Source organism: Bos javanicus, chromosome 2 (genome assembly GCF_032452875.1).
Source record: "Bos javanicus breed banteng chromosome 2, ARS-OSU_banteng_1.0, whole genome shotgun sequence".
NCBI classification, from domain to species: Eukaryota; Metazoa; Chordata; class Mammalia; order Artiodactyla; family Bovidae; genus Bos; species Bos javanicus.
Window position 1 is genome coordinate 79,870,996 of NC_083869.1, and position 288,358 is coordinate 80,159,353.

The window sequence follows — 288,358 nt, forward strand, 5'->3', positions numbered from 1 at the left end:
GGTTCCAAATAGGAAAAGGAGTACGTCAAGGCTATATAAGGTCACCCTGTTTATTTAACTTATATGCAGAGTACATCATGAGAAATGCTGGACTGGAAGAAGCATAAGCTGGAATCAAGATTGCTGGGAAAAATATCAATAACCTCAGATATGCAGATGACACCACCCTTATGGCAGAAAATGAAGAGGAACTGAAAAGCCTCCTGATGAAAGAAAGTGGAGAGTGAAAATGTTGGCTTAAAGCTCAACATTCAGAAAACAAAAATCATGGCATCTGGTCCCATCACCTCATGGCAAATAGATGGTGAAACAGTGGAAACAGTGTCAGACTTTATTTTTTGGGGCTCCAAAATCACTGCAGATGGTGACTGCAGCTATGAAATTAAAAGACGCTTACTCCTTGGAAGGAAAGTTATGACCAAACTTGATAGCATATTGAAAAGCAGAGACATTACTTTGCCAACAAAGGTCCATCTAGTCAAGGCTATGGTTTTTCCAGTGGTCATGTATGGATGTGAGAGTTGGACTGTGAAGAAAGCTGAGCGCCGAAGAATTGATGCTTTTGAACTGTGGTGTTGGAGAAGACTCTTGAGAGTCCCTTGGACTGCAAGGAGATCCAACCAGTCCATTCTAAAGGAGATCAGTCCTGGGTGTTCTTTGGAAGGAATGATGCTAAAGCTGAAACTCCAGTACTTTGGCCATGTCATGGGAAGAGTTGACTCACTGGAAAAGACTCTGATGCTGGGAGGGATTGGAGGCAGGAGGAGAAGGGGACGACAGAGGATGAGATGGCTGGATGGCATCATTGACTCGATGGACGTGAGTTTGAGTGAACTCCGGAAGTTGGTGATGGACAGGGAGGCCTGGCGTGCTGCAATTCATGGGGTCGCAAAGAGTAGGCCAAGACTCAGTGACTGAATTGAACTAAACTGAACGGAATCTTCCTTGTGTATTTCTGAATGAGCCCTGTAAATATGTTTAGACAATCGTGTTAGTTAGTTAGTTAGATTGATTTAATTCTTTGTAGCCAAAGATGGAGAAGCTCTATACAGTCAACAAAAACAAGACCAGGAGCTGACTGTGGCTCAGATCATGAACTCCTTATTACCAAATTCACACTTAAATTGAAGAAAGTAGGGAAAACCACTACACCATTCAGTGTAAATCAAATCCCTTATGATTATACAGTGGAAGTGAGAAATAGATTTAAGGGCTTAGATCTGATAGACAGAGTGACTGATGAACTATGGACTGAGGTTCGTGACATTGTACAGGAGACAGGGATCAAGACCATCCACATGGAAAAGAAATGCAAAAAAGCAAAGTGGCTGTCTGGGGAGGCCTTACAAATACCTGTGAAAAGAAGAGAAGCAAAAAGCAAAGGAGAAAAGGAAAGATATAAGCATCTGAATGTAGAGTTCCAAAGAATAGCAAGAAGAGATAAGAAAGCCTTCCTCAGCGGTCAGTGCAAAGAAATAGAGGAAAACAACAGAATGGGAAAGACTAGAGATCTCTTCAAGAAAATTAGAGATACCAAGGGAACATTTCATGGAAAGATGGGCTCGATAAAGGACAGAAATGGTATGGACCTAACAGAGCAGAAGATATTAAGAAGAGGTGGCAAGAATACACAGAAGAACTGTACAAAAAAGATCTTCATGACCCAGATAATTACGATGGTGTGATCACTGACCTAGAGCCAGACATCCTGGAATGTGAAGAAAAGTGGGCCTTAGAAAGCATCACTACGAACAAAGCTAGTGGAGGTGATGGAATTCTAGTTGAGCTATTTCAAATCCTGAAAGATGATGCTGTGAAAGTGCTGCACTCAATATGCCACCAAATTTGGAAAACTCAGCAGTGGCCACAGGACTGGAAAAGGTCAGTTTTCATTCCAATCCCAAAGAAAGGCAATGCCAAAGAATGCTCAAACTACTGCACAATTGCACTCATTCCACATGCTAGTAAAGAAATGCTCAAAATTTTCCAAGCCAGGCTTCAGCAACACATGAACCGTGAACTTCCTAATGTTCAAGCTGATTTTAGAAAAGGCAGAGGAACCAGAGATCAAATTGCCAACATCTGCTGGATCATGGAAAAAGCCAGAGAGTTCCAGAAAAACATCTATTTCTGCTTTATTGACTACACCAAAGCCTTTGACTGTGTGGATCACAATAAACTGTGGAAAATTCTGAAAGAGATGGGAATACCAGACCACCTGACCTGCCTCTTGAGAAATTTGTATGCCGGTCAGGAAGCAACAGTTAGAACTGGACATGGAACAACAGACTGGTTCCAAATAGGAAAAGGAGTACGTCAAGGCTGAATATTGTCACCCTGCTTATTTGACTTATATGCAGAGTACATCATGAGAAACGCTGGGCTGGAAGAAACACAAGCTGGAATCAAGATTGCCGGGAGAAATATCAATAACCTCAGATATGCAGATGACACCACCCTCATGGCAGAAAGTGAAGAGGAACTCAAAAGCCTCTTGCTGAAAGTGAAAGTGGAGAGTGAAAAGTTGGCTTAAAGCTCAACATTCAGAAAACGAAGATCATGGCATCCGGTCCCATCACTTCATGGGAAATAGATGGGGAAACAGTGGAAAGAGTGTCAGACTTTATTTTTTGGGGCTCCAAAATCACTGCAGATGGTGACTGCAGCCATGAAACTAAAAGACACTTACTCCTTGGAAGGAAAGTTATGACCAAGCTAGATACCATATTGAAAAGCAGAGACATTACTTTGCCCACAAAGGTCCATCTAGTCAAGGCTATGCTTTTTCCTGTGGTCACGTATGGATGTGAGAGTTGGACTGTGAAGAAGGCTGAGCGCTGAAGAATTGATGCTTTTGGACTGTGGTGTTGGAGAAGACTCTTGAGAGTCCCTTGGACTGCAAGGAGATCCAACCAGTCCATTCTGAAGGAGATCAGCCCTGGGATTTCTTTGGAAGGAATGATGCTAAAGCTGAAACTCCAGTACTTTGGCCATGTCATGCGAAGACTTGACTCACTGGAAAGGACTCTGATGCTGGGAGGGATTGGGGACAGAAGGAGAAGGGGACGACAGAGGATGAGATAGCTGGATGACATCACTGACTCGACAGATGTGAGTCTGAGTGAACTCCGGGAGTTGGTGATGGACAGGGAGGCCTGGCGTGCTGCGATTCATGGGGTCGCAAAGAGTCAGCTACGACTGAGCGAGTGAACTGAACTGAATGTGTTAGGTCTGCCAATGTTAAAAGAGACACAAAATTCCCAGAGAAATAGAACTAATCATAGTTTTGATGTAGTAAAACAATAAAGATCAAAAGGGCAATTAAAACAATTGCAAAACAACCACAACAGCAACAGCAATAAACCACCACAGCAGCATCTAAGATCAACAGTTCTCCCAAGTGGAACCCTGTTTTGTATGGCCTTCTTCTTGTCTTCTCTGGGCTTTTATACACATGGCATAACTTATGAAACCAATAGCCTTCAAAGCCCAAAATCAATGTCAAAGGTAATTTTGGGGTGCACAGAAAAGAAGCAGGTGGAGTATCTTGTCCTCTCTGCACCTGCAGAGGGTATCCTGTTGTTTTCACTCTCCTAAATGTGGAGAGGAGGATTCTCCATATACTTTACTAATATGTGCTTTATACAAAATGTCATATGAGAGTTGGCAGTGACTTTCTCATTTCCATCTGAGAGGATATGTCACATCCATGTTGTACCACTGCCTCAAGTCTCCAGTAATGTGCTTTTGATCTTCACTGGGTTCAATAATCTTGAATCTCACCTCTCTGCTTATGAATCTGAGAAATATTTGCTATAGAGCAGTAGTTGGAAACACTCCATGAGTCAAAGGCCTTTTGGGAGAATCCTGGGACTCATCAGATTCCTCTTTGGTGCACCTCTCAGGTGCATGCATGCACACACACACACACACACACACACACACTACACACACTTTGATGTACATCTCAGCTAGCTCACTGATTCCAGATTAGGCATGCTCCACCCCCTGCCCAACTACATGGTCCTTGCTGCTGCCGCTGCGAAGTCACTTCAGTCATGTCCAACTCTGTGCGACCCCACAGACAGCAGCCCACCAGGCTCCCCCATCCCTGGGATTCTCCAGGCAAGAACACTGGAGTGGGTTGCCATTTCCTTCTCCAATGTATGAAAGTGAAAAGTGAAAGTGTCATGTCCGACTCGTAGCGACCTCATGGACTGCAGCCTACCAGGCTCCTCAGTCCATGGGATCCTCCAGGCAAGACTACTGGAGTGGGGTGCCATTGCCTACATTGACATGGTCCTTGGTCAAATATTATTCTTAATATCCAGAATGCCCTCGGTTTTGCTTATGTGTGTAACTATAGTTTTATATATAACTTATTTTCTTCCCATTTACCTCCTTTTCATTGATGGATTTAAGTTCAAAATACAAAATCTGTCAGACATTATTTGGAGAGATTCTTCCTTCTTTTGGACTGATCCTCAAGCAGATAGTTCCATGTCTTACTTGTGTTAAAAGATTTCCTTATAGCAATATTAAATGCTTCAGCACATGAAGCAGTCATTTCCTCCTGCTGTTTTGAGATAGCTCTTTTACTTATTGGCACCACATGAGATAAAGTTCTGTAATTGGAACAGAGATTTATGTAGTGTTATTGCTGAATGTATGTGTATGCTTCTTTCTGGTGGTGAAAGACCCATGATATAAGACTTCCGTTTGGGGATTGATCTGAGGCCTCGTGTAACATATATGCTGTAATAAGTCACAGCAGATGCTGCCTATTCAGTCTCTGCTGTCCCATGTGGTTTGAGAGTGGATAATTTCGCTCATTCTTTTGGCCTTTGCTATGACTTGTCAGGGACTGAACTCATGTTCATAACTCTGAGAAGTGCTCAGCTGTGAAATAAGTACTGAAAGGATGAAATGCAATTGATACTGAGCCATTGTGATCTTTCAATCCCATGTAAGCAAGAAATAAGTATTTAAAGTGGCCCCATAAATCTTCTTGAGTTTAAAAGTTCATAGATTTAAAATATTTATGGACTGACTTGGGCAGAAAGACCAGGAAAAACATATATACTGGCTCTGAAGCAGAGCTAGAAACCATTATGGTGTATTCGTGACAAGCTCAGTGGGTCAGTCTAGTGTATCTGTTTCTACAGAAATGAGGACCTTTTAGCATCCAGGTAGGAATGTGTGTTCAAAAGTATAGGAGATGTCAGTTCCAAGATTGATTAAAAAGGAAAGATTGGGTTTCTTTTAAGTACCTGTAGCTATTTTTTTGTGTGTTTGAGCTTTATTAGAAGAGGATATTATACTAAAATTCTTGAGGCTTTCTCTAATAGGAAACAGGGTAATCTTACAAACTGAGTGGTAAGAGTTATGCAGGACCCATGGAAGAATATGTTGAAAATGCTTGATATTCATTCATTCTTCATTTATTCAACAAGCATTACTGAATGCCTACTACATTCCAGGACCTCTGTTAAACACAGAAATAAGAAAATGAATGACATGATTCTACATTTAAGATTGTCTCAGTATAGTAAAAAAGACTGATAATAATTTAATCATGGTGTGATACATTCTATGACAGACATGCAGAGTGTTACTGGAGCACTGAAAAAGTGTTCTTTTCTTATTTTTAGAGGTTAGAAGATCTCAGTGAAGGTGATATTTTCCAGAATGAGAAGGTGCCTCCTTTCCAGGGAAAAAAGGAGGGAGAGGCACCCCAGGCAGAAGAGACACCACATGCAAAGGTGAAAGAAAAGAATCCTGAGAGATCAGGGACTGGAATGACTTGGTGCAGACGAGCTGGGTGGTGGTGTGGTGTGAGATGAGCTGGAGAGGGAGCACACGTCACATGTATGCCATGCTGACAATGGAGTAATTGGAAGCCAAAGGCTTTAGAGTGAGAAGTGAATATGGAGAAAAGAGCACGGATCTTTGAGTTAGCTAGGATGTAGAATAACAATAGCTCCCAGACTGACAGAATTCAGAAGATGACAGAGAACAAGGAGGCTAGAATACATTTGCTTCCATCTTGGACTACTAGATTGATTAACAGTTATATTCACCATAATCAAGAATCAGTTCAGTTCAGTTCAGTTACTCAGTTGTGTCCGACTCTGCAACCCCATGGACTGCAGCATGCCAGGCTTCCCTGTCCATCACCAGCTCCCAGAGCCTACTCAAATGCATGTCCATCAAGTCAGTGATGCCATTCAACAATCTCATCCTCTGTTGTCCCCTTCTCCTCCTGCCTTCAATCTTTTTCAGCATCAGGGTCTTTTCAAATGAGTCAGTTCTTCACATCAGGTGGCCAAAGTATTGGAGTTTCAGCTTCAACATCAGTCCTTCCAATGAATATTCAGGACTGATCTCCTTTAGGATGGACTGGTTGGATCTGCTCACAGTCCAACAGATTCTCAAGAGTCTTCTCCAACACCACAGCTCAAAAGCATCAATTCTTCAGCCCTCAGCTTTCTTTATAGTTCAACTCTCACATCTATACATGACTACTGGAAAAACCATAGCTTTGACTAGACAGACCTTTGTTGGCAAAGTAATATCTCTGCTTTTCAATATGCTGTCTAGGTTGGTCATAACGTTTCTTCCAAGGAGCAAGCATCTTTTAATTTCACAGCTGCAGTCACCATCTGCAGTGATTTTGGAGCCCCCAAAATAAAGTCTCTTACTGTTTCCATTGTTTCCCCATCTATTTCCCATGAAGTGATGGGACCAGATGCCATGACCTTAGTTTTCTGAATGTTGAATTTTAAGCCAACTTTTTCACTTTTATCTTTCACTTTCATCAAGAGGCTCTAGTTCTTCTTCACTTTCTGTCATAAGGGTGGTGTTATCTGTGTATCTGAAGTTATTTATATTTCTCCCAGCAATCTTGATTTCAGCTTATGCTTCATTCAGCCTGGCATTTTGCATGAAGTACTCTGCATACAAGCTAAATAAGCAGGGTGACAATATACAGCCTGACTTACTCATTTCCCAATTTGGAACCAGTCTGTTGTTCCATGTCCAGTTCTAACTGCTGCTTCTTGACCTGCATACATAAGGGACAAGAAATGAGGTTGGGATGGGTAGAGATGATGGTTTCCTTTTTCATGTTTTGTCTGAGGTACCTGGGAGTTTCTGTTCTGAATGTACTAAATTTGAGGTAGATGTTCACTAGACACTTAAATATAGGAAATCTGAGCTTAAGAGACACACATTTGGAAGTCATCAGTAGTTGAAGCCTTGGATGTGGGTGAAATTAGAAGAGAAGGTTGAAAAGAGAACCTAAGGTAACATCAACATTTATGGAGGAAAGGGAGAGACAAAGGAATTTTAAGTAATATTGAGAAACGCCTGCAAGAACATTAAGAGGAAAATAAGAGGTAGCCAAATGAAGCCAACAAAGAAGAGTGGCTCAAGAAGGCAGCAAGGTTTCATGTGGTAGTGACTCCAGGTGACACAAGGACTTAAAACCGCCTTTAAGATGTGACAACTGAACTGAGCATGTTGGCAAGATCAGTTTTAATACAGTCATAGGAGCAAAAGCCTGGGTATAAAAAGAGGTAAAAAAGTTTTCTAAAACCTGATTGGCGGGGGCGAGAGCTTTTAAGACCAGTTTCTTTCATAAGAATGCAACTTAATTAGCTCAAAATTTTGATCAGATAGAGTTCCCATCTCCCCGAGTATCATGGCTCAATCTTCTGAATATTTCTACCCACCACGCACCTTTTATTCTAGATTTAATTATAGTAATTTGTATCACAAATGAAATATTTTTCCCAAAAAGGAATTTATAGTGTAGTAGAAAACATCATCCACTCCTCAAGAATTCGATACTATACATAGATAGGAACTACTGAGGTTACTAATGTAAAATTCACCTGGACACCTCAGCACAGTGACAGGGTGGGGGTTGTGGTCATTAAGTTGTTGGGTTAATTTCAAAAGCTAGGAGTCATGAATGAATTGACTGGAAACCAAGTAGAACTATGGTGTTGTATGCAATAGCAACCAGCATAGGAAAATAGCTAGTTGGGAATTTAGAGTTCTTACATGTATGCAGTGGTTCAGCCATTTTTGAGGATTCTAACAGAGCCCCCTGGCCCGGGGATCTTGGTTGTCTTGCCCTTGACAGATGTCTTCACAGTCGTAATTCTCCTTTGAGATTGTCATCATAGCCAACTGCCAGGCTGGCAATGGAGAGACTTTCCCCAGCACACCCTCCAATCACTCACGTCTCCTCCTCTCTGCCCGCTACCTGTGGGCACAAGACTTCACGAAGTGGAATGAAGGCCCTCTTCTATTAAAGAGGATTCAGTAAAGAAATCCAAGGACTTTGCACTCAAGGAAAATGTTCTCTGTAGGTTCTTAGTGTAAACTCTCACTCAGTGGAGCTAGTTATCAGATCTACTACTTTCTAACATATTTGACAGAAAAGTTCACCAAGTACTGAAATGTTCTGATGGAAAGGTATTAGAAAAAGTGCGTAAGCAATATTTATTATTATTTTTTTCAGTAGGGCTAATGCAAAAAAACATCCTCTCAGAACTTACAGACCACACATTTTGTCCAAAATGAAAATAGCTTTATTATTTTTCCTGATTGTAAAAATAATGCATGTTTATTATTACAAAAACTTGAACACTGTTTGTATGAAAAAGAAGTAAATATAGCTTGAAATCCCAAAACCCACAGGGGCCAACGGTTTAAAACAACTCAAGTAGTTTCTTTAGTATTTGACTTTCTTGACTAGAGAAATGTCAAAGGATATCTTTTAGCTACTAAGTTTTTGAATATTTGAAATTTGATGATTAAAGTTTGAAATGAAGAAACAAAAGGCAGCTTTTTAATCTCTTACTCAGAATTGAAATCCTGGACCGCACTGTAGCCCTTCCGAATAACTGATCTAAAATGCTCCGGGCAACACATGAAGGACCAGCTGGACTGTTGACGCCTGGGGGAGAGGCATCAGGGCTCTCACTGCCTGAGGTCTGGGGAGATGTCCTAAGGGGAAAGGGAGTTTCAGTCACCAGAAGAAGGACCCAAAGACCTGAAGTTTGACTTGTTCACTGAAAGGTCACAATCATCTTGTTCATTGTCTCATCCTAGCGACAGGGCCAGCACAGGACTGGACACAAACTCAATTAAAACCTCTTGATGTAGGACAGGTTTTATCTACTTCACTATTTGGCCCTGGGGTAGTGATGCAGGACCACAAGTAACAGAACAGAAGGAGTCACCAAGATTGAGGTTCGTTTATGGTCGCTGTGCATATGTGCATGCTTGGTCGATTCAGTCGTGTCCGACTCTTTGTGACCCCATGGACTGTAGCCTGCCAGGCTCTTCTGTCCATGGGATTCTCCTGGCAAGAATACTGGAGTGGGTTGCTATGCCCTCCTCCAGGGGTCTTCGGGATCAAACCTGACTCTTAGGTCTCCTGCCTTGGCAGGCAGTTTCTTTACTACTAGCACCACCTGGGAAGCCCTTTATGGTCACTAACTTGGAGCAATTATAGGACTAATCAAAATCACCCAGTGGCAGCAAAAGCACGGAACAGCCCACGTGCCTGGAAATAAAGAGATTCTTTTCCCTTATGCCCAGGCTACATCTGGCTGGGGCTAGTTGCTTTAGGCTAATAAAGATTTGTAAAGAAAAATGAGAAGTTTTAGCATGCTTTCCAAACGGTGAACTTGTAGAAGCTTGCAGGACCCTGCAGAATACCTTAGATGGTAGATAATGAGTTTCGAGGAGACTTCAGGATTTTTGAAGCAGTTTGCAGACCTAGCGCTCCAGGGAAGGAAACGTTTGAAGTCTTTGGATCAAGATTATTTCAGATCCAGATTCATGATTTGGGGAGAACCTGTAAAACACCCACTGGCTGAGGGAGCCTTGGGGCAGGTGAGGCCTGGCAAGAGAGGCCCAGAGAGTCTAGGACATGTGTCTGTGTCCTTTTCTTAGCAGTATGATAGGATTTCAGCATGTCTCGTGGGAAAGGAGATTATGCATCTTTTCAATAGAAGTCACGCTGGCTTTGGGAGCTCAGTTGCTGTTCAATACATGGGCTCAAGTGGTCTCATTCTTCTTCCTCCCCAGGAGGTGGGCTACTCTTCGGTGCTTCTCTCTTTAAAGTTTCAGCTTTACTCCCAGTTGAAGTAGACCGGGGAATCCATCAGCAAGACCTACTTTTGTTTTACCTTGCTGTGCAAAGTTTTAAAATTGATCTAAGACCCATTTGGAAATATTGACTGAGATTATGTGCTAGTTCAGTGGGCTTCCCTGGTGGCTCAGCTGGTAAAGAATCTGCCTGCAATGAGGGAGACCTGGGTTTGATCCCTGGGTTGGGAAGATCCCTTGGAGAAGGGAAAAGCTACCCACTCCAGTATTCTGGCCTGGAGAATTCCATGGACTACTTAGTCCATGGGGTCGCAAAGAGTCGGACAAGACTGAAGGACTTCCACTTTTGCTTTACCTAAAATAACAGTGATTTCTAAAATTCAGAAACTCCCTGGTGGTCCAGTGATTAGGACTCTGCACTTTCACTTGCTGAAGGGTACAGGTTCAATCTCTAATCAGAGAACCAAGATCCTACAAGCCTTGGTGGAAAAAAACCCCATCATTCATCAGTTCAACAATATTGAACCTGGTATGTTTCTAGGCTCTGGGACCATGACAGTGGGCCAAAGAGACAAAATTCCTACCCTCATGGAGCGTCTCATCTTGTATAGACGATGGCAGGATTGAGAACACAGCTGAAAACAATGAGCAAATCTATTATGAAAGCCTTTTAGTTTCAGTTAAATTTTGGTTTATTTAATCAATAGTCTTTACACCTGGATTATGTGTTGTCTTGGTTGTTAATACGTTAAAACGCTTTTTGGCTACACAATTATCTTTCTCTATCAGTATTTTCTTTCATATGCTAATACCTGTGATGAATGTATTCACCATACTCAAATAAATGGACATTTAGTTTTAGGGACTGAAGCAGAAGCAGACTATTACTTCATGTATTTGCTAATTGCTCTTCATTTGGTATAGATAGCTAATTTTTTTGTGTGTGTTTTGGCATAGAATTTGCTTTTCCTTATAGTCCTCCTCAGGTCTCCTTGGCAATGAGATGACAAACTCCCCAGTTACCATTAAAAAAATGAAAATGCTTTTTAAAAAAGATTGGAAAAACCATCTAGTCATTTTTCAGATTGATTTATTGCTTAACAGCAAGGCTTTGCCATAATGGTACTCACTTGCTACAGCTTGAGAGGAAATAAAAAAGACAATTATTCCACTAGTTGAAATGACAAAATGCTAAACTGTAAAATGTTAGGGGAAAAATTCAGGCTTTAAATTTCCTGGCAATGGATCTATAATTTATCTGAGGGATCAGTATTATGAGCTATAGACAAATGTATTTTGTGGAGAAAAAAATTACACTTCAGTTTCACTGCCCAATTTTAGTGCTCAATTACACTCATATTTTATAAAGTACAGTTTTGGTCTTCACATATAGTTCCTATAAGGAGCGCTATTCCTGAGTTTTTAATTCTCTTTTTGTCATCTAAAACTTTTAGCAAACTTTCCTGCTTGGAAGAAATTTTATCAATCATTTTTAACCCTGTAATATTTTTGTTATAGCTTATCTACAGTTTTTAATTTTTTAAATTAATTCTATTTTTACAGAGGTATAATTGACAAAACAATATTAATTTCAATGTAAAGATTTGATATTTGTACAAATTGCAAAATAATCACCACAGTAAGACCAGTTAATATCCATTATCATACAGAGTTACAAAATTTTTAGTTGTTTTCTTATAATGAGAACTTTCAAGATCTATTTTCCTAGCTACTTTCTATCTATAGCTTTTTTAATACTTAAGAGTAAGAGTTGTATATTTCCTGCTGAGTCCCAGAAGCTGAAAATGCTATAGAAATATTTTCTACAATACCTATTCTGAATCAAATGATACTTTAAGCAATATGCATTTATTTTCAAAGCATTCTTTAAATACATAAAAAAAGATTTTTTTTTTCATGTAACTGAGAAATACTAATTCAGTTCTTACTGCATTTAGAGCACTATTCTAAACTAAGAAATATATACATTAAAGAAATGAGACAGTACTTGTTTTCTCAGAGACAAAAAAAAAAAAAAAAAAAGCTCACAGATGTGAGAGGAAGTCTATTTTTAGACTTTAGGTAAGAGATCAAGCCCTGAGGCTAGACTGACCAGCTTCACATCCTGACTCTAGTGTTATTACTGTGGAATCTCTGGCCGGTATTAATCTTCGCTCTGCCTCAGTTTCATTCTCTGTAAAATGGGATCATAAAAACCTACCTGACTGAGCTGTTATGAGGGTTAAATGAATGAACACACATGCAGAGAATTTAGATTATGTTCTAGAACAGAGTAAGCTCTCTGAGGAAGTTCTTACTATCACGGACTTGGTGTACCCAAACTGAATTACTCCTTTAGTCTAGAGATTTATCATCTAGTTGGAAAGGCCAAAAAGAACAACTGGAAAGGTTTCACAACCTGGGACAAATTGCGAAGTATGGAGATGTGGCATCAAGATGTTACTAGAGCAAAGGAAGCAGGATCCAATTGAAGAAGATGGTCAGTAATTGGTAAGAACTGAGTGTGGTCTCAAAGGATAAGTAAAGTGGGTGAAAACTATGGACAGGTAGGTAGGGAGAGAAAACATGGCAAGAATAAAGACTCTTAGATTTTTTAGAACCAGAGGCTCTGAACACATTCAAGATGATGTAAAATAACTAAGAACAGAGAGCATGGACTTTTTAGCTAAAATTCTAAAGTTAGTTGCCCACAGAACCAGTGAGAAAATCTAAAACTATGACTTCCAGCACACTATGTCATTTGCTACACCAATATGAGGTAGAATCAACAAAAACAATCCTTTTGTTGGTCAATTTTCTCCAATGTTGAACTCTTAAAAAAATTTTTTTTAAGGGTTCAAGTAAAAACATCTAAGGAAAACAACAACTCTACACATTTAGTGGTAAAATAATTCTCTTCCTGGGACACACACAAATGTGTTTTTATTTCTAAATTGTTCCACAAAGATGACAGGATTTTCCGTGTTTTAATTTAAATCACTGCATGTTTTCACTGAGGTAAAATATACTTCTTACATTCTTTTACTCCAGGATTTGAGAATTTATGTTTATGATTATAATAACAGTCTTTTTGTCTCTTCACAGATTCTTGCTTGCTGTTGCTGCGTCGCTTCAGTCGTGTCCGACTCCGTGCGACCCCATGGACTGCAGCCTACCAGGCTTCTCCGTCCATGGGATTCTCCAGGCAAGAACACTGGAGTGGGTTGCCATTTCCTTCTCCATCACAGATTCTACTTCCTTCAAATAGACTGAGGGGAAAGTAAAAAATGCTTTGTACTTGATGGATTTATTATCTATTCTTGACAGTTATTAGAACAACTGTAATCTGCTTCTTTTAAATTCAAAAGTTGTTGATTGATTGACTTTTGGAAAGAACAGCCAGGAAGGTAAAAGTATTTAAAAACCTTATGGTATGTCTTCAGAAGTTTGAAAGTTATGAAAAATAGGCTAATGGTATTTTTAAAAAAGAAACATAGCTTTGCTCTAGAAACATTTTTGGCACATTGTACAGGAGACAGGGATCAAGACCATCCCCATGGAAAAGAAATGCAAAAAAGCAAAATGGCTGTCTGGGGAGGCCTTACAAATAGCTGTGAAAAGAAGAGAAGCAAAAAGCAAAAGAGAAAAGGAAAGATATAAGCATCTGAATGCAGAGTTCCAAAGGATAGCAAGAAGAGATAAGAAAGCCTTCCTCAGTGGTCAATGTAAAGAAATAGAGGAAAACAACAGAATGGGAAAGACTAGAGATCTCTTCAAGAAAATTAGAGATACCAAGGGAACATTTCATGCAAAGATGGGCTCGATAAAGGACAGAAATGGTATGGACCTAACAGAAGCAGAAGATATTAAGAAGAGGTGGCAAGAATACACAGAACTGTACAAAAAGATCTTCACAACTCAGATAATCACGATGGTGTGATCACTGACCCAGAGCCAGACATCCTGGAATGTGAAGTCAAGTGGGCCTTAGAACGCATCACTACGAACAAAGCTAGTGGAGGTGATGGAATTCCAGTTGAGCTATTTCAAATCCTGAAAGATGATGGTGTGAAAGTGCTGCACTCAATATGCCACCAAATTTGGAAAACTCAGCAGTGGCCACAGGACTAGAAAAGGTCAGTTTTCATTCCAATCCCAAAGAAAGGCAATGCCAAAGAATGCTCAAACTACTGCACAATTGCACTCATCTCACACGCTAGTAAAGTAATGCTCAAAATTCTCCAAGCCAGGCTTCAGCAATATGTGAACCGTGAACTTCCTGATGTTCAAGCTGGTTTCAGAAAAGGCAGAGGAACCAGAGATAAAATTGCCAACATGTGCTGGATCATGGAAAAAGCAAGAGAGTTCCAGAAAAACATCTATTTCTGCTTTATTGACTACGCCAAAGCCTTTGACTGTGTGGATCACAATAAACTGTGGAAAATTCTGAAAGAAATGGGAATACCAGACCACCTGACCTGCCTCCTGAGAAATTTGTATGCAGGTCAAGAAGCAACAGTTAGAACTGGACATGGAACAACAGACTGGTTCCAAATAGGAAAAGGAGTACGTCAAGGCTGTATATTGTCACCCTGCTTATTTAACTTATATGCAGAGTACATCATGAGAAACACTGGACTGGAAGAAACACAAGCTGGAATCCAGATTGTCAGGAGAAATATCAATAACCTCAGATATGCAGATGACACCACCCTCATGGCAGAAAGTGAAGAGGAACTCAAAAGCCTCTTGCTGAAAGTGAAAGTGGAGAGTGAAAAAGTTGGCTTAAAGCTCAGCATCCAGAAAATGAAGATCATGGCATCCAGTCCCATCACTTCATGGGAAATAGATGGGGAAACAGTGGAAAGAGTGTCAGACTTTATTTTTGGGGGCTCCAAAATCACTGCAGATGGTGACTACAGCCATGAAATTAAAAGATGCTTACTCCTTGGAAGGAAAGTTATGACCAAACTAGATAGCATATTGAAAAGCAGAGACATTACTTTGCCAACAAAGGTTCGTCTAGTCAAGGTTATGGTTTTTCCAGTAGTCATGTATGGATGTGAGAGTTGGACTGTGAAGAAGCCTGAGCATCGAAGAATTGATGCTTTTGAACTGTGGTGTTGGAGAAGACTCCTGAGAGTCCCTTGGACTGCAAGGAGATCCAACCAGTCCATTCTGAAGGAGATCAGCCCTGGGATTTCTTTGGAAGGAATGATGCTAAAGCTGAAACCCCAGTACTTTGACCACGTCATGAGAAGAGTTGACTCATTGGAAAGGACTCTGATGCTGGGAGGTATTGGGTGCAGAATGAGAAGGGGAGAACAGAGGATGAGATGGCTGGATGACATCACTGACTCGATGGACGTGAGTCTGAGTGAACTCCAGGAGTTGGTGATGGACAGGGAGGCCTGGCATGCTGCAATTCATGGGGTTGCAAAGAGTCGGACACAACTGAGCGACTGAACTGAACTGAACTGAATAGCTTCTTGGTTCATTTTCTCAGTGTTACTAGGATGAATTCAACAATTTCTACTATTTTATTTTCTGAACTTGCTTTAAAAAAAAACAAACAGGGAGAATGCCTCAGGTGTCCCCACTCTGGTAGATTCTTCTTGAAGCAAAACTGTTCTTACATAACTATGCTCCCAATTTCTTTCTTGGGGCAGGATCTTCAAAACCTTCTTGAGAGAAGCTCTCTTAATTATCCTACTCAGTACATACCTGTCTTAAACCTACTTTTTACTAACCTGGTCTTCTTCCAAGATCAAAACGTTACAGAACTCGCCCATTCTCTCAAACCACTTATTTACATTTGTTCTTGTGAACCTACCATTTGAATTTCTGTGATTTTTGAAAAGCTGGACTGGACAGCAGAGGTCAGGGGCTCCCTGACTACCAAACTGCTAAAAGCAGTCAATTTGGAACCTTAAGTCAGATGGGCAAAATGGAGAAGAGAGCCTAACACTTGTCATCAGGTAGCAGGTCTGTATGCTGTCTGTTGCGAAGGCAGAAATCTTCAGGGTGTTCTTTAGGCTAGGTTATCAAAGTCTGAGGTGGTGTGCTTGACTGTGGTGAAGACTGTGGAGTCAGATTGCCTGGGTTCACACCCCAGCTCTCCCAGTGTTCCCCGTGTCTACTGCTCTGCAGTGACCACCCTGAAGACAATCTTGTATAATTATTACCCCTCCTGTTTCTAGGCACTGACTAGGCTCAATTAGGGTTTCTTCTGAGGTCTCTCAGTCAGTGACTGGGACTGGAGTAATCTCAGTGGCTTCGTAACTCACATGTCTGTCTGTTCATCCGGCTGAGGGCTGGGTCCTCACTTGGCGTCATCAGCAGAACCACTCATACCTGACCTTCCATGTGACTTGGGCTTCCTTATAGTATGGCTGCTGAGTTCCAAGGATGATTTTCCCAAGAGAGGGCCAGGTGAAAGCTGGAGCTCCTTTAACGACCTAGAATCAGAAGTTTAAGTTATGTAACATCACTTATGCTGGATTTTATTCGTTAGAATCACATCACTAAGTCTAGCCTATATGCAAGAGGAAGGCAATTAACTCCATTCCTTAATGGAAGGAGTGTAAAGGAATTTGCAGGCATGTACTCAAACAAGTATAGCCACTTATTAGCTGGAGGAATTCTCTGTTCTTGGTTTCTGGTTTGTAAAACAAGGACAAAGAGGGTAACTTACCTCCCAGTTTTTTTGTGAAGATTAAACAGGAAAAGAACAGAACCTGGTACTCAATATGTTTAAGTTTAGAACATCTCTGGTGTCTTATGTACATCAGAATGCTGATGGTGCCATTAATGATAGTGTCATTTCAAAGCAAGATACAGTTACCTTTTCAGTCTCTACTGGTAGCATTTGACAAATAGCACTGCCTGTGGTTCTTATGCCTGTGGGGACAGTTACTATATATGGTCTGAATTCTTTGGTTCACCTCATTTTAGTGACAGTTTCCAGATATAGGTCAGTCCATTTAAACCTGGCCCCATTTTTGGCAATTTATTTCCTTATTGGATAAAACAGAAACATGAGTAACAATTACCATGTCTTCATTGCTTTCAACACCTTAGCCAAGTAATCCTCACCTCACCCAGTGAGTAAGTTAGGATGAGCACCCTTCCCTTCTTGGGATGAGGAAACCAGGGCGAGGGTCAAATGGCTTGCTCTGAATTTTACAAAGAGACAAGAACCCAGCTGGAGTGAAGGAGGGCCTTTTTCTCTATCCACTCCAGGATGCTGAAATAACATACAGATGAACACTTTGTCACTGATCATTCTATATTCATATGTACTGTTGTGCAGATATTAAAAAATCTTGTAAATAAAAGCACACTTTGCTACTCAGTATACTTTTTTTCTTTTCGGTCAGATTAATATTTTCCAATATTCTTGGGTATCCCAACTTTTTTTTATCCAAGGGAGAAGGAACAATGAGCAGTCCTACTCTTTGCCAGCCGGTGCCTGCAGTCTGGCTTCTAGTTATTCCCCGCCGGCCCGGTCCCCTTGGCCTGCCCCTCCAGTAATTATATTTGTCGTTTGATGTTAATAAATTCGGGAGTGAAAAACGTAGAAGGGCAGTGCCTTCTGTGGGCTGAGAGGGACGCCTCTTCCTCTCCCTCTTTTCACTGCTTGCCCCGTGCAGGCGGGTCCTGGGGCCGAGGCTGCACCCGCACTCACCGGGGGGCGCTGTGCCGCCGGCCCCGAGGCGGCCGGAGGTGAGTCGGCTGGGAGGCGGCGGCTCCCGGTTCTGCCGGCTCGCGGAGGGGCGAATCCCAGGCTGCGAGGTCGCCGCCCCCGCCCCTCGGCCGGCCCCTTCGCCCGCGCCGGGGAGAGGGGAGTGGCCGGGCGCCTCCCGCCGCAGCGCCGCACTCTGCAGCGGCCGCGCACTCTGCAACTGGGCGCGCACGGGAGCCCCGGCTGCGGCGCTTGGAGGCGGTGTGGGAGCGCGGGCGCAGGGGCCGGCAGTCGCCGGGCAGCAGCCGCTAGCAGCATCCGCCGAGTAGCCGCGTGGGAGCCCGGCAGCCTCGCAGAGGGCCAACGTCCCGGAGCGCGCCGGAGAGGGTGGACGACGAGGAGGCAGAGTGGCGCTCGGCGAGGTAGCGCGAGCGCTTTCCCTCTTCCCCCTGCCCTGCCCGCTCGGTCCTTTGTGCCCGCGGTCCCCGTGGTCCTGACGCAACCCGCTGGGCGCTGGGCAGCGGGGTCTGCGGTCTTCACTCCCGGGCCGGGCGGCGAGGCGGCGAGAGCCGTGCACCCTGGAGGTCGCGCAGGGTGGTCGCGACTCCGCAGTTGCTTCGGGGGCGGTGGGAGAGTAGAGGGCGCTAAACTAAGTTGCTCTCACTTTGCCCCATCCCCCTCGTACCTGTGGGCAAAGTGGAATCCAGGTCTTCCTGGTGTTCACCCACACCCCCTCCATCCCCCTGGTGCACAGCTGTTTCCTGGCCCCCTGGTTCTATAGAAGGAGGCGGGGTGGCCTCCTCCGGGAAGGAAAGCAGAGGGAGAACAATGGGGCGTCCTGGGGAGTGGGGTTCAGGTGCGGCGTGCCCCGGCGGCTGGGGAGAAAGGGCCCGGGACCCGATGGGGCGTCCTGCGCGTGCAGCTGCGCTCTGCTCCTTTGTTCCACCGCAGCGGAGGGGGCTGCCCTGGGTCTCGTTTCCTGCCCGGGATGGGATTGATTCACGGTCCTGGAGAGGGAAGGGGAGGGGGCGGGGCAGGAATGGAAGCAGGAGCGGGCGTCCTGGAGGGTTCTTGCTGGGGCGGGGAAGAGGGTTGGGGAGTGGGTGATGAGAGAGAGTGGGGAGTTGATTACAAACACCCAGCATTTTGTCCAAGGGCTTGCTGTGTGGGTTTCTGGAGCTTATTTGTAATGCTTTGTTCAGACTGCTGCCGGGCGTTTATTGCTGCAACAAGTTGTGTACTTCCTTGAGTTCTAGGCGTTCTCAGTGTTGGTTTGTTGAAATCAAATCTTCTTAATTAGAATGGAAGAAGACTTTTTTGACCCCCCGCTGTAAATCAGAGTATTTGTGTGTATATATGTGCCTGTGGGTCCGTGTTTGTAGCTAGTAGGTATTGACTCGAATGGGTAGGGAGCAAATTTTATAGCATTGATTTTGACACAATTTTCTCCATTGTAATATAACAAATTTCCAGGAATATTTGAGGAGGAAAACCATCAGAAAATTAGACATTGCTAAATAAATGAATCAGGTTAGATAACACCAGATTGAAAAACCCTTTACAGTCTTTCCCAGAAAACACATCATACACACCACTCTTTGGGCTTTGAGTTGAGGAGTCAGGACTTCTGTGCTTTCACTGCCATAATGTGGGTCATATGGACTAAGAGAGAGAACGGTTAGCATTATGGTGAACAGAAATCTTTTTTTAGGGGGAGGTAGAATTGAATGTAAGGTGTTGGGCATATGTTAAGTGACCCTTTCCTAGATTGGAATCAAGAGGCCCAAGAGGATTGGCTGACCTCCCCGGGGGAGTCACAGGGGATTGAATGATGAGTGTTTTTTGAATGGAGTATTCCAAGCGAAACCATTTAGGGAGGAGGCTGACATTTCCAGGCATTCATGGTTTGTGCCTATGAGACCCTGGTGGAAAGATCCCAGAGTTGTACTGAAGGTTAGAATTACTGTGGGGATAGTTTAGGAGACATTCAGTTATAGTTGTCTGGCTGCAGGCAGGGCTGGGAAATGACGCAGAGCTGCTGCTTTGAGACGTCTGAGGGCTCAGGGGTAAACTACCCCATTGGCTGTTCATTTGAAGACAACCAAGTTTGAAAGTCTCTTAACCTTAGAAGGGGGATGAGAAACGTACTCCGGGGGAGAAAAATGTTTCCTGACCACTCAGTGGTAATGGAAAAGAGCTGTACCAGCTACTAGGATGTGGTCAGATTTTTAGGCCAGGCTGAAAAGCAGTGGGATTTGTCCTCAGGAGCCATTATGATGTGCAGCTGAAGTGGGATGCTGTCCAACCGTCAAGCTGTTTGTCGTTATAACTAACACACTGCTTGGCAAAACATGGTGCCATGGGCAGTGAACAGAGGAGACTGCCTTCCTTACTGTTGTCTTGGCATTTGGGGCTTTTTGTTTATGTTGTGAATTGTTTTGTAAAATAGAGCACAGTTGGATTCCTCCCAAGTACTCTTTGGAATATACATTGACAAAATGCAAAGTGTAAGTCTGTCACTGCTACCAAAGACATGGATGAGAGATGCTCTTAAATAGCTGGTCTATGGCCACAGGCCATTCCATGGATTCCCTATTGTATGATGAGGCTGGTTACAGGCTGCACCCTCTTCATGGGATGGGATGAATCATCACTTTGTCAACCCTGGAGTTAAAAGACAGACTCTCCCTGATTGCTGCACAGTTACGCAAAGCAATGAGGAGCTTCTGACATCAGTGGGAAGGAGTGGGGGTGGGTGGGAGTGGTATCTGGCCAAGAAGGGAATCCTCAGAGGGTAGGATCCATGTTTTTAATATTTGTTCTCCTTTTGGGTGAGATTCTTCTATTGTCCCCCTCCCTTCTGCTGTTTCTCATTTTTCGGTTGTGCTGGGTCTTCATTGCTGAGTGGTCTTTTCTTTCACTGCGGAGAGCAGGGGCTACCCTTTGTTGCAGTGGATGGGCTTATCATTGCGGTGGCTTCTGTTGTGGAGTGCAGGCACCACGTGCACGGGCTTCAGTGGTTGAGGCTCTAGGACTCTGGAGCGCAGGCTGAGTAGTTGTAGTGCACGTGCTTAGTTGCTCTGTGATAAGTGGGGTCTACCCTGACCAGATATCTTACTGGTGCCCTCTGCATTGCAAGGTAGATTCTTAACCACTGGACCACCAGGGAAGCCCCCTTCTACTATTTTCAATGGACACTTTGATTTTACGCTATCATTTAGTATTTACTATGTGAAAAAGGTTTTATATGCATTATTCTATTAATCCTCACAACTTGATAAAGTGGGTATTATCTCCATTTTAACTTTTGAAACTGAGGCCTAGGGAGTTTGGTAACTTGCTTAGTTGTGTAGGTATCTAGTAAGTGGTGGAGGTGAGATATGATTTCTAATCTCTGATTCCAAGGTCTGCAGTGTATGGTATGATTATCTTTTAATACTGGGAATGATAGCAACTTGATTATCTATTTGATTATGCTTAGTCTCTCAGTGTCCAACTCTTTGTGACCCTTTGGGCTGTGGTCCGTCAGGGTCCTCCGTCCATGGGGTTTTTTTAGGCAAGGATACTGAAATAGGTTGCCATGCCCTCCTCTAGGGGATCTTCCCGACCCAGGGATCAAACCTGAGTCTCCTGTGTCTCTTGCATTGCAGGTGGATTCCTTACCTGCTAAACCATCAGGGAATCCCAAGTATGTATTTGTTTAGCCATTTTCAGATTTCATATCACTTTCATGTATCTTACCATCATGGATTCTTTCAAAAACCATTATGAGATAGGTTTGAAAGGCTAGATTAGTGACAGCTCTTCAAATTGTATTGTTAAAAAGCTTTGCTGTTTGATGGCCTATGTTAATAAATTTTAAGTGAATGAAATAAATGAAAAAGTTAGGCTGCACGTTTTTAAAAATAAGTGTTTTTTTTTTTTGGCAGGGGGAACATTTAAAGGTAGTGGAATGGAGTAGATCTTATAGTCACTTGATATTTATTGAAATCTATTTTAGCCCATTTTTCTTCCAGCCTTTATTAGAACACTGCACTTTGCTTCTTTACTGAGACCTATGCCAGCATGTCTTTTTAGAAGAGGAATAAGGAGGGAAGGAATGTGATTCTAAAGAGGAAGTGGGACATCAGAATTGGAGTCATACACAGCAGCAGGCCGTAGATTTTCCCAGCACTTGCTTTTTGTCCTGGCAGTCGCCTTTTACAGAAGACATTCTTCCTTAGGGAAGTGTCAAGGGTCTTTCTTTACAATATCCTCTGAGATCATCACATTTCTGAGCTCTGTGGGAACACACATTCCACAGGATTTCTGTGCTCATCCTGTCCCCACAGGGGAAGGGAAGGGAAGCTTAGGCATCCACGTGAGAGGGGAATGGAAGTGGTATCCGTCCTTGGGGTGGGGAGTGGAGTATGGTGCTGAACTGGCGGCACCTGACCTTGACCTAGGAGACCTCTGAGTGCAGGAGCGGAGTGGATCCGAACACTTGGCATCATCAATTGCTTATGGACTTCTCAGAATGCTCCTGGGCAAGTGGAAAATTCCATATTGGTTTCTATTTGTTGTTGTTGTTCCTAAGATAAAACTTTGAAGACTGAAAGTTCTACCTTTACTTGTTTAATTATTTCAAGCTAGGACATCATTTGGGGTCTTCAGAGACTGTAGTATAAGTGCAGTAAGTTTTGTCTCCTGAGGCCATTACATTCTCATCCATTGGATATTTAGAGGGGATGCACACGCGTAGGCTGCTGAGTGCTAACTGGGAGCACTTTCCATACCAGCTAAGAGGGATGAAGGATGCTCTTATAACTCCCATAGGTTTCTTTTCAGTTGCCAGTGTCTTCATCAATTCATATCTTATTAAGCACACAGCTGATGTAGGGCTGTGCATTAAAAAACAGCAAAGGAAATCTGTTGTGTATCAGAGGATGTACAGGGCAGCTCAGTGCCCCCAGAGAGTGGATGTTAGTGATGAAGAAAATGACTGTGACAGCTGTGGTGACCAAGGCCATGCCAACACTTGCTGCTGAGACAAAAGCTGTAAACAAACCAAAGCGTGAGAGTGGGAGGACCCAAGCACAGTGCCTGAGCCTTGGTTTTGTTTCCTCCAACTTCTGATGGTGCCAGAGGATTGAGTTTCTGAACACCTGCCTCTGAAGGCTGGACTGGTTGGTGTGTTAAGGAGCATCTTTCCTGTGAATTTGCTGCCTGAGGAGAGAGGACCGTATCCTTTTTTAGACCCCAAGGATGTATAAAGTACCATCCCATGGGAGAGGGTGTTGCACTCCATGGTTGGTCCTGCTGTCCAGCAAGTCCCTCCTGCTTTCTACCCTGCCAGCATCCCACCATTCCGCATCTTGTGTTCAGCCCCACTGAGGCTGTTCATAGACTTCAGGCCTATTTGCATTGTGGACAGGAAATGCCAAGTCACCAAAGAATTGTAATATATTTTGCTACATGACATTCATGCTGTTGTCCATTAAGTGTTGGGTACTTGGGCTGTGTCAGGCTGCATCCTGTATTCTCCATAGCCTGATTCATTTATTCCTCATTGTTCTTCTCTCCATAGCCTGATTGATTTATTCCTCATTGTTCTTCTTTAGTAGGAGGTATTTGTAAACGGGGGGTTGAGTAACCGGCCCAGGCTAGTAGAGATCAAACCCAAGACTGTATGCTTCGCCGTCTTCCTCTTGGTGCAATGCTCTTGGAAGCCTTGAGGAGTGAGTTTTATAGAGTTAGAGAGCAAGCCCACCCTGACAGTGTCTCTCCCTCCTAGATCGCTTCCTTTGTCCCCTGGAGTCAGGGCTCCTGTGTCCTTGACTGCACTAGTGCTGGGAGAGTTGGTTGAAATGCTTCTGAGTTTCTCTTTTTTTTCCCCTGTGTCTTGTGCTTGGCTCTCCTGCATTATTCTCTCAAGTAAGGGGGACTTGGTGAAACAAACCAAGGAGCCAGCTGTGCCTGGTGATCTTTCTCATCCTCTGCTGATCACCGCCTTTTCTGTGGGAGTTCACTGGCCTTCTGGGAGTTTTCCAGGGCTTTGTCTGATCTCTGGCCTCCAGTCTTTGTGGGCACAGTTATGCTGCTGGGCATTCAGTTGGAGCTCAGAGTCTCATGCATGTGGGTAAACTGTGGGAGTACCATTGCAGAGCTGGAACTTTGGGCGTTAAGACTTTGGACAAAGAAAGGAAGAAAAGAATTGGTATGAAATGCATTCTCGTCCAAGATAGGCAGTTTTTGAAGTTGCAGTCTAGAGGTAAATGAAAATGGATATTCTTCCTTTGCTTAGCAGATAAACCACAACATTGAGCTTTACAAACACCAGGTGCCTGGCTCGTAGATAACTCGGAGGGGCCAGGAGGATACCAGGTCTCTGCTTTCCAGAGACTTCTGATCAATCTTGCATGGACTCAAAATGCCTTGAAATTACACAGATGGCTTTATTTTGTTGTGTTAAAATGAAGATATGATTCAGAATTGTACTTTACAAGTTTTAAAACTTGTTAAAAAAGATTCACATCCTTGAAGAGGCTTTAGAAAATTTGCCTTGAAAGGACAGTGGAATGGAGCAGGTTATTCACTATTGGTTTCGTTATTGTGTGTTTGCATATTAGTTGACTGGTCGTTTTCACTGGCTTTATGAAAACATTTTCTACACACTTCCACCAGAAGAGAAAAAAAACAAACCAAAAACCTTAATTGAAAAATTCCCGCTGGCCCTACTGACTTTTGCCAGTGTACACCTTCTCTCTCTTACCCTCGTGCTCATTTCTTATAAATTCTGTATTAGACTCTGAAGCACTGTTTGCAGTGTTCAGATTGCAAATAAGCTGATCATTTTTTCCCTTGAAAGTGCTTCAAAAGGATCATCACTCTTTTATTCATTTTGTGAAGTCCCTGTCTAAATGCTTTTAGGAGCAGTTTAATTTTTATGAACATAGGGCTTAGGCCAGTTTGCATGGCTTTTTTTTTTTGGCAGCCCTCATGCTGTCTAATTATAGTTGTAATACGCTGACCACAGTTTTGATTTACTTCTGATGTGGTGAGCCATCTAGTAAAAAGTTCTCACTTGCTTGAAATCTTCAGGGTGTTGAGAGGCATTCATAAAAATATATGAACCACCACATTGGGTCAGATTCAGGAATCTGCTTTCTGCCCTAGGAATACTAAGTATTTTGTGACAATGGAAGGAGGAGACTATATAGCTTTTATAGATCTTGGGGCAATCTCTTTAGCACCCATAATTGTATAATCTCTTAAAGACCTCTCATCCTTATACTTAAATTCATATATTCAGATTCTTGAATTGTTTATTTGTATCCTGTGCTGTAAACATTTCACACCTTCTTTAAAGGCAGAACTTGACTCTCTTGGTGTTTTGACTTCAGATATTTAGTTTTTGGAATGGTAGAGTGGTAAAATTGAAAGGGCCTTCAGGCCACCCCCATAACCCCTTCCGTGTATCTGAGAACTGCCCAGGCTCAAAAAGTTAGCCAGGGATACATCTGTCAGTGGACTCCAAGTCTTTGAACTCCTTGCTCAGTTTTCTTTCCAGGGGAGTATCTTTCTCTCCAGATCCATCAAAATCCAGCCTTAGGGCCCATTACCTAAGTAGTTGATCCTGTGTCTGCGCTAATCTTACGGTCATCTTGACTTTGGGTTTCGGAAGCATCACTGACTTCTCTATTTTCTGTGACTTTTACATTCGTCCACTCAGTTACAGTGTCGGGTTGAGTGTTGCCTTTTATTTTCAAATCCCTAAGTCTGTTCTGGTTCAGGCCTTTAAAAGGCTGGGTTACCAGAATGCAACGTTTCCCAAAGGGTGTTGTTCCATGACAAGTTAGTAAAAAAGAGTCCTTGGCCAAGTAAGTATTGGTTAAACAACATTTTGAATTAGTTTCTGTAAATAAACTTAAAACAGTTTCCTCTATGCAGAAAGCCTTGTCATGGGCTTTTATTTGTGCCTGTGCACTGTGGATCTCTAAGAGGAAGATGGGGTGTGCACAGGTCCCAGCTTCTGTGACCAGTGTCCCCCGTTGTGGCAGGATCACTTTGTAGGTAACACTGCTGGAGTTACTACATTGTACTGTTTCTAGATCTGTCACGGTCTGGCTTTCCATGGGACCATGTGTTACTTGGTTCTCGCTCACATATTTCTTTTGCTTCTCTGCCTTGTTGTTCTCCTGGATATTTTCCTTTTTCCTGGAAGCCCCTCTCCACCTGTCACACCTACACATCTGTCACAACCCAGTTTTCCTGAGCTAGTAGCATTTACTGTTTCACAGCTTACGACAGTGAAAATATTTGAAACAAAGTATTGGAAGTAACACTGCACACCCATAATAGTTAAATTACTGGAATTCACACCAAATGCCATGTTCTGTCCTTGTGTCAGCTGACGTGTCAAATGCATGTTGCATTGTTCTCTCTCCCTTCACATGGGTCAGCTTGCACATATATTCTCCAAGCGTGTGGCTTATTTATTTTTTTATTTTGTGTTATTGGAATTACATTCATAATAAAAGTTCAGGGAGAATTGATATCTTTAGGGTCTCATGGCTTCCCATCTGCAACCTAATATACCTCTGTATTGATTAGGTCTTTATGTCCTTCAATGAAAGGACGTGGAAGACCTAAGTAACTTTAATAATTTTATGTGTAAAACTTTTTCACAACTTCTGTTAGATTGGTACCAAGGTGCTTTATGGTTTTTGTGGTCATCATAAGTGGAATCGTTTAACACATTTCTGATTGGTGTCTCTGGTATACAGGAATGGGATCGATTTTGTATTTGTTTATTGATGGGTTCTTGACCAAGTTCACATTACAACTAGTGTTTGCTATGGGAGCCTGGAGTCGGGCGGCTTTTCTCATAAAAGTGTGAAATAACTAACAGCCTGTCATGGAAATGTCATAACTCACTTCAGTTTAAAAATTCTGTATGACACTTTCAGAAGTAAGGGGAAGTGGTGATTATTGGTTGTTTAATGCATTCATGTATTCAGGCATCAAATGTTTGGGTGCCTAGTATGTCCTCGGCACGGTATTAGGTGCTGGGTAACAGTGAGCAGAGCAGGCGTGTTTCTGTTCTCATGGAATGTGAGGGAGAGACACTGCGGAATTGAACACAGATATTTATGACATGTTTGTGAATTGTGATATTTGCTATGAAGGGAAAGGACAGGACACCGAGAATAAGAAAGGTGGGGAGGGGAGACTTTGGCTTGGGGGCGGAGGGAGGGCCTGCCTTAGGAAGCAGGCATTCATGCAGCTGCCTGATGTGTGTCTCCAGGAAGAGAAGGATGGTGGAGTTTTCCAGGCAGTGAAGGTGGGCTCAGAAGCCCGGAGGTGTAGTCCTGCTTTAATAATAGATTGATGGAAATGTTAGTAATCAATGATTTAAAAAGTTTGACTTCTTAGTAAGTTATCATCATAGAAGTCATCAGGAAGATCCCCTGGAGGAAGGCATGGCAACCCACTCCAGTATTGGAGTTCTCTTGCCTGGAGAATTCCATGGATAGAGGAGCCTGGGAGGCTCCATGGGGTCGTGAGGAGTTGGACACCACTGAGCGACTAACACACCCTCATCATCATAGTGGTATGTAATAATGTTTAAGTTATGATGACATAAAAATTTTTATTTTTGGTCAGTGTATTCCCTTTCCTTCTCAAATGAAGCTGCCCAGGTAAAGAGAGCGCTGCCTGTGTGATAGGGCTTGAATGGGGCTACTGCCCACCCCCAAGCCCCTGCGCCACCCCTTGAGCGCTGCTGCTGCCCTGGTTCCTGGTGGCTGCTGGGCACACCAGCGTCCTGGGCTCTGCACTGTTGGACTGAGATTTGCTCTGTGGTCTGGAGAAGCCCTCTCTCTCCTCCTGGGAGGGCTCTTGAGCAGGGCCATCTTTGGCTGTTCCAAGGTCTAGGGTTTCTCTCTTCCATTTCCCTCTGGCCCCTTCTCTAGACACGCAGAGGGCTCTGTTGTGAAAGGGTGGGGTGGGGGTGGGGGACTCTGATCTGAGTCATGCACACTTGATTCCCTCGCAGACTGCACACTTCAGTCGCAGCTTTTTGGTCTTTGAGGCTTTGTATCTGGGCCAAGTGTGTAAAGGTTTGGTTTTCCCTTACGTGATGATGACCCTTACTCAGTGAGACAGTGCGGTTCAATTGTCATAGACTTTGCTTTGGGGAGGGTACTGGGTTTGAAACCTGACTCTTACGCTTAGCAGCCCCTGTCCACGTCCTGGGGCACATAGCTTAATCTGTCTCTGCCTCCATTTTCTCATCTGCAACATTTGGATAATAGTAGAGCCTTCTTCCTTGGGTTGTATTAAGAATTCAGTGAGTCAAAATGTGTATAGAATAGTGTCAGGCACAGAGCAAGTGCTTGGTATAAATGTTGGTTGCTACTCCTTAGTCTTTCCTGAAAATGGATTTCTGAGGTTCTTCCTCCCTTTCCCCCAGTAGATATTCAGATTTGTTTGACTCTAAGCAGTGCATATATGATATGATATGGGTCTCTAGATACTCCTCTGAGAAATGTATAGGAAGAAAGATGACAAAGAAACCAAAATGTTCACAGTGATCATGTTTATTTAGTAGATTGGGGTGGCTTACTTTACAACCCTATTTATTTTCCATGTTTTCTGTAATCTGGTTATGTTACCTCTGAACTAATAATAATACACAAAAATCTTATGAGAAAGATCAGGCTGCTGTTGCCTAATGATTCCCTCAAGTAGGGCAGAAGAGGGTGGGATGCCTGGGGTCTGCCTGTTTTGGTTGTAGTTCATAGGTGGAGGAGTTTCCCATGTATGCTTATAGTTGCAGGAACACACCATATTTAATAAAAGTCTTCAGCAGAAGTATCCCTAAAAGTTAGAAGACAGGGATGTGGGACCTTGTGAGGCTCTTCTGTCTTTGAGTGTTTATTTTTCTGCCATCATTTTCCCTTTTTGTCTCTTGCTGCACTCCCTGAGCGGGCCTCTGGCCATCTGTTACTCTCTTTGGTCTCCTCTTACTCCCCTCCCTTTGAGAACCGCTCCTTTCAATGACCCCATCTTTCTCCTTTACTTGCTTGTCATGTGGAAATGATGCACACATTTCTACAATTCAAAGTAAAGACTAAATTTTATTATTTTTAATCGTAAAAATAAATGTAACTTTCACCCTCAAAAATCTAAATTAAGTTGTCTTTTATTTATTCATATCTAGAATTAATTAACTTCCTAGCTCACTAAAGGCTGGGGGAGTGGTCTGTGTGCTGTGTGCTAAGTCACTTCAGTTGTGTCTCTTTGTGACCCCATGGACTATAGCCCGCCAGGCTCCTCTGTCCATGGGATTCTCCAGGTGAGAATACTAGAGTGGGTTGCTGGGGGTGGTCTTTGATTTCCTAAATCAAAACACTGAGAATCTTGGGGGACTTGGAAAATTGAGGGAGTGTTGAAGTTGAATTTTTTCTCTTTCCTTATTTTGCTTAGGGTTGTCTCCATGGCCACCATCTTGTTATGTCTCAGAATTTTTAAAGTTTTCCAAGCTGAAAGAGCAAAATTCTGGAAAATTATTGTTGTTCACTAGCTAAGTCGTGCCTGACTCTTTGTGATCCCATGGACTGCAGCACGCCAGGCTTCCTTGTCCTTCACTATCTCTCAGAGTTTGCTTGAACTCGTCCATTGAGTTGGTGATGCCATCCAACCATCTCATGCTCTGTCGCCCCCTTCTCCTCCTGCCCTCAATCTTTCCCAGCATCAGGGTCTTTTCCAATGAGTCTGCTTTTTGTGTCAGGTGGCCAAAGTACTGGAGCTTCAGTTTCAGCATCAGTTCTTCCAATGAATATTCAGGGTTGATTTCCTTTAGGATTGACTGGTTTGATATCCTTGCTGTTCAAGGAACTCTCAAGAGTCTTCTCCAGCATCACAATTCAAAAACATCAGTTCTTTGGTGCTCAGCTTTCTTTCTGGTCCAACTCTCACATCTGTACATGACTACTGGAAAAACCATAGCTTTGACTGGATGGATTTTTGTTGGCAAAGTGATGTCTCTGCTTTTTGACGCTGTCTAGGTTTGTCACTGCTTTCCTTCCAAGGAGCAGGTGTCTTTGAATTTTGTGGCAGTAGTCCATCTGCAGTGATTTTGGAGCTTAAGAAAATAAAATTTTCTGGAAAATTGCCAAAATACATCTTTAGAAAGAGAACTTGGCCAAATTTGACACATTTCCTTAAAAGCCCGTTGATTTTAATTACTTTTTTAAAAAGTTCAGTGAGCTTTACAGTTTTCCTTTCATATGTCCCTTCTCAAATAATTGTGAGTGGAGAAATGGGCTTTTCTGCTAAGTTTGTTTTATCTATAGGAATTTATTTTTAAGCAGTGGCATGCTATGAATATCTCAAAATGATACTGATACGAATTTCAAAGGAAATGTGACAGCAATGTTGCCTGGTATCAGCAGAGTAGCTATTTATTTGAGAAATATTGCTAATTTCAGTGATGTTTCACAGTCAAATATAAAATCTAGTTGAGGGGATATAAATAAAGGGATGCTTTCCTATACTTTACTCCACAGTTTGTAATGTTTTTCATCTCCAACCACAATGTCTGATTTGAACATAACGTAAATATTTATGTGTGTTCTTTTTGGTAGAACTTCTGGTATAAGGAAGTCTAGTTTACTTACGGTGAAATCTGGATTGATAGATTGGGTGTAAGGAATCCTCCTGCCAATGCAGGAGACCTGGGTTCCATCCCTGGTTTGGGAAGATTTCCTTAGCGAAGGGAATGGCTACCTATTTTCCAGTATTCTTGCCTGGAGAATTCCATAAACAGAGGAGCCTGGTGGGCTACAGTCCACCAGTGGGTCACAGAGAGTCAGACATGATTGAGCCACTAACACACATAACTGGGATTTAGTATTTACTTTTCAAAGGGATTCATCAGAGTGAAGTGAGTGAAGTCGCTCAGTCGTGTCCGACTCTTTGCGACCCCATAGACTGTAGCCTACCAGGCTCCTCTGTCCATGGGATTTTCCAGGCAATAGTACTTGTTTCTTTAAAAAGGAAACAACATATATGCTACTACTGAGTAAGGCAGCAGTTCTGAAAGGTCTGTACTATCACTGACCCACTAGGCATGGACAAGATCTTATAGCTTGTCTGTTTAGCTTTATATACACCAATACGTCGAGAAAGAGAAATTTGTTGGATTTAGCTGACGCATGCCAAGGGGATGGCATGAGTTGTTTGAGAAATAGTGGTCAAACTGTCAGCCCAGCCTTAATATTTGCAATTTGTTGATAATTTAAAAATGAAACAGAAAATGTAGGTAAAATGCAACAGGAAACTGTTTCCTATCTCATGGACTTTGGGATGAAAGGGTTGACAGCTTCTCCCCTTGGATGGGAAAGTGCCCCTTCCTTACCTGTTAGTCTGCAACCCTGTTGGACACTTGATACTAAGGGGCTTCACCTTCTGTGATTCCACTCCAGCTCTGCACTTGCCCTCCTGGCAGCAGCGCCTGTGTGTTGATCTTCTCTTCCTAGAACAGTTAATAACCATGGCAGATGTTGGGAGCCCAGTTCCGCAATCATGCAGCTGTTAATGTGTCCAGTTGGATTTCTTGAAAGAATTAATGTTTAGGATCTCACTCTGAGGGCTACAAGTAAAATAGGATTTAGAGGGAAACATAATTTCGTGGGAGTTTGCGTTGGATGTTGCAACAGATGTGACATGAAGGTAGCATGGCAGCTGAAGGGAGTTCTGAAGTAAAATTCCCATTTATCCTGAAACCAGGTGACTCAGAAGGTCCAAGATTACTAATAAACACTCGCTTTTGGATATTTTGTACTAAAAAAAAACATCTTAAGAACATTACAGAAAGTTTAGAAAATGAAACTAAAAGAAGACTCTTCTTGAGCCAGCTAACTCTAAACTATCAACTATGACCATTTCTGAATATTCCTTTTCAAGCTTTCTATGTGTTTGTTTTGGAATGATTGCAATCATAGAGTTCATGTATTTTCTATATTACTACAGGTTTTGAAATAAATTTTATAGTTGTGTATTCTGTTGAGTACAATCATTTCCTGAAGCACCTCTTTTTTATTGGGCATTTGGGTTGCTTCTACCACTTTGCTGCTATAAAATAATAATACTATGATGAACATTTTTGTACAGTGAGCCTTTTCTGTATTTTGGGTGATTTGCTGATAGTAGCTGTTGAGAATGTGCTGATTGGGTCAATGATTGTGGTGAGTGTTCTGATGTACCCTTCTTTACTCAGTGGGGGGCTGTAGTGACTGGGTTGGAGAGGGCTGGGGAAGTGGGGGTCTGGGATGACTCCCAAGTTTCTAGCCTGTGTGACGTTGGGAATGGTTGGCACAGACAGGTTGAAAGTGGTGGGTTTCATTTGGGATGTGGGGCCTCCAGACAGAGAGTGGGGTTTAACAGATCCATGAAGTGTAGACACTAGGGCTCAGGGACAGGCCAGGGACTGAGGTCTGGATGGAGGGACCATCAGCATCTAGGTGTGATCGAGGCTGTGGATGTTGTGAGGGTCACTTAGAGTAAAGAGGGAGGAAGGGAGAAGGTGGGTGATAGAAGTCTGGGAGACGTTATTCTGTGACAAGTGGACAAAGGAAAAGAAGCTGCTGAGGAGAAGAAGGAGTGGTGGGGGTGGGAAGTGGACAGCCAGGAAGAAGTGGCCAGAGGGAAGCCAGGGCTGGAGAGACGTTTTAGGAAGAAGTGTGGTGGGCAGCCAACAGGAAGGGTGGCAAAGGTCAAGGTCAAAGGTCGGGTATGTCAGAAAGCTTGGCTGTGGAGAAAGAAGTAGGCAGTCTTACAAGGGGTTATAGAATGTCGTATTAATCTGCGTGCAATGCTGTGACAAAATGCTATGACTGGGTGTTGTACACAGCAGAAATAAATTTTCTCATAGTTCTGCAGACTAGAAGTCCAAGATCAAGGAGTTGGCAGGTTTGGTTGCTTGGAGGCCCCTTTTGTTGAATTACAGATGGCCACCTTCCCACTGGACCTTGTACAGGCATCCCTCAGTCTGTGCTGGCTGTGTTCCTGTTACCTTATGAGGACACCAGTCATGTTGGGTTAGGGTCCACCCTAATGGGTTCATTTTAACTTAATTGCCTGTTTAAAGGCCCTGTCTCCAAGTGTTGTTGTTGAGTCCCTCAGTCGTGTCTGACTTGTTTTGCAGCCCCTTGATCTACAGCCCGCCAGGCTCCTCTGTCCATGGAATTTTCTAGGCAAGAATACTGGAGTGGGTTCCCATTTCCTTCTCCAGGGATCTTCTCGACCCAGGGATAAAAAATGGTAAAGAGAGGTAAAGAATCCATTTGCAATGCAGAAGATGCAGGTTCCATCCCTGGATGGGGAAAGATCCCCTGTCCCGTACTCTGAGGTGCTGGGGGTTAGGGCTTCAGCATATGAATTTGGCACTGGGGTGAAGGCACAGTTCAGCTCCTACCAGGTGGATTCTAGACCTGCTGACACACTTGTTCTTTCTCCTTCCTCTTTGTCCCCCATCCTGCACACCGTTGACGCTCTGCTGCTCCTTGTCACCCTCACGCGGAGCCGCACGAGTGTGGCTGTGGTGACCTTTGCTCTAGTCTCATCCTCACCTCCCCTGGTCCTTCGGTGTCCAGATTTTCTAGGATTTAGGCCTTGGCTGGCTTTATTCTCCTCCTGGAATCAAGTTCATTTATTTGTCTTCAACTCCTCCCAGCTCTAACTCAATCTCATAGAGCAAAGCGTTCATTCTCTCAGGTGTAAAGGTTGTGTCAGGTTAACCCTGTAGTAAATTTTATTTGATGATCAGACTAAATCATTCTGTAATTTTATCCTCATGGCTGCTCATTTCACAGTTAAAAAAAAAAACTAAAACATAGTGGGAACATTGATTTAGTCAGGGTTCAGTCAAAATTTTTATGAGTTCCCCTCATATTTTAGAAATTAATGCTTTTTTTTCCCCTCTAAAGTTTCGATTTGGATTCCTTTCCACCCCGCCTCCCCCCACCAAGAGCCCATGTCATTTAAAATAAGACTTGAGTAGGTGACTATCCCAGTAGTGCCTGGGCGCAGAACTATTTGGGTAGATATGGTATTACTGCCTTTTTTCTCCAGATGTGGGTTTTTCTCTTTTTGAATTAAAAGTATATAGAAGTTTAGGTTGTCCTACTAGATGCAGAGGAGGGAGGCTTTCCATGCATGGTGCTGGTGAAGGAGTTGGGGTTGAACTGTGAGGATATGTTATTTCACACGGTTGGTCACTTTGGGGTGTCTGTATATGTGTTTACACAGTGTTTCTCTCAGTAGTCTATTGAAATATATCAGCATGATTTCTACATAAAAGTTCGTATTTTTGTTGAAAAGGCTATCAGATTTCTCAAAGGAGATAAATTATGGGTAGGTTTGCTGTTTGGCTACCTAAAATAGAAGCACCCAGATTTTTCTGGGCGAGCTTGAGAAGAACATTTATCTCTGTCGACAGTTTTAAAAGAAGTATATAATTTTAAAGTATGAAACTCAAATTTAGTTTTTAATAGTAACTTCTGTGTTTTTTCTTTCTATCTTTGAGAGGCAGGTTATTGGAAAGACATGTGACCTTGTACTCTTGACTCTATGTCTGGTTGTGGGTTTGAAGTGTTATTTTTGTGCTTTCTTAAATGACTTAAGCACTTCTGACTGTACATTTGGGACAGAATAAATATGGTAGTTGGATATGGTTTTGAAAAGCCAACTAGATTTTTAGCCTGGTAATATGATAGTACTGTTCATTCTTATAACTGTCTAGGCTCATAGCTTTAAAAAACTCTTTAGTGACCTCCAGATTGGCTGGATTAGTTGGTGCTCTTTTCCTTTGTAAAATATATCAGCTGATGCTCATAACACAGTAAATGCCCAGAGTTGGAGGGCCATCCTATAGTGTGCTCTTGAGCTTCTCTTCCTACCAGTCTATGCTTATCTGGACTCAGTTGTATTTATTTCAAGCCTATTTATGCCAGCTTTACTTACTATTATAGTTAATATAATGATTTTAAAATGTATGCAAAAAGAACTGTTTCTATGAAAATTCATTTGATTATTTAATAAGCCACCTAATAAGTTTCTAAAAGTGATTACAGCTGATTTAGGAGTAGCTGAAGTAACTAAAGGATTTGCTGTCGTTCAGTAGCTCAGTCATGTCTGACTCTTTGTGATCCTGTGGACTGAACCCTCCAGGCTCCTCTATCCATAAGATTTCCCAGGCAAGAATACTGGAGTGGATTGCCATTTCCTTCTCCAGGGGATCTTCCTGACCCAGGGATTGAACCCGTGTCTTGCTTGGCAGGCAGATTCCTTACTACTGAGCCACCAGGGAATCCCAAAGGATTTGGGAGATCATAAAATAAAAGTGTTCTCTTTAAAACTGTCAGTTATTTAGCACAAGTAGATTAATTTGTGATTATGTAAACCTCAGAATCTTAGTGACTCAAATAATCACACTCACAGTGGGTGGGCCATTATAGGTGAGGTGGGAGGTCAGCCCATGTTGCCCTGGCCCTCAGTCCAGGGTGCAGTGTGATGGAGCTGTGCCCTCTGAAACACTGCTTATCCCTGTGGCAGAGGAAGGGCAAGTGTGAAACCTTCTTAGCTATACACCTGAATTTAGCAACCCCTTAGAGAAGAGTAGTGAGCATTTGTCAGGAATACTGCAGTCCACCCCACATTGCATCCCAGGTGTCTTTATAGCCTCACCTTTCTTTGAAGAAATTAGACCTGGAAAGTGATGCCATGGAGAATGTTTTACAAGAGACCACTGGGGACTACAGTCAATGGACATAGACTCAGAAAGCCTCAACACTACAGAAAAAGATTGGAAAATAAATATATATCTTTATAGGGTTTATTCAAATAATAGGTTTTCGGGGACTTCCCTGGCGGTCCACTGGTTAAGACTCTGTGCTTCCACTGCAGGCGACCCGTGTTTGCTCCCTTTTGGAGGAACTAAGATCCCACATGCCACTGCTAAGACCTGGTGCAATTAAATACATATATTAAAAAATAATATTAATAGGCTTTGGTATATATCATTTACTTATGACTTCCAACCTTAACTGACCTTTTAAAAAAACCAACCAGCCAAACTTAAACATTAGGATGAAAAAGGATGTGAGTCTTAAATCCTCCTCTCTCTCGTGCCTTCCTATTAAGTTAGTTTCCCACCTCTTATGATAGATTTGTCTGTTATTTCTTTTGCACTTACCTTCTTGTTTCATTTCCATTGGTTCTACCCTAGTTCTTATTCCTGACTTCTAGATTCATGCCCCAGCTGAACTTCCTGCTGCTAGCTTGTACAGTGCATTTATGCAAGTAGAAAAAGGTGTCCTTTAGGGCAATCACAGCCCCTCAGGAGCTTGACTTGATGTCAGTCCCCACATTACCCCTTGGCTGGCCCATGTTTATGCAGTGCATGAACTGAACACTGCACAGAGCAATCCCATTTCCTGCTTCTTCTCACTCCCCCAACGAATTCAGATTATTTCCTGATCAAATCTCAAATTTTTGTTGTCTCCATGTCTGCTCAAAAATTTTTGATGACTTCCCATCATCTATAATGGCTGTCCTCAACTTCATTTGCCATCTGACTATCACCAGTGACTGTCAGTCACACTTGTTGCCCTCTGGATGTGCTGATACCAGTAATGACTGCAAGAGGCAGGCTGTGTGATGCTTCCCTCTCTCCCGCCCATTTCCACCCCCTCAGCTCACACTCTCAGCCTTGCCCCAGCTCACCTTTCCTTCCAGCTTCATGGCCCAGCAGGACATGAAATCAGCTGTCTTCTGCCGTTCTGTCTAGACACCATCTTCTGAATAGGTTTCGTACCTCTTGTTTTAAGTTCTTCTCTTTTTAATCACATCCTGAGTGCTCAGTTGCTTCAGTCGTGTCTGATTCTTTGAGACCCTGTGGACTGTAGCTTACTAGGCTCCTCTGCCCATGGGGATTCTCCAGGCAAGAATACTGGAGTGGGTTGCCATGCCCTCCTCTAGGGGATCATCCTGACCCAGGGATCGAACCTGCATCTCTTAATGTCTGCTGCATTGGCAGGTGGGTTCTTTACCACTAGCGCCACCTGGGAAGCCCTTAATCACATCCTAGTAATCGTATCCTGCTGCTGCTGCTGCTAAGTTGCTTCAGTTGTGTCCGACTCTGTGCGACCCCATAGACGGCAGCCCACCAGGCTCCCCCGTCCTGGGATTCTCCGGAAAAGAACACTGGAGTGGATTGCCATATCCTGCTCATTCTCAAAAAGGATCCTCATGGTCAGGTTTCACCTCTTCAGCCATCCTTCTTGTGATTCTCCTAGACCATGAAAATAGTTCACCTTTGAACATAGATGGTAGTCTCTATATTCTTTTTATAGTGAATTATCAGCCCTGTGTGAGCACTTGTGTGTTTTTTAGATTTTTTAAAATTTTATTTTGATGTGGACCATATTTAAAGTCTTTGTTGAATTTGTTACAATTTTGTTTCTGTTTTGTTTTTTGGCTTCCCGGTCTTGCAAGCTATGTGGGTTCTTAGCTCTGCCTACTAGGGGTTGAGCCTGCCTGGCATTGGAAGGCAAAGTCTTAACCACTGGGCAGCCAGGGAAATCCCTGAACACTTGTTTTATTAGTTACATTGCTCCTAAGCATTTTTTTCACCCACCTAGTTTGCTAATGACAGGGAAACAGTTTAAGGGTCTCTCATTCCTTGTTCTTCCGGTGCCTTTGCATCCTAGGGGCACAGGTCAGAACAGGAGGCTGTGATTGGAGGAGAGTCCGGCCTGGTTAATCATATAATTCAGTTCTGGATGGAAGCTGAGGCTGTGTCTTCCTAGCCACAGGATATTGACCTACTTTCCCCCTCTTATCTGTTTGCAAAATATTTGTTGTACTTAGTGTGTTTTCCCTGTCACAACGAATGTTTGTCTCTCCCTTTCATATGAACTGAATGCTAAAGTGCTAGTTAAATTGGTGGAAAAAACAATGGAGAAGAAAAGTTGGTAAGCAGTTTTAATTTCTAAACGTGGATGTCATAATTATGTCATTTAAAGAGAACTCTGTAGTTTTTCAATCTACCTGCCTACCTACTTACCTAGTGAGAGACGTGATTAAGGATAGAGTGTAAAGTTAAAGGTGTTTAGGCCTTTGAGTTGATGCTTTACAATATTAAAATGTGGTAGTTTGAAAATCTTTTTTTCATAAACTACTTGTAGCAGGAAATGAACTTTTCTTAATCGGCCATATACAATGTAGTTCACTATTAAATATTTATATCTTACCAGAACTTCCCTTGGGAAAATTTACTGTATAGTTCTATACCTGGTCAAACTGTTTAGCAGTTGATTTTTCTATAGCTTTACAGGTTGAGACCATGCTGTATTCAAGGGCAAAAATAAGTGTGCATGTCTTAAAGGGCATTTTTATGTATGTATACTTCTGTAAATATATGAAATAATTTCTGCTTCCTAAAAATTTTGGGAAATGAACAGAACTGTTATTACAATTTAGTTACCATTTATCAATTTAAATTTAGTAAACACATATTTTGTTAGACAATTTAATTTGTGACTTAAAAAGAGTTATTTAGCTATGGTATGCCTTGTAAATTGCTCTGCTATATTGTATATCTTTCTGTTTCTTCCTAAATGCTTTATAATGTGTTTAGAGATACAGAAAAGTTGGTGCATTTGGTTTTAAATTCAGTAATGCTTCCAAAATGAGCAAAACTAGAAAAAACTTATTCCAGAAAATACTTCAAAATTCTAATCTGATTGCTAATTTTAGTCAATTTAGGTGAAGTAACCCCAGTGCAATTTAGCTATTTTCTTTAAAAATTCTTTTTCAGTGACAAAGTCATTTTGCCTTCTCAATTTACATATCAGTGTCATTTTGGTAACATGTTAGCTGTTTTTGTTTGATCAGTTCTCAACTAATAAACATTCATGAAGCCCTAACGTAAATGTATAAACATCTCTGTCTTTGATTACATAGTGTGGATATGTAACTATCCACTAAAGTGGTTTAGGGGATAACTGCTTGAGGAAGCTTCTGAATTTTTATTATTCCAAAAATACTTTTTCTTAACCACAAGCACAGAGACATTACTGAAGATGTACTGTTGAGCGATGCATATTTTTCTTTTACTATGGTTTCTTTTTCTTTAATTCTTATTAGAGTATAGTTGGGTTTATATGGATTTCTTAATTTGTAATTTTAGATCCCTTTTTGCTTTCATAACTGGATACATTTGTTAAAACAACCAGTGCCATTTTGCAGCTAAGCGTGTAGTTGTAAACAGAGAACACAGTCACGTGTGTCCCGATGCCTTTCCTGATGGTGATCCTGTGATTTTGTTCATTTCCTTCTGTGCTGTGTGTGGTTATTCCCTTAATATTTTTTTTTCTTTTTTTTGGCTGGTGAGGTCAGAACAAAGAGAGCTGCGTTCCTTTATGTCTGAGTAAGTGTCATTGGGAAAGTTTTCTGTGGCCTGGCATTTTTGGTTTCTCACATTCTTTGTAATCAGGCCTGTGATTGCTTACCCTGAAATGAAGGAAGTCAGTCTTTCCCAGTTGAGCTATTCTTGCTGAGTCAGTAATGATGGAAGCCGGAGCAAGACCTTAGGAGACAATGTGTTCGACCCCTATGTGGGGAGACTGAGGCTCAACATTGGCAGTGTGCTGGGTCTCCCTGCACTACTGCAGAACTCGGGGGGTTCTTTCTGAGCCACTGTGGTGTTCATTCCAACCTCTGGTCTGTTGCAGAATGCAACAGCTGATGTTTCCCGGAGAGATACTTTCCTTCCTTACCACAGAGAGTGCACGAAATTCAGTACCTTTCCCTCCATTGTCACTGAAAAGAGCCTGGATGATGCAAGGAGCCTTTTTTAAGGAAAGTATAGTTTTGCTTTGGTGTACCCTAGGCTATTTCATGTGAGTGTCATTGTTCAGCCAGGTGTCTTCAGAAATTGACATAGAGGGACCCCCAAACTGCTGGGTACAAGGAACCCTACATGTATGGCTCCCAGGTGCAAATCACCGTACTTTGAACTATAAGGGAACAGCTTGAGTGCTTGGATGGTCTGGTCAAGCATACAGAGAACAGAGAGGGACTCCAAACCTTGTAAGCAAGGGGAGGGGCTGAGGACAGGAGAACTTGGTGTGGGTATTAGCGTGTGGGACGAGACAGAGACCCTCTGATTAACGAGCCAGTTCATTTGGAAGGAAAGTTGGATTTCCCCTGGTGGCTGTGTTCTGTTTAATAACCACTGGTCGTATTTGGGGTCTGTGCACCAGCCAGGAACTAATCAGAGCTGTCAGGTGTGCCAGTTACATGTGAGCCCTTTTACGTTCACCTGGGGGTTCCAGGGCGTCAGGTTTGCCAATCTAAACACGTTGGACTTCTTGGAAATTTTTTTAATCTGTCACGAGGGAATGGATTGAGAGGCCTATTGGTTATAATTTGCAGGTCCCAGTGCAGCTGAGTTTGTGTTTCTGACTATAACAGTGGTTTACAGTTTTTGGCTCCTTTGTCCCTCAGGAACTCATAGGCCTTTTCAGACATTAGCTCATGAGTTCTCATAACGTCCAGTGTGAGTGGGACACCATGACCATAGGTTCCCCCTAAAGTCAGGACGGCTTGTCTTCCATTCCCGATGGGTGCTGCGCTGGGGAAGGGGGTGGAGAAGAGGCGTGGGGGTGGTTTTCAGACCCAGTCTTGGGGGTGGGTGGCATTCTCTGAAGGCACCCTGTCCTTTGGCAGTTGTTCCTGCCATGACTCTGCAGAACTTCCTCCGGGAAGTGATGGTGGAGACAGTGCTGTCGGCTGCGTGCTTCCTCGGGGTACTGACCTCATGGGATGTCCACTGCACATGAGGCAATGCTCAAGGTTATTTACATGGGCACACCAGCCAGGAGACCTCAGGGCCAAGCAGGGGAGCTCTTCAGGTTAGCAGAAATAGGCACTAGGGAGGGAGAGAACTGGCATCTGGTGATAGCCTCTTGGGAGTCGGGCTTTGCTTTCTCAAAAGAGAAAGTAGACTGGATGTTGTCATCCCTGAATTTTTAGATCAGAACTCGAATTCCAGAGATGAATTTCCTTGGATGCAAGCTTGGGTCAGTGATTCAAAGCCTGTGATGTTCCACGTTGGGTGGATCAAAAGTGAATTCTCAGTCATGGTAAACTCTTGCTACTGAACTTGTGAAAAGTTACTCTTTCCCAAGTCAAGCTTCTCTAAGAACTGTGGAGTATTCTGAAGTTTGATGACTTAGGAATTAGAGTGAAGGATGTGTGTGTAATATAATGAGTATGAAAGCCTATACTCTTAGACCCATTAGGAAAGCTTCCTCTTCACGCTGGCTCTTCCAGAAACCAAATATGCAACATCTCCTGGGTCCATTTCTATCTCTGGTAAAATAAGGATTTGCCTGGGATGCTAAGAAATTTTGCTCATACATCAGAAGAGGTAGTCTGTAGTTTGTAATCCAGAACTTTCAATGTTGTCATAGCAGCCAGTTATTTTTGATTCAAAAGTCTTTCTAATTAGTCTCGATAATACAATTCATCATTTCCTTAGAAAAGAACTTTTTTTTAATGTATCACATTATAAATTATAAAGTTCTGTCTAGATGCTATCTTTCAAATCCTTAATAACTGGACCATGCCTGGGGTTGAGGGTAGCCCAGCTCTTGGCTGACGGCTCAGCCTTGCTATACCCAGACAGAAACAAACCTGACATTGCCGCTGAGTGGTTCCTGGCCCATCTCTGCCTGTTCAGAGGTACCCTCCAGGGTGTGGACTCTTACATATCCAGAAAGTTGCATCAATTGCCTTTTGCATTAACAGCTTTTTAAGATCTGAGTCTGGCTTTGTGATTTATGGGCTTCTGTATGGTTTTAGCTGTTTGTTTTCATTCCCAGTTCAAATCTATTCCATTTTATCATTGCCTGATAACTTAATGTCCTTTTTATTATCCATAGTTGGAGCTCAAGACAACAGTTATTGTATGGAAACTGCCTGGTAGTTAGGCCTGTTTCTTTCCTAAATCTAAGATGCTAACAAAAACCTTCCTACTAGCAGTCTATTAAATATCCTTAACAAAACGCTTTAGAGAAAGATGGATAAAACCTCAGTGTGTAGTGGCTTTAACAGTGGAAAACAGGATTGGAAAATCAGATAACTATGTGAAGTAAAGCCATGAATCGGCATACCATATACTATAAGCTTCTCTAAGGAAGTGTGTTGATAGGAATGAAAATTGGCATCATTTGAGCCTTTTCATAAATGCATGTCGTGGCCCATTTTCTTAGACTTGGGGGAGCCCTGCATAGCACCCTGTGTGGCCCACCAGCCTCTTCTCCTTTAAGAGACACTCTGCTTGAGTAAATTGTCCTAAAGAATGCAGTTTTCATTCCACTTGCCCTTAACTTCATAAATACTAAGAAAGTGTTTTGGCCTTCAGTTTCTAACCCAGGTCTTTCTTATTCTTGGTGAACCTCATGAGGCTCTCTGGTAGGAAGGGTAGAGATAATGGAACCAACCCTGGAAGGATCAGTGGGCCGAGTCACTCCCAGGTGCATCCATCTACCTATTCTGCACACCAGCGCCTTGTGCACCATCCCTTGGCCAGGCAGCGGGGGTCTTCACACGTGGGGAGCTCAGGCTTTCTCCAGAGGCCGGAGGAGACCAGCAAGCTGACAGTTGTGCTGGATGTGTAGGGTTTGCTCAGAGCACACTGCTTTTGGGGAAGGGCTTCTCATACCTGTTTAAGTCAGGGAGGATTTATTTAAGACAAGCAGCTCAGCTGATCCTGTGGAGCAAAGGCCTACAGCTAGAACTACTTTTCTGTCTGTCCCAGGAGGTCCTTCATGTGAGGTTTGCCTTAAGGGGTTGAGAGACTTGGTCAAGGAGCAGTGAGAACGAGGAGGAAGGCTGGAGTCCAATTGTGGTTGTCAGCTCTGATGAGGAATTTTTTTTTTATATTTGATAAAATATACATAACGTATCATGGTCATTTTAACCTTTTTAAGTGTGCAGTTCAATGGCACAGAGGATATTTACATTGTTGTGTAACTATCAGCACCATTGGTCATCTTCCCAAAGTGAAACCTTGTACTGGTTAAACAGCAACTTCCCTTTCCCTCCTCCCTCAGCCCCTCATAACCACCGTCCTAGTTTCTGTCTTTATGAATTTGACTGCTCTAGGACCTCATATAAGTGGAGTCATACAGTACTGACTTATTTCAGTTGGTCAGATGGTAAAGAATCTGCCTGCAATGCAGGAGATCCGGGTTCGATCCCTGGGACAGGAAGATCCCCCGCAGAAGGGAATGGCAACCCACTCTAGTATTCTTGGGGCTTCCTTGGTGGCTCAGATGGTAAAGAATCTGCCTGCAATGTGGGAGAACTCTACAATGCGGGAGACCTTGGTTCAATCCCTGGGCCAGGAAGATTCCCTGGAGGAGGAAATGGCAACCCACTCCAGGGTTCTTGTCTGGAGAGTTCCATGGACCCAGAAGCCTGGCGGGCTACCATCCATGGGTTCACAGAGTGGGACAGGAATGAGTGACTAACACTTTCACTATTTCAGTTAGCATGATGTCCTCAGGTTTCATCTGTGCTATAGCATGTGTCAGAATTTGCTTTTTTTCTTAAGGCTGAATAATATCCCATTGTGTGTGTGTCACATTTTGTTTTGTGAATAATGCTGCTTTGAACATGAACGTTGGAGTCCCTCCTTTCAAATTCTAAAGTAGAATTGCTGGGTCATATGGTAGTTCTCTGATCTTTTTGAGCATCTCCTAAGGAATTTGAATATTAAGAGATGCTGGAGAGTTATTGGAGGATTTACAGCAGGGCTTACCTGATCAGTGGAGAAGAAAATGCCAACCCATTCTAGTATTCTTGCCTGGAGAATTCCATGGACAGAGGAGCCTGGTGGGCTATAGTCCATGGGGTCATAAAGAGTAGGATACAACTGAGTGACTTTCACTTACCTGATCAAACTGTGATGTAGAAGGGCAACTTGGGTGGTGTGGCACATGGGTCGGGGGAGGAGGGGGCCTGGCAGAGGCAGTGGTGAAGACAACTTAGGAGGTTGCTGCCTTCAGGGTGAGAAATGATGAAGCCTGAACTGGGGCAGTCCCAGTGGGGAAGGGTGGGAAGGGATGGAGCAGGAGTGATTAAGCTGATATAATCAAGGTGATACATTGTGTGGGGAGTTAGAGACAGGGAGAGGCCAAAGGTGAGAAAACTAGATCAACTGTGACTGTGGAATTTAGGGAGAGTAAGATGGTTTTGTTTTTGTTTCTGGTCTTGTGGTATGTGATGGTAGAAGAGATGTGGATGTGTACTGATATGTTAGAAACAGCCAAGTGGTAGAGATGATTGGTGGGCAGGTGGTGATACTGTGGGTTGCTAATTTGAGGGTGGGGAGATGGTAAAGAGGGGCTTGCTTGGTGGGTCAGAGGGTAAAGAATCTGCCTGCAGTGTAGGAGACCTGAGTTCAGTTCCTGGGTTGGTAAGATCCCCTGGAGAAGGAAATGGCTACCCACTCCAGTATTCTTGCCTGGAGAATTCCATGGACAGAGGAGCCCGGTGGGCTACAGTCGATGGAGTTGCAAAGAGTCAGCCATGATTGAGTGACTAAGCATACACACAGAAGGTAAAGAACAGAGGGGCAGATGGCCATACAATTTGGCTGAATTTTAAAGTGTTGGATATTACTGGTGTAGCTCCAGAGTTTCATAGCTCCCATGGATCTATTTCACATTCCTACCTGAGGCAGAAATACTTACATAGATCAATTTATAAAGCCAGAAATGATGCCATTTCATTGGTTATAAAAATCAGGTTTTCTAGGGATTCTAATGAATCCAGAAGGATTTAAACTAAAGCATGAGGCTGTTGGATTTGGCTTATATTCTTTTTGCTCATCTACATTTTCTGATTTCTTTTTTCCTCTAGTGAACTTGTGTTGCTTTTAATCATTAAGATAGTCATTTGAAATTTCAAAAGTTACCTATTTTTTGTCTCGACTCTCTTACTAGACTGTGAGCTCCTGGGGAGTGTATGGGACAAGGAAGTACCACGATTATTGTGTGTCCCTAGCACTTAACACAATGCTAGGGACCATCAGGGCTGAATAGCGTAAGCGGTGGTTGAACCGAATTGAATGGAAATTTAATCAGACTTTTCTCAAAGATGAGGTTGCTATTTTGAAAGATCCAGGAAGGAAGTTTCAGGTTTTTTTTAGTCACTTAACCCATTATATTAGGTACTGAACCACGTCTTACAGACTTGGCCTCTCTTTTGCCTTTGTTTTGCTATCAGGATTTGCTGAGTCTTATTTTATTCATGAAATCTTGCCACATTGGCTTTGTTTTCTTAGTTAAATGTGTTTCTCATGTTATCCTTAAAAGCATTAGCGATGTCTTTGGGAGCCAAATAGCTCAATTCTGTTTCCTGTCCTTTGTTGATAGTATTGTGTTTTTAGAGGAATGGATCAAAGTGGCTTGAAGCCGCAGTCATTATTTTGCCTTCTGGTCGGCTGGGAGGGAACCACCCAACCCAGGATGGCAGCTGTGAGAATGTGCACTATTGAACAACTCAGTTGTCAACCATAAATTTGCACACTTGTTTTCCTTTTGTGTTTGTCTGAATGCCTGCCATGTGCCAGAGGCTGTGCACTGTGCCTTTGGGGAAATAAAGATGAATAAGGGTGACTCTTGACACCATGGAGCTGATTCTCCAGAAAAGGGGCTATAAAGCATACAAGACTACGGCACAAAGAGGTTAATGAGGGGAACTCGAGTCAAATAACAGTGGTTACTATGGTAAGAAGACTCCCCAAAGGCTCTGCTTCTGATGTATATTATAATAGATGTATTCAGATGTCCTCATTTACAGTTACCAGAGCAGTAGATAACCTGCTTTCATTAAGTTTTCCTGCAAGTGGCTTTTATGGCTATGCTTAAGAAATTCCTTCACATTTTAAAATTTACTTATTATTTAATCATTTACTTATTTATTTTTGGCCATACTGGGACACTCGCAGGATCTTCCCTGGTGGCTCAGATGGTACGGCATCTGCCTGCAATGCGGGAGACCCGGGTTTGATTCCTGGGTCGGAAAGATCCCCTGGAGAAGGAAATGGCAATCCACTCCAGCACTCTTGCCTGGAAAATCCCATGGACGGAGGAGCCTGATAGGCTACAGTCCATGGGGTCGCAAAGAGTCGGACACAACTGAGGGACTTCACTTTCACTTTCATACTGGGACACTCGCAGGATCTTAGTTTGCCCACAAGGGATTGAACCCGGGCCATGGTAGTGAAAGTGTCATTAAGAGTCCTAACCACTGGACTGCCAGGAAATTTCCATTATTTACTAATTTTTTAAGTTGAATGGCTCAGATGGTAAAGAAACTGCCTGCAATGCGGGAGAACCAGGTTGATCACCGGGTGGGAAGATCCCCTGACGAATGGAATGGCAACTCTCTGTGGTATTCTTGCCTGGAGGAATCCTTGGACAGAGGAGCCTGGTTGATGACAGTCCATGGGGTTGCAAAGAGTCAGACACGACTGAACGACAAACGCTTTTTTTTCATAGTTGATTTACAATTTTGTGTTAGTTTCTGGTGTGCAAACGATTCAGTTTTATATGTAATCTTTTTCATATTCTTTTCCATTATGGTTTATTACAGGATGTTGAATATTATTTCCTGTACCACACAGTAGGACCTTGTTGTGTATCTGTTTTATGTAATAGTAGCTTGTAGTCCAAGGTTTCTTCAAATTTAAAATTGTGTTCATAAATCAATGTTAATCCTTGTTAACCATTGCCCTGCTCAGCTCTGATTTGAGAATGTTCTTTCAGATTCTACAGTAAAACTGTTTCAACTTAAAAATACACATTTGTTCTCATCTGTGGCATTCTGAGGCTTTTGAGTAACGTGGGAGACCAACAGATAATATATTTCAGCTTAAAATACATCTCTTATTTAGTCATTAAATTACCGATTACTTTGGAATAACTTTTCAGCGTTGCTGTTTTGATGTCAATAGTAGAACGGCCATGCTCTTCATAAGGATCTACTGTCTGGTTTGGCCATGTCTCTGTGGGGCTGTTGGCTTGGGGAATGCTGGTCTTGACATCCCCAGGCATAGACATTAACGTGGTAGATGATTTAATTTAAGGTTGGGGCTGGGTAGACTACTCATATATATATGTTAAGTTATAGATGGCATTTTAAGATGCTGTAGAATGTTTATGTTTCATTCTTTTGGATTTTGAGAGATTTTTGAAATGATGCTTTTCAGATTTTAAATGGTATTTTTATGCTGCAAAAGATGCCAGTAAATGAATTGATATATACTGCAATATAGGTAGTAAGTTTTTGAGATGAGAGTAAGTAGGGGAAGGAATGCTTTGATCATGTACTTTGTTTTTCTTGGATGGACAAACAGGTGAAAAGAGCTTGTGCGGCCATGGAGTCACCTGGTATCAGTTGGTGAGCTTCTGGCTGGGCTAAACCAGTGCCCTTAGGTGGAGGTCCTGCCTCCAGGTTCCCCAGTGGTCCTCTAAAGGCTCCACCAGTTGTTGTATTTTGTGGATTGCTTTCTCCAAGGTTGGGAGAAAAAGATTGGTTTCACATAATACTGAAGATCGAACAGTGGTTTAATACTTATATTGGGCACAGTACTTAGTGTTCAAGTCAGTCAAGGATCTTGGTTGGGTGCAGTGCAGAAAGGATGTAGGAACTCACAGAATTGCTGAAAGGTCAGAGGACCAGGAAGGATATAAGCTTAGAAGGTAGGCAGGAACCTCCAAAAGACTGGGGGACTGGGCAGCGGGATCCGTAGCAGAAGTCAGGGGATGGGAACCACCTGGTCTTCATGCTGCTGCTGTCATGCAGTGAGTAATAAGTATAACCACCAGCTGTCATCATGTCCCAGGACTCCTGGTCATAGGAGGATGTGATTGGCTGTGCATAAGCCATGTTCTGCCTTCCCAGATTGCTCAGTGGATAGAGTCTGCCTGCAATACAGGAGATGTAGGAAACTGGTTTGATCCCTGGATCAGGAAGGTCCTCTGGAGGAGCGCATGGCAATCCACTTCAGTATTCTTGCCTGGAGAATCTCATGGACAGAGGAGCCTGGCAGGCTACAGTCCATAGCGTTTCAAAGAGTTGAACATGACTGAAGTGATTTAGCACGCACGCATGCAGGCCACGTTCTTTGGGGGTGGAGAAAGCATGTCTGTCTCCTTCGAATTCTGTAGTGAGAATTGGGCATTACTTCTCACTAGTTATTTGTCATAAGGTAACTTGGACTCCCTGAAAGGGGGAAAAAAGTAAAAGTGTGATAGTTGCCCAGTTGTGTCTGACTGTTTGTGACCCCATGGACTGAAGAATAGACCCTATGGACTAGCCCTCCTCTGTCCATGTCCTGGAGAATTCAGGCAAGAATACTGGAGTGAGTTGCCATTCTTTTCTCCAGGGGATCTTCTTGACCCAGAGATTGAACCTGGGTCTCCTGTATTGCAGGTGGATTCTTTACTGGAATAGGATTGTGTACAAGATAGTGTCTCCATTTAAAAAAAAAAAAAAAAGAAAGGCAAATTGTCTCCTCTGGCTTATCTTGTGGCTGCCCAGAACTCACATATGCCTTTCTTTCCATACTTTGGCTTAAGAAAATAAAATGCTCCAGCCAGCATCATGCTGGGCAAGGCAATGGCATCCCACTCCAGTACTCTTGCCTGGAAAATCCCATGGATGGAGGAGCCTGGTAGGCTGCAGTCCATGGGGTCGCTAAGAGTCGGATACGACTGAGCGACTTCACTTTCACTTTTCACTTTCATGCATTGGAGAAGGAAATGGCAACCCACTCCAGTGTTCTTGCCTGGAGAATCCCAGGGATGGGGTAGCCTGGTGGGCTGCCATCTCTGGGGTCGCACAGAGTTGGACACGACTGAAGCGACTTAGCAGCAGCAGCAGCAGCATCATGCAGCTCTTCCCTGTGAGGCTGAAAACATAGCTGCCCCTCCACAGAGGGTATCAAGAAGATCTCTTTCGTCCGTTGTCTTCTGTGGCCCCATCTAAAGTGGAGTGTAGGGGATGATGGCTTTGTCATATTTTAACAGTTCTTGTTTTTAGTTTGTTTTATGAGTTGGAGGTCTTGGTATTGATTGTCTTAAGAATTAAGTACTCGTCACTGTCAGCCAGACTCCCTTAAAAATGTTATTGGCTTTCAAGGTTTACTGCTTCCATCGACTAATAAAAAACAGTACGTGCGTGCTAAGTTGCTTCAGTCTTACCAATTCTTTGAGACCCCCTGGATTGTAGCCCACCAGGGGATCTTCCCGACCCAGGGATCAAACCTCTGTCTCTTACATTTCCTGCATTAGCAGGCAGGTTCTTTACTGCTAGTGCCACCTAGGAAGCCCCAATAAAAATCAGACATACTACCAACCCCTAAGGTTTTGAGCCTAGAACCCGATCTGAGAACTTGTCTCTGGGCAGTTGGACCTGGCCTTAGCTCTTGGTAAATGGAATCCACCTGGGAATAGTTAAGAAGCTTAAGAAGCAGTAGCGTGGGTGATATATTCCCCTGCGTTCCATCTTCACAGTGGGTGTGCTATCCTATTCTTGGGCTGTAGAGATGAAACAGTTGGTTCTTGGGACAGAGGACTTCTCTGCATCTCCTGCCTCCAGGCAGAGTGACTCCTCTTAGAATCATTTGTTCTCCCCTCTGGCTTTCGGACAGGCTAGTTTTACGGCTTTCTTGTAGATCTTCAATGAGTAGGCCACACTTATTCTAGCATCGGATTTTTTTCCTCACATTCTCAAAAGTTGCAAGCACAGGGTCCATGTTTTAAGGCACAACAGGCCATGGTTTAATCACCTGTTTCTCTGTTAAATATCAACGGTGATCTTGCCAGTCCAAATTAGTACGTAGGTCCTAATGTCTCCACCCTTGGGGCCTTAGCTCAGCCGGTTCATGGTCTTTAGTGTGTTATTTACAACATTCTATTTCCTTGTACCACCTTCTTTTATTGGGTAAGATGCTTTCTGTCACAAATAATAGAAAATCCAACTCAAACAACTTAATAAGGAGAATTAGTTGGCCTCTGTGACTGAAAACTTGCAAGCTGTGTGGCAGGCTTCAGGTGCAAACCTTTCCGGAGGTTTGTGATGTCACTGGGTTATTTTCTAAAGCAGACCCTATGGACTGTAGCCTGCCAGGCTCCTTTGTCCATGGGATTTCCCAGATAATAATACTGGAGTGGTTTGCCATTTTCTTCTCCAGGGGATCTTCCTGACCCAGGGATCGAACCCAGGTCTTCTACATTGCAGGCAGCCTCTTTACCATTTGAGCTACTAGGGAAGCTCCAAAAGCAGTCATGGTCACAGCAATTCCTAGTACCACATCTGTAAATCATGCCACCCAGAGGTAGCTGGAACCTTTGTCCTAATACTCCAAGCCAAAGCTTCAGGCTTAGTTAAATGACCAGCGCTGAATCTGCTCTCATGGCTGGGAGATGGAAATGTGTTCATTGTCACAGTCTAGATCACACTCTGTATTCCTGGACATGAGATAAAAGTGGCTTCCTTGGAACAACATGGATTCCCCTGGGGGGTCTTGGGAAGGGTGCAGGTGGTGAGCTTGTATGCATCAAACACAAAGTGTCCTCGGTGCTCTCCATCTGTTCCCGTGTGGATTCTTCTGATAGTTTATGGAAACCTTGAGTTAGCAAGTCATTCTGAAATTTGTTCCTGTAGTCAGTGTTGCTCTTTCAGGGAAGAAACAAATCAGTTTCTTTTGGCTGAATTAAATATACGGGCTAATTTTGTTGAGATGTCAGAGTTACCCAACCAGGCCTGGAGATGGTAGTCAGGGAAAGTCAATCCATTTGTGTGAAGATAGGAAGTATCTCTGTGCCATTTTATCAGGGTTCCAGTTTCACCAGAATGAGAGTGTGGAGGAGGGTATCACTATTTGCTCCCCCCGAGAACCTAGATGCTAAAAAAAAAAACAAAACAAAACTGGTACGAAACAAAACTCTGCTGGCTGGACTAAATGGATGTTGGCATCACCTTTTCAGTTGGTTTACTTTATTGTGGTATTTTGAGCTGAGAAAGTTGTGTTTTCAGAGTTTTTCCCTTTTACCCACTGCCTATAGCAGCATTTGTTTTGCCCTCTTCCGCCCTTGCCCTTTGGATTGATTATAAAGTTGGGAAAGAAATGTAAAAATCCGAACCCATACTCTCGCTTGAAACTCATATTTGAAACCATGGTGAAGCAGGTTTAATTACAGAGAAAGATTGGCTGCTTAATTGCTGTTACCTGCCACGAAGCTGTTGCCTTTCTGTAGCTGTTTCCATAAATAGACTTTATATACAGGAATCTACCCTGGGGCAAAGAGTTCCCATTCGGCCTCTTTACTTAATTCAAATTGCTAGGTTGAGGTGGTTATTTTTGAAACTCTTCTCAGGTTGACTTTCCCCTTAATCCCCAAGCCTTCTTCCCTCATCTGCCAAATTACATGTAATGTATCGCTGCTAGATTGCTTTTGGCATTTCTCAAGTCTGAGAACTTGAAATTTGATTGAAATGTTAATTTATTACGACAGTTTGGGCACACACGTTCCTATTCCTGAACAAGTCTCTGAAAGGACTTAGTGTGGGCCCAGCCCTGTCTCTGGCTTCTGTGCATCTCTAGAGCATGGCATGTCTCCTTCCTCCACCTGGTTTATTTTGAAAGAATCTGGCCTGATTCAAGGTATGTGAAACCATTCTTGGTGTGACTGTTGTTGGGTTTTAGCAATACCTGGGGCTGTTTATTCCAAGTGTAGTTGGCATGATATTTAAAAAGATTAACAAATAAGTTAACTTTGGTTTTCTTCTTTTGATTATTAAATAGTTCCTTATTGGTTGCTTTTGTTTGTCGGAGAGCCTTGCTGCTGGTCCTTAGTCTCTCTTTTTTGGCTTTTCAGTACACACTTAAAAATTTTTTTTTTAATGTTGTTGTTGTTCAGTCACTTGGTCATGTCTGGCTCTTTGCAACCCGTGGACTGCAGCATGCCAGGCTTCCCTGTCCTTCACCATTTCCTGGAGTTGCTCAAACTTACGTCTATCAAGTTTGTGACGCCATCCAGCCACCTCATCCTCCGTCGTCCCTTTCTCCTCCTGGCTTCAATCTTTCCAGCATCGGGGTCTTTTCCAGTGAGTCAGCTCTTCGTATCACGTGGTCAAAGTAGTGGAGCTTTAGACTTCAGCATCAGTCCTTCCAATGAATTTTCAGAGTTGATTTCCTTTAGGATTAACTGGTTTGATCTCTTTGCAGTCCAAGGGACTCTCAAGAGTCTTCTCCAGCACCACAGTTCAAAAGCATCAATTCTTCAGTGCTTGGCCTTCTTTATGGTCTAACTCTCACATCCATACATGACTGTTGGAAGAACCAAAGCTTTGACTAGATGGACCTTTGTTGGCAAAGTAATGTCTCTTTGCTCTTCTAGCAGTGTGTCTGTTGGAATGAGCATTAAGAATACTGAGGTCATTCTTGGCAGGTTATATTATATAGGCAACCTCTGATCTTCAAGTGGGGTGTATTCTTTTTGTATATCAGTCAGTGTTGACTCCTGGAATGAAGTTTCTCCCCATAGGTACAGTATTATAAGTGGTGATTTTGTTCTTTTAACACATAAATGTAATATAGTCCTAACTAACCATAAGCAAAATCTCTTAACCTTTCTGAGCTTCCTTATCTTAAAATGGGTATAATGATAACAATTTACCTCATAGAATTGTGAGAATTAAATTAATTGATGCACAGAAAGTTCTTGAGATAGCATCTGGTATGCAGCAAGTACTCCGTAAATGTTAACATCATTTTAAACACAATATGTTTTGGGAAAATGGCATTTTGCATTTCATCATGGAATACTGGGTGATGCCACTTGGGGCAGCAGGTTTCTGTGGGTTCAGGTCTGACATTGGTAGGCAAGGGCTGGTAGAAAGGGGTGGGGTGGGTTCTCTTGCTAGTGTTTTGCCTCTTCTGGTTGGGGAGAGGTGATGATCTAGAAAGAAGGAAACAGCAATCCTGGCTACCTAGTGGCTCTTTCAGTAAATGGACTTTGCTTGGGGTGATGATGACTGGGAGGGAGGTTCATCTTTGGTGGCAGGTTGGCAGTTGGGACTTCTAGCTTGGCAGTGACTGCAGCCTTCCCCCCACCCCCTCTACCCCCTAGGCTTCTGACATAGGTTGTAGGAAAGGAGAGGTTACAACATAGGTGAGGCAAGTGAGGACCATTAGGAACTGGCAGTGTTTCATTTCTCCATTGGTGCCAAGAACCCATCTGAACTAATCTTGCTCATTTAAATTCTTCCTTTCTCTTTCTTTGCTACAGCAAGAGACTATGGCCAAGATGGAGGTGAAAACATCACTGCTGGACAATATGATTGGAGTTGGAGATATGGTTCTTTTAGAACCTCTCAATGAGGACACCGTCATCGACAACCTCAAGAAGCGCTTTGACCACAATGAGATATATGTGAGTGTGCACGGAATGTCGTCTGGGGAGTTTAGACTTTGCATTTTATGGTGCAGAGTGGGCTTCTCTTCCTCAGACTCTTCTTTTTTCTGTTTATTGGAGTCCAGAGGTATTTGTTGATACCCTCAGGAAGAAGTTTGTGTTTGCTCACTTGGTGCGTGAGTAATGTTGATGAGAATCTCGTGAGTCTCTTACCACACATGGTGTCTGCTAACCAGGCAGAGTGTTGCACTGGACGTTGATGGTATTCCAAATCAAGTGGAAGACTACGTTCTGCCCTCTGAGGGACATATGCTCAGGAGGAAGTTTGAAATCCAGAAGTGTCATGGATACCTACATAAGATTAGTAGTCTAATCTTTGAGAAACCACTTGTTGAAATGCAAGGCAGTCAGCTGTCAAAAGAGAGAGAAACCTTCCTGATATTTGTAGTTAGTAAGAGACAGGAGCAAATTACCAGCTATGGATATGTGTTTGGTCCCTGGAGATTTGGGAATAGTCTTGTCCTGCTATACAAAAGTATTATGTCAGGCACAAGAATGAAAATATAGAAATATATACAGTGATAGAAATATTATGTTGTAAAAATTCTCTATGAAGGATTTCACAGTGTTATGCTGTTGAGTTTTTTAAATGTATTTAAAATATGAATGAGAAATGCTTTTATGTGCAGCTTTTTGGGAATTTGCAGAAAGCACAGAAATTTGCATCTGCTCAGATAGAGACATGGTGTTAACTAAACCAAGGAAATGGGGCAGTGATGCCCTGTACCAGCAGCTGAGAAGGAAACCAATGGATTGGGTAGAAGTAGTTTTGGTAGATCCTACATCACCTTTGAGTTCTATTTCTTCCACTCTATAGAGTTCAGTTCAATTCAGCTGCTCAGTCGTGTCCGACTCTTTGCGACCCCATAAATCACAGCACGCCAGGCCTCCCTGTCCATCACCAACTCCCGGAGTTCACTCAGACTCACATCCATTGAGTCAGTGATGCCATCCAGCCATCTCATCCTCCCCCTTCTCCTCCTGCCCCCAATCCCTCCCAGCATCAGAGTTTTTTCCAGTGAGTCAGCTCTTCTCATGAGGTGGCCAAAGTACTGGAGTTTCAGCTTCAGCATCATTCCCTCCAAAGAAATCCTACGGCTGATCTTCAAAATGGACTGGTTGGATGTCCTTGCAGTCCAAGGGACTCTCAAGAGTCTTCTCCAACACCACAGTTCAAAAGCATCAATTCTTCGGTGCTCAGCTTTCTTCACAGTCCAACTCTCACATCCATACATGACCACTGGAAAAACCATAGCCTTGACTAGATGGACTTTTGTTGGCAAAGTAATGTCTCTGCTTTTCAATATGCTATCTAGGTTGGTCATAACTTTTCTTCCAAGGAGTAAGCGTCTTTTAATTTCATGGCTACATCTGTGTCTAGATATGAATTGGTTTATTGAGACATGCTTCATGTTTTCCTATTAGTGTGCAAACAGTAGGAAGAAATATAAATAAATAAAAGGAGAGAACATAACTGATTTGTAACTTTTGTGGAAGTAATATATTTTAAAAATCATATGCAAAGCTATATTTTATATCTCATATAGCTTTCCTTTTCAGGTAGGCAATCATGTTTCGAGGATAACTTTGGATAATTAATTTCTGAATGAAATAGGAATCACCATCTGGGACTTGAACTTTTCATCTTTCTTGATTTGATTATTAGGGATAGGGGTAGGTTGACAGTAACAACAATGAGATATGTGGGTACTGCTTTGGAATATTAATTGGTTAACTGGCTACTAACCTAAGTTCAGAGATGCGGTTATGTAAACTGCTGATTCAGGTGGACGAGGTATAAAATGCTGTTGCGGTATAACAGGGGGAAGGTGTGGTTTGGTTGGGCACTGAGGCCCCGGGTCACCTTTCCTCAGGCTATAGCACTTCAGCTTTCAGGTGGGAAAACTGCACGGCCCTGCAGCTTTAATTGAAAGTATGGTCTGATAGCAAATAAAAGACAGACTTTAAACATTGGTCTTTCAGGTGGAGATAAGAGAAATCAGTTATATCCCAACCTAAGGTGGCTGATCATTTTTCTTTTTGGCTCTGAGAAGCAGAATTCCCTTTCAGGTGAATTGAGAATAGGATGGAGAGTAGAACATTACATGCATTCAAATACCTGATTTGTTGTACCCACTAAAGATAAAACAATCTCCTTTTAAACAAAATGCCAAGTATTAACATTCATGAGTCTTTAGCAGACGAAATGTCTGGGTTTCAGCCTTACATAATTTTATTTTCTGACTATTTTAGGAATGTTCTTTCTGGTATAAAACAAAAACAGAAAATTGCTTTCTGCTTCCAGATATTCATATAATTAATGTTTTCCATGATACTTTGGACCTATCATTTCCATGATGTTTGTGCCTTCATTTTGTAACTTTAAACACACGTCATATTGGAGGCTTCAGTTCAGTTCAGTCTCTCAGTCGTGTCTGACTCTTTGTGACCCCGTGAACTGCAGCACGCCAGGCCTCCCTGTCTATCATAAGCTCCTGGAGTCCACCCAAACCGTGTCCATTGAGTCGGTGATGCCATCCAACCATCTCATTCTCTGTCGTCCCCTTCTTCTACTGCCCTCAGTCTTTCCCAGCATCAGGGTCTTTTCAAATAAGTCAGTTCTTCACATCAGGTGGCCGAAGTATTGGAGTTTCAGCTTCAACATCAGTCCTTCCAATGAACACCCAGGACTGATCTCCTTTAGGATGGAATGGTTGGATCTCCTTGCAGTCCAAGGGACTCTTAAGACTCTTCCCCAACACTAGGCATTCTCCATTTTAAGCAAAAAAGAAAAAAAAAATAGCTTATAGGGTAATGTGTGTTGTATAACTTTTTCAAAGATGGGGGTATATGATATGTACATATGTTTGTATATTTGTATGAATAAAAAGAAAGGCATGCTAACTTTCAGTTCAGTTCAGTTGCTCAGTCGTGTCTGATTCTGCGACCCCATGGACTACAGCATGCCAGGCTTCCCTGTCCATTACCAACTCCCAGAGCCTACTTAAACTCATGTCCATTGCGTTGGTGATTCCATCCAATCATCTCACCCTCTGTCGTCCCCTTCTCCTGCCTTCAATCTTGCCCAGCATCAGGGTCTTTTCCAATGAGTCAGTTCTTCGCATCAGGTGGCCAAAGTATTGGAGTTTCAGCTTTGGCATCAGCCCTTCTAATGAATATTCAGGACGGATTTCCTTTAGGATTGACTAGTTGGATCTCCTTGCAGTCCAAGGGACTCTCAAGAGTCTTCTCCAACACCACAGTTCAAAAGCATCAATTCTTCGGCACTCAGCTTTCTTTATAGTCCAACTTTCACATCCATACATGACTACTGGAAGAACCATAGCTTTGACTAGACGGACCTTTGTTGGTAAAGTAATTTCTCTGCTTTTTAATATGCTGTCTAGGTTGGTCATAGCTTTTCTTGCAAGGAGTAAGCGTCTTTTAATTTCATGGCTGCAGTCACCATCTGCAGCGATTTTGGAGCCCAGAAAAGTAAAGTCTGCCACTGTTTCCACTGTTTCTCTGTCTATTTGCCATGAAGTGATGGGCCCAGATGCCATGATCTTCGTTTTCTGAATGTTGAGCTTTAAGCCAACTTTTTCACTCTCCTCTTTCACTTTCATCAAGAGGCTCTTTAGTTCTTTTTCACTTTCTGCCATAAGGGTGGTATCATCTACATATCTGAGTTTATTGATATTTCTCCCGGCAATCTTGATTGCACCTTGTGCTTCTTCCAGCCCAGTGTTTCTCATGATGTACTCTGCATAGAAGTTAAATAAACATGGTGACAATATACAGCAGTCTTGATGTACTCCTTTCCTGATTTAGAACCAATCTTTTGTTCCATGTCCAGTTCTAACTGTTGCTTCTTGACCTGCATACAGATTTCTTTGTATATTTGTATGAATAAGGAGAAAGGCATGCTAACTTTAGTACCATGCTAACTTTAGTGTGGGTGGGTTTAAGCATGTTGACTTTAGTTGGGGGAGGGGATGGAATACGAGGACAGGGAAAAGTTATTATTCTTTTAGACCTCTGTAGTATAGGATTTGTTAAATCAAGCATGTATTGGTTTTGTAATTAACCAAAAATACAGGACAATAAATTTGATCATCCCACCTCTGTAACCCCACAAATTGTATATACCATCCTTGGGAAATCTGTTTCTTGGCCTTTATTCTGATAATATTTCTGCTTTGCTTTTGTTCATGGTTTTGCTACAAAATTGTTTAGCCTGGTATCAAAGGCCAAGTTAATAACATGTGATATTTTACTATCTTGCATTTCATTTTTTTTTTTAAATTCTTTCCCAGAAAGATGCAGGGTTTTTGTTTTTTTTTTTTTTAAGTCCCTCTCATAGTCTCCTGGCTTTATTTCATTCTGTAAAAGTGTGTGATTGTCTTGGGTGATTCATCATGCAGACGTATTGAACAATCATTTGTTCATGCTGTGGTTGATAAGGGGGCCAGTGAATGGAGGGCTGTGTGGCTCAGACTTCAGAACTCTGGCTTTGCTCAGAGCTTTTGCAGCTCTAGATCTGAGTACATGCTCTTGTATCCTGCCGTCCACCCTCCTCCTGCCACGACCCTATCTTCAGGTAAGAAATAGTCCCTTCCTTCACAGAGTTCTCACAGGATCACCTCTCTACAGCATTTATAATCCCTAGTGATCCTGTCAGGTAAACCTGGAACTCTGGGTAGGCCATTGAGTCACACATACTCTTCAATCCAAGTCACCACAGGTGACTGTGGCCAGGTGACCAGAAGGAGCTGAATGGCTTAAGAAAATGTTTACTCTGAGGTTTGGGGAAGGGTCAGCTTTTTCCAAAGTAGATGGGTTAACAGACTGTGGGCAGGGCTGGTGGGGGAAGAAGAGGGTGGAAGGAATTGAGAGAGTAGCTCTGAAACATAGACATTACCATATGTAAAATTAGATAGCCATTGGAGATTTGCTGTATGATCCAGGGAGCTCAAATCTAGTGCTCTATGACAACCTGGAGGGTTGGGAGGTGGAAGGGAGATTCAGGAAGGAGAGGACATATGTATGCCTATGGCTGATTCATGTTGTTAGATGGTAGAAACTGACACAATATTTTAAAGCAATTATCCTCCAGTTAAAAATAAATTTAAATTAAAGAAAAAACAACAACAAAATAGGTGGATTGTGTGTAAGTAGGTTAAATAGTCTACTGAATACAGGAGTTGATGCTGACTAGACCCTCTGCTGTCAGCCCCTCAGGCTTGGTGTGTGCGTGAAAGTCACTCAGTTGTGTCGGGACTCTTTGCGAGCCCATGGAGTATACAGTCCGTGGAATTCTTCAGGCTAGAAGACTGGAGTGCATAGCCTTTCCCTCCTCCATGGGATTTTCCCAACCCAGGGATCTGGGTCTCCCGCATTGCAGAGGGTTTCTTTACCAGTTGAGCCGCAAGGGAAGCCCCACAGGCTTGATAGGGAATTCTGTAGTGAAGTGGCTTTATTGGTTCGTGTTGTTACCAGGCTGAAGGACACGTCCTGTGAGAAGCATTTATTACTGAAATTCTAAGCTTGAAGTGCACCCAGAGGCACACTTCTTAAGCTTTTTCTCCTGGCCAACTCCTCAAGGCAGGGCAGAGTAAACAGGAGCCCCAGGGGAGAAGGGTGTAGTTGAAGTCCATCAACTTAAGGGAAATTATGTTGAAATCTTTGCTCCTGAAGTCATTGAGTTTTCTTTTCTTCTGTGATGCATATGGTTTGTTTGTTTGTTTTAATCTGCTATGCTTCTTGCAGCCCTCCTTTGAATAAGAAGTGTTTTTGGTGCTGACAAGCACTTTGAGTTTGTTCTCTATCTGAATTGTCAGGATGGGGATCATCTAGCTGTCGAAGTCTGAATTAGTCCAGTTTTAGGATCTCATGTTCAATGAATTGTAGCTGTAAAAGGACTGCTTTGAAAGTCTTGATAAAAATTGTCTTGATCTTAGAGGCTGGTACTAGAATTAGGATCCTCATAAAAGTAGGATCTGGTATTTTATGAAAGATATTAATGCATGCTTCAGGATTATCTGTTCTTTGCTTTGAGTTGGGTTCACACACTGATTTTCAAAGGCTGAAGTTGGTTTATCACTCTGTCTGTAGTCGAGCAGAGTCTCTAAATCTGAGACAGTTCCAGATATTGACGTGGTCCCCGTGGGAAGACTGTTCCACTGGAGATGGATGGAGGAGGATCGGGTGAGAACAGATAGAGGGCATGTTGGTCTGATGGGGTAACGTGTAGAATCAGAGACTATTTGCTTTGATTCCTCACTCTTGGCAGAGTATGGTGCAGGCTGGGCCCAGCTGCAGGGCAAGCTAGTGCTCCAGCGGTCGCTGTGGGGTCAGCCAGTGGTGGGAAATGCTGGCTGTGACATTCCTGAGCCCTGCTATGCTGTACTCTTTCCTGTCCTTTGTCAGACCTTCTTCTGGCACCCCGCCCCCGCCCTCAGCCAGATGGGATAGTGGCAGGATTTCAGGTGTACTGGTAATGCAGGAGACCCAGCCAGACGTGATGCTGTTTTTAGGGTGACTGGTCAGGACTGTGGTTCTGTTCAGGAACAGGAAAGGTGCAATTTAGGCAAGAACAAGGCCCAGGGCAAATTTGGAAACTAAAGAACCAAGGTGTCCATTCTCTGACAGGAAGTATTTTTGATGCTGACAAGTAGATTTAGTTTGTTTTCTATCTGATTGTCAGGTGGGGATCATCTAGATATAGAGGTTTAAATTAGTCCAATTTTAGGATCTTAAGTCAAACTAATTGTAGATAAGACTGCTTTCAAAGTCTAGTAAAAATTGTCTTAATTTTTAGAAGTCAGTAGTAAAATTAGGATCCTTGTAAGGATGAGATTCAATGCTCTTATGAAAGATATTTAAATGTAAGTATATTTGGTTTAAAATATTGCAAAGCAAGTGAAAATAATTCTAGTTAACATTTATATATTTATTTGACGTGTCAAAGTCACTTTTCATTTATGCACATGAAAATTCCTACCTCCTGAGGGTAACATTTATTCCTGAGAATTTGGTATAAATGGTGTACTAGTTTTCTCATGCTGCAGAATAGATTGCCTCAAATTTAGTGACCTAAAATAATGTACATTTATTATCTGACTCTTTTTGTGGGACAGCTTAGGTGGGTCCTCTGTTCAGGACCTCAGAAGACTGCCATCAAGATATAAGCCAGGACTGCAGTCTCATTGGAGGTTCGTCCCTTTTCCGAGCCCACAGGGTTGTTGGCAGAGTTCAGATGTCCACTTAGTGCTATTCCTGCTACCTAGACGTTCTCCAGCTTTTTTTTTTTTTTATTTCCTTTAAACAGCCTTGAAAAAAATTACAAAAATAACAAATGCTCTTGAGAAAACAAAAAACAGGTAGTATTGGGATACATAACATAAAAATGTAATTTTCTTATTTCAGTACTCTAGTCCCATTTCTAGAAGTAATGCTAGTTAGGTAGGTCATCTTCCAGATCATGTAAGTTTGATTTAAAATGAAAAAATTTTGTTTTGTTTTAAAGTTGGAAGTAAGGGGTTCTCCTTTATCTAAATGGATCAGTCTTTCCCAGAGAACCCAGACCCAGCAAATTTGTGTGAAACAAGAACCTTCTTTAATGCCACCTCCCGTCATGCCTTAACCAAATAGGGGAAGAAGGAGGGACTCCTGAGCTGGTGGAATGAAATGCCTAGACTTCACTGTTTGTGAGGGGTTCATAGTGAGCATACACTGCCTGCTTGGCTAGCTGAAAAGGTAGATTGTTAAGGAAACATGAAGAACAAATCATGTGTTTTCAGGAGTGTAGCTTTGATGTTTGGAATGTAGTCATAGCATTAGGAAGCTAGATAAAGCTTCCTAATGCTGTGAAAAACAGTCACGAGGCTGTTGTGTCTTTCTGAGCACAGTCTAACTCTTGGACTGTTTTATAATGCGTTTCAAAACAATTATTTTTTGGTAAAAGCTTGCCAGTTTCAACCTGTCCAAGCTCTCTTAAAACCTTTGGTGATTGGAAAAATTTTTCCTCTTTAAACTTGCAAAATGGACACATGTTTATCTGTTATTTGCCAAGCCTAGAGAGTTGTTTCATCATGCAGGCACTATCTAGTACTTGATATATTTGTTTTATATTTAAATATATTAAATGTAAATGTTCTGATTGAAGTCATACCTGAAGTTTGATTTGACGGGAGACTAAGGCTTCTCTGGTGGCTCAGCGATAAAGAATCTGACTGCAATACAGGAGATGAAGGTTTGATTCCTGAGTCAGGAAAATCTCCTGGAGAAGGAAATGGCAACCCGCTCCAGTATTCTTGGGATTCCCTGGTGGCTAAAATGGTAAAGAATCTGCCTGCAATGCAGGAGACCTGGGTTCAATCCCTGGGTCGGAAAGATCCCCTAGAAAAGGAAATGGCAACTCACTCCAGTATTCTTGCCTGGAGAAGCCCATGGACAGAGGAGCCTGGCAGGCTACAGTCCTTGGGGTCGCAAAGAGTCCAGTGAGGACTGAGGAACTAACACTTTCACTTTCAATTTCCAGTATTCTTGCCTGGGAAATCCCATGGACAGAGGAGCCTGGCGGGTTGCAAAGGGTTGGGCACGATTGAGTGACTAACACAGAGTGTTTAAGTTTTACTAGAGTCTTAGGCACTGTAGCTTTTAAAACTATCTTCATTTTACATATGAAGAAAGAGGCTCAGCAAGACTTAAGTAACCTGACCAGGATCACACAGTGGTAAAAGTGCAGGGATTCACACCCAGAAAGTCTGGATCTGTAGTTCTTACTAATAGTCCTGTTGACTTTACAGTTATCATGCACACCATTGATACCACTAATAGGGAAGGATTCTCGGCCTGCAGAGTGCTGTTCAACATAATTGAATGTGATACTGAAGAATGTGTGGGTTTGGAGCAAGGCAGTCTCAACAACCCAGGCAGATAATGGAAGTGATAATCAGTATTCCTGCTGTGTGTTGAGTGAGCATTCAATGGTGCAGTGACATGAACTAGTGTGGCAGGGAACAAGTATGTTCAGTTCTAAACTAGGTGTTCCCTAGTCAAAGAAAAGTGACAGCAACCTGTAGGATGGTGTTTTTATCTCTGGAAGATGGGAGAAGATCTTGGGAGGAGATTGATTTTCATCCTGTTCACTGGACAGCTGCATGTGGTCCTTTACCTTTGAGAGCATAGAGTAGGGCGACTTCCTCCCTGGTGGTCCACTGGTTAAGAGTCTGTGCTTTCACTGCAGGATCTTAAAAAAGGAAGATGAAGCACAGAGTAGAGGAAACAGTTCAGCACGGGAGACGTGTGCCCAGTTCATGTGGCTGATTCAGCCCTCCCTTCTATATATGTGTTTATTTCTGCTCTTACATCTGTAGTACAGATAGGTATTAATGATAATTCTAATTTCTAAGGAGAGGCTCCTTTCTTCATTCAGCTCCGTTGTGGAGAGGTGGAGGGTGAGACACGATGTGGCGTATTGGGACAGGCATGGGCTGACAGAACAAGGTTGTATCTTGGCCACTCACAACCACTGTGACCATTGAAGTGAGTGATGGTCAGTTCTTTCATCTATAATATACGTGTCTTGATGCTTATCTTGTTGAGTTGTGTTGGACATTAAGAGACATTTTAGCCCAGTGCTTGACACATAGTTGAAGCGGTATACCTAGTTGGGGCCATGACCATCAGAAAATCTTAGAAACCCAGAATGACTTTAGTCCAAGATTTGGGACCCTGAGATTTTCTTATAAGTATAATATTTTTCTGTCTCTCCCCTTCTCTGACTCTTTGTCTCTCCGTACTCCCTTTTTCCCCTTGCCCCTCCTTCTTTGGTATCCATCATACAGATCTCGTTTTTGTTGGATTGTTGTTGTTTAGTCTCTAAGTTATGTCCAACTCTTTCGTGGCCCATGGACTGTAGCCTGCCAGGCTCCTCTGTCTATGGGATTTCCCCAGGCAAGAATACTGGAGTGAGTTGCCATTTCCTTCTCCAAGGGATCTTCCTGACCCAGGGATAGAACCTGAGTCTCCTGTATTGGCAGGTGAATTCTTTACCACTGAGCCACTAGGGAAGCCTTTTTGTTGGATTACTACTTTCAGTTAGCTGCATAATATTATTTTCAAGACTTGTAGCTGGTAGCAAAGCTGTAATGTGGGACCATTCTGTACCTTCATTAAGAGAGTCTTAAAAATGGTGCATATTTGGAAAATACTTATTCATTACAGAGTTTATTTCAACGAAGATGAGGTAGTATTGTGTTATCCTGCTCTGAAATAAAACTGCCCGAGGTGATATTTTTAGTTGGTATTTTGGTGTAGCATAGAACTCATATATAGTTCCTTAATTCATAGTCTAAAATGGCAGCCCAAGAACAAAGGATTATCATATGGTGGTTAAGGCATGTCTCCGACTAGACTGACAGGGGCCAGGCTAACCTGATAAACCTGCTAAGCCAAGGCCAGTGATTGATGGCACAACATAGATAAAAGGATGAACAGGGCTTGGTTCTTTCCTCCAACTTTGAATTGAGAAGTACTGGAAAAAAATTTATATCAACAGGAGCAGAGGCTGGCAGTCACGATGTAGTGAGGCCATGATGGGCCATGTACAGGCAGAAACTATGAATAAGTCTTTGCAGTGGGCCAGCTATGGAGTAGAAAGTGAGAAGATCAGTCAGTAGCAGGCCCAGAAAAAGCAGAGACGTGAGCAGGGGATGAGCACGGGATGAGCACATGGATACTGGGCCTGGAAAGGAAGTCTTCACAAACTCAAGTTACTTTATTCTATAATGCACTCTTACACTCATCCACACTCACTCTTGGGTGGGCTTGGGTCCCAGCTTTTCTGGTAGCTCAGTGATGGGTTCCTCGGGGAGTTCTTGAGTGTGTCATTATTATAATAGAACTCTCTATACTTGATGTAACTAGAGAGCATCTCTGTGCCCAGCAGCTGACAGAGCCTGACCAAATCATACTTCTGTCTTCTCGCATCACAGACTCCAGTGAGAGTGTTGGCATGAAACTGTCTCTGCCACTAAGCGTGGGAGGTTCGGTAGGTTTTTAAAACCTTCTAAAGTCTTCAGTTTCTTCCTCTGTGAAAATTAGGCTGTTATTCTTCTATACCACAAATCTGTTCTTTAGACTGGGCTTGTGAGGTGTACTTACTGAATTCCATTGTTCTTGATATAAGACCCAGATAGAAGCCTAATTGTTATTGACCTTATGTTTATAATTTTTCACATAGGCAGCCAGCTTTTCACAATTTTGAACTGAAGAGTTGGTAGACCAAACTGTCTTTCAAAAACCAATTAAGACAGATGTCTAAATTAAAAATGCTGTGGCATGTAATGTTTTAATGTCTTGTGATCAAATTCCCAAGATCCAAGACCCAAGAAGAGGGTAAATTCCTCCGTGTGAAGTGAGTAGCATGTTGTCATTGCTGCAGATTCCACCAGCTTTCCTTATCCAGGCATTTTGTGTATCTCAGGCTTTCATACCAACTTCATTAAGACCATACATACCTCATGCACCCCTGTGATATTGATAACTCGCCTGTTCCCTGTATACAGAGACCATTTGGTAAGACCATTTGATAAGTGTCATAGGGCTCACTGATGAATTTAACTGAGATACTCGAGTCCATAATAGCCATTAGATTCCAGTAGAGTCAAACTGTGAGTTTCCCTAATCAAAGTAGATAGTATTTATGGAATACTTGCTGTGTGTCAGGTGCTGTGGTTTGTGCTTTGACACACAATCTCTTTTAACCCTCAGATTGGACAAGGGGAAGAACCAGTCTTGTCCTCCTTGTCCAGAGATGAAACTGCAGTTGGAGAGGTTCAATAATGCACCCAGGTTCACATAAAAACTAAAAAACTTTGCTAGATAATATTTGAAGCGTTGTAATGTTGTATGTCATGGAATCTGAGCATAAAGCTCAGTATGTAAGTCAGGATGTTGTTCAGTCGCTCAGTCATGTCCGACTCTTTGCGACCCCCATGGACTGCAGCACGCCATGCTTCCCTGTCCTCCAGTATCTCCGGGAGCTTGCTCAAGTTTATGTCTGTTGAGTGGTGATGCCATCCAACCATCTCGTCCTCTCCCACACTGTTTTCCTTCTGCCTTCAATTTTACCCAGCATCAGGGTCTTTTCCAATCAGTTGGCTGTTTGCTTCAGGTGGCCAATATATTGGAGCTTCAGCTTTAGTATTAGTTCTTCCAATGAATATTCAGAGTTAATTGCCGTTAGGACTGAATGATTTGAACTCTTGCAGTCCAAGGAACTCTCAAGAATCTTCTCCAGCACCACAATTCGGAAGCCTTTTTTATGGGCCAAGGGTGACTTGGGTTCAAATTCAGTCAGTTTCATCATCTAACCCCTTCACCCTACACACTGACTTTTACTTCAAAACTGCCTTCAGACTGAAGCTCAGACTCTTCACCCTGACATTTGAAGCTGTCTGCAATTTGATCCCAGTCTTATTTTCTAGGCTGTTATTCACAAAAGGTCTTTGTTCAAGGTAAGCTGTTTGTTTCTCTTTGTCTGAAGTGTGACTGGGTGGGCCTTTATGTTGCTGCTGCTGCTGCTGCTGCTTCTGCTAAGTCGCTTCAGTCGTGTCTGACTCTGTGCGATCCCATAGACAGCAGCCCACCAGGAATCCCCGTCCCTGGGATTCTCCAGGCAAGAACACTGGAGTGGGTTGCCATTTCCTTCTCCAAAACATGAAAGTGAAAAGTGAAAGTGAAGTTGCTCAGTCGTGTCGGACTCCTAGCGACCCCATGGACTGCAGCCTACCAGGCTCCTCCGTCCATGGGATTTTCCAGGCAAGAAGGCAAGAGTACTGGAGTGGGGTGCCATTGGCTTCTCCGCTTTATGTTGCTATCCATGTTTTAATCCTTGTTATAGCATGTGTCGAATTTCCTTTTTTTAAAGGCTGAGTAATATTCCATTATATCTGTCTACCATATTTTGTTTTCCCATTTATCCATCTGTGGACGCTTGAGTTACTTCTGCCTTTTGGCACTTGTGAGCCAAAGTTGAACCTGGGTGCGCAGATATCTGCTTTGAGTCTCCAGCAATTCATAGTTAAAAAAAAAATACATTTGAAGCGTACAACAATCTTAGCAAAAAAATTTTTTAAAGGGGAGGGTTCAACTGTGATCTGAAAACCAAATCTCATGCTACTATTCGGGGGAATGCTACTTTATCTGAATTTTGCCCATCCTTTTAGACCTGCCCAAGTCCTCTAACTTCTGGAACATTCTTGGACCTCTGCAGTTGACAGTGACCTTCATTTAAACCCAAAGCACTCCTTTAGAAAGAAGACTAATGCATTCATTTAGCTAAGAATCACTTAAATCCTATTTCATCTGTTTTTGTGGCTAGAGTGGATAACCCTTAAACTTTATGTTTTATGATATAGAAGTCTCACCTCCTAAGCTCTGTTATAACCTCCTCAGGGCATAGGCCACAGGAGTGTCTTACATTTTCACTGTGCCTAATACGATATTTTGCATAAAGAAGGCTCTTGAAAAATTTGCCGCTTACTTGTTAAACGCTGTAGCCTAAATTCAGTCAAGACCATGTGGTTGTGCAGCCTTGTGAAAGGTTATTTTTACTTTATTTGAGTCCTGACCCCTTCTGGATTTGAACTATTATTACTTTAGAGGTGAAAATAACATGACTTGGAGACTAGGACTTGGAGAACTCCAACATATTCTTGAATATTTTTTGATGAAATTTTAGACTAAATAATTAGCATTAAGTGAACTATTTAAATAAACATGACCTGTTCTATTGCCACCTTGCTGATTCGTTTCTCTCAAGTTAAAAGGATGATTGTGACACAGTGTCTTGCGTTTCTTCAAGACGTAGGCACAACTTTATGTGCTGGAATAAACATGAAAAAAAATTCTTTTCCGTTGAGATACAAAATTTTCCTGTAACTAGAAAATCTTCTCTCCCCTTTTCTTTTTTGTTTATTTCTGGTGGTGTAAGGATGTCTCCATTCCTCAGATAGTCAGAAAGAGGCTTCTGCCCAACAGAGTCACTCTGTTATACAAAGGTGAAGACCCTGTTGTAAGGCACTGTACAACACAAGTTCCTGTGATGAGGTGTTCTTGGCCACTTTTTGCCAGAGCTTCCCAGGCCTGACAGCAGCATGGACTGTGTGCTCTCATGAAAAGAGAACAGATTCTTGGCTCCTTGTCCTGATTCCACTTTTGTTAGATAATGTGGTCATACCACTTAACTTCTTTGTGCTCCGTTGTTAAGGACATTGAGATGGAGACTTCATTTCTGTCTCATGGTGATTTAGGAAGAGTTTAGTAAAAAGGTGCTTCAGTGTATATTATATACAAGAAACTTTAATAACTGTTGGGGTGAGTTTTTAAGAAACTGCGGTGACTGTAAATAAATGGCTAAAATTCGTTCTGAAGAAAGGAAGAAGCTGACATATGGGATGCCAAATTAGAGCCTCAGCAGAACAGGGGCTTCAAAAATATTTTGGAAGAATATGATATTTGAAAAGAAGCCTCCAAGTAATCATCATGGTGAAAAGAAGTCACTATAGGATTTCCTATGGTATTTATGGCTTATTTATAGTTTTATTTTCAATTTCATATGGGGAATTGAAATATAAGCTTTCAGGGTTAGGGCTTCTAAAGATCTTATTGTTGCACTGTGAAGAACTATGATATGAAGATGTGACACCTTTGTGACTGTTCTGTATGTTTGCTAGCGTTTCGTGAACCTGGCCTTGTGGAAGAATATGTATACAGTTCTGCATAGTTGAGACACACAAAATATTAAAACTGTAAAAAGGCTTTCCCTTTTAACTTGAAAAAAAAGTGTTTCTGGTTAGATATCTTTCCGAAATGTATTATATGTGTCCTTGTCAACAGAAACAGAATACTGTCTATCTCATTTTGGCCCTTAACTGTTAGGCTGTGTTCTGACTCAGTGCTGTAATAAAGCACTCAGGGCCAACTGAGCTGAGCTATTGGCTCTTATTCTAAATGACTCTTCATTTTTATACTTTTAGAATTATTTTGACCACTTCTTACTCCTTTTCTTTTTTCTTTGCTTTTCTCTCTTTTCCCCCTTTCCCTCTGTCTCTCTTTTTCCATTAGTGGCTGTTGTTTCTTTCCTTAGGGTGGGAACTTGTAATCTGGTATATCAACTGTATGCAAACTCTGTGTGCATATTACATGTATGTTTTTTGGAGAGAGAAGGTTCATAGCTTTCAATGGCATCTCAAAGCCATCGACAGCTAAAAAAAATGAAGTGCTCAGTTAGCAGTATTTTTTAAACTGCAAGATTGAGCCTTTAAGTGATGAAAACCATTTAGTTTTAAAACATTTTGTAATGAAAATGAATAGCGTTGAGCAAAGAATATCAGTACATTGCATATGATAAGGATATTTATGGTTTTGTGAAATTTTTATTTCATGCATATGTCTACATGCATGTGTATGTAAATATACATTCAAGCACAAGTACTTGGTTGTGATGAAAATATTTTTTACGCTGAGTCATAGTCAAACGTTTGAAACATACTGCCATGGGAAGGCCCCAGTTTACAGGTGAAGCTGCTGTTTCTCTGTAGTGTACTGAGATGCCATATGCTGAGTTTATTATAAATGTGGCTAAGATGAAAGTAACTGAAGCTGGGAGAATTTTCTTTTCTTTTTGAAGTGTTCATGGAATTAATTACATAGCACGATTTAAAGGGGAAGGTAAAATAGTATAAGACAGGCCAACGCAGCTGTGTTTGAAAGTAAAACCTGGTCCTGTGAGCCCTGAGGGTGAAGGCATCAAGCAGTGTTTTTAACCTTGGTTACTTGGTTCTTTTTCTGGGGAGACTGTTAAAGATGCGAATGCCTGGCCCTTCTCTGCTGCTGAGTCACTTCAGTCGTATCCGACTTTGTGCGACCCCATAGATGGCAGCCCACCAGGATGCCCCATCCCTGGGATTCTCCAGGCAAGAACACTGGAGTGGGTTGCCATTTCCTCCTCCAATGCATGAAAGTGAAAAGTGAAAGTGAAGTTGCTCAGTCATGTCCGACCCTCAGCGACCCCATGGACTGCAGCCTTCCAGCCTCCTCCATCCATGGGATTTTCCAGGCAAGAGTACTGGAGTGGGGTGCCATTGCCTTCTCTGGCCCTTCTCTAGAGAGTTGAAATAGAATCTCTGAGGATGAGGTTCTGGAAGAACTTTCCTATAGAATTAAATGCTTGGTCCTTGTGCTATTTGTCTGTCTGGGCCCTTTCCTCTGGATTCCGGATTGTGGTCTGGAGAGTGGAGCCTGTGGGGTGCCTGGCCTCCAGTAAAGATTTCAGTTTTCCCTGTCATCACAGGAGGAGCTCTCTTTTGAGTATTATTTGGGTATTTACAAGGCGCCTGTTCTGGAATTCTAGAGATATCTGAAGTATGAGATTGTTTTGACGTAGGAATGTTTGTACATTCTTGGTTTAATGTCTGCCCTTGAGAAGTGAGAGATAAACTTGATAATTGAACATGCCATTTGTGGAAAGGTAGCGCCTTTCTTCTCCCTCTTCCCTTTGCCTTTTCTCCCCACTCCTTTCCCTTCCCTTCTCTCTTCCCTCTTAGACGTCAGAGGCCGGGTCTATAGGATGGTGAGAGTGGAGGGGGCCTTCCATGTCCGGTGATGTGCACGCTTCAGAACTCGGGGTGCTGAGGGCTGGGAGTATGGAGATGGTAAGCTAGGATTGCTAGGAGGTTGGTTACATGGAGTGAAAAAGGACATGGATTGATCACATCCATCCATCCATCCATCCATCCACTGAGGGTAATGGGAACCAGACTTGCCCCTGGTGGAGAAGGTAGATAGAACCTAATTGGGAAGTAGTCTTTGGCATTATGTGAAGGAGTCCTTTTTGGTGTGATCAGCTGAATAGAAGAACAGGCTCTGGATTCCAGTAGGTATTGCTCTGTGAGCCCTTTTGGGACAGAGGGACCAGGTGGAGTGCCAGTGCAGCACAGAAGTCTGATAGGAATGAGCACATGTATGGATGTGAGAGTTGGACTATAAAGAAAGCTGAGCGCTGAAGAATTGATGCTTCTGAACTGTGGTGTTGGAGAAGACTCTTGAGAGTCCCTTGGACTGCAAGGAGATCCAACCAGTCCATCCTAAAGGAGATTAGTCCTGAATATTCACTGAAAGAGATCTCTATTCTTTCCCATTCTACTGGGAAATAGACACCCTGCACCCTAATTGCGTGGGAGCTGAGAGTCTTTCTTTACAGCAGCAGTCTTGTCTGCTCTTGCTAAGATTGTATTCTTATAGGATGCTGCTGCTACTGCTGCTAAGTCACTTCAGTCGTGTCCGACTCTGTGCGACCCCATAGACGGCAGCCCACCAGGCTCCCTGTCCCTGAGATTCTCCAGGCAAGAACACTGGAGTGGGTTGCCATTTCCTTCTCCAATGCAGGAAAGTGAAAAGTGAAAGTGAAGTCACTCAGTCGTGTCCAACTCTTAGGGACCCCATGGACTGCAGCCTACCAGACTCCTCCATCCATGGGATTTTCCAGGCAAGAGTACTGGAGTGGGGTGCCATTGCCTTCTCCGACCTTATAGGATGAAAATAGATATAAAAGTGACCTGTTCCGTTTTCCAGGTTGGGGGAAAAGGCTTTTATAATTAAAATAATTGTGACCCACGTTTTGAAAAAAAGATCAGAACATTTTTACTGTTCTGTTTTCTATTCTGTTTAATTTTCTAGAAAGATCTAACAGTCTCCTTGAATCCAGTGGTGACAGTACTGGAAAAACTTGTTGGCCTAAAAATGTCACCTTTTGCTGCTTGACCCTAGAAAGGTGGGGAAGTTGGAAGTGAGCTTTTTCTTCTTTCTTTTTTTACCTTTTTCTTTAAAAACCTTTTCATAACTGACATCTTTTTTGTTAGCATCCCCCTTCCTGCCATCTTTATAATGTTAAAACTGAAAGGAAAAAGGAAACTGCTAAGATGAGTTACAGTTAAGTAACTTTTGCTTGCAGCATTGTGGTAGTCTTTGTGCAAAGTGACCTAACCCAACTCTGTTCTTGCTGCTGAGAATTTAAGATAGAAATGGAAAGAAACATAAATAATGTTATGGTTTGCAGTGTGAGAGGCTTACTGTCTGCTAAGATAACAGCATGGATCCTTCTGAAAGTACATTTAAATTCTACATTAAATTTAAATTCAACATGAAATGTACTCTTTCAGCAAGTACTTTTCAATTCTGATATTGAAGTCCATTAGATGTAATATGAAATTATTTTGTTTGAATGGTGGTGGTGGTGGTTTAGTCACTAAGTTGTGTCTGACTCGTGTGACTCCATGGAATGTAGCCCGCCAGGCTCCTCTGTCAATGGGATTCTCCAAGCAAGATGCCCAAGGGAAAGCTGTAACTCTGATATTGAGTTATATGTGGTCTGAGCCCATTGTAGAGATGGACAGACTATGAAAGGGCAGTGCCAAAGTCAAGGTCCCATTGGATAGGTATGGGTGTAGGCAGGGAGGAGGGGAAGCCTGGGTCACTATAGACTGAAATTGGAGGATAAAGATGAGAGAGGGAAGCACCAGTTGTAGCTGGAATCCAGGAAAGCATAGTCTTGCTGACAATTAGCTGTGGTCAGTGACGAAATTTTTGGCAAGTATGACGGTTGTGGAGGACTCTTATTCAGGATCATGAGTTAATCTAGAGATTTATTTTGAAAGCTTTTTTCAATGTATAAATCTGTGCTTTCCTGTATCAGCAAAATAAACATTATCGGCCATCTATCTTCAGAGATGTAAAGTGTTCTTGAAAAGTACAAAATGATCAGGCAGTAGAACTAGTGTTTTTATTTTTTAAATTTTGAAATTATTTTCAGGACGTACCACTGTTAAAACTTTTTATTTTATACTGGAGTATACTAGAACCAGTGTTTTTAAAAGGATAAAGCCATGCAACACTAAGACTTAAGATGGTAAAATGGTTGTATTTTATTCTTTCTTTTGCAGACATACATTGGAAGTGTGGTTATATCCGTTAACCCATACCGGTCATTGCCCATTTATTCACCAGAGAAAGTGGAAGATTACAGGAACAGAAATTTCTATGAACTGAGCCCTCATATGTAAGTATGGTATTAAAGTATCAAGTTTCTCTTTCACTCCAGGGATGTTGAGTTGACAGATGTGTCCAGCTGTTTCCTTTGAGTCTCAGGAAAATGTTATTAGTCATTTTTAAAAATCAGATGAAGGAACATAGAAGCTAATTGTTACAGCTTATTTTAAATTTAAAAAAAAGAAGACTTCATTTGTCCTCAGGCTCTTTAAGTCCTGAAGTATTTGGTTTCAGTATGTAAAGTATTTTCTGTTAAAAATTCTGTGTAAGTAGCAGCTGCTGCTAATTATTTTTGCAAATAAAACAGGAATGTGCATTGTTTGTTATTATAAACAGCCCAAGCAGTGTTTCCATGCCTTTGTTGGGTCAAGAAAGATTCCAAGTGTTGGATTGTGTAATGGGTTTTGAGAAAAAGAAATAAATAATACCTTCAGTTTATAATCTTCATGGACATTGTTCACCAGATGTGTGCATTAGGCCAATGATTTCACCTTCCTTGAAGTTAGTCACTTGTTTGATTTTTCTGAGAAGGTCACTTGTCGTTGTAAATAATTCCCATAAGTAATAATCTATAATTGGAGAAGGAAATGGCAACCCACTCCAGTATTCTTGCCTGGGGAATCCCACAGACAGGGGAACCTGGTAGGCTGCAGCCCAAGGGGTCACAAGAATTGGACATGACCTAGCGACTGAAACCAACCACAAGAGTTGGACATGACTTAGTGACTAAAACCAACCAACCAATAATCTACACTAGTTACCTAGTGAGAAACCCTGAGCTAAAGTCAGAGAATCTGCAGAGTTTTAGTTGTGTCCTAGCAGAAAAGAATTTTTTGTGTATGATTGAAGATGGGCTCTATTATTTTTACTAGAAAATAAATCTGATAATTAAAGAACATGCACACTACTGTCCAGATACTGATTTTAGGTTTTTGGTTTTTTTTTTTTGATAGTGGAGCATACAGTAATATTTTTGAACTGTTTGAAACTAAAGATTTAAATAATTTGTGGGAGTGGTTATTAAAACTAAACACTGTATTTTACCAATCAAGTAGATTCTGATTATTCAGTTTGCTCCTTAGGAGTATATTTTGTAAGTGAATTTGTTTCATTTTGCCTTAGCAAAAATAAAATCTGAAATTTGTTTGATAAAGTTCTCTTTATAAGTCCCTACAAGGAAATACCTTATTAGATGCCTTAAGATTTGTTTTAAGTTCTCAGCCTTCAAGTCATGCCTCTTAAGTGCTTAGATCAGCTATATCAATATTGTGCCAGGAGCATAGGAGAAATTTAGTTTCGTAAGCCTTACTCTAGTAGGCCAGGAATCTACATTTTACACAAGCTTTCCAGGTGATTCAGAGGTATTTGCAAGTTTGAGGACCTGTTGTGTTGTGCGTGCGTGCGCGCGTGTGTGTGTGTGTGCAGGCGCATGTGTTCAGTCACTCAGTTGTAGCTGACTCTTTATGACCTTATGGACTATAACCTGCCTCTGTCCATGGGATTCTCCAGACAAGAATACTGGAGTGGGTTGCCGTTTCCTCCTCCAGGGGATGTTCCCAACATCTCCTTCATTGGCAGGTGGAGTCTTTTACCATTGAGCCACCTAGGAAGCCATTGTCTTAGATATATATTTGCAGGTGTTTTCCTTTCCTTAACTGCTTACTGCCTTTTACAGTAATAGCATTAATAATAATAGTAGCAGTAATAGCTTGTATTTATTGAATACTTACTGTGTGCAAGTACTTCTCTAAATACTTGACGTGTATTGTAACTCATGTAATTCTCAAAATAATTCTGTGAGGTAGGTACTATTGTGTGTGCATATGTGTGTGCTAAGTTGCTTCAGTCGTGTCCAACTCTTTGTGATCCTGTGGGCTGTAGCTCACCTGGCTTCTGTCTTCATGGGATTTTCCAGGCAAGAATACTAGAGTGGGTTTCCATTTCCTTCTCCAGGGCATCTTCCTAACTCAAGGATTGAACCTGTGTATCTTACATCTCCCGCATTGGCAGATGGGGTCTTTACCTCTGGCGCCATCTGAGAGAGGAAATTGTCTCAGAATAATCAGCCATTTATCAAAGCCACCCAGCTCTGGGTTGGGGAGCAGGGATGTGAGAATAGTTACCTGCCGTGCCTCTCAGCTGGAAATACATTCTGTCATTTTCACATTAGGCCTGTTACTCTGCAGTTTTATTCTGCCATCCTTGGGTTGCCTATGTTCCTACATTCTGAGCTCTCCAGGATAACTTCGCTGTGCCTCGGTTTGCCTCCGGAGACTGCATGCCATTTCTTCCATTTGCAGCTGAAATCTCCACTTTGGGGTTGTTTAGTTGTATGCTAGATGTGTACTCTAGAACACAGAAATTCATGCCCTGGAATATCCATTTTTTATCCCTGCTCCTAAAGATTCTTATAAGAGGCTACATAGCACTGCTTACCTGAATTCACCTTTTATCCCCAAGGGAAAAATACCACACTGGCAATAAATTCCCAGAGTGCCTATGATAAAGATAAGATATTTTTGCCATGCTCTGTAAAATAGTGGCTCAGTGGTAAAGAATCTGCCTGCAGTGCAGGAGATGCAGGTTTGTTCCCTGGGTCGAGAAAATTCCTTGGGGAAGGAAATGGCAATCTGCTGTAGTATCCTTGTCTGGGAAATTCCATGGACAGAGGAGCCTGGCAGGCTACAGTCCATGGGGTCACAAAAGAGCTGGACACAGCTTAACAACTAAACAGGAACATAAAACATTGTATGTGGGGTGAAAGGTACAATCTCACCTATTAAATCTGAAATCGCTAGATTCATATCACAGCTCCCTCCCCACCTCACTTTTCAGTCCTCAGCACATTCCTTCCCACCATCAGGTCATCTTTGCACATTCTGTGCCTTCTGCCTGGAATGCTTTTCCTCTCCCTTTCCCCCAAGGCAACTCCTGTTCTTTAGATCTTAGATTGCATTAGACCCTGTCCTTGCCAAAGTCAGATCTATTGCTCTTGTCACAGTTACAGTTAAACATTTCTTTCGGACGTTATTTGATTCCTGTCAGCTTTACCTGCCTTACCAGCTTTTGCTCACCGTAATTTGCTTAGCACCTGAAAGTAAGTGTTCAAAATACATTGATCAAGATTTGGTTTGAGTCCCAGTTTTCCCATTATAAACTCTGTAACCTTGAGCAAATTACTTGAAAAAAAACATCAACTCAGAAATTAATTGGCTGCATACAATGGGAAAATAACTCATAGGATTTTTGTGAGGGATAACTATCTAGAAGATATTTAGAAAATACAATTATCTGATATAAATACAGTGCTTAGCAGGGAATCTGTTGTAATGGACAGCTGCTGCTATTAACAGTGATAAGTATAATAATTATTATAATACGTGGGACACATTTCCAACATTCTGACAAGCTCTTCCTTACCATTTTCTCCTCCATGGTGGGACATTTCCACTTACTTTAATGCATTTTCCTTCATTATTCTTTGTGAATGTCCATCTTTGACAGCATTTGAAACAGAGTTAGTGCTTTCTAGTTTCCCTGCTAAAACCCAACCTGACCTTTTCAGAGATAGGATCCACAAAGAGAGGATCTTTGTGGTATAAGAAGATAAGATGACTTTAAGCTTTTGATGCATTCTAATGATAACTACTTCAGGAACTTGGTTCCAGTTTGAATAAAAAATAACTTAAGCAGCTGCTCAAACCATGTCCCTTGAAAATTGCTGATTAATTTGCCTCATATTTTATTTGAAGTTTCTGTTGATCTTTTGTTCACTGTTAGTCTGCAAATCTGTCCAGATATTTCCCTCATAACTCAATGTGTTTTTGAAGGTGTCCAGAAATGGTCTTTCTTAAGTGTCAGACAACTGAAAAATATTTACATTCTACATAAGTATGTGACTTTCAGAGAGCGGAAATGTATAAATGAATAAAATGAAGGTAAACAGTGGCTTCTTATCTATATTCCTTTTAAAAAATGTTTTCTTAACTCATGAATAAGGGGTTGCTGCTAAGTCACTTCAGTCGTGTCCGACTCTGTGCGACCCCATAGACAGCAGCCCACCAGGCTCCCCCATCCCTGGGATTCTCCAGGCAAGAACACTGGAGTGGGTTGCCATTTTCTTCTCCAGTGCATGAAAGTGAGAAGTGAAAGTGAAGTCGCTTAGTCGTATCCGACTCTTAGCGTTCCCATGGACTGCAGCCCACCAGCCTCCTCCATCCATGGGATTTTCCAGGCAAGAGTACTGGAGTGAGGTGCCATTGAATAAGGGGTTAAATGAAGTAAATTAATTGCTAGTTATAAATGACCATCAATCACTTTTATAAATTATAGTTAGCTACAGACAAATCATTGGAAAAGACCGTGATGCTGGGAAAGATTGAAGGCGGGAGGAGAAAGGGGTGACAGAGGATGAGATGGTTGGATGACATCACTGACTCAGTGGACATGAGTTTGAGCAAACTCTGGGAGATAGTGAAGGACAGGGAAGCCTGGTGTGCTGTAGTCCACGGAGTCGTAAAGAGTCGGACACGACTTAGTGACTGAACAACAACACAGACAAATTACAAGCAGTGTTACCTAATTTATGGAAGCATATGTACATATGTAGCACTTTCCTGGTGGTTCACACAGTGAAGAATCTGCCTGAAATGCGGGTGACCCGGATTCGATCCCTGGATCGGAAAATCTCCTGGAGAAGGAAATGGCAACCCATTCCATTATTCTTGCCTGGAAATTCCCATGGACAGAGGAGCCTGGAGGTCTGTAGTCCATGGGATTGCAGAGTCAAACACAACTGAACGACAAGACTAACACACCACATGTACATATATACAATAAATATACGTAAGACAGGATTTTGAAGAATTTGTATGAAGAGGCTAATTGTTGTTTCTATTGAGTGGTATTATGGATATTTTTTAATGTTCTTCTCATTTGGTGTTCTTTTATGTAAGAGCCATGCATTGCTTTTCTAATAAGAAAAAATAAATAATAGAAGTAATTGGGGGGGGGGGGGAAGGAAAAAAAAGCCAAAAATGGTTTTCTGGTGTCATAATCTCTTCTTTCCCCTCCTTCTTTGAATTCCTGTCCCCTTTATGTTTGAAGCTACACCTCAAGCCTGATAACATTGGGTGGCTGGCTCTGCATAGATGATACTGTTTACCTTTCTAATTGTGTAAGCCATGTCTTTCCAGTGTGGTTTTTACAGTTTTTGCATATAAGGAATTTTCCTTAAATATCCCAGGGAGGACTTGCTACATTTCAGACCACTTAGTAACTCTGTTCATGGAGAACTGCCTCAAAGGCCAAACCTGAGAGATGGGGAAGAATGATAGGGGAGAGATAAGGGGGATGACTGAACTGGTCACTCCCTCCACTCAGACTACCGTGGCGACATACACTTTCTGATATGTTAATTACCAAATCAGCTGGCCTGTTCTTGGGTTATTGCTTTTTTTTTTTTTTTTTTGTTAACCTTGCAGCACTAGATAGGGTTTATCACCCTCAGATGGATCTTTGTAAAATCAGAAAACCCCCTGGGGTCCCCGTTACTATCTGTGTGAACTTCAAGTTCCTTGGCTTACTGTTCAGGCTCCTGCCAGTCCAGCCTCAGTCCTCCTCTCCAGTCTAAACACCACTACATGCCTTCTGGAGTCACAGGTTTCCATGTCTTCTCCTTTCTACGTCTCCCACCTCATATCCCAACTCTACTGTTAACATCCTGCCTGTCTCCTAGGTTCTGTCTTAAAGGCTTGATCAGCCCTAGACTGATCCACTGGTGACTTTTCCTGCCTCTGAATTCTTGGAACCACTCATGTGATCTTACACACCACCTTTCTTACTGTGGCTAATTGTGTTGCAGCATCATCCTCCTTAATGAGACCGAAGCCTCTATAGATCAGGAACTTTATTCTGTCCATCTCCATGGCTTTCACAATGCTTTTCTCTTAAGAGCTCCATTACTTGAGTACAAAAGAGGTTTTAAATAATGTTTCATTACATTTTGCCTGTATTACCTCTGACAATTCAAGGAAATCAAACTATTCTTGGAAGGCTATTTGCAGAGTTTATTCAAAACTTCATGTGGTATAATGAGAAGTTTTTTTCATTTTTACAATAAAGTAGACTAAAGTATTTTTATAGTGCTCTTCAACACTGAGTGTTCAATTTATTCCTGATGTAGAGCACTTACCATCTAATTTTATGCAGTGTCTAGGGAAGGGAACATGCCTCTAGAAGGAAAAGTACCCCACCACCTACCCCTCTCAGTGGTTGCAACCCCGGAGCAAGCTGAAATGTGTCCTTCTCAGACTGAGGTATAATATGGTGGTCATATTACATAGGCATTTCATGCACTATTTGAAGGAAGCAGTCTTTGCATTCTGGTAAATGGAAAAGCTTGCAACACATTTTAAAAACTGAGAAAAATATCTTAAGGCCTTGAAAAATTTCTGGCTACTGTCACCTAAAAAGGGACAAGTGATTAATGGGAGGATGTAGACGTGTTCCTGTCAGTTTTCCAGACGTCTCTAGGGAACCTCGTATCCCTAATTTTATGATGATTGAATTTGTAGGGCTAGATATTAGTGCTTAGAGAATGGTGTTGCTAGAAAGATGTTGTGGATTTTGAGTCCTTGTTAATCCTGTACTCCTTTCAGGGTGAACCAGATTCATATTAGAAAGAACATTCCTGACCATGTCTCACAATGTGCTGGTGCTGTGGTTGCATGTCCAGGACTTAGGATAGAGTTTAGGGCAGAAGCTCCAGGCATTGTTCCTGTTCTGTGACCAGTATTTTCCTTAGCAGAGTTAAAATATTGTGAGTAAAAATTTATTTGTTTGGAGAAGTCTTATGGTAACTAGAGCCTGATTCTAATAGAGGTTGCTTTTACAACTGGGTTTAAGGTACTTTATCAAGGCGAGAGATGGAGAGAAGGAGAAGGGAAGGAGAGGAAGAGGGAGAAAGATAGAGAACAAGAGAAAATGTTGATGTAATGTCCTGTCACTGAGGCTTTTGTATTATTTCCCTAATTTTCCTTTTGAAATAGGTGAGCCTCTCATTGATTCAGTCCCTTCTGGAAAACCACTTTCAGAAAAGGGTTTTGTGCTTTCCCATCTAGCATTCTTTTTGGTTATTGCTTTAGGAAAGTTACTCATTTACTGAGCAAATGTTTATTGAGAGCTTACCATATACCAGGCTCTCTTTTAGGCACTGGGATATAGCTGTGAACAAAGCCAATAAAATTTCTGTCATCATGAAGGAGACAATCCTCAAACTTAAGTGTACAGAAACCGATGTTGTTCAAACCATCCGTTCAAGGGGAAAAGGGAAGAGGAAGGGAAGGGAAACTCTTATGAAAAACAAAATGAATTTAAATACTATTCTTGTAAAGCACCTCTAAGCCATGTTCTCTCAGGTAGTTTAAGTCAGTAGGCCATTGGTTGTGATCTGGTAGGGTTTGTATCTGCTTAGGTCTCTAATCCACATGAGTAACTTGTGCTCAGGAGCACCTGAGCTCCATCTTACTCTTTAGTTTGAATACCTTAAGTTAACAACTCATATGGAATGTCATATCTTAAAAATCATTAAAATTGCCCTTTTCCCTTGCTGTATGACTGTCTTGGGTCAAAATAAGCAGAAGGCAGTCACCACGTTTGCTTTGTCTTGGCATATACTTGTTGGATTCTGGACAATGGTGGATGAAAAACTTTCTTGATGTAGAAAGACTGGTTTATTTAAGCAGTGTGATACCCTGTGGTGGTGAAGGACAGATGTTAAATGGAAGCTTCCTGGGCCTCTCACTGAATCAGCTTTTACGAAGCTCCATGATCTGAACTTCCTGCGTTTAACTCAAACTTTTATTCTCTATCGCTTTATGGGAATTATTTTCAAAATAGTGTCTTTTAGAATATATATTATTAGCAGAAATTGACCTAAGCTAATTTCTCTTACAGTTTATGAACCTTTTAAAATTAAAGTCAGAAAGCTTAGGTTCTATATAACTGTGATGTTTTTACCATGAGAATTGTGATAGAAGGATACATTTATTAATGAAAAGTGTTTCTGTATGTCTGCAAAGTCTCTGAATTCTAATTTCTAGATCCCTAATTAAAATTTTTATCACTCTTTAGAAAATGCATATCTCAGACATGAAAGAAAGTTTATGTTGAAAAGGTGATTCTTTGAGCAAGCTAAGCACATATTCATACCAGCAAACATGATTATTTCAATGGTATGTAATATTAAAGGGAAAAATTTAATTCCTAGCAAAATAGGCTGCTTCCCGCCAGAATGTTACAGGACTTTGACAGGCCCTGAGAAATCCTACAACATTCTGGAAGAGATCCATTTCACCTTAGGCCTCAGCCCTGAAAGGAGTTAATAATATAACACTTCATCTACTGTTAGAACACACTCGAGGAGTGCTGTCTGGAGAGGTTGTGTTCAGAGGGTGGGGAGGGGTCCCCCCTTTGTTGTTGAAATAATACTCACTGCTGTGGCCTGTTGTTGGGACTTGTGTGACCATTGGACCGGATGGGTGGGGCAAAGGGAACTGTGTGGGAGTTTGTCTAAACAAGGGCCAGCAAATACTGGTCTGTTCTTGGGGAGGTCAACAAAATCAACGGTAATAGAAACAGAGTTCAGTAAGGCACTTAGGAGAACCACTCTTAGGAGACAGGGCCCCAGGGCTGTCATGGGACAGAAATACTTGCAAGGGGAGTGGGTCCTGGAGGACCATCCCCTCCCCACCCCAGGGTGGGGGTGGTGCTTGCTGCTGTGCCCACTGTCTAGGTGTACTGTCTTCCCTGCTCCAGCCTGTCTCAGGGTTCCAAATCCCCAAGCAGAAGCGATGGTTCATTCATTCACTCAGCATTATTAAGCATCCATAGTATGTGTGAGGTGTTGGGGATACAGAGATGATTTGTCCCTGAAGGATTTATAGCCTAGTGGGGGAGACATACCAGGAAGTAAATGAATACGCAAGAGATAGAACCGCCGTGCAAAAGGTGGGAGATCAGAGTGACCATGTGTTCTGGCCTGCCCTTGACAGCCTGTCATTCCAGCATAGTTATCAATAGTGCCCCCTGTCTGCAGGTGTCTTGAGTGTGGTCCCCCATGGATAAAGTGCTGTGGGCATGCCAGGGAGAAGGTGTTAAGCCCTGCCTGAGGGCGGGGGGGATGGGACAATAGGATTTTTGAAGAATGAGTTAGCTGCATAGATAAGGAATAGCATTTAGGGCCAGGATATAATTTTCCCAGCAGAGGGAACAGTGTTGATCCAGTGATTCAGCAGATGTTATCTGAGTGCCTGTCATGTGCCAGGCATGAGTGCAGGTACCAGGCAAAAATCTCAGCCTTTTTGAGCTTATATCCTAGCAGGGGGAGAGACAATAAACCAGAGAAGAAAATAAATGGTGTTGGAGATGGTGACAAGAACACAGGAGGCCTGTGTGGGGGTGGGAGTACCATGGTGTACCATTTTAAATAAGGCAGCCAGGGATGCCTTACTTCCTGAGACTGTGATACTCCAGTGGGTCCTGGAGATAAGGGGATGAGCCATTTGGAGGGAAGAGTGTTCTGGCAGAGGGAACAGCAGGTGCCAAGGACTGAAGGAGAGAGACAAAGGTACAAAGACATGGCACATCCTTGATCTCAATTCCTGTGGTCTGCAGAGGCTGGAATGTAGGATGCATGCTGGGAAGGGGGATATATGTGGAAGAGGAAGAGCTGATCTGGGTCACAAAGGGCTTGTGTGCTAAGGATTTGCAATTTTAAGCAGGCAGGAGAGATAAGGGCAGCCTTGAGATTTGAAACTCTAATACTTTGGCCATTTGATGCGAAGAGCTGACTCACTTGAAAAGACCCTGATGCTGGGAAAGATTGAGGGCAGGAGGAGAAGGGGACGACAGAGGATGAGATGGTTGGATGGCATCACCGACTCAGTGTACATGGGTTTGGGTGGACTCCAGGAGTTGGTGATGGACAGGGAGGCCTGGCGTGCTGCGGTTCATGGGGTCGCAAAGACTTGGACACAACTGGATGACTGAACTGAACTGAGATTTGAGCTGTCCTGGTGCCCCAGGGGGAAGGGAACTCAAGGACAGTGAAGTTTAGGGATCTGGTCGGCTTTGGCAGTAATCCAGGTTGGAAGGAACGAGGGCAGAGTCTCATCTGGAAATGGAACATTTCAGAGGCAAACCCATAGAATCCAGTGGGAGTGACTCGGAGGGATGGGAGGAAGCTCAGAGGCCAGTCTTGACCCCTGGCTGAGCTGGGGGTGTGAATGCCAAGCAGTTCCCCCAAAGCTAAGCTAGTCTGGAGACAGCCTTGTAAAGCAGCTGTGGGTACTGGGAGTTGGCATGGACAAGAAATGGGGCACTTCTTCCCTGGCATCTTCATATTCCCTGATCCAAGCATGTGAACAGAGTGGCTTGTCTGAACTTCTGAAAGAGAATATGTGTGTAGAACTGCATTTCTAATATTGAATATCCACTGATGCCATAATGCAATACTGCCACTCATACTCAATCACTCAGCCTTACTTGTTTATAAATGTGCTTCTGAAAGGTTTTATGTAAAATTTGAATCCCTCATTAGTGTATGAAATTACCATGTAGCTGTTTTATTTTTAAGGTAATTATTTGTTCCAAGTCCAGTTGTTTATATCTCTTAACTCCTTGGCTCTGTGGTGCTTTGGTCTGACCTTTCTCCTCAGGTGATTAAGGTTTGGAAAGCAAATAGACCAGCCTTTGCTGTGTGTGAACTCGCCACCCTCATGTTTTCTACATTTAAGATCCAGAGTTATCTGTGTATATTTTTAAGAGAGTGTGGTACTGTAGTCTTGTTTTCTTATTCCTTAAACCTGGTAGCTTTGAAATTTCAGCATGGAGACATTCACTGCTGTCATCAATTCTCATGGTCCCTTATCACTTGTTTGCTTTATTCCCTCATGGCCTAAGAGCAGATGTTGTGTGTTTTCTGATACCAAAGGTATGGTTATTTCCAACACCAGCCAGTTCTCTGACACCAGCTGGCAATTCATTTCTGGCACTAACTACCAGAGTTATTGCAGATCCCATAGGTCAGAGGCTCTGCCCTACAAGTCGGCCCCCGCTTCTGATGCCAGCAGAAAATGAAGTGCCCAGGCCCCCCAACACTTCTAGAGTTGACTGCAAATTTGGGGGCTTCTACATCCCCCTTCAAGTTCAATACTTCACTAGAATGACTCATAGAACTCAGGAAAACACTTATATTTATTGATTTATTATAAAGGGTGGGCTTCCCAGGTGGTGCTAGTGATAAAGAACCCACCTGCCAACGCGGGAGACCTAAAAGACATAGGTTCGATCCCTGGGTTGGGAAGATCTCCTGGAGAAGGAAATGGCAACCCACTCCAGTATTCTTGCCTGGAGAATCCTACAGACAGAGGACCCTACAGTCCATGGGGTCTCATAGTGTTAGTTGCTTAGTCATGTCCGACTCTTTGTGACACCATGGACTGTAGGCCACCATGGGGTCTATTTGGTTTCTAAGAGTTGGACATGACTGAAATGACTCAACATTATAAAGGATACAACTCAGAAACAACCAAATGGAAGAAATGCATAGCACAAGTATAGGGGAAAAGAAGTGCAGTTTCCATGCCCTCTCTGGGTGGATCTGCTCCCCAGCACATTAGTGCCTTCAACCCAGAAGCTTCTGAATCTCCTTGTTGAAGAGTTTTATAACCTAATCTGCAGCCACCCCCACCTGCTTCCTGGAAGTGGGGAGTGGAGGCTGAAAGACCCCCTCCCCTCTAATCATACATTTGGTCTTTCTGGTGACCAGTCCCTAAGCTGAAGCTATTTGGGGATCCCACCATGAGTCACCTCATTAGTGTAAACTCAGGTGTGGGCAAAAGGGGCTTGTTATGAATAACAGAAGACTTTCCTGTTACTCAGGAAATTCCAAGGGTTTTAGGAGCTCTGTGCCAGGAACCAGAGTCAAAGACCAAATATATTTCTTATCATACTAGAGATGAGCTTCCCAGGTGGCACTAGTGGTAAAAAACCTGCCTGTCAATGCTGGAGACATAAGAGATGCAGATTCAATCCCTGGGTCGGGAAGATCCCCGGGAGGAGGGCACAGCAATCCACTCCAGTATTCTTGCCTGGAGAATCACATGGACAGAGGAGCCTGGTGGGCTACAGTCGCACACAGTCGGACATGACTTGAAGCGACTTAGCAGGCACATGCCACAGATTGGTATGTGTGGATACGCCCTTCTTGAGAAGCATAGGAAGCTTGCCCTGAAATACTTGAATGTTAGCTTCCTGAAGCCAGGTTAATGTAACAGTTTCTGTGAAGTGTTCTAGAAAGCTGAATTAGTGGGGACTCCTTTTTATAAGAAATATCTTAAGTAGTAGTTCAATCTAAGGGGAGTTCAATTCCGTAAACACTGAGAATTATAAAGACTGTGCTGTCCAGTCCACTCTCAGGTCTCTCCTCCACGCTGGCCCTGGAGGAGATGGGCATGCAGCCCCGCTCATGCCCTCAGGACTTTGCTCTGTGATTATCTCCCCACTGCGCTGTTATCAACCTTTTCTTCTCCTCCTTCCATTCCCACCAACATACATGCTGTAATGTTTCTCTTGCTTCCATGTCTCCGAGCTATCACGCTGTTCGTTTCCCTTTATTACAAAACTTTAAGAAGAAGTTTCACATGTGTGTTGTCTCAGTTTATCTCCTTTTCTTTGTTCTCTTTAGTCAGGCATTTATTTCTCTTCTCCATGAAAACTGTTCTTTATCAAGGTCATCTGTGACCTCCATGTCATCAACTCCAGTAGTCAATTTTGAATTCTCTCCTTCCTTTAATTATCAATCATATTGGACAATATGACCAGTTCCTTCTGAAACCCTGTTTGAATTTGGCTTTCTGACCTCCATACGTTCTGTTTGCTGCGTGGAAGGCTGGATGTGCCTGTACCTCTGAAGGTTGGCACCTCCGAGGGCTTGGCTTGGGGTCTTTTCCTTCTCCTCTGTAGACACTTAGAGAAACCCACATGGGCTTCAAAGATGTGCTGATGCCCCCAGATTGAGGTCTCCAGCTGGACCTCAGCCCCTAGCTCCTGGTAACTCAACTATATTCAACCCTTCAGTATAAATGAACTTCGGCTGCTTCAGACTGGAGGGCGGGTTGCCCCCTCCACCTCCTCTTTCTCATCTCTGGCAGTGGCAGCACCATCCTTTGGCTACTTATGCCACAAACCTTTTCTCTCCCACCCCACATTCAGTTCACTTGTTGGCACTGTCTGTATAGACCCCCGTTCACCACCACTGCCACCGTGCTTGTCCAGGCCGCCAGCCTTCCCCACTTAGATTACTGTGGGAGCCTCCTAGTGGGGCTTCCTGTTTCAGCTCTCCCTGTGTCTCTACCCACACCTCAATACCTCAACCATCTTTTGCCCAAAAATGTGATGGCTGCTAGCTGAAGTGATCTTTCTTGAAGATGCCCATTAGCTTGCTTTCCTCTGCTGCTCAGAAACCTGCAGTGCCTTGCATGTGGTCTGCAGGGCTCCATTTGATGTGGGCACCAATCTCCTGACTTCTCATCTCTGTGCTCTAGCCAGGTCAGCCTCCTCTCTGCTCCTCTCACGTGTCACACGCTCTGTGTCACTTTCTCCCCTTAAAGGGACCGACATGTGTGTTATCTCACTTCAGTTGTATGTGTGTGTGCTTAGTTGCTCAGTTGTGTCCAACTTTGCGACCTCATGGACTGTAGCCCTCCAGACTTCTTTGTTCATGGGATTTTCAGGCAACAATACTGGAGTGGTTGCCATTTCCTTCTCCAGGGGATCTTCTGACCCAGGGATCGAACCCTGGTCTCTGCATTGCAGGTGAATTCTTTACCGTCTGAGCCACCAGAGAAGTCCTCTCACTTCAGTTAGGAAACTCCTTAACCATCCACGATTACCTAAAATACTTAAAATAGCAATCTGTGCCCCAGCCACTCACTGTCCCTTGAGACTGTTTTACTTTCTCCATTTATCATCTGCCATTTCACTAGGTGTCTGTTGCGTCTCTATTATTTGTCTCCTACATTTGAGTGTCATCTCTAGGAGAGCAGGGGCTGTGTTTATTTTACATATCCATGTATCCATAGCAATTAGAATAATGCTTGTCCCGTAGCAGCCGTCGCGTTAAGTGTTTGTTGAGTGAGTGACTGATCTAATGACTATGGGGAGCCTACTCTTTAGTTAGAAACTGTGTATAGAAGATACAGATGTTCTTTGTTTCCAACAATTTCAGGCTAGTTGGGAGGAGAAAGGAATGGCTCCATACACAGGTCATTTTAATATAATAGAGTACCTGGAATGACAAGGAATAAGGTGGAAGCACAAAAGATTGGTGGGTTCAAGGATTCTGAAGGTGCCACCTGTGTTGAGTCTTCAAGAAGGAATTCTAGAAATTGATGGCCACTGTAAAGTACAATAATGATCTGTGTAGAAGAAAAAGCAAAGGACTAGTTTTGGCTAAGGCACAGTGTTCCGGGATGATAGGAAGGTATGTGAAGAAGGGAAACGGTGTTTGAGTTGAGATGATAGCCATATGTAGAACTTTTTTTTTACAAAAATAAAACATTCAAATACCAGTCTACTTGAATCATTGGGAGGATTGAAGGATTATGTTTATTCTAAAGTAACAGGAGGAGGGTTTGGGATGAGGACATTACTTAAAATTACAAGCTTATGTGTCTGAAAAAATTGCCATCTTGCATTTTCAGTCACCAACTGGAAAAAAAGTCAGGCTTGTCAAATATGCCTAAATATGTATGTGTGTAAATGCAGTGTTTTAATCAATGAGTGGTAAATGACTGAGTGTTGACATGAGTTTTATAAGTGTAAACAGATGTTAATTCATTATGTTTTATGACAAAACCTCTAGTTGCTATGGGTGATGAATCATAATGTTATTCAGGAGGAAGAGCATTTTATATACAGTAATCCTGATTTTCAGTCATTATTGACTTCTGCAAAGGATGTACTCTCCTTTGAATATGGAATCCTTTTCTTGGGAGGTTCGTGTTCAGTGTCCAAATGCCTGGGCAGTCACCTGGAGATCTGAAAAGAATATACTCAATTACACTGAGAACATTGTAAGCCCTATTGATGGTTTGACTCAATTTTACAAAAAGCAGTAGAGGCATAAGTTAGAATGTATACTAATCTTTTCCCTTCAGTCCACCTCAACAGCCAAACATTAGAAAGTACCTGAAGGGAGGGAAGGTTTGGCTGGTTTGTACCAGGTGTGTGTGTTAGTCACTTAGTCGTGTCCGACTCTTTGCAGCCGCGTGGACTGTAGCCCAACAGGCTCCTCTGTCCATGGGATTCTCCAGGCAGGAATACTGTAGGGGGTTGCCATTCCCTTGTCCACGGAATCTTCCTGACCCAGATATCGAACCCCGATCTCCTGAGTTGTAGACGAATTCTTTACCGTCTGAGCCACCAGAGAAGCCACAGTTTGTACCATGGACTTTTACTTTTGGGGAACACAGACAGGCATCCTCCTAGGTTGTCTACTGGAGACCTAGATGGCCACTGATGAGTCCATTTCCACTTCTGTCATCTATATTTTCATGAAGCGTGGGCTACTAAGGGCTTTTGAATATTTCCTTAGGACTTGCTAATTTTTAAGCTGTTGCTTTGGTTGCTTTCAGAGGACAGATTCTTGTCTCATACACGCTGCCTCACGTTCTCTCCAGTGTTGCTGCTGCTTCTCTCTCTGTTTAGAATTGCGTTGGCCATTGTTAATAGCAGAGGCTTAAGCGTAATTTATATGTGTGAATAGCATTTTGAATAAAAACAAGGATATTAAAAATGGCAGAATCCCACCCATGGTCAGAGAAATGTATTAAAGAAAACGTTACTGAAGTATAAAGTTGTTAGGACATAAATCATAAAATGAACGCACTTAAGGCAATGGCACCCCACTCCAGTACTCTTGCCTGGAAAATCCCATGGACGGAGGAGCCTGGTAGGCTGCAGTCCATGGGGTCGCTAAGAGTAGGATATGACTGAGCAACTTCACTTTCACTTTTCACTTTTCATGCATTGGAGAAGGAAATGGCAATCCACTCCAGTGTTCTTGCCTGGAGAATCCCAGGGACGGGGGAGCCTGGTGGTGCCGTCTATGGGGTCACAGAGTCGGACACGACTGAAGTGACTTAGCAGTAGCAGCAGCTGTTTAAGATTACTTGATACGGGTGAGTCCTTGCTATCTGGTTACTCATTACCTGAAACATGGATATAAGGAAGGAGGAAATGTGAAAATGTCTCTGGGTGTTTCTTGGGCATCTGTCCTAAAACAAATAGAAAATGGTGTATAATGCTTTGTACATTTTCTTCCTTTTCAGAGTGTAATACGATTGTCATTATAATAGTATCCTATCTGTGGTTGTATCTCACAGGCATAGATCAAGTAGCATAAATGTATCTTCAGATTTGAAAATTTGTCATTTTAAAGATTGTTTCCTTGCTGTTTGCATATATCTGGCATTGACCTTGAACAGAAAATTTTGGCTGAAAATACAGAGGTTGAGTTTGAATAAATTTGGCTGGGGATCTGTTAGTTGTAAGCTTTCCTTCTCTTGGCCTCTCCTCACCTGTCTTGCTGTTGCTTTCATTTTTCCTTCTTTTTAGGCACCCTGGTTGTGTATTGTTTCACTCGCTTCATTCTTCACCACGTGTTCAAATCCTACTCATCTTTCAGGACGCATCCAGAGTACACCTGCATTTTGAAGCCGTTTCCCAAAAGCCCACTTGGTGGTTCTAACATGTATTTTCCATAGCATGCATTATGTCAGAGTTGTATGGACTTTATTGTATACTGTCTTATATATTTCATTAATTGTTTCCGATTTAAGTATTGGACAAGAGGGAGCATCTTTTGAGCAGGGACTAAACAGTTATAATTATTTTCTTGTCTCAAGATCATGGGTCTTAAAATCTGTCCAATATGTGTGTTTATCTTTTGTATGGTATACATTATGAAACATCCACGAGAACAAGAACCTTAAAAATATGATAAAGACCTATAAATAGAAATTCTAATATTTTATATCCATATTCCATTGGCTTATCTTAGGCATGTCCTGGGATGCCCACATCTCACTTTGGAGACCTAGAGTTAGGGATACATTAGAGACACAGGAAGTATTTATTTTTAGCTTTCAGCTGTTTTCTGCTGGTTGTTAATGAATTTTCTACCTGTCCAAAATAAAACTCAAGGCAATAGTGTATGTTTTATATCTAGTTAGGGAATTTCAGTGGAGAAGGTGATGGCACCTCACTCCAGTACTCTTGCCTAGAAAATCCCATGGACGGAGGAGCCTGGTAGGCTGCAGTCCATGGGGTCGCGAAGAGTCAGACATGACTGAGCGACTTCACTTTCACTTGTCACTTTCATGCATTGGAGAAGGACCTGGCAACCCACTCCAGTGTTCTTGCCTGGAGAATCCCAGGGACAGGAGAGCCTGGTGGGCTGCCGTCTATGGGGTCGCACAGAGTTGGACACGACTGAAGCGACTTAGCAGCAGCAGCAGCAGGGAATTTCAGGGATGTATTAGAATAAGATAGGTTATGCTTGGACAACAAGCCTTCACACCTTAAGACATAACAGAGTGCAAGTTTGCTTGTCACTGGTACCAGAGTCTGATGGGGAGTCAGATGGCTGTCCTCAGAGGCTGTCCTCTGAGTGGTGACTCATATTCAGGCTGTAGTTGTAGCAACTGGAAGACATGGCTTTTAAGTTTGCTGTTGGAGGTAGCGAGAGAGCATGGTCAACCCTTTCCTCATTGGTTGATGTGTGGTCACATAGGCCCAGCCTCCTGCAAAGGAAGCTGGGAAATACACCCAGGAAGTAGAAGATAGAATGGGATTTAGTCAATATGTGTCATGGCCTCCTATTTGCTAGGATAATCTGTTCATTTCACTAGGGTTATTGCTGTTTAATAATTCAACTCATGGTTTACCAAGTAAAGCAAGTTTCTGCATGAATTTAAACATGAATTCAGTAGTATAATTTAGAAAGAAAATAAGTCCTCTTAAAGTACTGTCAAATATTTCCCTTGTAATGATTATAATCACTGTGGATTTTCACATTTCCATTTGAATCTTATTTGAATGCATTTTAAACTACAAAAGTAAAGCTGTTCACTCAATTTTCATGTTTCTGTTGTTATTTCTTTCCTTTTTTTCCACTCAGCAGAGACTAGTGGTTTATTCGTTTACTATGAACAAAGTTTATAGTAGTGTCCAATTTCATTGCAGTTGTTTACAGAAGTAGTTAATATATGAATATTTGAAGATGTGTGTAAATGCTTTGATGGTTTATGCCAGTAGATCTGTCTTTGGTCCAATTCCCATATTATCGATTTTCTTGGAACAAATGTGTTTATTGAGAATTTTAGAAAATTAAATGCTGATCTCATCTGTGTTAATTCACATATTCCCCTGTTGAGAATTGTGGCAAAATGGTCTGACCAGCTTTGAAACTTAAGCCAGTGTAGTGTTAATTTTTTTGGATTCAACTCTTCTGAGAATGAATGAATAAAAATTAGTTTCCTTTACATTGTGGAATTTAAGTTGTGTTTAAGGACAACTTTAGTGAAATTCTTTTTCCAAATATGAGTGTAGTCAAAGGTGTAAGGTGAAGAAATATTAAAATTTTAAGATGGATGCAGAAGAATTTTAATACTACTTCTGACCAGTAAATTTTAATTTTAAAGCAATCATATTAATTTTCATGGTGGGAAAACTGAAAACCATAAATAAATAAATAATGTCACTCCCAATAAGTAATGTCACTCTGTAGTTTCATCATATAATATAGATAATATATTACTTTTTAAATTTTATTTCTAGTTTGTAACAGTCATTCTCTTGTTAACTTTGGTCATGATTAAGTACTTTGCAAAAATGCTATGGTATATCCTTTACATACTTTTCTTGGGTCTTCTTGATCTGGAAAAATACAGTTGTTTTTGGTAAACAGTTTTATTGGATATAAAGATCTTAAGCATGGCCTTTACTAGCATGGGAGATGAGTGCAATTGTTCGATGGCTAGCACATTCTTTAGTGCTGCCTTTCCTGGGAATTGGGATGAAGATTGACCTTTTCCAGTTCTGTGGTCACTGCTGAGTCTGCAGATTTGCTGACATATTGAATGCAGCTCCTTGATGGCATCATCCATTAACGTTTTGAATCACTCTACTGGAATTCCATCACATCCACTAGCTTTATTAACAGCAGTGCTTCCTAAGTCCCGCTTGACTTTGCTGTACAGGATATCTGGCCCTGGGTGGCTGAGCACACCATCGAAGTAATCCGGTTCATTTGGATCTTTTTTGTACAGTTTTTTCGTGTATTCTTTCAATCTCGATCTCTTCAGTGTCTACTGTACCCATAGATATGATTAAAAATCATTGTCAATCAACTCTTTGCAAACATAAAATAGAACATTAAAATATCATTAGTTAAATTAAAATAGAATTCTGTTTAACTGTTAACCTAGATGCACACTTGCATACTGAGGGTTTTGTGCTCACTCTTCTCTCTGCTTGGAATGCCGCAGCCCCTGCAGTGTGTGTGTATCTCTCTCTCTCTACAAGTCCTCCTCCCTCACCTTCCTTGAGTCTTTGCTCACATGCTACCTTCTTAATGGGTCCTTCCATTGTTATCCTTTCTAACAGTTTCATCCTGGTCTCCTTTTCTGTTCTGCCCCAGCATTCGCCATCCTTCTTGCTTGCTTTGTTTCTCTCTTTTACCAACTTCTGGTACATTATACTTTACTTAGTTTCATTATTGCCTGCCTTCACCTTCACATCACCCAGAGAAGCTTGGGTCCATGTTCATTGCTATATTCTCAGTGGCTGACACATATTAAACAGTCTGTAATATCAGTTAATTAGGTTAAATAAACCTTTAATCACATGTTCAGAAATTTCTGATGTTCTAGGAATTCATATCAAAAGATGAAGCTAGACTGTAAGGACTCTGCTTGGATATCTCAGCTTGCTATTTAGTAACTGATCCAACCAGTCCATTCTGAAGGAGATCAGCCCTGGGATTTCTTTGGCATGAATGATGCTAAAGCTGAAACTCCAGTATTTTGGCCACCTCATGTGAAGAGTTGACTCATTGGAAAAGACTCTGATTCTGGGAGGGATTGGGGACAGGAGGAGAAGGGGACGACAGAGGATGAGATGGCTGGATGGCATCACTGACTCGATGGACGTGAATCTGAGTGAACTCTGGGAGTTGGTGATGGACAGGGAGGCCTGGCGTGCTGCGATTCATGGGGTCGCAAAGAGTTGGACATGACTGAGTGACTGATCTGATCTGATCTGAGCTGAAAAAAGAAAAAAGAGGGAAAATTTTCAAATGGTATAGTTTTAAAATTTAGGAGCCACCTTCTTTGGGACTCACACCAGGGAAGAGAAAACAGTAAAATTATTCAAGTACGAGATATGAATATAATAATGATAATATTATGTTTAAATGTTCACAGATGAACTTGTGCTGTCAGTAGACTTATTGTTGGTCGTTTTGAGTTGTGAATGCTAACAAAGAATTTGTGAATGGGAAATAATTTAATTCTAAGGTTCCTTTCAACTCTGAAATCCTATGAGTATATGATCTTCCTATTTAAGAAATGTGGAATGTATTTTAGGAAAACTTTCATTAGAAAAAAATTTTTTTTAATGTTACTGATTTTTTAAAATGTTAGTTGGTTCAGTTGTTTAGAATAACTAGGTAATAGGTTGTATATGTGCGTCCCTGGTAGCTTATCTGGTAAAGAATCTGCCTGCAAAGCAGGAGACCCTGGTTTGATTCCCGGGTTGGGAAGATCCTCTTGAGAAGGGATAAGCTACCCACTGCAGTATTCTTGGGCTTCCCTGGTAGCTCAGATGGTAAAGAATCCACCTGCAGTGTGGGAGACCTGGGTTCCATCCCTGGACCGGGAAAAATCCCCTGGAGGAGGGCATGGCAACCCACTCCATTTTTCTTGCTTGGAGAGCCCCCATGGACAGAGGAGCCTGGCGAGCTACAGTCCATGGGGTCGCAAAGAGTCCGACACAACTGAGCGACTAAGCACAGCACAGGGTGTATATGGGACCATTTGATTCTTTAGTTTCTGAGGTCACAGTCTACGTTAGGGAAGTTGAAGATTAGTTAACATATCTAGATTTAAAGTCTAGTTTTGCCCTTTTCTGACTTCATTGTCAGTTGGGCACTTGTGACAGACTTTTCTGTATTGGGGTGGAGATGTACCTGCAAGGTCTTGTTTACGTGGAAAAGAAGGCAGATCTCCAATTCTCTTTATAGAGATAACTTTCAAGAAGTGAGTCTTATTAACTCTCTTTGAGTTACTGGTGACCAGAATTTGTTTATTATACTCTGGAAATCTTAGTGAATGGAATAGTACATTTTCACAAGCACACACCTAATTTTTTAGCGTCTCCATAAAAGCATGTAAGGAAAGAGTCCTCTTGGAATTGGCAAGAAAGAAGAATATTGGAGTTTTTCAGAAGAGATGGGATGTTTTGAGGTGTTTGGGTGATGGGTTAGAGGAAAGCATAGAATTAGGAATGAACAGATATAGAATCCATGTCAACAGTCACCCATTCAGAGTTTCTCTTTACATAACATGAGGTGGGGCAATAGTCTTGAGGTTTCTCTTAACTCAGTGTTGCTATGATTTTTAAACTGTAGTCTTTTACTTCTGATAAACCTATGTCTATCTGCTTGCACACTGAAGGTTTTTCTAGATTTGTGAATTTAGAATGTTACAGTTTTAAGTGAATAAATGAAAAATTTCTGGGAAATTGCCATTCTTAGCTGTACTTTAAGTGAGCTCATATATTTTGAGGGAGGTCTGTCTATCTACCTACTTGTCTATCCTCCCCGCTCCAAAAAAAAAAAAAACACAGAAGAACTTTACAGGTATCCATGGATTTTAGTCACAGCAGTGCCAGTATTTGGTCTTTTATCTAATTTTTTTATTGGAATATGGTTGCTTTGTAGTTTTTAGTTCTGCTGTACAATGAGGTGAATTAGCTTTATATATACATTTAAAGATATGTGAAGAGTATGGATGGGAACTAACTGTTTTATCTCCTCACGTTGAAAGGTGATTGAAAGCAGCTTACTGTTTTACAGTTAATATTTTAAAATGATAGCTTTCGTAAAGCCAGAGCAGGTTGGATTTTTTTTTTTTTTTTTTTTTGAGCATAAGCCACCTGTTCTCCTTGCTTGGCCCTGTAATAAACCTTTCCTTTGCTTTAAAAAAATAGAAAAAAAGCAAAGGAAACAGAAATAATGAGACCAAAGCAAAAGTTAATACCATGCTGTCCTCTATGGTTATTGAACTTGGATTTTTCATTTCCTGGTGGTCAAAACAAAAAGAGGAATATGATCAGTTACAAAATTCTTTTTGCACACAAGATCAAAGTACTTGAGTTGCTCAAGAGAAAAGTTTTCCTTACCAGTTAGTTTTAAAAGAGATTTTGAAGTCTTACGGGACTTTCAAAGTGAAGGAGAGCATCTTGAGCAACACCTCCCAAAATTTCTCTGCAGAAAATAATGTAGTGAATTTAATATGGCTGCTTTTTCTGTCACTTCACTAAGTAGAAGCAGAGGACATAACACCAAAACACAGTTTTGCAAAAGCAAGTCTGTAAGACACTGAAGTCAGCGATTAGTTATCCTTGGCTGCTCCACAGGACCCCCACAGAATTCCATTACATCTGTGGAGGGTGGGGAAAGGGTAGCGAGGCATCAGCCCCCCAGGTGATTCTAATGTGTGTCCAAGGTTGAGAACCACCAGTACAGGTACCTAGGTTATTGATGGTTAGGCTTGATTCAGAAATACAAGGAACAGATAGATTGCAGTTTCTCCCTCAGGACAATTTTGTATGTTCCTTTATTTGTTTTCAGTTTTTTCATAACTGGGCTTTGAATTAATGGTGATCTGCTGACAGAGATGATATTCTTTGGAAAGAGCCCAGAATACATGTGCCCTGTTGTCAGGAAAAGATAGAGCCTTAATTTGGAAATAAGGTTGTCATTATTTTATGAAAATTGAGGAAGCAAAGCAAGGCTCATTTAAATAGGTGGCTGCTTCCTCTCTGTAGAGTTGTGGGCTACAGACATGACAAATAGAAGATTCTCTGGATTGGAACTAATTTACAATTATGCTTAAGCAACCATGAAGGGTATAGGAATGGTCCCAGTCTTTGGGTCTGGGGAGTTACTGCAGAGATTGATATTTCCTCAGTTAGTAGGTATTTGAAGTACACGTATCTGGAGAGAGCAGTCGTGTGTGTGTATGTTTAACCTTAAACAGTAAGTTTAGGGACCATAGGTCTCAATGGCAAAAAAGACACATGAAAAAGGGACAGAGGGTGTGACTATAGCTTTTCTAAGTAGTCTTGTAACCAGTTTAAGTTTCAAAGATTTGATGTGTGGAGTCTTTGAAGATTTATTGGTTTATTCATCTGACAAAAATTTTGAGTGCCCCACCTCTGCCTGTCCCAGTGCTTTTCTTGGTGTAGAAACCCTGCTCTGAAGAACATAAATTCCAGAACAGTGAAACTCCATTCCTTCTTCCAGTGGAGTCTTTTGCTGGGGGAGCTGAAGGGGACTCTGCTGGGTGACTCTGAACAGAGTCAGGGCTGTGGAGGGAGAGCCTTGAACTTGATGGTTTGGATGGTAAGGATAAGCTCATTTTCATCTACATGTCCTCTGATGCTGGGTGTGTGGTTCCTGGTGGGTTGTACCCTCTTGATAGATATTGGCTGTAGAATCTGAGAAGCACATTATGATAATCATGATGATTTGCTCAAGGGGGTCCTTGCAGAGGGACTATACTTATTCTGGAGAGGAGCGGGACTATCAGTTGAGGGCTCTGAGAAGCAGTAGGAGCAGGATCTCTTCATCAGGCAGTTCTGGAAATGATTCTGGTTGCTTTTGCCTCTTAGTTCAAGAACTGCAATAACAAGGTCTTAGAGTGTTACCAGGGCAAATATAATCATGCTTTGTCTTTCTAAAGCAGAGGATTTTAGATGACCATTTGCATGTCTTTAAACAGAATCTATATGGATTAACATTAGGGAGAATTGCTGGATAGTAAGAAACTTAAATAAAAAATTTCAACTAGAAAATATAGTGTAGAGTCCCAGTTCTCTTCAACTTTCTTTTCTAAGTATTTTAAATCCATAAGTCTCTTTCTTTGTAAAGATGTGAATGTGCAGTCACATATACATACCTGAATAACATTTCTTTTAATTTCTCCCTAACTTAGTTACAAATAGTTGGTAAACTTGGAGTTTGGAAATGCCATGCAGTGATTCTGTCAATTTCTTACATGGCTAGGAGAGAAGACTATGTTAGGATTCATCTCACAAATTTATTCTGACCATATACCGTGTATCATCCGCTTGAGATGATGAATCATAATTTCTGCTCTCAAGGGAGAAAAGCAAAAAAAAGTTCTCCAGAAATTTAAACCACATACAATAGATATACAGATGGGATTTTTTTTTTTCCTAATTTTATTTTATTTTTAAACTTTACATAATTGTATTAGTTTTGCCAAATATCAAAATGAATCCGCCACAGGTATACATGTGTTCCCCATCCCGAACCCTCCTCCCTCCTCCCTCCCCATACCATCCCTCTGGGCCGTCCCAGTGCACCAGCCCCAAGCATCCAGCATCGTGCATCGAACCTGGACTGGCAACTCGTTTCCTACATGATATTTTACATGTTTCATTGCCATTCTCCCAAATCTTCCCACCCTCTCCCTCTCCCACAGAGTCCATAAGACTGTTCTATACATCAGTGTCTCTTTTGCTGTCTCGTACACCGGGTTATTGTTACCATCTTTCTAAATTCCATATATATGCGTTAGTATACTGTATTGATGTTTTTCCTTCTGGCTTACTTCACTCTGTATAATAGGCTCCAGTTTCATCCACCTCATTAGAACTGATTCAAATGTATTCTTTTTAATGGCTGAGTAATACTCCATTGTGTATATGTACCACAGCTTTCTTATCCATTCATCTGCTGATGGACATCTAGGTTGCTTCCATGTCTTGGCTATTATAAACAGTGCTGCGATGAACATTGGGGTACACGTGTCTCTTTCCCTTCTGGTTTCCTCAGTGTGTATGCCCAGCAGTGGGATTGCTGGATCATAAGGCAGTTCTATTTCCAGTTTTTTAAGGAATCTCCACACTGTAGGTTTGTAGGCAACGCTGTCTTTGAACAATGGGAATCACTGAGGATTTCCAGAAGAGAGTGTTTGGCAGGGACAGTGGGGACAGAAGAGGAACTGACAGGGAGATAAAACAGGAGACATAACTGATCTTGCTCCTGGGAGGGGCTTGGCTTCTTTAGCACACCAGTGAGAAATAAAGCCCTTAGAGACTGGCTTCTGGGTGGGTGACCTGCCTGATTTTGACCCCTTGGGCCAGAAACCAGTAGGGATGTACATGAAGGACGTTTTTAAGTGCTTCATGTTTTAGTCACTAAGTGGTGTGACTCTTTGCGACCCCATGGACTGTGGCCCACCAGTTTCTCTGTCCATGGAATTTCCCAGGCAAGCATACTGGAGTGGGTTGTCATTTCCTACTCTAGGAGATCTTCCTGAGTCTTAAGCTTATACTCTGTAATAAAAACAAACATACCCTGGCACTCTGCATAGCTTTTAGGGACCCAGTATTTGTATCCAGAGCACCTGGGGCATGGTCTCATCTCATCAGAATCTTTTGTCCCTATGCCGCTCACCTGGGAGGATTTCTGCTGTCTTCCAGGACTTTATTCTTAGTATTTCAAAGTTTAGTTTTTTAGGATGAAGTCTTTATCAGAAGACTTTTTGTCCTTCAGTCATATGGTAATGATACTAACTGCCCGCTTGCAGATCTGAGTCTTTCTCTCAAATATCCATGTCATCTGTGAATGTGGCATTTCAAGGCAGTCATTTCCTTGTGGCCACTTTGCAGACACTGTGACCTAGCTTTAGAATCTTGAAAGCAGATGTGTCATGCCCTGTGTTTTAAGTCCATTCTGGAGCTGTGCTTTCTGTGTGCTGCAGTGATAACGAGAGTTGTTTCAGACCCCTTTCTGAGTGTTAGGGCACTTTGTGGGTATCAGCATTAAATCTTCCTCCAGCAGTAGCTCAAAGCATTGTTGCTTCATCATCCCCTGCCTCAAGTGGGGGCCAGAGAAGTTTGTGGAGGAGGGAGTGACCTGCTCGCGTTTTAGAAGGAGGAGGGTTGTGGGGAAGCCAGCCTACAGACAGAGTGGCATATGGTATTTTTGGTTTACCCATTCTTACGTGGCCACTTTGAAGCCATTTTTGAAAGGCAGATATTTTAGCATAAAACGCACACACACATAAAAGTTAACCGAATACTGTACAGAGCAGACTTTCTGGCATCTTACGAGCCTGCCTTATGTTATTGTTGAAACCCCTTCCTTGTGAAGGGGAGCAGAGGTAGAGTAAGGAGGGAGTGGGTGTGAAATCTGTCTGGGAGCCACATCCAAGCAAAGGGTAGTCATCCTTGGTCAGCTTCTCAGAGAGGGCTGTCAGTCACCCCAAGCCCAGAGCCTACTCATTCTCTGAGGGGGCTTCTATCTCATTGGTCTGTTTCGTAATCCTCTGATTTCCTCCCTTTATCTTAAGTTTCTTTTTAAAATTGAGACATGGATTTGGCCATGTAATTTTTTTTTCCCCATTTGGAAATTCAGAAGAAAGGTTTCTGCATTTTGTCTTTGTCCTAAATTTGTAAACCTTATTGGAATAGGTACATATTAAACTCTGGTGGATTGTGGGCCAGCAGAGCCCCTTAGTATCACTCCAGTTCAGTCCAAACCACTGTGAAATCCTCATCATGTGTTCAGTACTTGTGTCTGGTGCCTAAGCAAAATAAATGCATTATACTTAAAATCGCCGTGCTCCACAGGATCATAGTTTTGGAAGACAGGAACGATACAACCTAGCTTTGAGAAGCTTTGTCACAGAAACATGTAAAATCAAGAAGTTAAACCTGGATGCAGTGAGATCAGAGGAGAAAGTCATGTCAATGAAAAATGGCCTCAGTTTTTGACAGTGTTGTATCAAGATGGCTTGTGAAAAGTGTCTTATTTGGATATAGAAAACCCCTCTAAGAGTTACCAAAGCTCAGGCCAGAAATGAAGAAGTCATCTAAGGCAATAAAAAACTAGTGATGGAGAGGAGAGAAAGGGATAGATTTGAAGGGTATACGGAGTACCTGCATGAAATAATCAAATAAAATTTTAACTATCTTTTTTTCTCTAGTATTGGCTTCCCTCAAGCTTTAGGAAATGGATTTCTTGTTGTTTTTTAAGTAAGCCACATAGACCAAGTGACATGTCCTCAAATGACTGAATTATTGTCTCATTAGATAGTATGTGATTTCTCTAAACTGAGCGACCCGAGGGTGGGGATGACCGCATTTATATTCCTCTGCCTGGAACACTCCATGGCATGTAGAATGCTTACTGAATTAACGAGTACTAAATTCTCTTAAAATTATTTCCCAAGATATTTCTTCCTTTACAATGTCATGATATAAATTTAGCTAATTTCAGGACGTTTCATTATTATTATTATTTTGCCAATTCACTTTCTTTTCTTCACAGCAATATACGTAAGCTCGGGCAATTGCATTGTATGTACATGGTGATCTATGTGTGTGTATGTGTGTGTACATGTATCTCTTGGTAACCAGGAATCTTAATCTTAATATTGGATAGGCCAAAAAGTTTGTTGAGGTTTTTTCTGTAAGATGTTATCGGAAAACCTGAATGAACTTTTTGGCCAACCCTATATTTGCTGATTTCACTGAATTGTGTATCCACTCTATGAAATGGTGGTGGATCTCTCTCTTCAGATGTGAGTCGATTTGTGAGCTTGATTCTGTAACATGCAATCTTAGCCCCATCTGGCCTTTCCGTCCTTTATTTAGATCCTGCGGCCTCTCTATAAGGGGCACCTTCTGCCAGGTCTGTTAGGCTAGAAAGCTAACAGCTTCTTCAAAGCTTTCACTGCTGCCCACTCCCTCTCCTCTGTGCTTTTTTTTAAAAATACAAAACAGATGTACTTGGGGTTCCTGTTCAGAGGCCGTCTCTACTCACTGTGTTCCATGTTAACCGCAGCCAGATTTCTCTATACTTCTTCAGTACGGGGTACCATGCAGGGTGCTCAGCACAGCATCTTCCAGTGTGGATAGCTGTCCCTGTGTTTCTCTTCCCCTCTCTCTTACTGGAGGGAAGCTGAGACTCCACCTCACGTCATTGTATCCTGTGTATATACCTGGCAAAGGGGACTATCAAAGTTAGATGATGCAGAGTGTGTGACATTTGAATGTTGAAAAGTTAACTTTACTGAACAGTCTTAATTGTTTGGTTTGTGGATGTGGAGTGCTTTAAATCAGAATGTGTGTTTCAGTGTTTAACAAAGACACACAGAATGGCATACGAAGTGGCACATTTTTAGGCTTCTAGTCAGTAGGGAACACCTATCTCAAAACTCAGCATTTTGAGAACTTGAAGTCATTCTGTTTACTTTAATGAATAAAACATTAAGTTCTGAGGACAATTAGGAAGGCCATGGGAATAACTTCTCTTGGAATCCGTTCAGTTTAGTCACTCTGCTGCTGCTGCTGCTAAGTCGCTTCAGTCATGTCCGACTCCGTGCAACCCCACAGATGGCAGCCCACCAGGCTCCCCTGTCCCTGGGATTCTCCAGGCAAGAACACTGGAGTGAGTTGCCATTTCCTTCTCCAATGCATGCAAGTGAAAAGTGAAAGTGAAGTTGCTCAGTCATGTCCGACTCTGGCAACCCCATGGACTACAGCCCACCAGGCTCCTCCATCCATGGGATTTTCCAGGCAAGAGTACTGGAGTGGGGTGCCATTGCCTTCTCCGGTTCAGTCACTCAGTCATGTCCAACTCTTTGCAACCCTGTGGACCACAGCACGCCAGGCCTCCCTGTCCATCACCATCTCCCGGAATTTACTCAAACTCATGTCCATTGAGTCAGTTGGATGAGATGCCATCCAACCATCTCATCCTCTGTTGTCCCCTTCTCTTCCTCCTTCAATCTTTCCCAACATCAGGGTCTTTTCCAGGTCTTTTTCAGTTCTTCACATCCGGTGGCCAAAGTATTATTAGAGTTTCAGCTTCAACATCAGTCTTTCAGGACTGATTTCCTTTAGGATTGACTGGTTGGATCTCCTTGCAGTCCAAGGAATTCTCAAGAGTATTCTCCAACACCACAGTTCAAAAGCATCAATTCTTTGGTGCTCAGCTTTCTTTAAAGTCCAACTCTCACATCCATACATGACTACTGGAAAAAACAAAGCTTTGACTAGATGGACTTTTGTTGGCAAAGTAATGTCTCTGCTTTTTATTATACCGTCTAGGTTGGCCACAGCTTTTCTTCCAAGGAGCAAGTGTCTTTTAATTTCATGGCTGCAATCACCATCTGCAGTGATTTTGGAGCCCCAAAAAATAAAGTCTGTCACTGTTTCCACTGTTTCTCCACCTGTTTGCCATGAAGTGATGGGACCAGATGCCATGACCTTAGTTTTCTGAATGTTGAGTTTTAAGCCAACTTTTCACTCTCTTTGACTTTCATCAAGAGGCTCTTTAGTTCTTCACTTTCTGCCATAAGGTGTCATCTGCATATCTGAGGTTATTAATATTTCTCCCAGCATTCTTGAGTCCAGCTTGTGCTTCTTCCAGCCCAGCATTTCTCATGATGTACTCTTCATAGAAGTTAAATAAGCAGGGTGACAATATACCGCCTTGATATACTCCTTTCCTGATTTGGAACTAGTCTGTTGTTCCATGTCCAGTTCTAACGGTTGCTTCCTGACCTGCATACAGATTTTTCAGGAGGCAGGTCAGGTAGTCTGGTGTTCTCATCTCTTTAAGAATTTTCCACAATGTGTTGTAATCCACACAGTCAAAGGCTTTGCTTTGGCATAGTCAATAAAGCAGAAGTAGATGTTTTTCTGAAACTCTCTTACTTTTTTGATGGTGCAACAGATGTTGGCAATTTGATCTCTGGTTCCTCTACCTTTTCTAAATCCAACTTGAACATCTGGAAGTTCATGGTTCATGTACTGTTGAAGCCTGACTTGGAGAATTTTGAGCATTACTTTACTAGCGTGTGAGATGAGTGCAATTGTGTGGTAGTTTGAACATTCATTGGCTTTGCCTTTCTTTGGGATTGGAATGAAAACTGACCTTTTCCAGTCCTGTGGCTACTGCTGAGTTTTCCAAATTTGCTGGCATATTGAATGCAACACTTTCACAGCATCAACTTTTAGGATTTGAAATAGCTCAACTGGCATTCCATCACCTCCACTAGCTTTGTTTGTAGTGATGCTTCCTAAGGCCCACTTGACTTCACATTCCAGGATGTCTGGCTCTAGGTGAGTGATCACACCATCGTGATTATTGGGGTCATGAAGATCTTTTTTGTATAGTTCTTCTGTGTATTCTCGCCACCTCTTCTTAATATCTTCTGCTTCTGTTAGGTCCATACCATATCTGTCCTTAAGTGTGCCCATCTTTGCATGAAATGTTCCCTTGGTATCTCTAATTTTCTTGAAGAGATCTCTAGTCTTTCCCATTCTGTTGTTTTCCTCTATTAGTTTGCATTGATCACTGAGGAAGGCTTTCTTACCTCTTCTTGCTATTCTTTGGAACTCTGCATTCAAATGGGTATGTCTTTCCTTTTCTCCTTTGCCTTTTGCTTCACTTCTACTCATACCTATTTGTAAGTCCTCCTCAGACAACCATTTTGCCTTTTTTGCATTTCTTTTTCTTAGGGATGGTCTTGATCACTGCCTCCTGTACAGTGTCACGAACTTCAGTCCATAGTTCTTCAGGTACTCTATCATATCTAATCCCTTAAATCTATTTTTCACTTCCACTGTATAATCGTAAGGGATTTGATTTAGGTCATACCTGAATGGTCTAGTGGTTTTCCCTACTTTCTTCAATTTAAGTCTGAATTTGGCAATCAGGAGTTCATGACCTGAGCCACAATCAGCTCCCAGTCTTGTTTTTGCTGACTGTATAGAGCTTCTCCATCTTTGGCTGCAAAGAGTATAATCAGTCTGATTTTGGTATTGACCATCTGGTGATGTCCACGTGTAGAGTCTTCTTTTGTGTTGTTGGAAGAGGGTGTTTTCTAGGACCAGTGCATTCTCTTGGCAAAACTATTAACCTTTGCCCTGCTTCATTCTGTACTCCAAGGCCAAATTTGCCCATCACTCCAGGTTTCTTGACTTCCTACTTTTGCATTCCAGTCCCCTATAATGAAAAGGACATATTTTTTGGGTGTTAGTTCTAGAAGGTCTTGTAGGTCTTCACAGAACCATTCGACTTCGGCTTCTTTAGGATTACTGGTCAGGGCATAGACCTGGATTACTGTGGTATTGAATGGTTTGCCTTGGAAACGAACAGAGATCATTCTGTCGTTTTTGAGATTGCATCCAAGTACTGCATTTCAGACTCTTGTTGACTCTGATGGCTACTCCATTTCTTCTAAGAGATTCTTGCCCACAGTAGTAGATATAACGGTCACCTGAGTTAAATTCACCCATTCCAGTCCATTTTAGTTCACTGATTCCTAAAATGTCAACGTTCACTCTTGCCATCTCCTGTTTGACCACTTCCAATTTGCCTTGATTCATGGACCTAACATTCCAGGTTCCTATGTAATATTGCTGTTTACAGCATCGGACTTTGCTTCTGTAACTGGTCACATCCACAACTGGGTGTTGGTTTTGCTTTGGCTCCGTCTCTTCATTCTTTCTGGAGTTACTTCTCCACTGATCTCCAGTAGCATACTGGGCACCTACTGACCTGTTTTTTGCCTTTTCACACTGTTCATGGGGTTCTCAAGGCAAGAATACTGAAGTGATTTGCCATTCCCTTCTCCAGTGGACCACATTTTGTCTCTTGGAATAGGTATTTTTAACCTGAAGTTTGAGTTGCCTATAATAAAGTCATAAAAAACCATGATGTTGGTTGTTGGTGGTTTAGTAGCTCAGTCATGTCCTACTGTTTGCAGCCCATGGACTGTAATCCACCAGGCTCCTCTGTCCATTGGATTTCCCAGGCAAGAATACTGGAGTGAGTTGCCATTTCCTTCTGCAAGGAATCTTCCCAACCCAGGGATCGAACCTGGGTCTCCTGCATTGCAGGCAGATTCTTTACCAGCTGAGCCACCAGGGAAGCCATAAGTTGGTTGAAATAAGCTATTTTGCTAAAAAGCTTGGAAACGATTGTGTTGGGAGTTTGTTTAAATTAAATTTACCCTAAGCAAAAAAGGCTATTTTTGTAAATAAATACCTGTGTCCTTACTTTTATGAGAGTTGGGAAATGAAAGGTTATTTGTTAGTATTCTTTTGTTAAAAGAGATGCTACAAATACTTTGAGGGCTTATTGAATTTGCATTAAGAGCTCAGTTGTCTGGGTTTTTCCCTCTCAAATCAGGTGTGTTTTGTTAATTTCTGGATAGAGGAAATAACACAATTTCCTCTTGTTTTCTGTGTTCTTCCAGCCTCTGTCCTTGCATATAGATGTGACATACCTGTCTTCTGTGACATACTTTACTCAGCAGAAGTTGTGTTCCCCACCCCCTCTTTTTTCTTTTTAGGGAATTGATCATATGTTTCTTACCATCTCCCACACCTTTTTTTTTTTTTTTTTAATGAGGAAATCTGTTCAGATCTATTTACAAGTCAGTGGAAAACCAGGGAAGACAGGCTAGAATGCTTGCTTCTTGTGCTGTTTATTATTTTATCATATTCATTGAAAGGATATCCTGTGTAATGGTAGAAGTTAGATATCAAAAATATAGGCAATGTGGAGCTCTACACAGAACTCAGGATTCTGTGTAGAATGAACTTTTTATCGTTGTGTCGTTGTTTTCGATAGAATCTTTTTAAGAGTGGGAGTGGATTAGAAGGAGAAATAAGTGTGGTTCAACTGGAATTCTTCTAGTATGAATAGCATTAGGCACCTTAATGTTCTTCTACACCTCTTTTTTGGGGGGGATTTAATGTCTTTCCTGTTTGATTTTAAGCTGTTAAAAGACAGATTCTCTTCATCTTTTCCCAGAACCCTCACAGTGAGTATGATGCCTCTCAGCTTGGGGGTGCCTGGGAACCTCACCCTTGTGGATGTTCTTGCTCTAACCTCCGCGTACTCTTCCATATTAGTTGTTAGGGGCCCTCATTCAAGATAGAAGAAACCAACCACACTTCATTAATTTGCGAGATAAGGCCCTTCAGCAGCAAAGACTGATAAAGTGGAGTCAGCCTCTGTGCTTTTAACTGCTTGCCAAGTCCAAGCAGGATGCTGGCCCTGTGAAGCTTTCCCCTGTGGCCTCTCATGCTCAGGACACCATTTGCAGAAGGAAGTCCTCAACAGCACAAGGGATTACTGCTAAGTTCCAAAGAGCAGCTTCTAGGGCCTGAAGGCAGATGTTTCCTCCTCAAGGCCTTCATATCTTAAGTCCAGTCCTTTTCCTTCCTGACATAATTTAGTCTTTTTAAACCTCTTACCTACTTCCTAATGTCTGTCTTCAGTACCTGGCTGTTGCAATTCACCTTTGTAAATGAATCACCCCTTGGCTCAGTCCACCTTCACATCCCTCTCCAGGAGAAGGAAGGTGTTTGTTCTGTTGAGGGACACTTAGCCAGCTGACCCTGGGCTCAGTAGAACTGAGGAACTCCATCATAATTTTGACAGTGGTTGGGGCCATGGGGATGGGAAAATGTGAGCATGCCTCAGAGCTTCTTCCATCGCAAGAGGATTGTAAATAAAATTCCTAAAAATCTTGAACAACTACCCTTTAAGTGCTCTTTGCTGTTTGTTGTGGATTATATAGCATATCTAGCACGTGAACTGGAGAAGGAAATGGCAACCCACTCCAGTGTTCTTGCCTGGAGAATCCCAGGGACGGGGATTCCTGGTGGGCTGCTGTCTATGGGATCGCACAGAGTCAGACACGACTGAAGCGACTTAGCAGCAGCAGCAGCAGCACGTGAACGGGTGAATTAAAGAGCTTTGTTTGTAAATTCTAATACTTAAGGAGAAGAATGTCTGGTGTAATTACACAGGGATTTCTGTTAGTCCTTAGAACGTTACAATACCTATGAACCATTTTATTCACACAAAACGTTCTAATGCTATGGTTTTTGTCCCTTTAGTGGTTATGCTTGACTGTCCAGAAAATATTTTTGAGTGACTCATTAAAAAATAATGAGAGACCTAGTGTACATTGAGGTTGACTCAGTCTATGAAAATTTGCAAAAATACTCTGTAGTCTGTTTTTTGAAAGCCAGTGTAATTCTAGAGAGGAAGAAGAACCTTTTTGTGTCCATTTGTTATGTCTTATTTTAAAACCTGACTTTTGAGCCTTATTTGATGTCTTAACTGTGTCACTTCAGAACAGATGTCATTTTAAAATGATTCATCCCTGATGAGATTTCTGTTTTGTACCTAATAGAAACAAGCCTTTTAGGATATAAGAATGCATATGAACTTTAAAAAGTAAGTATTGATAAATATTTTTTTAAAAATGATTGAAGTTAATGAAGTTTCACCTTTAATCTGCCATATGTCATGCCATGACATAACAGCCTTCTTTTCATTGAGTTGCCAACTAGGGAAATCTTTGAGTTTAGGTGAATAAAGAGAAAAGACAGTGAAATGTACTTCTCTCTCTCTCTTTTTCTGACCAGTTGTTTTGGCATGGTATCAGTTCAGTTCAGTCGCTCAGTTGTGTCCAACTCTTTGCAACCCCATGAATTGCAGCACGCCAGGCCTCCCTGTCCATCACCAGCTCCCGGAGTTCACTCAGACTCACGTCCATCGAGTCCGTGATGCCATCCAGCCAACTCATCCTCTGTCGTCCCCTTCTCCTCCTGCCCTAATCCCTCCGAGCATCAGAGTCTTTTCCAATGAGTCAGCTCTTCGCATGAGGTGGCCAAAGTACTGGAGTTTCAGCTTTAGCATCATTCCTTCCAAAGAAATCCCAGGGCTCATCTCCTTCAGAATGGACTGCTTGGATCTCCTTGCAGTCCAAGGGAATCTCAGGAGTCTTCTCCAACACCACAGTTCAAAAGCATCAATTCTTCGGCGCTCAGCCTTCTTCACAGTCCAACTCTCACATCCATACATGCCCAAAGGAAAAACCATAGCCTTGACTAGACGAACCTTTGTTGGCAAAGTAATGTCTCTGCTTTTCAATATGCTATCTAGGTTGGTCATAACTTTCCTTCCAAGGAGTAAGCGTCTTTTAATTTCATGCCTGCCGTCACCATCTGCAGTGATTTTTGGAGCCCCAAAAAATAAAGTCTGACATTGGTTTCCACTGTTTCTCCATCTATTTCCCATGAAGTGATGAGACTGGATTCCATGATCTTCGTTTTCTGAATGTTGAGCTTTAAGCCAACTTTTTCACTCTCTACTTTCACTTTAAGCAAGAGGCTTTTTAGTTCCTCTTCACTTTCTGCCATGAGGGTGGTGTCCTCTGCATATCTGAGGTTATTGATATTTCTCCCGGCAATCTTGATTTCAGCTTGTGCTTCTTCCAGCCCAGCGTTTCTCATGATGTACTCTGCATATAAGTTAAATAAGCAGGGTGACAATATACAGCCTTGATGAACTCCTTTTCCTATTTGGAACCAGTCTGTTGTTCCATGTCCAGTTCTAACTGTTGCTTCCTGACCTGCATATAGGTTTCTCAAGAGGCAGGTCAGGTGGTCTGGTATTCCCATCTCTTTCAGAATTTTCCACAGTTGATTGTGATCCACACAGTCAAAGGCTTTGGCGTAATTAATAAAGCAGAAATAGATGTTTTTCTGGAACTCTCTTGCTTTTTCCATGATCCACCGGATGTTGGCAATTTGATCTCTGGTTCCTCTGCCTTTTCTAAAACCAGCTTGAACCTCTGGAAGTTCACGGTTCACGTATTGCTGAAGCCTGGCTTGGAGAATTTTGAGCATTACTTTACTAGCGTGTGAGATGAGTGCAATTGTGCGGTAGTTTGAGCATTCTTTGGCATTGCCTTTCTTTGGGATTGGAATGAAAACTGACCTTTTCCAGTCCTGTGGCCACTGCTGAGTTTCCCAAATTTGCTGGCGTATTGAGTGCAGCACTTTCCCAGCATCATCTTTCAGGATTTGGAATAGCTCAACTGGAATTCCATCACCTCCACTAGCTTTGTTCATAGTGATGCTTTCTAAGGCCCACTTGACTTCACATTCCAGGATGTCTGGCTCTAGGTGAGTGATCACACCATCGTGATTATTGGGGTCGTGAAGATCTTTTTTGTATAGTTCTCTGTGTATTCTGCCATCTCTTCTTAATATTTTCTGCTTCTGTTAGGTCCATACCATTTCTGTCCTTAAGTGTGCCCATCTTTGCATGAAATGTTCCCTTGGTATCTCTAATTTTCTTGAAGAGATCTCTAGTCTTTCCCATTCTGTTGTTTTCCTCTATTAGTTTGCATTGATCACTGAAGACTTTCTTATCTCTTCTTGCTATTCTTTGGAACTCTGCGTTCAGATGCTAATATCTTTCCTTTGCTCCTTTGCTTTTCACTTCTCTTCTTTTCACAGCTATTTGTAAGGCCTCCCCAGACAGCCATTTTGCTTTTTTGCGTTTCTTTTCCATGGGGATGGTCTTGATCCCTGTCTCTTGCACAATGTCACAAACCTCATTCCATAGTTCATCAGGCACTCTATCTATCAGATCTAGCCCCTTAAATCTATTTCTCACTTCCACTGTATAATCATAAGGGATTTGATTTAGGTCATACCTGAATATATATATATATATATATTTTTTTTTTTTCCATCTTACTTCCTTTTAGCCTATCCATGTCTTCATATTTTAAGTTTGACTTCAATAGGAAGCAGCAAATTGGGTTTTGTTTTTATATCCATTTTAGCATACTCTGCCTTTTGATTGGAGTATTTTGTCCATTAACATTTAGTGTGATTATTGATGTGCTTGAATTTAGGTTTACCATTTAATAATATACTTTCTGTTTGTTCCCTGTTTTTCTTCTTGCCTTCTTTTATTATCTTTGGATAATTTGAATTTGTTTTTAGAATTCATTTTAATTCTTTTGTTATTTTATACCTCTGTGTTATTATTTTGTGATTGTTCATGGTATAATGTATATCCTAAAGTTTTCAAGATCCATACATAGTTAATGTTGTACTGCTTTATGTAAAATGCAGAAACCTTGCCATCATTTAGGTCCATTTATCATCCATTTCCCTCCAATTCTGTTCTTTTTTTCTTTCTCATAATCTTGCCTTTTTACTTCACAGTATATATATGTCCCCTTCACGAAGGGAATGGCAACCCACTCCAGTATTCTTGCCTGGAGAACCTTGCACAGAGGAGCCTGGCAGGCTGCAGTCCATAGGGTCGCAAAGAGTCGGACACGACGGAAATAATTTAGCACGCACGCATGCATACATATGCCCATTGCTGTTTATTTTGAAGAGAGGCTTACTTTTGTTCTGTCTTCTCTTGGATTGTTAGGAATGCTTACCTATGTTGTGGCTATGTAGGAATAAATGTATTTTTGTAAATATGTTAATTTACTGTGCTTTTTTAGGCACACCTCGGAGATATTGTGGGTTCAGTTCCAGACTACCTTAGTAAAGTGACTATCTCAATAAAGCAAGTCACATGAATTTTTTTGGTTTCTTTGTATATATGATAGTTATGTATACCCTATACAATAGTCTCATAGTGAAGTATGTAATAGTATTAAATCTTAAAAAATGTACATACATTAAATAAACTATATGAAACAAAAAGTTATAACTGACATCAAAGATCACAGATCACATGTCACCTTAACAAACATGATAATAATGAAAAAGCTTGAGATATTGCGAGAATTATGAAAACATGGCATAGGACAAGAATGGAACAAAGCTTTCCAGGATAAAAAGTTATAGTTACTTGTAACAAGTATAAAAACTTATTTTCCCTGAAGTTTTTCTTTAAGATGTGGGATGAATGTTTCACAGATGAGCATAACACTAATTTAACTCAGTGTTATTTTCCAAGCAAGTGAATGTTTCTGAGTTAAGAATATGAGGCAATCATAGGTGTACAGGTATCTGCAATGGTATTTTACAAGAAAGGCCAGCATTGTGCTTCTCCTTTGGAGAAGGCTGTGGCACCCCACTCCAGTACTCTTGCCTGGAAAATACCATGGATGGAGGAGCCTGGAGGGCTGCAGTCCATGGGGTTGCTGAGGGTCAGACATGACTGAACAACTTCACTTTCACTTTTCACTTTCATGCATTGGAGGAGGAAATGGCAACCCACTCCAGTGTTCTTGCCTGGAAAATCCCAGGGATGGGAGAGCCTGGTCCTTAAAAGCCAGCAAATAAACAAACAGACCTCAAGGATACTATGCAAAATACACCACCCATAATTCCCTTTCTTTCTTTCCTTCTCTTGCATGTCCTTGCTGTGGACCTTGGTCCTTAATGGGATTTAATATGAAGTTAGAAATTGGTGGCACACTTATAGGTTAGGAGTTTTTTTAGAAAGCACTTTATATTTTTGTTGTTGTTGCTTAATTTTAAAAGCATGTTGTTTTTAGAGGTGAATCAGAGCTAGAAAGTGGAGAAATACTTAAGTTTTGCAGGTCTCAATGTGGATGAGAATTTTGAGACAGAGCTGTTTTAAGAGGGTTAAATTCAGAAGCAGAATTTCCTTAGTGTAATTTGAAAGTATTCTAGGATTCAGGATTGAATGAAAGGAAGTACCATTTTGAGAGTTCTTGAAAAAAAAAGATAGAAACAGAAAGGTAGAAAGAGTCATCTAAGTCTAGGAAAGTTTCCTAAGACGAAATTTGTTCTGTGTAACACTTTGGCTAGAGGAGATGACAAACTAGAAGTTTTCAGAATGGATTAGACTGCTTTAGAGAATGGTTCCTCAAGCACCTCATTAGGAGAGCCAGAGGGACTGAGAAAAAGGGGTCTGCTTGAGAGAACATGGGTGGGCTTCCCTGGTGGCTCAGCTAGTAAAGAATCCACCTGCAATGCAGGAGACCCTGGTTCAATCCCTGGGTGGGGAAGATCTGCTGGAGGAGGGAACAGCTCCCCACTCCTGGAGAATTCCATGGACAGAGGAGCCTGGCGGGCTACAGTCCATGGGGTCACAAAGAGTCAGACGTGACTGAATGACCTTCACTTTAGGAGAACATAAGCTTTAGGTGGTGGTGGTGGGGGTATATTTGGTGTCACACCATCTTTTCTGCTCCCTGAAATAGGTGAAGGAAACGTAGAAAGAAAATGATAGGGTGAGGAGCTTGGAGTTTTGGGCAGGGACACCCTGATGCCCACGAAAGCAGGACCACAGCAGAGATTCCCATTCTGAACAGAAATAAAATGGTGAAAGAATATAAATACTGGCTAGATAATTTTGAACATGCAACTCAATCTTCTGCTCTGACAGAACATGATAGATGAGCCCCAAATCTAGCTTCCAAAACCTATAAACAATAGATACAACTGCTGGCAAATGTGCAGCAAACATGCTCGATGTTAATGGAAGGTTGACTCTCAATGAACAGCTGTTTAGCTGATCTGGAAATGAAGGGGGGACTTGCATTCAAACGTCAGGCTGTCGCTATTCTTAGAGCTCAAGTAGAGGACAGAAGAAATAGATGAAGCCCTGCTCTTGATGTGGTGCGATGAAGACCATGTTTGCCCCTTAAGTTATCATCATTATAGTGCAGTAAACCATTCATTTTTGTGTGTGGTAAATCACAATGCTGACATGCTTACAAAATAATGTGAAGCATATGGGTCACAACTGTTTTTAAGTAAAAACTGCTTTAAAGATTTATTTAGGTTCCTTAATTATAGAGTGGTTGGGAAGGCTGGCATGTGGTTTCAGTTTAGTTACAAATGTTGGCTGTGGTGATGGGTACGTGCTAACGTTGCCAGAGAGAGAGTAAGATTGAACATTGCCAGAGAGAAAGAGAGTATGGTTGGGAGGGGAGCTGGTGTCCTGGCCCCCCTGTGTTATTTTTTTAAGTGAAGTCAAGATCTTGTGTTTATACTAAGTAAGTCAGATGGCATTATGCTCTGCTTGAGGTGGATGTTGCTAGTATTCCGGGCCAGTTTTCCCGGTGTGTGAGTACTTTAATTGGTAAATTTTCATGGCAGTTTGAAATCATTGACTCTTCAGAAACCTGACAGAATAACCATCCCTTTTAGCCTTTAAACCCACTAGATGTATCAAGCCCAGGTTGGGGGACAGCAGTTAACGATTCTGTCTAGATAGACAAGAGGAAAGTAAGTGTTCTACCTGGGTGTTTTGATGGGAAATAAACCCATGTCAGAGTCATTTGGTGATCTTCTGAGCCTGTGTGTGTGTGTTTGTGTATACACATGCATATATGTGTGCAGTCACAATCACATGTGGTTAATCATGTTAGAAGTAATTTTGCATCATTTGGGATCTAACGATGGTAGAATATATAAAGCTAACTTGCAGTACTAGGAACCTGGGGAAAGACCTGTGTTAATCCATGAAGAGGTCAGCAAATATATCAATATATGATTGGAAGAGTTCATTTGTATTTGGCGTAACATGCTTTCCTGCATTTCTTGCCAGTGGTGAAGATGACATTGGCTTTGCTGAACTATTGTCTTGAGGTGGGAGGGATGGGAGGGAGGAGGGGGCTAATAAGAAATCCAAGTAAAGCTTTCCTGCCCTGTCTGAAGGCAGTAGGAGATATGAGTTTCCTGCTTCATGGAGCTCAGTCCGTTAGGGGCTTTGTCAAAACTTGGAGAAGGTCCACTCATTCATTCATTCATATTTTGGTATAGACAATGTCTTATGTTTACAGCTCTGTGGAATGCACGAAAGTTAATTACACAGAAAGGCTGTGCCCCCAGAAGCTTACACTCTGGTAGGGGATAAGAAGATGTCTGCATAACTAATTATAATACAGAAAGACATTAGACATTTATTGAGGACTTAGTCACTTTTAAGGTGCTTTCATACAGTTTGATTTAATTTTCTGAGCTAAAGTACAGGGCTACATTTCTTTATTTTGTACCTGGAGAAATCAAAGTTCAGCCAAGGTGAGTGACTTGCTCCAGGTCCTGTAGGTGGTAAGTTGTTGGTCTGGGGCCCATAGAATCCTGTCCATCCTGGATGCCGTCTGCCTCCAGATTCACTGTTTTTTCCACTGTCCCAGGTTGCAGTGGGGCTTCCCAGGTGGCTCAGTGGTAAAGAATCTACCTGCTAATGCAGGAGACGAGGGTTCCATCCCTGGGTTGGGAAGATCCCCTGGAGAAGGAAATGGCTATCCACCCCAGTATTCTTGCCTGGGAATCCCCTGGACAGAGGAGCCTGGCAGGCTACCGTGCATAGGATCACAAAGAGTTGGACACGACTTTGTAATTAAACAACAACAACAACAGTATGTAATCACACAGAGGGTCTTACTTGCTTCTCACTTGGGAAATCAGGGAACGCTGGACAAGGATGAGGCCCCTGAGCATCCTTGGGGATGAGCAGGACACTGCTTATTCAGGGGATGGCTGAAGGGGTTTGAGGGTGAGGGAGGGAGGGCTGCTGGATGGAAAGAGATCAGTGTACATTGTTCACATAAGATTCAGCTCCTGGCAGATTGAAGGTGTTCAGTGCGTTGTCAGTATTAATGGCTGCACACACTTTTCTGAAGAAAAGCCCAAGTCTGTGATTGAAAGGCTGAATTGACACCCTTCCAAGTGTCCCAGCCTTTCACCGGGCTCCTTGCCTTAGATGGATCTCTCTTAGTGTACTCTTGTGGCCCTGTGATCTGTCCAGAACACAGAGGTGGTGTGTGCCAGTGGTCAAGAGCAGGGCTCAGTTTGGACTCCACTGCGTCATACTGCCAGTGTGACCTTGACACGTTCTGTCTTCACTTTGTGCCATGATTTCATCATCTGAAAATAGGATTAGTAATAATATATTCTAGTTGAGCTATTTCAAATCCTAGAAGATGATGCTATGAAAGTGCTGCACTCAATATGCCAGCAAATTTGGGAAACTCAGCAGTGGCCACAGGACTGGAAAAGGTCAGTTTTCATTCCAATCCCAAAGAAAGGCAATGCCAAAGAATGCTCAAACTGCCGCACAATTGCACTCATCTCACACGCTAGTAAAGTAATGCTCAAAATTCTCCAAGCCAGGCTTCAGCAATACGTGAACCGTGAACTTCCAGATGTTTATGCTGGTTTTAGAAAAGGCAGAGGAACCAGAGACCAAATTGCCAACATCCGGTGGATCATGGAAAAAGCAAGAGAGTTCCAGAAAAACATCTATTTCTGCTTTATTGACTATGCCAAAGCCTTTGACTGTGTGGATCACAATAAACTGGAAAATTCTGAAAGAGATGGGAATACCAGACCACCTGACCTGCCTCTTGAGAAACCTATATGCAGGTCAGGAAGCAACAGTTAGAACTGGACATGGAACAACAGACTGGTTCCAAATAGGAAAAGGAATACGTCAAGGCTGTATATGGTCACCCTGCTTATTTAACTTTTATGCAGAGTACATCATGGAAAACGCTGGGCTGGAAGAAGAACAAGCTGGAATCAAGATTGCCAGGAGAAATATCAATAACCTCAGATATGCAGATGACACCACCCTTATGGCAGAAAGTGAAGAGGAACTAAAAAGCCTCTTGCTGAAAGTGAAAGTGGAGAGTGAAAAAGTTGGCTTAAAGCTCAACATTCAGAAAACGAAGATCATGGCATCTGTTCCCATCACTTCATGGCAGATAGACGGGAAACAGTGGAAACAGTGTCAGACTTTATTTTTTGGTGCTCCAAAATCACTGCAGATGGTGATTGCAGCCATGAAATTAAAAGACGCTTACTCCTTGGAAGGAAAGTTATGACCAACCTAGACAGCATATTCAAAAGCAGAGACATTACTTTGCCAACAAAGGTCCAACCAGTCAAGGCTATGGTTTTTCCAGTGGTCATGTATGGATGTGAGAGTTGGACTGTGAAGAAAGCTGAGCACTGAAGAATTGATGCTTTTGAACTGTGGTGTTGGAGAAGACTCTTGAGAGTCCCTTGGACTGCAAGCAGATCCAAGCAGTCCATTCTGAAGGAGATCAGTCCTGGGATTTCTTTGGAAGGACTGATGCTAAAGCTGAAACTCCAATACTTTGGGCACCTCATGTGAAGAGTTGACTCATTGGAAAAGACTCTGATGCTGGAGGGATTGGGGGCAGTAGGAGAAGGGGACGACAGAGGATGAGATGGCTGGATGGCATCACCGACTCGATGGACGTGAGTTTGAGTAAACTCTGGGAGTTGGTGATGAACAGGGAGGCCTAGCGTGCTGCAGTTCATGGGGTCGCAAAGAGTTGAACACGACTGATCGACTGAACTGAACTAAACTGAATAATATATTCATAGTGGTTTCATTGTGAGACTTAGAATCCTTAAATGCGAAGGGCCTGGGGCCCATGCTGGTGCAGGGTAAATGTTGGTGTTTTAGCTCCAATTACTCTCTGGTTACTATCTGGTCCTGCCCCTCTTCTGCTTATAGTCCCCCTGGGTGGCTCCATTCTCCTGATCTGGAGTCTGCTCATCTCTCTGGGCTTCCTTGGTGGCTCAGATGGTAAAGTGTTTGCCTGCAAGTTGGGAGACCTGGATTCAATCCCTGGGTGAGAAAGATCCTCTGGAGAAGGAAATGGCAACCCACTCCAGTACTCTTGCCTGGAAAATTCCATGGACGGAAGAGCCTGGTTGGCTACAGTCCATGGGACATGACTGAGCAACTTCACTTCATCTCTCTAGTGCATTTCTCCTCAGGCCTTGCCTTTCAGCAGCATGCAACTGCTCATACCCCTTAGTCCACCTCTAGGATATCTTGGCCTTTGTTTTTGCCTCAAAGCCCTTTGTCTTGCTCATTACTTCTTTAGGACTGTTTTTTCCCACCTCTTAAAATACTCCAACTCTAATCCTCACCCTACTGAGGGCCCTGTCTGGTTCTGCAATGTTTTGCATATATCTTTTTCCTTGCACTTATCTATTCTCTATTTGTATCTCTCCCCTACTTTTGGCTGAAAACTCATCAAAGAAGGGCTGAATCTTAATTATCTTTGCATTCCTAGCATTTTCTTCACATTAGGTAGACTCAAAATAAATGAATTAGAAGAGCAGCTTTACCTATTTTAAGACAGCATCATATTGTCAAAATTATTCTTCAGTTAGCTAGAGGGAGTCAGAATTTACCTTGTTAGTTGATTTTGCGGAGGGGAAGGTCGACATGAGAGCTTACTTGATAGGGGGCCCTTTGTCATCATGGAGCCCAAGACTGGGCAAGAACCATGGCAACCTACAGGACCACCTTCCACTGGTGGATCTCATAGTTTCAACCGTCTTGTTTGTGAAGGTGGTAGTTCTGTTTTTAGTTTTGTGATGGTAGTGTCAGCTATTTAGTATTTGATAACATTTTCTAACATTTGAAAAACTTTTTTCTCAGTGTTTTGAAACTCCAGTTTATCATCCTGGAAATAGCAACATCATCCAGTTGTGGACATGTGTTGTAAATTTTTTTCTTGGTTCTCTTAGTTGCCCAGATTTTAACAAAGTAAGCTGTAAATATAGTGTGTGGGTTAAATAAAGCATATCTTTATGGTGTACAGTACATCAATACCATTTTAGTTAATAGGGAATGCATAGGAGAAGATAACTTGGGCCACAAAGAATAAATAACTTTATTTATTTACTTGAAGAATTTGAAGAAAAACAATGTGATATTTCTGTTTTCTATCTGAAACATAACAGTGGCCCTTAAAGAGCCTGTTATATCTGGTAAACGAATAATAATGAGCTGAATTGTAAGGACTTTTTTTTTTTCCATTATCCCGTGCAGCTTTGCCCTGTCAGATGAAGCATACAGATCCCTAAGAGATCAAGATAAAGACCAGTGTATTCTGATTACTGGGGAAAGCGGAGCAGGAAAAACAGGTAAGGTCACCACCTGACAACTTACTTTCTCCTCTAAGAAGGTGAACCATGGACAGGATGGTGTCAGCAAAGTGGGCTCATTAGCATGAAGCTTACAGGACTTCTTTGCAGGAAGGCCAGTTGTTAGGATCCTGGAATGTTTTCCAGGAAGAACTTGCCTCATCTCTCATGTGAAGGAGCAGGCACCTATCAAAAGGGGTTCCAGCCAATGCGGGAGTCAATTCCTGGATTCTAGACCTCTAGTGTAGTTCCTGAGTACTTCAGGGTCTTTGACCTTTCCTCCAAGACACCAGAATCTGTAAAGTCTTACCTCTTCCCTAAGGAATAATTATTTGAGTTTAGGGAGACCACAACCACAAGCCTACCTCTGCTTAAATGTGAGGGAAGGCCCCAAGAAATGGTGGATTTCACTCCAGAGAAGCCTTCCTCTGGGTCTTCCCTGGTACCCCAGTGGCTAAGACTCTAAGCTTCCAACGCAGGAGGCCCAGGTTCGCTCCCTGGTCAGGGAACTTGATCCCACATGTCACAACTAAAGATCCCATATGGTGCAACTAAGACCCAGTGCAGCCAAATAAAAAATAATAATAGTAAATATTAAAAAACTATTTGGAAAAAAGATAAGTCTTCCTCTGAAGCCTGAAGAATTGAGATTTCTGTATGTATTTTTAGACAGGTTGGCAACCTCCCCATAAAACAACCCCTCAAATGGAGGGATTATGCTTTGTTTCTCGTGCTTTTAATAAAAATGATTTGTGTGATTGATGGTCTTGAGTGAGAATGTGCTTTTACAGATGGTGCCCAGCTACCTGGAAAAGGTTCAGAAGAGCTGTGCTGTCTGAGTCAGTCAAACTTGGACAGGTTAGGACTGCTTTTGTCAGTGGGTTTCTTTGATGGAACTGATGAGTCCATGAAAGAGGAGGATGATTTTTTCATAACTGTTTCATCTCTAAGATGTTCTTGTTTTATAGATAAGACTCTTTTAATTGGTAATTTTTACTTGTTTGCCAGAGTGGGATTTAAATGTTTCCACTTTGCTTGGCTAATTAGTTATCAGATTAATAACTTTGATTTCCTGATGATCAAAAGAAGAAAATCCCCTGTGGATGTTTCAGTCGTCTGACTGCATCCATTCTGTTCATCAGCCCTTAGTTAGATCTGTGCCTTGAAATATCTATTTCTGTTTCTCCTGACCTGGCCTGAAGTATCTGTTTCTACTCCACTTTCATGAGGAGTGCCTCTTCTCTATTCCCTAGAGTAGCTGAAGAAAGAACGATTAGATCAGTGTGTCCAGCTCCCTTCCTAGAGCCTTTGAACACACAGTGCACTGTTTCTTTTGGTTGTGCGGGTTCTAGGTTCTGGGTGGACAGAAACGGAGGGGGAAGGTCCAGCATGTGAGAATCTTAGGTAACAGAGAGCATAGTCTTATATAGACCATCTACTGTAGGGTCCTCCCAGCAACAGCAGAATCTGATAGAAGGCTCACCATTCTGTATGGTGGCCTGTGGACTTTGTCACAGAGGTTTGGCTAACAAAGTTCTTCCTTACTTAGAGATGAATTCTGCCTCTATGTATTCCTCTTTACTCAGTAGTCTAGAACCTTACCAAATAAGTATACTTGCTCTTCTGCAGGACAGTCACTTAATTATTTGAAGTCATCTGTATTATCAGTTAAGAGAGTGTCACAACGAGTCTCAGATTATGTAGTTGCCTCCTAAACTGTATATGCCAGTCAGTTCCTCTTACCTGGTCTCCCAGCTTACACATCCAGTACCTGCTTGTCATGTCTAAGTGAGTCTCTAAGAGACATCTCAGACTAAGCATGCCCCAAACTGAACTCTTGATTTCATCCTCCTACCCAAACTTCCTGATCTCAATAAATGGGACCACCTGTCAACCTAGTTTCTCAAGCTAGAGATGTTAGAGTCACCCTTGATGTTTTCTTTGCCTATATCGTCCACATAAATGCCATTTTCTATCAGCCCTACCTCTAAAATATATCTCATGCCAAGCTCTTTCTTCCTTTTCTTTGTGTCCACCAGGAGACTCTAGTTAGAGCAAGCCACCGATCCTCTTTTCCTTTGAGGACTGTTTGTAGCAATATCTAACAGGTCTCTTTCCCCCTTATGCTTGCCTGCAGAAAGATACCAGAATGATCTGTAAAACTGAAAACTGGATCAAAGCCTTGGCCTGTTTGATTTTTTTCTTTTTTTGAGTTACCTTCTTTTGTGTCTATGTGGTAAGAACTTTTAAGATCTACTCTCTTAGCAACTTGTAAGAATACAATACAGTGTTAACTCTAGACCCTATGCTATGCATTAGATTCCTAGCACTGCATCTTATAACTGGAAGTGTGTACCTTTTAACTACATGTCTTCATTTCCCCTTTCTTCCCCAAACCAACAATCTACTCTTTGATTCTATGAGTTTTTTTTTTTTAAAGATTCCATGTATAAGCAAGATCATACAGTATTTGTCTTTCTTTTCTGACTTACTTCAGTGAGTATAATGCCTTCACAGTTCATCCATGTTGTCACAAGGGGCAGGATTTCCTTCCTTTTTTTTAGCTGAACAATATTCAATTGTATATATATAACACATTTTCTTTATTCATTCATCCATAGACAGACACTTACTTTGTTTCCAGGTATTGACTATTGTAAATAATGCTTCATGGAACATGGGAGTACAGATATCTTTTCAACCTAGTAATTTTATTTACTTTGGATATATACCCAGAAGTGGTTTTGCTGAATCATATGGTAGTTCTGTTTTGTTTTTTTTTTTTAATTTTTCAGGAACCTCCATACTATTTTCCATAGTGGCTGTACCAATTTACATTCCCACCAGTAGTGGCACAAGGATTCCCTTTTCTCCACATCCTCTCCAACACTTATGTTTTGTGTGTATGTGTTTGTTTTATACATATATTAGCCATTCTGATAGGTGTGAGGTAATACCTCATTGTGGTTTTAATTTGAATTTCTCTGGTGATTGATGGTGTTGAGTATCTTTTCATATTTGGAAAAATGTCTATTCAGGTCTTCTCCTCACTTTTTAATCAGATTATTTGGGTTTTTTGAGGGATTGAGTTGTATGAACTGTTTATGTATTTTGGATATTAACCCCTAGTTGGTCATATTATTTACAGATATTTTCTCCCGTTTAGTATGTTGCCTTCCATTTTGCTAATCATTTCTTTTGCTTTGCAGAAGCTTTTTGGTCTGATGTAATCCCATTTGTTTATTTTTGCTTATGTTGTTTGTGCTTTGTGTGTCATATCCAAAAAATCATTGCCAAGACCAGTGTCTAATAAGAGTTTTCTCCTTTGCTTCCTTTTAGAAGTTTCACAGTTGCAGGTCTTGCACTTAAGTTTTCAATTCCAGTTTGAGTTCATTTTTGTGAGTGGTAATTAAGTTTTGTCGGTTTCATTCTACTGCATGTCACATGCTTTTTCCAGATCTGTTGAGATGATCACATGATCTTCACCTTTTATTCTATTCAGATGTGTTACATGTATTAACTGTGAGGTGTTGTGTTTATTGATTTGCATACGTTGGATCATCCTTGCATTCCAAGGACAAAGCCCACTTGATCATTGTGTATGAACCTGTTGAATTCAGTTTGCTAGTATTTTACTGAGGATTTGACATTTACATTTATCAAGGATATTGACCTGTAGTTTTCTTTTCTTGTAGTATCCTTATCTGACTTTGGTATCAGGGTAACGTTGGCCTGCTAAAATGAGTTTGGAAGTGTTACCTCTTCTTTGTTTTACAAGAGTTTGAGACAGTTCTGGTGTTTTTATTTTGGGGTTTTTGATTACTGATTCACTCTCCCTAATAGTAATTGGTCTCTTCAGCTTTTCTAGTCATAATTCTAGAAACTTAACCATTTATTCTAGGTTGTCTAATTTGTTGGCATATGACTGTCCAGAGTAGTCTCTTATGATCCTTTATTTTTGTGGTATTTGTTGATACCTCTTTCATTTATAATTTTATTTATTAGAACTCTCTTTTTTTCCTTGGTTAGTCTAGATAAAGTTTTGCCAATTTGGTTTATTTTTTTGAAGAACCAACTCAATTTTCTGTTGCATTCCTGTTCTCTATTTCATTTATTTATGCTCTAATCTTTATTGTTTCCTCAAAAAACTGTATTTTCTGCTAAGGTTGGGCTTAGTTCTTACTTTTCTACTTTTTTGAGGTATAATATTAGGTTGTTTATTTGAGATATTTCTTTATTCTTGATGTATGCATTTATAGCTATAAAATTTCCTCTTGGAACTACTTTTGCTGTATCTCATCAGTTTTGGTGTATTTTTCCATTTTTGTTGCTTCAAGGTATTTTTTTAATTTAAAGTTTTCATTTCACGAAATGGTTTTTATTGCACTAAAATATAAGCCTAACCCAGAAGATTCTGCTTGACCTAGCCCCTACCTGCTTCTGTACCTTCCCCTCATGTTTCCCCCACCCCAGTGGCAGCTCGTGTTACTATTCATGGAAGGGTTTGCTTTTCGCTGTGTGTTGTCAGTATATATTGTAAATAGTCATTATATTGAGTTTCCCACCCCTTTTTAGATCATTCATTTGAACTCTGGGTATGGGCTCTTACCTCTGTTCACTCAGAAATTTGTGAAATCTTTCACTGTTTAGGATTCCTTCTTCCCAGTAAGAACTTTAGGAGGATATTGATATCTTGGGAGAAAGTTTTTGCTCTTTCACTGCCTCTAACCTTCCTTTCATTGTGAAACAGAATTCAATTCTTAAAAGCAGTACCGCTTCTTGTTTGTTTCCAGGTTGGCCAGTGGAAGTGGTGGCAAGGTCAGTTAAAAACTGCGTCCCTTGACAGAGTCATTGGTGGTGATGATGTCTCATGTCACCTGTCCCCACCCCAGTCATTTTGATGGTATCTACCAGCCTATTCGTTTCACATTTGTTTCCTTTTTAAGGCATAAAGGAGGAAGAGATGAAAATATTCCTAAGCCTATTAATTTTCTTTTAGATTTTTACTCATTCTTCATCATGTTTTTATAATTTTTTGAGTATCTGATTATTTCAGTGTGTTACCACGTGAGTCATCAGAAGTGGGTTGTGGTCACTGGTTTGATTGGCGTGGGCCAGTTCTTCATCTCCTCTGGAACATGTGTCCCCTCATGAGCCATGTTAGTGTATGACCTCCTCCTTCTCAGAGAGTTGTAAACCACCTGCTTCCTCCTGGTGCAGAATTCTGTTTCCTGGTTGGGCTTGTGTGCCTTCCTTATTGAGAGATGGAGTAGAGGTTGCTGTTACTGTTTCATGGGGTAGACATTCATTCTTTCTGTGAAAAACAGAAACACCTTATTCCTCCAGTGGAAATCTAGTGGCACATCGAGTTCATTCTTCTTTTCTATATTTTTCTCTTTTCTTGACATTTTTCTACTTGATAACTTGTCCTCTTGGTTTCAGTGTCCCATTCACTGCTTGAGATCCTATCATCTTCCCTAGATTTAGTCCTTCTCGCACCCCTTTACCCCTCATAAGCTGAAGAATGGACACCTGCTTCACAGGGTCATTGCCACCTCCTCTGCTGGGAAGCTTTGTTTACAGGCGCTGCTTCCCGCGGGAGGTTGCAGGAGGGTACCACCTTTGGTCATATTGTCAAACCTTCCACTGGGAAGCACCAGCTTCTTCACTCGCCCAGACTGTTGCTGATCAATAAATATCAGAAGAAATCCAAGAAGACATAAAAAGGTTCCCAACTTAAAGTTTTAGTTTCAACAGACAAGGTACGAGATTGCTACAAAAACTTCTCTCAAAGTCTATTCTCATGTGTAGACAGACCAATAGCTGTTCGTGGACAGATCTGCTTTTGAGTAGTGCTGGTCCTTGAACCATACTTTGAGTAGCGCTGTCCAAAAGTCACTTGGAACATTTGTGTTGTTTTTGAGCTCCTGTGCTTCCTAGATCTGGTGAGGCTTCACTTATCCATCACATAGAACTCCTGGTGCTGGGTGGTGGGCACTATTCCTAAGAGCTCTGTTTGTAAAGATCCACTCAGCTATACTCTTTGGTGACTGCTTTGCCCTTCCTTTCACTTATAGATTCCAAAAGCATCTCCTGCCTCTCCATCTCCATAGAGACAGTTAGTGTTTTACTTACTTATTCCCATCTTTTTCCACTTTTCTTTCCTTTTGAAAGTAGTGACACAGAAATTGTTTCAAATTGCATTAAGGTTTTGATTGTCATTAGGTAATAGTTTTGAGTAAAGAGACTTTGTGTTGTTTAATGTCTCTTTTTCATAGAGGTTACTTACGGGAAAATGAAATGATGGAAAATAATACAGGGATTGTAGCACAGTGGTTGAGGCTTTTCTAGAGGGGGTTTAATTTCAGTTTTGTGGGGAAGAGGAATGCCAGGCCATTTTTTGAATGTCACGTTATCTTATTCACCAAAATTTTTTTGAGTACATGTAGTTATTAGCATTTTTGTATCAGCTAATGAATGAAAGAAGAGAGCTAACATTTATTGAGGGCCTGGAATGTGCTCTGTACTTATACAGTATCTCTTTTCAGTGAGAGTTTTTACTAAATAGCATATACAGAACCATCACGCAGTATCAGAGGGCTCATTTTATAAGAAGTAATTAACTTAATGAGGTTGTAAACCTCTCTTGGCAGATGATGATGTTATTGGTCTTAAACATTGGAGACACTCTTACACTGTAGGGTCGTATAATGAGAGCTCCCAGGGAGAGGTGTAAACTCTTTGAATCCTTTGGGGTCCTATTTAATTCATTACTGCTGTGCTAAATAAAAAATTCATCATGCCTCATAAAAGTGCCCAACTATTTCTAGGCAGTGAACTCACAATTCACTATCATGAATACAAATAGTTTGTGGAGAGCCATTCAAGCACTGATGGGGGCAGGGAGGCAGAACATGAGGGAACCATCATAACTGCATTTTTCCAAGGACATCAGAGTAAACTCTGGGCCTGAGAAGATGATCCTGATATAAGAAAGCTTTATAAATTATTTGGCTTCTAATTTTACAGTTACATCAGTTTCTAGGAACTCTGCAGCCATCTGCTACAAGAGTTGTGAAGCCTGCCCTGCTCGTTAAGACCCTTGGTTCTGAACCCCAGATGACCTTGCACTGCTTTATATCTGTGATAGTTTTCTGACTCGGTCAGCAACAGAGATGTGACTGACTTTTTGTAGCCTAAACATCCACGAGCGTTTTACAATGCTGACTATCTCCACATGGACACAGAAGAGCTAAGCAAGCTCAAGGCCAAAATGCCGTGAGCTATGTTTTCTTTCTTCCTCATGTGAGCGAGGTCTTTCATGACTCGTGTGTTTTATATGAATTATCAGAGATTTTGTGGCCAACTTTCAGAGGCAAAGCAGCTTCTTTTTAATTGTGTTTCAGTACAAACATTTCCAGTCACGATTCCTCTCGGAGCAGAGGCAGTGTTTCTCTTTGCAAGACCCTTGCTTTTGATTGGGGCAGTTCACAGCTGCCTGTCTGGCCAATTTGGATGTGCTGCAGCTGGGTTATTTTGTAGCACAGCAGACTCAGGGCTATTGAAAAGGGTGTTCTTCAATGTTGTAGAGTCCTTGTTTCACTGTATACAAACATGGCTTGCTTGTATAGGCAGTCATACTCTTTCGGTCACTGAACTACCAGACCTGTTCAGTCCCTAGAAAACCTTGGGTGCTTTAGCCAAGGAAATAGAGAGGTGTGTAAGTAGATAAATATATCAGTATTAGGTGTATAAGTATATGGCTATCTCTATGCTATGTGACATATGTAACAGGGTTTATATGATGTGTATGTGACATACGATGATACTTATATTGGGTTCCATAAGATGTTATGGAAAAAAACCAAATGAATTTTTTTGGCCAACCTAGCTATCTGTTAATGCATGCGTGGGTACTTGTTAACTCCTGGATAAATTTATTAGTTCTAAAAAAAAAAATCCTCAGAAAGCCTTGCTTATGTTCATACCTTTCTTCCCTGACACAGTGATGGAATCCATGTGGAGCCTGCTCATTTACATGTATGGGTCTTCCCTTGTAGTTCAGTTGCTCAGTCGTGTCCGACTCTTTGCAACCCCATGAACCGCAGCACGCCAGGCCTCCCTGTCCATCACCAACACCCGGAGTCCACCCAAACCCGTGTCCACTGAGTCAGTGATGCCATCCAACCATCTCATCCTCCGTCATCCCCTTCTCCTCCTGCCCTCAGTCTTTCCCAGCATTGGGGTCTTTTCCAATGAATCAGCTCTTCGCATGAGGTGGCGAAAGGATTGGAGTTTCAGCTTCAACATCAGTCCTTCCAATGAACACCCAGGACTAATCTCCTTTAGGATGGACTGGTTGGACCTCCTTGCAGTCCAAGGGACTCTCAAAAGTTTTCTCCAACACCACAGTTCAAAAGCATCAATTCTTTGGCACTCAGCTTTCTTTATAGTCCAACTCTCATATCCACACATGACCACTGGAAAAACCATAGCCTTGACTAGACGGACCTTTGTTGATGAAGTGATGTCTCTGCTTTTTAATATGCTGTCTAGGTTGGTCATAACTTTCCTTCCAAGCAGTAAGTGTCTTTTAATTTCATGGCTGCAGTTACCATCTGCAGTGATTTTGGAGCCCAGAAAAATAAAGTCAGCTACTGTTTCCACTGTTTCCCCATCTATTTGCCATGAAGTGATGGGACCGGATGCCATGAACTTAGTTTTCTGAATGTTGAGCTTTAAGCCAACTTTTTCACTCTCCACTTTCACTTTCATCAAGAGGCCCTTTAGTTCCTCTTCACTTTCTGCCATAAGGGTGGTGTCATCTGCATATCTGAGGTTATTGATATTTCTCCCAGCAATCTTGATTCCAGCTTGTGCTTCTTCCAGCCAGGCATTTCACATGATGTACTCTGCATATAAGTTAAATAAGCATGGTGACAATATACAATCTTGACGTACTCCTTTTCCTATTTGGAACCAATCTGTTGTTCCATGTCCAGTTCTAACTGTTGTTTCCTGACCTGCATGTAGGTTTCTCAAGAGGCATGTCAGGTGGTCTGGTATTCCCATCTCCTTCAGAATTTTCCACAGTTGTTTGTGATCCACACAGTCAAAGGCTTTGGCATAGTCAATAAAGCAGAAATAGATGTTTTTCTGGAACTCTCTTGCTTTTTCCATGATCCAGCGGATGTTGGCAATTTGATCTCTGGTTCCTCTGCCTTTTCTAAAACCATCTTGAACATCTGGAAGTTCACGGTTCACGTATTGCTGAAGCCTAGCTTGGAGAATTTTGAGCATTACTTTACTAGCATGTGAGATGAGTGCAATTGTGCAGTAGTTTGAGCATTCTTTGGCATTGCCTTTCTTTGGGATTGGAATGAAAACTGACCTTTTCCAGTCCTGTGGCCACAGCTGAGTTTTCCAAATTTGGTGGCGTATTGAGTGCAGCACTTTCACAGCATCATCTTGCAGGATTCGAAATAGCTCAACTGAAATAGCTCACCTCCACTAGCTTTGTTCGTAGTGATGCTTTCTAAGGCCCACTTGACTGCACATTCCAGGATGTCTGGCTCTAGGTCAGTGATCACACCATCATGGTTATCTGGGTCCTGAAGATCTTTTTTGTACAGTTCTTCTGTATATTCTTGCCACCTCTTCTCAATATCTTCTGCTTCTGTTAGGTCCATACCATTTCTGTCCTTTTTCGAGCCCATCTTTGCATGAAATATTCCCTTGGTATCTCTAATTTTCTTGAAGAGATCTCAAGTCTTTCCCATTCTGTTGTTTTCCTCTATTTCTTTGCATTGATCACTGAGGAAGGCTTTCTTATCTCTTCTTGCTATTCTTTGGAACTCTGCATTCAGATGCTTATATCTTTCCTTTTCGCTTCTCTTCTTTTCACAGCTATTTGTAAGGCCTCCCCAGACAGCCATTTTGCTTTTTTGCATTTCTTTTCTATGGGAATGGTCTTGATCCCTGTCTCCTGTACAGTGTCACGAACCCCATTCCATAGTTCATCAGACACTCTATCTATCTGATCTAGGCCCTTAAATCTATTTCTCACTTCCACTGTATAATCATAAGGGATTTGATTTAGGTCACACCTGAATGGCTAGTACATATTAAGAATACCCTTTTTTTTTGTTCTAAATAGAACCCTTTTATATTTTTACAGCAAACATGCAAGACATTGTCCCTGAGAGTATGATTAGTGGATTAATGCATTCATTTTACTCAATAGTATTGTCTTGGAAAAGGCTTACTGTTTTATATTGTGGTTGCCAAGGTCATGCTTAGTTGGTTCCTGTGACAGTTAACATGATTCAAAAATTGGGCTTTGTAGTATCGAGGAGGATGATAATTTAATTCTTGATTCTCCTCAGAAATGTAATATTTTTCATATGTAGAGGTGATTACATAAAGTTTTGATTTAGATAAATATCTAAATATTTGAATAAAGATCTAAATGTATTTGAACTTTAGCATAGAAGAGCCAAGGAAAATGAAGCAGAAAGTCTCATTAGATAGCTATTATTTCTTGTCTCCAGCACGGTGAAATATAGGGAAAACAGTCTCTGAACTACCATGGACCTTGCCACTTGTCCTACAGGTTTACTTATTTTCTCTAAAGTAGTCGACTGTCTTGTGAACTACTTGAGTTAAAGATCAAGTATTATGTCAGGAAAAAAAAATAATAAGAGTAGTCTCTTTTAGACAGTGAGGCTTTATTTGGAGAAAATTACCCTTAATCCCAGCTTCCAAAAATGATTTATTAAAATGAGCCCAGTAGTAGAATTACTGAAGATAGTTAAGAATCTGAACATAGAAGCTTATTAACAACTTAGAAGGATCTTTGAAATATATTAAAACATTATATTTGAATTACTTAAATAGATTTTAAAATTAATAAAACTGATTCCTAATTTCAACTTAAGTTAACCTCATCGTGATATCTCGGTAGATATTGTGGGTTTACATACAGTTTTAACAGCCATATGATGTCAGTCAAATCCAAGTTCCAAAAAATCTGCTACTGATGCCTTTTTAAAATAGATTTGACCCCGAGAGAATTTGATACTATTTCGTTCAGGCTCTCTGGGAGGTCAAATCAATTCCCCCAGCTACCAAAGAGTTCTCGTTCCTGGTTGATCTCCCTTCCTCCCTCTGCTCCCATACACATGGGCACACACACACACGCATGCATGCACACACACAGCACTTTGTCCCTGGTGTCCATCCTGGACTCGAACAAGATTTTCAGAGGACACACACGCATGCATGCACACACACAGCACTTTGTCCCTGGTGTCCATCCTGGACTCGAACAAGATTTTCAGAGAACTGGATGTAGCCATGTGTCTGAGGTTTGAGGTTTTGCTGCAGTGAGGTTCATAATCACTGAAATAAGCAAAATAGCCTGGCCTGAACTTTTAATATTTCTTGTTAGTTTACCTAAAAGAAAACCTACCTTTCCATCTGAAATATGTCTGTGTGTGTGTTTACCACTACCTGGAGCAGTTCTTTTGCCTGTAAATGCTTCCATTCTTCTAGTAGTATAATGAGTAGAGGGCCGGAAATTCAAGTCAAGAAGAGTATAGGTAATACATGTGAGAGTGTAGGTGGGGATGGGGAGCAAAGAATGCTGTTGAGTAAACAGGATGATGAGAAAGCAAGCCTGGAGGTGAATGGTTTCAGAGGCCACACCATAAGGTTGGAATGCGTGGGCGATTCAGGAGAGTTGGCCCACAGTTGGGAGACCAGATAGCACAAGGCGTCAGGAGTTTGCTGGGAGGGCTGTCTCACCTGACTTTGAAAGCCAGAGAGCCTAGAAACAAAGTATTTCGAAGTGACAGAAGAAGAGTTCCAGTGTGGACTGGTGGGCATGGGAAATGCAGCACCCAAAAGTGAAATGAAAGGTAATAATATAGACTTTTGTCCATGACTGAGGCCAGGTTGCCCTGATGGAGCAACAAAAGTGTGTCCATACAGTTCGCTTGCCTTTACATAGTTAAACCTTGAGTGCAATGGGAAATGTGGTTCAGGAACTAGACAGGATGGAGGGTGTGTTAAGGGACAGTGCCCTCTGGAAGGAGGGTATTGCAAAAATGCAAGACTGATATTTCTCAGTTACAGTCTTTAAGAGGAGACAGCAGAAATCAGCCATCACAGACCACCAGAGAACCTGTTTGGACTCGTTCTCGTTACCCAGTAAGCAAATTGGAGGCAGCATTAACTCCAACCATTGAAGAAGTACCCCGCCTCCCACCACCGTCCTCAGGGCTCCAATGAGATCGTCTGCTTCCTCAGCACTGTATCTGCTAGCACTCCCTTGAGGACTCTGTGAGACCTGCGTGGATTCCTGGTGCTCTGTGGCTCCTGTTACTAGTTGATGCTTTGGGTTTGTGTGTAGGCCCTGAAGCACGTGTTGGGCAATACACCCAAGGTCATATTCCAGTCATTCATTTCTTCACATACAGATGTGGGAAATGGGCTGGAAGTTACCTGTGTATGTCCTCATGAGAAAGGGCAGTATTAAGATTGATCCCCTTACACCCGTAGGTAGGGGTCCTGCCACTCACACCTGGGGAAGGCTCTCCTGCCCTCCGACAGTGGCACCAGAGCAAAGAACTTGCAAGAAAGTAAGATTTGGGGAGATTGGTTTTTCTTCTTGACTGCCCGAATGTGGGTCCTTGTGTTATTTTGCTGACATTTACTGGTTGAGTGTTTACCAGATCCTGATTATGGAACATTAGAACTGGGACAGTTCGAAAGAAATTTGATAGCAAATAAATTTGGGAAATGGTGCGTTCTTGATCTTTTTCCAGACTTCCACAATGCACATGCTCCTCTAAGAAGCCATGTAATAAGGAAACCTGTTTCACTTAACCTAACTCACTGTGGCCCCAAATTCGTTTGACTTTGGACTTCATTTTCCCTTAACATCTATTACCATTCCTTGGAACAATATTAAAAGGATCAGTTTTTTGGAAGTAGATGCTGTGAAGAAACATGTATTGATTGGGGAAGGATAAAACCAGATTTGGCCCACCTTACCAGTTTCAGCTGGGCTTCCCACGTGGCTCAGTGAGAAAGAATCTGCCTGCCATTGTAGGAGATGCAGGAGATGTGTGTTTGACCCCTGGATTGGGAAGATCCTCTAGAGAAGGAAATGGCAACCCACTCCAGTTTCTTGCCTGGAGAATTCCATGGACAGAGGAGCCTGGGTGGGCTACAGTCCATGGGGTCACAAAGAGTGGGACACAACTGAGCACTCATGCAAAGCAAAAGCACCAGTTTGAGCAAAGAGTTCTTTGCATGCCTCTGGTGGCCTGCGTCTTTTAGCAGAGAACTTTCTCCTAGTGAAGTCTATGAAAGTAACTAAAAGGTTCCCTGGAAGGTCTGCATTTCTTGTATTCAAATCCTTAAGATTAGCTGCTTAGATTTTTAATTGATTTGAAGAGTAATTAATCTGATTGTAAGCAGGCCAATTTGATGTAGAAAGTATTTTTGAGGAGAGGCAGTTCTTGTAAACTGTAAAAATACATTTGGTAAAGACACCCAGGTTATCAAGTTCATTTTGACTTGAATCACCTGTGTATAATATAGTAATTGTATATAAACAATTGCTTTTAAAAATTAACTTTTTATTGAGGTATACTTGATTTACAATGTGTTTCAGGACTATAGCAAAGTGATTTAGTTATAGGTATATATTTATACACACACAATTCTTTTAAGATTTTTTTCCCATACAGGTTATTATAAAATATTGAATATAGGTCCCCGTGCTATACCGTAGGTCCTTGTTGTTTATCTGTTTTATTCATACTAGTGTGAATTACGGTTTTTTTCTGGATATATGCCCAGGAGTGGAATTGCTGGATTATATGTGGTAGCTCTATTTTTAGTTTTTTAAGAAATAATTGCTTTAAGAATATAGTCCTGAGATCTTGTTGGCTATGTTTACTCAGCCAATTTTTTAGCAACTCAGTGATAACCTTTAAGCACAGTTTCTGTTACATCTAAATCAGTGATATATCTGAATAGAAAGCATGAATATTTTAAAAGATTTCCAAAACATTCTTTGCTCCCAGGAAGTGCAGGCTTTTGAAAACACTATTAGTGCATATTCTCGCCCAGATCTCTTCACCCCAAAATTAAAAAAAAAATTTTTTATCGGTTTAATTTATTAATATGGCTTGTTTTCATCCACAGAGGCCAGCAAGCTTGTTATGTCCTACGTGGCAGCTGTTTGTGGAAAAGGAGCAGAAGTTAATCAAGTCAAAGAACAGCTTTTACAGTCCAACCCAGTTCTGGAAGGTAGGATTTGGGATGTATATTGGTTCAGTGTGACTTGAACAGTCAGTCCAGTTTTCAGGGCACTTCAGGCACCTGGAGGTAGCCTAGGAGGGCAGAGGGAAGAGGAGAGTTAGGCCCAGACCTGCTGAGCAAGGTAGCATGCCATAGGAACTTGGGGCTGCATGAACTTGAAGGAGGGAACACTTTCCTTGACTAAAGGAGCTCTCCCACTTGCAGTCACTTTTTTCCCTCTCAGTTTTTGTTTGAATTACTTAAATTTTGCTTAATATTAATCAATTGCTATTTGCATTTGACTTGACAGCTGGGAGAAACTTAGTGAAAAAGAGTAATGTGAGGGCAGTGCTATTTTATTCAGAATAACACCCATGGTTGGTGATTTCTGTTGTCAAGGAAACCAAGGCTATGTCAGAGAAACATTTAAGGACCAGTTTCTAAGGGTTACAGAAAGCCTAAACTTGACTTTATTCTCTGGTTGGCCATCTGGGTCAGTCAGCTTGGGCTGCCATAACAAAGTACCACAGACTGGGTGGCTTAAACATCAGAAATCTATTTTCTCACACTTGTGGAGGCTCCAAAGTCCAAGATCACCTGCTGCTAAGGTAGGTGTTCTTCTGAAGCCTCTTGGTTGGTAAGCAGCTACCATCCTGCTGTGTGCTCACATGACCTCTTCTTTGTGTGTATATGTGGGAGGAGGAGGGGGATGATGGGTGGTTGGGGGCTGGCTCATAACCTCATCTGTTTACCTCCTAGAGGCCCATCTCCAATACCATTACACTGGGGGTTAGGGCTTCCAACATGTGAAGCTGGAGGGAGGGAAGGACATAAATATTTAGTCCATAATACCATCAGGAAACCAAGCCAGGGATAAGTCCCCTTCTACCATGGAGGTTGGCATAAACCACCAGCATAAGCCATCCATATGTTGAAATCAGTAAGTGAAAGCCTGTCTCTGTTGATAGAAGGCCCACTGCATTGCTTTATACTGTAAGCATACCTGTATTGTCATTTGACACAGCTGTTAGGATAGAAAAGGTTTCTCAGCGAGGGCATTGACAATTTGAACTGGATAAGTCTTTGATGTAGAAGGCTGTCCTGTACCTTGTAGGACGTTTAGCAGCATCTCTGATCTCCACCCACTGGGTGCCAGTTGCACCCCTGCCTCTAGTTGTTACCATTGAAAATGTTTCTGGACATTGCCAGCTGTCCCCTGTGGGGGTTAAGACAACCCCTGGTCAGAAGTTCTGGTCTCTAAAGAGTAGTTTGATTCAACTGTTTGTTCAGAGTCATGGAAGGTCAAGATTTAACATGGATTAAAGCAGAGCTGCTTTTGGAGGGAGAACCCCGCCTCACCCCGCCCCAACCCAGTATGGAGAAACAGAGCCCTGCCCATTGTCTCTGTTACTCAGGCCTAGTCCCTCCATCCACGTTATTACACCGTATACATCTTTATCCCCCAGATAGTGAAATAAAACTCATGGAAATACTTTGCATGTGAGAAACAGAGGCCAAAACATCTATTACATTGTTACTGATCTTTCCTTCCCTTCAGTACCTTAACAAATAAAGATGCTATGATAGAAAGCACTATATCTTCTTCTTATTCCAGTATTATGACTTTTTGTTTATTGTCTTTTGCTTTTAAGTTAGGATGCTATACATGTGTTATATTTCTGTAGATGCTTATTTTAAGAATGCTGAGATCTAACGGAGAAACACTGTGGAATGCTATAGCTCGCATCTGTGATTAGAATTTGACTCTTTATTTGATGGTATTTGAAATGAGGCCTCAGTGCAGGAAATGGGAGAAATGTCCACTGTAGGCATGTATTATATTTTATGGGAATGCTTTACTTTTTAACTGGAGCTGCAACTGTAAATGAACACTTAGAACAATGAACTTAAAAAAACAATTGAGGAGTGTGTCTCGAGTGTTCTATAATGGAACACTTGTTTTTGCTTCTGAGGCTTACAATAAAAGACTTTAGTGTTTAGAGCTATGTTTAGTAATATGCAACTCAGAGTTGTTTGATGAAAAGACGGTCTATGGCTTGCAAATGGCACCCTGAATAAAGTTTCTTGAAGCAATTCCTTCACTTGCCCTTGACCTTCAAACCACAATAAACTCTCCTTTATGTGTCAGCATCTTGTGCTAGACTTTGGGGCTGTGCATATTAGTTAATTTGGCATCCCTGCATGTTCACCCCCGCCGCAAAGATCTAGCCCATGAAAACATGGAAAAGTTATGGTGTTCATGATGACTAGGTCAACACTCACCATTAGCAAGGTTACATGTATCAAAGCCCTTTAGCTGGTGGTGGATGTGGGATAAGGACCTCTTCAGCAAGTATCCTTTTTTGAGTGTTTTTCATGTGCAGGTTTCTTTACTCAATACAGCATCTCAGCTTATTTACTATCAAAAAGAGAATTTGTTGTCAGGGACCATGAAGCCATACCCATTCCAAGTGGAATCTCTGAATCAAAGGACTTGCCTGGTGTGACTTTGTAAATTTTGTCTTATCTGAGCAGGAACCAACTACTTTTTTTTTTAACAATCAAAAACATAAAAATACTGGCTAACATGAAATGTAACACAGTGGGTTTGGTTATTGAATATCCACAGTGAACTCTCCACATTTTGATCAGACAATTGCTTTCAAAACTTGGACCATCTTTTAGCCTGCCTTGAGAACCCCATGAACAGTATGAAAAGGCAAAATGACAGGATACTGAAAGAGGAATTCCCCAGGTCAGTAGTTGCCCAATATGCTACTGGAGATCAGTGGAGAAATAACTTCAGAAAGCATGAAGGGATGGAGCCAAAGCAAAAACAATACCCAGTTGTGGATGTGACTGGTGATAGGAGCAAGGTCTGATGCTGTAAAGAGCAATATATTGCATAGGAACCTGGAATGTCAGGTCCATGAATCAAGGCAAATTGAAAGTGGTCAAACAGAGATGGCAAGAGTGAACGTCGACATTCTAGGAATTAGTGAACTAAAATGGACTGGAATGGGTGAATTTAACTCAGATGACCATTATATCTACTACTGTGGGCAGGAATCCCTCAGAAGAAATGGAGTAGCCATCGTGGTCAACAAAAGAGTTCAAAATGCAGTACTTGGATGCAATCTCAAAAATGACAGAATGATCTCTGTTCGTTTCCAAGGCAAACCATTCAGTATCACAGTAATCCAAGTCTGTGCCCCAACCAGTAACACTGAAGAAGCTGAAGTTGAACAGTTCTATGAAGACCTACAAGACGTTTTAGAACTAAGACCCAAAAAAGATGTCCTTTTCATTATAGGGGACTGGAATGCAAAAGTAGGAAGTCAAGAAATATACCTGGAGTAACAGGCAAATCTGGTCTAGGAATACGGAATGAAGCAGGGCAAAGACTAATAGAGTTTTGCCAAGAAAATGTGCTGGTCATTGCAAACACCCTCTTCCAACAACACAAGAGAAGACTCTACACATGGACATCACCAAATGGTCAACACCGAAATCAGATTGATTATATTCTTTGCAGCCAAAGATGGAGAAGCTCTATACAGTCAACAAAAACAAGACCAGGAGCTGACTGTGGCTCAGATCATAAACTCCTTATTGGCAAATTCAGACTGAAATTGAAGAAAGTAGGGAAAACCACTAAACCATTCAGGTATGACCTAAATCAAATCCCTTATGATTATACAGTGGAACTGAGAAATAGATTTAAGGGACTAGATCTGATAGATAGAGTGCCTGATGAACTATGGACTGAGGTTCGTGACATTGTACAGGAGACAGGGATCAAGACCATCCCCATGGAAAAGAAATGCAAAAAAGCAAAATGGCTGTCTGGGGAGGCCTTACAAATAGCTGTGAAAAGAAGAGAAGCGAAAAGCAAAGGAGAAAAGGAAAGATATTAGCATCTGAATGCAGAGTTCCAAAGAATAGCAAGAAGAGATAAGAAAGCCCTCCTTGGCGATCAGTGCAAAGAAATAGAGGAAAACAACAGAATGGGAAAGACTAGAGATCTCTTCAAGAAAATTAGAAATACCAAGGGAACATTTCATGGAAAGATGGGCTCGATAAAGGACAGAAATAGTATGGACCTAACAGAAGCAGAAGATATTAAGAAGAGGTGGCAAGAATACACAGAACTGTACAAAAAAGATCTTCACGACCCAGATAATCACAATGGTGTGATCACTCACCTAGAGCCAGATATCCTGGAATGTGAAGTCAAGTGGGCCTTAGAAAGCATCACTACGAACAAAGCTAGTGGAGGTGATGGAATTCCAGTTGAGCTATTTCAAATCCTGAAAGATGATGCTGTGAAAGTGCTGTACTCAATATGCCAGCAAATTTGGGAATCTCAGCAGTGGCCACAGCAGGACTGGAAAAGGTCAGTTTTCATTCCAATCCCAAAGAAAGGCAATGCCAAAGGATGCTCAAACTACCACACAATTGCACTCATCTCACACGCTAGTAATGTAATGCTCAAAATTCTCCAAGCCAGGCTTCAGCAATATGTGAACCATGAACTTCCAGATGTTCAAGCTGGTTTTAGAAAAGGCAGAGGAACCAGAGACCAAATTGCTAACATGTGCTAGATCATGGAAAAAGCAAGAGAGTTCCAGAAAAACATCTATTTCTGCTTTATTGACTATGCCAAAGCCTTTGACTGTGTGGATCACAATCAACTGTGGAAAATTCTGAAAGAGATGGGAATACCAGACCACCTGACCTGCCTCTTGAGAAATCTGTATGCAGGTCAGGAAGCAACAGTTAGAACTAGACATGGAACAACAGACTGGTTCCAAATAGGAAAAGGAGTATGTCAAGGCTGTATATTGTCACCATGCTTATTTAACTTATATGCAGAGTACATCATGAGAAACGCTGGGCTGGAAGAAGCACAAGCTGGAATCAAGATTGCTGGGAGAAATATCAATAACCTCCGATATGTAGATGACACCACCCTTATGGCAGAAAGTGAAGAGGAACTAAAAAGCCTCCTAATGAAGGTGAAAGAGGAGAGTGAAAAAGTTGGCTTTAAACTCAGCCTTCAGAAAGCGAAGATCATGGCATCTGGTCCCATCACTTCATGGGAAATAGATGGGGAAACAGTGGAAACAGTGTCAGACTTTATTTCTTTTTGGCTCCAAAATCACTGCAGATGGTGATTGCAGCCATGAAATTAAAAGACACTTACTCCTTGGAAGAAAAGTTATGACCAACCTAGATAGCATATTTAAAAGCAGAGACGTTACTTTGCCAACGAATGTCCATCTAGTCAAGGCTATGGTTTTCCAGTGGTCATGTATGGATGTGAGAGTTGGACTATGAAGAAAGCTGAGTGCTGAAGAATTGATGCTTTTGAACTGTGGTGTTGGAGAAGACTCTTGAGAGTCCCTTGGACTGCAAGGAGATCCAACCAGTCCATTCTGAAGGAGATCAGCCCTGGGATTTCTTTGGAAGGAATGATGCTAAAGCTGAAACTCCAGTTTTTGGCCACCTCATGTGAAGAGTTGACTCATTAGAAAAGACTCTGATGCTGGGTGGGATTGGGGGCAGGAGGAGAGGGGGACGACAGAGGATGAGATGGCTGGATGGCATCACTGACTCGGTGGATGTGAGTCTGAGTGAACTCCGGGAGTTGGTGATGGGCAGGGAGGCCTGGTGTGCATGCGACTGAACTGAACTGAACTGAATCATGTGAGCTTATTATTCTGATCTTCTTGTCTCTGTTTAACTTAATGAAGTTGTGAAAGCTTCGGGGGTTTTGATGCTTGGCCTCTCATCTAAAGAGCCATTTCTATTCACCACATCATTGCATATCACACTGCAGTCCCTACTGGCTGCAGTATGGCCCACCGATCCCTCAGGGTAGGGTGGGAGGGTATTGGTAGAAAAGCAGAATTTCATGCCCATCCCTGGACTCAGTGAACTGAAATGTGCACTTGAACAAGATCCTCAGGCGATTGGTTTACACATTAAAGTTTGAGGTATGCTTCTGGGCTTCACAGCATCAAACAGGGATCCCCTCTGCTTCTATGACTTACATTTATCCCACTTAATTCTGTTACCAAGGCCCAGATTAATCTGCTCCTATCTTATGCACAAGCTTGATGAAACAGTCCTCTTACCTTTTGACACTGAAAGTCCTTTGTCAGACAGCAGCATTCTGTGCCTGGGGCAGTGTCATCCCCAAGGTTCTTCCGTGCTCTCATTGGAAAGGGTGTCCTGTGGAAGATTCTGGCTCCCTGAAGCAGCTAAGCTTGGAACTAACTTGATTTTGCCTTGTGGGCTGTTTTTGTTTTGGTTTTGTTTGTTTCGCTTAGGTCTGATGGACATAAACTAATGAAACTATGTGATATTTTTAGTCTATTGGAAATGATGTTAGTTTCCAAATTTCTTACTCTTTCTGTATTTCAGAGTTATATATTTAATCACATTTAAATAGCTTTTATTTCAAAGTTAATTAAACAGTTTAAAGTTTCTCATGTTTTTTTCCCACCTGGAAACCTCATCAGTTGAGTTTCATAAAACCTTTGGTAATGTTAAGTAGTTATCTCTAAAATAACCTTGTTCGTTGTTAGTAATGGAAGAACACAGAAGCCCCGCTTGCTAGCCATTCAATTGACTACCATCAAAGCAGTTAAAAGGTGTTGAATTAGACAAGATTGTTTACAGTAGTACTTGGAAAAAATTTCCACGAATCATAGGAGTGATTCTTTCTATGAACTTATAAGAGGACATGGGAGCTTTGGCAGCTTATTAAAACCTGTGTTTAGTTTCTGTGGAAATTTTCTGGACAGAACTGTCATTGCTGCAAGTAGCATTTCTAGAAATTTATAGATGTCATGTATTTGTTTTAGTTTTTGGCTTGAAATTATTTTTCTGTCGCTTGACCACACATCTGTTTCTTTCCTGCCAGCATTTGGAAATGCCAAGACTGTAAGGAATGACAACTCCTCTAGATTTGTAAGTATTTGTATAAGCATAAGTGTTAACACTAATATTTAGTTCATGTGTGTTTAAACAACCAGTAGATGTTTAATATGTCTTAATACCCACATTTAAAAAAATAAGAAACACTGTATTGAGATAGGCTAAAAGTTCTATAAGGATTATTTTCATGCTTTCTGGAATTTTCCTTTCAAATTCTTCATGGAGTGACAGGCTGTTTATTTTTCCCCACGTTTTCTTATCATCTATCATAAAATTCTGTGAGCAATTTAAATAGGGCTGTTTAGAATCTTTACTAATGTGAGTTTTGATATTTAAAAATCATAATTAAGACTTAGAAATTAAGTAGAAAGGAGGATAGACTAGGTGTCAAGTTTGTATACTGTACAGCTCTTAACCTTTCTTCAGTGGGGCCAGAAAGGATGGACATGTATTCTAAAACCTTATAGAGGTAAAAATCAATTAGTGTGGCAACCTGTAGGGGATGAGAGGAGTACCGAATAGTGACAGCTGAAGCTGACTGAATCCTTTCCAGCCTCATCTCCATCTCTCTCCAGTGTGCACTCTGCACATCAGCCCCTGGGATCTCTCCAGCTGGGCTGCCTTCTTTCCCACCTCTGGTCTTTACGGAGGCACACACTGCCTGGAGGCAGCTGGGGGAAATATGATGAGTGTCATGGTTGCATTTTGAAATTGGATGGCTTTTTTCCTATAGTTAGTTCTATACATTTGATAAAGCTGTGTTCTCATATACATTGCTTCGGACCATTATTGATGATCTTCTGTGCCTCCCTGCCAGAGATTCTTCCTGTACCCCACACCTCCTCCCCAACCCTCACCCCTAGCTTCTTTTAGTCCCCTTTTACTTTTTTCTTATTAGAATTGTCCCATGCTTAAGGTACGAGAATGACCTCAGGTAGAGATAGTTTTGATAGCTTGGAAAATGAAAGACTAAGGTTCCTAATTCCAAGGCAATGAATTTTTTCCATTGGATTACCCCCTTAAGTTGTTAAAACTGATTTAAGCCATGCCTTTTCCTGTTGTGGTAACATGGCTAATCTCATTACATAAATAGAATTAGACACAAAGTGTGGGCAGATAGGAGTAATTCCAAAGATCAAGCTTCTATATAGGTTAGAGATTTTGTTTTTGCTGTTGGCAAATGTACATACATTTTAAAAATTTGCAAATATATTTAGTCTATAGACCATAAAAATGCAGAGAACTATATTGCTTAAAGAGTCATTAGTACTTAGAGATATTGGAAAATCTAGCAAAAGGCTCGGCAAGTAATTCAGCTTGTTGAATAACTTCAGAGAAATGCTATCATAACATGGGTATTAGGATATGAGATTAATACTTGATTATAAGCTAAATCATTTCATGCCCAGTTTTTAGTAATTTCTCTGCTTTGTGCCCTGTGACTTTGCCAGTAATATACTAGAGTCTGTGTTATAATACTATAATAGGACTCTTATATGTTTAAAATTACTGCTGTAAATATAACAGGGGTTTATGACTCCAGGGAAATTAACCTTTCCTTCAACTATGTTTAATTGATTATCCTGGAATAAATTTCTTGATCTCTTTGCTGAGAAATCTGGTAGACCCTTCATCTCACTCTAGCTGACAGTGTCGACCAATGTTCCCATGATATATCTCATAGTGACTCCCACCACAGCACTCACTTTAATTTGACATATTGAGCTTATGTTAAGACTTAGTGTTTTTTTTTTTTTTGGAGGGGGGGATAGGGTAAGGCTTTGAAAATCACTTCTTGACCAAAAAATTTTGGAAGGGGATTTTGTTGAGCATCTGCTGTGTACCCTGAGCTGAGTGAGGCTCTGGAGAGCGTGGGAGAAAGCGTTATAGGGTCAGGAAGATCTCATCACCATGCCTCTCATTCAGTAAGAATAGAAACACACACACAGTTTATTCATTTGTTTGAAAACTCTGTTTTGTTTTTTTTTTTTTTTTTTAAACATAGTTAAGCTTAGGTCTCCCTGCATGTCCTCTTGCAGCCTGCAGTCCTTTCCCCACTAGCAGCCTGAGTGATCTTTGCAAACTGCCGTCCCCTGCCAGTGACAGCCTCTGCGGTCCCCTTGTACCTGGAAAACAGCCTGGGCTCCTTCAATCCTCCTAGGGCAAGCTAGGCTGCCCAGCCGACCCTTACTGGGCTCCCCAGGCCTCAGCCACACAGGCCTTTGTGACGGTCAGGCATGTCCGAGTGCTTCCCGGCCTTGGGCCTTTCTGTTGCTGGTCCTTTTGGCCAATGCGCTCTGTCCCCAGCTCTGTGTATGATTGGCATCTCGTACTGTGTAGGTCTTATCTCAGATGTCACTTCCATGATGCCTTTTGTAGCCTCTGTGACTTCACCCTGTTTTCATTTTTGAAGGTATTCATCGGGCTCTGGAGTTAACTCTGCTCTCTTCTCCCATTTCCATCCTCATTGGCCTTGGAGAGTAGGAGCCGAGGAAGTGAGCTCTTCAGCCCCTTGTTCACTAAAGTGGCCCTAGGAGCTTGAATAAGCTGGTGCCATAGTGGACTCTGGAGACATTTATTTGTTGATGAATGGATACCTATTTTGAAAAAGCTTAGAGCCTAGTCAGGAAAATGGACATGTCTGAAAATAATTACAACACAGAAACTAGTAAGTTCCCCATGACAAGTACAGATGAAGAGTTAGGGAAGCTCAGACTCAAGAAGCTGGAGGAGTCCGGGGCAGGGACAGTCCTGAGCAGGTCCACAGGATTTAAAGAAGCCAAAATCAAGTGGTGAGCCCAAGGAACTGGCACTACAGATTGAGGAACTGAGGGGGAGAAGCCAGTGTGGACCTGCATTTGCCAGAGTTCGTGGCCAGGCCAGAGGTTCTGTGAATGGAGCCGTGGACCAGAGCACTGGGAAGATGGGTCTGGGCCCCAGCTGGAGGGCTTGGAGAAGCAGGGTCAGGGTCTCAGACTTGGTTTTGTAGTCTGCGGGAAGCCCCTGGTTATTTCTCTGTGGTCTGGTGGCAGGATCAGAACCACGCCTTGGAGATGTTGTCAGCATGGGCATCCGTTGGGTTCTCAGTGCTGTCCTGGAGTTGAGCCCTGGTCAGTTTCCATTTCCCTTCTCCACAGGGTTTACTCACTTCAAACCTCCTATTCTTTATTCTCAGCTGATGGTATTATGCCTGCTTCACAGAAATCATCTTCAAAGCTTGCAGACTCACTTAACCCCACTCCTTGACACCTCCCTATCCCCATGTCAGTTCACATACACTCCTGTCTCTCACTCGTCCCTCCTCCTGTGTTCCAGCTCTGTCACCTCCTATGCCCAGGGACCACCTGCCATCAAAGTCATCCTGTCTCCTCTGGTCAACCTCTGACTCTCTTGTGAAGTTACTGTTTCTCCCTCCTTCATAGCTGCTTTGGCTCTGGGGTCCCCATGTCTCCTGCAGAGCACTGCTCTTGATTGCCTGGATCTCAACCTGGACTTTGGAATTCTTGACCCCAACCTTCCTTACCTTCTGCGTCTAACTGCAACCTGTCATCGTGACTCCCTTCGTAGCTCTCAACTCCGTTTAGTTTCCTCCTTTGCCACTCCAGCGACAAACTACCATTTCTCTCCATGTGCTGTCCCCTCTGCCAGCTAGATCCTTTGCAGTCCATTCTACACAGCCAGAGTGATCTTAGAAAGAGGCAGGTCTGATCACTGCATCCTTGTTGAGGAACCTTGAATGACAAGACTTTTGTGTCAGGAGAAAATGTTGGTGTCATGATGTTGTGGCTTCCTTTAGTATCCTCATGGGTGCCAGTCCTTAAGCCTGCTCTTCCCTGACCCCTGAGCGCCTGCCTGCCTAACCTCTCCTGATACTTCGCCTTTAAGTCGGGGAAGATCTCCCACACTGCCCCCGTCCTCTGTTCTTTGTGCACAGCACCATGACCCATGTAGGTTGCAACCCTGTACATGGTTATGTCCTGTTTATGTCCCAGTTTCCCCCAGGCTGTAAGTTCCTTGAGGGCAGGAGCTATGCCTTGCTTTCCCTTGTGTCTACATTAGTATCTAGGAGATGCTTGATGGACATCTTCGTAATGAGTAAGTGAAGACTTAAAGAGGCCAGATGACCTATGACAGTGAAGAAGGCAGGAGAGCATTCACAATCTAATAAAAAGTCACAGATTGCATCACTGATTGTGTGCCATGGGATTGTGTTTCTTCTCCTTTACCATTATTTTGAAAAATAGAATTAAATTAATTCTCTGGGAGAATTACTTATAAACCATAGATCTGACTAAGGTAGAATATGAAACAAAACCAGACAACTTATTAGATCAACACACACTTTTCCAAACAAAAAACAGCTGTCAGTTATTCTGATATATTTGTTACTCTTTAACCAGATGATTCGAGATTCTTCTCTACAAATTGTAGTATGAGAGACTCTACGTGTATTCCTGTGTGTTTGAGACTCCATCTATATAGTGTAATACGAGCATGAGTTATATGTTGCTGTATAATCTAGATCAAAAGCCAAAAAGAATAATAATGATCAGCCTTTGATTCTGAGGTGGTCACACCACATAATCGTGCATTTGATTTGAGTAGATGTAAAAACAGAACTTGAAGTGTTCCATTTTATCCACCATCCAGTATGTCTGAAATGTCTAGTCATGGCTTAAAACATACTTTGCCTATAAAACTGAAATAATTTATATTCCTAGCTAGCGCATATGCAAGAAATACTTATTTTTTCTGGTTTTCATTTTTGGATTGAATAAACATACTATTAAGAGCTTTGAAGCACATATCTGAAATGGAAAAGTCTTATGATGGCTGAGAAGATGTATTCCTAAATTAGCAATGAGATATGTTCAGTTTGAGCTAATGGAGTATTTAGTATTGGAAAAGACTCTGATGCTGGGGGGATTGGGGGCAAGAGGAGAAGGGGATGACAGAGGATGAGATGGCTGGATGGCATCACTGACTTGATGGATGTGAGTCTCAGTGAACTCCGGGAGTTGGTGATGGACAGGGAGGCCTGGCGTACTGCGATTCATGGGGTCGCAAAGAGTTGGACACGACTGAGTGACTGATCTGATCTGATCTGATTTATGGAGGCATGTTGTTTTGCATCATGGTTACATAAACTATGTCCTTCTTAATTACATTTAAACTAATGCATAAAGGGCTTATTATGCTATGTTTTAAGATACAGACTGAATATTTTGAGGTGAACTTAACTCACAAATTCTTTCTTTTGCAGGGCAAATATATGGATATTGAATTTGATTTTAAAGGCGATCCACTGGGAGGAGTGATAAGTAACTGTGAGTATTTTAAAGAAGTTCAGAATAGTAAAATATATATTAATATGTAAATAGAATAGTTTAGATACTTGGGTCTTTAAGAAATAGCTATAAGGATACATTTCCTGTTCTTACACTTAGATTTTAAACCTATGCATTTTAGATTGTTTTTATAGTATTTAATTTCCAAGTCTTTTTTAAAAGATCAGAGTCTTTGCCTTTGAGAAATTTTTTAGAAATCTGCTAAAGAAATAAATATTAGCCCAACTGTATTTTATATTCTGTAGCCAATCCAGTAATAAAAAAGATTCTTCAACAGTTGTTTTCTTTAACAAAATTATGGTTAAATAAACAAATAATAATTGATTTTAATAACTTTTTGAGATAACATTTATCTGATAGGATGAGAAAAACCTGTTCTTCAGGTTTTAAGAAATTTTGTCTTTAAGTGTATTTAGATAATTGAAATGTGATACACCTGTTAGGTAGAAACAGATTTATTTAGTTTTCTTTAGTCATGATTTGTGATTGTAGTGAAACATTCTCTGTCAAAGGTGAAAAAAGGAACAAAATTAGGTCAGGTCTACTCAACAGTCCCAGGCGCAGAGTTTTCTCGGGGGCACAGTGGTCAGTACCTGTTGTCAATGAGGCCCCTTCATCCACGCTTTGGAACTATCCTGATGTCTCTGCTCCTGTTGATTTCATCTGATTCGTTTGGGATGTGTAAGATGACAACTCAGGGTTTGTGCCCATCCAGTGGGAGCCACAGCCTAGCTACTCTCTTGTTTTTTTGAGGGCCACACTGCTGAGCCAGCCCACCTCCCCACCGTCCCCTGGCTCCTCTCTGCCCTAAGATGCTATTAGGATTGTTAGAATGAAAGCAGTCTAAGCCTGTACTAGACAAAAAGCAAATTGGCTCAGATATCTGAAGCACTGCTTTTTATAGTAGTGGCATTCTTTCTCCAAATAAAATTTTACTCCAAATATCAAACAGATAAAACAAGGCCTGATCTGGTTAAAGAGGAAATGAGTTGCCAGAATCCCTAGACCCCCGGGTGGCCCCTGAGATCTTCCTGACAAACTCTAGAACCAGAGGATTGCCATTTGATTCCAAAGTGAGTGTTTTTAGAATTTGGGCACACCATGCAGCTGAATTTTTTAAAAACCACAACTCATGGAGTAAACTTCTAGGGCTAGAGTTTCTTCATCTTGGAAACAATAGAACTGACTTGGATGAATTCCATGGTTCTTCCCATTTCTACCATTTGTAGTTTTTAAATAATTTAATTTTTTAATTTAGTTTGTGTACCATCCATTGGGATTATCCATATTTGCAAAAATGTATTGTTACTGGGGAAACATCTTGAAGAGGAAGTTTTAATCTGAAGTGAAATTGGCTAGGGTGGTGCAACTTATGTTAAATGATTTTAAATGTCAAATAAGGATGCAGAAGTACTCATGCAAACCATTTATGATGCCACCAAAAGCAAATGATTATAACCCTGCCAAGTTTGTCAGGCAAGCTTCCTTCACAGTATATGCCAATTGGTGAGAGCTGTACAGGAAAAGGTAGCCTCAATTTTAAGACCACCTTTTTAAGAAATGATTAACTTTTATTCTGAAAGATAGTTATAACACATTTACAGCACTTGTATTTTATAAGAGAAATTAGCTCTAGTTATTAATTGAATAGCACATTATTTTTAAAATGAGAATAAATGAACTGTCTTTATTATAGAACATTCTGAGATGACTGAACCTATGTTACTCTTGAGGACTCTAGGAAAATATTTAAGGATGACTTAGATTGCAAGTGTTAGAAAATCACTTGGATTTTACATTTTGAAGTTTCAAATTTCAAACAGAAATGTCTTCCTGTCCCTAGTCCTTGCAGTATCCATGGAGAATAAATAGTAAACACTCAGTTCATTTCCAGTGAAGATTAATATATCATCATGAATGGATTTCAAATGGTCTCTGTTACCATTTGTTCCCACAATGAAATAATATTGAAATTTGTGGTAGTGGGAACACCCTGGTATTTTAGAGTATCCTTTGGTTTGAAAAGGAGAGGGAAACATTAGTGGTGAGAGCAGGAAATTTCACCCAGTATAGACAGAGGACTGACTCATAGGTGGCCACAGGAAACTGCTGCCTGCTGTCTTAAGGGAGTATAAAGCCATGGGTAAACCCACTCTTGTTCTCACCAAGCTGCCAAAAGTTAGCTTCTTGTACCCAGAAAAGAAGACAAGATCTGCCATTTTGTTCAGTTCAGTTTAGTCGCTTAGTCGTGTCTGACTGTTTCCACTCCATGGACCACAGCACGCCAGGCCTCCCTGTCCATCACCAACTCCTGGAGTTCACCCAAACTCATGTCCATTGAGTCGGTGATGCCATCCAACCATCTCATCCTCTGTCGTCCCCTTTTCCTCCTGCCTTCAATCTTACCCAGCATCAGGGTCTTTTCAAATGAGTCAGCTCTTCGCATGAGGTGGCCAAAGTATTGGGAGTTTCAGCTTCAACATCAGCCCTTCCAGTGAATATTCAGGACTGATCTCCTTTAGGATTGACTGGTTGGATCTCCTTGCAGTCCAAGGGATTCTCAAGAGTCCTCTCCAACACTACAGTTCAAAAGCATAAATTCTTCAGCACTCAGCTTTCTTTATAGTCCAACTCTCACATCCATACATGACTACTGGAAACAATAGCCTTGACTAATTGGACCTTTGTTGGCAAAGTAATGTCTCTGCTTTTTAATATGCTGTCTAGGTTGGTCATAGCTTTTCTTGCAAGGAGTAAGCACCTTTTAGTTTCATGGCTGTGCTCAACCATCTGCAGTGATTTTAGAGCCCAAAAAAGTAAAGTCAGCCACTGTTTCCAGTGTTCCCCCATCTATTTGCCATGAAGTGATGGGACCAGATGCCATGATCTTAGTTAAAAGAAGACAAGATTTGCCATTTTGTACGAAGTCTATATTGCTTGTTTTGTCAGCAGCCAGCTAGTAAAAGTGTAAGACGCTTTGGGTTAATTATTACCTTGAAAAAGTCATAGGATCACTTGAGCCCATTGTGTACCCAGGAAGTGGGGGGAAAGCCCAATAACTTACTCTATCTTTCTAAGAGAGGTGTGCTGTAAAACTTGTCTTCATCTCATTTGAAAGCTATGTGTTTCTGAGATTAGTGTCATTAGGAGAGAGGTGTTACAAAAAGAGAAAATGGCAAACATTTACTTAAGTAGAGAAGATAAAATATGGATGCATATCCAGATTTTTGGCTGATGTGAAGTACTGTTTCTACTATTTGTTAATGCTTATTGATCTCATAAAATTTATACATTTACATTCAAGGATTTTGGACCTAATGTTATGAACTTAAAATGTTTGGAAACCTGTTGCTTTTATTAATAGCTATAGATACTTGTTTATAGTTATGGCAGTAAAAGGCAATTCAGACTGTGCAGAAAATATGGTACAAGTCTCAAGGGATTTTATTTCCTAAAAAGCATACAGATGTATTGGGTTGGTCGAAAAGTTCATTTGGGCTCTTCCATATGATCTTACAGGAAAACCTGAACAAACTTTTTGGTAATCCAATACTAAGAAGAAGCCTCAAGATTTCAAGTGTGCATATATACCTGAGGGAACTGTAAGGACAGGAGACAAAATTGTCCTGTTCACAGTAACGTATCAGGAGCCTAGGGTGATATCTGGCATACAGTAGGTGCTCAGTAAATGCTGGAGACGAGGATGGAATTGGTTAAATATAGGTAGGCTCTGTGTTTTCCTGCTTTATTATTTGGGTCATATCCATGATCTTACGTATGCAGCTCTCAGTGATTTATCATGTGTGTGCCAATGTCTAAACAAAAAGACAAATTACTTAATTCTCTGTGCCTTCATTTCTTTATCTTTGAAATGAGGGTAATAGTGCTGATGTCATAGAATTGTGATGAGTTGTGAATAATTTGTTAACATCCAAAGCGCTTGTAACAGGGCCTGGCATGTAGTAAGCACTCAGTAAACGTTAGCTTCTTTTCATTGTACTTATTTGTTGATGGTCTCTAGCTCTCAGACCAATATATACCCTATAATAACAGAGACTTAGTTTGTATGGTTGCTGAATGACAATAACTAAAATAGTGTCTGATGTCTATTATATAATTGTTGAGTTAACTACATGTAAGTACCTAGTGTGCAACAAGTACAATTCGACATAGAGAAATTTATTGAATAATAAAGCTGCTTCTTCATTGGATAATTTTATCTGAAAATTCTATGCTAATCATTTAAAAATACTTTATCTAAATCCCAGAAAGGCTAACAGAGTTGTTGGTAATCAAACTTCTCTGTTGCTGATGTCTGTTCAGCTTGAAAAAAGTAACACAATCCTGTGATTATGAACGAAAGCAAATGTTGAAGTTGGTGTGTGGTCCAGTTATGATTACTGCCCAGTAAACCACCCCAGGCTTAGTGGAGTAAAACAACACCCTGTCATATGCTCTTGGATTCTGTCGGTCAAGAATTCAGATGGAGTCAGCAGAGCTGGCTTGTCACTACAGCATATGGAGCTTCAGCTGCATGGACTTCCCCAGTGTTGGGGAAGACTTACACAAATGGTGGGGGTCATAGTCCTCTGGGGTCTTTGTCATTCACATGTCAGGCTTCTGTGCTGGGATCATTCAAGGACTGGGCTCAGCTAGACTGAGGGCCATCTACGTGTGGCCATGGGTGGTTTGGGCTTCTCACAGCAGGCCGGCTAGGTTCTGAGAGGGAGTGCCCCAAAAGGGAACATACTGACATACTGAAAGAACCAGGAAGAAGCCCGAGGAACCTGGGAAATCGTACAGTGTTACTTTGACACTCTTCAGTCCATGTAGGCACAAGTTTGCTCACTTTCAGTGCTGGGGGATGTGGACTGCACCTCTCAGTGGGAAGAGTGTGGAAAGAATCGGTGACCATTTTATTTTAAAAAGCCTAAACCCAATGGATTGTTTACAGAAATGGCCACAACAGTGTTTCAGCTTGGATCCACCATCTGCAGTAGTCCCTTCTCTCATGACATAAGGCTTGGCTGTGAGATTTGTTTTGGTCAGTGGAACAACTCACAAATATGGTGCACTGACAAACTTGAAAATTGGTTCTGTGCTGGGACTTGTCCTCTCTTGCTTCTCTGGGGAACTCTCTCATCACCTTCATGTGTATGAACCTGGGTGAGTCAGCTGGATGATGAGAGACGCATGGAATGAACCAGCAGACGTATGAGTTGAGAGCATCTTAGGTCAGCCAGCTGCCAGCCAGCCTGGGTTAGATCAGAAGAACTACAAAGCTAACTCTCAGACTCATGAGTTAATAAATGGTATTGGTCTAAGCTGGTAGGTTTTGGGACCTTTGCTATGCAGTGGAAAGTAAATAACTAAGACAGAAGTCTAATAAGTAATGTGCTTTCCCCACACAGTTTGGAAACGCATGAGAAATAGGCATAGGAATCAAGCTGCAGAGAAGGCAGCTTTATTACTGTAGAGGCAAGGTTGAAGAAAGTGATTTGGTTTATCACCAAGAGGGGTGCTAGTAGTCCTCTGGCAGGTGGGCAGGTATCGACCACACTGAGCAGCCCCTGGGGAGTGGAGCGGAATGTGCACAGTGTGGGGAACCAGAGGACTGAGCTGTACACACATGCCCATTTCTTCTCCAAACTTCGCTGCTCAGAGGTATATTTCCTCCTGCCAAGCGGAGGAGTGAGTCAGGGTCTCCTGGGCTGGGGAGTTAATTGCAGAAAATCCTTCCACATGGACTCAGAAAGCAGGAATAAATGCCCACCTTACTTACTAGAAAGATGAGGGGGATGGGTAGAAGGAATTGCTTTGAATTCATTTTCTTTTACATTTCTTTTGAATTTTTGATGCAATTAATTTATGTGCTATCCCATGGCTTGCTGTTTAGTCCATATGTATGGCGCACTCATGCCATTTTGTAGCATATGGAATATAATTTTACTCTTTTTAAGTTGTTTGAGGTTTATAGCTTTTTTTCTTCCTTTTACATTATACCTTTGGCTTAATTGATGATGAGCGGGTGACTGGGAGCAGAACTGCTTGTTACAACACTTCCTAAAGGAAACTTGAATCTGCTTTGTTTTTGGTGGGTGTGTGTGTGTGTGTGTCTGTGTGTGTGTGTCTGTGTGTGTGTGTCTGTGTGTGTGTGTTATGTATTGAGGTGGAATTGGGGACTTTCCTGTACATGAATCAGTTCTCAACAGCTAATGACTATTCAAGGTCTGTTTTTATAAATAAATAGGGTCTGTTTGTAATCTGTCTTCTTTAGAGTCAAAATTCATCAAAATTTGATGTACTGAGGCAGTACATCACCTAGTTTATAATTCAAGGCTGGGCTTTTTTAGCACTCTGACATTTAATACCCCTCCAGAAGACAGAAATAATCCACCATTGGTTGTGAAGTATCTGTAGCAATAAAGCTGAAATTTCAGAGAGCAATTCTGTTCCTCTGTAATGGATGGCTTTATATAAAAGTAGATGCTTTGTCTCATTTTTACTTTGGTATTCTTTCTTATATAAAAATATGTTTACCATGAAAAGAAAAGACTGCATGTTTATCATGAAATAAGACTACATACAATACTATAGAAGAAATCAGATGTTCACATACGTCTAAATTAACCTCTGATTAAGAAATGAATTGGAATTTATTAGAATAGTGTGTATAATAATAAGATATTGTGGACTAGATATTTCATTAATTTTATTTCAGGGTCGGGCATCAAATTTTAGATTCCGATACATAGACACATGAGTAATTTTTCAGTTATTAGATAAATTTTAAATTTGTATTAGAAAAAAATCCGTGGTGAAAATGCATAAGTGCTATATATATGGAACCAGATTCTAGCAAAAAACCCATAGTTAATCAGGTAGATAATAAGGCACATTTTCTTAGGGTTTCAAACCCCAAATTGGTTTTTTATGTGTAGACACTGAGAGCCCTTTCACAACTTTTAATGCAACATGTCCAGCTATCTTTGGTACTGATTTATCACTTTAGGATTCTGACTTTTGAGTTAGAACTTTAAGCTGATTTCTTAAAAATGAAAATGCTGCGTGGAGGTGGAGATATGGGAAAAAACTATCATACCAGGTGTTTGAGGGCTTGCAAAGTCTGGGACATGTAGCCACACAGAGGTCTGTGTGAGACCCGGGCTGAAAGAGAGCCCTGGAGTGAGCACCCATGTCTGCTTTCTTTTAGTATAATACGTGGGCACAGGGAGTGATTTGTAAGAAGATATTTGCCCCATCTTTTTTACTTTAAAGCTTGTCTTTAGTGAAACTTCCTAATTGTCAATCTTGAGGGTAATGTTTTATATTTCCAAAAATACACTGTAGAGTTGATTTTAGAATATATACCCCAATGTATGAACAAACATTTGTTCATAATCCAAGTTTTTCATTGAAATTACCATCAGTTATGCCCAGTAAATCACTGGTTATTTGACATTTTTTCTTCAGGGATGGTGATCCAAGGCAGCAGAGTCCATATGGAGATAAATGTTGTTACTTAGGTGGCAGGTCCTTAATTACTGCTAACTGTATCATTTCACATTAGGGAAGGGACATAGATCCATTGGAAAAGCCGTGTGTGTGTGTGTGTGTTTGTGCACGTGTGTGCGTGCATGCACCTGCATTTGCTCTGTCGTGTCCGACTCTTTGTGACCATATGGTCTGTAGCCCACCAGGCTTCTCTGCCCATGGAATTTTCCAGGCAAGAATAGTGGAGTGGGTTGCCATTTCCTATTCCAGGGGATCTTCCTGACCCAGGGATTGAACCTGTGTCTCTTGTGTCTCCTCCATTGGCAGGCAGATTCTTTACCACTGTGCCACCTGGGAAGTCCTCAGTGCCACTCACTTTTTTCTAGTGTGTATCTGTGGAGAGGAGCAGGGCTCATTGTCATTCCTGCCTTACAAGCAAAACAGGCAAAGCTGATTCTTCTATAAGCTTTAATCAAGATCTTGGACCATTTCTTTTTCTTTTCTGCCCAGGAAGAGAGATTATATGTCAAGTAAAGAAACTTTGATCCTGTTATCTAATCCTTTAACTGTTATACTCCAAGTAATGCGAAATTTTTTCTTCTTTGAAACCACTACTTGTTCTTTTATTCCTTGGCTTATTAAAAGACTTTCTTTTTTAACAGGTGCAAACATGGACATTTTACTTCTTTCATTTCTTGTGCCTTAGGGAGGTTGTCTCAGTGCCAGGCACGTGTATCAGCTATGAACTAGCAAGTAGTTAGTCAAAACTAAGAAAGCCCCTCAATTGGTCTGGTGCTGTTAATAGTCAGGTGTCAGTGTCATGGTGGAGTCAGGGGGGAAGTTCTGATTCCAGAATTTCTTTGTTCCTTCCCATTGCTTTTCCCCTTTAGAATGTCTTCATAGGTTTCTTTCTTCCCTTTAAACTTAAATTTATATCAGATATCAAATGGGCTTCCCTAGTGGCTCAGACAGTAAAGAATCTGCCTGCAGAGCAGGAGACATGAATTTGATCCCTGAGTTAGGAAGATTCCCTGGAGAAGGGATTGGCTACCCACTCCAGTATTCTTGCCTGGGAAATCCCATGGACAGAAGAGCCTGGTGGGTGATGGTCCATGGGGTCGTAAAGAGTCAGACACAACTGAGTGATGAACACTTTCACTTATATCAAATTTAATATGAACTTAGATTTATGTCTTGAGGGAGGAATGTAGCTTCACTGGAATATATGGAATATATGGAAATTATTTTACTGTCTTCTGTATTAAATATCTGGTGTATCCTGTACTCCTTTTTATTAAGTCTTGTTAGCAGAGCTGCAGTCTTGTTAGCAGTGGTAGCAGAAGCATCTAAACAAAAGAGGAGGCCGTGGCAGTGTTTTGCTTTGCCTTAAGTCAGGGTCATACTTAAATAAATTTAAATGTTCAGGTGGCAAGTCCTTAGAGTGAATTGAATTTATTTGAGTAATTATTTGATATGGCTTCATGCTGTTAGGTTATGTTGGTGCACGCACATTTAAAAAATAGAATAGGGAATGGCTTTAAGCACTAGTAAATTATTTGGGAGCAAACATTTTCCTGATTACTTTTCTGCCTCGAAGCTTATAACTTAAAGAAAAGTCATAAAGAAATAAGCTCTGGGATAATCGACATAGCATTTTACGTGGTAAAACCCTTAACTGCTTTGTAGTAAAAGGCTCTCACTTTGTGATCAAGTTGCTTAGGTGAAGTCAAACATTTTTTGTGAAGAATAGTCTCAGCCTTTCCAAGTGTTTATGGATTTAGCGTTCTGTTTGAAAGAAAATTATAAAGCGCATAAGCAGGATACCTTAGTCTCCTAAAGCTTTGCATTCTGGCTCTGTCGCTTAGTAACAATGTGTTGCCTCGTTTTCTCATCTACAATATGGGGCTTGTAAAATCAACTTCAGAGGAGGTATGATAATAAATGAAAAGTATTGAATGCGGAGCAAAAGGTCAGTGAAAGTTTCCTTGTACTTCCCCTCCTGCACTTTTTCTTTTAAACTCAGGTTGTATTATGTTTCAGATTTGAATGTGATAGTGATCACTGATTATATCAGGATGTGTGGTACAAGGAGTATACTGGCCAGCATTCCTTTCCACACTGCATAAGCGGATATCATTCATTAACTTGGTGACTGTTATCTGCTGAATCATACAACCATCACTGTTTCTAAGCTCCCCATTGTGTGTGAGCATTTGTTCAAATGTCCCAAACGTGAGGCTGGCCGTGTTGCTGTTGCACAGCGTGTCCCTGTCACGGGCTCTGAAGTTGATTTCGTGTCTTGAAGTAAGTAGTACAGTTTGCTTGTGGAGTGTAACTGGGTGAGTGGCACTGAACAGTTGTTCGTCATCATCATTGAGGTGCCCTGTGAGGCGAGGGCAGCATAGTGGGATTCTTGGTGCTATGGGGAGAGCCTGGGTTTTGCAGGCTTTCACAGGTGAAGGACACATGGTCATTCTGCCTTTCTCATCCCCACCTTCTGCTGTCTCTCTCAAGGGTGTTGGCAGCCCACCTTAGACAAAGCTGCTGCCCTTGGTTTGAGTGGTGAGAGTGATTGAGACAGTTGTAGGTGTGACAGTTGTAGGTCCAGAGGAAGAAGGTCTTCAGGTGTGTAGTCAGTGCTGGGCTCATCCCAGGTAATTCTGTCATATGGTGGGTGAGCAGTAAGTGAGCTTCATGAAAGGATGAAGTAAACTGGAGCATTTGTTTCTGTTTTTCATGTAGGTACTTTCTTCTAGGCTTGAGGAATTAGGATTAGTTAGTGTCTCAATGCGGAGAAGGCAATGGCACCCCACTCCAGTACTCTTGCCTGGAAAATCCCATGGACGGAGCAGCCTGGTAGGCTGTAGTCCATTGGGTCGCTAAGAGTCGGACACGACTGAACGACTTCACTTCACTTTTCACTTTCATGCATTGGAGAAGGAAATGGCAACCCACTCCAGTGTTCTTGCCTGGAGAATCCCAGGGACAGGGGAGCCTGGTGGGCTGCCGTCTCTGGGGTCTCAGAGAGTCAGACATGACTGAAGAGACTTAGCAGCAGCAGCAGTGTCTCAGTGAAGACTCTGCCCAGGCACTGAGTTCTTTCTTCTAAAACTGTGCTGGTACTCTTAGGACCCCAGAGGAGCTTGGTCCATGATGAGTGCCATCATATACTTTTATCCTTACCTGTTTTGTTTATTCTGTCTGCTGCCTTGGATGTCAGTATTTATTGATTGAAATGTTCAGTCCTTAGACAGGAGGACTATTACACAATCCTTTTTTGAATTTTATCTCACTTGTGCTTTTCAGTTTCAGTTTTTTTTGGCTAAATATGAAGTCTTCAGTACTCGCAATCTGTGATTTGAGGGCATTTGCAGTTGTCCAAGTCAAGTAAGAGCTGAAGATGAAATCTCTGCAGCATCTTGTTCTTAATAATTTTTGTATTTACATGTTTTTGTTCTTTCTGTCAACTTTATGTATCCTCTTAACCTATCTCTTCATTCTTACAAATGGCCTCATGTATTTGGAGCACCCTAGGACGTCCCTGTTCATTGAATCTACACTTTTTAACTCTCCCTAAACTCCTCCTCTTGTGCTGGTAAGGTTTCCAGAAATACGAGTTAAGAAGTTCAGGGAAAAGTCCCTGTGAAATTGCACACTGTACTCTCCGTTACTAATTTTTTGGATAATGTTTAGATTTCAGTCTGATGGTAAATCGAATGTGTCTGTTCTCTAGAATTAGTGCTCAATAATGGGATCACTGATGCATAATTTTATAAGTAAATTTGGCCTTTGACCACAGAATCCAGACCCTCTTTTATATTGCTGGTCAGTGATAAACAGCACTCTAGGTAGGAATATTCTCTGCAGTTGTACTTTGCCACTCTCTGTTTCTGCCACAGTGGTACCTTTCTGGTTGGCTTGCTGGTATTCATCCCTTCTTTTCTCCCTGTCTGCCTCCCTCCCTTCCTGAAAATTTGATAATGTGTCAATTACAGCATGAAAAAATTATCCAGCATCAATGAAAGTATACTGTCAGATAACACCAGATTCCATTAAATGAGAACCACCTTTCATTCTTTAAGACTTCAAGAGATCAAAGAGGTTTGCTTCTCTTATGCCAGGTAGCACTGGGGTCAGATGGCTTGATTTCAAGTCTTTCTTAAGCACTTGAACTATCAGTTTTTTCATCTGTGAAGTTATACCTTACAAAATGATGAGGAGGATTCAATGAAATAATGTCTATAAAGCACATAGCATAAAATATCAAAAATATTTAATTTGTTATCATTATAACTCTTCAGTGAATTCTTAACTGAATGGCTGCATTTCCTTACTTGGACTTGTAATACTACATATTGAAGAACCTAATGTCATCAGGTTGCACTAGTGGTAAAGAACCCTCCTGCTGATTCAGGAGATGCAGGAAACTTGGGTTTGATCCCTGGATGGAAAGATCCTCTGGAGGGGATGGCAAACCACTCTGGCATTCATGGCTAGAGAATCCCATGGACAGAGGAGCCTGGCAGGCTACAGTCCATAGGATTGCAAGGAGTTGGACATGACTGAAGCAACTTAGCATGCATGCAGTGTCATCATATATAAAATCAAGAGAATATTATTATAAAAGCTGTGTTGTCTTTAATCAGCTTGTTGATTGTCTTGTTGAACTTATTTTGCATATTCACTATTGTTCAACTGGAAGCTGGTTTGTTTAATTTAGTGGTTCTAGATAGAGTTGTGCTTCTTCCTGAAAGTAGAACTGAAAATGTAGCTTCTGTTATTACTTTATTAGTACAAAACAGAAAATGAAAAAGAAAGTTGAGGGGGAAGAGAAAGAAGCACAGTGTATATGAAAGTGAGATTAATGCTGTATTATGCTTTTGATTCTTTTTCTCTTTAGATCTTTTAGAGAAATCTCGAGTTGTTAAGCAGCCAAGAGGCGAAAGAAACTTCCATGTGTTTTATCAGCTGCTTTCTGGTGCCTCTGAAGAGCTTCTCAGTAAGTCCCTGTTTTTGTGTTTTAATTTAATTTTTACTGTTGCAACATCCAAAGAAGAAGTGTCCCTTATGATTTTCCTCTTTTTCTCTTAAAATTTTTCCATGATTCCACTTGAAGGGAAGAACACGATGGGTTGGCTTCTACCGCCTTGCAGTCTTTGGTATCTGTCTCTGTAGTACCTCACCAGGTACTGGAACATGTCTCAGATGCGTTGCTAAAAGAGCTAAAAGTTGGGGGAGGGACTTGTTATCAATAAAAAAAAAATAAAATGGAAGACTATAATTTGTGTTTCAGATGGGTTGCTAAAAGACCTAAAAATTGGGGGAGAGGCTCATTATCTATTAAAAAAAAAAAAATGGAAGAATATAATTAGTCCACTTGGAGAGAAGTTAGCAGGGAGCAGTACATGAGTATAATCATATAAAAACATACTACTCAGTGACAATTTAAAAATAGTGGAAAAGACATTTGCAACTGATATAAGAGATAAAAATATGACCTTTAGATATTTTAGAGAATTATTATAAGTCCATCAGGAGAGTATCCAGTAGTCAGTAACTAAGTGATGAAAAGTTTTGAACAAATAGTTTAAACAAAAAGAGCTACGGAAAATCAACACACTTGGGGAAAAAATTACCCTCATACTCAGTTCAGTTCAGTCGCTCAGTCATGTCCGATGCTTTGCGATCCTGTGGACTGCAGCACGCCAAGCCTCCCTGTCTATCACCAACTCCCGGAGTTTACTCAAACTCAAGTCCATTGAGTTGGTGATGCCATCCAACCATCTCATCCTCTGTCATCCCCTTCTCCTCCCACCTTCAGCCTTTCCCAGCACCAGGGTCTTTTCCAATGAGTCAGTTCTTCATATCAGGTGGCCAAAGTATTGGAGTTTCAGCTTCAATATCAGTCCGTTCAATGACTGTTCAGGACTGATTTCCTTTAGGATGGACTGGTTGGATCTCCGTGCAGTCCAAGGGACTCTCAAGAGTCTTCTCCAACACCACAGTTCAAAAGCATCAATTCTTCGGCACTCAGCCATCTTCACAGTCCAACTCTCACATCCATACGTGATTACTAGAAAAACCATAGCCTTGACTAGTTGGACCTTTGTTGACAAAGTAATGTCTCTGCTTTTTAATATGCTGTCTAGGTTGGTCATAACTTTTCTTCCAAGGAGCAAGCATCTTTTAATTTCATGGCTGCAATCACCATCTGTAGTGGTTTTGGAGCCCCAAAAAATGAAATCTGTCACTGTTTCCACTGTTTCCCCAGCTATTTGCCATGAAGTGATGGGACCAGATGCCATGATCTTCGTTTTCTGAATGTTGAGTTTTAAGCCAACTTTTTCATTCTCCTTTTTTACTTTCATCAAGAGGTTCTTTAGTCCTTCTTCACTTTCTGCCATAAGGCTGGTGTCATCTGCATATCTGAGGTTATTGATATTTCTCCTGGCAATCTTGATTCCAGCTTGTGCTTCATCCAGCCTGGCATTTCTCATGATGTACTCTGCATATAAGTTAAATAGGCAGGATGACAGTATACAGCCCTGACATATTCCTTTCCTAATTTGGAACCTGTTGATCCATGTCCAGTTCTAACTGTTGCTTCCTGACCTGCATGCAGATTTCTCAGGAGGCAGGTCAGGTGGTCTGGTATTCTCATCTCTTGAAGAATTTTCCACAGTTTGTTGTGATCCCCACAGTCAAAGGCTTTGGCATAGTCAATAAAGCAGAAGTAGATGTTAATTATCAATAAATGTAAATTGAAGCAGCACTGAAGTAGCCCCTGCACATATATTAGCTAAAGTTATTGAAGAGGATAAAGCTGGCAGAGTTGTCAGGACTGATCGATCTGTCTAGAGCTTCTGAGTATCACTTCAAAGTGAGGACTTTTTCCTGGGGGACTAGTTGGCAAAGCAGAAGAAGTCATAAAATGATCAGACTTTGCTGCCCAGGCACACCACTTTTTGGATTACATCCCAATGGAATCGTTCAAAAGAATCCAAAAAATATTTTGTGTGAAGACATTAATCACTGGCTTTTATTTATTATAACAAACTGGAGAAAATCCAAGTGTCCAACAGTGGGAGAATCACTAGGCAGACATCATATGTTATAAGGAAACAGCGCATTGAAGATAAATATCCAAATATGGAAAGGGCCTGCAAAAAAAAAAGTTTGCAATATGTACACATGATAAAGCTGATTTTGGTCAAATACTATTACTTATATATTTGAGTTGATACCATTTATTTCTGTTCTTTTGGTTCAATGCATAGTATGAAAGTCTTTTATCTGAAGGGTTAAAGGAATGAGATGTTAAAGATGATTAGATTTATTGAAGTAACTTATCAACTCGTATGTGTGATTCAATAGATAAGCTTAAACTTGAGCGGGATTTCAGCAGATACAACTACCTGAGTCTGGACTCGGCCAAAGTTAATGGAGTGGATGATGCAGCAAATTTCAGAACCGTTAGGGTAAGATGTAATGCTTTTATTACTCTTTAAAATGGGTAATGTTATATTGCTCAATCAGAATTGTTAAAGTTTGGACTTTTCTTTGATTCCTAACTCATGCTCCCAAAGGTTTTATAATTATAGAATTTATTGTATTTTTATTAGTTTGATATTTTACTAGCTCAATAGTCATACGGTATTGAGAAGGCCAGGCTTTATTGGAGCATGCAATTTTACTGTTTATCAAAAGGAGCTTTCTTATCTATTTTGGGGTTTGACTTTTTATTTTGTACTGAAATTCCAAATGTATTTATAACCAATGCTCAGTAGTTAATTTCCACATGTGAAAACTGTCCTACAATTATGTTAAGTCAAATCTATTTTTCAGACAGAAAGTCATGTTTATATATAGTTTTTGAAAAATCCTCCATAAAACAGAATAATTAGCATTTGTGTTCATTAGAAAAAAAAATTATTTTAAATTAAATTCTGCTTTCTATGTTTCTGAGGCACTTGGAAAGTTGCTTCTATTAGGAAATGATCCTGCTAACTGTTATTTACTTCCAGATGATACAGCTGCAATAGTGGCAGGGGTGGGCATAGGCTGGATTATAGATAAAATAAGATTGGTATCAGTTCATCTTTAGGGGTGAGTGAATATAACATGTGGTTCTTTTCCTGCTCTCTAGACTTGTGTATGTTTGAAATTTCTAGAATGATAAATCTTATAGTACTCCCATTGCTGTGTAACCTAGTCATTATAAATAAATAGGTAGATTGACTGGGGTGGGGGGAAGTAAATAAGTAAGCAAGCAAACTGGGCTGTTCTCCAAAAAGAAAACGTTTCTTGAGAGTATCATTTTTTCTAAGTTGTCTGAACAGCCTCATATGGAAGCCTGTTGATCCCTGGTCATGATTTTAAGTTTGGGACCAGTTCTGTGATTACTTTGCTTGGCAAATCATTGGCACACAATAAAAATTTATGACTGGACGAATGTTCCTTATTACCCATAGTTCCTGGAATTGAGCACTTCACCTTTGCAAACCACAGTTTTTCTCATATGTAAAATAAATGAGGAGGTTTTTTGGTCGGGGATTACGTAAGGTTTTTTGCTTGGTTTTGTTTCTAGCAGCAGAACACCAGTATGAAAACACACACACACACAGCTGCTGACACACACACGTGCGCGCACACACACACACACACACAGAGCTGCTGTGGTTGGAATTGGAGTGGGAACCGAGGGCTCAGCTCTCCACCTTCTCTCCCTCTATCTTCCTCTTTGCCACAGCCCGTGAAATACCCCAGGGCTCCTTGAATCAGAATTTGAAACCACTGAGCAAGATAGAGCCCCTCATTGGTGCTGATTCAGTTCATTCATTGTTAGGTTGGCCACAAAGTTCGTTCAGATTTTTCCATATGATGTTAGTTTTGCCTTTTGGAAAGTTTACTCTGGGACACTTTGTCTTTTTGATTTTTTTTCAGAGGTGAGTCTGTTTTATGATTTTTTTTTTTTAAATAATAGAGAACTGCAGACAGTAAACAGTTGCTTTTTCTCCCCTAGAATGCCATGCAGATTGTGGGTTTCATGGACCATGAAGCTGAGTCTGTGTTGGAGGTGGTGGCTGCGGTGTTGAAGCTGGGGAACATTGAGTTCAAGCCTGAATCGCGAGTGAATGGCTTAGATGAAAGCAAGATCAAAGATAAAAATGGTAAGTCAGTGGAGGACGGGCCCTGTTGAGCAAAACTGACTTTGAACTTCTGCCCAGTTTTTAATGTAGAAAGTAAAACTTACTTTGAGTTGAAAAAACTTTCTAGTGAAACCGAGCAGAAATGTAATTACAGCTCAGTCTGAAGTCTTTTAATTTATATATTTTACACTGATTGATTTGAAAATGATTTAGAAAGAACGCTGTAAGCCTTGAAAGTGATTGATTATTAGCAGCAGATATGCAGTAACTCTTTGTGACCATTCCCCCTACAACAGAGTTAAAAGAAATTTGCGAGCTGACCGGCATTGACCAGTCAGTTCTAGAGCGAGCTTTCAGCTTCCGAACGGTTGAGGCCAAGCAAGAGAAAGTTTCAACTACACTGAATGTGGCTCAGGTGGGTGAAACATAATGTCTAGAAGGGAGTTTTTAAAGTCTTCAGAATCTTGTATAAGTGGAAACAAAAATTTTATTTTTCAGACTATTATCCTGTCGTATTATATTCTAGGCATTGTTTTAGGCACTAGGGGTACAGAGTAAACTAAACACACAAAGATCCCTGCCTTTGTGGAGCTTAAAATTTTGTCAGGAGGAGCCAGACAAAGCAGTAGACCTAGAAAATTCATATAGCAAGCTAGCCAGTGATAAGTGCAATGAACAGAGAAGAAAGTAGAGCAGAGTAAGGGAGACCCATAGTGTTCAGGGCAGAGGGGTTGAGTGAGCTGAGAAATAGCTGGACAGTTGTGAGCACAGGTGGTATGATCTGCCTTGTAAGGGGTCGTTCTGGTTGCAGTATAGACAGCAGAGTGTAAGGGACAGAGGGTGTCTTAGTCACTTTGGCTGCTTTAACAGAATACTGTATTCTCTTTAAACAAAAACAGTTATTTTTCACAGTTCTTGAGGCTGGAAGGCTGAGATTAGAGTGCCAACATAGTCGAATTTGTGCTGAGGGCCCTCTTCCTTATATACAGACACCTGCCTACTTACTGTGTCCTCACATGGCAGAGAGAAGGAGTCAGCAAATGTGAGCTTTGGTGTCTTCATCCCTTTTTAAGGATACCTGTCCCATTATGGGGACTCCAGCCTCACCACCACATCTAAATCTAACTGCCTTTTAAAGGCCCCCACCTCCAAATACCGTCACACTGGGGCTTCAACATATGGATTTGGGGGAGGGGGATACACATTCATAACTCAGGGGAGTGCGCATTTGTGTGCTAACCCAGAGTCGATAGTGGCTTTTGAACCAGATGGCGGCAGTGGAATGAGAAGTATATTTTGAAAGGGGATGCAATAAGATTTGCTGATGCGTTGATATGTGTGAGATGAAAGACAGAGAAGAGTCAAGGGTGACTCCCAACATTTTTGGCCCAAGCACCATTATTGATTTGGAGAAGACAGTGGGGGAAGCTGGCTGTGGTTAAATGACCAGATTGGCTTCCCTGCCTTTCTTACTGTTCACCCTCCACCCTCCACACTTAGGCCAGTGGAGTCTTTCTAAGACACAAGTCTGAGTTGCTTATGTCTTTTCTCCTTTGGTTCAAGGATGGATGAACAGATGTATTCCAGCATGCTTGTATATGTAGGAGCTTGTATAGACCTTTTCAGTATAAACCCTTTGTTCTATGGCTTAGACACTGTCCCACCAGTCACTGTTGATCTGGGCTAGAATTAAACGGTTAACTCAGGATTTTTCCCACTCAGGCCTGTTCTGTCTAGCTGTATTTTCATCCTCCTTGTAAGTAGCCTTAAGCATCTGCAAGACATAGAGTGGGCTTAGTCTGTCTCTCTACTGCTCTGAGCTAGACTTTCTTACTAACCCAAAACACATACATGCTTTTAGCTTTCTTTCAACATTGATTTCTTACTTAAGATGAGCAGTTTTGACTATGAAAATACTATACCTTTATAATTATGTAAATTTGAGGTGTAACAGTCCTTTTCTAGCTATAACTGCTATGTGTCCTTCTTCCTAAGTTACTACTACTGCTACGATGTCTGTCCTTGTCCACCTCACTCATTCAAAGTCAGATGGTGAGTCACTTGCCTCATCAAGAAAAATTGGTTGAGAGCCCACACAGCGGAAGCCTCCGGGTAGACCATTAGTAGGGACATAAGAACATGATTTCTGAGCCAGTCTTTGAATGATTAGATGTATAAAGAATAGACGAAATGGTATTTCAAAAAGAAAAGTGTGAGAGGAGCCAGGTTTGGAGTACATAGTAAAAAGAGTTGATCAGGCTTGGTTAAGGCTATAAATATGTAAAGAGGATTCAGAGCTACATGGCTAGAAATGACGTCAGAGTGGATTGTGTGCAACAGCGGTTCTCCAACTTGAGGGTGCATGAGAATCACCTGGAGGCTTTCTTAGACACGGTTTGCAGGTCATACCCCCTGCAGTGTTTGGTTCAGTAGGTCTGAGGTAGGATGGGAGAATTTGCATTTCTAACAAATTCCCAGTTGCTGCTGCTGCTGCTACTGTCCATCCCGAGGTCCCATTTTGAGAATATTTCAACAGAGGGGGATGGTGAAGTATATAGTGATGCGGTGAGAAAACATCTGTTTAAGAGGCCCTTTAGGAATATTTCATATATATTATATATATATATGGAGTATATATGGATGTATTTCTGTCTTTTTAGTGTGTGTTTTATTCTTGCATTTTAATGATCCTGTACAGAAATCAGACCCAGGTGCCTCTTACATTTATAATTTTGGGTCACCTTGCATTACAGGGTAAAACTTTCCCCCATTCTTTTAACCATTGACATAAAAAATTGGCTTGAGATCTCAGATTATTCAGCTTCTTATTCTAGTTTTTTTATTGGTGTTGTAGGATTCATGGAGTTTGTTTCCACAAGTCTTATGGCCTAAAAGATTTTTATTCCTACAAGATGTGATTTGTTTTATTACCTTTTCCTCATAACTTCAATTCTTGGGCCCCATTATCATCTTTACTGCTCTATGCCTCATTTTCCCCAAGGCATTTAGATCTTTCCCCAGATGGAATGACTAATATTGAAATAACAGAAACTCAAGACAGAGTTATTATTCAGCTTCTACCACATACTTGCGCCTTGGCTCCCAGAGTCCCTGTCATCTGACCCTAAATGACTTCTCCCAGTTTATTCCCTGATAGTTCTCTAAATGCCATACTCATTTCTACCTGGGGTTTTTGCTCCTGCTTATCCATGTAATTGCTAATTCCTTCTGCTGTCTAGATGGTCCTTGAATTGTACCTCATCTAGGAAGCCTTCTGCAATCATAAAGCCCCGATTATTCCTTCTCTGAACTTGTTTTTCTCCTGCAAACTCCTTTAGAACTTGCCCTTTGATTGTTTGACCTCCTATATTCCTCTCTAAGCTCCCGGAAGGTGGGCCCCATGCCATGCATCTCTGTGTCTCCACTTACCCTACTGTCCTGGGTCACTCCTGATACTGGACATCATCTTGGAAGCAGATTCCTCCTGGGGTTTTTCTCTAAGAGCTTCATCAACTGCAGAAACAGTCATGTCATTTGTGCTTAGAATCTGAGATGGCGAGTCTGTGCACTCGGTGTCTTCCCTTATTTCTACACACCTTACTCACGATCCTTATATGGGAATAATCCGTCCTTTGGAGGATGTTACTGTGGAGATGAGGTGGCAGCAGTCAGACCCAAGAAACTACAGGTAGCAAACTGACATCCGTGAGGCCAGATACAGCTCAGTAGGTGTACTTCATTTGATGAATATTTGAGGAAATTGTGGTTTTGGCTTATTTGTTTTTGGCTTATTTGTGTTAGCTTGCTTTTTAAATTTTGAAGTTGAGTTCCTTTAACCTGGAATGCAGTTTCCATCTCGCTTGGACCCCACTATTTCCCATTGATTTCTATTGTGCAGTCCCTAAAACAATCTGAGTTTGAGACTTCTAAATAAGTTTTTGAACAAAACAAGGACGATTAAGATTGTCAGTGGTTACACTTTAAAAAATATAAAGCAGTTTACCAGAATAAGTTGTCAGTATTCATTCAGTTGCATACTGAAACAGTGGTTTGTTTACAGCAGATTGCATACGGTTAGGAGAGCTGGATGATGTGATGATGAAATAGGGTCTGTTTATAAATAAGTAGTGTTTGGAAATGACTTGAACTTATAAGAAGAAAGGGGAAAGGATTAAGAAAGAATTATCTAGGTTTATGAGGCCATAGAAGAGGACAAGGACACTTCAAAATACACCTGCAGACTATGTGCCAAGCACTGTTCTAGGCACTTAAATTATCTATTTAAAAAAAAAAAAACAGAACAAAACCTAGAAGAAAGGGTATTGGAGAAAGACCAGTCTTCTAAATTAAACATTCTGTCTTTGTGTCAGCATTTTATAAACATTTTCTTCTGTGGAATTATTCCCTCTGCCTCCCAGCCCCCACCCCATGTATAGTATCGGACAGTCAGGCTTTATTTTTTTACCAACGTCTAGGTGAATTTTCTAACCCATATTGAAGTAGCTGCCTGAGACTTAGGGAGACGGGTTTGGGATTAGCATGGAAGTATCAGATAAAGGGAAAAGGTACTCTCTTCCCAGCTGTAGTATGTTACCATGGAGTGAGTCTGTTATTAAAGTTGTCACACTTCATTTAAAGAAGAATTGTAGAGAAAGAATGTTCACATAATCTAGTATATTGTGTTCTTTATAAAATAAAAATGATTCATTTGAACTGTAATGCCCAACTTTCTGTTTATAAACAATGGAGTACACACATATGTCTAGTATTAAAAACAGCAACAGAACCTCTTCTTTCCTGGGGCCTATTTCTTCCTGGGCTCCTGCTCCCCGTTTCCAGGCCTGTCCGCAGAGCAATGGTATCAGACGTATCACTAGTACTCCTGCACACCCTTGGCAGCCTGGATGTTTGCTTAGGGTCTGTTAGGTCTCCTGACCAAACCCAACTTTCTCCAACCTTTGTATTCTAAATCAAGGTCAGAGAGACGTCCATGTCTTCTACCTATTCTTTGTTAAGTAGCTGTGAACAGCTTTCAAACAGACAACCAAGTGAAAGCACTTTATTTTTATTATACAAAGTATTATCCAACAACATGTTGTTACACTGCCTATTACGAAAGTTCTTTTAAATGCTCAAAAGACTGATTGATGAAAAATAATTAGAGAGCTCATCAGTCAAAACCATTTTCAGTATATTTCCTTTGAGTTTCCTACATCTAATAGTTAAAAAAATAGTTGTTATTATAATAAATGTATACTTTTTATTATCACAAAGCATAATAGGGATTTTTCATTTCATTATCTGATTTTTATAACAGTCATTCTGTGATGGCTGTGTAACTTCCCTTCCACCAGGTGCTTATTTATTTGTTTACTATGCTTCTGTTGTTGGACATCTAAATTGCCTGTGATTTGTCTCTGTTCTATTAACACTGAGATGAATATCCTTGTGGAGAAAGCCTTTGCAGTGTTTAAAATTAATTTCCTGGGATGCAAAAAAGTATAATAACTGGGTATAAGCCATTTTCCCAGTTTTCTTAATGGCTTGACTGTTCATCCAGAGTACAATAAAAATGCTCTGAAAAGAAATTTGAAATAAAAGTTTTCAATATCATTTTAAAAGATCTTCATTATTTTATTGAAATTAAGCATTGTGGTAATTGTGGGTATTGAGTTTTTCTTTCTTTTTAATAGGCTTATTATGCCCGTGATGCTCTGGCTAAAAACCTCTACAGCAGGTTGTTTTCATGGCTGGTAAATCGAATCAATGAAAGCATTAAGGTACTGAATCTCTATAAACAGATAAATAAATAATTGTAATAAGTGGTATGAAGAATATAAACATTAAGTTAAGGATATTTTAATTTTATAATCAGGTAATTGATTAGCACTTACCGAGATTGTTCCTTGAAAAGCATTTACCTTGCTTAGGATTGAAATTTGTCAGCAGTTCTGTTTTGTTTTGCATGCATGTTATGAGAAATCTCACCAGTGAATAGTCTAATGGTATTTGCAGAGTTACTGCAGAAGAGAGCATCCTGGGTCCTGGCTGTGACTCATCTGGTGACTAGTTATGCACACTTGGCTGCAGAGGTCACTGGATCAGTCTAGCTATAATATGTTCTTCAGGAAAATGAGAGTATTGGACTAGATGGTTTTGAAAGACCCTATGATCTCTTTTTTTATAATTAAGCATCTAATATAGCACCTGATAAAGAAAGCATAATGATTCCTTCTTTAATTATCAGCAAACTCTATGGAAGTGCAGGCCCTCCCCCAACCAATGAGGAGGAAGCAGCAGACAAAGATGAGTTGTAGACACTGCTCTGCTAGTGCTATAATATTGTAAATACTGGACTCAGGAACTTTCGCTAGGAGAAAATTGAGAGAACTTAAGTCTCGAATGTAATTGGAATCTTCACCTTGGAGTGGAGTTGAAAATGCTATAGCCCAAGTGGCTATTTACTGCTTTTCATTAGCAGTTGCTCACATGTCTTGGGGTGGGGGGCAAGGAGGAATTGGCTATCATCAAAAGTGGGTTAAAAAAAAGCTGGGTTAGGGCGTGTGTTCACCTTGAAAATGTTCTATTTAACAATTGGGTCATGTGTATCTGGTGTAGGAACTTTTTTCTACCATAAGTGACACCAATAAATGTTTGTTATTTACAAAAAAAAATAATAATAAAAAATAAAATAAAATAAAATTTTATAATCATATAAAATGATTATCATTTTATAATCAAAATAATAATCATCTATTATTAAAATTATATAAATTAAAATTTATATAATTAAAATATAAAATTAAATATAAGAAAAAGAAATTAAGAAAGACTTTAAATACTAAATTTGTTTAGAGTTTTCAAATAAACACTTTCAAATATAAACTGGCTTTCCTTTTTCATGTGTTTTAAAAAAACCTAAATTCTATTCTTCTAGGCCTGAGACACAATTAACTTGTAATCTATGTCTATAGTCCTTGTTATGCTTTTAGTGTTATATGTAATGCTTAAATTAACCCTTCAATTTGAAACTATTTTTAAGGCACAGACAAAAGTGAGAAAGAAAGTCATGGGTGTTTTGGACATTTATGGCTTCGAAATTTTTGAGGTGAGCTGCCTATTATTGTTATTATTATCTTTATTTTGTGAAACAATTGGAGATTGAATCATGTATTCTATAGACAGCATTTAATATAATTAATATGACTCAATCTACAAATAACTTTTGTAAAGATGTAACAGTTGTATGTGTGTGTGTATGTGTTAAGAGCTGAGATCCAGTATTTTGGAGACTGTGCTGTTTTCTTGTATTAGTATTTGACTTTTGAAATTGCAAATTCAGAATTCTTACTGTGAAATTCCTAACAAAGTATATAGACGTTATGTCTGTAGTTATTAATATTTGTTCATTTGTAGGTTGCTTGAAAATCAGATAGGATGGTGCCGTAAAAAAAGCCAGAAATGGGAGAGCCAGAGGCTGGCTGTGGCCTGGCCAGAGCTGGTTACTTCATCTCTGTAGGACTCAGGCAGAGAGTGTCTGCATTATGTGCTTTGTTGGGTCTTATCCAGGTCTCATCCAACTGTAATCTTATGACTTCTGCTGCACAGATTGAAAGAAATTTTTAGCTAAAAGTTCATAATGAAACTTTTTAAAAGACTCCGTGTTCATTGCAAGTTAAATATTTAAACACGATAGACTTATATTAGAATTTCGTATTTACCCCCTTGCTAACTTTGGCATTTAGAAGCTGTTTTAAGGACCTGATGGCAACCCACTCCAGTGTTCTTGCCTGGAGAATCCCAGGGACGGGGGAGCCTGGTGGGCTGCCATCTCTGGGGTCGCACAGAGTTGGACACGACTGAAGCGACTTAGCAGCAGCAGTAGCAGCAGCAGGCATCCTTAAAGGACTCTCACTTAAAGTGAGACCTAAAGGAGCCTTACTTTTAGGACTGGTATTTTAGTTTGGTTCAGGAAAAATAATGAGTAGATCTTAACTCTCCCCACCAGTAATTTGTGAATTCCTTTAAACAACGAGGCCCTACCCAGAGTGACCACCCGAAGAATTTACATGGTCCAAGTATCAGCGTCACAGGGTCACAAAAAAGACATCAGCTCGCTTCCTGCAGCTCAGCCAGGCCTTTCTAGTAAATGCCTTTTTCTTACAACATTGACTTTGGGGATCATGCCTTCTCCTTGCTTTATCATGTTCCATATTTAACAGCTAGAGGGAAATAATCATTGAGAACTGTCGATATGCAAGAATTGTAGTGTTATGTACATTGTCTGATTTAATTGCCACAATAGTCTCATGGAATGGCTGCTATTATTTCTCCTTTTATAAAAAAAGCAGCAGCAGCAGAGCTTTGAAGGTCAAGTAACTATCCCAAGGTTATGTGGCTACTATATGTCGGACTCAGGACCTAAATCTTAGGCCTCTTTGATAAATAATTTAAAAAGGCCTTCTACTGGGCTTTTCTTTACTTTTCTCCCCAAACTCACATGTTCCCAGTATCTGGAGACAAAGAAAAAACCCAAATGCTTTAAGTCTCTGAAATGCTCCCTATTTCTGCACCTTTGTCATCATGCTAAGCTCCTGGGCATTGTAGGGCGCCTTCCCAGGGTTCATCTGTGTGCTGGTAAAAGAATGCAGGGGACCTTTGTGCTTCCTGCTGCCCTTGAAGACTGCCCTTCAGCACAGTGTTTGCTTATATTGGTGTCCTTTTAGCAGACTCTGAAAAGGAGAGCTCCTGGTCCCTTAGTAAGAGGAAGAATTTGGTATTTGTGCATGAGAAGGATTGCCTGAGTAGACTCAGAAGTCATGGTGCTAAAATTAATTTCTTTCCAGCAAAACCTCAGGTTACTGTCACTTGATGGGCACTAAATGTCAAGTCATTCTTCACCATTGGCAGGGAAAGTGGTTTCTTACCTAGCACATTGCTTATCTTCATTTAGATGGTTTCATGTGCAGGGCAAAAGTGGAGATCTCACTAGAAAGTTAGAAAAAAAACTCTATTCATTGATATTTCTCAAATCAAATTAATTTTATTTTTGCTTTGGCAGAAAAAATTCATTGATCCTTGTCAATGGGCGAGCGTTTAGTGTCATGTCACAGTACATGGATCCTTTTTTTAAATAAGATAGTGGAGTCACGATAGAACACTGGGTTGGCTTCATCTTCCAGTAAGCTCTAATTAGCCTTGGGGAGACCTGCCATGCCCTGTCCTCCTGAGTTAAACCTCATGAGCAGTTTGACCATGTGTAAGTGAGGGAGTCATTTCCCCAGGGTTTATTCAGTACCTCCAGTGAGCCAGAATGCTGGTGGTAAGCAAGGCAAAGATGTTCCTTGCCTGCATGGAGCTTATGGTCTTGGTCCTAAGATGGAGAGTCTGTTGCTGGCTGAGGACACATCCTCTCTTTGGTAGGAAGCTCTAATCAGGAAATTAGATTTCTTCTTTAAAATGTTTATTATAGACCTAATTCGGCTTCCCTGGTGGCACAGTGGTAAAGAATCTGCCTACCAATGCAGGAGACACAGATTTGATTCCTCAGTTAGGAAGATCCTTTGCTAAAAGAAATGGCAACCCACTCCAGTATTCTTGCCTGGAGAATTACGTGGGACAGAGGAGGCTGGTGGGCTACAATCCATGCGGACACAAAGAGTCTGACACAATTTAGTGACTAAACCAACGAACAACAAACAAGCAGACCTAATCATAACAGAATTTAGATGTTCCAAGTGGAAACTTCCTGTAACTTAGCACTGATTGGAACACCCTTTAGCAATCCAGGAATATTTTTCATTTATGGTTAATTCAGGTTTTTCTACAAGCCTACCTTTCCGAACATGCTTTCCTTCTGCAAGTTTTATCACCATTTTTCTCAACGTTGTTATAGTTATGGACTTTCTGAAAATGCCTGAATTATGTTTCTAAATGCCTTCCTTTCTTCAGAAGAAAGTTCTGAAGTTCTCACGGCTAATTAGAGCTTACTGGAAGATGAAGGCAACCCAATGTTCTATCATGACTCCAGTTCAGTAGTTCTCAAACTTAGCTACACGTTGGACTCACCTGGGGAACTTTGGAAAATTCAACTATCCGGGCTGCACCCCAGACCAATAGATCAGAACTTTTGGGTGTGGGATCCAAGCAGCAGTATTTTCAAGCTCCCAGGTAATTCCAATGTGCCATCAAGGTTGCTCTTATAAACAGGAATCTTCAGTGTAAATTCCAAGCGTATATGGGGTCCTTGCCATTTGACCTCTGCACTACATGCCCTGCCTCACCCACAGTTCATCTTAACCTAAACCTAATCTGTGTGTATATAATGTTCCTAAAACAAATCGGTTATATTTTACTCTTTTTAAACAGACCAGATCCAACCAGTCGTATGTCTACAGCAAATCTTATGATGTCCATAAAATCTTTAGAAGTTAATTTTCCTTCTCCATGCCGTAAATCAGTAAATGGGGACGCCCCGCCCCCCGCCAATTTCTTGAGAGAATTAAAATTTGTTTTTCATTATAGTTAATTGTTCTCTCCATTTTCCTGTCTAAACCTTCTCAGTTAATCTTTCAGGCATCTTGATTTTTAACAATCTATGCATTATTTCTTTTATAAATAAACTTATTTGGGGCAAAGGCAGAGGAGGGATTTGGTTGGGCTCTTTTAAGATATGTTTACCTCCTTTTTGATTCAGAATTAGAAAGTTTTTTGTTTTTTTTCTTTTAATGTATTCACACAAATACCCCAGATCCTATTATACATTTTTCTGGATTCTCAGCAAAATTGGAACATGTGGAAATGTCAGAGCTTATCAGGTTGAACACTAGGAACCCAGATAATTGAGGACGTAAAAGTATCATAAGCTCATGTGCAAGGGCTCAGAGGATGACCTAAGAAGAGGTATTAGAATCCACATCAGTGCAAAAATGAAAATTTCAGTGATATTTTATATTCAAGTGAAAATAAACTCATAGAATATAGAGAAAATTCTTTATTTTTTATTCAGTGAAAAATGGCTGCAGGAATTAAGGTCCTGCCTTTTGGAAAGCCCTGGGCATCACTTTAAAAATTGTACAGGACTAGAAGGAATTTTTTAAAATGTTTCTAATTCTGCCTCTTGACCCTACTGACAGTTCCCATGAGAATGTTTTTCAGCTGAGCTGGTGGAAACCTTTCATTTACTTTGGTCTGTCTCTAAACGGAAGAGGGAAACTGATGCATTAAACCATGGGATGATGACACATGCGTTTGACTGCAAAACATTCCAGTCTCAGCTGGGTGAATGGCTCAGCCTTGCTGGCCACACGTGATCTGATGTTAGTTTGGAAAACAGATTAGTGGAACATTGATACCAAAATAAGGTGAAATGAATTAAAGTTCATTGAGGAGAAAAATCTAGCTATACCTCCTGGTAGAATGTATTCAGTTTTGCAAAGGAAGAGAATTATAATCCAGACACTCCAAATCTTCACAATTCAGCTTGGATATTCTTATAACTGAAAACATGCCCTTAAATTTCTGAGGAATATTTATAGCATCTCCATAAAGTAGCAAATGCTATTCTTTAAAAAAAAAAAAAAGTGAAACAATTCAGAACAATGCTGGGCAATCTAAATTGATTCAATTCTTTTCTAAGTACTTATCTAATAGAGTGGACAGGTTGTTTACTGGGGAACTCTTGTTAGTGTCCTGTAGACCAAAGCAGGACAGCAGTGACTGAATATTTTACCTCTCATGTGACTGAGCTAGTTTTGCACAGGCCAAATGCTGTTATTTGCAATCAGGCATTCTTACTCATCTTGATCTCAGAACCTCATTGAAAGTGGCCATATATCATAAGGCCGTGATAGGCGAGGTGCCATGACAGTTTCAAATTAAAGAATCTAACTAATACCTGGGGAAATGTCAGTGTGAGACCAACTGGTAAGTTCATCTAATGATTATAGGATTTGTTTTCTAAAATACTTTTTAAAAGAAGATTGATTCTAGTTGCAGGGAACATCTTTTGTTCCAGCTTTTTGTATTTAATTTTGTCCTTTATATGCTGGAGAACTTATAGTTGAAGAGGAAGGAGATGATTGAAAGTAGATTTTAGAATGAAAATGGTGAGAATTAATATAGTTCATAATATGTATATGCTTGTTTGTCTGTTGTCGCTATAACTTTTTAAGTCAAAGCATATTTAAAAATTATTTAAGAGAACTGGAATGCTGTTTTTCTAATATTGACCATATTCATATTTGAGTAGGTACTGGAAAGAAAAATGTTACATATTTAAAGGAAAGTTTTCTATAGCTTCAGTCATTCAGTTTTGTGAGTGTCTTTTGAAAAGGAGAATCTTTAATGTTAAATGTTTCTCTCTTACTCTGAGGATTGTTTTTTTTTTTTTTTACAAAGTTAATTTTCTGCGGGGGGTGGGGAGTAGCTCTTGATCTGGGGCCCACTTATTGACATTGTGATTTTTAAAAATGGATTGTTAAGTGCATTGTATTTTTCTGTAGGAAGAGCATTATAAATGGGGACTGCCCAGGGGTTTTCCACTGAGTAAACCTTTGCTAAGACCAACAGCACACTTTAAAGCAATAATACAGCCCAATTCCTAAAACAGTGTTGTTACAAAGTTTTAGAACTTTTAGATAAAAGTGCTATTTCATTTGTTATGCAAAAGACTCCATTGTATTTAAAGTATGGAACCCCCACCCAACCTGTTACATCCAAACTTTGACCTCAGATGAAAGTGTTGAGCTATGGGAAATATCGATTAAATATATAATTAATAGTGCTTTTGCTGAAGTAAGTTATGATCTTTTGAATTAGAACTGCTCCCCTGTTTCATACATTTTCTGCATGCTAAGTTGCTTCAGTCATGTCTGACTCTTTGCAACACTATGGACTGTAGCCCCCCTAGGCTCCTTTGTCTGTGGGATTCTCCAGGCAAGAATACTGGGTGGGTTGCCATGCCCTTCTTCAGAGGATCTTCCTGACTCAGGGATCGAACCCATATCTCTTGTGTCTCCTGCATTGGCAGGTGGGTTAGTTCATCTGCAGACTCCTTCCCACCCACCATCCTAATGATGGAGTTGAAGGAGCTACCTCATTTATTTTACATCTTCCTTTCAATGTTTATTATTTATAAGGAGTATAAGATTTAAATATCTGTCTTAAAGAGTAAAAGACATCATTAGCCTTCTTTGTTGCTGAGAATATACAAGTATGATAACAGGCCAATATTTTTGATTCATCTTTCAAAATCACTACAAGTGGAAAGCTCATGGTTGACATGAGTAAAAACTGGCTATGAATTTTGGGAGTATGATTTTTTTTTTTTATGTTGAAAGGCTGGGCTCAAACTCTAGAATTCTTAATAGAAGGCCTAGATTCTAAAATGTTGGTGTATTTTATATCTCTAAATCCAATGAGTGCTTACTACCCCAGTCTACACTTTGTAAACAGTGTAGAACGGTATAGAACCCAGACGCTTTGCTGTTTACTGTTTCTAGAGCAGTCCAACAAGGGTAAGGGTGGTTCTGAGCTTCATTTAAGGGGATTGTCTAATGGAAAATCCAGTCCAGTATGTTCTTGTGCCAAGAGTTTTAGTGTTATCCTTCAGTCTTTAGGGATGAATGTGCTTTAGACAATGGAGAAAAATTCCATGCGTGGAGCATGGATAGAAAACTGGAGGGAGAGGAGGTGAGTCATTCACGAGAACATGCTCCTGCCTGCTTCCTCCTTTGGAGACTTTGATTCACAGGACTGTCGTGTACAAGAGAGAACCGGCGCAGGGATTGCTGGCCACCCGCAGTTCTCGACAAGCCAAAAAACATCCAAATTCCAAGCTGCTTTGGCGCCTACATATTCATGTGATGGTTCCTTGACCCAGTTTAGCTTTTATAAAGGGGAGCAGAAGAACCTGGTGATATTTAATGCTTATATAAATGAAAAAACTGAGTGTGTGCAAGTTGCACCTGTATGAACTAGTACCAGACTGTTCTTTAATTTTCTGCAAATTGTAAATTTTTGCAACTTACATTTAATGATTTGTGAAGTCTCATTTCCCCCAAATTTGGGACACTGTCAACAACCTAAACATTAATCACAGGAAATATGATTGCCTTCATTTTCAGTAGTAATGAATCACTCTTTGACAGTTCATGGCATGTTTGGGGTCCGTGAGGTAGGTTTGCGAAAAAATGCGGGGTGTTTCTGTAGGAAGTAAGCTGGCTTCTGTCTTATTGACTGTGCTGTTGATTTGGGGTTTTGTTCTATAAGCAGCAGGTTGAGGTCAGAATCAAGTTTTTGTTCTTAGGCTGTTTCCAGAACACTCTCCTATCCCTCTTGTTTGTATTTGAAGGGGACACAGCACGTGTACCACAGGAAGGGGTCGCTGTGGTGGGGAAAGGGGAGGGGCGCCCTGGATCTCAGTGAACCTTTTCACTCTCTTGGTGACTTGCCAAATTTGTCCCCAAGTCTTTGAGTGAATATGTCAAACACATTTTATTTTTGCTGATAATTTAGCATTAGAAGTACCACATTCTGAAGCCTTAGGACTTCAAGCAGGATATATGACATATTATTTCAGGCAAACAGTTTTTATTCTGAGTAGCTCTCACCTAGCAGAACTCCAATTCAGATACCACATGTAGGGTAGGTATTGTGATCCTGTCTTTTGAGTTGATGGGACAGATGTCTTGATCTCAAGTTTTGTGCCAATCAGAAATATAGCCTGGATGATAAAATCTGTCATACGCACCAATAAATAACTGTCCATCAGTGTTTACTTTTAGAAGTTCATTGCAAATTGAGAACTGACTGCATTTTGTGTAATCTGTCCCTTTGTGCACCAGAATGCAGTAAGTATGACCTGTGTGCAGTGCTGGTCTGTTGCATGCGCCTGTGTTAATAGCTTCTCCAACTGTGTGAAGTTTTTGCAGTAAATGGCCATTGATTAACTGTGTGTGGATATGAAGTATATTATAGAAGAACTTACAAAAAAGTCCATACAAGAACTTATAAAAATTAAGGGGAAATTTACTTTAGCTCAGATTTATGCCTTAGGTTGTATTGTGATTGTGAAGCTTTGCCTTGGTTCCTAACTCGCTTGTGTGTATTTATTTCATAGTCCTGTTCTGGAAGCATACCTCCAGCTGCTCCCAGCCACATACTGTGTCAAGGACACCAGTTGGTTCTCCCCTCCCTTCTTCTCATTAGTTAACATTTGAAAATTTAGCATAATTTTGTTTAAATAGCTCCGTGGGTACAAACCTGTTAAATTAAACAGAAAGGATTTACTCCGTGAATTTAAAAAAAAATTAAAAAAAAAAAAAACAAAGATCTGCTCCTATAAATCACTAAAATTTTAATTTTATGTACAAGTGTTAATTTGGGGTAGTATACAGATATATTTTACCAAACTAGGAAAGCCAGGTTTTCTCATAAATGGCATTGTACAGATTATAATAAGGCATCTATTGGTATATCAGACCAACATCAGCTGCTAGTCAAATTGATTAAGCTCTGAGAATTGGAGCACTTGTTTTTTAAAACTTTACATGAAAATGAGTGCTGGGGAATGACCTTCATGTCCAGGACTATATTGATTGAATGTTCTGGTGATAATTGTGTGCCTTTTAAGTCAGAATCTTCAGGATTAAAAAAAAAAACAAACCCACAACTTTTATCTTCAACATTTAACACTGAAAGATTAATCAGTGATAATATATTTTATGTGTAGTTCATGGTTTAGAGTTTAAAATTTCCCAGGATTAATTACTTTACTAGTGATTAGAGATCCTTAGCCAACCTCTAGGTGCTCCCTCCCAGGTATCATTTTACAGTTTGTCCTGGTTGAACTACATTTGATTTTGAAAGATCAGCTTTCAAAAACCTATGACTTTTGATTTCATCATTTCTGGAGAGATTTGAAGGCAGCTGCTCAGTGTTCACAGAGTGGCGAGCTTCAGTTCTGCCATTACGGGCGGCCCCTCTTAGCCTCGAGGCCAGGACTGTCCACTGCAGTGGGAGAAGAGTCAGCGGTGTGGCCACCATCTCTCACTCACTGCCACCGTGTCCTCTCTGTGCAAAGAGGACGAGAGAGTGAAAATCACAAACTTTATTTCCCAGAGATGCTTCTTTCTGAATGGTGTGGTTCTTGGTGTTTTCATCCAACAGACATGCATTTTGTACCCTCTGTATGTAAAGCAATACATTAAGAGTTGCAGATTGTTCAGAAATGGTTTAAGAATGGATCTTTCTAGGCAGTAACTCTGCTGTGAAGAAGAAACTGCTGAGAATCATAAAAGTGATACATGTGTGACCCTTCTGAGAGGAGATGGTTTGTAGCTAGGAGATGATTTTGATGTACTGATTCCCTTAAGTCTGTACTTTGTGAGCCCTGCATTCATTTATTCACTCATCCAGGACACGATGAGTGCTTGTTCAGGTACAAGTTGCTGCAGGCATGGGCTTCCATTAGTGAGCAAGAGATGTGTGCTCAACCCTTTTGAAATGTAAAATCCAGTGACATGGATGAGTATGAAACTAATCAAAGGTGTGAATACACATGTACATGCTTATATACACATAACATGATTTTTCACAAGTGCTGGTATGTAAGAGTCAGAATGAGGGATATGACCCTGGGTCGGGGAGTAAGAGCTCTTTCAGAAAGAATTTCTTGAGCTCCAGAGTTTCACCTGAGAATGGAAGACAGTACTTGGATGACCGAGATGAAGAATCTCACTGTTTCTTTGATGATCTTCTGGGGGGAATGTATTTACTTTTCATTTTTACCATGTGTGGGCTGCTTATTTGTCAACTAAAATTCTTCATTCTCTATAAGCTGCATAACTTGTGTATCCTTCATTCATTCACTTGACTTGTGAATCATTCCTCGCGTGCCTTCAGTGTGCCAGCCTCTGTCCGGGAGCTGTGTGCTGGGCCGCGGTTAGGTCTGCAAGAGTGTGTGACGTTTCTCGTGGAGTGAGATGTTAGAGCTGCATTGTCGTGAGAGCGCTGCTGGCATGCTTTATAAGGCTGTCTTCATTTTTCTCCACATAGGACAACAGCTTTGAGCAGTTCATTATCAATTACTGTAATGAAAAGCTGCAACAAATCTTCATTGAGCTGACTCTTAAAGAAGAGCAAGAGGAGTATATACGGGAGGTAATGTTGAAAAAAGTTTTTAAGTATTCCTTTTTTAACTCATAATACAAATTCTGGTTTCAGAAGACTATTCAGACATGACCTTACAATCAGATGTATCAAGTACCTTTTTAAAGCCTGTTATGACATCTGAGCTGACTGGGAACCTCTTTGCTGTGGGTGCAGGACAGTGCTCAGCACATAGTAGGTGCTCAGTGGACATCAGTTGACGGACTTGAGTCTCACGGGATTCCAGTGCAGTGAAGTAAAATAGTACCCTGTTAAGAAACTAGTCTGAGATGATTGAACGGAAAAACAGTGGTACATCTGTACGAGGCCCTAATACTCAGCAATGAGAAGGAACAAACAAGTGATACACACACGAGTGTGAAGGAGTCTCAGATGCATTTTGCTAAATGAAAAATGCCAGATTCAAAGGCTACATATGTATGAGCCTATTTGTATGTCATTCTAGAGAAGTCAGAGCTGTCGAGGCACCAGTGCTAGAGACATAATAGTCAGTAGTGGCCAGAGGATAGGTGTGTGACTACAGAGGGGCAGCTTGGGGGATTTTGGAGGCTGGTTGTGGTGGTGGTCACCTGACGCTACGCATTTGCCCAAACTGAAGAGAACAGTACACCTAAAAAGGCTTGTATATAAATTTGAAAATATTTTAAGACTTGGTTCCCTCTTTAAAAACATTGATTTTCTAACATTTTTTAATAAAAGCAGATCTTAATGCTAGTGCTGTAGATGTATTATCTCATTTAGATGTAGTTGGAAAATAATCAAGTCATATTTACAGAGTACATTCATCCTTAATTTTAAAACAGATACTTGGTTTTCACCCTTTGATTTTTTTTAAATAGCCAACATTTTTCTATGTATAAATGTATTTATTTTAGACAAAAGGAGAAATTTTATTGTATCTGTATTGCATTATGTTTTGTTTCCATTTCATTTATTGCTTTAATATTTTAGTAATATTACCTATTTTTCTTCATTTTTCTGTAGTGTCATTTTAAGTCAGTAAAGACACAGAATCTTCTTTTTATGGCCTCTCAGTATAGACTTTTCTAATGTGAATATTATCCCCAGTGACTTAGTAAAATAACTCATCTACTCAAAAACTAAATCATAAATATTTCATTTACCATTTGGAATTATTATCATGCTTTAGAAACATTTTATACTTGAATGACACCTTTTTTAACATAAACATCCTAAAAGCCAGATTTATTCTCTTCCTGTCTTCTCATCCTAAAGTGAATACCCAAACTTTGATCTGTAACTTAAAACAGTTTGTACAGATTGTCTAAACCAGTTCTAAGAGTATATAGGAAGATCCTTAGCTTACAGTATGAATTAGCTCTCTTCCCCTTCTGGAAAAATAAATGTTTACACTTACGGACAGACTGTAAGCAGATACAGAATGTTTACATTTGGCCTCCCAGCTTTGGCTTTGTAGCTAGTGTTAGAACCAGTGCCTAGGTTTTCATTTTTTCTTTCTGTTGAAAATTCTTTTCTTAGCAGTGTTCTATTTTTACATTTGAAATAGTTAATGGCCCTAAACATGGGGTTGACTCTAAAATGAATTTCTTCCTTGTGATTACAAATTAAGAACAGAAAAATCTAGGCCTTAATTTCTTGGGTTCAAGTTCTGACTTATTTCCTTATAAACATTGTAAATATATACAAAGTAATATTGACCCGAGGGCCTGGTGAGTAAATGGCCCAGAGCCAGCGAAGTGCATGGGAAATTGCCACAGATGGGAGTCTGGAAGGGGAGGCCGTCTCAGCCCAGGTCAAGGGCATGTATTTCAATCAAATTGTGTCTGTGCTAGACTGCTGCATTACCAGAGTTTTGGGGACCAGAAAATGACATTTGCCACCCTGACTTTTATAAAGGAAATTTTCAGAGAGGAAGTGGAAGATCGTAAGATGGGCAAAGTCTTGTATTATAGATAGTAGTGTTGTAGCATCATTATATGGGATTTGATTATGTTCTTTCTTTTTCAGGACATAGAATGGACTCACATTGAGTACTTCAATAATGCTATCATTTGTGACCTAATAGAAAATGTGAGTATTAAGTACAGTTTTCTAACAAGTTCTTGGTAGTATAATTCACTAGTTACGAATGATCTGACTGCCTTCAATGTTAAGCTTTAGTATTTCCAGTATTTGAACATGTTAGAGAAATAGAGTTCTGTGGAGACTTTTATCACAAGCTTAAGAAATTACACACAGTTCTTAAATACATACATAGAGAGCTAGACATTTTGATACTTAGCCAGTATTCCCCCATGCTCATCCTGTTGCTGTATCACAGAGCCCGGTCTTGACACTCAGATGCTATGCCCTTAGGTACACCGTTCTATCTTATGTGCTGGGATCCCAGGTCCAATCCACCGCTCCTGGAAATAAGAGCCCTGATCATAGGAAACTCAATAAAAAAGATGTTTGCCAAATCAAAATATGCCGTTCCTAAAATTCTAGTGACCTCTTAACATACTATTCAGTGGTTATTATCAAAAAGATGATTGTTGGTGAGGATGTGGTGAGATAGTAATGTACCGATGGTGGGAATGTAAATTGATGTAACCGCTATAGAAAACAGTGTAGAGAGAGAAAAAAAAAAAAAGATAAGAAAACAGTATAGAAGTTCCTCAAGAAATTAAAAATAGCACTATTATGTGACCCAGCAATCTCACTTCTGGGCATATATATATTAAAAAAAAAAAAAAAACCCAGAATCAGGATCTCAAAGAAGTATCTTCGCTGCCACATTCACTGCAGCTTTATTCACAATAGCCAAGATTCGGGAAACCACCTAAGGGTCCGTCCACAGATGAATGGCTAAAGAAGATGTGGTGTACATATACAATGGAATATTGTTCAGTCTTGAGAAAGAAGGAAATCCTGCCATTTGTGACAATAAAGATGGACTTTGAGGGCAACTGAAAGAAGTCAGAGAAAGACAAATACTGTATGATATCACTTGTATGTAGAATCTAAGTTAAAAAAAAAAAAACTCAGAAACAGAATAAAAGGAATAGTGATTGCCAAGGGCTAACGTTTGGGGGAAATAGGGAGATGTAGGCCAAAGTGTACAGACTTCTAGTTGTAAGATGAGAGAGTTCTGGGCTCTGATGTACAGCATGGTGGTAGAGTTAACAACACTGTATTATATATACTGGTGGTTAAGCAAGTAGGTCTTAAATGTTCTCACCACAAAAAAAGAAATGGTAATTAGGTGATGTGATGGAGGTAACTAGCAATATGGTTGTGGATCAATGAACATGTTGTACACCTTAAACTTTCACAGTATTATGTCAGTTATATCTCAGTAAAACTGGAAAAAGTTTACAAAAACAACAAAACTCCATGCAGTTCAAATTAAAGGAAGATAAAGGCACCATCTCGGGAGCTGAATGACATAGGATCCCAGGGGTGGCTGGTATGGATCACGGCCTTGCTTAAGGATGTGACGGACAGTGTGTGTGACTTCACAGATGGCTGAGGGCCATGGGATTTTTCAGGTTACAAATTATGCATGTTAGAGGCTTAAGGTGTGAAAAATTACTGCATCATTTTTAGTAACCTTTCCAAATCTAAGATTTTTGTGTTTACATCATATTTTTTAGTTTATTATGAATGAATTGATTGTGGGAAGACTCATTTGTGTGTAAAAGCTTAGGATCCTGACCTTGATAACAAAGTAATTTGAAGCAATGCGTAAACTTAGGTGTCATCATAGATGAGTGCTGTTTCAGCAATAGAATCACAGGCTCTAAATGTCCAACAGGTCGTTTGCTATTCATTTTCAACAAGATGTTTTTGAATATTATATAGTTCGCCAATATATTTTCCTTCAGTATTCACAATATTCTTGAAAGCTGCACCTTTGACTATTGAATTAAAAAAAAATTCTGAGCCATTATTATTTTTCAATTAAAAAATAAGCCTTGTTTTGAAAAATTTGGACAGTTTTGGATTGTGAACACTAATATTCCACCTAAGCAATTTAAAACTGTAGTCTAAAATTTAGAAAATCAATCGATTTCCTGAAAAGTTTTTCTGGTAAGTTTTGTGACCGAAGTAATTTGCTGAGGGAATTTTAACTTTCAGAAGTTGTGACTAACACTTCTTTCTTCATAAATGTAACATTGCACTTAATTATTTCCCTTTAAGAAGGGGGGTGGGGGAAGGAACAGTGGTAATACACCTAATATAGCTAAATTATCTCAGCCCCAAATCCCCTTGCATATGTGATTAAAGAAACTCATGTCCATGTAGGATCCTGGATACATAAAGGAAATGTTTCCTTTCAGCAACACCTAACAATAATGTTTATTCTGGGGATGTTATGAACACACTTGATGCCTGAGAGTCCACACTTCCCCCAGATTTTGTGTGTGAAGTGTTTAAGTGCTGGTCAGAGGATGTCACGGCCTTGTAAAGAGAAGAGGAGAGCCATGAGACTTTGCCCTAGCGGAAGTGGGTGGGGCTAATGGTCAGTAGATTGTTCTCCATGGAATGGAGACGTGTGGGCCTGTAGAGGCAATCAAAGGAACAACAGCCTTTATTTAGCAAAGTAGAAGTTTCCTGGTTTTTTTATTGGGTTTAGTTGGGCTGACAGCTCTTGGGATAAATATGATCACAGGGTCTGAATACTCAGCAAACAAATTCTCAACTCATGTTTAACATCCATTTCGAAATTTAATATGGAAAGAGAATTTTATTCTAAACAGATGATTCTTGAAACATAGCTTGATTGCACTGATCATTAAAAGCAGCATCCCAGTCACATCACTTTTTTTCCCAGTAAAATAAACTATTTTGAACACGTGAGCAATTTGGAAACATCTGAAACCAATTTCCTTCTCAAGCTATGAATCCAATAATGGCCTTAGAAGACAGTGCTTTGTGATTTATGACCACATGTTATACAGATAGTAGTGTCAGACTAGTTCCTGACTTTCAGATTTGCTTTTTGGTCTTTGCGGTATAAGTTGCCTTTTTCTAAACTACATAAGTTTCAGTCATCAGCCTGCTGAGGTGGCTGAGGTAACTCCTACATCCTGTTCTGTGGGAGAGGCACCATGGATGGGGGGAAGTGGGGGGAACCTCATAAAGACACTCCTGCCCCCTCCTCCAACACACCTGGGACACCCTGGAAGGGGTTGATTCCTGTGTTTCTCTTTGTTATTTGTTTTGATTCTGCACTTTTTGTTGTAACAAAACAATTTTTCTTGTGACTAAGTTGACTATGTTTAACAGCATAATTAGGAATAATTATGAAAACAATACAGTGAGGAAGGAAGGAAACCTTTTTATTTCCTTTCTCCTAGAACACAAACGGGATCCTAGCCATGCTGGATGAAGAGTGCCTTAGGCCGGGCACGGTCACGGATGAGACCTTCTTGGAAAAGCTGAACCAAGTCTGCGCTACCCACCAGCATTTTGAGAGCAGGATGAGCAAGTGCTCCCGGTTCCTCAATGACACGTCCCTTCCTCACAGCTGCTTCAGGATCCAGCACTATGCTGGCAAGGTGTGGGAGCCCGGGACCCCAGGGAGGTCACAGTTACTCCTTGGAGGGCAGACACCTTGCCTCAGAGAAGGCATTCTGACCAGCGCCAGCTCTGGAGGATAAATGGAGCTCCTGAGGGGTTGTAGAATCCATGAATGTTTAGTGGGCATAGAATCTGGATCATATTGAGAAAAATCTTACTAGTACTGAGATCTGAAAGGAAAGCCAGTGGACCTAATCAAAGAGTTCAAGTATATATTAAAAAATAAATTTTATTATTTTTAGGCTGAGAGCTAGCCTATAAAAAAGATCTAGTGACACATAAAAAATTTGCCAGTAAAAATGAGCAGTCACTAAAGAGATACAGTAAGGTTTTAATTTTTTCCATTTTATTTATTTTTTTGATGTGGACCATTTTTAAAGTCTTTATTGAATTTGTTGTAGTACTGCTTCTGCTTTATGTTTTGGGTTTTTGGCTGCAAGGCATATGGGATCTTGGCTCCCTAACCAGGGAGCTAACCCACATCCCCAACATCGGAAGGCAGAGTCTTAACCACTGGACTGCTAGGGAAGTCCCTACAGTAATTATAAATAAGCTTGCAAACGTCAGAGGAGAAACAAAATCTGATTTTGTATTTAGTAAATATGAAGTTGTTTTGTTGTTGTTTAGTTGCTAAGTCATGGTCCGACTCTTTTGTGACCTCATGGATTGTAGTCCACCAGCCTCCTCTGTCCATGGAATTTTCCAGGCAAGAATACTGGAGTGGGTTGCCATTTCCTTCTCCAGGAGATCTTCCTGACCCAGGGATCGAACTAGAGTCTCCTGCATTGGCAGGCAGATTCTCTACCACTGAGCCACCAGGGAATCCCAAATATGAAGTATATAGTATCTAAATTACCTTTAATTTCAAAATGTTGGAACTTGGTACTTCATTTTTTTTTTCACTAGCCCATGTTATTAAAAAATACTTTTCTGGTCAATTTCCCTGCTGGTGTAGGATGTCTATAAAAATGTGAACGTTATCTCTGTTTTCCCCTATCTCCTTTTAAACACGCTTGAATTGGCGTATGTAAACTAAAAAATATAAGTAAAACCTCAAAAATATGATTGAATACCCAAAAAACCCTAAAATCCTTTGAAAATGTTATGATAACATTTTTGAAGTTTATTCTTGCAAATCCTGAAGGGTAATAGAATTTATTTTGAACTCCTCTGTGATTTAGACAGATGGAATTTAAACTTGGAGGCTAATTTGGTATTAGAGTGTGACTAATGTGTTGAGGGTTTTTTGATGGAGAAAGAAGAGGCTGCAGTATAGATAGTCTCAGGATATTTTTAACAGCTGTTTGATGTTCTGGTGTGCAGCGTATCAGCTACTGAGTCCCATGTGCTGCTCATAGGTGCTGTACCAAGTGGAAGGATTTGTGGACAAGAACAATGACCTTCTCTATCGGGACCTGTCCCAAGCCATGTGGAAGGCCGGACACGCCCTCATCAAATCTTTATTTCCCGAAGGAAACCCTGCCAAGATCAACCTGAAAAGGCCTCCTACAGCCGGCTCACAGTTCAAAGCATCCGTAGCCACTCTGATGAAAAATCTACAGACCAAGAATCCAAACTACATTAGGTATTTCTGGCACATAAAATTCTTTGGCCATTCAACTATGAAGGCATTCACAAGGAGGATCATTTTCCTGTTTGCTTAATCTGAGTATAGCCCAAGCAAAGGGGTAACTAAAGTACTTACAGTTCAAATCATATGGTGTCTTGGGTGTGTTTGAAAAATACTCCAGTGCCCCCAAAATAAGGAATTTTAAAAAGGAAAGAAGAAGTGTGGCGGGGGATGGGAATAGATACTTAATTGGGTTGTTGGCATACAGGAGTTTGCAACTTTCTGTTTTTTTTTAAAGACAAGAAACAAAATATAAATTTATTTCTGATAAGGTTTTGCATAAACTCTTCTGTTGGATTCATTGTGGATTCTTGTAACATTGACTTGGCCCATTGACACCTGAGTTGCAGGTCTTGTGTGAGGAAGCATATGCCTCAAGTAATGATTTCTGAAACAATCGAAATTTTTTCAAAACAAGACAAGAACCCCTTTTAAAAAATCTGGTTTCTTTTTTTGCTTCTAAGTCATCATAGATTTCAACATTCAGTACAGGCCGATTAGTATTAGAGTTGGCTATGTGTGTACTTGATGAACTAGGTGATAGAGGGTTTGTCTAGCAGGTCAGGTTTCATGTGGCACATGCATGCCCACACATACTTTCTCCTGTTGTCTTTGAAAATTCAGTTATGAGGAAGTTAGCATGAAGAATATTTTCGTGTTTGGCTTGTTGCCCTAATATTTGTGTTCATAGCAAATGTAAATAGCATCCCCTGGTTTGGTTGCCAACAGGTTAGAACATATATTAGGTAAGGATCCTAGTTTCCAAAAAAATGAACCAAGAAACTTTGTGCGATCAGTGTTTTGTTATTCTCATTTGAGTCAACTTTTTTTTAAACCTTAAGATTCTGTTAATTGAGGTATAATTTGTATAGAGTGATATGCACAGATCCTAGGTAAATGGCTCCATTGGTTTTTCACCACTGAATACACTTTGGTAACAACTACTCAGATCAAGACATGGAATGTTCCATCACCCCCAGAAAATTCCTTTCTTCTCCTTGTCTTTCAGTGGTTTTAATGGGACTCTAAGAATTCTTAGTTAATAAACTCCAACGTTGTGAATATATCATTTTAAGTGTGTATATATATATCTTTATCTTTAGACTCAGTTTCAGATTCATTTTAAGCTCTATTTTCCCCAGACAGGTATCTTGTTTTGGCACTGTGTAATGAAAAGAAAAACAAACAAACCTCTATTTTTCACTCATTTGCCCTGATGCCTTTGTCGAAAATCAGTTGAATATATGTGTAGACATCTAGATCTAAACTCACTAGTTTGTTCCATTGATCTGTTTGTTCTTAAACCAAAAAGTAAGCATTATTTTTATAAATGTAAAAAGGAAAATCATAGAAAACACCAGGGTCAAACTATGTAAGATTTAGTTGTTCATATATTGTATATGCATGTGGATTTTATTTGACAGTTATGGTGAGGCAGATATAACCATAAATGTTTAACAGTATATTAATTAAGATATAAAGATTGCTCCCGCAAGATCCAGAAATAATAAGGGCCTAAACAAGATTAACATTTATTTCTTATGTAACTTCTAAGTGTATGGACTTCAAGGCTAACAGAGCAATGTCTTCTGTGTTGAGGCTCTGCCATTTCCAGGATATCTCCTTTTATGTATATAGTCAGAGATAGCTCTCTACCATGTCAACATGCCAACCAGCAGTTAGCAGAAGAGCAAAGGGAGAACCAAGTTCCTTTTAACGACACATCAGAAGTAGCAAACATGATTTCTGCTCTGGCTAGAATTTTGGTCACATGGCCACACTTACCTACAAAGGAAGCTGGGAAATCTAGTCTTTCCTTGGGCAGCAAAGTGCTCTGTTTAAAAGGAGGGAGATAATAGGGATTTAGTGAGACAGCAGTGTTTTTAACTGTTTGATTGAGGTATGTAATATACATATACACAATCTAATATATGAAGCTTAACTGTGGAGGCTGTTGAATTTTTACATATTTCTATGCCCATGTAGCCCCATCCTGACCAAGATATAAATCATTTCCATCAACCCGGAAGATTCCCTTGTGCCCCTTCCTTGTCCATCTTCATGCCTTCCTCTCCCCAGAGGTAAAACACTGCCGAGTTCTCACTAGGAATAGTTTCTCTAGAACTTAGTATAAATGGAATCATAGAATATGCACTCTTATACATCAAACTTCTTACATTCAACAGAATGTCAGTGATATTTATCCATGTTATTGTACATAAGAGTTTATTCTTTTTTTTTTGCTGAGTCTGCAGTGTATTTATCTTAATGTTTTTATAAAATGATCTGGAATAATTTCAAAGGAAATGATGAGGTTTCCAAGAATGATAAGTAATATGTGACTGTGAAATAACTCTATGTGATACTTTGTAAAACATGGACAGATCAATCTGTAAGAGACAGAGTTTAAAAACTAATATTTGTGTATTCTTTCAGGTGTATCAAACCGAACGATAAAAAAGCAGCACACATCTTCAACGAGGGTCTAGTGTGTCATCAGGTCAGGTATCTGGGTCTTTTGGAGAATGTCCGCGTGAGAAGGGCAGGCTACGCCTTCAGGCAGGCCTATGAACCTTGCCTAGAAAGATACAAAATGCTTTGTAAACAAACATGGCCTCACTGGAAAGGACCAGCAAGGTGAGACATTCATTAATCACATTTAATGATGAAGTTTTAAAACATACAAATACCATGTTGTTTTCTTCACGTGCTATTCAGGCAAAACAGAATCCTATGAAAATTTGGATGTAACTTCTGGTTTGGACCGTCTTCTGTCAGGATACCATTTTGTGCCAATTTTTATTAATTCTAGAGCGCTTGGTCTTCAAGGTTAAAACAGGGCTTATCAAATCTACCTTTGGAATTTGTATGTGAATAGAACTTCTAAGATATGCTGTGGTGAGTTAGCAGGAGGGAAATTTGTGATTGATAATTGTATTTGTGTAGAATCATAGCAGGGTAGAGTTAGAGGCATCTTGTATCACTGCTTTCAGCTTTTCATTTTTTTTTCTGGAGAATTAACCCCAGAGAGAGTGAGTAGGGAGTGGGGATCGAATTCTTTGCCCAAGTCTGTACCAATTAAGAAATGGATATAGGAGCAGTTATATCTGTTCCCTTGTGACTTCCTTTGTGGCTCAGCTGGTAAAGAATCCGCCTGCAATGTGGGAGACCTGGGTATGATCCCTGGGTTGGGAAGATCCCCTGGAGAAGGGAAAAGCTAGCTACCCACTCCAGTATTCTGGCCTGGAGAATTCCATGGACTGTATAGCCTATGGGATTGCAAAGAGTCGGACATGACTGAGCAAGCGACTTTCACTTCACTTTATATTTATCTATTCTGTAGAGTTGACTTATTGGAAAAGACTCTGAAGCTGGGAGGGATTGGGGGCAAGAGGAGAAGGGGACGACAGAGGATGAGATGGCTGGATGGCATCACTGACTCAATGGACATGAGTCTGAGTGAACTCTGGGAGTCCGTGATGGACAGGGAGGCCTGGCGTGCTGCGATTCATGGGTTTGCAAAGAGTCGGACACGACTGAGTGACTGATCTGATCTGATCTGATTCTGTGTTCTGTATCTGAACACAGGAGAGTTCACAGTGTCAGTGTTATTGCAAGTAAAACTGGATTGGAGAATATGGCAGAACTCAGGGCCATGTGGCTTTTCAGCTCATCCGCCCTACATTGCATTCATCCATCAAGTCCTAGCAGAGCACTGGACCACTGCAGACCCAAGCAGAGAGAGCTTGTGTGCTGGTTGGGGGCTGCTGCAGGAGAGAATCCAGGCCTTGTCTGTGCAAAGGCCTTTCTTCTGCTTCACCAGAGTCAGAAGTTACTCTTCTGCAGGCCATAGAAGCTTTCCCAACTACTACAGCAGGGCCAGTGTGCTGTTTGATGGGATTTTCTTTCACTGCACTGGTTGTGCCTCCACATTGTCAGTGCACCTGACCTGTCACAGGAGCATCAGTAGAATTACATGCTCACCTCGTATTGCAAGAAATTCCAGACTTACGGTGTGGTCTCTGATGCATAATTCAGTGCCCAAGTAATTAGGGTTTGGGTGCTATGTCATTTCCTACTGCTAATTTCCAGGGTATTATGGTCATTGTCTACTATAATACACAGAACAAGTATTCTCCCTGCCTGGTATCCAGTCCACAGGTTGGTGGGGCAGAGTTTAGGGCTAAAGACTGACTTTAAATCCAGGCTCTAGGATGAAGGGGTTAGAGCCGAGTCCAGGCCCTTGCTTCTGCCCCGTAAGGCCTGTGTTCTTTTGCATTCCATTGCCTGGCACTTAGCACTCTTGGTCCCTGTCTACAATCTGAGTAGTAGGAGCAGTGCTTAAAAATGTTTACAGGGGTTAACTAAGAGGATTCAAAATAGATGTAATTTCTTGCATACTCTTTTGGCCCTGGTTGATCCATTGTTATGAGTTTATTTGAGCACCTCACCTGGAAAATCCCATGGACGGAGGAGCCTGGTGGGCTGCAGTCCATGGGGTCGCTGGGAGTCGGACACGACTGAGTGACTTCACTTTCACTTTTCACTTTCATGCATTGGAGAAGGAAATGGCAACCCACTCCAGTGTTCTTGCCTGGAGAACCGCAGGGATGGGGGAGCCTGGTGGGCTGCCATCTATGGGGTCACACAGAGTCGGACACAACTGACGCGACTTAGCAGCAGCAGCTAATGAAATCAAGAAATTGGCTTTAATAGCATATTTTCTTAGAATATGTAGTTTGAACCCAAAATGCTTTTTTAGCATTTACCCCTGGATTTGGTTAAATTTGTGGAATTCAATCTGGGAATTCTCTGATGAAAGGATGCTTAGTGAAAGAACAGTTATACTTAGAAATAGATCCAACCAGTCCGTTCTAAAGGAGATCAGCCCTGGGATTTCTTTGGAAGGAATGATGCTAAAGCTGAAACTCCAGTACTTTGGCCACGTCAAGCGAAGAGTTGACTCATTGGAAAATACTCTGATGCTGGGAGGGATTGGGGGCAAGAGGTGAAGGGGACGACAGAGGATGAGATGGCTGGATGGCATCACTGACTCAATGGACATGAGTCTGAGTGAACTCCAGGAGTTGGTGATGGACAGGGAGGCCTGGCGTGCTGCGATTCATGGGGTCACAGAGAGTCGGACACGACTGAGCGACTGATCTGATCTGAGAACCTAATATCATGGTTTAAGATAAGATAACCTATTTTTGTAACTCAGAACATGTGTTGCTTTTATTTATCTTTATAGAGCTGGTGTGGAAGTTTTGTTTAATGAATTGGAGATTCCTGTGGAAGAATACTCCTTTGGTAGATCAAAGATATTCATTAGAAACCCAAGAACAGTATGTAATTTTGCATTTGTGTTATAATCATGTAAGCAAGTTCTTAAAGGATGTTTAACTTTATAGTGTTACCCAAGATGCTACCAAGAATGTCACATTTTTGTTTTTCTACAAATATCCAAGTGGATGGCTTAATAAAGGGTAGTGGAAGAACACATGTTTTATGAAACATCAAAATTTTTGAGCTGATAGATGGTGTAATATTTAAAAAATCAAAGAAACTGATATTACAGTAAAACCTCCCTCATTCATAAAAATTGGAGGTTAATCCAGTCTGTATATGTAATGTCTGAATTATACAGTAATTTCAGGAAAGACAACTCTACATGAAGTCACCCAAATTAAAAAAAATTTTTAAGAACACTTAAAATTCTACTTATTAAAAAAATCTGAGCATTTTTATAACTGAAGAGACTAGCATGAAATATAATGAACATAGAGGTTTATTGGAAATATGGTGAAATACAAAAGTATTTAAATTGTTTGAGAGAAACCTAAGCAATTGTTTGAAGTCACCCCCCTTCTGTTAACAATTTCATTCTCATTGATAGTGTGAAGGCACATCTAGAGCTCAGTCCAGCCCTTATGTGATTTGTCATAAACACTTTGTAAAACACTGTAAAAACACTTTGTAAAACATTTGTAAAACTCTTTGTAAAACATTTGTAAAACACTGTACCCTAAATTGTGTATCTTGCATGAATTCATCCAAATAGTTTTCTCCATCTGTTATTTTATTAGTTATTCAAATTAGAAGACCTGAGGAAGCAACGGCTTGAGGACCTGGCCACTCTCATTCAGAAGATTTATCGGGGGTGGAAATGTCGCACACATTTCCTGCTGATGAGAAAAAGCCAAATTGTGATTGCTGCCTGGTTCAGGAGATACGCGGTAAGAGCTCATGATGTTTTTGAGGTATAATCATGGTACTTTTTTGCAAATGTTTGTTCTGTACTTAACTATGAAAGTAACTTTTTACATACTTGATCTTCCCAATGACCTGGTGAAATGGGTCTTCTTCTGGTCCCGTTTTTTAAAGATGAGAAAACTAAGTAACAGCTACTAGATGGCTGAGATGGGGTTTGAGTCCAGGACAAGTCAGAGCTCCAGTTGAGTTCATCCCACTGTTTTCCACTGATGGAGATACATGTAGTGGAGGTCTACATCTTGAATTTGGTTTTCAGATTGGAAGAGATAATGTTATTTAACCATTTGAGTAGGGTAGGGTCAGTTTTCCCAAATAATTGGCTGTCCTCCATTTATTGTAGGAGCTCTGAAAATGGTTTTAATTCCAGAAAGCTAGTGCCACATTTTAGTAGAATTCTGGGTTTGGGTAAAGGTTTGGATTTCCTTTAGTCCTCAGATATCAGGCCCTTTGGGAAAAGGTGTGAAAATAAAGTATATTTATTTAATTGATATGGAATTTCTTTGGGGAATTTTCTTTCTCACTCAATTATAGATGTTTCATTGGCGGCATAACAGGTTTGAGGGAAACCTGAAGGTTTGCCTCTAGGCTAGGTTGAACTTGGCATTGTGTTCTCACAAAATGAATTTTAATGATAAGGGCACTGCTGCCAAGTGTATTTTCATTCTCTGCTTTTTCACTAGACAGTGGGTTGGAGAGTGAATTAAAATTGCAATCAAATCTCCTTTAAGTGTGTTCTTCTTTTTCAGCTGTAGAGTAGTTTTACTTTAAAGGAGTGTATAATTAGAACGTAACTTATGCTGGCCTATTCTCGTGTAATCCATTTGAGTGTAAATTTCTGAGTTTTATAAATCAATGTTACTTAAATGAGTAAAGAGAAATTACATTTAAAAGAACATCTTCAAAACTGCTTCCTTGAGTTAAAAGAGTATAACCAACGGTACAAGTGTTAAAGTCTGACCCTAGCGAGCCACATTAATGATAAATTTATTCACATGTATTTTGCAAAGGCCCAGAGGGCTGTTGTCTCCAGCCTGGCTGCACATGGTGGTACTTTGCCCTTTGGCAGTTTTGTAACGCTCTGTTTTCTGTTTGCCTTAGAGTGGGAGGACTAACAAATAACCAATCCTCAAGGAACCCATTTTTATTATTTCTTATTTTGAGATCAATAAAAAAAAAAAAAAGTTTTGAAGCATCCTAAATTTATCTGTCTTCAATTCTACAAATAGTTTTGAAACTCCTCCTCTGCCAGACTCTGAGGGAATAGCAACGTGAACGAAACAACCTGGTTGCTGACCTCATACAGTTTACATCTAGTGAGTGACAATGTGCATTTAAGCAAATAAATAATCAGAACAATGGCAGATTGTAGTAAGTGCTAGGAAGGAAATAGAGAACTGAGATCTAGAATAATGGTGAGACAGATACTACTTTAGATGGGGTGGTCAAGGAAGACCTTCTGGAAGGGGCCATTTCGTCAGAAGAATGAGAAGAAACAGGAACCGATAATAGCAACATAAAGCTTTGGTATCTCCAGATTTTAAAAAAGTCATCATATGTATTCTTAATTCTTGATGCTGAGAATTAGAATGAAAACAAATAATAGCCCAAGCTTTAGAATGTTATTTCTGTTTCAGAATTTTAACTATGGATAAAACTCAGAAACTTTGTGGGGTTGTTTCCAGACTGTTCCAATAAAGCTAGTCACACAAATCTTTTGTTTCCCAGTGCATATAAAAGTTATGTTTGTGCCACACTATAATCCATTAGGTGTGCCATGTCATTATATCTTTAAAAGTACATACCTTAATTAAAAAATATTGCTAAAAAATGCTAACCATCATTTGACAACACAGAGTTGCCACAAACCTTCAATTTGTTAAAAAAAAAAATTTTTTTTAAACTCCAATATCTATGTAATACCTCCATCAGTTATCTATAGTTATACAGGCCAGTGATTTTCCCTTGACCAAGTAAATCAAAGATTTTCTGAATGTCCATTTTCAGTTACTGATTACCTTAAAACCCATAATCTGTGGTATTTCATGGCTCCTTAAGGTGAATTTTAAAGAGAGAGTTATTTTCAAGCCATGTAGGAATTTTAAAAGAAAACATGGAGGTACCAAATGGATGTGAGAAGCAGTGGTCAGGTATTATAGGTACAGTTTGTTCCCTACAGACATGGAGTATCCTTCTGTGTGGAATCCTAGAGGTTTTCCAGCTCCTCATTTGATTGATGGGGAAACTGAGACCAATAAGGGCAGTGACTTGTCCAAGGTCCCAGAAACAAGGTCCTCTGGCTGGGTCCAGAGGGGCTACTTCAGGGTAGTTCTCAGGCCTGGAACGCTTTCCGCAGGCTTGGTGGGGAGCCTTGGACTGGGAGTCCCGTGGCTTCCATTGCCCTTTGTCAGGATCTCTGCCTTTCTCTCTGGCATCGTCTTGTTCTGCTGCTCATACATCGATAACTTCACCCTCCATCTCTTCTGAGCTTCCAGAACATAGCCTAGAGCCCTTGGAGCATCTGTCCCCCCTTAGAGAAAGGGAGCTGGGCAGTCTGCCATTTCCAGGGTCAGAGTCACAGCCTGGCTTCAGTAATTTGTTTGAAAAACTGTGAAACTTCATCCCAGGGACCCACGTTGTAGTGAATATTCCCTACTAAACACAGTCAACACTCACTTTTTCTAGAGTTAGTGTTCTAGCAGCCTCCGCTTTCCAAGACATCAGCTGGGAATTAAGACGGGCCTCCAGCCATTGACCTTGTCTCACTGACCCTTGGGAAGACTCTCACTGGGTCTTCCTTAACCTTGCCCACCTGGATAATCTCTGCTGCATCTGAACCTGCCTTTTGGGCTCGCATTTCTCTGGGACAGACCCTGTTTCTCTTTTCCACTGCTGACTGGTGTCGCCTCTGAGTCCTTGAGTGCAGGGATGCAGTCAGGGTAACATCTACATCTTCACAGTTCTATTCAAGGGCTGGATGTAGAGCACCAGCTCGATAAATAAAGTTTAGTCGATTAATAAACGTTTGCTTCAATTTGTGAGCTGATTTCCCAGCTTGAGGCAGTAAAAGCAGCAAACCTAAAAGGAATGTGGGGTGTCAGAGGCTGACGTAGTCAGTGGCATGGTGAGAAATGGAACCAAGAAGAGCACACGCTCAGAAGTAGGTGCAGAAGTCAGTGTGTATTCATTCCGTGTGTGTTCATCGGTATCTGTTGTGCATTTGACCGTGTGTTATAACAACATGGTGCGGAGAACAGATGTTAAGAGTGGTGGGTCCTGACTCATTTAGACATTAGTTAATTGTATTTACCAGCCTTGAAGCAAACTTTGGATTAATTGTAATAATTTTGGATTCTTGGATATTTTGATTTCTATACTTAATTGGTTGCCAGAAGGAATAAGGGTGATCAAGAGTTCATTGCACTAAGTGAGCTGACTCTTTCTTGGTATGTGTGTTGTGGATATGTAAACAGAACTGCTGATATCTTCCCCTTTCATCCTACAGCAACAGAAGAGGTATCAACAGATAAAGAGCTCTGCCTTGGTAATTCAGTCTTATATCCGGGGTTGGAAGGTGAGTTTGAAAGAAGTGACCCTTACTTATGTGGTGTTTTCACATTCTTTACAAAGGATGATGTCTTCATGCTCACTCTGCAGGGGAGGGCTCCTTGTTTCCTGCCCACCTTGTAAACAGTCAGATAGAAAGAATAAATATTATGGGCCAAGCTGGGGCCCTACAGCACCATGTCTTGGCTGCTTCCTGCTTTCTTTTCAAGATTTGTTCTCTGAGCAGGAAGTCCTTGAAATAATACTGTACATGATGTCGATCTCCTCTCACCCGCTGTTTGCAAGGGAAGTGGTAGTCCATGAGGCTGAGTACCTGTGAGTTCTGCCAGACCTCAGCACCCCCAACCCAGTGCCTTCCATACCCTCCCTGTGACAGTCTTATGGGATGTCTCATCATGATTGAAAGATCCTAAGCTCTGGTTGTCTTAGTGCACCCACCCCACCTGATTCTAGGTCCTTCCTGCCACAGCTTGGTTCAGAGTCAGCAAACTGTAGCCCACAAGCCAAATGTAGTCTACTGCCTCTTTTCACACAACCCGAGAGCTAAGAATGGTTTTTATATTTGTATATTATTATTAAATTTAAAAAAAGAGAAGAAGACGATTTCATGACATGTGAAACTTATAGGAAATACAAGTTTCATATAAATATATGCATACCTGAAGTGCAAAGTTCATGTAAAGATAGCTTTATTAGTACACTACGTCCTATACAAGACTGGGCATCTGAACAACAACAGGACATTACTATGCTCTTGTCTGACATCTTGGGTGTGGCTGCTTTAGCGCTACAACAGCAGAGTTGGTAGTTGTGATAGAGAACATATGATCTGCAAAACCAAAAACACATACTATCTGTCCTTCTGCAGATAAAGCTTGCTGATCCCTCCTTGAGTCAAAGGAACTTCAGGGCCTGTTGTTGCCATATTCCTGTTGGGTGATTTTGTGGAGGGGGCTGGATCCAGAGGGACTACTTCAGGGTAGTTCTCAGGCCCAGAGAACTTTCTGGAGGGGGAGCCTTGGACTGGGAGTCTCATGGCTTCCATTGCCCTTTGTCTAGTCCTATGGGCAACCCAAGGACTTGGTGTTAATAGTTATACACAGCAATGGCCAAATATAAGTCTGAGCACACAGAGTATGTGAGATTGCTGCCTGCAGGTTTTTCTTTTGACCTTCTACTGAGTACTGGGGTTCAGATGTCCTGTCCAGAGACCAGAGGCGGGACACAAGATTCACCTCCAAACCAGCTGTCCTCCTAGCCCTACCCCGACTAAATCAGTTTCCAGAAATGACTGGAAGGAAGCCACTAGTATTGAACCAGTGAGATAATTTTGTTTTATAACAAGTTTTTAGCTATCTCTTTTGAATAAAAAGTACAACTACACTTCCATTCCAGACAGTAATAGGAAAAATGATCAAGTGGCTCTTGATGGATCATTGGAGATAGACCCACCATATACACCCATCATGTTCAGAGAACTCTTCCTTCCATCTGAGGCATCCAGTTTATATTGCTATGGTCAGATTTATGGTAAAGAATCTGCCTGCCATGCAGGAGACCTGGGTTCAATCCCTGGGTGGGGAAGATCCTCTGGAGAAGGGAATGGTTATCCACTACAGTATTCTTGCCTGGAGAATCCCCATGGACAGAGGAGCCTGGAGGGCTACATACAGTCCATGGGATCGCAAAGAGTTGGACACCACTGAGTGACTGACACTTTCACTTTCATCAGAGTGTGGGAGGATGCTGTCTGTCTGAGTGGGGCTACACTGTCATGATTGACAATGTCTTCATTTACCTCCTTCTCATGGTCCATTTTGGGCTAATGAGCAACTTTTCCTTTCTTTAAGCTGTTGATTTTTCACTTGAGAATGGGAATTATGACTATGTTTTCAGGTATTTTCTTTCAACTCACGGGATACACGGGGTTTGCTTTTTGGTTGATTTTCGCTCTTTCTGGATCATTCTGTGTGCTTTAGGCCCGGAAAATCCTGCGGGAACTGAAACATCAGAAGCGCTGTGAGGAAGCCGTCACCACCATTGCAGCATATTGGCACGGCACCCAGGTAGGCCAGAGACCCCCCAGGATAGCAGTGGGTCAAGAGTGACTTGTGAAACAAGGGACCCCCTCATTCGGGTTTCACTGGCTTAAGCTCCTGAGCACGCATTTGCCTCTTGCTCTTTCCAGCATTTTGGTGTGGGGTGGTGGCTCATGCTTTTGTATACTGTTTGATGGTGACCGTGTCTGTCTTCCTCTTTCTCCACTGGGAACCAGCAGTAACCTTTCTTGCCTTAAACTTCTCTGTAAATCCTTTTCAAATGCATCACAGGCGCGAAGGGAACTGAGCCGGCTGAAGGCGGAGGCTAGGAATAAACATGCTATTGCAGTTATTTGGGCTTACTGGCTTGGATCTAAGGTACTTGAAATGCATATCCCATCACTCCCATCCTGGAATCTGCAATAATCAATCCATGTTTCTAGCATCTCAGGGGATGGAGTCCCACGGTTAACAGTGGCGCATGTCCTAGCAGCGAGATTTAATAACCCTGGAGATGTTCATGCCAACAGAGCACGTTAGGAAGCTAACTCTAAGCACGTGTAGGCAAAAAAAACACTCTAATTGCTTACTAATGAGGTACTAGCGTAGCTGCTCTTTTTTAAAACTCAAATAATGTGCATGTGTAGTTTGGGAGGAGTTTTTTATTTGTTTGTTTTTTACCCCCTTTATGTGTCCTGGCGGTTTTCTAAAGGTGTTTTAGTATGTGGCGGGGGCATGATGGGAATGTTTAATTAAAATTTGGGTTTTGATTGGTCCTTGTAACATTGATAATAGAAATGCCTTTAATGCATGCTTGGCAAAAATATTAATCCATGAATGAAATTGGTTTTTAGGCTTACTAGAGCCGCTATTGATTATTATAAGCAAAATATTATATGTGAAAAGAATGATCATCTGTGATTTAGCAGAAAGCTATGTTCGTGCAAAACTAGCTGTAATTGCCCCTGAAGAATCCCAGGAATTTCGGCATCAGCTGTTTGTGTTCAGAAACAAAGGCCTCCTGAAATACTCTCACTAATCCCCAGGCAGAGTCGTGGGCTCTGTGAACATTTCACATACCCCAAGGGACGAGCATTTTAGATGTTTTCGTTACTTAGAAAAATCAAAGGTCATCTCTGCTAAAAATGTGAATCCCAGTTAGAAACTCAAATACCAACGTAGTCCTATGTTTTTAAGTCTACCTTGTCAGCGTTATAAACCCATGTTGTGAGAAAAATGAGAAAAGTCAACATTTGCCTGCATAAAGATCATAACTTGCCACAAGCTAACCAAAGTTGTTCGTTTGTGTTTGCCCCTGAACATCTGTGTGCAACCAGCTAGTTCCTTTTATAAACCGAGGGAACCGAATCAGAGGCAGAGGGTCTCTGGACGGTGGATTTCTCCACTGAGTGAACTCATTTCCTGGTCTCAGTACTATGATGTCATGAAACATGAGTGCCTGTCTGTTTTCATCTTTTAAAACACGCCTCAGATTAATTTTTCCCTCAGTTTGATTTTTAAACCTATGAGTTTTCACTTTTTATCTTGCTTCTATATATGTCACTGTTTGGGGCCCTAGCTAATATTGAATTTTGATACATGTTACTTCTAATTTTCCAACTGCAGAGTTTGGGTGTTTTTTTTTTTTTTTTGGAAGTTCAGAGAAGCAACCTTTATTCCTTCCAGTTTTCTAAATGGTTGTTCACAAGAGTTATGTTTTTATATGTTCAAGTGAATGGACTCGGAAATTCACTGTGTCTTTAGCCCCATGGACTGGCAGCAGAGAGGAGTCCACAGAAATTATTAGGTGCCACTTACAGTTCTGAGGCTTTGATGAGGGAGGGAGTGAGAGAGTGTGGGTGAGGATGTAAGAGGGAAAGAGAACAGGGGAGAGAAAAGGAACGGATTGGAAGGAAGGGGGCAGGCTGGGAGTGTTTCCCTCGGGTCCCACATGCATTGTCCTGCTTGGAGACAGAGTCTCAGTGCCCTGAAAGTACACCAGCCTGACACTGATGCTTTGGATTTAAATAATTGTGCACCATTTCTCTTTCATTCTGAAATCCTGATACATAAATTGGCTCTTCTGTTTGGTGGGGTGTCTTTTTCTGGTCATTTGTGCTATCTGCATTGGGCTGTCTCTTTTATTTACCATCTAAAACATTCTAGGCTCGAAGGGAATTGAAACGCTTGAAGGAGGAGGCTAGGCGTAAGCATGCAGTTGCTGTCATTTGGGCTTACTGGCTTGGACTGAAGGTACTTCCTCAACAACTTCTTTCTGTCCACGGTGACTCGATGTAGCCCTTCTAGCACCTACTAACCCTGACCAAATGATCAATTATGCTTGCTGATGGTCTGCACAATCTTTTACAGTGGCACCTTGCCTGATTTGGTTTCTTTTAGAGAGCAAACCTATACACTAAAATTTTCTGATTTTATTGCAGTGTCTTTCTTTAAGTAATAGGTTTAAAGTAATAGCATATTATTTAACTATAGTAATGTAGCATATTTTATTCTTTGTTATGCAAATTCTATTTAATGTCCTCTTCATGAGGATGAAGTGTTTTTTTTTCCCCATTTGTGATACAGAGTTATAGCAGTTGAGCTAAAAGCTGACCCACTGTCTGCAGTGACCAGGCTGGGGATACTGGGCTTTTGTTTCCCTTTATCCTTCTATTCTGTCCCATTGATGGCTCCTGGAGCAGAGCTTTCTTCAAACTGGCCATCAATCATTCTAATTGTTCAGCATAGAAACCAAAGGGTGTTGCATAAATGTACAGATTTTGACAAGTAAGACCAGCAGTGGATCATTCAGGTTAAAGAGAACTTTAGATTCAAATGCCTTCTCATTTAAAGCAGGGTTTATTTCAAAGAGGTTCTTACTGCTTGAGGTAAGGATGCAGGTACCTAAATATGATTAGGCTCTGGAAAACCTTGAGAATGACCTTAGGCAATACAAGGATTTTGTCTTCCTAAGAGTCAATAACTCATCACTGTAGGGAGCTATTCATATTGTCATTGGGGGGATAATTAGGCCCCTTTTTGATATTTGCTCTTCATTCTTTTTACTTTAATACTGTAATAATTCACTTTTTTCTAAATATTTGAATATTATCCAGGAAAGCATTAACTCTGAATCTGAACTGAGTTAGCAGTATCCATAAACTCTGCTTTTAAGAGTCTGTATTTTTCCCTGAAAGTTTAGCCTATAACTTTGAGTAAATTAACTTTTTTATTATAATGAATATTCATCAAATTTTGAAGTAATTAAGAAGTAACTTAAATATGAATTTAAGATGTTCTATTTCAAGAATTGAACAAGTTCTGAAATGACTTTTTTAAAGTCAAAATTGAGGATTTTATTTCCCGTTTTATTCACATTCTAATTTGCATCTAATTTTCATAAAAGGAAAGAACAAACAGCATTGAGTCAGGAGTTTTACTCTCTGTAATGCTCTGTACCAGCAACATCACATTTGTCTTCGGTTTTCTGGATTTAACTAACTGCACATATGATTTTATATTTATTATAATACTTTCATATTAAGAGTGTGTGCTCGCATCATATAAACCAAATTCAGTTTGTAGGTGAATGCTATTTTAGTTAGTTAACTGGCCTTAGTATAGACATAACTGTCTTTTTTCCCCCAGTTTCCACAAAACAGGAGTATTTTAATGTGTTACCATAAAATTATTATAAGATTAAATTTCTTTGAAGTTTAAGAATGTAATAATTTTGTATTTTTATATTTTTAAAAAAAAGTTTTGTTGGTATGAACAGTAGTTTTGCCCTTTTAAAGGATTTGATTCTTGTGGAGTTATTACAAAGTGGACCCTTTTTAAGACCCCTGGGGCCCAGGAAGGGAACCCATTCTGTGTACCGTCTTATCACCAGGCATCTTCTGTGTGTAGCTGTATTTCAGGAGAAGGGGCCTGTCCTGTATCACAAAGCATGTTGCATTGAGCTCAGTTACAATGACATTCAAGTGTATATAAATGTACAGTCAAGTACATTTCTAAGGATATATTTTCATGAAACCTCACTTTAACTTCTCTGCTTTTGTACATTTTTATAATTTTAGGAGCCAGTTAATGAATATCATTTTTCTTCCTGTTCCTTTTACCCTTGTAAGTTTGAGATTGAAGGGAATCCCCTAGTGGTCTAGATGTTGGGACTTAACACTCTCTGCTGAGGGCCTGGGTTCAATCCCTGGTTGGGGAACTAATATCCCATAAGCCACATGATGAGCCGCCCCCCCAAAAAAAAATTTTTTTTTTCATTTTTAAAAAAATAAAATAATGAAACATAAACTTAAAAAAATTTTTTTGAAATAGTTATAAACAACATGCTGCATACTAATTTACTTCAGTAATGTCCTACTCTGTGTGACCCGGTGGACTGTAGCCCACCAGACTCCTCTGTCCATGGGATTCTCCAGGCAAGAATACTGGAGTGGACTGTCATTTCCTTCTCCAGGGGAATCTTCCTGACCCAGGGATTGTGTCAGGAATCCTTATGTCTCCTGCGTTGGCAGGTGAGTTCTTTACCACCAGCAGCACCTGGGAAGCCCCTATAACCAACTCCATGACTACAAGAGAAATGATCATCAGTAATGTGAGATATGAATTAAAGGAAGAACAGCCTACATGGTGTATAAGAGAATTTTTAAACTTTAAAAGTCCATAGGTGTAGAGAATAAGTCTGGTACTCAAATGCCCAGAGGCACCAGACGGGTCACATGAAGGAAGTAACAGATGAAATGTGAGGAAGGAACACAGGCCTCCAGCAGTTTGGAGCAAGCAGCTCTCTTCCAAAGGCTGCTCTGGTTCACTCAGTTCTTGCTGTGTGAGAATGGGGCTTCCTGTTGCTAGATCTTAGAGAATTGTAAGAGAAATCTGCAGTCTGAACACCTATGTCAAAGTCTTAAAGTGCATATAAAATATTTTTCAACAAATTGAATTTGGTTACTTGGTTGCTAGTTTATAGCCCCTAATACAGAAATATTTTGAACATGTGCTGTTAAACCCAGAAAGCTAAGCTATAAGAAAAACATAATGTCTAAATTATTCAAATAGGCAAATATTTTGCCAGATTCTAACTCTCCTATTTATAGCTGGATTATAAACATTTTAAATATTTTCCCCTCAATTATGAAACTTAACTACCATTCATTCATTTGACAGACACCTCAGTTATTTTATTTGTTAGACACTAGCATACAAAGTAAATATGACAATATAGCAGAGAAGAAATAGTAAACTAAAACTAATACGATGTCTTAAGTGCTGTGATTAGTATTAGTAGAAAGTTTGGTGGAAGTAGGAGTGAGAGAAAAATTAATGTAATTAAATGGAAGATAATGATCATTCAAAAGCTTCCTTTTACATTCTTATTTTTAGTCATATGCCCTCCTCAGTATGTAGTACTCAAGTCCTGTCTTCATATGCAAGTCTGTTTGAAACTGCCATATATTTCCTCAGGCATTTCTTGCCTTTTAAGAACAGTTTGAAGTAAAAATTACCTTATGTAATTTTTTCTGAAATGTATTTTGATTTTTGATAGATTTGCAGCTATGCCTGTACAGTGTTTCTCATCAGATCTTCAGGCTGTTTAAAAGCTAGTTAAGAGGATTTAAAACATCAAAACATTCTGGTATTATCTTGCATCTCTTAATTTATTTTCCTCTGACTTAAAACCCACTGTCTCAATATGCTTCAATTACTTTGCTGTATCCAGAAAGACACTTGTGAATTTACTTCTTCCACTTAATTTTTGGTTTTAATAGAGGTGTGTCATCTTTATGGGCATCTGTTGGCCACACACTAACCTCTGTATTCTGCTGCTTCTTTTTAAAGGTACGCAGGGAGTACAGGAAATTCTTCAGAGCCAATGCTGGCAAGAAAATTTATGAATTTACACTGCAGAGAATTGTAAGTTTATATTTTATATGTGGCTAATTAGTATTATTGGGTTAACTAGTTCATAGCACTAACTCAGTAGTATGTGACTTATCTGGTAACAGTTAAATCCTAATTGTGACATTGACGTTTAATATGACCTTTTTTTTATCATCACTCCTAAAGTTCAGGTAAATTGTGTCAGAAAGAGGCCCATTAAAGAATATTAATCAAATATTCTTTTTTTGACAGAGAGAACATACTTTGGGAAAAGTGAACCCAAGAAAGCCAGGTGTCTCAATTCAGGCTACTATGACAAAAGTGCCATAGACTGTGTGGCTTAAACAGTAAATGTTGATTTCTCTGAACAGAAACGTTCATTTCTGCACAGCCTCCAGGGTGCTAGCACGATCTGGGCCTGATGAGGGCCTCTTCCTGGTTTCCTCACATGATAGAAAGAGAAGCAAACTCTTTCCTGTCTCTTCTTATAAGGACACTAATCCTATCTTGGAAGTTCTGCCCTTGTGACCTCATCTCAACCTCATTACCTCCTCAAGGCTCCATCCCCTAATACCATCCCATTGAGGGTTAGGATTTCAGCACAGGAATTTGAGGGGAATGTCAAGATCTTGGCCTGCTAAACTGCCATGAACCACTGCAGAGCAAGGTTGGCAACAGAGACTAGTGGGTGGAGGGGTGTGGGAGAGCAAGGCTGTGCCCCTCTCCCAGGATAGATCCTAAAGTTCTCTGTTTTTCTGCACATAGATGTAGTGCTGAAGAGTGTGAACTCTGGAGCCAGCTTGCTCCACCACTCACAGATTTGAAAGCCTCATTTTGTCATCTGTACAGTGGGGATAGTAATAGCACTTAACTTGTAGAGTTAGGGTAAGGGTTCAGATGAAGTCACACTGTAAAGCTCCCACAGTGCCTAACCCATGGTAAGTGCTCTAGAGCAGTGCTGTCCAGTAGAACTTTATGCAGTGGCAAAAATGTCCTGGATCTTTGTGGTTCAGTAGAGTAGTCACGGGGAGAAGGCAGTGGCACCCCACTCCAGTACTGTTGCCTGGAAAATCCCATGGAGGGAGGAGCCTGGTAGGCTGCAGTCCATGGGGTCGCTAAGAGTCGGACATGACTGAGCGACTTCACTTTCACTTTTCACTTTCATGCATTGGAGAAGGAAATGGCAACCCACTCCAGTGTTCTTGCCTGGAGAATCCCATGGACGGAGAAGCCTGGTAGGCTGCAGTCCCTGGGGTCGCACAGAGTCGGACACGACTGAAGCGACTTAGCAGCAGCAGCAGCAGTGTAGTCAAGAGCCATGTGTGGCTGCCTGTTAGACATTGTAGCTCTCTAGTGTTGACTGGTATTCCTTTGGTGATAATAATAAAATTAGTATTCACGTTGGTTACTTTTCTTTTTCCTTAACCATTTGGTGGAGCTCAGATTTCTCAAGCCAGTGAGAATAGTAGAGTAGAGACTTTTCAGAGGAGTTACAAAGTTTTATGGACCAGAACTTGCTAAATTCCACTAAAGACTGGTTTCTTTGAGTCCGGTTTATATTAGACAGTGTTTTCTTTTTCTGGTGTATTTGACTTACCTGGTATTTTTTGTCAAACCCAACACAGGTGCAAAAATACTTCTTGGAAATGAAAAATAAGGTGCCTTCCTTATCTCCGATAGATAAGAATTGGCCATCGAGACCTTACCTGTTCTTGGATTCTACTCACAAGGAGCTAAAAAGGATTTTCCACTTGTGGAGGGTAAAAACCATCTTTTTATGTTTTTTCAAAGATGTCTTGCTATCTGTTTTGAGTGTTTGCAAAGGGTAATATAAAAGCAGGATTTTGAAGTAAGAAGCATGCTTGGCTATCTGTGAGAATTCCCGGTGCCCTCAGTGCTCCTGTGATGTCTCCAGAACTGCATTGTCTTTCCCATCCAGACTAGTTGCTTTCAAGTAGTCCAATTTTTTATCTTCATCTGTATGTGAAGAAATACTACTGGAAGTAGAAATAATAAAATTCGAATATCTTCATGTGAATAGTAGTCTCACAAATTACATGAGTTTACTTTCTACATAGAACTACATAGACATACATGAGAACATACACGTTCTGATGGACTGGGGGGAAAAGCTCTAACGTCACCCAAAAGACATTAAAGAGATTAAAATTTCCTTCCCCCTGGCTCTCTGAGTAAAAGGGAAGCTGAGAATCTATTTGATTTGGCCTTATATTTTAGCTCACTTAATTTTACATGAGCACATAACATGTAATTTAGGTGGTGCTCAGTGTGGACTCTGTGGGATACTTGTTTGTATAAAGATGGACTTTATTTCAGTAACTTAGTTGGTATGTGGAACGGTACAATTATTTGTCATTTGGATAGAATGAAGTCTTGGGTTGAAGGGCTTGTATTTAGTGAGTGAGCAACTGATGGATACATCTTCCAGGAAACTCTTTCCTGCTCAGTGCTGGGACTTGTTCTTAGCTGAATCATATATATATATACAGAGAGACATTATCACTAGTCAGTGTAATGATTGTTCCCAGCACAGCCTGTGGAATGGAATACTAAGTCCTGTTCTCCTACTTAGTGAGTCAGTTTGGCAAGATTTGCCATTATCTCAAGGTTCACTTCCCCCTTTGAGTCTGATACAGAAACTATTCCAGAAATAATGATGGGAGGTTGTGAATACTAGGCATCTGCTCCGCCTGTCCTTTCCCCTGGCTCCTGAATTTTGCCCTTACCTCCCTTGGTTTGGGGGTGGAGAGAGAAAGGGATGCATTTATTCCAAGGGTGGGCAGTAATGCTGATGATCCTTTATATGATCATGTGGGTGATTCTCACCCATCCGTGAACTGGATTTCTTAGAAAGTTCATCTAAAGAAACTGGTCCTGCTCCTCATGCCATCCCCTGTCTCCTTTCAGTACAATCTCAGAATCAGTGTGAAGGGGAGATTTCTCAGGTCCTATGTCCACATTCGGGCTTCCCTGGTGGCTCAGTGGTAAAGAATCTGCCTGTCAATGCAGGAGACTTAGGTTCGATCCCTGGGTTGGGACGATCCCCTGGAGAAGGAAATGGCAACCCACTCCAGTATCCTTGCCTGGGAAATTCCACGGACAGAAAAGTCTGCCAGGTCCATGGAGTCACAAAAGAGTCTGACATGACTGAGCGACAGACAACAAGAAACAACAATGTCCACGTCATAAAATGGTAATGGAGGATTTGGAGCATTGCTTTTCAAACTATAGATCGTAGCATATTTGTGAGTCATGAAATCAATTTAGTAGTATTACTATCAGCATTTTGAAATGAAAATAACAGGATACACAACATGTAGACAGGATAAGTGCTGTTTTGTAAAGCTTTTGTGTCAATTGTATATATGTGTGTGTATAAATATGCACGCTGGGCTGTGATGGACCATGTTTTTCTTCCTGTGAGTCTCTGAAAGAGTGTGGATGTCCAAGGGCTGACGTAGTGGGAGGAAACGGTACTCCCAGGAGGGCGCAGGCCAGAGAAGTTCTTGTATGTTTTGAAGAAGCATCGCAAGTTCTGCAACACAAATAGTAGTTTTTATGACATTTTCCAAGACCAACCTTTTAAAACTCAAGAAGGAAAAATTCTCTTGACCTTTTAATGAATATCTCATACACGTTTACTCTTATTTTTAACTGCTGTTAAATTGGTTTAGCATATTTAAGGATGAGTAATGATTTACTTATATAAGTGATGTCTTTTTTTCTTCTTCTTTTCATATCTCACAGTGTAAAAAATACAGGGACCAATTCACAGACCAACAGAAACTTATCTATGAAGAGAAGCTAGAAGCCAGTGAACTCTTCAAAGACAAGAAGGCTTTATATCCATCTAGGTATTATGATTTTACTTTACCCGTAAAAATCAATATTTTTAAAAAGTTTCTCAAATGTACTTGTAGGTATTTTCTAGTGGGATTTGATTTTAGTGGCACACAGGTTTTTAATTTCATGAATTATTTTGAGCTTGGCTGGATATGTTGTTCAGTGGCTCAGTTGTGTCCAACTCTTTGTGACCCGATGGACTGCAGCACACCAGGCTTCCCTGTCCTTCACTATCTCCCGGAGCTTGCTCAAAATCAAGTCCATTGAGTTGGTGATGCCATCCAACCATCTCATCCTCTGTCGTCCCCTTCTCCTCCTGCCCCCAATCCCTCCCAGCATCAGAGTCTTTTCCAGTGAGTCAGCTCATCACACCAGGTGGCCAAAGTATTGGAGCTTCAGCTTTAGCATCAGTTCTTCAAGTGAATATTCAGCGTTGATTTCTTTTAAGATTGACTCGTTTAATCTGCTTGCAGTCCAAGGTACTCTGAAAAGTCTGAATATGAATGTAACACATTTGACCAAGAGCTTTCATACTTAGCATACTTAGAGAAACAAGATCACATGTGTTGGTTTTACTCCCTTAGCATTATCCTGAACACTTCCTAAATAATTAGAAGTTGTCATTTAAAATGAAAATTGTCTAGGCTAATAAGAGATTTACTTGGTAAATTCCTATTTGTTTTCCATTGGTTTCAGAGACTAGCTGGTTTCTGTTGACAATCTACTGTAATCACCATTCCAATCTTCCCACTTTAACAATTTGGGTCAGAATCTCCTTTGTAAAATAAATGAAGAATAAGCCAGTCTGTCACTTTCTAGCGTTGCCTGGACAGTGGCCTATATTGACCTTTGGTCAGCTAACTCATTGCCTCCGACTTCACTGGCCTCTGCAGTAATTTCAGTTCCTTTATTGTAGACATCAAGTACTCAGTAAAAGAAGGAAAACCAACTGCAAGTTTGCCAAGTGAAGTTCTTGGTAAAAACTGCTTTATCTGAATGTTCTTACATCTCCCAAGGTCATCATTCCCGTCCCTCCCCCCACCACCCCAGAATTCCTATCCCTTTTGCATCTGGTATTTATAAAAAAAGTAGATTGTACAACTTCAAGCCAAATCTATAACAACTTCTAGCTTTTTCCAAAAAAATGTCTTAGAAATAAAATGCATTATATGCTAAGTATATTCTCATGGACTGCATGTGGTATGTGTGCAGGTATGTTCTCTATGTCTACCTGTATTTGAAAGCTGTTCTTCTTAAAGGATTAAATAAAAGTAAGTTGCCAAACTCATTTGCTTTAGATATTTTAGTAGCACAGCTTACTTGGTTAGCTGATTTGGCTGCTTGAGGGGGCATACACTCCCCTCAGTCAAACACAGTGCCTAAAACCAATGGTATTCAAAGTGCCTGCTGTATAAAGCATATTCAAACAGGTAAACTGTCTGTATGCTTTCCTCTCCAACTTAATTCATTCAGCATTTTCTTTATGTATCTTTAAATTGTAGAGTAACCTTCTTAATTAACATTCCCTGTGGATAACTCCTTAGAAACTGGAAGGAGGGGGGAAAAAAAACATTTTTGAAGAAACAAATTTCCAATACTATTAGCACTTTGTATTATTAAAAACATGTTAGAGTATGAACAACCACCCAAAAATGTTAATATCAAGCCAAGGCCTTTGGGTAGTTTTACTAGTTTTCAGGGACGGTGGCGTGCTGAGCCTCCAGCATTAATTGAGGTGGAATCATGTACGCGCCCACTCCTGTGTGAAGCGGCTGCTCTTAGGGTGCCGGCCTTTCCTATCCTGGAGCTGTGAAACCCTGACCACCTACGTGGATTTTCTGCCCTGATCCTCCACCCACAATGCAAGCATTTTAAGTTGCATTTGCAAATTGCCAGAACTTTATAAAGCTCAAAGTGAAGCCGTGGTTTTTTCTTGGCGTCTTTGAAGAAGTCATCCCACAAGTCTTTAGGAAAAGAAATCTTGATGTTGGGTGCATGATCGTGCCTCTTGCAAGAAGTAGTTTGTTTGGAAGAAAACTGCTCTGATTCTGAATGTTTACCTTAGCCACTTGTGTCCATTTAGGGGCATATCCTAAGAGGAGAGGCCAATTTTCCTTTCACATATGGCCGGCTTAGAGCCAGAGTTATATGGTAATGTTAAGTGCTCCAAAGTTTTCTTCTAAAGTGGTTGCTCTGGATCTGTTCTACCCCCTAGAAGGCCTGTCGCTTTTCTTACTCTTTGTGAGAAAATGAAAATTTTCTTTGGGGCAGGAGATGATAATGATCTGTGCCCTCTTTATCATTGCTCTGTACTGTTTAAAGGCGTTAATGAATCCTGTGTAGGCAGCTGTTAACTTTATATTAACAGATGGAAGAAATTGCCTCTTCCTTCCCATGAGACCATGTACCTGGGTCTTGACTGTCCTTCTTGGGACAGATTTCTGTCTTGGTTGTTCCATGTGATGAGATTTTTATCAAAGTCTTCCCAACCAAATGCCATGGTCACATCAAAAATGTAATGAAGTTTGAATTTCAGAATCAACCAACTCGTTACCTTTTTCTAGTAGTACTTCCATCTGAAACCATTTCTAATGTGAGGAACTTTTTTCCTTCAGTGTTGGGCAGCCATTCCAAGGGCCTTACCTGGAAATCAACAAGAATCCGAAGTATAAGAAACTCAAAGATGCCATTGAAGAAAAGATTATCATTGCTGAGGTTGTGAACAAAATTAACCGTGCTAATGGGAAGGTAAGAATGCTAACCCTGGAGACCTGTAATGACAGTTGTTTCAATTGGGACAGTTTTCTGAATGTTAAAATCTGCATTGTAGAAAGACTCAGACAGAGAAAACAAACACTGTTATCAAAAGGGAAAGGGGCGAGGAGGGATACATTAAGAATATAGGGTTAACAGATACACACTACTTTATATAATATAGATAAACAGCAAATTCCTACTGTAAGGAACTATATTCAATGTCTTGTAATAATCTATAATGGGAAAGAATCTGAAAAGAAATATGTACACAGAGTGTATGTATAACTGGATCACTTTTCTGTATGTTTGAAACTAACACATAAATCAGCTATACATCAAAAATTTTTTTGCATTTCATATTCTCTGCACAGTTACTGTGAAGGAAGCTATTTTCTTTCGCCTTTAAGCTTAGGTGGAATTTTGCTCATTCTCTGAAATTTTTGCAAATTGAAATAGATTGTCTATGTTCTTTAGTGTGTTTTCAGTTTACATAGGTGTGCAGGCTGAAAAATACTATTATAAGATGTGCATTTCTACAAATAACTAATGCCTGAAACACATGGACAATTTGGGGATGTTTTTGATCTTCGGTTTTATATCCTTTTTTGTTTCGTTTCTCGTAGAGTACATCCCGTATTTTCCTCTTAACAAATAATAATCTGCTTCTTGCTGATCAAAAGTCTGGACAGATCAAGTCAGAGGTTCCCCTGGTGGATGTAACCAAAGTATCCATGAGCTCACAAAATGATGGCTTCTTTGCCATCCACCTCAAAGAGGTAAAGCTTCAACTATTGATTTGACTGAAAGATTTCTGCATTGGTCCAATCTCTCAGCCATTGATTTAAGATTTTCCACATGCCTGTTACTTGAAGTATATATATCCTTCTTACTGATCTGCAAAATTGGGCTATATTCACTCTTACATAAAATCTCAGGCTTTGTTTTTCAGTAACTAAATAAGATTAATGACTTTTATTGACTTGTTCACTTGAATTCTCATTTCATTGAGTAGCTTTTTGTTTACACCCAGTGTTAGGTGCATTATTTTGAGATAATGCCTAGAAATATCAAGACATTTAAAATTTTGCTTCCTTCTATTGTTTCTTGTATCTCCTAAATTGGTAAATGTCTTCTTGTCCATACTTAATTTGGGGGTTTTTTAATTAAAGGATGCAACTATAGTAAAACAATGCCTAATAATTTTGACCTGAAGATTTTTTGATGTCAGCTTAACCTGGACCGCCTGGCTTGAATTGAGCAGTTAAAGTGTAGACTCTGGCATTGGTGCCATTAACTTTACAGTGACTTTGGCCAAGGTATTTAAACTTTAATATGCCTACCTAATTTTTCTTCTCTTAAAATAGGAAAAATATTAGTACCTACTTAATAGTGTTGTTATAAGGGTTGAATGGAACTATGTAAAGTGCTTAGCATAGTACATGTCACATAATAGTCACTGAATAAACAGATGTCAGTAAATATTAACATATATAGAGACATATACTTAGCTAATAGATAGTAGTCTATCTAACTGATTTTGAACTTAAAAAAAAAACCCATAAGCTTTGTTCAGCCTGTTTTCCCCACTGTGGATTTTAACCTAAGGGAGCATATTATTTCATCGGTGATTATGAACCTCGATTATATATTAAAATATGCTGGTGCACAGGCCGTTTCCCCAGTCCAACCAAATCAGAGTTTCTTGGAATGGGGCACAAGCACCCTATTTTCCAAAAGCTCCCCAGGTGAGCCCCTTGTGCAGCTGAGGTTGAGCCTCTTCCCTAGAATATTTGTTGCAAGCGTTGTTGCTGCTGTTCTTATTTTTTTAACCAAATCATGGAGGAGCTTTTAGAACAGTGCTTTCAGGATGAGTTGTAGGTTAGGCCAGTGAGTGTTCCAACCTGAGCGAGCAAACAGATCACACATGAGCCTCGCTGTGGAAGCATCTGCCATAAGCCTTTGATCAGGCCTGACTCAGCATCTGCTTTTCCAACAAGCTCCCAGGTGGTGCTGGTGGTACTTCTGGTCCATCGACCAGCTTGGGGTGACAAGGGCTTAGGTGACCTTACTAAAGTGCTCTGAGCAAGTTGGAAGAAACGATGACTGCTCTTGTCATCATTGTTGATTCGGAAGACTTGACACCAGTAGCTGATGTTTTAAAGAGACTGTGAATGTGTTTTCAGCCAAACCTGTAAACACATACTTCCCGAGCTGTCTTTAATTACAATTAGCCTGACTCTTGGTTTGTTCTTTCAGGGCTGTGAAGCAGCTAGTAAGGGAGACTTTCTCTTCAGCAGTGATCACCTGATTGAAATGGCCACCAAGCTCTATCGGACGACTCTCAGCCAAACCAAACAGAAGCTCAATATTGAAATTTCTGATGAGTATGTTTATGAATTTTTTGAATATGTCTTTTCAGTTTCAGCTTTATTGTTTGAGTTGAGGGACCTGGTCTCATTCATTTTTACAGCTACTACTTATTGAGCCGAGTATGTGTTCGACATGTGTTCTAGGTGATGGATGGGCCGCGAGTGACACTGACCAAGTATCCACGTTCACATGCCTGACATCCTAATAGAGGACACAGATATGCACAAATGAAATAATAAATAGGTGGCGTGACTTTGGTTAGTAATAAATGCTGGCAGAGGAAAGAAAAGCAGATTAAAGGTCAGAAGATGTTATTTTTGATAGGGAGACCAGGGAGGCCACTTTGATGCGGTGGCATTTGAATTGAAACTGGAATCCAGGGAGACGCCTTCCAGGAGAGGCAGCAGGTGCAGAGGCCCTGAAGCAGGAGTGGACATTGTTAGAGCAAAATAGGGAGTAGGGGAAGACCCTGGAGCAAGAGGCAGGGTCTGTGTAGAGCCTAGAGTTGAGATTTTACTGAGGATGATGGAAAGCCACTATAGGTTTTGAGCAAGAATGTGACATAATTAGATTTATGGTTCTCAAAGATCTCTCTGCCTGCAGTATGGAGAATAACTGTAGGGAGGCAAGAGTGAAAGCAGAGGAAATAGGAGCTTCTCCGAGCTGTCGGGTAAGGATGACGAGGCTTAGGCAGGGGTGTGAGTGGGAGGCTGTGAAAAGTAGTCAGGTTCTGAATGTAATTTGAAGGAAAACAAGAGAACTTATTAACAGATTGGGTGTTAGGTTTCAGGCATGAGCCCAAAATGGTACCATTTACTGCAGTAGTTGACACTGAAGAATGAGGGGTTTGGGGGTGGGGGGAAGTCAAGAGTGCCATTTGGCAATGTGTTAGGTATTTGATATACCTTTTTCTCCATACAAAGTAGAGTTATGAAATAAGCATTCTGGGTTGACAAGGGTTCACTAGTGTTAAGACTGCTGTGAATCTGAAATCTGCTCTTTTGGCTTCACATTAGGGCTCTAGTTATAGAGACCTGTTATTTGCATACAGGTTGGAGCATCCCTCCCTTTATTAAATCTGTCAGTATGAGATCACTGGATTGAATTTTAGTTACTATATGGATTGATACTTAATTGATTACTTTTCAATAGATTGTTTATTGTCTGTATATATACTTTCTTGGACATGGAGTAAAATTTGCATCACCATATTGCATAGGAAATGATTTTATTTTCTAATTAAGATTTTGCCTGCCTGTTTTATTTCAACTCTTTTTAAAAGTTTCTCTAAAATAAGTTCATATCCATTCCTGTCCCTTTGTAAGCCACACCAGCTCTCCTTGATATACTCGGTTTGACAGAACCTTAGGTCCACTGTCTGTTCTCATTGTACACTAGGAATGGTATTTAGATGGGGATAGAGGGTGAGGGGTGGTAATTGACTTTTATGTATACCCTATATTGGAAATTGCAATTTAAACAAAATAACTTTCTTTGTTATCAAGTCCTTTCTCATAAAGACTTAGGAGAAAAGATATGGACCAGTTGGGTTCTCATCAATTAAAATGTTAACCTGTTAGGGTTGTTAGATCTTTAAACTCTTAGTTGAAATATTTCATAACTCAGGAAGCTGGGCTCCTGTTGTAGTGGGACTGGTCTTCCCATACCTCCTGGAAAGATTCTTTGTGTTCAGATGCAGAAGCTTCTTGGTATATGGATGAAGTAGCTTCACATGTGGTTTACTATGTTAATCAGATCAGATCAGTCGCTCAGTCGTGTCTGACTCTTTGCGACCCCATGAATCGCAGCACGCCAGGCCTCCCTGTCCATAAGGCCATCTTTACAGAGAAAACCACACCACCATCCAGGCCACTAAGGATTGCTGCTTTTAGCGCTTCCCAGACTGGCATTCTGAGAACACTGCCTTGGCAGGATGTTAGTAGTGATGTGTTGTGAAGAGGTGAACTGTCCTTCACGACAGCGCTTCCCAGAGCTTCTGCAGTCTTGTTGTGCATGGTGACTCTCCTGAGGCGCCCTGTGGGGGTGCAGCGTGCTGTGTCAAGCACAGAACCCCAGCAGCAACTCTCACAGTTTGTCTTTGAGGCATTTGATCTCAGAACACGACTTCCAGGTGAAAGGGACCCTGCTTGTCACAGAAGGGGTGGGGGTGATGTTCTAAGTGTGTAAGTTTTCAGTAAACATGCTTGTCTGAGCGAAGATTCAGTGTGGCCATGTGAAGAAAACAAACATTCAGTAGCATTATAAACTAGACCAGAACACCTTTCCTTCTCCTATTCCTAATTACTGGTCGGTCTCATAAAAAGAAAATAGCTGATGGCACCTTGCGTAGCACCACAGTCCCTCCCTAGGCAGCCCAGGAATCCACGTGGCAGAACAAGGCTCCCATGTAGCCTCTGCTTCATAACCTCTGGGAGTTCTTAAGCAGCTTTTTTGGTGAGCATTTTAAATTTATATACTTTTTTGGTGAGCATTTTAAATTTAAACAAAATTTTATAGAGTCATGGACAAGCATGCCCATGATGTCTTTTTGTGGACTATACAGACCAGTGTTGTAAACAGCATGCATTTCAGTGACCAAAACCTCCCTTAGTGCATCCTTTTTAGAAATAGAAGTAGATATTCTAACAAACCCAATCTCCATAATCATTGTAGATAAACTGGATGTCAGCTTACAGGAGGAAAGCCAAAGGCCTGCTTCCTCCTTAGAGCAGTTTTAACCAGCATGTGTAGACATGAGAATTAAATTCATTGAGAGACTCGACTGCCTTGTGATCCCCAGTCCTTAAATTCCCAAACTATTCAATCTATAAATAGATTACATTTTAAGGATAACATTAAACAAGATCTATAGTTCTTCTAAAAATGAATCTGCAGTATTGAAAACTAAAGTGAATTTTTTGTATTAAATACTTTAAATATATGTATATATGCATACATACATGTAATACACACATACATGTGTATCCTTTAAGTTATACAGTTGTTTTTCTGAATATTTTAAATGCAAACAACTAACCTGTCTCAGTCTGCTGTGACATTGTGAGTGGTTTTGATGCTGTGAAATCATGCATCTGACATGATTCTTTGCTGGAGGATGGTATGTCTTCACTGTGGGCTAGGCTTCAGTTTTCTCTTCTGTGAAAGACAGATAATAGTACCCTTACCTCATAGGACTGTTTTAAAGTTGAGTTAATATGTGTAACTTAGTAAGAACAGTGTGGTGCGTGGTAAACACTTGGTAAGGTTTAGCTACTGTTATTTCTGGAGTGAATCATGGGCATGAATTGCGGACATGGAGACAGCTGGTATATGCTTAAGTTAATGGGAAAAGAACTTCTCTCTACATTTATTACACTACAGATTGTCTTTAAAAATTAAAATGTAAATATATTTGATCTTTTAAATGTATGTATTTGTGTTAAACTTGAAAGATTTTGTTTTTTCTCTGAGGCACATAGATTTAAGTATGCATGCTAGAGAGAGATCGCAGGTGAATTTGGAACTAGAGCTGCTTTTTTAGTGCTTTCAAGTTGAAAAGAAACAGCCCATCTAAAGCTCAGATGTACCACCGATGAGTACAAGCTTACGTGTCACATTTCACTCCAGTGCATAAAGTTTGCGAAACATGGGCTCTTTAGACCTTGAAGCAGAGACTGACGTGTACAGAGCAGAGCTATCGTGGGTGCCAGTGAACATGTGACCTACCACATGCTTTTTAGACTGACTCATTTAATTATACACCAGTAACTCAGAAACAGTTCCCTGAGAAACACACTGAAAACGTGGTAATGCTATACTGATTCTGATGGTAGAGAGAAAAGAGCTGGGAAAGCCTGGGTTCCAGGACAGCCACGCTGCCCGTATGCCTCCCCGGTGATGCCTCAGAGACCTCATTTCGTACCTGCAGTGCCTGTTCCTCACAGCACCCAGCCCAGGGGGAAGCCAGTCATATGTCTCTTGTAGGAAGCTGTGACAAATAGTCTTGTGGGCAAATGCCTGACTGCTCTTGGTCTGTGAAAGGAAAGATTTGAACTAAAATACCGTTTCCCACAGTGTACTGCTTGTACCACTGGTAGGATAAGAGGTGTCTTTAGGTGTACATGATAGATTTTTAAATTTTTATAATGACATATGTGTGTGTATACATATATTTAAATGGATATTAAAAATATAACTGGCAGATCAGACTTATGATTTCATCATTTTTATTCTGTAGGTCATAGCTATTTTAAAACACAGTTATTTAGTGTATAGATATAAAAAAAGTAGTGTAGGAAGTGTGTAAATATCCAATATTTGGAAACCATAGTCTGGAGTGTCTCTGGACCTGTTCTCTGTTATTTCTGCATTTCATTTTCTCAATTTGTTGATAATTTTACTATTTTTGCTATGCAGAAGTGGATAAAAATGGGGAAAATAGCATGTTTGTCTTTCTATTAATATTCCAAATGTGGATATTCATAGTCCTTCTTACTGGATAGGAGTATGATGAGCTAATGAACTTGGTTTACTTAGGGCTAAATGGTGGCCGTTGGAAGCAAAAGGCAGTGTAATGCCTGGGGGTATAATCCTCTGGGCTGGAAGGGCTGATGGAAAGGGGAATACTTGTCAAGGTAAATATCCATTAAAAAACAAAGGCTAGTGTTCATGTAATCATCAGCTGTTCTGTGTGTACTTTTCTTTAGTTTGTCTTATTGTTTCCTCCTAGGTTCCTGGTGCAGTTCAGGCAGGACAAAGTGTGCGTGAAGTTTATTCAGGGCAACCAGAAAAACGGGAGTGTCCCAACGTGCAAGCGAAAAAACAACCGCCTCCTTGAAGTTGCTGTCCCTTAACTGGCGCCTCCTCTCTGCTTCCATGGACTCGTTTCTTTGTAACAGTGCAATTTGGTTTTGTTTTGTTTGGAGTTCATTGTATGTTGGGGAATTGCCAAAGGTTAATACTGTTAGAGTCCCTTGGCAAAATAAAAATATTTGACTAATCAATTCTTATTATTGGAATAGTTTTAACCCTTAAAGTACACATGCTGCCCTGGGACGGAATTGTAGACGCTAACAGTATCTCCGCCATGTCATGTGTGTTCTTTGTTTAGTCATCATGTTAGATTTGTGTGCCCTAATGCAACATATTACTCATAAATCATTAATACATCTAAGTGTAGGAAACGGTCTTAAAAGATAGTGCATCCATTCGTCACCTATTTATTGAATGCCTACTCTGTGCTAGGCACTGTACTAGGCGATACAAAAACTTATTAGTAGGCTCCCCCCTTTTTTTTCCCCTTAAGGCCATTGTGTTCTGGCTGGTTTGTGCTGGCTTTACCAGAGCTAAGAGAGTTTGAAAATGCTGAGACGAGAACAGTTACTGGCGATAATGGACAGCGTTCATTAGGAACCCTGTAGGATGGTCTTTAACAATATATACTTCAAGAAGGGCTGGTCCTAGGAAGTAGAAATATATGACTGAGTAAAAATGCCTCTACATGTGGTTTCTGTTTGAAAAGAGAAAACTGACATTTGAACAGGACTTTTAATTTGTTCACATCTCTTATCATTGCTTTTAAAACAGTAGGAAAGAGTAATTCTTATTTTAGAAAAAGTAACAGAAGCAGTCCAGCAAAGTTATATATTCCTTTTAATGATAAGCATCATATATGATCCTAGATATGCTAATACCTGCAGAGTGTTGTTTTCATCCAGATTTGAGTATCTGTTTTAAACATCTAATAAAGGGAAGGACTTAAAGCCTTTCAGATGGTGGTAAGCATTCTCTATGATATGCAGTAAACATCTGAGATCTTTTTTGAAAGTTTTATTTGTAATATACATTTTGTATGAGAGAAGTGATTAGTACAGGGTGCATATTTTAGTCAAGGATCAAAATGATGTGTGTTAATTTGCAGGACTATTTTTACCCCAAAATTTATAGTTAGGATTCATTTTGGAAATCACATTTTAAACTTTGGAATCAAAATTGTTTCCTATTTGGGAGGATAATGTATATACATTGGTATGTTAAATAATAAAACTGTTCTAATTTGGTGCCATTCCTGGATCACAATTGTATTTTTGTATTTCAAGCTATTTTCTTAAGTTGTGTGTCAATGTATTATCGCATGGAAAGGCTTTACAATCCAAACATTACATGTTCTCTGTGTAATTGAATTTCACTTACCTTTTATAAACCAGAAGCAGTCATTGAAACTATTTTTCTGAGGATTTTCTTTTAACTTTTGTACTTAAAAAAGTTGTTGCTGTAAAAAAATCCTCAAAAGCCTTTGTGCTTATTGGTTCAAGTAGAAGATATAATTGCTTTCTTTTAGTCTTTTCCAACATGTATCTAAAGTGGTAGATTGATGATTCCTGAAATAGGTGAGTAGAAATTTGGAACTGAGAGGTGGGTTTTTTTTTTTTAATGCTTTAAAAAATATGTGATACATTCCCATTGTTTGACATAAAAAGAAGTATGAAAAGACATATAACACAGATTTTCCATCCCATCATTTGCTCAGTTCCTATGCCTTCCTGAAAAGTTAACTATAGTTTTCAGTTGGTTTTGCTTTACTTTGTTGTTAAGTTGCTAAGTCGTGTCCAGCTCTTTGCAACCCCATGGACTGCTGCACACCAGGCTCCTCTGTCCTTCACTATCTCCCGGAGTTTGCTCACATTGCTGTCCATTGAGTCGGTGGTGCTATCTATCTCTCACCCTTTGCTCCCCTCGTCTGCTTTTGCCTTCAGTCTTTCCCAATCTTTCTTTTACTTTACTTTATGCATATGCTTACAAGAGGAAATAAAAATAGAGATTCTTACCTTCCTCCTGCTTTAGTAGACAAAAGCTTATATGTTATAGGTATTGTTCTTTACTTTGCCTTTTTCAGTCTTCATTCTTTGTACCATATAGTCTTCCGTTGTATGGATGCACTATACTTTATTTATCCAGTCCCCTGCTGATCATCGTTAGGTTGTTTCCTGAATGGAAGCTCTCAGGGCACAGCATTGTTGGCCAGACTGGCCTGTGCCGCTCACCTATGTCCTACCTAACTAGACATTACTGATAAGCCGTACTGCTACCTACTGTAGCAGGTGAGCATCCGCGATTTGTGTGTGAAGTTCTGTCACTGTCCTGCAGTGGAGAATTAAAGTACAGGTGGCACTCCAGATTTCCTGTGTACCCTAGTAACACAGCTCTAACTTATTCCCAACCACCACTTGGTTGCCCGGCCCCTGGAGTGTCTTGTAGATGTTACGCTTGAAAAAAGTAACCAGGCAGTGAGGACCAAACATCAGACCATGATATTGCCGAGTTTCCGCATTGTTGATGCAGTTACCCTTGACTTTGACATCCATCTACCACAGGCAAGAAAGGAACTTGGGGAAGTTACCGACTTAAAGGCTGGATACAGCTTTGTGATTTCATACTCGGATTAATAACTTGGACCCAATACTCAAATGGAAGACCTTCAGCTGCAGTCTGAGTGCCTTTGCTCGTACTCCAGGGGATACGGGGCCTGTCTGTAATAGCAAGGCCAGGGCCAAGGGTTCTGAGACCTGGGCACATCCTTAGAATTGATTGGCTGAAATCTAAGAGAATAAATGGTTTTATTATCATGGCATTTCAAGTAATATGCTGAGTGAGAACTCTCAAGTTCATGTAATTGAGTATAATTATGATAATTACAGCATGGTTTAAAATTCTTTGAAGCTACATATAATAGAAAACAGCATTTGGGGTTTTTTTTTCTCTCTTTGTATGCTGTTTTTCGTGTATTAGGTAAGGTAGTTTAGGCCCTAAGATGTTCAAATAGCAAGCGCTTTTTGAAATGGTGTAAGTTGCTGGTAAATTCCGTAATGGTCTATTCTTTTGCCAAAAGACATTGTAGTAGGAGCCTTTGTTTTTTAACTGGGCATTGTTTTTCCATTAATACTGCAGTACTCAAATTCATGAAAAGGAAGGGCAGTATTCTGCTCTTCTTTCCTTCTAGTGAGAAAAGCAGCTGTGAGTTTTCATTTTCCATTTGAAGATTTAATGTTGAGGAGCTATGTTATTATTGGAGGGGCTCTTTCTTTGGATCTCATGTTAACAGTTCCATTCTCTGTGCTTTCATTCTCAGGGTTTGCCTAGCTGAACCATAGGAAGCCTCAGTCTTGACGAGCTGACACTTTATAGTCTCATCAGCTTGTATTCCAATAGCCACTTGGTAGAAAATTCATTCTTTTTCAGTTGTTTTCTTCCAAATCTTGAAGTTGTTTGCTTTGTTCTCTTAGGTTTGAAGATCGTTTTCAAAATCTGGAGTTAATCACACACAGTAGAGCGTAAACCACAATCTCTTCCTCATTAACTTTTTTTTTTTTTTTTTTTTTGCTGACATGGTGGCCAGATCCCACTGCTCAATTTCATAAAATTCAACAAAATTCTAACTTTGTAAGGAAAATAGTTTCAGCTTCTCAGTGTTTAAGGAGAAAACTGGGAACAGAATTTAATTCCGTATTCACCAAAAGGCCTGGCAGTACTGAGAAAAGAAATAGATCAGCCAGTTACCTTTTCATTGCAGTTAGTTTTTTAATGTTTTTTTTTTAAGCCAGTTTTGAGATATGATTGACACTTAGTTTTAGGTGTGTGTGCATGCTCAGTTGCATCTGACTCTGCAACCCCATGGACTATAGGGCCCACCAGGCTCCTCTGTCCGTGGGGTTCTCCAGGCAGTTGCCATTTCCTCCTCCAGGTAGTTTTAGGTATACAACATAATGATTTGCTATATGTGTTATTGTGAAATTATCACAGTAAATTTAGTTGTTAACATTCATCACCTCTCAATTCTTGTGATGAGGACTTTTAAGAATATTCTCTTAAGTCATTTCACTCCAACTTCTTTTTTTTTTTTTTGCTTCTTTTCTTTCTCGCACCAATTAATGGATCTGGCATATTCTCTTTAAAAATATATTTTTTTAATGATATACACATCAGAAATATATACAAACCAGAAGTGGACCTTTCCAAGAATTTTTTACCAAGTGAACACGTCCATATAACTAGCACCCAAGAAAGAAGCACCCCAAAGATAGCACCCAGAAAATTCCTGCATCCCAGTCATCCCTTGCAAAAGTAATTTTGTTTTGTTGTCTAGTATTGTGTTTTAATTTAGACCTTTTTTTATTTGCTTCCTATAAATAGAATCATCCAATATATTCTCTTCTTTCTGGCCTCTTTCATTCAAACGACTTCAAATTTTGGGTTTTGATCTTTCCCTGGGCCTGAGATGCTCCTGTGATTCTGGGCAGTGGCAGCAGCTCCTTGTCAGTACCGAGATCACAAGGGGAAACAGCTGATACACGTATGACCATTCTGTGCCCAGACAACTTTCTGTTTTTCACTTTCAGTGTAGCATTCAGTAAATCACATGGGATGTTCAGCACTTTATTATAAAACGGGCTTTGTTTTAAATGACTTTGCCCAACTGTAGGTTAATGTACGTGTTCTGAGCATGTTTCAGGCAGGCTAGGCTAAGCTACCCTGTTTGGTGGGTTAGGTGTATTAAATGCACCTTTGGATTACGGAATTTTCAGCTTACAATGGGGTTTATCAGGAATGTAATCCTGTCATAAGTTGGGGAAGGTATAATTGTGGGATTCATTTATATTATTGAATGTAGCTAAAGTTTGTTCTCCTGGCTGTATGATACTTCATCATGTGAGTAGACTGCACTTTTGTAATCCATGCCGCTGTGATGGGCATTTGGCTGTTACTCATAGTGCTGCTGCAAACATTCCTATGAACATCTTTTGGTGAATATCTATACATTTCTGCTGGTTATATACCTAGGAATAGAGCTGCTGGTTCATAGGTAAGCGTGTGTCCAGCTTTAGTAGATTTCGTCAAACTGTCTTACAAAGAATCGGCACCAGTTTATACTCTCCCCAGTAGCGCACGAGGTCATGGTTGCACCACATCCTTGCCATACTGGGTGTTGGCCGTCATTTTCACTTTGATCCTTCTGATGGATCTTTAATTCAAATTTTCCTGGTGACTAAGGAACCCAAACACCTTTTCAATATTGTCCATTTGCTTATCATCTTTTGTGAAGTGCCTATTCAAGTATTTTGACATTTTTTTCTGTTCAAATTCTCTTTGACTTGCAGTTGTTTTGTATATGAGACCTTTATAGGGTGTGTGTGTGGTCTGTATTGTCTCAGAGTCTGGTCTCCTTTTTACTTGCTTACCAGTGCCTTTTGATGGCTTGATATTCCCTTTTAGCCTAGTACAATTCATTGATTCTTTCCTTTATGGTTAATACTTTTAGTTTTCTATTTACAAAATGCTTGTTTACCCAAGTTTATTATTATATTTGTCTATGATTTCCATTAAACCCTTTATTTTGCCTTTCGCATTTAGCTCTTTAGTCTATTGGAGTTTTTGTTTGTTTGCTTTTGTTTTTGAATGGTGTAAGGTAGGGAGTTGAGATTCCTTTTTTCCACATTGATATGCAGTGAACCTGGCACCTTTTATTGAAAAGGCCATCCCTGCCCCACTATACTGTTTGATTCTTTATTACATTGATTATGTGTCTTTGTGTTAGTACTAACTAATATTAGTTTGTAGCTTTGCAACATGTTGGCATAGTCATTTAGAAGTGAAATTCATGACTCTTAGAGGTCCTACGCCCTTGTGGTAGAAGGGGGAAAAGCATTAAGACTAATAAATTTTCAGGTACTTTAAGTAGTGACAGTTGGATTTCTAAAAATGTGAAGTTAAATAGCCTTTCTCTAGCCACAAGGATCAGGCATGGGAGTTTCTAATGGGATCATATGGAGAAAAGATTCAAGGTTTCCTTGAAGTAAATTAGCAGCTTCTAATTTAATATGATATTTTGGTTTTCCATTAACTCAGTGGCTCCTATCCATATCCCTAATCATCTCCATTTACAGTTTTCCGTGCAGTCTTCATAAAAAGTGTGTTTGAGTATTTTCTTTCATTTTTAGGTGTTTCCGTCTTCAATTCAGTTCTTTCCTGTGCTGTGCTTAGTCGCTGAATCGTGTCCAACTCTTTGCGACCCCATGGACTGTAGCCCCCAGGCTCTTCTGTTCGTGGGATTTTCCAGGCAAAAATACTGGAGTGGGTTGCCATGCCTTCCTCCAGGAGATCTTCCAGATCCAGGAATCAAACCCACGTCTCCTGTATTACAGGCAGATTCTTTACCCATTGAGCCATCAGAGAGCTCAGTTCTTTTGTGGTACATAATGAGAGACGTCTGAGGTGGTTCTTTACTAGTCTTCTACAGTAATACTTTTACCATGTTTTACGATGACTTACCTTGTGCAGTGATAATAGTTTGTAGGTGAGGCTGTGAGGTACTGCAAGTGGAATTCATATCATTGGCTTCTATGGTACTCAAACACTTTTTTTAATTAAATTTTTTTTTCTGAATCATTTCCTAGTAATCAGCCATTCCATTCTCTTGTGTGCAGTTCTATGCTAGTTAAATTCAGAATTGCCTCCTCTAAAATGATTTCTGCAAACTCAGCTTTCCTGACATAGAGATTGTAATTGACAGAGAGGAGCAGTAAAGGCATATGCATTCACCACCCCCTTCTTTTTTTATGAGGGGCAAATTATAAACATAGAAAAACATGTTTATTATTAATTTTATATGTAACAGTAATAATCATTTCCCAGAAAGGTATGCATGTCTGTAAAACAAGGAAGAAGTTTACATGGGTCTTAGCTTATACACAGAAAGGAGAGGGGTGGATTTGTTGAGGCATTGCACAGCAAAAAATAAAACTTCCATTTAGAAATCTGAAAGTAGTCCTTCAGCTACAAGGTCATCTTCATTGTTTATTCAGTAACATAATGTGTATGATAATATTGCCATTCTGTTGTCTCATAGAATGTAATCTAACTTATACTGAAGCAGAGTAATCATAAAGACTCATTCTCCTTGTTATAGCCCCTAAAAATGACCTGAAATGAATTTCCTAAAGTTTGAAAACAGCTTTTAGAATAGAAGCTCATAGAAGATAGAGCTGTATCTATTAGATAGGAAACAGCCATTTTATTCAATTGAAACTACCTAATAACTTTCTCCTGGTGGCTCAGACAGTAAAGAATCCACCTGCAATGCTGGAGATGGGTTCAGTCCCTGGTTTGGGAAGATCCCTTGGAGAGGGGAATGGCTATCCACTCCAGTGTTCTTACCTGGAGAATTCCATGGACAGAGGAGCCTAGTGGGCTATAGCCCATGGGGTCAGAGAGTCAGAGATGACTGAGTGATTTATATATACTTCCTCATGGGGGAAAATCAGGAAGTTTCTATTCAGATGTCTAAGCTGGCATTTTTGAGATTCAATTTCAAAAAGGGCTTGACAAGTTTAACACTGCCCAGGTATAACATTTACTCAGAAGGAGAGAAAACTTATTTCTGTCTTTAATATTTGTAAGATTTCAGTTCAGTTCAGTTCAGTTGCTCAGTCGTGTCCGACTCTTAGCGACCCCATGCACTACAGCACACCAGGCCTCCCTGTCCATCACCAACTCCGAGAGTTTACTCAAACTCATGTCCATTGAGTTGGTGATGCCATCCAACCATCTCATCCTCTGTTGTCCCCTTCTCCTGCCCTCAATCTTTCCCAGCATCAGGGTCTTTTCAAATGAGTCAGTTCTTCGCATCAGGTGGCCAAAGTATTAGAGTTTCAGCTTCATCATCAGTCCTTCCAATGAATTTGAATCTTTCTCCCGGCAATCTTGATTCCAGCTTGTGCTCTATCCAGCCCAGCATTTCTCATGATGTACTCTACATATAAGTTATATAAGCAGGGCAACAATATACAGCCTTGACGTACTCCTTTCCTGATTTGGAACCAGTCTGTTGTTCCATGTCCAGTTCTAACTGTTGCTTCCTGACCTGCATACAGGTTTCTCAAGAGGCACTCAAGTGGTCTGGTATTCCCATCTCTTTCAGAATTTTCCACAGTTGATTGTGATCCACACAGTCAAAGGCTTTGGCATAGTCAATAAAGCAGAAATAGATGTTTTTCTGGAACTCTCTTGCTTTTTCCATGATCCAGCACATGTTGGCAATTTGATCTCTGGTTCCTCTGCCTTTTCTAAAACCAGCTTGAACATCTGGGAGTTCATGGTTCACATACTGTTGAAGCCTGGCTTGGAGAATTTTGAGCATTACTTTACTAGCGTGTGAGTTGAGTGCAATTGTGTGTAGTTTGAGCATTTTTTGGCATTGCCTTTCTTAGGGATTGGAATGAAAACTAACCTTTTCCAGTCCTGTGGCCACTGCTAGTTTTCCAAATTTTTGGCATATTGAGTGCAGCACTTTCATAACATCATCTTTAAGGGTTTGAAATAGCTCCACTGGAATTCCATCACCTCCACTAGCTTTGTTCTTGGTGGTGCTTGGTGAAGCCCACTTGACTTCACATTCCAGTATGTCTGGCTCTAGGTGAGTGATCACACCATCATGATTTTCTGGGTCATGAAGATGTTTTTTGTATAGTTCTGTGTATTCTTGCCACTTCTTCTTAGTATCTTCCTCTTCTGTTAGGTCCATACTATTTCTACCCTTTATTGTGCCCATCTTTGCATGAAATGTTCCCTTGGTATCTCTGATTTTCTTAAAAGAGATCTCTAGTCTTTCTCATTCTATTGTTTTCCTCTATTTCTTTACATTGATCACTGAGAAAGGCTTTCTTATCTCTCCTTGCTATTCTTTGGAAATCTGCATTCAAGTGGGTATATCTTTCCTTTTCTCCTTTGCTTTTGACTTTTCTTTTCACAGCTATTTATAAGGCGTCCTCAGACAAGCATCTTGCCTTTTTGCATTTCTTTTTCTTAGGGATGGTCTTGATCACTGCCTCCTGTACAATGTCATGAACCTCCATCCATAGTTCATCAGACACTCTATTTAGATCTAATCCCTTGAATCTATTTCTCACTTTCACTGTATAATCATAAGTTTTTTATTTAGGTCATACCTGAATGATGTAAGATTTGGGTGACTATAAGCCAAAATAAAAAGAAAGATGTTCATAGGCATATTTTTGTTGGAAAGCACATTCACTTTACCATAGCTTTGAATATAAATAGGGGAAAAGTTCTTGTGTCTGGGTATTATGGACAAATTAAGGTAGATATCCAGGAAATGTCAGAAGTTGGAATCTAGTCTTTCTGATCATCTCCAAGGCAGTTTGGTAACAGCTGTCTTTACTTCCTTGCACAAATTGGACTTGGATCCGAAAAAGAAAAGGGATCTGGTAATATTAAATGAAAAGCAGTTGGGAGCTGGCACAGAAACATTATAAAAAGGGAAGGAAATACACCCACCGATTTGTTCCTTCCACTAGAAAGAAACCCCACAGATGAGGATACCATGTGGTGTCTTGAACTGCCCCCAAACCACAGCAGACACACAGAGTTTGTTTGAAACCCCTTATTTCACAAGTACACATGCAGATATGTGTACACGCAGACACACCATTCATCTCTCTTTCTAAAGATGCCATTTCTAATGGGCACTTGCATGTACAGGTCTGCTGTCCTCATCCTGGATTGCTCAGAAGTCATCGTTAGTCACATGGTTGTCAACTTACCTGCCAAACAGACCCACCTCTGGATACTTGTTCTTTGGGGCAACCGTTTCAGGATTTCGTTCTACAGTTGACCCTTGAACAACATGGGTGTAAACTTTTCAGTCCACTTACATGCAGTTTTTTTCCAATAGTAAATACTGTAGAACTACAGAATCCACAGTTGGTTGAATCCCTGGGTGCTAAAACCACAGATATGGAGGAGCAATATACATGGAGAGCTAACTATAAGGTACGTGAATTTTACTGTGTAGAGGGTCAGTGATGCTAATCCCTGCATTGTTCAAGGGCCAGTTATATTTTCTGCTAAGACATGCTACATTCTAGGAATGGGAGCTACTTTATATTGGGTGCAAAGATTTAAATTCTTAGTTTTGCCATCAAGTCCTATTTTGATGTGACCAAGTTACTTATCATTGAATAATTACATCACTGTTCTTTTCATGAAGGTAATAAAATGTCTTTAAACCAAAATCAGATCCCTGAATGGGCCATTTTGCTTTATCTTAGACTTCACCTCAACAAGTCTTGCCAAATGTACACCGTTAGACAAAAATGCCATTTGATTGCTTGGTAGAAACCTGATACTGCTCTTCAAATGAAGGTACATTGAGAGTGTCTCACAAGTTGCCATTCTGACTTAGAATGTGGATGCTGAGGATTAAAAGTGTTAGTGAAGGGAAAACACTTTCAACTCTTGCCTGAAACGAGACTCTTTCCTTTCACAGTGGAGTTTCAAGAGTAGCAATGAAACAATATTGAGATCTTCTCTGTCATGTAACTGGGTGGATCCCAATGTTGTCTAATATGAAGACCCCTTCTTAATGTATTCATGAATACCTGCATGACCTCGTGCTTTTAACATCTTCTGATTGGGCAGATACATAGTTTTTGAATGCATTCAGTAAGTTTGCATTTTCTTAATCATAGAACATCTCAACACATTTGCAAAGTGGAAATACATATGTTTGCTCTCATGGGTATGGTAAACAGAACTTCATGTAGACTCATGGACCCTTTGCCAAAACTCCATAGTTTGAGAATTGCAGTCTGTAACTTCCAGTTCCTTTATATTACAGGTAAGAAAAATCAGGGCCCAGAGAGATTCAATAATTTGGTCCAAGGTTTTATGGTCTCTGGCAAAACCAGACTGTGATCCGTGTCTCCTGGTTTTCTCACTCCCTACCACAGGCTCCCTTAGTTGGATTAGGAAAGGATGCTCAAACTCCTGAATTTTCATTTATGAATTTACAGTGGTGGATATTAGTGGAAGGGGCTTCTCAGTTGGCGCTAGCAGTAAAGAATATGCCTGTCAATGCAGGAGGCACAAGAGACATGAGTCCAATCTCTGGGTCAGGAAGATGCCCTGGAGTTGGAAATGGCAACCCACTCCAGTATCCTTGCCTGGAAAATTCCATGGACAGAAGAGTCTGGCCTCAAAGAGTCAGACATGACTGAGCATATATTAATGGAAGATGCCACAGTACAAAAAACATGCAGGAGAGATGAACCCCATGTAGAAACCCAAGCTGGCAATGCCTAGAGCATAATAATTGTTGAATAAATAGACCAGATAGAAACAAAACTTCTCCATTTCTAACCCTCTGTTCCTTCACCTCCCCCTACCCCCTGTTGCTGCTGCTGCTGCTAAGCCACTTCAGTCGTGTCCGACTCTGTGTGACCCCATAGACGGCAGCTCACCAGGCTCCTGCGTCCCTGGGATTCTCCAGGCAAGAACACTGGAGTGGGTTGCCATTTCCTTCTCCTGAGTGTTCCCTTAAAATGAAGATTTTAAATGTCTTTGTTCATTCAAGTTATACAATTGAATGTTCAGCCCCACTTTTCTGAAAGATATTTCTTTATAATAATTCAATTCCCACATCTCTCCACTCTCCCCACCACCAATAACTTTATATAATAACTTTTTGAGACCATCCCTCTGGCAAGAAGTAGGCACAAGCAGATGGATTGTTCTCAGTTCCCAGGCAAATATTTCAGAAAGAAATTTTCTCTCTTGCAATCTTAAGGAAAGTAACATTTATATGAACAATTAAGTAAGTCTTCCTCTGGTCTTCATTCATTCTTTGGAGTTACCTCTAAGCTAATTAAGATGGTGTATATTCCCTGTGGCTGATTCATGTTGATGCTTGACAAGAAAACAAAATTCTGTAAAGCAATTATCCTTCAATTAAGAAGTAAATTTGTAAAAGATGGTGTATGTTCCAAAAACATCTTATTTTTAATATCAGAAGTATCGACTATCCAGTATCATGAACACCATTTCAGAACTATATTTGCATCTTCCCCATGTCCATTGTTATTTGAGTCCCACTGGACTCACCTTTTGTAGAAGAGCTGACGAGCTGTCCAGGGAAGAGTGTTTCATGTCAGGCAGGCTCAGACGTTAACTCAGACATTCAGATGAGCCTTTCCTGGATTCAAGGCTGTTTCAGACAAGTCAAGAGTAGACCCCTCTGATTTCCCCCAAAGGGAGGAGGAGATAACAGAGATTCTCGGCTGTCTGAGAAGACATGGACTCTTTAGGTATTTTATCTCAGGAAGAAATTGTCACTTTATCTGATAGTGACTGTGTTTAAATTAGTAATATTAGGTCTGTATGAGACTTGGCAGGCTTTCCTGGTGGCTCAGTGGTAAAGAATCCGCCTGCCAAAGCAGGAGACCAGGGTTCGATCCCTAGGGTTGGCAGATCCCTTGGAGAAGAAAATGGCAACTCACTCCAGCATTCTTGCCTGGGAAATTCCATGGACAGAGCAGCCTGGTGGGCTCCAGTGTGTTGGGTCGCAAAGAGTCAGACATGACTAAGTGACTGAAGAACAGCAACGTGAGACTTGGCACTTCAGTTTTTGTTGTTGTTTAGAACAATGTGACTGCTTGCAACACACCATTTATTTAATAGGAAGGATCAGGGAAACTGACTGAGTTTCATGAAGCTGCAGTAAGCCAATGTCTGCAGCTTCTGATGAAGTAATGATGGGTGTTCATACAGATTTACACTGCTTAGACCCAGGGGCCCTGACATCTTTTATCTTTGAGGAAGAGCTTTTTAGAGCAGATTGGAAGCTCCTAGAGTCTGTCAGCTCCATTAATTTTTAATCCTGGTTTACAAACACACAGCCCAGGGCTTCTATTGCACACACTGGGCTCATGTTTACTCTTTTATAAGGACAAACCTTCACTAGTGGTCACTTGGCCCTGTTATTCTCCTCACTTATCTCAATCTCTCCAATTACTCCATCTCTAAGCCTCCTTAGGATAAATGCAAAGCAGGAGCCCAAATTATTGGCATTGGAGAGTGACCCTAAAAATATCTGGAGAAGATTGCTCACAATTTTCTATTAACAAATTAGTAACCCAAATGAGTACTTTTGATATTTGATATTAAATTGATGAAGACTAAAATGGCCCACAGTAAACTATGCTACAGGTGAAAATATGATTAGAGAATCCTGTATACAAACTGTGACCATAATCTCTACCTTGGTTCTCTTCTGAAGCAGCTCTGAAGTCTCCTCTGTTCTACATGACAGCAGCACTGGGTCTTCACTTAAAAAGCAGAGATTTGGCACCCTCCTTTTCTTCACCTACTTATGGTGCTTTTCTGGTACCCTGCCTGCAGGGCAGTTAGTCAGCAACCCCAGAGTTACCCACACTGTTCAATGTGGCAGCCTGGCGCTTCTCTGCTTGTAAAGGAACTGACTTGTTATACTTCCAGTTAGAGAAGAATCAAAACCAAGTGATCAGAAATTTATAAAGTGATTACAGAAAAAACTTATAAAAATACTGAATTTTTCAGAATATGCCCAAGAAAGCCATATTTGTATTATCCCTCTAGAGACAGATTTTGTTTTGTTGATAGAGTATCTGCTATATAGCACTTAGGTTTTTTTTTGTTGCTTTCTGTTTTATTTTTTCTTTTTTTTAGTGACTAAGCAACATTTATATAGAAAGTGTTTATATTTATGTCCATAACATTCAGTGTAGCTTTTTTTAAACAAACAAAAAAAATGCTTTCTGTTTTAAAAAGTAAGTTATTACTTTTTCTGTTGCCTGTCTTATTTTCTAAGCTGCTGAATAGAATAATTCTGTTACTGAAAAAAAGATTAGAATAATGTGATCAGGTATGTTTTCCACAAACAAAAATGGCAACAGTTTTTAAAGTATTTTTTCAACTACTGAAGTAAGGAGGAAGAGGGTGGTGGTTTCAGCATCTTAACCATGTCCTTCAGCACTTGGTGTGAGTGGCAGCAAACAGAGAAGAGACAGCCTGGCAAACTGCCCCCTGAGCACCAAATGGCTCTTGAGCCTACCCAGCTGGTGCCTTGGACCCTAAAGAGAAATAATTGCATCTGCAGAGTTTAATTTATGCTTCATTTAAGTTTTGTAGGGAATAACTTTCTACTGTTCCCCTTGAAAACCTTGGGGGCCCAGATGCTAAGAAGCTAACTGTGTCAACTCTCCCTCCATCTTTTTCTGGTACTTATTCAACACAGGAAGACTTATTTGCATTTAAATTTTAGATAGGGGGCCTCTCTTGACTTAGCAGTCGTAAGATTTCCATGGGCTTGTGGCTGACAGATGGATATTTAAAATAAACGTGTTTTAAATGTAACATCAAACATATGTTATTCTTTGAAACCATATGATCCAGTCTCTCTTGTGGCTAAATTGTTTCCCAAAACAAAAGGTGTCCAGAGTCCTCCCCTCTGAAGACAGCATGCCTGCATACACATATACACGTGTGTGTTTCGCTCAGTCATGTTCAACTCTGTGTGACCCCATGGACTGTAGCCTTCCACGCTTCTGTCCATGGGATTCTCCAAGCAAGAATACTGGAGTGGGTTGCCATTCCCTTCCCCACGAGATCTTCCTGACCCAGGGATCGAACCCTAGTTTCCTGCATTGCAGGCAGACTCTACCATCTGAGCCATCAGGGAAGCCCCCAACCCCACCCCACCATATACACATGGGTATATATCAAAAAAGAAAGAAAGGAAAAGTGACCCCATTATGCACTTGCTTCTTTGAACTTTAACCTCATCTTGCAAATAGGCAGACCTCCTTATCTGTGATAAATCTAATCAGGAAGTGCTGGAGATAGTTTTGCAACTATTTTGCAACACAATCCTGCATCTTTCTGCCTCCCTTGAAAACACCATGTCATATCCCTCAAAATTCATAACACTTGGGTTAAAATTTTGAAAAAGCAAAAGAACAAAATAGAAATCCATGAACTGTATCTACCACATTCCACCAAGCAAAGACCCTGATGCCAGAATGTCTAAAAGCCACTGTTAATTCCTTCTCTACTGGAAAAATGTAGTCTCCTTCATGCCATCAGGAAGATGCTCCATCCCTCTATGCAGCAGGGGACTAGTGTGTTGGCTCTGGGTCATTCTGACAGACTTATGGGGACAAAGGATGAGAGACATAAGAGAACCAATGATGACACCAGAGAGGGACATGGCCAAGCTGTCTGAACAGAACAGCAGGTAAGACACAGTGACCAGGGCTGGATAAGTGGGAAGAAACATTGCTGTGTATAGAGGCAGTTCAAGTTGGATGCCTTAACCACTCTCTCTTAATAATAAAGTATCAATTACACCCTTACATCTCTCCTTCCAATTAGTCTTCTAGAACTCAATTATAAAGATAATTTTATTAAATTGAGACATATTTGTCTAAATCATAGAACTAACTTTTCAGAGAGACTACAGAGGAACGTCCTAAGGATGAAACATCTTGTGTATTTGAATGATGTGGCATTTCTGCTCCCTCATCCCCCACCCCCATTCCACGCCCATTGACCCACTCTGGAATGCATTGCTTCGTGCCCTGGGGAGGATATCTCCTTCTCACGTTCTCTCCTTTCACCTCATTTTCTCTGAGGGGTGGTGTGTTTCATCTCTGTCTTTCCATTCTCTCAGCTTGGTTCACTGCATCTCTGGAAAGTTTATTCTTTTCTGCTTGCACATACTCTTTATAATCTCCTTTCTTATTGCCCTTTAGCCTTTCCGTTTTCCTCAGGAGAACTGTATTTCTTCATCTTCATAGCATTTTTGAACCAAAAAAAAAAAAAAAATGTGTGCTAATCATGACAAAGTACCTCTTTGCTTTAGAACCCTTGGCTAACTCTGGATGCTTACATTCACTGTGCTCAGTCGCTTAGTCATGTCTGACTGTTTGCAATCCTATGGACTATAGTCCCCCAGGCTCCTCTGTCCATGGGATTCTCCAGGCAAGAATACCCGAGTGGATTGCCATGCCCTCCTCCACAGAATCTTACCAATGCAGGGATTGAACTCAGGTTTACATTCATTAGTGAGATTCATTAGTAAGATTCATTAGTGAGTTTCTCTTTTCCCAATAGGAGAATAACTTCATGAAGGTGGAGACTGGTTTTTCCTGACTTCTTTTTATTTTTTCCTAGTTTCTATATAGTGGCAGGCACATAGCAGATGTTCAATAAATATTTGCTGAATTAATGAGAGAATGCAGTATTTAATGAGCATCTACTATATGTCAGATACTATCCTAGGTGCTCAGATATAATGACAAAATTGACAAGTCCCTAGACTCCTCAAGCTTACATTAAATTAACAAATGCATCAAATTATTAAGCAACTGAAAGTAGACATTATAAAAAAAAATATGATCAAACTCTAAAATCCTTGGAAGTAAACATAAAATTCTATCTCCTTATCTTTTTCTAGTTAAAACTTCTTAAGTGCTGCTTTTCAGTGAAAGTATTTCTTATTTTACCTCATTATTTTTCTCTTTTAATGATTAATATTATATAGTATTATTTTCAGCTAGGTATCATTGCAAACATAATGTTTCAACCACTTTATAGTATAAATAGCCTTTGGGTATATGTGTGTAGGATCCCAGCTATTTCTTAGAACTATTTTTATAGGGAAAGATATTTGTGTATCTAACAATGAACCTAACTTTAAGAATTATAGCCTATCTGCCTGGTTAGAGGGGATTTCAACATGGGCAAAACCCAATGAAGTGTTGAAAGAAGCATTTCAGTGTTAAGGACCTGGCTTTTTAAAAATAGATGTAAATATTTTATCTAGCCATTGCTCCAACAACATCATTGTTAAGAGGAAGAACGTGATCATGGCCCTGCAATGTAGGCATTGGTGCTGGGTCTCCTTCCCAGGTTGTGGCCTATCTGTCACTTAGGCTTTTCTTCCTCCAAAGGGAAAAACCGAACAACAGAAACTGTCCCTCTGTTGATGTGGAAGACCATTCACTAACTACATAAGGTGGCACACCTTCCCCACAAGTTGCATGAATTATCGTTATGTATTGAAATTAAAAGGCATATTGTGAGAACATTCTTCCAATGGAAATACTATATTGACTTTGCAGAATTTCTTTTATTTATTTTCCAACATTATTGCTTCCTTTTAATTCATTGATTTGTGCATCCATTAAACATTCTTCATAGAGAGAAATACTGTGAAGACTATGTAATGACATAAAACTGTGTAATACTCCTTGTAAAAGTCTGGAAATAAAAATCGTGCCCTATGTACAAAATATATACATATACTACATGTAACATAGTCATTGCAGTTAAAAGACTGAATTGAAAAGTTATGATAGGACTAATTTTAACTTGAGTCTAACTCAAGTTGAAACTTTCACTATCTCTCTGTCATAGTTGTCATATTACAAGCATGGCAAAAGGAACAGTATATAAATATTTAATATTAATAACATGTAAAATAATAAAGGAATGGCATATATTCATTCAAATGTATTTACTTTTACAGTGGATTTTTATTCCTATCAATTCTGCTTAAATATTTTCAGCTACTTTCATAATAATCTTCTTAAAAATGAGATCTGTTTCCTATTAAGGCAAATGCTTTCTTGTGAGTCTTGTTATCATTGCTGAAAACACCTAAGTATGTATTTTCTCACGTGAATCACACAGTAGTGAGAGGTGTAGTGCGTCTCCTTGTTCCACTGGGATGAGCTGAAGTGTCAAGCATTTACTTGCATGCGTGCTATTCTGAAGACTCGACCTCTTACACGAACTAGAATTTTCCCTGATTTAAAGAAAAATTGGTATGGAGATCTGCACTTGGAAAGCATAATTTTGGGATAGTTTTGCTTCACTAAAGATTTTTTTCTTTTAGGAAAGCACCTAGCATGGCAGTTATTTAGATAGCCAACATCATCAATGAATTGTTTAGTGAATGTCCAACTTCAAAAAGACTGATATTGCTTTAAGGGGAGTTAAGACTCCTGGGATCCCTTTACGTAATTCTCCCCATCCCACTAGGTCACCCTCTTTTGGTGTCTTTGATGGCCTCAGGGCCCTTGAATGAATAAGCATATTTTCTTTTTTTATTTTCCAGTCATGAGTCTTTTCTTCATTATGTGACGATGTAGTCTCCTGAGAGTCTGTACCTCTTGCTTGAAGCATTCTGCTCAGGGCAGATATGATGAACTCTTCAGCTAGGAGGTGCCTGGTTGGATTTTTCTTCTAGATCAAAGCATGCATCTGGAATCATTAGGGGAAATGCCACATAAATCACTGAGTCAGTGATATCCCTGGAATGCAGCACTTGCCTCCATCCGAAAGGGTCTCAGTCTTCAGTGAGGGGAAGCCACAGACGTAGACCTGCTGAAGGCTGGCCCTAGAAGATGGTTTTCACCCTACCTCATGTTCAGTGTGGGAAGTAGGACAAAGGATTTTAGGAGAGTAAGAATCAAAAGCAGACTAGCCCTCGCCTGATGTGGACAGGACTCGAGCAGGACAGATGTTCCAAGTCACATGTGGAGAAGTGTTTGTGGTTGGATTCTGTTTAAAACTGATTGTTGATACTCTCATGAGACAGCCTGTGACAAATTGTATAATAAAAATGTTAAAAATAGCATATTTATTCCCTGGAAAAGCTGAGTTCCCACAATTCAGTGAGCTGGGAAAATTGCTAAACTTTTTGGACACAAAGTGCTGATTCTCTGTTCTTATAACCCTTTCATTACACATAGGATTTTTCATTATAATTTTTGTTTTCCTGAACTCTGAACAGTGTTCTGGCTAGCCTTTTAAAAAATAATAAAACAAGTCAACATATTTTTGAATAAAAATTTTAAATCCAAGTAAAGTGTACATGCAATATTGATAAATTACAAAATGACCGTAATTTTTAAAGAAAATTCTATGTATATACCACCCCTGCCCATTTTAAAGATAATGTGAGCCACAAATGCAATTCGTATGTGTAATTTGAAATTTTCTGGTAGTCATATTAAAAAAGTAAAAAGATCAAAATTAATTTTAATAATTAGTATATTTTATTTGACCCCCCATAGATCCAAAATCTTATCATTTCAACATGCAATAAATGTAAAAAAAGTTGAGATATCTTACATTTTTAATTAAATAAAAAGTCAATGTGTATTAATGTTTTATACTTATCACACATCTCAGTTCAAACCATCCACATTTCAAATGCTCATTTGTCACATGTAGCTAGTGGCTACTGTATTAGAGATCACAGGACTATACCATAACAAATGTGAATAAAAATTTGAAAAAATAATTCTCTGTTGAAAAGCACATAGATATCAGTGTTTCTTAGGACCTTTGATATACAATGGAATGCTAGGATTTTCAGAGGCATAGATCTTGGTTGAGAATATAGGAGATAAAGGATAAATATAGACAGTAGAAAAATACTTTGTGTGTTATGACTGAGGTGAACTAGAATGAGATATGCTTGAACTATCTAAGTGGTTTTCATAGATTTCAGATAGCACTATGTATCAGAAATGCTTTTGGCTGCAAGTAACACAAACTGAATTATAGTGACTGTGGTGGTTAATTTTATGTGTTAACTAGGCTAGGCCATAGTACTTGGGTATTTGGTCAAATATCATTCTAGATGTTCCTGTGTTTTGGGATGAAGTTAACATTTAAATTGGTGGACTTTGAGTAAAACACATTGCCCTTCATAATGTGGGTGGGCTTCATCTAATCAGTAAAAGGCTTTAATAGAACAAAGCCTGACCTCACCCAAGCATCTGTCAGCAGATGTCCTTTGGACCTGAACTGTAGCATCAACTTTTCCTTGGGTCTTCAGTCTGCTGACACAACCTACAGTTTTGGGCTCGCCAATCTCTATAATCATGTGAACCGATTCCTTAAATCTCTTTTTATCAGATAAACCCACACTGGGGGACAGTCTATGAATAACTGACCAATACTCTTCAAAAATATGAAAGATAAGGAGAGATGGAGGAACTGTTTAAAGTTAAAGGAGACTAAAGAGATATATGTGATGCTAGACTGAATAGTGAATGAGAAAAAGGACATTGGTGAAACAATTGAAAAAATTTAAGGCCTATAGGTTAGATAATAGAGTTATATTGGTGTTAGTTTCCTGATCTTGATCATTGTGCTTTGGATATGTAAAGATGTTAACGTTTAGGGAAACCTAGGCAGACGGTAGACAGGAATTCTTTGTATGTTTTTTATATATTTTTATTGACAGCCTAAAATTATCTCAAAGTGAACATTTTTTTTTAATAAAAATACTTAAAAATAAAAGAGAATAAAGAAATGAAGAGAAATAGAAAATGATTTAAAAGAACACAATAAATACTAAAGATAGGCAAAGAAAATAGAATGTATGGATAATATGAGAATCTTTCTGAAATTAAAGACTTGAAACTAAATATTTAAAGCACATATCATCTACCCTTAGAATACTGACCTATGATGATCAACACCAAGACATGTCAGTCAGCTCTAAAGGAAATGAAGATATCCTTTGAGTATCTAGAAAAGAAAAAGTATATAATTTATAAGGAAAAAAATTAGATTATTATACATCTTGACACTAGTGCTCTATGTGAGAAATCTATGAAGCAACAAATTTAAAATCTTCAAGGAAACAAGTGTGAATCAAAGATTTCTTAAAATCCAGCATAACTTTCAAGTATAATGGGCACAGATCTCAGGGAATATTGTTTCCATGATTCCTGCTGTGAAATCTTCCAGAAAATGTGCTTCAGACAACAAAATAACTAGACAGATATTGACTGACATAAGGATTGTTGGTAAACATTAAGTACAGATGTGAAAGTGTAGTCGCTCGGTCATGTCCAGCTCTTTGCAACCCTATGGACTATAGCCTGCCAGGCTCCTCTGTCCATAGATTTCTCCAGGCAAGAATAGTGGCATGGGTAGCCTTTCCCTTCTCCAGGGGATCTTCCTGACCCAGGGATTGCACCAAGGTCTCCCACATTGCATGCAGATTCTTTACCATCTGAGCCACCAGAGAAGCCCCATTAGGTTCAACAGTCCCCTAGGACTAAGATGACTAAATACTAACAGAGAATGCTTAGAGCTATATCCTCTGATAGTGTAGATATTGTACAGCTGTTTAAAAGTGGAGATGAGAATATTTTCAGTAATCATATTGCTGTTCATCTTATAATTGCTATCCTGAGACTATTAGGTGTATAATATAAGACAAATAACTAATCATAAGATATTTAGGTCTGTCATCATTTTCATCCCTGAGAACAATTCTATCATCTCCTTTGTCTCTGGTTCCTTGAGAATCAGGATTTTTGATGTGGAAGAAAAAAGATACTAAAGTAATAGAGAAGAGGTTAAGTAAAAACTTGGTGTTTTCATAACTGAATTGGAACTTTCATTATAAACACATGAGGTACTTGATCTTATTTTATCCTTGGATATGCCCAAGCAAAATTCTTTGCAATGACCTACAATCTAACACCCTCCACAATCTAACACCCAGATTGTGGTCTTGCAATACCATGTTTCACTACAAGGGACTCTATCTCCTTGGAGAAATGACTGGTTTTGGGTATAAGGGAGAAAATGAAATAAGATGACTCTTGGAACCCCTTGTCACACCAGATGGCAAGGAAGCTATCAGACACTACATGGGACATGTCTAAAAGACTTGGAGTCAACCTGAACAGGTAGAAAAAAGAAAAAAAAAAAAAACCTGAAGAGTGCATAATGATAACTGTATGGATTGAAGTATATTAAATACATTTATATCCATGGTTTCACAAATATATGAAAAGTAATTACTCCTTTTGGAGGATTATAGAAAGTCAAATCATTATCTTGAAAACTGGCAAGTATAGCTAAAGAACCAAATATTTATCCCTCTTTTCCTGTATGAATTATATCACAGTACAACCAAATAGTGGGTATGGGGAAGTGTCTCTTTATGAAAATATTCTAATGAATAAATACAATATTTATAGAACTAGAATGTCAAAATTTGCTACAGGTATTAAATATTAACAGTTTCTAAAATCCGGAAAAGAATGACAATCATATGCTACGTGCCTCCATAGTCTTAAAAAATACCACCTATATAGATTTGCCAAGGGGATGGAACCAGAATCTGACCTTGTCTCTGGATTCATCATTTAATTCTCAGGAAATACAGAGACCAGAAGAATAAGTCGGGATAGTGGTTACTTATGGGGAAGAGAGGGTTTGTGAATGGATTGGGACACACTAAAGGGCTTCTGGGATGACTGGTGAAGTTCTATTCAGAACCTTGGAGACATTTGCTTTATACTAATTCAGTAAGCCATACATTTAAATTGTGTGGTTTTCTACATTAGTGTTTTATTTTATAGTAAAATTAAAGAGGAGATGAAGAAAAAGAAAAAATATAAAACCACCCCAAAATTAAGTGAATTTTTCCATTGCCGTTAGTTGGGAAGGCTGTGTCTCACAGAGGTCACGGGGTGATTTGACATAGCAAACTTACGTCTAGGGGACTTTGGGTTAAGTGTCCTCCAATTTATTGTAACCTTTCATGAACAGTAGGTTTATTTTTTTTAAAATCAGTAAACAGAACAGCAATAAGCTTTGTCCCTATTCTCCCAGAAGTGATGAGAAAATAGAGTTATGTGTTTTCTCTAGCAAAAGCATAGCTTGATGTTACCTAAAACATCTTTGTACTTTATCAGGGCAATAAATTTCTATGAATCAGTTAGGCAGCATGACAAGATATATGACTCTGAATTGTTTATTTATGCTACCTACTAAGTCCTACTATTTAGGTGGAATCTTTTAGACATGTTGATGCTTGCATTTACAGGCACTTCAAGACATTTTCTTGCATACTGAAGATGATAAATGTTTGGTTTGTAAAATGTAAGTGAATAAATTAGAGTAACATTAAATTGCACTATGAGTATTCAAATAGCTAAATCTAGACTGTGAACTTGTATGCTGTTTATAGATTTAGAGCAGGAAGATCTTCATCAGGAATATCCTAGAATTCTGCCTTCTCTGTTAATTTCCTACATCCTCTCATGCCTTTAAATAAACTGATGACTCCAAAATGTATATCTGTAGCCCACACCTCTCCCCGAACTCCAGGTATATATTTCAATAGCCTACGGAAAAGCTTTACTTGACAAATAGGTATCTCAAACTTATCATGTCCCAGGATAAATTCCTGATTTCCACGTCCACAGACTTTTTCTACTCACAGTTTTCCTGTCTCAATAAATGTCTACTTCTTTCTTCTACTCACCTTAGTCCCAGATCTTGGGGTCATCCTTGGTACCTCTGTCTTTTGCATCCCACGGCCAATCCATTATCAAATCCTTCCAACTCTACTTTCAAAATATATTCAGAAATGTGTTTCTTATGACATGCACCACTACCACTGTGGATCAAGCTGCCATTTTCTTTATTTCAATATGAATGCAAACATAAAAATTGCCAAAATAGTTATAAAGAGCTACTGCACACTGAATATCCAGATTTACAAATGTTACACATTTTTCTTCAATTCCTTTTTATTTCACTCATTTCCCTTTTCTTCCCTCTCTCAAACATATAAACATAACACAAACACACAGACTATATACATGTAATTTATTCTGAAATTTAATTATTTGATTAAAGTGGTTTCTACCTGGTTTTTCCGTGTTAAGTCAGTTCAGTTCAGTTCAGTCGCACAGTCGTGTCCGACTCTTCGCGACCCCACGAATCACAGCACGCCAGGCCTCCCTGTCCATCACCAACTCCCGGAGTTCACTCAAACTCACGTCCATCGAGTCGGTGATGCCATCCAGCCTTCTCATCCTCTGTCGTCCCCTTCTCCTACTGCCCCCAATCCCTCCCAGCATCAGGGTCTTTTATAATGAGCTAATTCTTCGTATGAGGTGGCCAAAGTATTGGCATTTCAGCTTCAGCATCAGTCCTTCCAGTGAATACCCAGGACTGATCTCCTTTAGGATGAACTGGTTGGATCTCCTTGCAGTCCAAGGGACTCTCAGGAGTCTTCTCCAACACCACAGTTCAAAAGCATCAATTCTTCGGCACTCAGCCTTCTTCACAGTCCAACTCTCACATCCATACATGACCACTGGAAAAACCATAGCCTTGACTGCTGCTATTACTGTCACTTAAACTTGACAAGTGGACCTTTGTTGGCAAAGTAATGTCTCTGCTTTTGAATATGCTATCTAGGTTGGTCATAACTTTCCTTCCAAGGAGTAAGCGTCTTTTGATTTCATGGCTGCAATCACCATCTGCAGTGATTTTGGAGGCCCCCAAAATAAAGTCTGACACTGTTTCCACTGTTTCCCCATCTATTTCCCATGAATGGTTGGGACCATGGTCTTAGTTTTCTGAATGTTGAGCATTAAGCTAACTGCAGTGATTTTGGAGGCCCCCAAAATAAAGTCTGACACTGTTTCCACTGTTTCCCCATCTATTTCCCATGAATGGTTGGGCCACGGTCTTAGTTTTCTGATGTTGAGCATTAAGCTAACTTTTTTACTCTTTCACTTTCACCAGGAGGCTTTTTAGTTCCTCTTCACTTTCTGCCATAAGGGTGGTGTCATCTGCATATCTGAGGTTACTGATATTTCTCCTGGCAATCTTGATTCCAGCCTGTGCTTCTTCCAGCCCAGCGTTTCTTATGATGTACTCTGCATGTAAGTTAAGTAAGCATGGTGACAATATACAGCCTTGACGTACTCCTTTTCCTATTTGGAACCAGTCTGTTGTTCCATGTCCAGTTCTAACTGTTGCTTCCTGACCTGCATACAGGTTTCTCAAGAGGCAGGTCAGGAGGTCTGGTATTCCCATCTCTTTCAGAATTTTCCACAGTTTATTGTGATCCCCACAGTCAAAGGCTTTGGCATAGTCAATAAAGCAGAAATAGATGTTTTTCTGGAACTCTCTTGCTTTTTCAGTGATCCAGTGGATGTTGGCAATTTGATCTCTGGTTCTTCTGCCTTTTCTAAATCCAGCTTGGACATCTGGAAGTTCACGGTTCACATATTGCTGAAGCCTGGCTTGGAGAATTTTGAGCATTACTTTGCTAGTGTGTGAGATGAGTGCAATTGTGTGGTAGTTTGAGCATTCTTTGGCATTGCCTTTCTTAGGGATTGGAATGAAAACTGACCTTTTCCAGTCCTGTGGACACTGCTGAGTTTTCCAAATTTGCTGGCATATTGAGCACAGCACTTTCACAGCATCATCTTTCAGGATTTGAAATAGCTCAACTGGAATTCCATCACCTCCACTAGCTTTGTTCATAGTGATACTTTCTAAGGCCCACTTGACTTCACATTCCAAGATGTCTGGCTCTAGGTGAGTGATCACACCACTGTGATTATCTTGGTTGTGAAGATCTTTTTGTACAGTTCTTCTGTGTATTCTTGCCACCTCTTCTTAATATCTTCTGCTTCTGTTAGATCCATACCATTTCTGTCCTTTATCGAGCCCATCTTTCCATGAAATGTTCCCTTGGTATCTCTAATTTTCTTGAATAGATCTCTAGTCTTTCCCATTCTGTTGTTTTCCTCTATTTATTTGCATTGATCGCTGAGGAAGGCTTATCTCTCCTTGCTATTCTTTGGAACTCTGCATTCAGATGGTTATATCTTTCCTTTTCTCCTTTGCTTTTTGCTTCTCTTCTTTTCACAGCTATTTGTAACCTCCTCAGACAGCCATTTTGCTTTTTCGCATTTCTTTTCCATGGGGATGGTCTTGATCCCTGTCTCCTGTACAGTGTCATGAACCTCCTATGTAAAGGTGCTATTTCTCATAGCTCAGATGGTAAAGAATCTGCCTGCAATGCAGGAGACTTGGGTTCCGTCCCTGGGTTAGGAAGACCCCCTGGAGAAGGAAATGGCAACCCACTCCAGTATTCTTGCCTGGGAAATCCCATGGACAGAGGAGCCTGATGGGCTATAGTCTATGGGGTCACAAAGAGTCAGACATAACTGAGTGACTAACACACACACATTCCTCATCAAAATTTTAACAACAGTATTATTTTCCATTGATACTTTCCAAATTTCATCATTCCTTCTAAATTTATAGAAGGTTGTCATTATTCTGTAAAAAAGAAATTCCCCATCTCCCATTTATTTATGTATTATGTATTTCTTTATATCGGTATGAACTCAGGGACAAATTTTATTGAGTGTATAATATTCTATTACTTTTATTATGTATTTTGATGTCCAACAGAAGGATTATCCTTCTGTATTTTACATCTACATATAAGTCAATAATATATGTTACTATTTCCTTTAAAAGTCAGCAATCTTTAAGGTAAATTAAGAGATTAAAATATTATTTTTAATTTTTTACCATTTGGGTGCTCTTTATTCTTTCTTATAAATCTGTGTTTCTCTCTGGTGTTCTTTCTCTTCTTTTTGCAAACAAATCTTCTCTTGTCATTTATAGTAGTACAGGTCTGCCATCCTATACTCTCTCTGTTCTCCTTCTGGAACTACAAATACATAGGTAATACCTCACTTGATATTGTCCCTTAGTACATTTAAACTTTATTAATTTTTGAAAACCTTTTTTTCCTTCTGTTCTGTGGTTTAGATCACTTCTATTGATCTGTCTTGAAGGTTCAGTTCAGTTCAGTCGCTCAGTCCAACTCTTTGTGACCCCATGGACTGCAGCAGCAAGTCCTTCCAGTCATCACCAACTCCCGGAGTTTACTCAAACTCATGTCCATTGAGTCGGTGATGACATCCAACCATCTCATCCTCTATTTTCCCCTTCTCTTCCCTCCTTCAGTTTTTCCCAGCATCAGGGTCTTTTCAAGTGAGTCAGTTCTTTGCATCAGGTGGCCAAAATATTGGAGTTTCAGCTTCAGTATCAGTCCTTCCAATGAATATTCAGGACTGATTTCCTTTAGGATGGACTGGTTGGATCTGCTTGCAGTCCAAGGGACTCTCAAGAGTCTTCTCCAACACCACAGTTCAAAAGCATCAATTCTTCAGTGCTCAGCTTTTTTTAAAGTCCAACTTTCATGTCCATACATGACCACTGGAAAAACCATAGCCTTGACTAGACAGACCTTTGTTGGCAAAGTAATGTCTCTACTTTTTAATATGCTGTCTCGGTTGGTCATTAACTTTCCCTCCAAGAAGTAAGCGACTTTTAATTTCATGGCTGCACCATCTGCAGTGATTTTGGAGCCCTAAAAGTAAAGTCTGTCACTGTTTCATCATCTATTTGCCATGAAGTGATGGGACTAGAGTACATCATGAGAAACGCTGGGCTGGAAGAAGCACAAGCTGGAATCAAGATTGCCGGGAGAAATATCAATAACCTCAGATATGCAGATGACACCACCCTTATGGCAGAAAATGAAGAGGAACTAAAAAGCCTCTTGATGAAAGTGAAAGTGGAGAGTGAAAAAGTTGGCTTAAAGCTCAACATTCAGAAAATGAAGATCATGGCATCTGGTCCCATCACTTCATGGCAAATAGATGGGGAAACAGTGGAAACAGTGTCAGACTTTATTTTTTTGGGCTCCAAAATCACTGCAGATGGTGACTGGAGCCATGAAATTAAAAGACACTTACTCCTTGGAAGAAAAGTTATGACCAACCTAGATAGCATATTCAAAAGCAGAGACATTACTTTGCCAACAAAGGTCCATCTAGTCAAGGTTATGGTTTTTCCAGTGGTCATGTATGGATATGAGAGTTGGACTGTGAAGAAAGCTGAGTGCCGAAGAATTGATGCTTTTGAACTGTGGTGTTGGAGCAGACTCTTGAGAGTCCCTTGGACTGCAAGGAGATCCAACCAGTCCATTCTGAAGGAGATCAGCCCTGGGATTTCTTTGGAAGGAATGATGCTAAAGCTGAAACGCCAATACTTTGGCCACCTCATACGAAGTGTTGACTCATTGGAAAAGACTCTGATGCTGGGAGGGATTGGGGGCAGGAGGAGAAGGGGATGACAGAGGATGAGATGGCTGGATGGCATCACGGACTCGATGGACGTGAGTCTGATTGAACTCCGGGAGATGATGATGGACAGGGAGGCCTGGCGTGCTGGGATTCATGGGGTCGCAAAGAGTCGGACACAACTGAGCGACTGAACTGAACTGAACTGATGGGACCGGATGCTATGATCTTAGTTTTCTGAATGTTGAGTTTTAAGCCAACTTTTTCACTCTCCTCTTTCACTTTCATCAAGAGGCTCTTTAGTTCTTCCTTTCTTTGCTTTCTTTGCTTACTGCTATAAGAATGGTGTCATCTACATATCTGAGGTTATTGATATTTCTCCTGGCAGTCTTGATTCCAGCTTGTGCTTCATCCAATCCAGTGTTTCTTATGACGTACTCTGCATATCAGTTAAATAAGCAGGATGACACTATACAGCTTTGACATACTCCTTTCCCTGTTTGGAACAAGTCTATTGTTCCATGTCCAATTCTAACTGTTGCTTCCTGACCTGCATACAGATTTCTTAAGAGGCAGGTCAGTATTCCCATCTCTTGAAGAATTTTCCACAGTTTGTGGTGATCCACACAGTCAAAGGCTTTGGCATAGTCAATAAAGAAGAAATAGATGTTTTTCTGGAACTCTCTTGCTTTTTTGATAATCCAACAGATGTTGGCAATTTGATCTCTGGTTCCTCTGCCTTTTCTAAAACCAGCTTGAACATCTGGAAGTTCACGGTTCACATGTTGTTGAAGCCTGGCTTGGAGAATTTTGAGCATGACTTTACTAGTGTATGAGATGAGTGCAATTGTGCAATAGTTTGAGCATTCTCTGGCATTGCCTTTCTTTGGTATTGGAATGAAAACTGACCTTTTCCAGTCCTGTGGCCACTGCTGAGTTTTCCAAATTTGCTGACATATTGAGTGCAGGACTTTCACAGCATCATCTTTTAGGATTTGAAATAGGATCTTGAAGGTCACAGACTCTTTTTTTCTGCTATTCCAGTCTGTAGGTAAGTCCATCTAGTGACGTTTTCATTTGTGATATTATGCTTTTCAGTCTAGAACTTTATAATCTTTTTCATAGTTATCATTTTTACTGTTGAGATTCACCAAGAATTATGGCTACTTTTCCTTTAAGTCATTTAATACACTTATAATAGCTGCTTTAAAGGTCTTGTTCATTAATTCCACTATCTGATCATCTTGGGCATCTGTTGATTGCTTTTATTCTTTACCTTGGGTCACATTTTTCTCTTCCTTCACATGTCTAGTAATTTGGATTTCAAGCTGATCATTGTGGATAATATATCTTGGAGAATCTTGGATTTTGTTATCCAGTTATTTTATGATAATTTACTTGGCTAAACTTAAACTCCAAACTCTTCCTCCCCTTTTGTGAGCAATAGTTAAAATTTCTGATCAGTTCTTATAGTCTTCTTCCTATTGTTTTCCTCTGAACTTTTTTACCCCATATGTTTGTAGTCCAGGATTCCACCAAGAAGTTGAATGAAATTTGTATGCAGAATTTTGGGATCCCCATGCTGTGGCATCTTTTTTTTCTGAGATTTCTTTGCTCAATTTCCAGCTACTCTCATAGCCTCTAAATTCTGTCTGATTCTTCAAACCAGTAAGACTGCTTTCTGAGTGAGTTCTAGCTGCCCTGTGTTACGTGGACTGGAGCTTGCTGTCCAGTGAAAACCCACAGTCTACTTAGTGTGATTCCTTTCTTAAAAGGGTTGTATTCTCTCCAGTTTCCCCCTGCTTCTGATCAATTGACAGTGCCCTAAAATTCTTTAAAAACATTTTGTTTAGAGGTTATAACTATTATCTGTGAGAGGTTTAACCGATACATGTTCCTCTGCCATTCTCGGAACCAGAACCTGCCATCATTTCTTACCTAGACTATAGCAATGGCCATCTCATGGGCCTCCTTGCCCCAACTCTTACCCTTTCAGCCTGTTTTCTTTTGAGAAGTCTGAAGTATTCCTTTAACATTGAAGTCATCTCATTTCACTTTCATGGTCAGAACCCTCTATTTATTTCTCACCTCATTCAAGTAAAAGCAAAATTCTCTGCAATGACCTACAAAGCCCTCTACCATCTGGCCTCTCATTGTCTCTCTAACTGTATCTCATGTTCTGCTCCAGGAACACTTGGCTCCTTGCTGTGCTAGTACACAGTAAATACACTCCTATCTCAGGGCATTAGTCCTGGCTATACCCTCTGCCTCAAATGCTGTTCCTTCAGATATCCACCTTGCATATTCCTTCACTTCTTGCTTCAGGTCTGGCTCAAACATCACCTTCTCAGTGAGGCCCTGAGCATTGAAGTAAGCATGCAGTCCCTTCTCTTCCCCTCTCTCCATTTCTTATCTGTTTTCCTTAATATATTTTCTTTATAATACTTATCATCATCTAAAATATTTTCATTTTACCCTTTTGTTTATTTTCTACTTCTACTGGAAAAAATGAGCTCCTCAAAGGCAAGTTTTTGTCTCTTCTGTTCATTGCTGCCTCCCCAATGTCAGAACAGTGCCTGGCCGTTAAGAACTGCTCATTGGACATTGTTCAAAGGAGACCAAATAGCTTTGGATCATCCTCCTTTGCAGGTAGGTCTTTACTTAAACAAATTAGTGATGAAGTTTGATTTCTCCTAACTAGGGATCAGGTGATGTGGTAGGTCTACCAACCTGTTACTGTAAGACAAACCTATGTTCTTTCAGTTCCGGATATGAAGAGCAGCAATAATACACAGCATTTTACCTAAAGACCTGTCTTAACTTTTAATTTGTATGGTAGTTTAGACTCAGTGTAATACAAAACTCAGAGGCTTTGGTGTTGGACAAAAGTAGCCGCTCTGGGCTACTTGGCACCTCTGAGCCTCAGTTTTCTTACCTGAAAGTGGGATAATGGCCATTACCTAGACTTATTAGTTGAGATTAGGTGAGTTTGACTGACAAAAATCCAAAATAATGAAGAATCAAACAAGATAAAAGTTACTCTCTCTCTCATATATAGTCTGGAGGTTGGTCCAGAGCAGGTATAGCACTCCATGCCATTAAGGCCTCATTTCATCATGTGACTCTGTCCATAGTAGCCTGAAGTTCCAGGGTGGCTGCTCCTGCTCCAGCTTCTGTATCTACTCTCCAGCTAACTGCAAGAAGGGAAGAAGCAAAGTCTCAAAGTCTACCACAACACATTTATCCAATAATCAGAATGTAGATAAATACACATAAAATGTAGTGTTTATTTTGGAGGCTAACAGGTCACTTGAAAATGCTATTAACCATGGCAAAAGGGAAGAATGAATGTTACAGGGCAAATGGTAGCCTGCCATTCTAGCTAATTGTAAAGATTAAATGATTCCCAAGGATCATGATATCTTGAAAGCACTTAAACTATTAACTATCTTCTCCCTTTTCTACACTAAATCATCTCTTGGCCTTTCCCTTTTAAGAAAATGAACATTCTTTAATCCTTTTCTTCTGGTTCTTGTTTATTACACATTTCTTTTTTTAATCAGTAGTTACTTTATTTTTGTTTTTTTTTTATTTTATTTTTAAACTTTACAATATTGTATTAGTTTTGCCAAATCTCGAAATGAATCTGCCACAGGTATACATGTGTTCCCCATCCTGAACCCTCCTCCCTCCTCCCTCCCCATACCATCCCTCTGGGTCATCCCAGTGCACCAGCCCCAAGCATCCAGTATCGTGCATCAAACCTGGACTGGCAACTCGTTTCATACATGATATTATACATGTTTCAATGCCATTCTCCCAAATCTCCCCACCCTCTCCCTCTCCCACAGAGTCCATAAGACTGATCTATACATCAGTGTCTCTTTTGCTGTCTCGTACACAGGGTTATTGTTACCATCTTTCTAAATTCCATATATATGCATTAGTATACTGTATTGGTGTTTTTCTTTCTGGCTTACTTCACTCTGTATAATAGGCTCCAGTTTCATCCACCTCATTAGAACTGATTCAAATGTATTCTTTTTAATGGCTGAGTAATACTCCATTGTGTATAGGTACCACAGCTTTCTTATCCATTCATCTGCTGATGGGCATCTAGGTTGCTTCCATGTCCTGGCTATTATAAACAGTGCTGCGATGAACATTGGGGTACACGTGTCTCTTTCCCTTCTGGTTTCCTCAGTGTGTATGCCCAGCAGTGGGATTGCTGGATCATAAGGCAGTTCTATTTCCAGTTTTTTAAGAAATCTGCACACTGTTCTCCATAGTGGCTATACTAGTTTGCATTCCCACCAACAATGTAAGAGGGTTCCCTTTTCTCCACACCCTCTCCAGCATTTATTGCTTGTAGACTTTTGGATTGCAGCCATTCTGACTGGCGTGAAATGGTACCTCATAGTGGTTTTGATTTGCATTTCTCTGATAATGAGTGATGTTGAGCATCTTTTCATGTGTTTGTTAGCCATCTGTATGTCTTCTTTGGAGAAATGTCCATTTTTGAAGTACAGTTGATTTACAACATTATATTAGTTTCTAGTATATGATTTCTTGCACATTTCTGCTGTAGTTTTCTAAGCCTCCTCCAACTCTTACAGGCAGAGATGAAATCTAATCAAACCAATCTAAATAGAGCTGTTCCAGGTCTCGTTAAGCCACTGTTGCACATTTTTGGTCAGACCTGTCATCCCTATGCGTGCATGCTAAATTGTTTCAAACATGTCTAACTCTTCGCAACCCCATAGACTGTAGCCCACCAGGCTCCTTTGTCCATGGGATTCTCCAGCAAGAATACTGGAATGGGTTGCATGCCCTCCTCCTGGAGATCTTCCCTACCCAGGGATCGAACCCATGTCTCTTATGTCTCCAGCATTGGCATATGGGTTCTTTAAGACTAGCACCACCTCATCCTGATAGCAGTTCCTTAACAACAAAACTGTCTTGATCACTGGTTTTCAAGAGGTGTCCTTCAGATCCTCAGAATTCCTTGGAATCAGATGTAGTAAGATGGAGTTACAGTATTTTATTTGTGTTTGTTCTGATGCCTTTAGCTCTTTTCTCAGCACTCTATGTAAACTGAAGTTCTAAGAGGTAACTCTCCACCTCTAAATGATCAATGCTTTTATTTCAAGTAGAGGAAATCTTCCTTCAAATAAAATCTTATAAATACACCCCGAACAGACTGAGGCACAACTGTACTGATTGAAGCAAGACTGGGGCCATAGGCAAGTAACTGGTCAAGATCATCTCTTAACTCATTGAAAATCAGTTAGTAGAGGATGAATGCTACTGATTATGAAAAGGAGTTTGGAAGGAAGTAAATATTCTTGTTCACCTTGGTAACTCTGGCTATAAACTGAGGCTTGGTTGCCTAGCATCTCAACCCAATCCATGACAGGCCATGCCAGTACTTCCCCTGGACTCTGTCACAAAAAGAAGCAGAACTAATGATTTAAAATGTCTCCAAACTGATCCACAAATTATAAACAAAAGATAAACATACAAAATCTTGTCAGGCCTTCAGTGTGCTGGGAGCCCAAGGGCAGAGTGGGCAGAGTGGGGTGAGAAGAGTGAGATCAGTGAGCTCCCCCCCCGCCCCGCAGAACAAGTAATAAATTGGTCTGATTTCCCAACCATTTCCTTGCCTGCACCCCAACATAACACTGCCTTTTGCTCTTCACTTTTCTCACTACCATCTTCTGCATTAGACCTTCTAGTTCCTAGACTCTCCCTGAGTTCTCAAAAGTTGTCTTTCCTGCGTTTTGTCAAAAATGTTGTTCTGACTTTTGCTACAGATTGACATGCCTCCCTCTTGTTTATATGCTGAGAGCAGTGGTTCTCAAATGAGGTCAATTTTCTCCCTCAGGGGACATTGGGCAAGGTCTGGAGATATTTTTGGTGGTGTCACTGGGGCAAGGGAGTGGGGTACCACTGGCATCTAGTGGGTCAAGTTACAGATGCTCTAAACATCCTACTGTAAACATCTTACTCTGTGTGGTGATCCCCCACAGCAAGGATTGATCTGGCCCCAGATGTCAGCAATGTCAAAGTTGAGAACCCCTAGCTAATGCATATATTCTCTACAAGGACAGTAAACTCAATTTTACAATGGCTCAAACCTACCTGACAAAATCTTATTCCTTAGTTACTTAGTATTTAATTTCCTAGGAAGAGGGGTAGCAGTTAATGTCTTAAAAGGATCCTTATGAGAACAATAATGGAAAAAGAGTTGAGAAACACTTAGCCTAATGTTGGGAATCTTTCAAGGTGAAGAATCAGTGTATCAAGCCTTTACACAAAGCACAGAGTTGCAATTCAGCAGAAGCTGGTTCCTGGCATTGATACATAGCAACCTCCTAGAATTAAACATGAGTCTAAGATAGATGGGTACTGCTTTTCCTGGCAAGAAGGGCAGGCAGGCCAACCATCAGTGATCCAGTCCTTCTTTGAGAAAAGCACATATTCTTTCAGATGCCCCAAAGGCATCTTAAAATGTTTTAGGCCAGTAATTTACTTAATGACACCCAGTGACCTAGAAGAATTAATGTGCCTTTAAATGATGAGTTTTTATGGCTTCCTTGAAGGCCCTAATTTATTCGGTAGTTGAACTCTGTAATGTAGAAAACACAGGCAAGACTTTTAAGAGCATCCCATTCCCATCACTGAAAAAACACCACTCATTTGAGTTAGCATATTTCTTTTTGCTTAAAGGTATTGCAACTATTAAAAAGGCTTGAAATCACATTCCTTCTCTGAAGGTCAAAAGCAAGCATATCTTGCTGAGACATTTTTTTTTTCTTGCCCAGGGTATTAGAAATGCTATAAAAATGACTCATATATATAATTCCAGACTCTGGGCCAATAAATTCTGTTTCCTCTAGCCAGTTACTATTTTTTTTATTATTAATACAAATTTTTATTAGACCTGTTGGAATCCCTTGAGATTTTACACTTTTACTAAGAGAAAAATGGAAGATGTGTGAAATTCAGCAGACTGTCACTCTGATACTCTTTCTTTCAAGGCTGTTTGGTTTCTCCAAGCTCTTGTACCTTGTACTTGGGAGCAGTTCCAGAAGATGGTTTGCTCAAGAAGAGGAGACTCCAAGGAACTTCCGAGGGTGGAGCCCACAGCAGCGGCTGGCCTAGGATAGGTGAGGAGGTGAAATTACTTTTCATATCAGAAAATACTCTCTCCACTTTTGAGGACAAAGTCTGGGGCTTTGTTGATCAGAATAATTAAGTGGAGGTCAGTCCAGGAATGTGGCCTTCTTGGTGGACACAGCTGCAGACGACTCTGGGAAGAAAGGCTTCTTGCTTCCTGTAACCGTGGGCTGTTCCGCTGGGACTTCCTGTCACAGGCAGTCCTGAGGGCTCCAACCATTCCCCCCACCCCCCAAGTTTTTCCTCCTACCAGTTTCTCTCATCTTTAAACAAAAGAATAAGGGGGAAAATGAGCTCATTGAAATTGATGCCAAAAAGATATTTTATAGCAGAACTACTTTATAAATGAATTCACATGTCTCAAAACATTTTTTTACTAAGTAATTTTAGTTATAGCTTAAAAAATAAAATCAGGAATAGGAAAGAGAGAAAGGCCTTTAGGAAGCCAAAATAGAAGTCTTATTGGATTCAGTTTCTAAATTAGAGTCCCTGGGTTCAACTCTTACTGTGACAATATAGGACAGAACCATTGAGTTTACGTGTACTCGATATTTTCATTTTAAACCTGGTCTGGCGTACCAACAGAGGAAATTATCTTGGCACCATGAAAGCTTGCATTTTAGAGTCCTTTGAGAATGATTTAATTGAGTTTCATGGTACTTTACATTTTTAATTTTAGTGTCACAATCATCAATGTTTATTTAATAGTACATAGAACGTGTATTGTTTTTGTTAAGCAAACAAATGATCTAAGGACCTAGAATAACCATTCCACAAGCCAAATGCAATGGCTTGAATAAAATGAACATACAGTTTTGTAGGCTTAGTCCTCTCACTTCCAAGTAAAGTGCAATGATGAGAAATTTAATGTTTTATATGGATCATACATAAAAAGAACTGTTCTGGCACCATGTCTCAAAGCTGCTGATAATAATACCTCAAGCATGTGTGCATGTCACCAATTTTCAAATACCTTCTTCACACATATTACCTCATTTGATTTTCACAGCCATCCATCAGGTGGGCCTGGCACACATGTAGTAGACGTGGATCCCACTGTCTAGAAACCACATTATTTCTGACTCTGGGTTGGTGGAAGTCAACTTTTGGGGCTCTGCTAGCACTCAATTTCCAAAACACACCCCTTCCAGATAGTAGAATCACAAGCACACCTTCACTGAGCAAGTCACAAAAAGCCTCTTCCTTCAGGTACAGAGCTTGGGGCTCAGAGAACACGTAGATTTCAGCCAGCCTGCACCCTCACCCCTCAGCTCAGGCACTTTTCTGTAAGCCACCAACATGCATGTGCAGTAGTCTTGACAACCTTCATCTTTCCTGGGCCTCTCCCCCATCCCATCTGGATAGGTGGATGCTTGGAATTTCTAAGACCTCAGGAAGGAGAGGTGGGAGAGCAGGGGAGCAACTCTGGTTGCCACTGTGCTTTCCATTGCTTTTATCTGTATCTCACCTGCAGGGCTGGAGGCTCGCTGCTGTTTCTATTACATATTTGGAGTGTGGGAACGCTTGCTCAGAAGCCTGTGATCCCTTCCCAGGGTTCACCATGCAGCCATTTCCCCACAGAGCTTCTGCAGAGAGCAGCCTCAGCTTGTGGTTCTCTCTCAGAGCTCGCCTCTGTCTCCATTGCTCATTCTCTTTTGTCTTCTCTCTCACTTTGTCTTCTTCCTCTCCATAAGCCAGCCAAAAGGTCCTCTCTGAATCTGGGGAAAGAGAGGAAGAGGAGAGAAGGGTTTTTGTAAGACAAGGCCAGATCTTTGTCTAAGCTACTTCTGATCTGGAGATAGAATTAACATCAGGATAACCCTGTATGTCAGCCCTGCACTCAGGCCCCATCCCAGGGGCCCCTGCTCCTTAGTGAGAGGAAATGCTGGCATCTAGTCGAGGTCACATGCAGAATCTCGCCCAAGGTGTTGGAAGACCAACATGCTGTCTGTCGCCCAGAAGCTCTGCTCTGGCTTGCCAGCCAGGAGGGCTTCCCTGGACCCACGCGGGTAGCGAGGGAACCCCTTCCCCTCTGGCAGGGGAACCAGGCAGCGGGAGATTTGGGACATCCAGACAGCGTGGCGCAGGGTCACCTTCTCCTGTCCTCCCCCCAGCATCTTGTCCAGACGAAGGTACTTATGGATCCCTGTGTTCAGCTACTTGGTCTTTTTATTATCTGCTCTGGAGAAGGAAATGGCAACCCACTCCAGTACTCTTGCCTGGAAAATCCCATGGATGGAGGAATCTGGTAGGCTACAGTCCATGAGGTCACAAAGAGTCGGATACGACTGAGTGACTTCACTTTCTCTCCTGCCACAAGCCTACACGGAGACCATGAGAACATGGCTGACTTCTGGACCTCCTTGAATAGAAGGAAGGAAAAAGGAAAGGATACAAAGTGGGGAAAATTATCTACCCACAATTACTATTTTTTTTTAATGGAAAATAAACTACTGTGAAGGATAGAACCTTCACAGACCAAGGCCAGAGTTTTTACATCATAGTATGATAAAGTGAGCCAGGTATCAAAATAATTCCAGAGGCAAAGGATGAGCCAAGGTTGCCTATGTTTTGAATTGACTATTAGATCCATGTGGTAGAGGATAAGAATTGAGTTGTTCCATTTTTTTTGTTTTCTGCTCTGTTGGGTAAAAGATCTCTTGGGAGTAAAGGAGTCCAACCCTTGATGAGATCTCAGACAGGCTGTCAGGCAGAGAGATTCTCTGGGAAGACCAAAACTAGCCAGCTAACCTGGATGTGTAAACCTTGCTCCCTCACTGTGCTTCCCCATATGTTGAACACATTGAAAAGCATGATGTTCTTGAAAGAGCCCCTTTGATGTTCTGTTTTTCTTGATGGAGAGAGTAATGTATGCTTTGAATTTCTTAGGAAAGCTTAGAATCTGGGTAGGGATTGGGGGAGTGGTGGTGGTGATGGTTGGGAGGGGACAAGAAAGTGACATCTTCAAGGAAAAAGCACCACTATGGAGGTAGTGTTGGGGGGTGGGTGAAGGTTGAACAGAATTAAACAGGACAAGAGTTTAAGGGAGAGAGAAAAAAATAAAAGAATAAGCATATAAAAGGCCTATAGGTGAGAAGACATGACTTGTTGAAAGAACTGAAAGTATTTTGTTTTTCCTGGAGCAGAAAATGCATAGACAGGATAAAGAAAATGACATGGGGGAAAATTTGTTGTTGTTGTTGTTGAGTTGCTCAGTTGTGTCCAATTCTTTGTGACACCATGGACTGCAGCATGCGAGGCTTCCCTGTTCTTCACCATCTCCCAGAGTTTGCTCAAACTCCTGTCCATTGAGTTGGTGATGTCATCCAACCATCTGGTTCTTCTTAAAGTTGGAAAATTAAGGAAGAGAAGTTAGCAGAGGTAAAATTGACTGTATATAGCAAAAAACCCAAATAACAGTGGCTAAAATAAGATAAGTGGAGTGAAGTGAAGTGAATTCCCTGAGTCGTGTCCGACTCATTGTGACCCCATAGACTGTAGCCTGTCAGGCTCCTCCTTCCATGGGATTTTCCAGGCAAGAGTGCTGGAGTGGATTGCCATTTCCTTCTCCAGGGGATCTTCCCAACCCAGGAATCGAACCCGGGTCTTCCACATTGCAGGCAGATGCTTTACCGTCTGAGCCACTAGGAAAGCCTATAAATAAAATAAGATAAGCACTTGTTTTTCTCATGGAACAAGTGAGAAGTGGGTAGCTATTGGCTGATGTTCTTTGGGTGACTTGTAATCATCAAGGCCAAGATCTCAATATGCCTCTTGTCCCTTTTTCATGGCTTTAGCCTGCACTTCCACTTTTCAGGAAAAAAGGCAAAAATAGTTCATATTTATTGAATCTGATCTTTAAAAGTTTTTCTGGAAGCCCCTCTCCAAAACTTCAACTTATTCTCATTATCTAGAACTATCCAGACATCACAGAAGAAGACATCACAGAAAAATGTTGGGATTCACTTTCAATGGATATATTTGATTTGTATTTTCAATTTTTTGAACTAATCACTGTGTCCAGTGCACTGATTGGCCCAATCCAAGTCCTTGTTTTGTTATTCCTGAACTACAGCAGGAATTTCTTTTGAATTTCATCCTGCCGGGCCCCTGTTCAAGAGACTTCACAGACTTTCCATGACCTGGAGGCCAGCATTCAAGACTCTACTCCAGTATGCCATCAATTAAATTCAACAAAAATATTTTGGGTAGCTACCCCAGGTAAGTAGCCTAGACTAGTCCATGCTGCTAAATGAGCACAATGATTTCCATGTCCATGCCTAAACCCCTGCTTCCCTCAGTCATCCTGTGCATCTCATTTCCTTGAATCCACTATGCCTTTCAGAACTCTGCTCAAGTCCATCCTGCACATTAACTTATGAGGGTTCCCTCCTCCTTTTAATTCACAAAACTCTTTGTCCAAACCAATGGCAATTAGAAATGGACTATCTTGTTGTCACTTGGTTTTTATGTTATTGAGCACTTGTCCTAAGTTTCCATATAACCATGTCCTATTCATGGGAAATAGATGGGGAAACAGTGGAAACAGTGTCAGACTTTATTTTGGGGGGCTCCAAAATCACTGCAGATGGTGACTGCAGCCATAAAATTAAAAGACGCTTACTCCTTGGAAGCAAAGTTATGACCAACCTAGACAGCATATTCAAAAGCAGAGACATTACTTTGCCAACAAAGGTCTGTCTAGTCAAGGCTATGGTTTTTCCAGTGGTCATGTATGGATGTGAAAGTTGGACTGTGAAGAAGGCTGAGCACCAAAGAATTGATGCTTTTGAACTGTGGTATTGGAGAAGACTCTTGAGAGTCCCTTGGACTGTAAGGAGATCCAACCAATCCATCCTGAAGGAGATCAGCCCTGGGTGTTCATTGGAAGGACTGATGCTAAAGCTGAAACTCCAATTCTTTGGCCACCTCATGAGAAGAGTTGACTCGTTGGAAAAGACTCTGATGCTGGGAGGGATTGGGGTCAGGAGGAGAAGGGGACAACAGAGGATGAGATGGCTGGATGGCATCACTGACTCGATGGACATGAGTTTGAGTGAACTCCAGGAGTTGGTGATGGACAGGGAGGCCTGGCGTGCTGTGATTCATGGGGTTGCAAAGAGTCGGACACAACTGAGCGACTGAACTGAACTGATCCCATGTTTACATCTTCTACATATAATAAAACCTTCAGATATGCTTAATGTTGAAGGAAGAAAACCAGTGAACGAATGAAAGATACAATTTGACTGCTCCAAAAGCATGTCTTTCAGTTTTAAGATTATTATGAAGCTTTCTTGAGTAAAATTCGTCCCTTGACCTCAGAACTATGTGACCAGATTTCCATTGAGAATGAATCCAGATACCCTGTGGGGACTTAATCTGTTACATCTCCAGATCCTTCCACATATTTATTATGAATACTTTCTTCTGTAGATAGAGAAATTGATTTCACAGAGCCTCAAAATAAATTTTAGCCAGGTGTTGATAACATAGGAGACTCATCAAGTTAGTATCTGTCCAAACAAAAGAAGCATATGTAATTGCTGGAATTGTTTAAAATAAAAGAAACTCAGATTGTACAGTTATTGTTCGATTCTGATGAACAACAAGATATATTCAGAAAAGTAACACTTGATTGCTAAGTATAACTATACCTAAATAGTAGTCAAATTTTCTAAGAAAGCCTCATAAAACTCTGGAGAGTTAATCTTGAATATAGCAAAGAATTCAAGTTAGACTTATGTTGTGTCAGTAATCAATCCAGCTTTGTAATGTGATTTTCAAAATACATAAAGGGGTATTTGACTTTTCAGTAAAAGTGATGAACACTTAAAACTTGTGACTGTATTTGATTTATCTATGGAAACAATGATTAAGTGCGAGGTGGGTGCATGAGGTTTGCTCTTTTGATAAGGCATTTGAAGAGGAATTAAAATTCTTTCCTAGGTCTGCTGGCATTGAGTATATATACGAATGTGTCTTTAAGTAAAAAAAAATGCCTGGAATAATCTTTTCAAAATAGAAAGTATTTGCCTTCCTACTTCAGATAACTTTTGTTCAATAAGACTAGCCTACACACTAAAAATTAATGTCAAAATCTTTCATAATGTGAGTTAATCTCAGCATCTGTAACTCTTTCTCAAATTAGCTCTTTCTCAAATGAGGCTCTTTTCCATCCTTTCTGCCTCTGGATAGCAGTTTGAGGCCCAGGATTACCAGGTCCTGTTAGCAGCATAAAGTAGTGGAGACAGCCCTAGGCCTCTCCCCTGAGTCAGTGTTCACCTCCACTCCTGCTCTTTGCTTACACTACTTGTGAATCCTGACTGTAGACTGATCACCTGTCTCATCACCCCACCCCACGTCTACACATGTGCCAGGAAACGCTTATCCTCCTGCTTTAGCTAAATTCCCATTGAGCTAACTTGGGGGCATCAAGGAACAGCCCCCAAACACAAATTTTAGCTAGACTCCTGATCAGAACTTGACCCAAGTCCCACTTCCCGATTCAACGCCAAGTGGCTCTTGCATGCCACTTAACTAGTGGAACCTTCCACTGTCTCTATTTTGCCTCCTAGTAAATTTGAAACAGAGTTGTCAAAAGCTTCTATGGAATTATTCTTATCCTATGAGATCAGGTCTAGGAATTGTTAGGTAAATTTTGAAATATTATTACAGTATAAAGTTTAAAGAATGATATGCATTTACCTTAAATAGTCTATTTTAATGTACATTTACTCACCAACTTTTTGATGAAGGGCCAAGTTCTCTCTGATTACTATTCTGAGTGGCCTTTATTACATAAACTATTCCATTGTGTATTATCTATCATTTCTATTTTTGGTTTGTTTATTGTGGTGGGAGAGCTTAAAGATACTTTTAGATCTAAGTTTTTATGATTCTTTCAATCATTTAAAGTTTTCTTGCCCATGCTTAAATTGATAGAAACTTTATTTTGTGTAGTGCTTTGCTTTTATCAAGTCCTTCCAAAGCCTTTGGCTTTGTTTTCAGACACGACTCTCTTTACACACTCATATATCATTGATTTATACATATACATGATGTTATATAGTTATATTCAATAACAGGTTTTATAAGTGGGTTTAGGAACAAATGCAACCAGCTCTTGGTAAGTATGCATCTCAACCAACAGGAGCAGAAATCAGAAAACAAGAGAGTCCTCTAGAAGCAGTGCGTGAGTATTCAAAGTGCTGTGGGCATCATTCAGTGTGTGCTAAAGAAGGAATGAAGATACACCAGCAGTTGGACAAAAGCATCAACTGGACAATGGTGTAGAGCATCTCCCACTTTAGGCAACCTGAGAGAAAGAAGATTTTCTTTCTCTCTCAGCTCTATATAGTCAGTCAGTCAGTTCAGTCACTCAGTCATGTCCGACTCTTTGAGACCCCATGAACTGCAGCATGCCAGGCTTCCCTGTCTTTCACCAACTCCTGGAGCTATATAGTAATATAGGGAAAGAATCTGACTGGGTCATATGTCTACCATATGATGGATTACTGCTACCAGAAACATAGGGTTCTATGACAGCTCAACTTGTATCACATTTGGGACTGAATGACTCTCCTGGAGTTGCCAGCATAACTGTCACAGCAGCCTGGGGTAAGTAACTAAATCATAGACAAACTCTGATCTAGTTAAAAGCAAGGCCTTGTGGTGGGAAGTGGTAATGGAAAATTCTTGTAAGGACACTACATTAAATGTTCAATATTAAATCCCTCTTCCTTCTTTTTACGATTGCTTAAAATTTCTTAAGAGTAAAGAGTATGAGATGATGTTGATGATGATAATGATAACAAATGGCTAACAATGATTGAATACCATGATGTGCAGCACTGTTCCAAACACTTTATATGATTATTACTTAATTTATCATCTCATGATCCCTAATCTCCACTGGGCCCATTACTGCTAGCCAGCCATCCCTAGTTTATTCCTACCTCCCAGAAAACTGTTTATAGCCTCATAGCTTTCCTCAACCTCTCCTCCTCTACATCTTTATTCAGTTGATGAATTTGCTTCTCATTTCACTGTGGAAAAAGAAGCTGTGACAAGAGCTCCTACCACTTCATGTACATACCTACCTACACATGTACTATATTCTCTGCTTTCCTGCTTATTTCCACGTGTCAACCATCCACACCCCCATCTACAGCCAACCCTTCCACTTGGGCGCTGAATTCCATCCATCCCTTCTCTCACATGGAATGTCTTATCTCCTTTAATTATTTCTTCCTCCAGGGCATCAATAATTGTCCCTTTTCCTCTTTGTATTTCTATTATCATACAAGACGGTCATTCCTCCCATGCTGAAAAAAAAAATCTCTAAAGTCTCTTTTGACCTCATATCTCATACTAGTTATTGCCAAATTCTCTACTCTCCTTGATGGAGCACATCTCTTGGTAGAATTATTTATACTTGTCTCCAATTTGTCTTTCTCTCCTAAACCCTCTGCAATGAAGCTTTTACTCCTACCATTCCATCAATTATTATCTTGTATATCAGCAAAATTGAGCAAAGTTGATCATTCTCTTCTCCTTGGAATTCTTCTCTTTGTTTCTAGAACAATCTTTAGTTTCATTCCTTCATCACAGACTGCTCTTGCTTCGGCTCCTTTCCTAGTTGCTCCACATCTTTCTAACCCCTAAATGTTGGAATACCTCAGTCTGAATACCTCATTATCTATACTCAAACCCTGGAAGATTTTGTGGATTTAAATATCTATATAAACTGATGGCTTCTCAATGTATATATTCAACTTTGGTCTTTTCCCTAAATTATAGACAGATGCCTGTTCAACAGCTCCACTTGCCTGACAGTAGACATCTCAAACTCAATACAGTCTATTCTGCTATAACACTTATTTTGAAATTGTGAATTTGTCTAACATGATTGATACATTAGGGAATAATTTGAGCATAACACTAATTTTGCCTTTGCTTATGTTCAGTTTTGTCTGTGAGAAACACTAGGTGAATGAAGAAAAGGGCACCCAGCTGAGCGCACAGGAACACACAATATCTACCAGCTACCTCTATTCACATGGTGTGCTATTCCACAAGTGTGTGTTTGACTGTTCTTCCACCTTCATGAACTTTTCTCCACTAGAAAACACTCAGTCAATATCTCAAACACTTAAGTATCCTAGATCAAAAATGCCAAGCCGTGCACACAAAGAAGAGGTAGTTAAGTACTGAGGAGAGGCTTGAAATAATAAAGTAGGGTTTTTTAAACTAGAGAATACAGGCAGTCTTTGCATAGCGCCATGTTAACTGAAACTTATGCAAATAGGAAGGGGCTGTGTGCTCCGTTTCCTGGTTCCTTAGTAACTGACACCTCTTAGCAAGGACACAGTTCTGAAATGCCTGCGTTTTTCTTGACATGGTGTCATGCAATCAAGAATGCTTGTATGGGACTTCTGCTGACCAATAGGTTGAGGGAATCCACACTGCAGACTCTGATAGACAATGCCATAAAAATGAGAGTTTAAATGTCCATGGTTGGAACAACTTTGAGTACAGTGGAGTCAGTAAGAATAAGGCCTAAAGACACAGAAGGAATGGAAAGGTATGGATTGAAGACCAAATAGTGAAAGGTGTTTGCTCAAATGCCATATTGTCAGTGGGGCCTTCTCTGACCATACTATCTAGAATTTCACCTCAAGTCCTCAAATAATAGTGCTGTCTATCCTCCCTTTAAAACTCTTCTTGGTCAAAGTTAGTCACCACTAGACGTAGGATCTAGTATTTCACATATTTATTAGTTTATTTTCTGTCAGCAGGTGATAGTTTTAAAACATGACTGCAAATTCTTTGACATTTCTCTCATAGAGCGGTGAGGTTTCTGCCCCTGTCCCTAGAATCTTGGCAGGCATGGTGGGAATGACGTTATGTAACTTCTGAAGCAAGGTGATAAAAGGTTGTGCACTCTGCCGTGTTCACTGGAACACTTGCTCTTGGAGCCTGACTACCCCAAGGCAGTCGAGCTGTGTGGAAGCCCTGGTCAAAAGGAGAAGTCACTTGTGGTGCTGGGAACAGCGTCAGCCAGGCTGAGTCTGAGTCATTTAGCCCACATGGCCAGAGTCTAGTGGGGAGATGAACGTACATGTAGTCTCATTACATAGTTAAAATTCAGTGTGAAAGATGCTACAGTGAGATATTAGCAGACAGCTGTGGGAACTAAAAGGACAGAGTACCTAATGGGTGAGGGCTTAGCCAAGAGGTCCGTCTGAGTTGTCCTGAAGGATGGAAGAGGAATTAAACTCTAGGTCTTTTTCCTATTACTTTCAGGCAAGGAAGGTCCATTCTTCTGACCACAGGAATCAGCCAGCTGACAGGAAGCATAACCTGAGCTATACGGTGAGTATTGGGATTATGTAACCTGATGCTATGGAATAAAACTAGCAGGTTTAGGCATGACTGTAGATGGAGGTGAGCAAGGGATTCCCTTTGCTGGGCCTGTTTTCTAGTCTGTAAGAGACAGAGATTAAAGGATGTAGAGAAGGTCACTCTTACTCAGTTCTGTGATTGTTGTTCTTTCCTAAACTAGATCTTTTCAAGGTTAAACAGTCTCCATTCTGTCAAAAGCAGAGACATCACTTTGCCCACAAATGTCCATATAGTCAAAGCTATGGTTTTTCCAGTAGTCATATATGGATGTGAGAGTTGGGCCATATCTATAAATGGAGTATAACCTTAAAAATTTGTGCATCACTGTATTGTAACCTGTAGCTTATATAATATTGTATATCAACTATACTTAAATTTTTTTCAAACAGTATTGTATCCCAGCTAGAGCAACCCAAGGGTTCATCAGCTGTCTTCCAGCTATATCAGAAGATCAAGGCCTTTCTCACATGACCTCCTAATTGATTCATCCATGTACCATGTATTGTGAGTTTATGCAATTGATCCAACCTAAATGTTTGACTTGACATTTGTTCATGTTGAATTTATCTTTTAGTCCCAGAAGCATCTAGCATAGTCAATAAATATTTGTTGAATTGATTTTCATTTTGCTTTAGACTGTCAACACAATTTAACAGAAGCTTTTTGAATTTTTATTAATTTTATATTCTGTAACCCCAAGCCTTTCTACTTTAAAGATGTAGGTTTGAGGTTTGAGATGTGTTAAAAAAAAAAAAAAAAAACAAGACCACAGGCCCAAACTAAGTCTTAATTACATACTGGGCTCACCCAGAAATATAATCTTAAACCAGTCATTCAGGAATCACCTGATCAGCACTAGTGAGATAATCTGCCTAATAGACCCCTGACAACTCCTAAAGGAAAGTGACCTTACAGTAACCAACCAACCCACGTTTTTGCCTAGTATAACTTCCTTGTTTCTGCTCCCTCCTGTCTGTAGTCCTCTTTCCTTCTGTACAGCTCCCTAGAGTTCCTTTCTTTCTGCTAAATTGGATGCTGTCTGTTTTGAACTGATTTTTGCTCAAACTCTTAAAAGTTTTAATATGCCTCAGTTTATCTTTTAACACATGAGAGCATTGATCCTGTATTTCCTCTCATCTGTGTATTTTCTCCAAATTAGACAAAGATCCAATCTCTGCATCCATAATGAATGTGACCTGGAAAAGACGTAAATCTGGTGTTTTCTACCAGCCCTCTCCATTAATGAGTAAGATGTATCCGGCCAACAACTGTGCTAAATAAACTAACTCTGTGAAGATCACAAAGTACAAGGTTCTCAATGTGTGGATTTTTCCAACATGACAAATCATAACATAGTCCTTTAAATGAAGGACTCAAAAGTGACAATTCTCTAAGGAGAAGGAGATGTAAAATTCTCAAAGCTCTCTGTCAGTTACTCTCTGGCCCAGGGCTATTGATTTAACGCACAAAGTTGAATCTGAAACTTCATATCAAGCCATCTGCTTTTTGTAAAGAATTGTAGAAGTTGTTCTGAATCAGATTGTTCAAGAGAGTTTCTGTGAGCGCCCGTGGAAAAGACCCTGAGACATAGCAGAAGCAGAATGGAAAAATGGTAAAGCCTCACAATCTTCATTGGTCCTGACTGTCCTTTTCACCCCAGAAACCATGCCCACCCTCCCAAATTCAATCCCTAGAAGTGCCTTGGTGCCTTCCCCTCCCTTGCAGCAGGTGAGGGGTATGAAGAGGAGGAGCCTGGAGGGACAAAGGACTCTAATGATTGTATTTTCTAGCAATTTTTTCTCTTAATTCTGTGCTTTTCAAAAACTGCAGGAGTGACTGCATGTAAATAGCCCTCTCTAATGGATGTCTGTTACCACTGACTCTTTTCAGGTTTAATCCATTAAGTGCTTCTCTAGAAAAAGGATACATTACCCCACAATCCACAGGGTCAACCAGAGAAAATAAAACACACCCTGAATGGGGCAATGTGAGAAGAGAAATCCAAACAGCCTCAGATGGTAAAGGGCTCTTTGTAAAAAAATTTTTTCAGAAGGGAAGCTAAATCACGAGCCTGATGCTTGTGCTAATCTTTTTCGCTCCTTTTTTTCCTCCTCCCTCAGGAAGGAAGCCATTCAGGACACAAGCAGGCTCTTATCCCGGGCTTCTTATCATTAACCAGAGGAGCCTGTGCTAGAAATGAGATTCAGAGTCACCGCCAGGAAAGGCTGTTTCCTTAATTGAGAGCCTCCCGTTTGAAGTCCTGTCTCCCTGATGGAGCCTGGAGCTGGCTGGGTCCCTCTGGCCAGGATCAAGCATGTATAATCTCTTGCACACCACAAGCAGATGCTCCAAGACATGGAGCCTTTTTGAAAGGTCTTTAATAAGATTTCTCAGCCCTGCACGTGTCGGGCAGGCGGCGGGAGAAATAGTTTTCAGAAAAGCCACTGATCAAAGGGCTCGAGATTTAAGGCATTTCAGGGCTTTCCGGCCAGATTTACCTCAGTTAAAACTCTGCAGTTCTGGGGGATTCTTGGCACCTTGAGGATATTCTCCATCATCCTTTCCCTGCCCTGTCTCTTCTGCCAGACTTAAGGACCCCTTCTCTTCCAGTTCCTACAGTTTATGGAAATTAAAATGAGTATTCTTTGATATGTCATCTTCTTTGGGTTATTTGGAGATGCACAAGGCTGTCAGGAATCCTAGGAGAATGTTCAGTAGATGAAGCTAACACCCTGTTTGGAGTTGATTTGGGGGAAGGGCATATTTTTAAAAATCAGCCAAGCTCATATGTTGTTGGAGTTGATTAGATTCTGAATCCAAATATCCTCTGTAAGTGAGGGTAAGAGCAGACATAAGGACAGGATTGGAGTGGAATTAAATGATGTAAACCATCCCCACTCCAGTACTCTTGCCTGGAAAATCCCATGGACGGAAGAGCCTGGTAGGCTGCAGTCCATGGGGTCGCTAAGAGTCGGACACGACTGAGCGACTTCACTTTTACTTTTCACTTTCCTGCATTGGAGAAGGAAATGGCAACCCACTCCAGTGTTCTTGCCTGGAGAATCCCAGGGACAGGGGAGCCTGGTAGGCTGCCGTCTTATGGGGTCGCACAGAGTTGGACACAACTGAAGCGACTTAGCAGCAGCAGCAAACTGTGAGAAGCCACTAGCACAAATGTTCCAAAAGGCTCAGAAATGTTTATTATTAGCTTATTATTAGTTTGTTATTACCCCTGTGGTTGGGAGAGCCTTTAGCTAGAGACTAGACTGTATAAGCCTAACACAGAGTTACTAAAGCACACTAAAGCACAAGAGTCAAGGCTTTGTCATCTACAGTCATGCAATATCTCCTGGATGGAGAAACTAGATTATTTTAAACACACAGTGCTGTGCTCCTGCTGTCCCACCTTGGCCCTGGCCACTCCTCCTCTCCCACTTCCTACTTCCTCTTCTCTATGCCCATTACCCCTTCCTTTTTGCCATTCTGTCCCCTACATTCAGCAAAACCCCCAAACCAGACCATTCTAATCATATGCATTCTTTTTCTTCAGCCTGGGCTGCTGAGTTCTGTGTTACAGAGAAGTCCTTGCTGCTCAGACAGAGGTCACCACAGCATCACAGATTCTGATGTCAGCAGGAAATGTCTCTATATGTCTCCAATTCACATGGCAGAGAGTTCATACTGGGCTTCCCTGGTGGCTCAGATGGTGAAGAATCACCTGCAGTGTGGGAGACCTGGGTTCGATCCCTGGGTTGGGAAGATCCCCAGGAGGAGGGCATGGCAACCCATTCCAGTATTCTTGCCTGGAGAATCCCCATGGACGGAGGAGCCTGGCGGGTTACAGTCCATGGGGTGGCAAAGAGTTGAACACGACTGAGCAACTAAGCACAGCACACATAGAGTTCATACTCCTCAAACCCTAGCCTACCTTCTCCCACCTCGTCAGCAGATGACGTGGTCTCTTTGGTTACTGAGAAAAAGGAGGCCACCAGGCAGAGATCCTCAACCCACTGCTTATCGGTCTGCACACTGACTGCCACCCAGACTCACCCCTCCCCATCCTCTAAGGCACTGGTCCATCTTTTTCGCTTGGGCTCAGGATCCCTTCTTCTGCATCTTATTCTTTATTAAACTTCCTAAATGCACTTAGCCACATTCCTCTCTCCCTTTCTCTCCTCCTCTTTCTCTTACACACACACACACACACACACACACACACACACACACACACCACACTCTTTCTCTTTCATCTATCCATATTTCTTTTATTCTGGCTTCTGCCTTATCCTGTCTTCTTCCCTTAATGGCCAAACTTCCTGAAAGACCTCACACATCATCTCTGTTCTCACAGTGTGTTCACTTCTACAACCGGGCTTCGCTTTCTACCCCTCCCCACAGTGAATCTACCTTGCTGCTAGGTTGAAAAGATTCTCTCCAGGCTCTGTGTCATTGGATCTGTCTGCAGCATTTCCTGTCAACTTTCCTGACAATACTCTGCTGATTTCCATGACAGCACTCCATGCTAGTTCTCAACTCTTCAATCACACCTGTTCAGACTCCTAATTGACTGCCCCTTATCCATTAGTAGCCCTCCCTGGGTTCTGGCTTCTCACTCCGCACATTCTCCCTGATTATCTTATCCTCATTCCCAGCTGGAACCACCACCTCACTCCGACCCAGATCACTCTTTTAAGCTCTAACTGCCCACAACTGCCCATGGGACACATCTTCTTAGTTGTTCCACAGGCACCTCAAAATCACCATCTTGTTAACCAGTTTTCCTGTCCTCTTACCTAAACCCAGTCTCATCTCCCCCATCAAATCAGTCACCAAAGGTAGTTGGTTGGTTCTCCCTCCTAATTTTTCCTTCTTCAGCTCTCCATCCAATAGTCACTACTTAGTGCAGGAGCCTATTTTTTTGCCTAGGTGCAACAGCCCCAAATTCATCTGTCTCTGGTCCTGCTAGATGCCCCCCATTCCCCAACAGCATTGCCTTCAGGAAGAGCTTTCCACAACCAAATTTCATAGCCTCTTGGGTCCTTCATGATCTCCTTCTCTGAAAACCCAAAGGGGTGGGTCTCTGCAACTCTGATATCACTATATGATCCTAACCTTCCTGGCTACAGGTGAATGGCTCAAGGAACAAATATGATCCAAGCTGAACCAAGCAGATTCTACTAAGAATTTACAATGAGGACCCAGAAGATTCTAAACAGGTATGTCAGCACTTAAACTGAATGAATATTCACTAGGTGATTTTTGTTTTCTTCTGTTTTCTGTGTTTTCTAAACTAAACAAACCAACATATAGCAGTTTTCTAAGAAGACAAAAAAAAACCCTTGCTATTGGTTTTAAAATAAAAACTGTAGGATTTTATCTTCTACTCTCAAGTCAATTCTCATTGAAATGCTAACTTATATGAAATAAAAAGAACAGATTGACCATAAACAATATTTACTTGTGTGGTCAAAATATTCACAGGTCATAGGAATTAAGGATTTCTTCCTACTAAATTCCTTCACTGCTTTCCTCCTTTTCCTACTGTTTTTCTGGTGGGCCTCCTATAAAACCTTAAGATTCGACACAGAAGCGATAATGGTTGGTTAAAAGTCTGGGCTTTTGACCAAACAAATGTAGATTAAAATCCTAGCTTTACCCTCAACAGGGTAATTGCGGACAATCTACTTAGTATTTTGTGTCTCAGATTCTTTCTGTGTGAAACAGGAAGATAAAGCCCGTGTCTCAAGATTGCAGTGAAGTTTATATGGCATTGTGTATATAAAGGTCTTGACACAGATTAAGCTTACGCAAAAAATCTATCTGTCGACTTGCTAGGGCCCTACCACCCTGAGTGATTGTCGCTGATCTCTAACCCTCAGTGCCCCTGGTCCTGTTCCCCAACCTGGCCCTCACCCTTGGCTCTAACAGTTCTCCTTTTCAAGATCAGAAACTCTGAGGTCTACGTATTAAAAAATTGCCCTCCTTTCACTGGACAGATAGGGCCTGGGTAGAGGATAAGGGAGAACATGGGTTATTTCAAGAAGTACTCCCAACCAGACTTCCCAAGGACAGACAGGGCACACCAATATGGCCCTATACAATGGAGCCCCCACCCCCACCAACTGTTCCTCCAACTTCAACTCCTACTCTTTTCCTGCTGGTTTAATGATCTCCTATCACACTGTCTTTTTTAGTTCTTCTTCAGACCCACCATGAATGTTCCTGCCTTGAGGCCTTCACCTCTGCTGTCTCCCCTGCCTCTTTCCTTGCACTTACTTGGCTGGCTCCTGGACTTCATTCAGTTCTCTGCTCAAATATCAGCCATGCCGTCTCTGCACACTATCTAAGACAACTCTCTCCCCCCAGGTAACCTCTGTCACCCTGCTTTATATTCACAGAGCACCTATTGCTATCTAAAAGTATGCTCTTTATTTGCCTACGCGTGTGCAGCCTAATGAAGGTGACGTCTTTGTCTTTTTGTTTGCTACTGCCAAGTATGATGTCTGAAACATAACAGGCATTCAATAAATATCTGTCAGGCAACTAAATAAAATGTTAGAACAATCAGAAAGCATGTCAGCAATATATATAGTCAGATAAAAATACGTGGGCTTGGGAACTTGATAGAAATGATAGGCTTGTAACTAATAAAAAGAAACCAGAAGGGTGAGCCAAGAATAGGAGTTGACAAGGGAAAAGATATGTGCTAGAATGACTTAAGACAAGTTCAGATGATAATTTAGACTGACCTGAATAGAGCAGAATTGTTATTTTGGAGGAAAAAAAAGTGGGGGGGGGATGCAGAGATGGTAATGGTGGTGGTGACTGGTGGTAAATTCAGACTGCCTGTACAGCTGCGCAGGCTGTGCACCACACAAAGCATCACATCTCAATTGTTGTCATTCACAATGGGAAGCTTCCAGCCATTATTTCTTCTGCTCTTTTTGTTTCCTCTCTTCCTGGCACTCCAGTTATGCACATGTTGCTGTACTTAGACGTGTGTCACATTTCACTAAGGCTCTAGCAATTGTTCTGCATGTTCTTTCCTTCTTCAGACTGAACCATCTCCATCTATCTTCAAGTTTTCTGATTCATTATTCTGCCAGCTCACATTTACTGTTGAGCCTGTCTAGTGAATTTTTCATTTCAGTTACTGTATTTTCAACTTGAGAATTTCCGTTTGGTTTTTTAAAAATAATTTCTATCCTTTTATTAATGTTTTCTATTTGATGAGACATTATCACCGTATCTTTCTTTTTAAAGCATGGTTTCCTTTAGTTCTTTGAATATCTTTATAATGATTGCTTTGAAGTCTTTGTATAATCCCACATCTGGGCCCTATCAAGGCAGATCTTGTTGTCTGCTCTTTCATTCCCTATGTATGGGTCACATTTTCCTCTTCCTATGCCTGTGTTATAATTTTTTGTTGTTGTTGAAAACTGTGTGTTTTAGGTAACAGCAATTGTAGCAACTCTGGATTCCAATTTCCCTCTCTTGTCTCTGGAGCTTGTTTTTATGGTTTGTTTGTTTAGTAACTTGGTTAGACTATTTTAGTGAAGTCTGTTTCCCCCTCTGTCTCACCCTCTGGCAGTGTTGCTCCTCAGAGGGTGAACACTTGGGTGTGTACAGAACCACCCTGGAATGACAGCAGGTTTAGCAAGCTGAATGAGGCCTGTATCCTACAAAGAAGAAATGGGAGACTTGTACCCAGGAGGTACAAGGTACAAGTGACAGGTCCCACTGTCCTACTCCATTTTATACTTTGTTTTAAATAAAGTTGATTTCTTTAAGAAGCGCATGGGGGCTCCCTTTTCTTATGGACTTTGTCTCCCCCAGGTCAAAACCTCTAAGCCATGACTCTGCATGCTGGGAAGGGTGAGAGCCTCTCCTCTTCTCAGCTTGTCTCTTCCAGGGTACAGCCTCAACCCCATCAGTGAGTTGGGATGAAGGTGATCACCTTCCAGGGTTCTTGTTCCATGCCTGGGTTAGAGCCCTGTCTTCTAAGTGGTAGCTGAATTTCAGAAGAGACCCCAACCTCTCAGCCACACTCACAAGGAATCTAGCCTCTTTAACAGACCTGGAGGGGATAAGAAATGCTCTCCTGGTGAGATATAGTAACTTTTGATAGGGAGCTGAGGGGAGAGGAAGCCCCATCTTGGCTACACCTGCCTGTAGTGGAATTTCCCTTCAGCTGAGATGCAGGGGAAGTGGTGGGGTGGTGGGGGGTTGGGGGTGAGGGGGAGGGAAGAAATGGGTTGTTGATTCAGATGCCTCAGGATCTCTCTGATTTTGAAATAAAATTTAATAAATTTTCTTGAGTAAAGAAAGGTTTCCTCATTTAGGACAATTTCCAGAGACTTTAAATATGGTTTCTGTTGTTTTAATAGTTTTCACGAGTTTTGCTTATTCCTCTGGGGAGTGGGTCTGCAGAGCTCCTCACGCTGCTGTCCTTGTATATGCATCCTTGCAGGCTTGTATCTTTATGATAATGAACACTTTCTGGCAGATGGCTGTAAGACATCTTATTCTACCAAACTCAGCATGTTCCAAAACTTTCCATCAAATAAAAGTCGTGTCTTGGGGAAGGTACACATTTTCTTGATTTGTACAGAGGCTCCTTTAGGTCAAGCCTTGGCCTTGGTGGTGAAGGCTAGGGGGTGGAAGTATAATGTGATTGGAGGTGGAGGTGGTCCTAACCATATTACGGTGTCAGGACTGTTGCATTTGACTGTGCATGTTATATACTGTGCAGCTGTAGGGTCATCATAGATTTATATTTGTTATTATGATTCTGCAGGAGTGTTTCTCATTTGCTCCTCCTGGTCTACTCTTCCCACTTCATCACCTTGCTCTGTGTCCAAGAAATTGATCTGTATGAGCTGTTTCAATGTGCCGCCACACTCTCTGGCTTCTGGTTGAATTCAGAGAAAATCAGAGGGTAAAAAGAATGTGAGAGCATTTCTTATTCCCCTTCTGTTTGCTAGGTTACCATGTCTTGCCCACATCCCTCTACTAAAGGTCCCACTTTGGTAACTACATTCTGCCCTTAAATCTCCAGGCCTAGTGGGTGATAACAACTCCTGACTGTTGCAACCGCTGGGGTACTACACTCCCCATTATTTGTTTCCCTAAATCCTACCCAAAGCTTTGTAAATAGTCCTTTTATTAACTGTACCTAAAGTATCCAATTTGAATGTACCATCTGTTTCCTGGTGAGACCCTGGCTTATAACAAGGATTTTACTGCAGATGGTAGTCAAATATCTTGAGGGCAAAGTACCTTTTCTGTCTTGCACCTGAGCTAGCCATCCTAGAGGGGGTAGGGGAATTGTAGGAAAGTGGTAGTGGTGGTTGGGGTGGCAGGGCTTATGCAATTATTCTGAATGCCAGGATAAGATGAATATGTGCAATAGACATTATAGATTCTTAAACATGTGCACGATGCTCTCTAAGATAATTCTGGCAGCTTTGTGAAAACATCCTGGGATAAAGGATAACTTCAGAAAAAGAAGCCAACTAGAAAACTGCGGCTCTATTATTGGAACAAGACAGTAAGGGCCTAGAGTAGAAAAGAAAACCTAGAGGGAAAAGAAAGCATCCCATAGACCTAGTAAAGGGTAAAGGCAGAATTTCCTGATGAGTTGTGTTGGAGACAGAAGGAAAACAAAACAAAACAAAACAGGAAGAATAACTGTAGAACCTATGGGTAAACTAGAGAGTTGAGGAAGATGATAGAAATAAAAATGATAAGAATGACTAATTGAAGCTTAGGTATTTTAAATGCTCCCTGAATTGTGACCACAGGTTTTAAGAGCTAACAACTATTAACCCTCTTAATCCCCTACCAACTTTGTGAAATAGATCTCGTTACTACAATTTACAGGAAACAGAAGCACAGAGAGCTCCAGTTACTTATCCAAAGTCACACAGGAAGCAAGTTACTGAATAACTGAGCTGAGATGTAAAGTCTAGAGCCTGAAGCCTGCTACCTCTGAAGATGTGTAGGAAGTGCTAAGGGCTCAGGGAGCTGGGGTCCTAAATCAACTCTCCAACTTTATCTTTATCCCTGGTGTGCATCAAAGTGGCCATAATTAACTCCTTACTGTTTCCATATTCACCACATTCTTTGTACCTCTGACTGGAATGCCCTTGCCTTCTTGCCCACCTAACAATTAAAATAATAACATTGTTGAACATCTGTTGTATATGCTGTGACTGTTTTGTGTGCTTGATATGTATTTGCTCCTTAATCTTCAATGACCACCTCTTGAGTTGGGTATTATTATTATGACTATTATTATGATTATTATTCTTATCCATTAAAAGGTATGCTATAGGGAGCAGGGATTTCTGTCTGTTTTATTTATCAGAATGCTGCCTAGCTCAGCAAAGATGTGTTGACTGAATAAACTTTACAGATGAGGAAACCAAGGCACAACTTGGGCTAAGATGACACAATAGTATGCCGTGGGGACTGGCTGGCGCCCAGCTGTCTGGCTTCCTAGTCAGTGTAGTATCACTAACTCCCTCCAACCCAGTTGTTAAGATCAGCACGGACATCACCTCCCCTGGAAGCTGGAAGGGATCTTTTGGGAAAACTTTCCCACTCCTCTCCCCTTCCCATGGGAGGTCTTAGAAACAGCTCATCTTGGGCTTTGAGCAAGATCACCAATCATGAATCAGCTTGCTCGATTTTCAAATCCTGCACTGCTTCTTTGTGGTCTTCCTCGCTTCTCCTTGGCCTCTTCCCTTGTTTTCTATGCTGCTCTCCTCTCATGTACTTATTTTAGATTCCCAGGATCACACTCCCACCCTCAGCCTTGCCCTTTATCTCCCTTGGCCAAATTCTGGCAGTAACACTGTCCATATAGCCACTCCCTGCCATTCCCTGGGGCCCAGTGTGCTAGCTTTGCAGAAGATACTTGGGTTTCCATTTCTATCCAAACTTTGATCCTCTCCAAGCCTCTTTTTATAGTCCGCAAATTGCATTTCCTGTTTCCTCTCAAACTTTGAAATTAGGCAGTGGAGGCTGCCCTGGGTGTGGTACTCTAAAAGTAGGACTGGCTTCACCTCCTTCTTATTTCTCATAATGTAGCAGGAGAGAGAGGATGGTCAGTGAGTGTTTATTAGATGTCTAGTAGAATTCCAGCAAGGAGCTCAGGTGAACACACCTGTGGGGAGAGAGGACGGGTAGGATGGCCTTAGAAGGACACTGCTACTGCAAAGCCTTGCTTTAATTCATGTCCTAAAATTAAGCAAAAGGAAAATTCCAAAAGGACAAGTAAGCAGCCTCATCACATTTCCCAGACAGGAGCAGATTGTGTCAATGATTGTGTTCTGTTAAGCATTGCATTTGCTGTGACCTAATGTCCCACGAAGGAGCTCTGGTTCCAACAACTGACAGTGATAACTAAAACCAAAATCTCCGTTTTTCCAATTGGAGATTAAAACTTATATCTGGAGCCATGCGTTTAGGGGGAATACAACTTGGTATTTCATAAACCACAAATACTATTCTTTTCTTTCGGGAAGGAACCCGTTCTTAGGAAACCAGTTAGGGAAGGCAAATTGCCTTTCGTGGTCTCGTTTCGATTCCTGGCTCTAAGAGTTTGTGACTCATGACCACAGACTTCAGCCTGAGCCTGGGCAGCGGCCTGGAGCTGGGAGTGGAGGTTATTACTGGAGATGACTAACCAGCATGTAGCTGAGGTAGCGGAATCTGGTGCAGCTAATGAGAAAAGATGACTACTGCTTTTTCTTTTCCATAAGCTGGAGGTTTTCTTTGGCAGAGTTTCATCCTATGCATGAAAATGGCAGACTTGCCGCTCCAGATGTTAGGTTTCCATAGATGTAGAATTATAGAATGTCAGAACTAGAGAGGGATCATCTCTTCCATTGTCTCAAGTTATATAGAGAGAACTAAATTAGAAAGACCAGGTAACTGCCTTTGCTAATAAAAGCTTTCACTAATGCTAGGGTCCAAGGTTTTTCCTGTGGAAGCCAGAAGGATGTCTCCATGGGCCATCTCCAGGTATGGAGTAGAATAATTTGGAGAGAGCAGAATATTCTTCTGTGGATGACATTTTGTTGACACTCCTTTCGAGGTTTAGCAATGTTCTGATTATCAGTGACATAAGCAAAGTCGAGAGATGTGGGTTTGATTTCTGGGTCAGGAAGATCCCCTGGAGTAGGAGGTGGTAACCCACTCCAGTAGTCTTGCCTGGAAGGTGCATGGGACCACAGAAAGTCAGACATGACTGAGCCACTGAGCACACACAAGTAAAGACAACGTCTTCAGTGCTATCCTGGAAAAAAATAGGAGCTCGTGGAGCATTGCAGAAGTTGACCTTGAATTCTGCATGTTGCCCAGAGGGGCCTCTTGCATATTTCACATTTTCAGTCTGCCGATTGTGCAGACTATATGTGGTGGGTTGCGCTATGCCAAGTTACCTTGGGTGGGAACTTTGTTTCCGTAGATCCTCTTCCTGCCCTGAGCCAGGTTAGAGGTGACCAGGAGTGGAAACTGCACAAGATTTGAAAGGCAGAAGAGAGGCCATGGCTGTCACTTTCTGAGGGTCTTTTTGGAGTCCCGTGTAGTGAAGGACGGGCAAAGCTTATCCTCACTCTACTCTGCATCCAGACAACTGGCCATGCTGACCAGCAGCCCCGAGCCCCTTGCCAGATACCAGGCTACAGACCCACAGCAGAAACAAAGGCCAGAGCTCCCTGAAAACCTCATCACAACCCCACTTCACAATCGCCCTTCAGTCCTTGAAACACGATTAACTCCTCTGCTTGACTAGTTTATGACACTTCATCCCCCAACGTGCCTTTTCACACCTTCACTTCCCCAGCTGCTCCCACACTTGTGTGAGATCTATTTCCTCTAAAAGGTACTTTATCCTGAAACATCGAGTGACTCTGCCCCTCTGACAGAACCCTGAGTCATTCATGCTGGATCTCTAGGCAACGTGAGCCTGGAACATCCAGGGCTCCTCCCTCTCCCTGCATTTGGAAATCCTCTATGAAATCCAGATGGTAAAGGAGGAAGCAGGAAGTGCTCTTACTGCGCGCAGGCAAGTGTATGTTGTCAGCGCCTTCCTGTAAGCCTCCTCAGGTAAATAGAGAAGGGCCCTGACTCTGTTAGCAAAGTCAAGGAGGATGGAGGAAGCTGAGGGCTATACATCCTGGTGGGCCCACCCATGGGGATAATGTTTCCATCAGGCTAAAGCCTTTCCTAAGACTTTGCAACCTCTAACCCTGTCTTGTTCCTTGCTTCTCCCTAAAGAACTGAGCTGTATTACAAGATTTTTGATACCCTCGTTATCTAATGGATCTACAGAACTGAAGACTGGCTTCCTTAATCTATTTTGACAGTTCCTATTTCCAGACCCTTCTGGAATGAGATAAGTTGTGAAAATCAATCTTAAAAGGACTATGATTAACTGAACTTTTCCATCCCCTATAAAATGCATAATTTGTAGCTTTTCACGTTATTGTTTTCACCCTGTCATTTAAAAACATGACATGATAGTGGTGAAAAAGTCAGACTATCATTTGAATTAACTTCCTGAGGCCTAAGGGGAAAAGCCCCAAATTAGAAAACTGCTAAACTCACCAGATTTTAGCTGAACTCTAAATGGCAGAGGAAAGACGTGGCTATATCTGACAGTAGGATATCAGGTGAATTTTTTAGTAAATTTTTTTCTCTTTTCTTCTTTATTGGGCAATGTAAATTTTCCTTTTAAATTTCCACATTGATTTTTTTTTTTAAATAGCTGACTCAGAAGTTTCTGAAAACACTGATAGCAGGTTGTTAAAACAGATGTTCTAGAAGAAAAGATTCTCTGGTTAAAGCTTGGGAAATATTGGCTTCATTCAAAACAAGAGACAGAATGCCTCCTTGTCTTAAGATCTGTGCTGGACACCCGGCAAAATGTATGTGGCCCCAGTATAGTTAAACAAGCTTGCTTCCTGGAAAGTTCTTTAGCACCAACGTGCATCATGAATTCCAAGGGGAAACACTGCCACATTTTTCCAACTGATCTGACCACCCTTCTTCCTCTTCCTCTCTCTTTTCTACAGCTTACACAGTAGAAATAGTTTTCCTTAGGATACTTGTTTGTGAATAGCTGACTTAAATAAAATCCTGAGCCTAACTCATTTGTAAAAAGAGTATTTTTAAAGAACACCATTGAACTCTTATCCAAGTCAAACCCTGCATCATTTAAAAAAAAATGAGAAGATGCTATCCATTTTTTTATATATGAACTAACAGCATTGACATCATATTTGTTAGCAATGCAAAGATGGATCTTAATGGTTTTTTACAGCTTTAAGTGAAACAAATGTTTAATGTATCTGCTAGAGCGGTGATAATTCACAAAGTAGAAAAACAGCAAGCAAATTCTTGACTTTGGGCTTGTTTATACTTCTGTTGTAAAAGATGAATTCAGTACAACTTGATATGTAGTAGAAGAAAAAATCTGAGACTGGATTGTTTTTTGAATTATAGTCCAAGTGTCTGCTTTTGTCCATTTAAGGACTATCTTCTCTGGTACTTTTAGAGGAAAGGGGAGCTTGTCTCACTTCTCCTTCAGGGCTAGTCCAAACCAGCCCAGTTCTATGTTATGTCCTGGCTGCAGCTCCTGCTTGGACCTCCATTCACCTGAATCCTGGTACCCTGGATTCTGTTGCCTCCCTTGGTATGATGCTTCTGTGATACATGCTGCTGGCCTCGCTGGCTGAGCCATCCTGCAGGCTCATTTGCCTACATCATTCTGTTCCTGAACTTCCCACCATGATGTTGGTGGTAAAAGACTTCATTTTTTTTAAGTAAAAGGAATGAGATTTTAGCCATTTCATCCTGATGAATTTCTAACCTCCTCGGAGCCCTGGATTGTCTCTTTTGTTTGCTCACACAGTCTCTCTTTCTCCCTCTCTCATTCTTTTAAAAGTTGAGCATATGGAGGTATAATTTATATATGATCAAAACTATGTAAAGTTCACCCTGTTTAAATGTACAGTTATATGACTTCTGACAAGTGCTACAGTTGCATCTGTGTGTGTGTTTGTGTGTGTGTATGCTCAGTCATGTCTATTTCTTTGGGACTCCATGGTCTATAGCCCACCAGTCTCCTCTGTTCATGGAATTTTCCAGGCAAGAATACTGAAGTGGGTTGCCATTTTCTTCTCCAGGGGAGCTTGCCACTCCAGGGATCAAACCTGCAGGTGGATTCTTTACCACAGCGCCGCCTGGAGAGCCCACAGTTGTATGACCACCACCTTAATCAAGATGTAGAACTCTGCATCACCCCCCTAAGTTCCCTTGTTCTCCTTTCTAGTCACCCTCACCTTACCACTAGCCCTTGCCACCACCAATCTGTTTTCTCTCAATATCTTTGCCTTTTCAAGTTGAATTTGGTGATTGGGATTGACATATAGACACTACCATGTGTGAAATAGATAACTAATGAGATAACCTACTATATAGCACAGGAAACCCTTCTCAATGTTCTTTGGTGACCTAACTGGGAAGGAAATCCTAAAAACAAGGTATATATGTATATGTATGGCTGATTCACTTTTCTATACAGCAGAAACTAACACAACATTGTAAATCAACTCTACTTCAATAAAAATAAGCTTTAAAAAAGGAATTAAAGAGGAATCACACTGTATATAGCTTTACTTACTTAGCATTAATACATCTGATAGTTTTTCCATGAATCATCGGTTTGTTTGTTCTTACTGGTGAGTCGTACTCCGTTGTATGGCTGCACATTTCTTTTTTTAACCAATTTGCCAGTTGAAAGACATTTGAGGTGTTTCCCATTTTTGGGTATTTATTAATAAAATCACTGTAAACATATACTTACAGGTTTCCATGTGAATGAAAGTCTTCACTTCTCCTGGGAAATGAGATAGCTGAATCATGGGGTAAGTGTATGTTTAACTTAATAAGAAACTGACAGCTTTCAAAGGTGGCTGTTATGTCATATTGCATTCCCACCAGCAGTGCATACATCTCCAGTTGATCCATATCTTCATCAGCACTTGGTATTTTTTTCTTTTAGCAGGTCTAACAGGTACTTGTATAGTGATACCTCATTGCAGTTTTAATTTGCTCAGTGACTAACAGTGTTGCATACCTTTCATGTCCTTGTGTGCCACCCATACACCGTTTTTGGTAAAGTGTCTGTTCAAAACTTTGGCCATTTTTAAAAACTGGATAGTTTGTTTTCTTAATATTGCACTTTTAAGGTTCTTTATACATTTTTGTTATAAGTGCTTCATTAGACATATTTTACAAATATTTTTCCCAGTTGGTGATTTATGTCTGTAAAGTTTCTTAATTGTCCCTCAAAGAGCAGAAGTTTTAAATTTTGATTAATTCTATCAATTTTTTATTTTATGGATAATACTTCTACTGTGGTACATAAAGATGTTTTAACTAACTCAAAGTCAAAAACATTTTCTCTTATGTTTTCTTCTAAGAAATTTATAGTTTTAAAATTAAAATTTAGATTTAATTCATTTTTGTATATGGTATAAGACATGGGTCAAAGTTTTTTTTTTTTTTATATAAATATCCAATTGTCCACCACAATTTGTTGAAAATACTATTCTTTCTAAACAAATTACTATATAAAGTTTCTCCAGAGATGCAAAGGACTTTCCTGATGAGTCTGTTGGTAAAGAATCCACCTGCAATGTGGGAGACCTAGGTTCAATCCCTGGATTGGGAAGATCCCCTGGAAGAGGCATGGCAACCCACTCCAGTATTCTTTCCTGGAGAATCCAAATGGACAGAGGAACCTGGTGGACTGCAGTCTATGGGGTTGCAAAGAGTCAGACACAACTGAGTGACTAAGCACAGCACAGAGACACAAAACCAATAGGATATATGTTTATATTTCTGTTACATGTACTTTATATTATGTTTATATTATATACAAAATATATACAACTATTTATTATGAGGAATTGACTAATTTAATTATGTAGGCTAAGAAGTACTACCATCTGCAAGCTGAAGCCCCAGGGAAGCTTTGGTATAATTCCAGTCCAAATTCAAAGGTCTCAGAACCAGGAGCACAGATGTTTTAAGCTTCAGTCCAAGAGCAAAAGACCATTATTTTCATTCAAGCAGTCAGGCGAAAGGAGAGAAAATTCTCCATTCCTCTACCTTTTGTTTTACTCAGGCCCTCGATGGACTTGAAGATACCTGCCTACACTAGGGAGAGCCATCTGCCCTACTCAGTTTACTGATACCAATGCTGATCTCTCCCAGAAATACTCTCACGGACACACCTAGAAATCATGTTCATGCAGATTTCTGGACATCCTGTAACCTCTAAAGTAACACAAAACATTAATCATACCAATTACCTTGGAACCTTTGTCAGTAATCAATTGACCATGTATGTGTGCTCTATTTCTGAACTCTCTATTCTGTTCCATTGATCTCTCCTTTCATTAATACCACATAGTCTTGATCCATATTGCTTTATAATGATTCTTAAAGTCAAAGAGAATAAGGTCTAATGTATTTCCCAGGTGGCTCAATGGTAAAGAATCTGCCTGCAATGCAAGAGACATGGGTTTCATCCTTGGGTCGCGAAGACCTTCTGGAGGAGGAAATGGCAACCCACTCTAGTATTCTTGCCTGGGAAATGCCATGGGGAGAGGAGCCTGGCAGGTTACAGCCTACAGGATCGGAAAGAGTCAGACATGACTTAGCGACTGAGCACACACACAGCACGTAAGATCTTACAACCTGGTTCTTTTTCAAAACTGTTTTGGCTTTTCCACATAAATTTTAGTATCAGCTTGTCTATTTCTACAAAATATAGTTCTATTACTTTGATTTAGGTTGTAGGTTGGATCTTCAGATAAATTTGGGGAGAGTATCGAGTACAATATAACAATATCAAGTCTTTGAATCTATGAGCACAATACTCTCTCCATTTGTTTAGGTCTTCTTTGGTTTCTTTTATCAATGTTGCGTAGTTTTCACTCTACAAATAAATATTCCACAAATTTTGTTAGATTTATACTTAAGTATTTTTGTTTTTCAATGCTATTATAAATGGAGCATTTTAAAAAAACTCATATTTCAATTGCTCATTCTTAGTATATACAAACACATTGATTTTATTTTTATATTGACTTTTTATAAAATGTGACCTTGCTAAACTCATCCATTACTTCTAGTTCATATTTGGAAACTAGGGTGTTTTCTATGTAGACAATCATATCTGCTAATAGAGATAGTCTTATTTCCTGCTTTCCAGTCTGTATGCCACTTTTTCCCTTGTCTTATTACAGTGGCTGGAGTCTTCAGAAGGATGTTGGTAGGAGTGTTGAGAGTAAATATCCTTGCCTTATTTCCAATCTTAGCGGGAAAGTAATCAGTCTGACACCATTAAGTATGATGTTAGCTGTAGGTTTTTAAATGATGTCCTTCATCATATTAAAGAAATTCCCCTCTACTCCTGGCTTGCTGAGAATTCTAGCATGAATAGTAATTTTGTCAGAAGTTTTATTCTGAATCTATTGAAACAATCATATGGTTTTTTTCCCTCAGTCTTTTGATATGGTGAATAATATGATTGGTTTTCAAATATTGAGCCAACATTGTATTTCTGGGATTAACTTCTTTTGGTATGATGTATTATTTTTATTACTGGAATCAATTTTTTTATTTGTATTTATTGCTATGAGTGTTGGAGAAGACTCTTGAGAGTTCCTTGGACTGCAAGGAGATCAAACCAGTCAGTCCTAAAGGAAATCAATTTTGAATATACATTGGATGGACTGATGCTGAAGCTGAAACTCCAATACTTTAGCCACCTGAGAAGAGCTGACTCATTAGAAAAGACCCTGATGCTGGAAAAGATTGAAGGCAGAGGAGAAGGGGATGACAGAGGATGAGATGGTTGGATGGCATCAGCTCAATAGACATGAGCTTGAGCAAGCTCCGGGGGAAGCCTGGTGTGCTGCAGTCCATGGGGTCACAAAGAGTCGGACACAACTAAGCAACTGAACAATTGTTATGAGGATTTTTTACATCCATGTTCTATATCTATGTGAGATGTTGGGCACTCACTAGTGGATATACTGACACTGTTCTAGCTATGTAGATGTCTCAGTGAACAAGACAGAAAGTATCCCTGACTTTGAGGAGCTTACAGTCTAATTGAGGGGAGATGAGCATTATTTATTAAGTATATAGTATTAATATATGTCATGCTAGAATGTGATAAATGACATGGAAAGGAGAAAAATTATACCAGGGGACTAGGAATATAGGAGTTTGAGGTGGAGCAGAACTTAAGTTTCTTGAAAAGGTGAGATTTCGGCAAAGACCTCGAGGAGGAGAGGAAGTGAGTCTTGTGACTATGGGGAACAGCTCTTCAGATGCAGGTAAGAACAAGTGCAAAGGCCCTGAGGCAGGAGTGCCTCTGGCCTGTGCAAGGGGACCAGGGAGGGGGCAGTAGAGGAGATGAGCTTGGGGAAGGAATGGGGAAATAAATCATGTGGGGCCTATGGCCATTTTGAGGACTGATTTCTAGACCAAGTGAAATAGAGAGCCATTGAGCAGAGGAGGAACATGATCTGAGTTGTCAGAGCATCACTGACTGCTGTGTTGAGAATAGACTGTTGGAGGCCAGGAAGAAGGAGGAGGACCTATTAGATTAATGCAGAGATGGGGTCATAGGGCCAGGGTGTTACACTGAGGGTCGTAGCAGTGATGCAGCCTGACATGTATGAAAGGCCCAGTCAGTGTGATTTGAAGAGGAAAACGATGTGAAGTGGGAAAGAAGGAGCACAGTAAAAATGACTGCAAGGTTTTTGTTTTGAGCTTCTGGAAGGATGGGGCTATTGTCAACTGGGGTGGGAAGGCTGTGGGTGGAATGGATTGGGGACCAGAGCATGAGGATCAGAAGTTCATTTTTGGAGAGGCAAGTTTGAGATGTCTTTTAGACATCAGGAAGTGTTATCTCCTAGGCAGTTGGGTGTGTAAACCTACAATTTGGGTGAAAAGTATGAGCAACAGATATAAATGGTCTCTAGAGGAAAACAGCAGCTGGCAACAACTTTTGTTTTAAATAGGGGATTTTTCCCTCCTCCTGGTATAAGGCTTCCAAATTAGTAAAATCCTTTGATGATTTTCAAAGTCTAATGTACTTTCACACATTAAACCACATTTTTTGGAGGGATTTAATCAAGGTAAAGTAGCTTAATTAAAACAAAGGATTGTTAACAGAATTAAAGATCCTTAATCCATTAATTCATTTTTCTTCTATTTTCCTGGCTGAATTTTGAAGGGAAGCAGGATGTTGAAATATGAAGGCTGTGGGCTCTCTTGACATGAGACCAAGGTTTGTGTCTAGGTTCCACAGTTTATCAGCTGTGTGGAAGTGGCAAATTATTTAGCCTCCATGAAGTTGAAATAACTCCATCAGGAGTAATTACAGCACTAACTGTCATTAAAATTAGAAAAAAATTTTTACCAGCATCTATAGTAATTTATTAATTCAGCAAATAATTATGACCTATTTTGTGCTAGGTGATGAATATTCTGCTATAAATAATAGACTGTCTTTGCCCTTATGAAATGTTCAGTATTGGAAACAAGGAGTTTATTAAAGAAGAAACTAGAATGTTAAGAAACTTGTGAAAACCTGCTCAAACTCACTGATGGGGAAATGCAAATTAAACTCAATGAAATATAACTTCATACTCATTAGATTAAGAGGGAAAAAAGTAAGAGTATCCAAGTTTGGTGAGGCAATGGGGGAAACAAATTCTTTTTTTGATGAAGGTGGGAGTTCAATTGTACAGCCACCTTGGAGATGAACTTGACAATATCTAATGAAATAGAAAATGCACATCCCCTCCAACCCCAAAGTTCCACTGCTGGGAATGGCGTCTGGGAAACTCGTGTTTCTCAGCATGCTCAAGGCAACACGCTCAGGATATTCACTGCAGCACTTGTGATAGCAAAAAGTGGAAACAACCTAAATGTCTATCAGTGGGATTCAAACAATGTGATATTATTCAGGATTTTCGATGAATTCCATAGGTCACTGTGTATAAATCTCCCCGCAAAAGATGGGTAAAAATGCAAGTTGCAAAAGACACTACCCTTTGTCCTATTTAAACACTACACAAAACAGTATCATATGTTCTTATGTAGGAAAATGTTAAAGTATAGATAGGAAGATACATGCAAAGGTGGTTACCTCTATGGAGGAGAAAGAGGAATGAAATGGATGGGGTGAGGAGGAGAGACTTAGCTGCTTCTGTGATGATTTCTTGCTTAGAAATAAAAAAGAAGTGAACAGGGCAAAATTATTAAATCTGAGAACTTATAAATGGACTGTTATTATATATACTTTTCTGTTTGAAATATTTCATAAGCATTTAAAAATGTTATTGTGGTAAAATATACATAACATGAGGAGAAGGCAATGGCACCCCACTCCATGGGGTCGCTAAGTGTCGGACACGACTGAGCGACTTCACTTTCACTTTTCACTTTCATGCATTGGAGAAGGAAATGGCAACCCACTCCAGTATTCTTGCCTGGAGAATCCCAGGGATGGGGGAGCCTGGTGGGCTGCTGTCTATGGGGTCACACAGAGTCGGACACGACTGAAGTGACTTAGCAGTAGCATACATAACATGAAAGTTACCATTTTAACCATTTTTGAGTGTACAGTCAATGGTAGTAAGCACCTTCACATTGCTGTACAGCCATCACTACCATCCATCTCCAGAACTTTTTTCATCTTCCCAAACCCACGTTCTGTGGCCATTAAACACTAACTTCTCATTCTTCCTCCCCTCAGCTCCTGGCAGTCACCATTCTACTTTCTGTCTCTATGAATCTGCTACTCTAGGTACCTCATAGAGGTAGACTCATATGTTATCTATATTTTTGTGACTGGCTTAAAATAATATCCTCAAGGTTCATCCACACTGTAGTGTGTGTCAGAATACCCTTCATTTTTTAGGGCTGAATACTATTCCACTCAGAGAAGGCAATGGCACCCCACTCCAGTACTCTTGCCTGGAAAATCCCACGGACGGAGGAGCCTGGTTGGCTGCAGTTCATGGGGTTGTTAAGAGTTGGGCATGACTGAGCGACTTTACTTTCACTTTTCACTTTCATGCATTGGAGAAGGAAATGGCAACCCACTCTAGTATTCTTGCCTGGAGAATCCCACGGACAGAGGAGCCTAGTGGGCTGCCATCTATGGGGTCACACAGAGTTGGACACGACTGAAGTGACTTAGCAGCAGCAACTATTCCACTCTGGGTAAATTCCACATTTTATTTATCCAGTCATCCCTTGATAGATGCTTGGGTTGCTTCCACATTTTGACTATTGTGACATAATTAAACCATCCAAATCAAAATAAATAAATAACAGGGAAGTTATAGTTAGATAAAGTAAAAATAGAACAGTCTTTTACTCAATAAGAATACCCAGAGATAAGCTTTTATCACACTAAATCTGTACCCACTGATCTAGGTATGCTCATGGGAACAGTTGGCACAATGTGAATGGTGTGTGTGTGTGTGTGTGTGTGTGTGTGTGTGTGTGTGTGTAGTGTTTTAAGCTGACAAGGAATCTTTTTCATTCATGGGGCACCATGGCACAGACAATCCACACTAGCAGGCCATCCACTCTGTCAGAGGTGGGGCTGGCTGTGAGGGGCGTCTGTGCTCTGCAATCCCAGCTTCTGCATCTGCCCCTCCAGGAGCCACTTCCCCCACCACAGATGGTGCCCTGGCTCAAGCCAAAGTTTCCTTCTCAGTAAAGCTGGTACAAGTCAACAAAGAAAACAATCCCAGTCGATTGGCACGTGGTAAGTATTTGGGCTGAGAAGTATTTTGAGCCCCCTGTGCCAGCACGACAGTTGCAGCTGAGGCAGACCGGGACCCACCCAGTTCTGGCTCACAGCAGCATGCATCACACCCCATCACTACTGCTCATCTGAGTGGTTCCAGACGCCTGCCACCAGGGGTTCTCAGACTGAAAGTACTGGACCAGCTTCTCCTCACCAGTGTTCCTCAGAATTGCTTTAAATGACACAGGACAGATGAAAATGGAGCTGCTGTGGTTAAGGGGTGGGAGTGGGGTGAGTGTGAATTTGGAGGATCCAAACCCCAGTGGAGCTGCAAGGAAGCCCTACTCAAGGCTACTGACCACTAGTCTAAAAGCCCACTGGCATATGGGGACACAGGAAGGAAGAGGATTCTAATCCAGAGAGGGGTAAACTCTTGTATGTAAGGTGAACCAGATATTCTGGTTGAAGTGTGTGCGTGTGTGTGTGTGTGTGTGTGTGTGTGTGTGTGATTGCCAGAGCCCCCTCCATATTGCCAGTGAGGTCTCTTAAATATGTCTTCCAGACACTTAGGGTTCCTCAGGGAGTGATTTGAAAATCTCTGACTCGTCTAACCTCACTTAACCCTTATGATGCTCTGCAGACCGTGTGTCATCATCCCCACGTAACAGGGTGAAAACCCCACAGGCTGGAAGTGATGGAGCCAGGGAAGCTCCTTCCGAGGTCTGAACTGCCCGTCTTTCAGCGGAGGCACACACACGCTGCAGCAGCTTAAAGAGAGAAGGCTTCTGGGAACTGAGGGTTCTGCCCCCAAATGAACCGTCCTTCTTGTAGGGGAAGCCCACTCTGGCATGCAGAATCAAGCAAATTCTAGCTGGGCAGGGTGGAGTTGGGGGGACGAGGGCCAAGCTCAGTGAGATGGAACCAGGACTGGGATTACTGCTCATCTCCTGGGGAAGTCCCCTGCATTCAGGTCTCTCTTCCTCCAGCTCCTGATTCCCAGGCTCCTCACCCCCTTCCAGAAAGGGACCCAAGCTGCCAGGTGTCTGGTAGAAAACATATGACACATGGCAAAGCAGCAGTGGCTTCCTTCCTCCCAGACTGCCTGGCCCTCCAGGTGCCCAAGTCTACTCTTGTCTAAGGGGGAGGGGAGGGGCCGGCAGGGGACAGGGGAGAGCTCTGGAGAGCAGATGTGGGAGCTGTCTGTGGGGGTGGGGGGGGTGGGATGAGGGTGCCTTATGCCCAGTTGGAGGAGCAAAGGCCACATTGGGGGATGGTTGTGGCCTTTGTTAAAAGCTCTGCTTAGGAACTGGGTTTCAGTTTAAGTCTCTCTGTTACCAAATGCAAGTCCACATGCCTGATGCACAGTAAGGCCAAACAAACCGAAATGTCAGAGTTTGGAACAGAGAAAGGTTTATTGCAGGGCCCAGCAAGAAGAAAGGGTAGCTTATATCCCCAGAACCCCTAAACTCCCTAAAGGGTTTCAGCAAAGCATTCTTTCCGGGGGTGCTGCATACAGCTTGCAGAATCCCAGACCAGGGGTTGAGCTAGGCCATGGCAGCGAAAGCACCAAGTCCTAACCACTAGACCACCAGGAAACTCCCTCAGCAAAGCATTTTAAAAGGCAGGGAGAGGGAGGGACGTCCCAGGATAAGGGATCAGCTCATGCACAATACTGTGATTGGCTGATATTGAGATAACAGGATGGTTAACATTATCAGTCCTTAGGCACCAGTAGGTCTGGGGGTTCTGTGCTCATAATCATCAAATAGTTAATTCTTCCGTTTGGTGATGGGTTTTGGCATCTGAAAAACTCAGGAAATACGCAAGAGATATTATTATCTGGGACTTCAGAGAGGAGCTACAGCAGAGGATGTGGAGAAGGCCCCATAAGCTCCTGATCCATCTCTAGACAAGACCCTTTTCTCTAAGGGCCAGTTGAAAGGTGAGCTATAAAAGGAAAAGCCCACAAAGGGCTCTCAAGGGTAGGACCAGAAAGAAAAATGGGAGCTATCTCAGACCCTGAGAAACTGTCTCCACCTTTGGTGAGTAGAAACAGATGGTGGCAGGCCACTCACAGAGACTTCGGTTCTGGAGGCAGAAGAGACCCTGCAGAGCAGCCCAGGGACATGTGGTGGAGGAAGGGAAGACTCGAGGGTGCTAGACCTCCTGAGTGCTAAGCCGGTTAAATGGACGCGCTTGCAGAGCTCACTGCCAGATGGGGCCGGAAATGGGCCCAGTGCCCGAGTTGACAGGGCAGTGAGTGGAGGCACCCTCAGACTGCAGCTCTTCAACCCTGTAGCCTGTTTGTTAAAGTACTTTTACCTTCTCCTTCTTAACAGCACCCCCCCATACACAGCTCCAGCCCCCCTTTCTTTTTTCTTCTTTTTTTCCTCCTTTCACTCTCTTTTCTTTTGTAAATGGAATCACCCAGCAGATATTTGAGTGTGTAGGCATGTACACACATCCAAAGGTTTGCCGACTTGTTTTAAGATACTATTTTACTTTTAGAATTTAAAAGTACACTCATTAAAAAATGGCTAAACCTAAAATGTTTTTGCAAATTTCAAAAAGTCCTTGAACACAATTAGAGTTGTACTTTTTTTTTTCTTTAACTTTCCCTGAGGAAATTTAGCATGAACCTGTCTCCCTCTTGTGGATTTAATCTTATCTCTTGGTTGTACTATGTGTCTAAAATCAGAGTACAATTTATTGCAAACTTTTTGCTGCCTTGCTTTTCTTTGCAAAAGAAAAGGAAGCATTATTATTATCAAAGGAAAAGTTTACTTTTCTGATTATAATTAGTATTTTGAAATAAACTTATTCTAACACATTATAATGCCAAAATTCTGCCTGTAAAATCTAATGCTTATAGATTTAAGATTAAATTAAAACTACTTAATCCTTAAATATTAGACTGACTTTATTTTCCATTTTATAGTTAAGAAAAGAAAAACCATGACAAAACTAAATTTGTGCCTCACAATTTCTTGCAGAATTGTTAGCAATGATGACACAGTACAACAATACTTGATATTT

General features: G+C 40.8%; 1 protein-coding gene across 6 annotated transcripts; it reads left to right on the forward strand.

Annotated features, from left to right (window-relative positions):
• The first annotated feature begins 18,009 nt into the window (after positions 1-18,009).
• On the forward strand, positions 18,010-218,093 carry MYO1B (myosin IB). 6 transcript variants are annotated; one of them, XM_061440561.1, is made up of 31 exons: positions 18,010-18,234; positions 53,233-53,376; positions 72,429-72,544; positions 117,575-117,669; positions 131,887-131,991; positions 138,914-138,960; positions 144,191-144,254; positions 156,670-156,768; positions 159,144-159,247; positions 160,792-160,939; positions 161,215-161,333; positions 166,612-166,698; positions 167,961-168,026; positions 177,977-178,081; positions 180,080-180,142; positions 183,415-183,615; positions 184,996-185,222; positions 187,704-187,904; positions 190,519-190,612; positions 191,354-191,503; positions 195,043-195,111; positions 197,084-197,170; positions 197,435-197,521; positions 199,310-199,396; positions 202,997-203,071; positions 204,664-204,798; positions 206,807-206,913; positions 209,518-209,650; positions 210,283-210,435; positions 211,916-212,043; positions 216,759-218,093. In XM_061440561.1, the coding sequence occupies exons 2-31, from the start codon at positions 53,242-53,244 to the stop codon at positions 216,880-216,882; spliced, it is 3,411 nt and encodes a 1,136-aa protein (XP_061296545.1). In that variant the 5' UTR covers positions 18,010-18,234; positions 53,233-53,241; the 3' UTR covers positions 216,883-218,093. The 6 variants fall into 6 exon arrangements, with proteins under 6 accessions (XP_061296545.1, XP_061296564.1, XP_061296555.1 ...); XM_061440571.1 differs by lacking the exon at positions 18,010-18,234 and adding an exon at positions 37,728-37,830; XM_061440552.1 differs by lacking the exons at positions 18,010-18,234; positions 197,435-197,521; positions 199,310-199,396 and adding exons at positions 37,732-37,830; positions 51,862-52,048.
• Positions 218,094-288,358: the final 70,265 nt, after the last annotated feature.

Coding starts and splice junctions, on each gene's coding strand:
- MYO1B (XM_061440552.1), top strand. Junction 156,769..159,143: donor TGCCTCTGAAGAGCTTCTCA/GTAAGTCCCTGT, acceptor GTGATTCAATAG/ATAAGCTTAAACTTGAGCGG. Junction 212,044..216,758: donor AATATTGAAATTTCTGATGA/GTATGTTTATGA, acceptor GTTTCCTCCTAG/GTTCCTGGTGCAGTTCAGGC.